This window comes from Mustela lutreola, chromosome 11 (assembly GCF_030435805.1).
Source record: "Mustela lutreola isolate mMusLut2 chromosome 11, mMusLut2.pri, whole genome shotgun sequence".
NCBI lineage: Eukaryota > Metazoa > Chordata > Mammalia > Carnivora > Mustelidae > Mustela > Mustela lutreola.
In genome coordinates, this window is record NC_081300.1 from 37,025,954 (window position 1) to 37,269,746 (window position 243,793).

Genomic DNA, 243,793 nt, shown 5'->3' on the forward strand with positions numbered 1-243,793 from the left:
TTTTAGGAGCTCTGTTTCAGGAACCAAGAATGAAGACCAGATAGTGGTTTCTTCTTCCATCACAGTATTCCATCTATCAAGTCCCAGATCTTAATTTCTGGTTTGTATGAACATCTATCCAAGCACGGTGAACAGTCCAGCGGTGTTTCAATATTCACACGGCCAAATCCCATTCAGCTACCTTCCTTTATTTTGAATCTATTGATAATGAATTGTTGTGGAATTATTATAATAGAGTATTATCTTTATCAACTTTTAAAAAATTTCTTCCTAATGTCATGACTAAGCAGAAATCTAGGGCCAGTGAAAGGGCAAATTAATCATTTTTATTTTTTTTTTTATTTTTTAAATTTTTTTAAAGATTTTATTTATTTATTTGAGAGAGAGACAGTGAGAGAGAGCATGAGCGAGGAGAAGGTCAGAGGGAAAAGCAGACTCCCCGTGGAGCTGGGAGCCTGATGCGGGACTCGATCCCGGGACTCCGGGATCATGACCTGAGCCGAAAGCAGTTGTCCAACCAACTGAGCCACCCAGGCGTCCCAAATTAATCATTTTTAAAGTCTGGTCCTATTGAATGATCATCCAAAGGAGCTCAAATTGTTGTTTTCATATTTCCACTATTTCAATTCAGGCCTTTAAAAACCTTCTAATAGATTTTTAGTATCCCTGATTTCTATCTGGCCTCTTATCCTAATGCATCTTGCAGTGTGTCACAAGAATCTTAACATGAATCTGATGGATCATCCTATTTGTAAATCTTTGCTGCCTTGCTATACCCTCTACTGTAAGGCACACACCCTTACCATTTCATTTAACCTCTTTTTCCTTTGGACCCATATTAACTGATGTAGAAAGACATTAAGCCTATAGCCAAGAAAGGATTCTTGAGAGGTCTTTGGTGCAAATAAAGGTGGTTTTATTAAAGCATGGAGACCGGACTGTTGGGAAGAAAGAACAGTACTAGGGTTATGAGGAGTGACCCGCTACACACTTTCAAGTTGGGAGGTGGTTAGGGATGGAGTAAGCCTCCCAGGTATTTTGGAAACAAGGTTTCCAGGATCCTCAGGGGGCTAATTATTATTAGGAAAAGGTCATTTATTGCTGAGTAAAAACTCAGTCCTGAGACTCTTCAGATGTATACTGGTGGGTCATGTGCTTGGGGACGATTGCCAGCATGGATCCTGGGGAGAGAAGTTTCCAAAGGAATTTTTATATGTTAAAGTAGACATACAGGATCCTGGGAGTTGGGGTAAGATTGCCTTTTGCCCTTAGCAAAGTATTAACATTGAGGCAGCTGAGTTTCTAGAGGAAGGTCACCCTGCCTGTTTCAAGGACTTGTCCATGGGCTGTGGGTAGTAAGGAAATTTACTAATTTTTCTTCCACCCTAGTTCCCACATCATTACCCATCTGTGCACTTGGGCACCAAAGCTGATGTTCCATTTCTCTCCTGCTACTGTCTAGTTTCTTTACCTTCGTCCTGACTTCAATCAATAACATTTTGCTTTTGGTTGAAATCTTCAGCATCGTTCAAGGACCGTGTATGTTATTTTCCCTATGAAGCTTTGCTTAGCCCGTAGGGCTCTGTTACGGTCTGCTCTTCTTGACTAAGAATAGTATTCCTTGATCGAGCCCCACGTCGGGCTCTCTGCTCAGCTGGGAGCCTGCTTACACCTCTCTCTCTCTCTGCCTGCCTCTCTGCCTACTTGTGATCTCTGCCTGTCAAATAAATAAATAAATCTTTAAAAAAAAATAGTATTCCTTGGATCTGCAAAGCACTTGAACATATTATTAAATTAAAAGTACTTAAAAAAAAGTTATCCTTAAAATGTTTTTATTACCATTTAGTTTTTTGTTTTGCTGAGAAGTGGAGCAGTGGGACACCTGGGTGGCTCAGTCATTAAGCATTTGCCTTCAGCTCAGGTCATGATCCCAGAGTCCTGGGATAGAGCCCCACATCAGGATCCCTGCTGGTGGGAAGCCTGCTTCTCCCTCTCCCACTTCCCCTGCATGTGTTCCCTCTCTCGCTGTGTCTCTCTTTGTCAAATAAATAAAATCTTAAAAAAAAAAAAAAAGTGGAGCAGAGAAAATTGACTAAACTACTGTCATCATCATTGTTATCCTTGCTTTGACACACATTGAACAAATGTCTGGATCACTTACATAAAATTGGGGTAGATTGGGGCAGAGAGCTCTAACAATTGGTCCTGCATTTAGCAACTCCATGAACTCTACAGTAGACCTGGAATGATGGGAAGTGACTGTGCTTCTCCTAGTGAAAAGATGATATGTAAGTCTCCACGTTTCCTTTGAAATTCAAGGTCATAATCAGATTTATACTCAACATACTAATTTCTCTTAAGATTTTATTTGAGAGAGAGAGAGAGAGCATGCATGACCAGGGGAGAGAGCAGGAAGAAAGGGAGAAGCAGAAGCAGGGAGCCCAATGTGACTGGACTCCGGGCTCAGTCCTAGGACTCCCAGATCATGACCTGAGCTGAAGGCAGATGATTAACTGACTGAGCCATCCAGGTGCTTCCACACCCAACACATGTCTAAGCATAGTGACTACTCCTTTACAGAATTTTAAACAAGTCTTGAATAAACTGTGTGCAGTTAAACAAGTCTAGTCAGTTTAGTCTTGGTTTAAATAGCAACTGATTGCTCAGTCACCTAGGAAACTGGATGGAAACCAGGGACTTGAGTAAAAACCCTCTAAATAGAGAACATGTCAGGATCTCTTAAAGCTCTCGAATCAAGGATAATATTACCAGTTTGTGTAACTAAGCATGACAACATGGCAGAATGAGATAAAATTAAGAAAGCACATAAGTGAATGCATTCTGCTAATGACTGAATCTAACGGAACCAATCCAAAATAAATTCAAATAAGTAGTCGTTAATTTAAAAAATATAACTTACCCAACATTTTATTATAATTTTATTGGTCTGTGAAAGGATCGCATGCTAGTTACATCCTACAGGTATAATAAAATACATGAAGATGTTGAATGTCAGTCTAAATAGACGTACCTATGCCACGGGATAGATACCTCTATTTTTACTGAAGTGTTTACTTGTACAAAGAAGGAATAAATTAATCCACCTTAAAATCCTCACTGGTTTTTGTAGTTGATTGTATTATTGTTAGTATCTGTTAATGTAATTGTATATAAAGGGTTAATAGTATAAACAGTAAAATACATCCCATATTAATTGCTTATGAGACCAAAAGCTCATCAAATGTGCATATTAGAGATATTCCAGAATATTCAAGCAGTTTTCAATGCTCCCTCTGTTCCTCTACCTCTTTGGCTTCGCAGCAATCTTGCTAGTTTGTGTTGTTACACTTGTAAATTAACAAGCAGGTGATAATTAGCAATAGCGGTGACCTTGGATCTAGTTATAAAATGGATGAAAGCTTCAGTTACCTTTACACCTTTGGAAATACGACTTGGCTGGAGCCAGTTCAGTAAACAGATTTTGTTTATCCACTGTTTAGTACCTCAGTTTTAAGAGGGAAAAACTCTGTTGGGGGGGGGGCACTCTGTTGGGGGGCGGGGTACTGACACAGGATTCTTGAAACCGTTCCTTGGAGCATGCTGCCACCTGTTGGCCAGATAAAGCAGGGCAGCTGCAGTGGGACCCCAAGGGAGGCTGAAGTATTATTTCTCATTCCCATTAACATTTAACACTTTTAGGAACCTAGAAAATTTGGATTTTTAACATCTAGGGGATTCATCAAATATTGGAATTATGGAGAAAAAACTGTAACAGCCTAAGGAACCAAATAATCTGGAGCACTTTGCCTGGAGTTACATGAGTACAAAGATGCTATAAAAAACTCGAATACACCTACTTTTGAGCTGTATAAAGAAGAAAAAAAAACCAACCTTAGGAAGTGTTCTGATGAATCTCTTAAAATTCAATTTATCTCATGTATGCTCAGTCTTGTAAATCTGTCATCACTTTTTAAAAGCAATGGCATATATGAAAACTAACTTTGGCCTAAATGAAGAAGTTGTACATTTAAAATGTCATTAATAAATAAAATCTGTGTTATGACACCTAAGTTTTTGATACTTAGTTTAAAAACCAGTGTTTATTTAGCACCACTGAGCCAAGAAGTCTACTAGGTTCTGTGACTTGTACAGTGAATCAAAGACACAGGGTCTGCTCTCTGGAAATCTGTCTAGAAGGTGATACAGAGGCATCAACAGAATTCTAGAAAAACAGAATGAGGAACAGTATGTACAGAGTGCTTTGGGAGTATGGAGGAGGTACTTGAAACCCCAACTTGGGTTATGGAAAATAATAAGCAGATAAGAGCAAATATTCTTTAACATTTGTATGCATTTACTGCTGATATATGCAGACTTAAATTTATGTCCTCCATAATGAAAACTTTAACTCCAACTTTATATTGTCAGATATCTATCTAAAGTGTCTATTATTCATTATAAAGATTCCTCCTTTTTCTTCCAAGGAAAAGTACTAAAATTTAGGCAAATCATGTACTATTCCCGTAGTTAAGAAGTAAACAATTTAATAACTAAAGCTTAGAAATGACTAGAGGCTGCGCAAGTGTACGTATTTATAATATATTTGGATTTAATATCTGGTGTCGTAAGAATGATCACTTTGCTTTTCATGATCGCTTACCAATACTGTAAATGTGTTACTTTCTGACTTATAATTTAGGTTAGTGTTCTATAAAAGGACTACGTTAAAAAAAAAAAAGATTTTATTTATTTATTTGACAGATGGAGATCACAAGCAGGCAGAGAGGCAGGCATAGAGAGAGGAGGAAGCAGGCTCCCTGCTAAGCAGAAAGCCCGATGTGGGGCTCAATCCCAGGACCCTGAGATCATGACCTGAGCCGAAGGCAGAGGCTTTAACCCACTGAGCCACCCAGGTCCCCCCAAAGGACTACTTTTTAAAATTGATTTTCATTTCTTTAGATCTGTAAGTTTTGAGAATATGATTCCCTTCTACTTTTTTTAAAACATGAGGTCCGAATGCTGGACCCTGAGATTAAGATTTGAGCTGAGATCAAGAGTCAGGGGTTTAATGACTGAGCCACCCAGGTGCCCTAATTCCCTTCTACTTTTACATCTGTTTTGTTTAAAATGAAATGACAAGCTGCTGGCCTGGAATGAATGAATGAATAAATGAACAAATGAGTAGATAAATAAACACACAGTGCACACACAGTACGCAACACACACAGACAACAAGCTGTTGGCCTGTCTTTCTCAGGCTTTAGGTTGCTGCTGTAGGAAACCATAGCTCTTTGGTATTTTCTGGTAGTTCCCTTCCTACTGAAGAAGACATGTTCTCTGCCCTGCCAGTGGCCTGCTTTCAATGTTGTCCTTTTTTTAGATTTTATGTCCCTTTAAAATATCATGGCATTTCTAGCTCTGAGAATTTGATGAGAATCTGTTGTTCATGCCTTTAAAATTAGCTAAAATTATAGATCACTGTTCCTATGTTGAAGTAAGTTTTAATGAAAAAAATTTTTTTTGACCATTGAATGGGAAATCCTATTTCATCGTTTTGAACCAGGGGCTCTTTGTAACATCTTAAAACTTCTAGTCTCTGATTAGAAGGTGTTAACCAGAATATTCTCCACCTTAAAAAAAAATTGTGTGGGATACCTATTTTTTTCCATTTTTAAAAAGTTTAAATGCAATTAACATATAATGTGTTAGTTTCAGAGGTAGAGTTCAACAATTCATCAGTCCTACATAACACCCAGTGTTTGTTGAATCACATACCCTCCTTAATGTCTATCACCCTTTCTCCACATCCTCACCAACATCTGTCATTTCCAAACAGGTTAGTTTTAGCTATTCTGACTGGTGTGAGGTGGTACCTCATTGTGGTTTTGATTTGTATTTCCCTGATGCTGAGTAATGTTGAGCATTTTTTCATGCATCTGTTGGCCATTTGGATGTCCTCTTTGGAGCAATGTGTGTTCATGTCTTCTGCCCATTTCTTGATTGGATTATTTGTTCTTTGAGTGTTGAGTTTGATAAGTTCCTTCTAGATTTAGGATACTAACCTTTTATCTGATCTGTCATTTGCAAATATCTTCTCCCAATCTGTCAGTTGTCTTCTGGTTTTGTCGACTATCTCCTTTGCTGTGCAAAAGCTTTTTATCTTAATAAAATCCCAATAGTTCATTTTTACCCTTGTTTCCCTTGTCTTTGGTGATGTTTCTAGGAAGAAGTTGCTGAGGCTGAGGTCAAAGAGGTTGCTGCCTGTATACTCCTCTAGGATTTTGATGGATTCCTCTTTCCCATTTAGGTCTTTCATTCATTTTGGGTTTATCTTTGTATATGGTGTAAGGAAACGGTCCAGTTTCATTCTTCATGTGGCTGTCCAATTTTCCCAGCACCATTTGTTGAAGAGATGGTCTCTTTTCCATTGGATATTATTTCCTGCTTTTTCAATGATCAGTTGACCAGAGTTGAGGGTCCATCTCTGGATTTTCTACTCTGTTCCATTGATCTATGTGTCTGTTTTTGTGCCAGTAGCAAACTTTCTTGGTAACAACAGCTTTGTAATAGAGCTTGAAGTCCAGAATTGCTATGCCTCCAGCTTTGGTTTTCTCTTTCAATGTGACTTGGGTATTTAGGGTCTTTCTTCGTTCCATATCAATTTTAGGATTATTTGGCCAGCTCTGTGAAAAAAGTTAATGGTATTTTGATAGGGATTTCATTGAATGTATAGACTGCTCTAGGTAGCACAGACATTTTTTTTTTTTTTTTAAAGATTTTTTTTTTTTTTTTTTTTTTTTTTTTATTTGTTAGAGAGAGAGAGAGATACAGAGTGCAAGCACAGGCAGACAGAGTGGCAGGCTAGAGGCAGAGGGAGAAGCAGGCTCCCTGCCGAGCAAGGAGCCCGATGTGGGACTCGATCCCAGGACGCTGGGATCATGACCTGAGCCGAAGGCAGCTGCTTAACCAACTGAGCCACCCAGGCGTCCCAGCACAGACATTTTAACAATATTTATTCTTCCAGTCCATGAGCATGGAATGTTTTTCCATTTCTTTGTGTCTTCCTCAGTTTCTTTCATGAGTGTTCTATAGTATTTTGAGTGCAGACCCTTTACCTCTTTAGTTTTATTCCTAGATACCTTATGGTTCTGGGTGCAACTGTAAATGGGAATGACTCCTTAATTTCTCTTTCTTCTGTCTTTTTACTGTATAGAAATGCAAACTGATTTCTGTGCCTTGATTTTTATATTCTGCCACTTTGCTGAATTCCTGTATGAGTTCTAGCAATTTTGGGGTGAAGTCTTTGGGGTTTTCCACTTAGAATATCATGTCATTTGGAAAGAGTGAGTGTTCAACCTCTTCTTTGGTGATTCAGATGCCTTTTATTTCTTTTTGTTGTCTGATTGTAGGGGCTATGTTGAACAACATCGGTGATAGTGGACATCCCTGCTGTGTTCCTGATCTTAGGGGGAAAGCTCTCAGTTTTGCATGGATGCCTTTTAATAGAGGTTAAAATGAATAAAGTAACCTTTAAAAAAATATGCTTAAGGGGCTCCTGGGTGGCTCAGCCAGTTAAGTGTCCAGTTCTTGAGTCTGGCTCAGGTCATGATCTCCGGTCATAATATTGAGCCCTGTGATGGGCTCTGCTCTGGGTGTGGAGCCTGTTCACGATTCTCTCTCTCAGTCTGCCCCTTCCCACCCTTAAAATAAACTGCTTTAAAGTTGTCTGACCTCTACATCTGAAACCAACAATACATTATGTTAATTAATTGAATTTAAATTTAAAAATAACAAATTGGGGCACCTGGGTGGCTCAGTGGGTTAAAGCCTCTGCATTCGGCTCAGGTCATGATCCCAGGGTCCTGGGATGGAGCCCCCATCAGGCACTCTGCTCAGCGGGGAGCCTGCTTTCTTCTCTCTCTCTGCCTGCCTCTCTGCCTACTTGTGATCTGTCTGTTAAATAAATAAAATCTTTAAAAAAAAAAAAACCAAATTGTTTTTAATACAAGTTGATAACATTTTGAAAGATTCTAAAAATAGGTTACAAAATGAAACATTTTTGTTAGCTACTCAGTCTCACCTGTCTACCTGTCTACCTTCTGGATAGCCAATATAAATGTTTTGTTACATACCATTACAGAATTTCTTTGTGCATATATATGGAAACAAAATATATTTTACCTCTTTTACTTAAATGGTAGCATACCATATACTGTTTTCACTTCACTTTTTTTTTTTTTTTTAAGATTTTACTTGTCAGAGAGCATGCATGCACAAGCAGGGAGAGCAGAAGGCAGAAGGAGAAGCAGTCTCCTTGCTGAGTAGGGAGCCTGATGTGGGGCTCGATCCCAGACCCAGAACTCTGGGATCATGACCTGAGCCAAAGGCAGATGCTTAACTCACTGAGCCACCCAAGTATTGCTTCACTTTGCTTTTAAAAAAAAAACTAATAACATACCTAGAGATCTTCCTATATTATTAAAGAGCTTTCTCTCTCTCTCTCTTTTTTTAATAACCACATAACATTCTAGCCTGTAAAATTTATTAGACCATTATATTCAATCAATCAGTCCTCCTACTGATGGACATTTAGGTTGTTTTACATCTTTTGCTGTTATAAACAATCCTACCAAGAATAACCATATACATTTAAAAATATGATATTGATCTTTTCTTGTTTTTCTGCATCTCTTTTTCTCATGTATTTGTGTGTTGGGGGGTGGATCTTTTCTCCATGAAGAGCTTTTTTGATTTTTATATAATCAACTTTGTCAATTCTTTCTTCTATAGCTTCCCCATTTTGTATCATGGTTAGAAAAGCTGTCCTTACTTCAAGGTTATGAAAGAAATGTTTACTTTCTTTACCTCTATTGCTTTATTTTCACATCTAAGTCATTGATCCATTGAGAATCTCTCCTGATGTAGAGTGTGGGTCTAACATCCTTTTTTCCAAGTGACTACTCAGTTGTTACAACACAATTTATTGAATAACCCATCTTTCCCTAACTAATTTCAGATAATACCCTTTTCATCTACTAAACCCCTGTGTGTATTTGATTTATTTCTTGGCTTCCTGTTCTGTTCTTTTGGGTTTTTCTGGCTATATATATGTCATTTTCCCAAGTGACTTTAGATTTATTAAACATTAATAGGATTTTTTATTTTTGTTCAGTGAATAACTGGGGTTGTAAACATCCTGTATTTTCAGAAAGACAGATTCTGTTTACCAAGGTAAGGTATGAAAACAGTCAGATGACAGAGCTGCCAGTGGTGGCACCTTGATAGGCCCAGTGTCCTGTCCTTTGTGTTCATCCTGTAGGTCAACATTTTCTTGGTTGTTAGAGGGATGCTTAAAATTTTAGTAGCCATGTAGGCTCCCAGATGTTAGCTGTATGGCCTGGACATCAACTGGCTGGTGTAAATAATAAAAGAAAAAAAAATTTTTAAAAGATTTTACTTATTTGTTTGACTGACAGAGATCACAAGTAGGCAGAGAGGCAGGCAGAGAGGTGGTGGCAGGGGAAGGCAGGCTCCCTGCTGAGCAGAGAGCCTGATATGGGGCTCAATCCCAGGACCCTGGGATCAGGACCGGAGCCCAAGGCAGAGGCTTTAACCCACTGAGCCACCCAGGTGCCCCTAAATAATAAAAAATTTAAAAAAGCATTTGATCTTGTCCAGCTCTACAACACAGGAAAATAAAATTCTTAAGAAAATTATTTCATTTATTTCTTACCATAACTTGGTAGGTAATGTTATTTCATTATATGGACTATGAAACCAAGAACAGATTGGTTAAATGAACCCAAGTTCACTGAAGGAATGGTGGAACCTGGATTTGAACTTCAGGGTTTTATTTGTTTTGTCTTTGAGATCATTACAGTTACAAAGGAACTCAAACATAGTAAGGGAGAGGCCCTGTGTACTCTTTATCCAGTTTTCCCCAGTGGTTCCATAAGACACAAAACCACTGGGGAAACTAGGCAAAGGGTTACATCTTAGGTAATCATAGTACTGTATTAATACCAAAGCATGGAGTCTATAGAGTGTGTGTGTGTGTCTGTCTGTCTGTCTCTGTGTGCGTGCATCTATGTCCTTCTATCACGCCTACATTGGTATAACCTCTGCAGCATCTAGGATACAGAACTATTCCTTCACCACAAAGATCCCCCTCATGCTCTGCATTTATAGTCATGGCTCCCCTCATTATCCCTAATCCCCAGCAACCACTAATCTCTTCTCCTCATTTATAATTTTGTCATTTGGGGAATGCGACCTAATGGAGAAATACAGTATATGACCTTCTGAGACAGCCTTTTTCCACTCCCCCCCCACCCGCCATAATGCCTTCCAGTGCCATCTGGGTTCTTGTAGGCATTTCGTTGTAGACCGCATAGAGTTGGGTTATGATTTTGATCTATTCTGCCAATCTGCTTGGTGAACTTAGACTGCTTCCATTTAATTTAGTTACTGACATTAGGGCTTAAGTGTTCTATTTTTCATTTTGTTCCGTCTCTCCATTTTGCCTTTTGTGGGTTACTAAAGTTATTTTTTAGAATTTTGTTTTATCAGTGATGTTTTGAGTGTATGTCTTCATATCGCTTTCTTAGTGATTGCTCTAGGCATTATATTACATATACATAACTTATCACAGTCTACTGGGGTTGACATTTACCAGTCTGAATCAAGTATAGGAACTGTACCTCCTTTTAAGTTCCCCTACCTCCCACATTTATAATCTAATTGTCTTAAACATTTCCTCTACATACATTGAGAACCACACCAGATAATATATATATATTTTGCTTCAACCATCAAACACAATTAAGAAAATGCAAGTGGTGATGGAATGTCTGTTGTATTTACCTTAATCTTTACTCTTTTTGTTCTTCCTGATGTTCCAGGTTTCCTCCTTGTGTTGTTTCCTTTCTGATTCAAGAATTTCTTTTAGCCATTCTTTTAGGGAAGGTCTGCTGACAACAGATTCTCTTATTAGTCTTTCATCTGAGAATGTCTTATTTCTCCTCTATTCTTGAAGGTTATAGAGTTCTTTTCTTTCCGTACTTGAAATAGTCTTTTTATGTTTATGTGTAATATCCAGGTATTTTAGAGGTACTTCGTAGGAAGAATAGGGAGATGAACACTTACACCATCTTGCCCTGGAACCAGAAACTCCTGGGACAGTTTTCAATATTTAATATTATTTGTATTCAAATTTAGAAAATGGGTACTCCACGAGTTCCCCAACATATAGTTGATTTTTTTCCCCCTGAGTATTCTAGAATTATCACCAGTGGTATCAAAATTTTATGTCCTAAAGTCACCAGAAAGTGATGTCAAGAACAAAGCTTAGGATACTGGATGCAGGGGCACCCAGCTGGCTTGGTCATAAAGCATTGTAACTCTTGATCTTGGGGTTGTAAGTTTGAGCTCCACGGTGGGTGTGGAGATTACTTAAAATCTTAAGGGGTCACCTGGGTGGTTCTGTCGGTTAAGGATCTGACTCTTAATTTTCGCTGGTGTCACCATCGCAGGGTTTTGGGATGGAGCCCCAAATCGGGCTCAGGCCTCAGTGTGGAGTCTGCTTGGAGATTCTCTCTCTCCTTCTGCTCTGCCCTCCTCCCGCCCCACTCATGCTCTCTCTAAAATAAATAAAATCATTAAAAAGAGATCCTAAAAACATATTGGGTACAAAATCTAGATGCAGTTTCTAGGGAGTATAAAAACAACTTATTTGCCAAAAGAAAGACCTTAGAGTACAAATAAAAATGCCAGCTGAATGTATCCAGTGTTTGCCACCCATTCTCTTTTGGGCTGGTTAATTCTGGGAGCTTAATGAAATAGTCCTTTGTGAAAGGAAAGGACCTTAGAATCATTGAGGACTCCTTTCCAAAATCACACGTGCAGGACTGTAGTGAGACACATTCATTAGTGTTGATTGGAGTTATGTAATTCTTATTACTCATGGTATTCTAGCTCCCTTTGTCAGTGTCCAATCTAGTGCCAGACTCCCCAAAAGGCCCTGAATTTGGCAAGCGCACAGTATGATGAAATGCATAGCCGTTTCTTTAAAAAAAAAAAAAAAAGAGGGGGGCAGTCCAAGCTGTTCTAAGTTTTAAGCTTAGATCTAATCAAGTCCAGCCACAATTATCCCACCCAGGAGCTATTATCACATTCTTCCTTTTGAAAGCAGCTCAAACCACGGAATTGTTGGCAGTCACCTCCAATCCTTTAGGAACAAAAAATTCTTGGAGCCTCCCAGTCCCTAGCTCTTCTTTCTTGTTCCTGTTTAACATGTTGGTGAAGTTATTTGGGAAACAAACAAACAAAAGAAGATTTGAGTTTTAATTTGTAAATCTTCAATTTAATGCAAGATACCATCATGCTAATAATGCAGATATTGAATCTGGGAGAAAGAGTAATTGGAAAATTGGCTTATGAGGGGACTGATAAAATTATGTATCAATATAAATATTTCTATTAATCTTGTTAACCAGCTATGTGTATGTCTGTGTATATACATAGATATCTTAACTAGAAAAGCAAAACCCAAAACCCAAGAGATAATGGCAGTAACCTCAGACATTAAAAATGACCAGTTTTTATTAAAATTTTTTAAAAAATTTTTAAATTAAAAAAATTAAAAAAAAAAGATTTTTATTTATTTATTTGACAGACAGAGATCACAAGTAGGCAGAGAGGCAGGTAGAGAGAGAGAGGGTGGGGGGAGGAAGTAGGCTCCCCACTGAGCAGAGAGCCCGATGTGGGGCTCGATCTCAGGACCCTGAGATCATGACCTGAGCCGGCAGAGGCTTAACCCACTGAGCCACCAAGGTGCCCCTAAAAATTTTTTTTAAGAGAGCGGCACACCCAGTGTGGAGCCCAGCTCAGGGCCTGAACTCTCGACCCTGAGATCAAGACCTGAGCTGAGATCAAGAGTTGGACGCTTAGCCAACTGAGCAACCCAGATGCCCCTTAAATAATTTTTGAGTGGCAACTCTTTGGGCTGAGCTGTAATGCCCTGTCCACATCTGTTTCTTCACCTTTCTTTTATAGATGTTTATGTGAGAAAGAAAACATTTAAAGATATGTGTATTCTACCTGCACCTTGTCAGAATTATCTGTGGTTTTGTTTGGGATCTCTTTGTTTTATAGATGGTGAAACGGCCCACTTGAGGTTTAATAAACAGATTATTTTCCATTGTATGGGACAAGTTCACACCAAGGAGGACCTTATAGGGCTGACCATGAATGGTGAGGGATGTGCTCATCCTAAACAAAACCGAGAAGCCCATGGAGGTGTGTTTTGGTTCTTTCTTAAATCTGTACCTTGTTTTCCTTCCTGAATTCACCATTTCCATCCACAAGCCCTGCCCTGAGGCCTGATTCTACTTTCACATGGCTGTCAAAAATTTTTTTACTAACATTGGCTCAAGGTGTGTATAAAAGATGGTTTAAGTAAGCTAGCCTTCTTTACAATCTTTTGCTTTTTAAATGAGATCTTTGGAAGATAAAGTACTTTTTCTCTTCTGCTATGCCTGCCTGCAGCTGGAAGGAAAGAGTTAGCATCTTGAAGAAGAGAGAGCCCTTAGTCTGTGCTTGTTTGATAGAAAGAGTTGGCTTTTTATGAATTATAGAAGCCACTTCTGGGGGGAGAAGGGCTCTAACTTGAAAAAAAAAAATCACTGGAGTCCAGCCATCCAGGGCTCTCAAGGGAAAAGCTTAAGTTAAAGACCCTCCCTAGTCGGGTCATCAATCCAAATCAAAAAAGTACCTGCTCATTAAATTGCAAGTGGCCATCTGCTTGCTTACTCCTGTGCTGCTTTTTTCCTTTGGGCTGGTGATTATTTTCTGGTCTGGCCCCTTTTACTAACTAGCCTAAACTTGAGCTTTAGGCGAACCTCTTCCGTTTGGTTAAGCCATTTGAAGGGGAAAAAATTATTCTCAAGTTTACATGGACTGGTTATTGAGAATCTGGGTTGACTTGTGGCTTTTGCCGTGTACATTTGAATACTCCCAAATGAATTGTTTTATTTTATTCTTTTCTCGGCTTGGCAGTGTAGATCATAATGTTTACATTTACTGGATTTTAGAACTAGACAGTATTGTTTGTTTTCTTCAGTAAGTCCCGTATTATTAAAAAAGAACTCAGTTTTAAAGTTTAGATAACCAGTGCTAACTATTTAGCCTGCATTCTTTTGCTATGTTTATACACCTACAAGCCTGGGCCATGGGCTAAATATCTAAATGTAGCAAATACAGTTGTAGGAGAATATTTCTGTAATGTGCTGGGGTGGAATGGGGAAGTGAAGGAGGGAATCTTCTTTTTTTTTTTTATTATTTGTTTATTTGACAGACAGAGATTACAAGTAGACAGAGAGGCAGGCAGAGAGAGAGAGAGGGAAGCAGGCTCCCTGCTGAGCAGAGAGCCCAATACGAGACTCGATCCCAGGACCCTGAGATCATGACCTGAGCCGAAGGCAGAGGCTTTAACCCACTGAGCCACTCAGGCACCCCAATTAAATTAAAGGTTTAAACTATCTGAAGATGAGACCCAGTTTGAGAAATTGTTTATAATTCCCAAACAATTGAATGCATAATATTTTCAAGGTCCATCCGTGTTGTTGCATATATCATGCTATTTAGTCGAGGAATTCCAGGGTTATGGGGACTCAGGGCACGGTCTAGATAAGGAATGCCTTTATGGGAAAGAGGAATGCTGTGAGAGGAAGACTGGAGCAGAGACTCAAGCAAAATAGAGTGGATGAGGATGGACATTGCATTATTTATTGAAGTGAGTAATTAGAAATATTGAACTGCTTAGCGGTAGAGGAAAGGTTGAGTATATCCTTTTGCTAAGCCACTAAAGTATAAGCCATCAAAAACCTTAACATTGCAGGCTATATAGCAACATAGAAACTGTTTACTGTGTATAATATCCGTTGTGAAATATCCAGGCTGCAAAACTGAATGGACACTAGGACTTTACATAAAACATCAACTAAAGATCAATTTCTATGAATTTATCCCACCATTATACTTGCATATCTGCAGAAAGATATAAGTACTAGAAGTCTGCTTGTGGCCTTGTTTGTAATAACGAAAAATTGTAAATGAGTGATTTGGTATTCTATTGAGACTAGGTAAATAAATATTGCTACATTCATATATTGAAATAATATGCAGCCATTAAAAATAGTGAGACAATTCTCAATATGTGCATACATATATAAAAAAAATTTTTTTTAACAAGAACACATCCTTTAATCTTCTGTCTCCCTCTCATACTATCACACTATTGGTTAAAAAGTTTGTTTTTTCAGGGTGCTTGGGTGGCTCAGTCAGTTAAGTGTCTGCCTTCAGCTCAGGTCATAATCCCAGAGTCCTGGGATCGAGTCCCACATCAGGCTCCTTGTTCAGCGGGTAGCCTGCTTCTCCCTCTGCCTGCCCTGCCTTCTGCTCCCCCTGCTTGTGCTCTCTCTCTCTCTCTCTTTCTGACAAATAAGTAAAGAAAATCTTTTTGAAAGAAAAAAGCCTGTTTTTTGTCTCTTTCCTCCTTCATTCATTTCTTAAATTCCACATATGAATGAAATCATACGATATTTATCTGTCTTTGACTTATTTCACTTAGCATTATACTCACTAGATGCATCCATGTTGTTGCAAATGGTGGGAGTAGTGTTCTTTTATATATATTGGAATGGAATACTGCATATATATAACTTCATTCTTTTTGATGGCTGAATAGTATTCCATTATGCATACACATATATATGGGAATGGAATATATTTTATATAAACATGTAAAACAATATAGATGCATATATATGTGTATGTGTGTATGTATGTATATATGTGTGTGTATATATACATATATTTATAAACGCCACTTCTTTTTTTTTTTTTTTTTTTAAAGATTTTATTTATTTATTTGACAGAGAGAAATCACAAGTAGACGGAGAGGCAGGCAGAGAGAGAGAGAGAGGGAAGCAGGCTCCCTGCCGAGCAGAGAGCCCGACGCGGGACTCGATCCCAGGAGCCTGAGATCATGACCTGAGCCGAAGGCAGCGGCTTAACCCACTGAGCCACCCAGGCGCCCCTAAACGCCACTTCTTTATCCATTCATCTATTGATGGACACTTGGATTGATTCCATAATTTGGCTATTATAAACAAGGCTGCAAAAAACATTGGGGTGCATGTATCTCTTTGAATTAGAATATTAGAGTTATTAGAATTATTATTAGAAATATTAGAATATCTCTTTGGGCAAAAACTGAGTAGTAGAATTACTGGATCATGTGGTAATTCTATCTTTAACTTTTGGAGGAACTGCCATACTGTTTTCCACAGCAGATGCACCAGTTTGCATTCCCACCAACCTTTTTCTCCACATCCTGACCAACACCTTTTTTTCGATTTTAGCCATTCTGACAGGTGTGAGGTGTTACCTCATTGTGTTTTTTTTCTCTCATTGTGATTTTGATTTGCATTTACCTGATGATGAGTGGTGTTGAGAATTTTTTCATGTGTCTGTTGGCCATCTGTGTGTCTTCTTGGGAGAAACGTGTGTTCATGTCTTCTGCCCATTTTTAAATGGGATCACTTGGGTTTTTTTGGTGTTGAGTTGTGTAAATTCTTTATTTTGACTATAAACCCTTTATCAGGTATGTCATTTGCAAATATCTTCTCCCATTCAGTATGTTTTCTTTTAGCTTTGTTTGTTGTTTCTTTTGCTGTGCAGAAGCTTTTTATTTTGATGTAGTCCCAATAGTTTATTATTGGTTTTGTTTCCCTTGTCTCAGGAGGCATAGCTAGAAAAATGTTGCTATGGCCAGTGTCCGAGAAATTATTACCTGTGTTCTCTTTTAGGATTTTCTATGGTTTCGGGTCTCACACTGAGGTCTTTAATCCATTTGGGGTTTATTTTTGTGTATGGTGTAAGAAAGCAATCTGGTTTCATTCTTTAGCATGTAACTCTCCAGTTTTCGCAACACCATTTGTTGAAGAGACCATCTTTTTTTACATATTCTTGCCCCTTTTGTTGAAGATTATTTGACCACATAACTGTGGGTTTATTTCTGAGCTTTCTGTTTTGTTCTATTGATCTGTGTCTATTTTTGTACTAGTACCACTCTATTTTGATTATTACAATTTTGTAGTACCTCTTGAAATCTGGGATTGTGATACTTGTAGATGAGTTCATTTTTTTAAGATTGCTTTGTCTATTTATTTATTTATTTATTTATTTATTTTGGTGGTTCCATACAAGTTTGAAGATTGTTTGTTCAAGTTCTGTGAAAAATGCTGTTATTTTGATAGGGATTGCAGATTCAATTCTGCAGATTGCTTAGTGTAGTATGGATATTTTGACAGTATTCTTTCAATCTGTGATTGTGGAATGTCTTTCCATTTCTTTGTCATCTTCCAGTTTTTTTCATCAATACTTCATAATTTTCAGAGTACAGGTTTTTCACCTCCTTGGTTAAGTTTATTCCTAGGTATTATTATTATTATTATTATTATTTAAAGATTTTACTTATTTATTTGACAGAGAGAGAGAAATCACAAGTAGGCAGAGCAGCAGGCAGAGAGAGGGGGGAAGCAGTCTCCCTGCTGAGCAGAGAGCCTGATGCAGGACTCTATCCCAGGACCCTGAAATCATAACCTGAGCTGAAGGCAGAGGCTTAACCCACTGAGCCACCCAGGCACCCCTAGGAATTATTATTTTTGATGTAATTATAAATAGGAATGTTTTCTTAATTTCTTTTTCTGCTGCTTCATTATTAGTGTATGGAAATCGATTTCTTTTTTGAGGGGGGAATATAATGGATTTCTATATTTTGGTTTTATATCCTGTGACGTATCTGAATTCATTTATCAGTTCTAGTAGTTTCTGAGTGGCGTCTTTAGTCTATATATGGTATCATGTCTTCTGCAAATAGTGGAAGTTTTACTTCTTCCTTAGTAATTTGGATGGCTTTTATTCCCTTTTCTTCTCTGTTTGCTGTGGGTAGGGCTTCCAGCACTATGTTGAATAAAAGTGGTGAGAGAGGATATCTTTTGTCTTGTCCCTTAGGGGGAAAAGGTTTCTGTTTTTTTCAACCAATGAGTATGATGTTAGCTATGGATTTTTCCATATATGGCCTTATGTTGAGTTATGTTCCCTCTAAACCTACTTTGTTGAGGGTTTTGTTTTTTTTTTTTTTTAAATCACAAATGGATGTTATACCTTGTCAAATGGTTTTTTCTGCATCTAGTGGAATGATCATATGGTTTTTATCCTTTCCCTTATTGATGTAATGTATCATGTTGATTGATTTATAAAAATCGAACCATCCTTACATTCTGGGAATAAATCCCACTTGATCATGGTGAGTGCTTTTTAATTTTTTAAATTTTTATTATTTTTTTAAAAAGATTTTATTTATTTATTTGTCATAGAGAGAGAAGCGAGAGCAAGCACAGGCAGAGGGAGAAGCAGGCTCCCTGCCAAGCAAGGAGCCCGATGTGGGACTCTATCCCAGGATGCTGGGATCATGACCTGAGCCTAAGGCAGCCGCTTAACAAACTGAGCCACCCAGGTGTCCCAGTGAGTGCTTTTTAAAATGTATTGTTGGATTTGATTTGCTAATATTTTGTTGAGGATTTTTCACTATGTTCATCAGAGATATTGGCCTGTAGTTCTCTCTCTCTTTTTCTCCTTTTTATTTTTATTTTTTTAATGTCTTTATCTGGATTTGGTATCAGGGTAATGCTGGCCTTGTACAATGAATTTGGAAGTTTTACTTCCTTTTTTTTTTTTTTTTTTGGAAATTATTCGAGAAGAATAGATATTAACTCTTCTTTAAATGTTTGGTAGAATTCAGCTGTGAAAAGATACAGTCCTGGACTTTTACTTATTTGGAGTTTTTTGATTCCTGATTCATTTTCTTTTTTGATTCATGATTCATTTTCATTGCTGATAATTCATCTGTTCCTATTTTCTATCTCTTTCTGACTGTGTTTTCGAAGTTATGTTTCTAGGAATTTATCCATTTCTTCTAGCTTGTTGAATTTAATGGCGTAGAATTTTTCAAAAATCCTCTTCTAATCCTTTGTATTTCCGAGGTGTTGACAAGTGTTTCTCCTTTCATTTCTGAATTTTATATGAGTCTTTGCGTATGTGTGTGTGTATGCATCTAACAGTTAGATCAGTTTTGTTGACCTAACAATTGATCAATTTTGTTTGTTTTTTTTTTTGTTGTTGTTTTTATTTCCCCAAAGCACTAGCTCCTGGTTTCATGGATCTCTTGTAATGCATTTTTTAGTTTTTATTTTGTTTATTTCTGCCCTAATCTTTATTATATTCTTCCTTCTACTGGTTGTGGGTTTTGTTTTTTCTTCTTGTAGGTGTAAAGTTAGGTTGTTTATTTGAGATTTGTTTTCTTAGGGTAGGCTGGCATTACTATAAATTTTCCTCTTGGAAGAGCTTGTGCTGCATCTAAAGATTTTGGCCAATTGTGTTTCCATTTTTATTTGCCTCAGTATATTTTCTGGCTTCCTCGTTTTTTTTTGTTTTTTGTTTTTTTTTTTTTTGTTGTTGTTGTTGTTGTTGACTCATTCATTGTATAGTAGAATATTATTTAACTTCCATGTATTTGTGCCCTTTTCAGATTTTTTTCTTGTGATTGATTTCTAGTTTCATAATGTCGTGATTAGAAAAGATGCATGGTGGGTGCCAGGGTGGCTCAACTGGTTAAGTGGCTACCTTCTGCTCAGGTCATGATTCCAGGGTCCTGGGATTGAGTCCCACATCAGGCTCCCTGCTCAGCAGAGAGCCTGCTTCTCTCTCTCTCCCTCTGCCTGCCACTCTGTTTACTTGTGCTCAGTATCTCCCTGTCAAATAAATAAATAAAATCTTAAAAAAAAAAAAAAAGATGGATGTTAAGACTTCAGTCTTTTTGAATTTGTTGAAAAGATTGTGTATTCTGCTGTACTAGGATGAAATGTTCCGTTTGATCCATCTGGTCCAATATGTCATTCAAAGCCACCGTTTCCTTGTTAATTTTTGTTTGGATGATCTGTCCATTTCTGTAAATGGATATTTACATTTATTGTATCACTACTAGTTCCTTTGTTTGTTATTAACTGTTATTAACTGTCATGTATTTGGGTGTTCCCATGTTAGGTTCATAAATATTTATAATTGTTACATCTTCTTGTTGGATTGTTTCCTTTATGATTATGCAGTGTCCTTTTTTTGGTCTCTTGTTAGTCTTGTTTTAAAGTCTATTTTGTCTGATATAAGTATTGATACCCTATCTTTTCACTTCCATTGACATCATAAATGCTTTCCATCCTTTACTTTCAGTCTGCAGGTGTCTTTAAATCTGAAATTAGTCTTGTACAGCTTGGTACAGCTTGGTGATGATGGGGTTGCAGACTTTCTCCAACTCTTTCTGCTGGTGTTCAAATTCTTCCTTCTCTGCAGTCTGGTTCTTATCAAGCCAGTTGATGATTTCATTGCACTTGTCAAGAATCTTCTGTTTGTCTTCATCATTTATCTTGCTCTGAAGTTTTTCATCTTCAACAGTTGCTTTCATGTTGAATGCATCAGACTCAAGTGAATTCTTGGAAGACACCTTGTCCCACTGTTTCTCATCTTCAGCTTTGTACTTCTCAGCTTCCTGGACCATGTGCTCAATATCTTCCTTGCTCAAGTGGCCCTTGTCATTAGTGATGGTAATCTTGTTCTCTTTTCCTGTGCTCTTATCCACGGCAGAGACATTGAGGATACCATTAGCATCAATATCGAAAGTGACCTCAATCTGAGGGACACCACGAGGAGCAGGAGGTATGCCTGTGAGTTCAAACTTTCCAAGTAGATTGTTGTCCTTGGTCATGGCACGCTCACCTTCACACACCTGAATAAGCACACCAGGCTGGTTGTTGGAGTAGGTAGTGAAGGCCTGTGTCTGTTTGGTAGGAATGGTAGTATTCCGCTTGATAAGAACAGTCATGACTCCTCCAGCAGTTTCAATGCCAAGAGAAAGTGGAGTGACATCCAACAGCAGCAAATCTTGAACATTTTCAGATTTGTCTCCAGAAAGGATGGCTGCCTAGACAGCTGCACCATAAGCAACAGCTTCATCAGGGTTGATGCTCTTATTCAGTTCTTTTCCATTGAAGAAATCTTGGAGAAGTTTCTGAATCTTGGGGATATGGGTAGAACCACCCACCAGAACAATATCATGGATCTGAGACTTGTCTAACTTGGCATCCCGAAGAGCTTTCTCTACAGGGCCCAGGGTGCCACGGAACAGGTCAGCATTTAATTCTTCAAACCAGGCACGAGTGATAGAGATATAGAAGTCGATTCCTTCATACAGAGAATCAATCTCAATACTGGCCTGGGTCCTGGAAGAAAGTGTACGCTTAGCACGTTCACAAGCAGTACAGAGACGAAGAACTGCCCTCTTGTTTTCACTGATATCTTTCTTATGTTTGCGCTTGAACTCTGCAGTAAAATGGATGACCATTCGGTTGTCAAAGGCTTCTCCACCTAAGTGGGTGTCTCCAGCTGTGGACTTAACCTCAAAGATCCCATCTTCAATAGTAAGGATTGACACATCAAAAGTGCCAGCTCCAACTTTTTTGTCTAAGCCATAAGCAAAAGCAGCAGCAGTTGGCTCATTGATGATTCGAAGTACATTGAGACCAGCAATAATTCCAGCATCTTTGGTAGCCTGACGCTGAGAATCATTGAAGTACGCAGGTACTGTGACAACTGCATTGGTAACAGTCTTCCCAAGATAAGCCTCTGTGATTTCCTTCATTTTCATCAAAACCATAGAAGACACCTCCTCTGGATAAAAGCTTTTTGTCTCTCCCTTGTATTCTACTTGGACCTTGGGCCTGTCAGCATCATTCACCACCATGAAAGGCCAATACTTCATATCAGACTGGACAACAGCATCATCAAATCTCCGTCCAATCAGGTGTTTGGCATCAAAAACTGTGTTGGTGGGGTTCATCGCAACTTAGTTCTTCACAGCATCACCAATCAATCGTTCGGTGTCTGTGAAGGCGACATAACTTGGGGTGGTCTGGTTTCCCTGATCATTGGTAATTGTTTCCACTTTCTCATGCTAGAAGACACCCACGCAGGAGTAGGTGGTGCCAAGATCAATGCCAACTGCAGGTCCCTTAGACATGGTTGCTTATGTGTGGGCCTGGCTTGGGTTGAGAAGAAGACAGCAATCCAAAGATCTAGTCCCGCGTTCAATGAGCCCTTAACTGATTTTTGTAGATATAGTTAATTTTACGGCTCTTGTGGTCCCTGCTTTTCCTGTTCTTGCCTACAGTCCTTTCTTTCCACTGAAAAAAATCCCCTTTAATCCTTTTTTGTAAGGCTGATTTCATGGTAATTAATTCCTTTAACTTTTGTTTGTCTGGGAAACTCTTATCTTCCCTTCTATTCTGAATGAAGGACTTGTTGGATATTCTTGGTTGCAGTTGTTTTTTTTCAGCACTTTGAATATATCATGTCCCTCCCTCTGGCCTTCAAAGTTTGCTAAAAAAAAGGTGATTGCCTTATGGGGTTTCCCTTATTTGTAACGTTTTTGTTTTTTTCTCTTGCTGCTTTTTAAAATTCTCCATCACTATTTTTTATCATCTTCAGTACTATGTGTCTTGATGTGGACCTTGTGTTGATTTTGTTGGAGGCTGTCTGTGCCTGCTGGATCTAGATTTCTGTTTCCTTCCTCAGATTCAGGAAGTTTTCAGCTATTATTTCTTTTTTCCTTCTGCTTTTTCTAGTCTGCCATTTACTCATCTAGTGTATTTTTAATTTCCGATATTTAGTTCTTCATCCAATTGGTTCCTTTAAGGTTTCCTCTCTGTTAAGGGTCTCACTGATGTCCTCCACTCTTTTATCAAGTCCAGTGAGTATCTTTATGACCATTACTTTAAGTTCTCTATCAGTCATTTTACTTATATATGTTTCATTTCTCTTTTGCTGTGTTTTAGTCCTCTTCTTTAATTTGGGGTATATTCCTTTCTCCTCATTTTGTCTAATTTTCTGTGTGTTAGGAAAATCAGCTACATCTCCTCTTCTGGCAAGCAGTAGCCTTACGAAGAAGGGGTCCTATAGTGCCCTGTAGTACAGCATCCCCTAGAATCTGGTGCTTCATATCTGTTTCTAGTGTGTGTTGGGTGTGCCCTACTGTTGTGGCTGAACTGCATTTGCCTTAGTCTAGTTCTGCAATGGCTCTCTTTTCCTGTTGTGAGCAGTGTTTGGGCTCTGTAGTGTTAATAGGCCAGTGAGGGTCACCTTATGCTTGAGTTGGGTCAGACCAGGTGTTTGGCAGAGCTGTGGTCACTCTGAACTGTAGGATGCTCTCCTTGTGTTCTCCTCTGGGAGTTTTTCACTGGTAGGTAGAGCCTGCATTCAGATCAGAGGCCACTTATAGGGCTGCAGTTGAACTGGTGGTATGTGTGGTTATCCTTCCCTCTCCCCAGGGGCAGGAGTCACTTTGGAGTACTGGGGCTGCTTGCACAGTGCTATGCTTATTCCCCCACTTTGGATGTATTCCTGCCTCTCTGGGTTAGAGGGAGCACACCTGCAGAGGAATGTAGGGGCAGGTCATGCTTTTGGCAAGTTAGGTAGAGAATGCTTGTACTGCACTAGTTCCTGTAGGTGTGCTTCAGTATAGGCTGGGGAAAGGGGTGGTGCAGAGGAAAATGCATCTACCGGTTCTTCATTTCTTGGAATAGTCTCCCAGAGATGTCTGCCCCTCTAGCACATACTCTGAGGTTATTAATGAAACTTTCCTCCCTGGGCACTGGCTGGCTCAGTAGGAAAAGCATGTGATTCTTGATCTCAGGATCATGGGTTTGAGCCCCACATTGGGTGTAGAGATTACTGGATTTAAAAATTTTAGAAAAAAAAATTCCTTCCTCTATATATTGGATATTTTTCAACTGTGGCTTCTATGCTGTATCTCAGTAGGGCTCTTTGTTGTGCTGTCTCTTAAGGGTGTGGACTCAGTTTCTTCTTGCTCTCTTGGCTCTCTCAGAGCTGAGCTACTGATTTTAAAGTTCCAGGAGTGAAGCTCCAATGATTATAAGAATTTGAGAAGTTAAGTTTCTCTGGTTTTCATAGCCAACTGTTGTGGGGATTTGTCTTCCGAATGGGGGTTACCAGGCCTGGGTGCCTGGTTGGGGGTCCGTTCCTTTCCTTCTCCATGCTTGTGGTGTTGCTCCCTCCTGTGGACAGTCCTGCGGGTCAGTTCAGCTCCTGACTGCACCTCTGTCCATCCTACCTTCTTCAGTGTGGCCTCTTCTCTACATTTAGCTGTGGAGATCTCTTCGGACCTTCTGACAGTCCGAAGGTTATTTCTACTGATGTGAGTGTTACCTAGTTGTATCTGTGGGAGGGGATGAATTCAGGGTCCTCCTACCTTGTCATCTTTCTATCACACTCCAAATACCAAGATGAAAGCACCTCCCATAAATATTTTGGTGGAGAGGGGGGCAAAAAAAAAGCAAGGTACATGTAATATATTCTTGCGGGTGTAAAATAGAGGGTTTTGTATACGTGAAGAAACAAGACCAGGCGAGAATATGACACATGATGATAGTTTTTTTTTTTTTTAAAGATTTTATTTATTTATTTGACAGAGAGAGATCACAAGTAGGCAGAGAGGCAGGCAGAGAGAGAGAGAGAGGAGGAAGCAGGCTCCCCGCTGAGCAGAGAGCCCAATGCGGGACTCAATCCCAGGACCCTGAGATCATGACCTGAGCCGAAGGCAGCGGCTTAACCCACTGAGCCACCCAGGCGCCCCAACACATGATGATAGTTTTAAGGTGCAGCAATGTGGATAATGATTTTTATTTTCCAAACATTCTTTAGTGCTTTTGTAACTTAAAAAGTAAGATCAAGGAAAAGTAAATGCCTAAGCAGCTATGGGAAGGACGTTTCTTAAGCTCTAATGATCTCTCCCTATGTGTTGACTTCTGGTGCAAGTTAATGTAAGCACACTATCCATTTCACAAGTCTTCATTGCCCTGTTATGTTCAGAGGCAGAGTGCTAGGACTTGGTTTTAGTTAACAGTCATTTTAGCACCAAGCATGTCTGTGCTTTGTAAAGTGAGAATTTCATATATAGCTACACATAGGAGAAAAGACTGAAGTTGAGAGAGGTTTTTGCTTTGTTTGAGGCTTCCTAACTGATCTATTTCTGTTAGTGATTATCTTACATGGTGCCATAAATCAAGGCACCTGGACACTTTTCTTGGCTTTTATAACTGAACCTTAACTTTCATTATTTTACCTTTAGACATTATACTCCCCCCCCACCTTTTCTTTTTTTTAGCCCAAATATACTTTATTAGCACAAAAAAGCAGCCATAACAAGGCACAGCAAACAAAAACATACATTAGCTATCAAAGGGTTAATGTTACATACATATAGCTTTTCTTTTTTGTAGCCGTGGCAATAGCCAACAGGATGTAAAAGAATTTTCTGTAGCAGCAGGTAAGGAAACCAAGGAGCACTCACCAGTGGTAACAGAACACATTAATAAAAAGACACAAGAATGGATTTGACGAGTGCAAAATGTCTAGGACAGAACTGTAGATTCAGTTCAGTTCTAAGAAGCAAGCTACTAGGACTTGGTATTATTTCCAAAATAGCTTATACTTCCTTCTGTAGCTACACTAGTGGGTCTTGTTGACAACTTGGTCTTAATAGAAACATTAAGGCAGATAGCTTCTATAGCTACATGATCTGGTACTAGTTTGAGAAACCTGGGGGTATTGAGATGGTAAAATCAATTAAGTCCACTATATTTCTTCATTCTCTGTGTTCTATGAAATGTAGCAAACTCATAAATATCTTTTATTGATCTGCTTGGCTATACAGGTGACACTTCAAGGGCTGAGCTGGTAACTATTATTAGCAGCACCTATGAAAGTGCCTGAATTAATAGTCCAAGTTAGATTGCCAGTTGATGCTGAATTTCTACGCTAGTCCTTGAATTTCAATACTTTTAATTTTTTCCCAAAGTCTTGGCAATAAGTACATAAAAAGTTTTTTTTTTTTTTTTTTCACAGATGAAAAGGCAATGATCCTAGATTGATTAAAATTCATTCTAGGCTCAGACTACTTGCTTATGATTATAGCTTCCTTAACTGGCACGTAAACTCACTTTCAACTGTGGCTTATCTCCTATAAAAGATATGATTCATTAAAATTGGAGCGATTTTCTTGATTTATATAGTTTTCATGTGTCCTTGGCAGGGTTTCATTCAAATTAGTAAGTAATCAAACTGCCGAGGGAGGCTTGCAACTGGTCTTCTAATTAGTTTGGGATGGCAGCGCGTTCATATGAACCCACATAAGAAGCCAGAAAAAGGGTGTAACATATTTTAATTGTTGTCTCAGATCAGAGTTTCATTTGATATTTTTATTTTCTATTTTTTGAAGTTGAAATAACTCTATATATTCAAGAGATACTACCTTCTTTATATTTTTTCTTCAACTTGGCCACCTTCTCCCCACCCCTCCAGGAGGTTATCAGATTGATAATGGAGAAGATAAGACCTTTCATAAGCAGAGTTCCTGACTGGTTTGAAAATTATATATATTTCATTATAAAGTTTGGCAGGTAGCAGTCTATGGTAAAAACAGCATGGGTTTTGAAGTTAGGCCAAGGTTGGAATGCTGATGTTCTAGTCACTACTTTTCACAACTAGTATGTACGTTGGCAAATTAAGCCTTTTTTTTGCTAATATACTTTTTTTTTAAGATTTTATTTATTTGACAGACAGAGATTACAAGTAGACAGAGAGGCAGGCAGAGAGCGAGAGGGAAGCAGGCTCCCCCCTGAGCAGAGAGCCCGATGCGGGGCTCGATCCCAGGCCCTGGAATCATGACCTGAGCCAAAAGCAGAGGCTTTAACCCACTGAGCCACCCAGGCACCCCCAAATTAAGGCTTTTAACTCACAGTTGCCTCAAACGTTAAGTTGGCATATAATCTTTGTCCTGCTAGGAAGTCGTGAGACATAATAAAAGAATGAATGTAAGTCTGGTTTTCAGTTTGGTCTTGAATTCAATAAGCATTCATTGAGTATCCACTACTTTCATTCATTTTTTTTTTAATGTTCTATTAAAAAAATTTTTTATTAACATATAATGTATTATTTGCCCCAGGAATACAGGTCTGTGAATCGTCAGGCCTACACACTTCACAGCACTCACCACAACACATATCCTCCCCAATGTTCATAACCCAACCACCCTTTCCCTATACTTTCTTAGCATCTTTTTAAAAATACATCTTTCATAGGACTTCTTAATCAAAGGATGTATCACAGAATATTGTACAATGGTAAAAGAGTAGTTGATATTTTATCATCTGGAAACCTCTCTTGCTATTTATTTCTACACATCTGTTATATAGTAATGATGGTTCATATTTATTATAGTAATCCTAAGCCCAGAGGCTCTATCCAAATGATTAAAGATAGGGTAGGTCCTATGCTTTCATCTTTAAGAATTTTTATTGTGTTCTAGTTCCTTAAAAATCAGTAATCCTTTTAGGCACAAGCAAAAAATCCATAATTTAATCCCACATATTACTTTTAACAATGATAAATATGGAAACTATCTATTGACCAGAATATTGTTGTTGTTGTTGTTGTTTTTAAAGATTTCATTATTTATTTATATATTATTATTTATTTAAATATTTTCTCTGCTGAGCAGAGAGCCTGATGTGGGCCTCTATCCCAGAACCCCGAGACCATGACCTGAGCTGAAGGCAGAGGCTTAGCCCACTGAGCCACCCAGGCGCCCCCAGAATATTGTTTTTTATAATCATGCCAGATAGCAAGTCCATTGAAAATTAAGAATAACATAATAAGAGCCTCCATTATCCAGTGCTTACTATGTACCAAGCTCTGTGTGTTTCTCATCTTGTTTTATTTAACATTAAGTTGAACCATGCAGGATGTGTGTTATTATCCTCATTCACAGATAAAGGAACTCAGAGATTAAGTGTTCAAGGTCCTATAGGAGGTAAATGGCAGAACCATGACTGAACCTATGGTCATCCTTTTCAGCCACCTTATTTCAAAGCTTTGGTTCTTAACCACCATGCAATTCTAGATAGCTTTTTTGTATATAGCTACTCTTAAATATTTTTCATATGCCCTGTGGTCAAACTCTTTCTCTCTGAATGGGCCTATGCTAGGAAATGGTACCTTAGGATACATGCTGTATTTAGTAAGTCAAGACTCAACAGGAGGGAAAATGTACTAGCAGTAGCAAAGTTGGACTATATCTCTGGACTCTGTAAACAACACTGTGTCTCTGCAGTTGATGGGTTCGAAAGGTGACATCGTCTTTAACATCACTATTGAAGGCATGGGGATTTAGCATGTGAAAAGTCCATTGTGAGTCATTCCCCCCACAACATGAACAGAATGTAGTAACAGAGGTGCTATGTATCACTTCAGTAGAAAATCAAAGTGAACAATGGGAAGGCTTGCTGGTAACACTTGCAGAGATGACCCGGCAACATTAGCCTGTGACTGAGAGGGGTTCTAATGTCAGTAGAGACATTCTTAAAGTTGGCAGCCGTCTAGACTGTTGTATGTACGGCGTGTGCTCTTTGTCTGGGTGGAGTGTGTACAGTATTGTTGAATTCTCTATGGATCTGTAATCAAAATAATGTTAAGAACCAGCTCATCTAAATTTATCCTTACAAAAATGATTTTAAAAAAGGTAAAGTTTAAAGAGTGAGTTGAAGGTAATTTCTTTCTTTCTTTCTTTTTTTTTAAAGATTTTATTTGTTTATTTGACAGACAGAGATCACAAGTAGGCAGAGAGGCAGGCAGAGAGAGGAGGAAGCAGGCTCTCTGTTGAGCAGAGAGCCTGATGTGGGGCTCGATCCCAGGCCCCTGGGATCATGACCTGAGCCGAAGGCAGAGGCTTTAACCCACTGAGCCACCCAGGTGCCCCAGAGTTGAAGGTAATTTCTAAGGATATAATTGCGTGTGTTTTAATGTTTATCACTCCGATGAAGACCACTCTGGGCAGAATTGTCTCATGTCTGAGAGCACTAGGTTTCAGAAGTCACTAATTAGTTTTGTATCATTATCCCTGTCCAGTCTGTTTCTTTTTTTTTTTTTTTTTTTTTTATTAAGATTTTATTAATTTATTTGACAGAGAGAAAGATCACAAGTAGGTGGAGAGTCAGGCAGAGAGAGAGGAGGAAGCAGGCTCCCGCTGAGCAAAGAGCCCGATGCGGGGCTCGATCCCAGGACACTGAGATCATGACCTGAGCCGAAGGCAGCGGCTTAATCCACTGAGCCACCCAGGCGCCCCTCCAGTCTGTTTCTAACTTAACTTGTGTGCTCACCTTCCTCTTCTGTAAAATGGGAATGCAAATCCATTCCTCACTGGGTTGTTATGGAGAATATGGGGGGGAATTTGAATGATCTGTGCAAAAAAAAAAAAAAAAAAAATTGTCTAAACAGAGTAAACTGTATGGCATTTGGTTTCATAGTTATTCAGTAAATGATTGTAGTCAGAGCCCCATAGCCTTTGTTTTAAGACTTAAAATGGGCACCTGGATGGAGTATTTGGTTAAATGTCTGACTCTTGGTTTTGGCTCAGTCCCTGAACTCAGGGTCTTGAGATCAAGCCTTGCATCAGGCTCAGTATGGAGTTTGCTTGAGATTCTCTTTCTCCCTCTTCCTCTGCCTCCTCCCTTCTGCTCTCTCTCTCTCTCTCAAATAAATAAATTAATTAAAAAAAAAAAAGACTTCAAACAGCCAAGCAAATGCTGCCAGTATGTACGACACACAGAAAACATAACAAGATGACTAAATTAGCTGAAGTCAAGGAAAGTGAGTTTTCAGCAAGATTGGGGCAGGAAGCACGAGGCAAGGCAGCTAGTTAGGGGTGTTTGAAGCTTCTCTCCAGGTTTCCCTAAGGGGGCTTGGTCGGGGAATGAGGATTTGGGAAGGATGTGATGGAGTCCTCACAGGGAATGTGAGCTGCTGCTTTGGAGTTATGTCAGGAGAAGAATGGGTCCCATTCTGCACCATCTTCCGACACCCCAGTGTATCATCATGTAAATGAATTCTTGGGCTTGTTCCAGCTGCTTGCAAAGTCATGCCTCATTTCTTGTAGTCACAAGAGCCCTCATAGTAGAACTATATTGATTTCTAATGGGGGGTGAGAGATGGAAAGGAAGGGCTTGCTCAGCCCAAATGCCCGAGTTTCCATGGCTCTTTGGACAGTTGTAAAATGGGGACCTACAGCAACGGAGAGACTTCTTCACCAGTCATGTCTTCTGGGGTTGCTTGAAGTAAAGGTGTTCACATAAAAGAAAGCAGTGCATTCACACTGAAATTTAAGTTTTCCAAATGGCAATTGAAACAAGGGAAAATATTTTCCATTTTTTGTATTGAGATGTAATTGACATATAATATTTTACTAGCTTCAGGTGTACAGCATAATGATTCCATGTTTGTTGTATATTGTGAAATGATCACAGTAAGTCTAGCTACCGTTCATTACCACACATGGTTACAGATAAGAGAAAATGTTTTAAATGATAATCAACAATCTTTAGAACTTGAAGACAGAACCTAACATTTAAAATTAGCTATTTCCTTAAGTAACTATATTAAACTTCCTAGCACAGCGTCTGGCACAGAGTAGATTTTTACATATTTTTTCTTTCCCTTCCCTTTCATATGTGTGCTGGCCAATGAAAATTTCAAGCTTATTAGGGACCCCCTTCTCCCACAGTACTCCAGTGGTATTTTCTAATGAATGACAAAACACATTTACATGATAAAATATCTTTCTCTTTTTAACTCACATACAAGAATATCCTGCCCCTTCAGAGTCAAACATTCTCTGTTCTCCCAGGATTTGAAAGCTGAACCCTTTTAACAAATAGAAACAGTGGATTTTCTTTTCCCTGTAATAAAGGCCATAGAAAAGTTGATGGATTTGTCCTTGGGTTTTATGAATGGGACATGAAAACACCCACTTAGCTTTCCCAGAGGCTGTTTCAGAGAATAACCTCTTTTCTCATTCTACTAACACTCTAAATCCTTGCACAAAGCTACTAATTTATAATTGCTGATTTGACTGAATGTATAATCTTCATCTTAAAGCATTTCAAGTTCTTTCTGGCAACCACAGGGAATTTCCATGTTCTAAAAGAGAATGTTCAGTTTACTTTTCTTCTTTAATTAGATGAGATGGGGGTTTTAACCCTATCAAATGAGGTAAGTTTTGATTGAAAGAAAAATCTGGATAGTATGGTAGGATACTGATGGCAGAAGGAATCACGAGGAATGTTAGGCAAGCAGCACCTTCAAATTGAACTCAAATTCTTGGTACCGAGACTACCAGTAGTCCGGGGTTTATCGGCTCTATTCAGACTTATAAGAGAAAAATTCCAAACCTCATGATAGTATACTTTTACGTGAAGTGACAAACGCCCTCTCTTTTTATCCAGATGACTCATAATTTTGTGTTATCGAAGAACTTGGGGCTAAATTTTTATTTCTATAGTCATTAATTTTACTTGCAGTTGGCAGTTTTTTGTTGTCTGTTCTGTTTTTTTAAATGGCATATTTTGGTAGCACAGTCTTGTCTCAAATTATTCCTTAGGGGACACAGTAAATTCTAGGCTTATAGCAAACTGGGAAAAGATGCTGGATGAAGGTCTAGAAGCCTTCACGAGGCGTTTGAGGACCTCCAAATGCAGGGTGGATTAGGGACCCTCAGGATCTCCTCATGCTTCTCTTGCTAGAAGTTTAATACAAAATTGCATTTAACCTGGAAATCTACATGGATGAGGAGCAGAACTAATCTGCTCTGGGTATAAGCCAAACTTAGAGTTTCAGGAGTGGCTGGAAGGGTAGATATGTTTTTGAGAGCTCTTCCCACATTTGAAATCTCACAGGCGTAGGTGGCAAGCTGTGGTCTCTCCGGTCAGATTGCCTGACTTCGTGTTCTAGCACTACCTGGCTGTACAACTTTGGGAGAGTTGCTCAACCTCTTTGTGCCTTAGTTTTCTCATCTATGACATGGGAAACTAATAATAGTAGAGTTGTTTTGAGGATTAAATAAGTTAATTTTTTAATTTTTAATTTTTATTTATTTATTTAATTTATTTATTTTTAAAGAGAGACAGTGAGAGAGAGCATGAGAGGCGAGAAGGTCAGAGGGAGAAGCAGACTCCCCACGGAGCTGGGAGCCCGATGCAGGACTCGATCCCAGGACTCCGCGACCGTGACCTGAGCCGAAGGCAGCTGCTTAACCAACTGAGCCACCCAGGCGTCCAGTTAATTTTTTTTAAAAGGCAAATACAGTAGCTATATATGTTTAAAAAGAAAATACCGGGGCGCCTGGGTGGCTCAGTGGATTAAGCCGCTGCCTTTGGCTCAGGTCATGATCTCGGTGTCCTGGGATCCAACCCTGCATCGGGCCCTCTGCTCAGCAGGGAGCCTGCTTCCCCCTCTGTCTCTGCCTGCCTCTCTGCCTACTTGTGATCTCTCGCTCTGTCAAATAAAATAAATAAAATCTTAAGAAAAAAAAAAAAACAGGTCAGAGAAAGATCAATGTAGGCTAGAGTGAGGGCTGGCAACCTATGACCCATAAATCAAATCTGTTTTTATAAATAAAGTTTCATTGGAACATGGCTACACCTATTCATTTATGTACTGTCTACAGCTATTTCTGTGATACAACAGCAGAGTTTAGTAGTTGTGACAGAGACCCAATGGACTCTAAAATATTTACCCTAAAATATTTACCATTAGGTCCTTCACAGAAAGAGTTTGCAAGCTCTGAACTATGGTCTTCATTCTTTTGCATTGCTGTATTTCCTTGATTCAATAGTAAATGCTTTTGCCACAGATCCAGCTACTCTTTCCTTCTTTAAATGCATGAGAGCCTGTAGGTCATGAAACTCCCACGAAGTCACATATTGTACCAAGCAGAGAGGCCGCCCATGTCACAGAATGAATTGTGACTGGATCTTTTGTGGTGGTACTGTGGACCATTGAGACTAATATGAAAATTACCTTCTGAGTATTTATGTGAAATAATTTAATTTTAGAGCTCATAAACAAGATCAGAGTTGTGTGGTTTAACAAAAGGTCTCCTTATGTGTACACCCTCTTGCCAAAAACATGATGAAATCCTGAAACATGGCAAACTTCATGTGCCCTTCCCGATTTCCATGTGGCAGACAGAATGGGTGAGTGTATCTTCTTCAGAAATACTCCCGTTGCTTTTGGAAGGTGATTGGGAAACTGGCATAGTTCTAGAAAATAGGAGAATGTTTTTCTCTTTCACTCTGGGGCCCCTGTCCCAGTGAACACATGTGTACCAAAGTCCTGCAGGCAATTTTTCTTTTTAAAATGTTCTGTTCTATAGCAAACATGTCCAACTTTCCCCAGCATCTTGCCCATTCATTTAAACTGCCTATCTTGAGGCTGCCCTGGAGTCTTAAACTTCAGAGGTTCCCAAAAGCTGTGTGTGGCAGTGTATAAGAAAAGCTAAGTCTGCACTAGTCTTAGGTTAAAAATTAGATTTGATTTGGGCACCTGGGGGGCTCAGTCAGTTAAGTATCTGCCTTTGGCTCCGGTCATGATCTCCGGGTCCTGGCATGGAGCCCCACATCAGGCTCTCTGCTCAGCGGGAAGCCTGCTTCTTCTCCCCTGTGATCTCTCTCACTTTCACTCTCTCTTTCAAAGAAATAAAATCTTTAAAAAATTAGATTTGATTTATTTTTCCAATTTTCCAGGTAACTCTACAATTGAAAGCCACCTACTTTCTTTCTTTCCAATCTGCAAACATCAGGCTAAGTCAGGCCTGCATGCCAACTGGAAAAGAAATGGTGGAGGAAAATGTCTTCAACTAAACTTAGTTACTGAGAGATACTTAACCACTAAAGAGGGGGCTGGCTTTATTGCCATTGTTGATGGACAGCAAATACCATCAGTGATCAGTTTCATTCAGCAACAGACTGTATTCTGTGTAGCCATGGGTAGCCATACTTCTTCAAATTGGACTGGATATATTGGAACCAATGTTTCAATTACCTGACTCTAGATTCAAATGAAGTCATTCTAGCAATTTTGATTCTCTAAAGTAATATAAATATTTAATTGTTGAGTATAATAAATGCAGGAGAGGGAAGAAAAGTCTTCTTATTATAAAAATGTACACAGTATAAAACCTCACCAACAATTAAAAGAAGTAGTTCAAAATTAGCTATAATTTTACTTAAAGACTAACAAAGATGAAGTTTCAAAATATGCCAGTTCGTTGGGTATGAGGGGGAATGACTACCCTCATGCATTATTGGTGGAAGGTTAAATCTGAATTTGACAAAACTTCTTGGAGGTTTGCAATTTGGCAGTATATATGCAAATTTATTCCTTTGATTCAGCAATTCTATTTCTTGGAGTTTATTCTATGGATATACTCACACATGTACGAAGATTTCTCTACAGTGATGTTCATTATAGAGTTGTTGTAATAGTAAAAAGCTGGAAACAATAAAACCTATAATGCTTCTGTTATAGACTGAATTGTGTCCCCCCCGCAGTCCGTATGTCAAGGCCCCCTAGCCTCCCAGTATCTTAGAATGTGACTATATTTGGGGGCACCTGGGTGGCTCAGTCATTTGAGCACCTGACTCTTGATTTCAGCTGTCGGAATCCTAAGATCAAGCCCTGAGTCCCACATCACCCAGGGGGGGCACCTGCTCGTGGATTCTATCCCTCCCTCTTGTCACAAGCACATGCTGGCTCTCTCTCAAATCTTAAAAAAAAAAAAAAAAAAAAAATGTGACTATATTTGGAGAGTTGGCCTTGAAAGAGGTGATTAATTTTAAAATCATTAAGGATGGGGCTCTAATTCGATGTGACTGGTGTCCTTATAGGAAGAGAAAGCCCCAGGGAGCACACAGATAGAGGGCAAGCCATTCGAGGACACAGCAAGTAGGCAGCTGTCTGCCAGCCAAATGGAGAGGCCTTAGGAGAAACCAAATTTGCTGACATGTTAATCTTGTACTTCTAGCTTCCAGAACTGTGAGAAAGTAAGTGTCTGTCCCTTAGGCCACCAGTATTCAGTTACAGCAGCTCTAGCAAACTAGTCCATCCATCTTATGAAGTACTATGCAGTTCCCACATCAGGTAGAGTATACTCCCATTTACTAGATCAAAAAAAAATTTTTTTTTTAAAGATGTGTCATGCTTGTATATATTCAGAAACAATTTGTGGCTGCTTTTAGGGAGAGGCCTGGTAGTGGGGCTTGAGAGTAGGTAAGGGAGACTCTGATTTTTCATTATATACCCTTTTGTCTTGTTTGCATATTTTTATAGAAATGTATAGGTATTATAATAAAGCATTTAGTTAAAGGCAAAAGAACTTTCTGCTTACAATATAAATATTTGAAAACGTGGGATGGAACATAGCCCCCGCCGATATATCTTCCTATAGAACAGTGTTTGTTTTGTTGGTTTTTTCCCCCCATTTAAGTTCAGCATTGAGGAATTCATCCTAACAAAGTGACCAGAGGTAGGTAAGATGATAGATGTTCAAAGGTGCCCATTGTGGCTGTGTTTGGGAATGAAATATCAAGAATTTCAACCATCAGATGTGGTGTAAGACCTAAAATGAAGGTTTAGTGCTATGAGCTGTCTTGACATCTGAAGTTGGGTGTCTGTGGGGGGACTTGAATGGCCTAACGGCAAGTTCCCCTCCCCATTCTGTTGCTGTAGGTAAGACATCCCAACCGAAATAACCTCTTTGTCATGGGAACTGAGCACATGCTGCTTAACATGAGTGACAGCCTTCACTATTATTCACAAATTATTCAAACAAGCCAAATTCAGATCCCACCCTTCTCCAGGAACGAGCAGTCACCTCACTCTCTTGTTATGAGGATGCCTGCCTCCCATGGACTCTGCTTGTGCACTCTGTTCCCAGGTGGGACCCTCCCCCAAGCCCCATGATCCTGTGTGGCACACACAGTCCTCCCTTCGACTAGGAGCGTGGATGACTCATAAATTGCTACTGGTCTCTTCTGTCCCGTGTCAGATGTGTGGCCATTCCTATAACCCGAGGGTGGGAACCCCTCTGTTACCAATGGGGTGAAGGGAAGGTGAATAAAATACAAGAGATTGATGAATTAAACTGTGGTACATCCAAAAACCAACAGGCTATGCAGTCATTAAAAATCTTGTAAGATATTTAATAATGTATAAAACTGCTCATAATAGATTAAACTTCATGAGTAACCACTTCCAGCCATTGTGTTATCTGTCACTCTCTGCATGGTTTCAAGGACTCTGAGGAATAGTAGGTGATGGACATAGGAGGCAGTACCTGGGGGAGCAGCAGAAAGCATCCGCCACTGACTCTGGATTCCCAACCCCAGAGTCTGATATCATTAATCAGAGAGGTCACTTCTTGTCCTGGTGTTTTGAGTCATCTGAAAAATGAAGGGGTTAGGGTGCCTGGATGGCTCAGTGGGTTGAGCTTCTGACTCTTCATTTTAGCTCAGATCATGAACTTAGGTTCGTGAGATCGAGCCCCTTGGGCTCTGTGTTCAATGGGGAATCTGCTTGAGATTCCCTTTCTCCCTCTCTGTCTACCTCTACCCCACTTCCACACACCTTCCGGGGGCCTCTCTCTCTCAAATCTTTAAAAAAAAAAATAATGAAGGTGTTGAACATCTGTGTTCTATCTTTAAGGTCTCTCCTAGCTGGGATGTTGTGATTCTTTAAGATGACTTTCAAGGGGAATTGCATTCCAGGCTGCAGTGTTAGAATGACCTTACAGTCCCTGAGCAGAGGGACAGTACTTCCTGCAGACACACAGGGACCGTCTTTCAGTACTGCTTGTGTGTATAAATACACATATCTACACATATGCATGCCTCATGTGTGCACACACAGACATGTATGCAGGGGTTCTTCCCTGCTCTCCTTGTCCAGGGGGAGAAGATGACTGGCATGCTAGTGTGCCTAGACAACAATGGGTTGTTAGGTCTCCTGGAATCCCAGGACCATCTTTTTTTAAAATTTTATTTATTTATTTGACAGACAGAGATCACAAGTAGTCAGAGAGGCAGGCAGAGAGAGAGAGGAAGGGAAGCAGGCTCCCTGCTGAGCAGAGAGCCCAATGTGGGGCTCGATCCTCTGACCCTGGGATCATGACCTGAGCTGAAGGCAGTGGCTTTAACCCACTGAGCCACCTAGGTGCCCCTCCAGGACCATTTTTATGATGTATCAGAGCATTCCTAAGTATTGTGTATCCAAGTATCCAAGTATGGTGGCTTCAGAAACAAAGTTGGTATTCGCCCTACCCCCAGCATTTTTACCTTTCAAAATTCTAAAGAACTTGAACAGAAATATTTATGGCAGTCTTTATTTTACTGCTCAGATTCTCATAAAAGAAAGACTAAGACCTAGACAGTTGAGACCTAGAAAGAAAATGCATATAGTTTCTTGAGATCAAAATTTCACTGGCAAGAATTTCATATGTATTAATATTTAAACTGATAATTCCTTAGCACAATCTAACTGTAATATGATACAGAAGGGAATAAAGTAGTAAAGGGAAGGTTCAAGAAAACTATTTATTGGATGGGGGGGCGTGGGTGGCTCAGTCGGTTAAGGGTCTGCCTTCGGCTCAGGTCATGACCGAGCCCCATGTGGGGTGCTCTGCTCGGGAGGGAGTCAGCTTCTCCCCCTCACTCTGCCTCTGTGCGAGTGCTCATTCTCTGTCTCTCAAATAAAAAAAAAAACAAAACAAAACCCAAAACACTATTTAATGGAGACTGTGATTCCAAGAGGCTTCACAGAGTTCAGAAGTATGCTAAAGTAAGACTGGAGTCCGTGTACATTTATCCTGGAGGATGAAAACCAGAAACCCTCATTTAGGAGGTAGTTTGACCTGATGGTTGAGAGCATAATTTTTGGTGTTGGACTATAATAAAGTCCTAGGAGAAAGAAAATGATCTAATACATTCAAATTAAGTTAATTTGGGGGGTTGTAATCCAGGGACGATTTGCAAGGATAGAACTCTCATCAGAGTGCATGCTTCAGAACTTAAAACAATGGGATGAAGGAGTAGTAGAGACTGGTTTCTGGAACCTGAGAGTTGTCTAGAGAGCACCATCTTGAAAACAGTGGTGATCTTCACTTGCAGGACACATAAGTTTGAAGGTGACGCTACAAGGAGGGATCCCGGGAATACGTACCCCAGACTTAGTCTCCTTCCTCCCTCTGACGTCCTCTTGGCCCTATCAGTTGATACAACTGCAGTCCAGAAGCCCACTGATGCAATTCCTAGAGGTCAACCACCTGGCCATAAAGTTGACACAATTTGTAAAGTTGGTGCAGAGATTAGGGTGGAAAGTAGATCTGGTAAGTGAAGAGGTCCCGCACACAAACCCATCTGAATTTGAAACCCAGCCTTGGGATTTCTCAGCCATATGCCTTTGGGCAAATTATTCAGTCATCCTAAGCTTATGTAAAATGGGGTTGATAATAGTCTCCCAGAAAGTTGTTGCAAGAATTAAATGAGCTAATTTATAGGAAGCCCTTGGTATGATGTCTCACCTGGGGAAAAGATCAGTAAGTGCTAACTATTTCATTATCATCATATCCCCCCCCCCCAACCCCTCTATCTCCTCCTCCTCTTCCTCTAAAGAGTATGTTTGTAATGCATACCTGCTCTGGGCTTGATCTTGGAAGGATCTACTGACGAAGACAAGGATCCCTTAGGGGCTGTTTCCATCCCATGCAGAGGGGAAGCAGGGTCTTGTGCAGTCACTTGGCCCAACTGTCCCAGTCAGCTAGCTCTTGGAACCCCCAATCTGATTTCTCTCAGGTGTCTGACAATCATAATGATCTCTCACAGAATGATGACCTTTTAATCTTGTTTCTTAATTTAAAATTTTACGTGAATCCATTATGTTGTCAGTGCGTAATAATGCTCATACATACTCTCTAGTAATAGAGAAAGTCTGGAAAGTCTGGAAAGTCCATGAGACCCAAAACACCACCAGTGTTGGGAAAAAGGACAAATGTACTTCAATACATTAACTTTGATACCTTAACTGCCAGGATCCTTGGAATAGTGTCTGAAAAAACTGCGTGTGAGCTTTTTCTGGCACCTAACTGTGGGCCATTCACTTTGTTTTTGTTTAGAAATGTGGAATTTTAAAAAAAAATGTCTTTGGAAAAAGCATTTGTGCTTCTCGTGATAAAAATACAAAGTGAGTGGAAAAATGAAACTTTATCGAATGGGAAAACCTTACCCTCCTGATGGTATATACAGCTTAATTCATCAAAGGAGGGAAAAGTGTGAGAGAATTTCTTAGAGTAACATGTCTTCATAATTATGATTTCTTGGACTGTGGTTGTTTTTATAACAACCGTATACCAAAACCTCAATCTTGGAACATGTGGGCTCAGCCAGTGAACTCACCAAGTGGGGTTTTAAAGTTAGGTCTCTGGGTCTGTTGGCTCTGCCTCCATCTGAGCTGTCCTCCATTCAAAGGTTGGTAAGTAAAGTTCTTATTATATAACCCCAAATTTCTATGGCAACAAAAATCCCATGATCTCTCCATATTCCCTTATACCATCAACAGGTTACTACTATAACAAGGGGCCCTCAGTGACTGTAGGGTTCATATGTATCCGTAACTTTTTTGCTCTGGGAAGGGCAGTTGAAGGGGACGTCTTTTCATTTCATTTTTTAATTTGGCAGAGTGTTAGTTGTCCCATTATCTTTATTAGAACTGCTTAAGGGATCCACCATCCACTTTCCTTTTTCACTTTGTTTATGAGAACGTGCAAGAGAGTAAGCACACGTGTGAGCAGGGCAGGAGGGTGCAAGGGAGAGGGAGGGCGAGAATCTTCAGCCGCGTGGAGCCTGACGTGGGGCTCGATCTCACAACGCTGAAATCATGACCTGAGCCGAGATAGATAGTCAGATGCTTAACCAACTGAGCCACCGAGGTGCCCCTCCTTTTTCACCTTAAAGAGTTAATGTCAGAATGGTGTAAGGAAGAAAATAGAAGTTAAAAATGAAAGTCTGTGTCAATACTGCAAATTCCTTTTTCTAAGAATTAAAAACACTTTCCAGGATCTATCATAATTTCACATATCCCATTTGGAGTAAAACCTAGGTCAGTCCCCTCCCCTCACCCATCTCACACGAGCACACACTCCCACGCACGCTCACATCATGTGCCAAAGGGGAAATCAGCCATTTTCCATAGAAATGGTGATGGCGTGGTTAACTAAATGCCCAAGTACACTCCAGATCTTATCCAGTGCCGAAGCACAAATGTGGAAAATCAACTCCAGGAGAGCGTGGAGAGATTTCCCGAATTCACCGAAGATTTGTTTTTTTTCTAATGGAAATCTAGCCTAGTGATTCAAACCATCTCCAAATCATGAATTGATTTTGTTCCAGAAGTCCATTTGTCAGCTGGTTGTCATTGCTCAGAATTCATTTTTCCACATAAGCGATGTTACAATGTTCCGTTCCCAACTGGCTTCTACAAGCTGATTGAACACATGTGCAACTGAGCAGTGCTGCTCTAGACTTGGACATTGTTTGTACCCGAAGGATCTTCAGGGATCTTCCAGTTCAGTAGAAATGTTAAATCATACAAAGAATCAGAGACATGACTTGTTACCTAGTAGAGCCCAGACTGGATCCACATGTTCAGACTTTTAGGCCATGACCTTTCTACTCTAGTATAATTTATAAAATGGCACCACTGTTTACTACCTTCTGTCGCTGAAACTTGCTTCTGAATAATTATGTATCACTGTGGCACTTAGAAAATACTTGCCTAGGGGCGCCTGGGTGGCTCAGTGGGTTGGGCCGCTGCCTTCGGCTCGGGTCGTGATCTCGGGGTCCTGGGATCGAGCCCCGCATCGGGCTCTCTGCTCAGCAGGGAGCCTGCTTCCTCCTCTCTCTCTGCCTGCCTCTCTGCCTACGTGTGATCTCTCTCTGTCAAATAAATAAATAAAATCTTTAAAAAAAAAAAAAAAAAAAAAAAAAAAAAAGAAAATACTTGCCTATATATTAGTCTCACAAAGACTTCCCCCACAATCCTATGAAGATGGTAGAGCGGGTCCTGTCCCCATTTTAAGGGTAAAGACATAGAAGCTCCAGGAGGCTAATTAGGTTGTCCACAGACACACACTTAGTGGAAGACTAGGGTCTCAGTTGGCTCTCAGACACGATCTTCTGAAGCCAGAGTCAGCATCTCTGCTGCCCTGCAGCTGGAGGGAAGCCCACAGGTCTTGTACCCTAGGGTGTCCCATCAGGAACCAGTGGGCAGATTGGCAGATGTACTTCCCACAGGTAGGTGGGAGGCTGGGTCCATCCTGGAGAGGGCGGGGACTGCAGAGCTGATGGTGGGGCAACAGAAACCAGGAAAGGGGCTGGGGAGGAGAGATCTAGGGCTCTGGTGGTATCGCTGCTCAGGGTAATTCCCAGGGTCATGGTGGATGATTGGCAGTTGATGGTCCTGTGCTGTAGGAGGTTGAAATAATGTCAGAGTGGGTGAGCTGTGCTTGCTATTACCTTCAGGTCCCAATTTCTTTAGGAACTACCTCCATGGAAAGGTGACCTTTGCTTTAATAGATCATCTGGCATGTGGTTGGTGGGTATTTTAATTATAACGTGTAGACTGGGCTTTAGTGCTTTGCTATAAATAGGCACTCATTGAGGACTTAATATGAGTCCTTATTTAATTAACCGAGCTGGAATTAATCTAAAACTTCACCATAAACAGATCAAATGGCTACAAAACACATTTCAAAAACTAATCTCCATTCGAAGAACAAGTACTTCGTTAGGGAATACAAGCTAGTGCTTTTACGGACTTTCCTTCTGCGGTGTTAAGGATTTTTTTTTTTTTTTTTTTTTTTTTTTTGTGTGTGTGTGTGTTAAGGATTTTAACTCTTACCTTTTTAGAAAGAAATGTTTATCTGCAAACAAACAAAAAACAAAAAACCTATTGAATCTGGGAGGAAAAGAGATTATAGTTGCAAGTTTAAAAAGGTTCTGACATCGTTTGCACATTGTAAATGTGATTTTTGAAATTCCCCGGAAGGGGGAGAGACAGGAATAGCATTCAGAAGCAGGCACTCTTCCTGGGTACGCCTCGCCGCTGCTGGCCGCTCAGCCCGTTGTCGTGCCGGCTAAAGGTGTTGGCAGGCAGGCGTGTCACATCGGGGGCATGTTCCTGAAACTTCCTTCTGCTCCTTTGGTAGTAAAGATGGAGTTGGGCTCTGGTCTACAACTCAGGGGACTAAGCAGGGAAGAAATAAAATCCGTGACGGCAGCCTGCGGTCTGGAGGCTTGCTGCAGGACTGAAAGTGGTTCCAGAACACCGTCCTGTTTCAGTGCCACGTGCCACTTTTCTCAGAATTATGTCATGTCGGAATTTCATTTGCATTCCTCAGTGCTTAATTTTCCTTTTGAGGAGCCTGTTTGCTCACGGATGCTTTCAATTTATCACCTCTGCGATTGCAAAATGTATCACTCCAAGTGGTGGAGGCTGTTGATGGCAGGAAACGGAGGGAAACCCCGCCCGGAAGGACATGGAGCTGATTTATGGAACGAGGGCTTCATCTGCCTTCTCCTGCCCGTCGTTCATCTGACCCCACGATTTCTTTGTCCCCCTCTTCTCTCTCATTTTTCTCTTTCTTTCTTTCTTTTTTTTTTTTTTTTTAAAGATTGTATTTATTTGTCAGAGAGAGAGCACAGGCAGACAGAATGGCAGGGAGAGGCAGAGGGAGAAGCAGGCTCCCCGCTGAGCAAGGAGCCCGATGTGGGACTCGATCCCAGGACGCCGGGACCATGGCCTGAGCCAAAGGCAGCCGCTTAACCAACTGAGCCACCCAGGCGCCCCTCTTCTCTCTCATTTTTCATCTTTTCTTGCTCTGTACTCCTTTCACTTTCTCTAACTCTCTTCTTCTCCCGGTTTCCCCTCGATTCCTGCCTCTTTTTATGCCTCCATTCTTTGTAGAACTGCCCGCCCCCGCCTCCCCCCCACTCCCCGCCATCCTCCACCTCCCCATCCAGAGCTTGTTGGGTTACCTCCCACCGACCTACTCTCTTCAGTTTCTTTCCTTTTCTGTCTTTGTCCATATTTCCCGAGTTACATGCTCCTTATTTTTAATTGTGTCTTGGGGTATAAGAATGAGAGGGTGGTTCCAAGCTTGTGGGCTGTATTCTAAGATGGTGTTTGGGAAGAAAGGATCATTTTCCCCCATCTCTGGGTCTAGGGTTACTAAACGAACTTAAAAATATTTGGGGAAAAAGGGAGTATATAAACCCAAAATATATGTCATATTTGCCTTATTACTGCTGCTAACAATAGATATTTAATAATGAGTTACACCTACCTTGCAGGTCTTCCAGCTTGGGTTAAATACTAGTTGAAACAAATGTTATAGTTTCCATTTCAGAGCAGAAGCAACGTTGTGGGAAAAAAACATGAACTTTTGAGACAAGCATGTGAATTTGAATCAGAGGTCTGCCCTTAATTAGCACTGTAATATGGGTACATTGTTGCCATCATTTATTATTTTTTATTATGAAATATCTCAAGCTCACAAAGAAGAATATAGAATAGCATCTGTTTACCCAACATCTAACTTTGTCAAATCTTATCCTGCCCTATAAATTTCAGATCTTTGTGTTTTTGTTAAGGAGTAAAATGTGATAGCAATTGCTTAATTGCTCTGATCTGCAGTTTCTTTTACACTGAAATGGATCCAATCATATCAATATCCTGGAGTCATGAGAATTAAATAGCATGACGTATAAAGGGTCTGCCATATGGTGAATACTTAAAAACATCAGCATTCTTATGGAAACAGTAATGAGTAAATCGCTTTAGTGGCCTGTTAAAAACTCCATATGATTTTTAGAAAAAAAAATAACATAATTTTGCTGATTCTAGGTAGCCCCTAACCCTGACTGTTACTATAAAATAAAGATGATTTTCTTTATCACTGCTTAGAAATGACCCCAAGTTAATATCTTCCAAAACTAATTTGTTAAAAATGTTAAATTTTCACAAGCATTTGAATGTTTAAGCACCAACTGGTTCCTCATTAAATGCTTTTCCTCAAATACTATGAAATAGTATTTCATAGTCACTTGGCTACTTTGTTAAAAGTAAAAAGTTACTTTTCCAGGCACATGGGGGTTGAAACACTTTCTAAGTGTGTCTTCCAGATGGTAGGATGAGAGGTGTTTTGGTAGCTGGTTCTTCTGCGGTAGCAGCCACCCTAAAATAAGCTGCTGTCCAGGCCAATGGGGAAAGTGTGTCCTCAGTGGCAAATCAGGGAGGCGTGGTTGCCAGGGAACCCAGGAAGTTCACTTTCTAGAAACTGCCATGGCCATCTGACGAGCCAAGCAGTGGAGGCTTGTCATTCCTTATTATTTATTAAGTGCCTACTGAATGCCTGGTGCTGTTCTATCTACTTGGGACGTAGGAATAAACCAGCAGCCTGAAATCCCTTTTGTCATGGAGCTTCTGTGCAGAGGGGATGTTGAAGATGAAGAGATAATGAATGAAAGAAAGAAGCAAATTTATAGAATGTTAGAGGCAGTAAATGCTATAGAGGAAGAGAAGGAAGGGAAAGGGATAGGAAGCCCTGGGTGTGGGGCACTGTTTACAGTGGCTGTAGGTTTATTCATTCAGTCTACAAACATTTATTGAATAACCATGCCATGTGCACAGTGGAGTGACATGGCGCAGGATCTGACCTTACTTATCTGGTGGGACAGCCTGTGTCTGGCGGGATCTGGTCGAGGTGTGCCATGGGAAGACAGGAGGGGGGGGGGGTTCGACTCTTCAGGATCAGGGAAGGGTTTCTGGGAAGAGGAAACGAGGCTGAGTGGTATGAAAGAGTTGGAATCCAGAGGATATGACCGCAAGTGGGAGGTGACTGAGGGAAGGCATCTAGGACAAGGTCTGGTTCCTGCAGGACTCCCTGGGTGGCGGTGGTTCGGTTGTCCTGAGTTAGGGGAGGCAGAAACGCAGTGGTCTGGGGAGGTGATGAGCTCTGTCTGATGCCTGTGAGCAGAACTGATTAGAAACAGAAAGAGGTCTCACAGATTGACTGGAGCTCTCATTTAAATGGGACAACCATGCATCTTTCTGTCTCCACTTCTTGTTTCCTTCTTGAGGGCTGATATGGTTGGCTTTAAGATTAATCTTTGGGATAAAATGAGGAAGTTGTGGCTAGTCATACTCAGAACGTCAGCCCTGATTACCTACCTAGGACCTGGACCATCACAAAATTTAATATCTGGGTCTTTATTTCCCTGGGTTCTAAGTCCTGTCCTGATACCCTGTTCTCAGCTCTTACCCCCTTAAGACTGGTTTCCTTCTTCCTAGTTTAGTCCTTCTTACTCATGAGCATTTGGTCCTGAGTGCTAAGGGCACCTTGTAAGGTAGGAGAATTGAACCTGTTCCCTGTCCTTATGGGGCACATTAGTTTTGTAGGACAGCTGGTCCTATAAGCAGGTAATGATGGTTCTGTATGAATTGATGCAATAATGGCAGAATGTTTACAGTCTAGAGGAAGAGTTCTGCCCAGCAACAGGGGGCACCAAAACCCAACTCTGGCCTCAAAGCCACCTGCTACCTGCTGCAAGACTTCCCTGTTGGTGGTTGCTGGCCTGTCCTCCACTATTTCCTCTTCTGCTTCTATAGGACTGACCCCTCAGTGTCTTTAAGCATTCTTTTTGGAGTCTAGAATGGGTGACTTCACTGCCTTTCTCTGCTGTTTACTTCAACTGTAGAGCCTCTTTCCCCTTTCTGTCCTCTTCTGTCTCACTTTGACCTCACCTGTACACTAGTTCCAAGCCCCTATTTTTTTTTGTGTGTGTGTTTTATTAATTTTTTATTTTTTTATAAACATATATTTTTATCCCCAGGGGTACAGGTCTGTGAATCGCCAGGTTTACACACTTCACGGCACTCACCATAGCACATACCCTCCCCAATGTCCATAACCCCACCCCCCTTCTCCCAACCCCCCTCCCCGCAGCAACCCTCAGTTTGTTTTGTGAGATTAAGAGTCACTTATGGTTTGTCTCCCTCCCAATCCCATCTTGTTTCATTTATTCTTCCCCTACCCCCTTAACCCCCCATGTTGCATCACCACTTCCTCATATCAGGGAGATCATATGATAGTTGTCTTTCTCTGCTTGACTTATTTCGCTAAGCATGATACCCTCTAGTTCCATCCATGTCATCACAAATGGCAACATTTCATTTCTTTTGATGGCTGCATAGTATTCCATTGTGTATATATACACCACATCTTCTTGATCCATTCATCTGTTGATGGACATCTAGATTCTTTCCATAGTTTGGCTATTGTGGACATTGCTGCTATAAACATTTGGGTGCACGTGCCCCTTTGGATCACTACATTTGTATCTTTAGAGTAAATACCCAGTAGTGCAATTGCTGGGTCATAGGGTAGTTCTATTTTCAACATTTTGAGGAACCTCCATGCTGTTTTCCAGAGTGGTTGCACCAGCTTGCATTCCTACCAACAGTGTAGGAGGGTTCCCCTTTCTCCGCATCCTCGCTAGCATCTGTCATTTCCTGACTTGTTAATTTTAGCCATTCTGACTGGTGTGAGGAGATATCTCATTGTGATTTTGATTTGTATTTCCCTGATGCCGAGTGATATGGAGCACTTTTTCATGTGTCTGTTGGCCATCTGGATGTCTTCCTTGCAGAAATGTCTGTTCATGTCCTCTGCCCATTTCTTGTTTGGATTATTTGTTCTTTGGGTGTTGAGTTTGCTAAGTTCTTTATAGATTTTGGACACTAGTCCTTTATCTGATATGTCATTTGCAAATATCTTCTCCCATTCTGTCAGTTGTCTTTTGGTTTTGTTAACTGTTTCCTTTGCTGCACAAAAGCTTTTGATCTTGATAAAATCCCAATAGTTCATTTTTGCCCTTGCTTCCCTTGCCTTTGGCGATGTTCCTAGGAAGATGTTGCTGCGGCTGAGGTCGAAGAGGTTGCTGCCCGTGTTCTCCTCAAGGATTTTGATGGATTCCTTTCTCACATTGAGGTCCTTCATCCATTTTGAGTCTATTTTCATGTGTGGTGTAAGGAAATGGTCCAATTTCATTTTTCTGCATGTGGCTGTCCAATTTTCCCAACACCATTTATTGAAGAGGCCTTTTCCCATTGAACATTCTTTCTTGCTTTGTCGAAGATTAGTTGACCATAGAGTTGAGGGTCTGTTTCTGGGCTCTCTATTCTGTTCCATTGATCTATGTGTCTGTTTTTGTGCCAGTACCCTGCTGTCTTGATGATGACAGCTTTGTAATAGAGCTTGAAGTCCGGAATTGTGATGCCACCAATTTGGCTTTCTTTTTCAATATTCCTTTGGCTATTCGAGGTCTTTTCTGGTTCCATATAAATTTTAGGATTATTTGTTCCATTTCTTTGAAAAAGATGGATGGTACTTTGATAGGAATTGCATTAAATGTGTAGATTGCTTTAGGTAGCATAGACATTTTCACAATATTTATTCTTCCAATCCAGGAGCATGGAACATTTTTCCATTTCTTTGCATCTTCCTCAATTTCTTTCATGAGTACTTTACAGTTTTCTGAGTATAGATTCTGTGCCTCTTTGGTTAGGTTTATTCCTAGGTATCTTATGGTTTTGGGTGCAATTGTAAATGGGATTGACTCCTTAATTTCTCTTTCTTCTCCAAGCCCCTGTTTTTAACGTGGAAAATTAGCATCAGTAGAAGAGTCTCAAATCTGTATCAGAATTTGAATCTAGTTTCCCTGGGTCTCATTGTAGTGCTCCTTCCATTAAAGCTCCTGGCCATGTATTTGAAAGGGACAGCAAGGAATCTGCATTTTTAAGCATAGTATGGTGGTTTTATTTATTTTTATTATATATATATATATATATATATATATATATATATATACACACATATATATATATTAAAGATTTTATTTATTTATTTGACAGACAGAGATCACAAGTAGGCAGAGAGGCAGGTAGAGAGGAAGGGAAGCAGGCTCCCCACTGAGCAGAGAGCCTGATGTGGGGCTCAATCCCAGGACCCCAAGATCATGACCTGAGCTGAAGGCAGAGGCTTTAACTCATTGAGCCACCCAGGCACCCCAGTATGGTGGTTTTAAAACCTATCGGCAAATTCTTTACATTCCTCCCATCAAAAAGTAGAATCTAATCCCCCCCTGTTTGAATGTGGACTGCCCTTTATGATTTGATGTGAGAGAACAGAGTATGGAGGAATGATACAGTATGACTGAAAAGGTTAGGGTAAGAGCTGACACAGCTTCGGGCTGGCTCTCCTTTGGGATGCTAGCATGTGGGCCCCAGCCACCTACTGTGAGGAAGCCGAGGCCACGAGGAGGGGCTCTGTGTTGGGACTCTAGCCCCAGCTAAGATCCCAACCACAAGTCAACAGCAGCTGCCAGCCTTGGGAGTCCATGAGCCTTCAGATGCTTGTAGGTCTCAGCCTTTGCATTCTCCAAGATGGTTCTGAGTAAAGCTGAGATGAACTCTTCCTGGTGAATTCTGCCCAAACTGCATTTAAGACACAAACTTCTGGAGAGGTGTTTGATGTGGTTATAGATCATTGGAACACATATTAAACAAATTTACTGATTGTGTTAAAAGTTGTTGGTAAGATATTTGAAACCTTGATTTTCTATAAGGAGGCAAAGAGAGATAGCAGAAGGGTTCCTTCTTGGATTAGAATCTGTTGACAGCCTCCGAATCAGGCCGATTAACAACGTTCTTTGGAGAAACAAAATCCTCAGCTTTTGTACAGGACTGACGTGCTTATCTATAGTTATGTATTTCTGTAAAAGTGAAATCAGTAAATTTGAGTGGAAGGAGGTCAATTGCTAGTTGCTTGCATGTTATTATTTAACAAATAGCTTTATTGAAGTATGATTGAAGTACAAGGAACTGCGCAAGTGTCAGGTATGTGCAGATCGTATCAGTACATTTTGAGATATGTACACACGGACGAACCTGTCGCTGCAGTCAAGATAAGGAACATGCATCTGTCACCCCCCTTAATAGTCTCTCTCTCCTGACCCTCCCACACCTCCCCTCCCATTTGAGGCAACCACGATCTGCTTATTGATCAGTCTGCATTTTCTAATGTTTGATATAATGGAATCATACAGTATGTATTTTTTTGTCTTTTTTCATTCAGTATAATGATTTTCATATTCATTCTTGTGGTTATGGGTACCATCACTTTATATACTTTCTATTACTCAGCAATATTCCATCATATGGATATATTATACTTTTTAAAAAAAGATTTATCTGAGAAAGAGAGAGAGGGAGGGAGAACGCGCACGCGTGCATGTGCATGAGCAGGGGGAGGGGCAGAAGGTGAGGGAGCAGCAGACTCCCTGCTGAGCAGGGAGCCGGATGTGGGGCTGGGATCATAACCCGAACTGAAGGCAGACCATTCACTGACCGAGCCACCCAAACACCCCTATAACATAATTTGTTTAACCATTCACCCATTCATGAACATCTGGATTGTTTCCGTTTTTTGATTGTTACGAGTAAAACTGAGAACATTCGTGTTTAAATCATTATTGTAGAATGGCCTGTTTGTGTGTAGGTGTGTATTTTGTTTTTTTAAGAAACTAACAGTTTTCAAAAGTGGGCCCACCATTTTACATTCTCACCAACAGTGTATGAGAGTTACAGTTGCTTAATACCCTCTCCAACACTCGCTACTGTGTGAGTCTTTGTAATCTTAGCTTTTCTAATAGATAAGTAGTGGTATTTCATTGTTATTTTACTTCGTAGTTCTCCAATTACTAATGGTGAGCATCTTTCCATGTACTTGTTTTCCCACTTATTTGACTTCTTTAGTGGTAGCTATCAACATGTTTTGCCCATATATTTGTCGGACTTTGTCTTCATTTTAGAAGTTGAGAATTCTTTATATTTTTGGATAAAATCTTCTATAAGATACACAATTCTCAGATATTTTCTCCCAGTCTGTGCATTGTCTGTTCATTTCTTAACAGTTTTTAGTTTTCATAAAGTCCAGTTTATCAATTCGTTATTTTATGGATCATGCTTTTGGTGCTGTAACTAAGAGGTCTTTGTCTTATTCAAGATTATAAAGATTCTCATCTATGTTTTCTAGAAGATTTATAGTTTTAGGTCTTACATTTTGGTCTATGATACATTTTAAATTAGTCCTTGAATATGACATAGGGATTGCTCTAATTAGGTTCACTTTTTTGTGCATATTCTAGCACTATTTGTTGAAAAGATTATCCTTTCTCCACTGAATTGTCTTGCATTTTCTTGAAAATCCATTGTTTAAATATGTCTGGGTCCTTTATAAACTCTACTCAATTCTATTGATGCAGTTGTCTATCTTCAGGCAATACCACTCTGTCTAGAGTATTGTAGCTTCACAGCAGGCTTTGGAATCAGGTAGTGTTAGTCCTTTAACATTATTCTTCTAAAAACTTGGTTTTCTTTTGCTACTCTAGGTCTTTTGCCATTTCATCTGAATTTTAGAATCATGTTGTCCTTGTCTACAGAAAGCCAGCTGGGATTTGGATAGGAATTATGCTGAATCTACAGATCACTTTGGGGAGAACTGCCATCTTAACAGTGTGGAGTCTTTCGACCCACAAACAATGATACATCCCCATTTCTTTAAGTATTCTTTAATTTTGGGGGGCAGTATTTTATGGTTTCAATGTACAAGTCTTATAATTTTTGTCAGATTTATCATATTTTTTGATTTTTTATTTGAAATTTTTAATTTCTAATTACTCATCATTAGTATATTGGTATATAGAAATATTATTGACTTTGTATATTGGTTGTATCCTGCAACCTTGTTAAATTAACTTATTAGGTCTAGTAGTTTAAAAAAATTCCTTAGGATTTTCTATAGAGATAATCATGTCATCTACAAGTGAATAAGTTCTACATTCTGCTTTCTAATTCTTTACTTTTCGCTTTTTAAATGAAGACAGTTTTACTTTTTACTTTATAAGAATGATGACTTCTTTTTTTTTTTTTTTTCTTGTCTTATTGCGCTGGCCAGAATTCCTGTATGATTTTGAATGGAAAATGTGAGAGTGGAAATTCTTAACTTGTTCCTGATTTTAGGAAGAAGACCTCTAGTCTTTAACCATTAAATATTAGGTTAGCTGTAGACTTTTTGTCAATGCCCTTTATTGGGATGAGAAAGTTTCCTTCTATTATTAGTTTACTGAGAGTTTTTATCAGGAAGGAATGTTAGATTTCATCAAAAGCTTTTTCTGTGTCTATTGGGATGACCATATGGTTTTTATTTTTTAGTTTATTAATATGGTGAATTACATTGTTTTTGAAAATACTAAACTAAACTAACCTAGTATTCTGGGACATCCCCACTTGATCATGATGTATTACCCTTTTAATATATTGTTGGAATGATTTGCTAAATTTTCTTAAAAGAATTTTTTTGCATTTCTGTTTAGGAGGGATATTCATTCTCTATTTTTCTTCTATTGTCTCCATCTGGTTTTTATATCAGGATAATGGTGGCCTCATATGATGAGCTGGAAAGTATTCCTTCCCCTTCAATTTTCTGAGTTTGCATGGAATTACATATTATTTCTCCCTTAAATATCTGATAGAAACCATCAGTGAAGCCATCTGAGCTTGGATGGTGTTTTCTTTTCCCCAATGGTTTTAAACTACAAATTCAATTTCTTTAGTCATTATAGGACTATTCACGTTGTACATCTGTATTCATGTTAATATCTTTATATTTGAATAAATGTTGCTAGTTTGAATTGTTCAAGCAGTATGTCTATTTCATCTAAGTTGTTGAATTTATTGGTCCAAAGTTGTTCATAATATTCCTTTATTATCCTAGAAATAAACATTAACTCTAGTGATATCCTTTCTCTCATTCCTGATGTTGATAATTTGATTCTTTCCCCTCTTTTTCCTCCCCGATCAGCCTGGCTAGATATTTACCAATTTGGTTGATCTACTCAAAGAACCAGCTATTGGTTTCATTGATTTTTTTTTTTATTTGTTATTGTTCTATTTTGTATTTTAGTGATTTCAGTTCAGATATCTATTTCCTTTATTCATCTTAACTTTGGGGTTAATTTGCTCTTTCTTTTTTAGTTTATTAAGGTGGAAGCTGAGGCAAACAATGTGAGAACTTACTCCTTTTCCATTGTAGGAAATTAGAGCCATACATTTCCCTCTAAGTGTTGATTTAGAGACATTCCATGAATGAGTTCTCCTTCAGTTATCCCTTCCTGCACTATGACCTGACCTGGAATTTCTCATAAATCAGTAAGCCGAGTGAATCATAGGCCTCATCTCATTTGTTTCCTCTTTTTCAGGAATTTCTGTCCTCCATTGTCTGATACCCATTATCTTAAAAACCATTGTTTTTTATATTTTGTCTGTTACTATGTAGTAAATCGCTGTTTTTAAAGATGTTACTGAATTTTCCTCACTAGAGACTGGACAGGGTTAAAAGAGACAATAAACACAAGCTTAGCTCTCTCAGATCAGCCACAATGCAAGTAGCACTTAACACAGTTTGGTCAGGGCTGTGCATTGAAATGATCCACTTGGGGGTGCCTGGAGGCTCAGTCTTTAAGTGTCTACCTTCAGCTCAGGTCATGATCCAGGGGTCAAGGCCCACATTAGGCTCCTTGCTCCACAGGAAGCCTGCTTCTCCCTCTCCCACTCCCCCTGCTTGTATTTTCTCTGTCACTGTGTCTTTTTCTGTCAAATAAATAAATAAATAAATAAATAAATAAAATCTTATTAAAAAAAGGAATGATTCACTTAAATATGACTATTAGATCATTTGAAGATCTAATAGTTTTACTTACAAAATAAAAAAAATTGAGCATTGACTATTAAAAAAGCATCCTAGTGCCCCCCAAATCCAACACATAACCCGTGGTGAAATGTATAAATGTTCATACTAAAGAGACAGACTATAAGAAACCCAATGTTCGGATTCATTTTTGCCACTGAAAGACTTTTTTTTTTTTGCCATCAAAAGACTTTGCTGTATACTTAAGAAAAAATATTTGGGGTGCCTGGGTGACTCAGTAAGATAAGCATCTGACTCTTGATTTTCACTCATGTCATGATCTCAGGGTCCAGGGACTGAGTCCCAGGTAGGCACCATGCTCGGCAGGGAGTCCACTTCAAGATTCTTCCTCTCCCTCTGCCCCCCCCTCAAATAAATAAATAAATCTTAAAAATTTTTGTATTTTCAAGACTTTTTGTATTTTGGAATTATGGGTAACAATTGGGGGCCTTTTATCTTAAGGCTGTAGAGAGGATTAACTATGTAAAACAGCTGACACGTGAGAGGAGCTCAGTGAGTCATTACTGTTACGCATTGCCTTGGCAGTATTGTTAGTGTAATGTAATAGTAGTAATAGTAACAGTAATGGTAGTCGGAAGAGGAGGAGGAGGAGAAGTAGTAAGAGAAGTAGGATAGTGGTGATTGCAATCCTGTAGAAGTTAAAAGCCTGTTAGAAATGTTCCTCAGTTTCCCTGATCGTCCAGGCTTGGTTGGAACCATGAGTGATTTTTAGAGAGGATTTAGACAGGAAAAAGGACTGGGAGGCTCACCCTTTGTGTTCACTGAGGGATGAAATTGAGAGGCCGGTGGTAGGCGTACCTGGCGGAGGTGGATGGAGCCCCAGGTCCCGCCGGCTCTCAGAATACTGAGAACTGCCTTTTTCCTTCTTCCCGTCCCTCTCCCCTCCCTTGTCTTTCCTTTCTCCTTTTCCTCCTCCTCTTTTTTTGGGTACTAGATCTCGTCGATGCCGTCTCATGAGGAACCGGAGATCACTTCAACTTTGGGCTAGAGGTTGGGGCTCCCATGTGGGGTGTGGAGACCAACAAGGACATTTTGATTCTGTGAGAGGGAGTCACGGCCCATTCTCCCCTGCACTGTGGCCGCTGAGGCTCAGGCCGCTTCCGCATGTTCACACTAGCATGGCCGTCAGTCATTGCCTTTTGAGCCGTGGCTCCTGTTGTGCCCACCTCTCCTGTGTTTAGGTGATGAACAGCTGGTTGACGGGGTTGTTAGAGGTTGGGTAGGTTCTTCAGGAAGCCAGGAGACCTGGGATTGTTCTAGCAGTGGTCCTGCCTTAATTGGAGAGTGAGACATTTCACAGAGTCTTTTCCCTGATGTTTAGCTCCTTGGAAATATCACAGACTTGGGAGTATTGTGAATCCTGGCTTCCCACATGTAGGTGTGGGCAAATCACTTAGCTTCTCTGAACCTCACTCTCATGAGCTAGAAAAATAAAGATTTTCTTTATTTTTTGAGGGTTTTCTTTAATTATGAGGGTTAAACACCAAAAAAAAAAAAACAAAAAAAACCCCATGCAAACATCTAGAACATTCTTCAGTGCATCACATGATGCGTTATCTGTGTATCATGTTAGCTTTTATCTAATAAGAACGTGATAACAATTATTATTTGAAGATCTCTATATTAAAAGAGGATGATGAGTTGTAATAAATGTATTGTCTTGTTGGGGCATGTTGGTAATGGAGGAGACTGACCGTGTGTGCATAGAAGGTACATAGAAATCTCTACACTATCTGCACAATTCCACTGTGAGCTTAAAACTGCTCTAAAAAATAAAGTGTATCAAAAAATAACTTAGGGCACCTGAGTAGCTCAGTGGGTTAAGCCTCTGCCTTCAGCTCAGGTGATGATCTCAGGTTCCTGGGATCAAGCCCCACATCAGGCTCTCTGCTCAGCATGGAGCCTGCTTCCTCCTCTGTCTCTGCCTGCCTCTCTGCCTACTTGTGGATCTTTCTTTCTGTCAAATAATTAAATAAATAAAATCTTTTTTAAAAATGATGTAAAAAATTACTGCATGGGAGCTCTGACAGCAGCTGTAGAGGTACTCAGCCCGGTTCTGTGAAATAGTTGTAAAGTAATTTAGAACATGATGTGGTTGTGCAAGGAGCTTGAGCTTTAGTAACGGGATACTTGGCTTCCAGCCTGGGTTTTACTGGTTGTAGGATCTTGGCTAAGTCACTTAACTGGATTTTAGTTTTATTTTCAATAAAATGAAGATCATGATGTAGACTTTGCCTACTGCCTAGGTCTGATGTGAATCAAATGAGAATATGCATGGAAGCATTTTTGAAACACAGTAATATGTCATAGAATGGATAACATTTTATGAACCTACTCTTTTCTTTGTCATTTTGGCAAAGGGACCCCTGGTTCCGAGCCAGGGGAGAAGAGGTTAATCATAGTGTAATCGTCTGAATTCGAAAGGAACCTTCTCATTTCTTGCCAAGCCGCATTTCCGTTAGAGACAGGGGAAGACCATCACTGAAAGCAGTGGGGAGAATGTACATCGGGATAGGCTCGGAAAAATGAAGTACAATGAATAAAACATACAGCAGTTTCCCGTTTTGGCCTTTCTCATTGGATACCCAGGTCATTTTTGGCAATGTATGCTTCCCTCCTCCTGTTGGGGGTTTCCATTTATATGAGCCTATTTATTTCCATGCATATAAACAATATTAAGAGTGTAATTATTTGGAAAATAGAGAATGAGTGCTTGTGGCTCTCTGCATTGGTGAGAACTTGGCGGTCGGAACCCCCAATCCCGATCGTTCCCCTGTTACTGTGTTGTCAAGTTGATTCACTTTAATCTTTCATGCTATCTCACGCGTCTTCCTTTGCTGTCATAGGCCCTTGAAAATTAGCCTAGAGTTTTATTAGTGACACTAGCTTCATTACTAGAAGGATCTGGGAAAAGCAGCCTGGCACATGGGCAGGAACATAGGTGTGGAGACCTCAGGCCGGCCTTTGGGTTCCAGCTCTGCCACCTGAGGGCTCGATGACATGAAAAAGTCACTTCTCTGAACCTCACCTTCCTTTCTACCTTTTAGGATGGTTTAGAATGGCTGTTCATAATTTAAGACCACGCTCAAGACTGGGAATTTATTTTTTACTATTAGGAAAAAGGCTTTGGAGTTTGAATCTAGTTCCGCAGTCTTCGGCTGTAGCCAGTGGGCAAATCACTTACCCTTCCAGTGCTCCAGTGTTCTCATCTGCGAGGTGGGGGTCACAGCACTACTGGTCTCTGAGGATGATTCTGAAAATTAAAGATCAGACAAGCAAAGTTCTGGAAAGTCATGGGAATTGGCTCTTTCTAATGCTGCTCGATCTGTGACCGAGTTTGCAGCCATTGTAGGTCTGGGTGTAAGTTCTAATTGGACCACTTAGCCCTTTTGAACTGCATTTTTCCCTTCAGTAAATTAGAGGATAGCATTTTCCTTGCACAGCTGGTGTGATGATGTATCTTTGGCAAATTTATAAAACTGCTCAATAGATGCTAGGATGATTATTGTAATTTGAGGTATTAGTGAGTCATTTGTGTGTTTCATTGGCTAATTGTGACTGTTCATGTACTGGAAAATAGCCAATAACTAGTAAGAATGTTTAAACTTTAATTATTTTTTTCTCAGGCCTGTAAACATTGGCAGCATTGGGGGGGGGAAAAATGCGTTTCTGACATTTAGCTCAAGCAAGAAATAAGGCCGGACAGATGTCACCTGATCTGAAGGCATAGTTGGGGAAACATTTCAAAGACTTCCGTGCTCAGATGTGACCGTGGGCACAGTTCATGCCTTTCCATTTGGGAAACGTCCAATAACCTGACTCTCTCAGCCTGTAAGGGAACTGAGTGTATACCTGAAATATGAACTTGAAAACAGTGGCTCTTACTCTTTTCCCTTTTGGAATATGGTTTGGAACCTGCTGGCCAAAGCTGAAAGGTTAACAAGGCATTGGAGACCGTTGGTCCCGGTAACTCAAACCAGACCTTTTTCTAAAGTCTGAACCACTGAGACTGTAGTCATCTACTTTGTAGACGTAGTCTTCTACTTTGAACAATTTTCCAAATTGTTTCTCCCCCATGTAGATCCAATCAAAACATATAATTGTCAGTGGTACAGAACATTTCCTGGCTGTCAGCTTTGTAGGCCAGCTTGCCTGTAGAAATGATGGTCACAGAATACCTATACACACAAGAGAGGTTCTTTTTAAAGATTGATTTATTTGAGAGAGAGAGAGAGAGTAGAGGGAGGGGCAGAGGGAGGGAATCTTTGAAGCAGACTCGCCATTGAGCACAGAGACAGATGTGGGGGCTATGGGGCTCCATCTCATGACCTGAGCTGAAATCAGGGGCTGGACAACTTAACTGCCTGAGTCACCTGAACCACCCTGGCACCCCAAGAGAGGATCTTTTTGATACTAGAGTAGAAAGCTAATTCCTTTATCTCCAGTTAAGTATTTTTAGCAGTGGAATGGTTATAAAGCAACAATTACAGTCCATTCCATGGACTCTGGAATCAAGACAGGCAGTTGAGAAAAGTCAGTTTTAGGGCACATGTTACAACCTGAATACTTTGAAAATAGATGCCTTTAGCCAGGTCTCAGCTCAATCTGTTGGATCCAAATATTGGGTGTATTAGTTTCTCAGGGCTGTAAGAATGTACCACAAATTGGGTGGCTTAAAACACCAGAAATTAATTGCCTCCCGGTTCTGGAGGCCAAAGTCCAGTCTGTCCAGGTGTCAGCAGGTCCCACCGTTTTCTGAAGGTGACAGGAAGGATCTGTTCTAGCAGCCTCAGACGTCCTGGCCTCAAAGTTGTGTCAGTCCAAGCCTCTGTCTTCATGTGGTGTTTTCCCTGTGTGTCTTCACATCTCTTTCCCTCTGTATGTGTGTCTCTGTGTCAAAATGTCCCCCCTCCTTTTTATTTGTTAAAATAATAGCAGTCACATCGGGTTAGAGCCTGCTCTAATGACCTATTTTAACTTGATGACCTCTGGAAAGACCCTATTTCCCAAAAAGCTTGTATTCTGAGGTACAGGGCTTTAAGAATTTAGTGTATCTTTCTTGGGAGACACAGTTCAACCCATGACAATGGGTGTAGGTTTCTTACTAAGGAAGGTCATGAACTTTTCATCAGTCGACCCTTGAACACGGTGGGGGTTGGAGCACCAACCCTCACACAAAGTCCCTGTACAACTTTTGACTTCCCCCAAACTTTACCAATAGCCTAGTTTTGACTGGAAAACTTACCTAAACATAATTAACACATATTTTGTATGTGTATTATATACTGTATTCTTACCATACAGTAAACTAGAGAAAATAAAATGTTAAGAAAATCATAAGGAAGAGAAACAACATTTACAGTACTGTGTTTACTGAAAATATCCACATATAAGTGGACCCACATAATTCAAACCCATGTTGTTCAAGGGTCAGGTGTGTTTATCCTATGCATTTCTCTGATAATCTTTCTCTTCGTCAGACTTTTAGAGATACATGTCTTTTTTTTTTTTTTTTTTTGATATTCACAGCAACATTTTTGGAAAAAAAAATTAATTCTAGGATAATTAACATACATTGTTATGTTTGAGGTGTAGAATGTAGTGATTTGACCATTCTGTTCATCACTCAGCGCTCACCATATGGGTACTCTTAATCCCTTTCACCTTTCACACACCCTCATGCCTACCTCCTCTCCCATAACTATCTATTTGTTTTTCATAGGTAAGATTCCATTTTTTGGTTTGTGTCTTTTATTTTTTCTTAAATTCCATATACGAGTGAGATCATATGGTATTTGTCTTTCTCTGACTTATTTCACATAGCATTACAACCTCTAGATGCATCCATGGTTGTTGCAAATGGCAAGTTTCAATCTTTTTGATGGCTGAGTAATAGTCCTGTGTGTGTGTGTGTGTGTGTGTGTGTATATGTGTGTATAACTTATTTTTTCTGTTCATCTATTGATGGACAATTGGGCTGCTTCCATAATTAGGCTATTGTAAATAATGCCTCAGTAAACATAGGGGTACATGTATCTTTTCAAATTACTGTTTTTGTATTCTTTGGGTAAATACCTAGTAGTGGAATTACTGGACCACATGGTAATTCTGCCTGTAATTTTTCGAGGTACCTCCATAATGCTTTCCACAATGGCTGCACCTTTTTGCATTCCTGTCAACAGAGCAAGAGTGTTCCTTTTTCTCCACATCCTTGCCAACACTTGTTGTTTCTTGTGTTTTTAATTTTAGCCATTCTGACAGATGTGAGTGCATTTCTCTGATGATGACCGATGTCGAGCATCCTTTCACATACCTGTTGTTTATATATATGTCTTCTTTGGAGAAATGTCTGTTTATGTCTTCTGCCTATTTTTAATCAGATTTTTTTTTTTTTTTTTTTTTTTGGTGTTGAGTTGTGTTAGTTCTTTATACATTTTGGATACTAACCTTTCATTGGGTATATCATTTGCACATATCTTCTATTATTCAGTAGGTTGTCTTTTAGCTTTGTTGGTTGTTTCCTTTGCTGTGAAGAAGCTTTTTATTTTATTTTATTTATTTTTTTTTAAATATTTTATTTATTTATTTGACAGAGAGAAATCACAAGTAGATGGAGAGGCAGGCAGAGAGAGAGAGAGAGAGAGAGAGGGAAGCGGGCTCCCTGCTGAGCAGAGAGCCCGATGCGGGACTCGATCCCAGGACCCTGAGATCATGACCTGAGCCGAAGGCAGCGGCTTAACCCACTGAGCCACTCAGGCGCCCAAGAAGCTTTTTATTTTGATGTTCTCCCAATAGTGTGTTATTGCTCTTGTTTCCTTTGCCTCAGGAGGAATAGCTAGAAAAATGTTGCTGTGGTCAATGTCAGAGAAATTACTTCCTGTGCTGTCTTCTAGGATTTTTTTATGGTTTCAGGTCTCACATTGCAGTTTTTAATCCATTTTGAGTTTATTTTTGTGTATGGTGTAAGAAAGTAGTCTGGTTTCATTCTTTTGCATGTAGCTCTCCAGTTTCCCAATACCATTTATTGAAGAGACTGACTTTTTCCCATTGTGTGTTCTTGTCTCATTTGTTATAGATTTACTTCTGGGCTCTCTATGCTGTTCCATTGATCTCTATGTCGGTTTTTGTGTCAGTACCACAGTGTTTTGATTATTATAGCTTTGTAGTGAATCTTGAAATCTGGAATTGTGATACCTCCAGGTTCGTTCTTCTCTCTCAAGATTGCTTTGGCTATTTGGGGTCTTCTGTGGTTCCTTACAAATATTAGTATTGTTATGGATTAAATTAAGGCTGTAGATTGGTTTCGGTAGTGTGGGACATTTTAACTATGTTTGTTCTTCTAGCCCATGAGCATGGAATGTCTTTCCACTGTCTTGAATTTCTTTCATCACTGTTTCATAGTTTTCAGAGTACAGGTCTTTCACCTCTTCTGTTACCTTTATTCCTAGGTTTTATTTTTGCTACAATTGTAAATGGGACTGTTTTCTTAATTTCTCCTTCTGCTCCTCCATTATTAGTATACAGAAATGCAATGGATTTCTGTATATTGATTTTGTATCCTGTGATCTTACTGAATTCATTTATCAGTTCTAGTAGTTTCTGGATGGAGTCTTTGGGGATTTCTGTATATAGTGCCATGTCATCCTCAAGTACTGAAAGTTTAATTTCTTCTTTACCAATTGGGATGCATTTTTCCCCCCTAAATGCTGTGGCTAGGACTTCCAGTACTATGTTGGATAAAAGTAGTGAGAGAGGACATCCTTGTTTTATTCCTGATGTTGGGGGGAAAGCTTTCAGTTTTTTCCACCATTGAGTATGATATTAGTTATGGGTTTTTCATATATGGTTTTTTTTAAAAAAGATTAAAAAAAATTATTTATTTGAGAGAGAGCATGAGCGGGCAGAGGGGGCAGAGGGAGAGGGAGAAGCAGGCTCTTCACTAAGCAGGGAACCTGATGTGGGGCTCAATCCCAAGACCCTGAGATCATGACCTGAGCTGAAGGCAGATGCTTAGCCAACTGAGCCACCCAGGTGCCCCACATATATGGTCTTTATTAAGTTGGGTTACATTCCCTCTAAACCTGCTTTATTGAGGGTTTTTTTTTTTTTTTAAATCATGAATGGATGTTGTATTTTTTCAAATGCTGTTTTTGCATCTGTTGAAATGGTCATATAGTTTTTATCCTTCTTCTTGCTGATGTGATATATCATGTTGATTGATTTGGGAATACTGAACCATCCTTGGAGATGCCTTTCTCACAGGCATGAAACATTTGCAAACTCCAATGGTTATAGTTCCTTCAGGTCTGAGAATATCCTTGATGTTTGTACTTACTTTGTTTATTTTATAATCTGTAGAGAGGGATAACTGAACATTTATCCTGTATCCTTTATGTAAATGATAATTTAATGTGTTTAAAGGCATCAAATCAGTAGTTAAAAAACAAAGTTTATTGTAAGATAAAGAACAGAGTTCAATCGAGCCCCGCATCGGGCTCTCTGCTCAACGGGGAGCCTGCTTCCTCCTCTCTCTCTCTCTCTGCCTGCCTCTCTGCCTACTTGTGATCTCTCTCTGTAACAAATAAATAAATAAAATCTTAAAAAAAAAAAAAAAGAACAGAGTTCAGTTGTAGGTGTGCATGACTTAAGATTTTTAGAGTTGGCAAACAAAAATGCTAATGCAAATTTTGTTGTTGTTGATTAAGTGCATAAAAATCCATGGTCAGTAGAGCAGAGCTAATGTAGAAAAGATTTCAGAGGCTTTAAATTGGAGCTTGAAAGGAGGGAAAGAAATATTTCCATTGCTTAAGAGTTTGAAAAAAGTTAGTTTAAAAAGGGAAACATGACACAAATAAAACTTCAAAGAGTAGAACAAGCAAATTGGCAGGGTGGTAGGTTTTATTCAATAGATATTTACTGAATCCTGGCTGTGTGCTTACATTCTAGGCACTTGGAATATCTCAGTGAACAAAACAGAAAAATGAGTACCCTTGTGGAGCTGATATTCTAGGAGTGTGTGTGTGTGTGTGTGTGTGTGTGTGTGTGTGTGTGTATGCAGGGTGGGAGAAAACAGAAAATAAAGGAATAGGTAAACATCAGAAGCTGGCTAGTATTTTAGAGAAAAGAAAAAGTAGCTGGTAGAAAGAGGTCTGGAGTACCAGAGAGAGATGGTTAAAATTTTCAACAGGTGTTCAGGGCTGGCCTCAGTAAGAAGCGAATACTTGAAAGAAGTAAGGGAACTCTGTGGCTGTCTGAGGGAAGAACATTCTACAAAGCGAGAGGCACCAGTGCAAAGAATCCAAGGGAGGAACGTGCCTGATCTGTTTGAGGAAAAGCTAGATGATCGGAACAGGTTGAAAAATGGGGAGAAGTTATCTGAGTGACATGGGTAGGCACTGCAGAGTGAAGAGAGAAGGTAGGCACTGCAGAGAGAACCAGAAGAATGAAATGATAAGACTGCTGTTTAAAAAGAATCCCCTTGGGGCACCTGGGTGGCTCAGCGGGTTAAGCCTCTGCCTTCAGCTCAGGTCATAATCTCGGGGTCCTGGGATCAAACCCCGAATTGGGCTCTCTGCTCAGTAGGGAGCCTGCTTCCTCTCTCTCTCTGCCTGCCTCTCTGCCTACTTGTGATCTCTGTCTGTCAAATAAATAAAATCTTTTTTTTTTTTAAAGATTTTATTTATTTGAGAGAGAGAGAGTGAGTGAGCATGAGAGGGAAAAGGTCAGAGGGAGAAGCAGACTCTCCGCAGAGCTGGAAGCCCGATGTGGGACTCGCTCCTGGGACTCCAGGATCATGACCTCAGCTGAAGGCAGTTGCTTAACCAACTGAGCCACCCAGGTGCCCAAATAAATAAAATCTTAAAAAAAAAAAAAAGAATCCCCTTGGCTCTCTAGGAGGTAAGGATAGAAGCAGAGAGACCATTTAGGATCCCACTGGGGTAACCCAGGTAAGAAATGACGGAGCCTGGATCAGGGTAGTAGCTTTGAAAAATGATGTAATGGACTGAATTCTGGTTATGGTGTTTTCTTGATAGCTTTTCTTGGAGCCAGTAGGATTTCTGATGGATTTAATATAGGGCGTGGGAGTCAAGTGTGACACTGAGACTTAGCTTGAGCAGCTGGGAAGATGGAGTCGTTATCAACTGAAAATAGGAAGCCTGTAGGGTTTGTACATTTTTGGGGTGGGGCAGGGAGAAATTGGGTGTTCAGTTTGGGATATGTAAATTTGAGATGTCTGTTTGATCTCCAAATGGGAATATTAAATAGGCAGTTTTGTATGTAAGTCTGGAGCTCAGCAGAGAGTTTGAGCTGAAAATAGAAATTTGAGTCACTGGCATACAGAGACTGGATAAGCTCTCCAAGGGTGGAAGCATTGATAGAAAAGAAAACCAAAGACTAAGCCCTGGGATCTTTCATTATTAAGAGAAGAATCCAGAGAAAGGGACTGGGAGGGAGGAAGCAGGGAGGTAGAAGGAATAGTAATGGGATTTGCTTGGCTGTCGTGGAGGATCACCCTTCTTTTGAGTCAGGGACAAAGGATACGTTGGTAAAAGGTCTTGAAGACCAAGCATGGAATCTAGGTTTCTTGGATGCTGAAAGTGAAGTACAAATTGATACAAGAATTGCCTAAAATGATTCATAGCAAATCTGTCCTTCTAATGCTAGTTCCTCAATTCAGTTAGCATCTTTGTGGTTGAGAAAAAATTTTTGATAAGCAATGTTTAGTGATAGGCACCTCACTCTATCATGGAATTTCATATAAGAGGCTGTTTTGTTCTGAGTTGTTGAGAATAACAAATTCTTCATCTACTTGTGTGTGTGTGTGTGTGTGTGTGCGTGTGCATGCACATACGTGTACACTTCCGATCAGTGACATTTCAAAGAAGCTTCCACAGAGCCACTGAAGCCAGTAGGTCAGCCTTACTATCTGAAAACTTAGTTTTCCTCACAAGCTTGATAAAGGAGAAGTTGCAGGCTTGAAAGCCAGACTCGAGGATGGAGATTACTGAATCTTGGTTCTGGCATCATGTTCTTTAGTTTTTCCTTTTAAAAAAATTTTTTAAAAATCTGTTTATTTGACAGAAATCACAAGCAGGCAGAGAGAGGCAGGGAAGCAGGCTCCCTGCTGAGCAGAGAGCCCAATTTGGGGCTCGATCCCAGAACCCTGGGATCATGACCTGAGCCAAAGGTAGAGGCCTTAACTCACTGAGCCACCCAGGTGCCCCGGTTCTTTTTTAAAAGATCTTATTTATTTATTTGAGAGAGATGGAGAGAGAGGGAGCACAAGCAGGGGAGAGGGAGAAGCAGGCTCCCTGCCAAGCAGGAAGCCTGACTCAGGGCTCCATCCCAGGACCCTGGGATCATGATCTGAGCCAAAGGCAGATGCTTAATGGATTGAGCCACCCAGGTGCCCCTCTATTTTTTCTGAGATAATTAGTCTTGCATGTTGACCTCTAACGTGGGGGCTTGGGTTTCCCTTTTGCAGTATAGGTTCTGAAATTGAAGAACAGTAGATTCCCAAGAAGGCTGAAATAATATCTTTGGAACCTGAAGTGTGATGTAAAAATATACTAGAGAGAAAGATGTGGAAATTCAATGAGATTCCACAAAACAGGTGAAGAATGAGAGGTAGTGGTTCGGCATCTCCTATGACATACAGATCCCAGGTGTGTCATCCCTAACTTGGGAAAAAACTTGAGCATCGTGCAGAATTTTCATGGATTTTTTGTTTATGACTATTGGGTAATTGCTGACTAAATTGGTGCTTCAAAGAAATAACAAAGTGTTGGCATTTCATAGCCTTTGAAACTCGCTTTAAGACATTTGGTAGGGGGAGGGGCGTTTGGGTGACTCAGTTGGTTAAGCACCTGACTCTTGATTTTGGCCCAGGTCGTGATTTCAGGGTTGTGAGACTGAGCTCTGTGTTGGGGTTCGTGTTCAGTGGGGTGTCTGCTTGAGATTCTCTCTGCCCCTCCCCTCTCCTCAATCAGCACCCATGAGAATGTACGAATGCACTCATTCTCTCTCTCAAAAAAAAAAAAAAATGCTTTTTTGTTGTTGTTGTTTCATTTTCTGTGTTGCCTTTTTGATCTAAACTCTCAAACTCTTTGGGAACTGTAGCAGGAAATTTAGATTTAACCTCAAGAGTCAATGTTTTGTCTTGTGTCTCCTCTAATATAATGCAGATGTTGGGATGGCTATATTTTACTTGAATGCTTATTGAATTTCTTCCTTACTCCTTTCTCTTTTTAATGGGAAACAGTCTGACTATAGTCCTCATTAAACTCAGAGAATCCAAATTGTAATCTTGAGAATGTACATGGAGAGAAGATACATTCAGGCTATTTACTTAGATTACAAACCCTCAAATTGCTTCAGTATTTGAGGAAAAAAAATCCTCCCATCCAAGAAAAAGGCACTGAAAAAAAATATTAAAGATTAGAAAAGTATTATTTTAAGGTCTGAAAAAGTGGATCTCCAGAATGTTCTGTCTTGACCAAAATGAATATCAGTTCATTACCTGGGCAGTCTGTAATATGGCTGAGAGGTCACGTTCTAACACTCTGTTTTCTAACATTATAATGCCTAGATTTTCTATGTAGAAAGCTAAATTGCACTATTTTAGGGAATTGTACAAACCATCCCAATATGTCAGCAATTTTGAGATGGCTACTTCAGCTCTGTGCTGCACATACTCTCTCTCGGTCAGCCGGTCAGAGAAAGACCCAGTGTGTCCAAGGACTCTGAGATATAAACAACAACATCTGGCTCCTTTGGCCAAAGCGCCACATTTATTTACTGGTGCTCAACCAGCAACCTGATTTTTTTTTCCAGGTCGGTGGCAAATTTATTTAAGAGTTAAAACCACTGCATAATGTAGATGGGTAATACGAGCTTATTCCTATGGTTTAGGTACCAATTCTTTGTTGGCTCCATGGCCTGATCTGCTTCAACTAGTCTAAACATATGTGTCATGATTTTTGTATCTTCTTTTGATTTATTTGGTTACAGGCTTTCTTGTTGATTTGTGTTCCAGAGGAAAATAAACATGTATCTGCATCCTCAGACCACTGAGGATGTAACTGTTTACTCTGACAGTTACAGCTAATCATGAAATAGAGTTGTCTAAAGTGGAGTAGTGGCCTCTTCTGGGGTGTAGTGAGCTCTTGGCCAATGTAGTCAGGTGGCAGACATGACTCTGGCATGTAGCCAGATAGCTATATGGTGAGGATCTTATGTAGAGACTCATGTTCTGAATGAGCAGTAGGTCTAGATGACTTCCATATCCCTTCTCACTCCTAGGTGTTTTGATCGATTCATTTGATTCAGTGCTGTCAGGACTGAGTGTCTGGGTGGGGAAGGGGGCTTGGTTATAAATGAGCCATGTGGATCCTGTTCACATCTGGTCCATCTTGTGCTAGTGAACCTGCTAATAATTACATGTGTGCACTTGGCCGTGGTATGTAGAACCAGCATTCTGTGGGAGGAACATTTAAAATAATTTATTGTTTTGGCATTGACATTTGCTTTGAAATTTAAATTTCTATCATGTGCTCATTAGGAATGCTGGGCATCTGGTTTAAAAACACCCAGACAACCTGTGTTAGCTGGTACTTCTCAAATAACATATATAGAAGTCTTAATAACAACAGCAGTTACTATGTTAGTCATACGACATCGCTGCAGGCAGCAGTTTTGTGTATCTGGTCAAGAACGATATCATTTTTGAATAAGATAGTAAAATATGTGTGCTGTTATCCCTGTGGTCCACCTCATCGTTGTGAATTATGACAAATATTCGCTTATAAATGCCCCTTCCTGCCTTCCCATCCAGCCCTGTGTTGCTGGCTTTTCTGCAGACTTTGAATAACGTTAAACCCAAGAAGGTACATTAGGAGGCACCAGAGAAAGAGTAAGGAGAGGGTTGTATGGATTGACATGGGTTGGAAATTCAGCTGTGAAACTCACTTGCTGTGTTTCATTGCTTCCAACTTCCTTTTTTAGATTCTTTAGGGGAAGAAAACCAAAAAACCAAAACCAAAAAAACCCCGGGCCTCATGAAAGCTGCTCAATGCATGTCCTGTGTGCAGAGAGGGACGTCCTTTCACGGGAGGGACCAGGGCTCCCAGCCGGACCCGGGGCATCAGTGGGAGCAAGGAGCACTGAAGGGATGAAAGGCGTGTTAGACCTTCTCTAGTCCTCTTCTGGCTTGTACGTGCTTCAGTGGTCGGCAGATCAAAGGCGGAAGGGGGTAGGGAGCAGCAGGGCCCTGGAACAAGAATGGGCTCAATGATGAGGGTCTTGCTGTTCTCGGAAGCTGGTATTTGGCTTAAATAATTCTGTGAGGCAAAGATGAAAGCTTATTCAACTTCTGAGAGTTATGGGATGACTGCAAAGCCTTCTAGTAGGTATTTTTGTGTTGTAGGGCAGATCCAAAGAAAACCCTGGAAAGAAAAAGTTAGTTTTCAGGAAGCTTTGCTCCCCTTTCGTATCTCCCTCCCTCTTGTTTCCCCCTCCTTACTCTGTGCGTGGTCTCACTCCAGCGGACATGGTGACCAGGCAGCCCAGCCTGTTGCTATTCGTGTCTGCTGTTGCCTTCTCCAGTGTGACTCTCAGGGTCTCAAGTCCTCACTGGTGTTATTTACCTGGTAGAGACTCTTCCATAGTGGAAGAGTCAAAGTTGAACCAAACTTGTTTTGACAGATTCAGCCAGTGTATACGTTGCACATTCACCAGCCACCTACCTTTTGAAAGAGCTTTCAGGTCTTTGGGCGCTGGGGATCGCTAACGTGATCGCAGAACTTGGGTGACACGGGAGGAAGCTCAGTGCCACTGGAGAATGCCTGCATTAGAACCGATTCCTGTCCAAAACATTCCACCTGGGGCGTCTGGGTGGCTCAGTGGGTTAAGCCTCTGCCTTCGGCTCGGGTCATGATCCCAGCGTCCTGGGATTGAGCCCCACAGCCGGCTCTCTGCTCCGCGGGGAGGCTGCTTCCTCCTCTCTCTCTGCTGGCTTGTGATCCCTCTCTCTCTGTCAAATAAATAAATTAAAAAACAAAAACAAAAACAAAAACAAACAAACAAAAAAAAAAACATTCCACGTGACGGGCGTGGAGTGGTACCAGATTGGGTTCCTGGGGCTGGAGATGGGTTTGGAGGAAGGGCAGGCTGGCCTGGCCGTTGGGCCGGAGAGCAGAGCCATGGGAGATTGAATGACAGCGTTTGGGCCAAAGCTCAAGGGGGACACCAGGCTAGTGCAGGGAGCAAGCCGGAGCAGAGAGCGAGAAACTGAGAATGTGGTGGTGGCGAGAAAGCTGAGGCCACTATACCCAGGGATGAGAACACAAGGGCAGGAGGCGCAACACTACAGGTCCCTGGTTGGGGTCCAGCAGATCTAGCTCACTGGAGAGCTGTCCAGCTGTGACCAGCTTGCCTACTTTGCGGTGAAAACATCTTAAGGTAAAAGCACTGTGCAAAAGATCAGATCACTGGCTCCCCTAACCTTGTATCCTAAGGATCCCTGAGCTTATAGATCTGATTGCTCTGGCTTCGGGAGAAGAGAGCTCAAGAAAACAGCTAGGCTACCCTAAGAGAAGCTGGGGATATCTGACCGCACTGTTCTAGCTTCTGTCAGCAATCCAGTAAGTAGCAAACCTCTTGGTAGTCTCAGGCACTGTCAGGGTTAAAGGAAAATGCTGGAGAAGAGGTAGGAAACTTTGGCCCTTTAAAACCGGTTTGAAGCTTTACACTCTGGCAGCAGAAGAGGTATTGATTCTGCATTCCCTGTTTTCTGCTTTTCCTATCCGGCCCGTGATACAATGTGTTTAATGTATGTCTCCTCTTTAACTTCGGTGTGGTCCTTTGGATATTAGGAAGTTGACAGTGAAGAGGACAGGGGCATCTTAGTGGAGTAAATCATTCGGTGGTCTTGGTTTCCAGTTTCATTTCATTAAATGGTGGTTTGCTCCTTTTAATTTGTAATACAAAGAAGCCATTGAAATGGGGGAATATTTTCATGTTCTCCTATCAGAGCCAAATGAGCAAAGCAGTAAAGAATAGGAGTTAAAATGGTTTCCAAGTCAGAAAAGCCACATATCTCTAGAATTTTCTCATTCTGGTTCCTATTTATATTTTCTGTGGAGGCTGAGTGGTGGTTGTCATAGTAATGCCTTCTTACATATGAAGCTCGGATGCTTGGATTTTTATTATTCGCGTCCCTTTTCAAGATCTAGGCAAGTCTAAATACTTCCTTTTAAATAATATCTGACTAGGGGCCCCTAGTGGGTTAAGCCGCTGCCTTCGGCTCAGGTCATGATCTCAGAGTCCTGGGATCGAGTCCCGCATCGGGCTCTCTGCTCGGCAGGGAGCCTGCTTCCCTTCCTCTCTCCTGCCTCTCTGCCTACTTGTGATCTCTGTCTGTCAAATAAATAGAATCTTTAAAAAAAAAAAAATATCTGACTAGATGCGGTCTCTTAACCTTCACCTTATTATTCTAATATTTTTTGACCTCTGAATTACGCGATTTCTGAGGATTGTATTTTGGGTGGATCAGAAAACGGTCGTTTGAACAGGGTGCTTTGATGAAATCCTGGAAGCCTGGTGCCCCCCTCCTTCCCTTTGCCTTTAGGACCTGCAGGGGCTCTGAGGTCACTGGCTGTTTCCATCGGGACTCCACGGAGGTCTTCGTGGCTGACATACCAGAAGCCTTTGAGGGATTAGTTCCTCCTTTCTTTCTCTCACCCTCTTTATTTCCTTTCTTTTGTATTTAGGTTTTTTTCACTAAGTTTTCATGTATTGTTTGGACCCCACTACTCTGCTAAATTTGTCTGAAGCAATGACCCGATTCTTGTCAAATCTGTTCGTGTCTCAGCATTTAGCATTTGTGTCTTTCCTGGGCTTGGTTGGGCAGTCAGTCCTCCTCGAAGCTGTTCCCTTTAGTTCTGTTCTGTTCTTTTTTTTTTTTTTCCCCCTCTTTTTGGGTCCTTTCTTTCATCTTCCCACCCATCCATTGGCGATGTCCTGCCGAGATTCTGTCCAGTCCCTGCACTGTGCTGGTCTCTAAGTGAGGCTTTCCCAGCATTTCCCGGACTCTTCTTTAATTCCTATTCCAAGTGGAGCCCCTCACCTCCAGATCTGCTTTGAACAGCTCCATGTTCCACATGCACTTCCTCGACAGGACGGGCTTACTCACTCTCTGGATGCCACCTGTCACCAGAGAGGCCTGAGCCTCAAATCCTTGTCATTGGCCTGGCTGCTCACACCCGCCGTTCTCTGTGTCCTGGTAGAGATCGAGACCGCGCAGGGCGTCTCCGCTTGCAGGATCTGCTGGCTTGCACTGGCTTCCTACCTTGTCCCTCAATTCCAGTCTGGCTAATTTTGACCGCCAGAGGCTCTCCTGCTGGTTGCCTAGCCTGACTGAGAACCTTAGAATCTTTGGCTCTCATTTCTTTTTCACTTTCTACACCTAGTTTCTTACGAAAGATTGCTGCTAATTCACAACAATTTTTTTGGTCCCAGCCCTCTCTTTTTACCGTGATGCCAGGGAGCTTAGAGAGCTTCTTTGCCCTCTTTATTAGTAACCACACAGAAAAGCCAGCACCTGGGACGCCTGGGTGGCTCAGTGGGTTAAAACCTCTGTCTCCAGCTCAGGTCAAGATCTCAGGGTCCTGGGATCGAGCCCTCGAATTGGGCTCTCTGCTCAGCAGGGAGCCTGCTTCCTCATCTCTCTCTCTGCCTGCCTTTCTGCCTACTTGTGATCTGTCAAATAAATAAATAAAATCGTAAAAAAAAAAAAAAAAAAAAAAGGCAGCACCTGATTTGCAGACTTGAATGCCGATCCCAGGTTAAAAACCATGGGTCTAGAGCAGTGGTTCTTAGGCTGTATGGTCTCAGACCCTATCTAGACTCTTATTTAAACCCTTTTTAAGTTTTATTTATATGGGCTGTAGTTATTAATATTTGTCATGGTAGAAATTAAAATTGGGAAATTAAAAACATTCTTCTTAAAAAACAGTGAGTTCATTATATATGAACATAGCATATTTTTATGAAAAATAACTTTTTTAAAACAAAAACTCTCAGAAGGGTAATATTATTTTACATTTCTGTAATTTTTTTAAAAGATTTTATTTATTCATTTGCTAGAGAGAGAGAGAGAGAGAGAGAGAACAAGCAGGGGGAGCAGTAGGCAGAGTAGAGTGGGAGAAGCAGGCTCCCTGTTCAGCAGGAACTTGATCCCAGGACCCTGGGATCATGACCTGAGCCAAAGGCAACCGCTTAATGTACTGAGCCACCCGGGCACCCCTCATTTCTGTAAATTTTTTTTAAGGTCTGGCTAAATAGAAGAGAATTGGGTTCATAGATCTGCTTCTGCATTTGTCTGCTGTGATATCATATGTCATGTAACCTGTGGAAAGATCTACTGTTCACTGGTGCAAGAATGAGAGTAAAAAAGGCAAATGCCTTAGTATCATTAGGAAAATGACTTTGATTTTGAGGACTCCCTTAAAGGGTTTTGGGGTCTCCAAAGGTCCCCTGACCACATTCTAGAGCATCAGTGGTCTAGAGGGTTGCTAAGTCATTTTCTAACTCAACATTTTATTTTATTTTTTATTTTTTTAGAGATTTTATTTATTTGTCAGAGAGAGCGCGAGAGCGCAAGGAGGGGGAACAGCAGGCAGAGGGGGAAGCAGGGGCCCCATGTGGGACTCGATCCCAGGACTCCAGGACCATGACCTGAGCTGAAGGCAGACCCTTAACCGATTGAGCCACCCAGGCGTCCCTCAACATTTTATCCTTGTTCCTGATCTTTCAATTTTGGTTTTGAAGTTTATATTAGGCAAGTTCAAAATTAAACACAATCATGTAGTCAGAATCTAATATTTACCAATGACATTCAGTCTCCACGGCTTGAAAACACATCCTATGATAAAGTGGTAGCTTTTTAAAAGTCATGATGTCAAAAAAAATGAAATAAAAATCATGATGTTCAACTTTCATGCTCCTGAAAATCAGGCCATGCTTCATCGTTCTCTCCAGTTCTGTATTCTCATCTCTCTAGTTCTGGTCACATGGACTATAATGTTCTTTAGTAGAAAATTAAATTTTGGGGCACCTGCATGGCTCAGTCATTAGGTGTCTGCCTTCAGCTCAGGTCATGATCCCAGGGTCCTGGAATTGAGCCCCACATCAGGCTCCCTGCTCAGCAGGAAGCCTGCTTCTCCCTCTCTCACTCCCTGCTTGTGTTCCTTCTCTCGCTGTGTCTCTATCAAATAAATAAATAAATAAAATCTTAAAAAAAAGAAAGTTAAATTTCTGTTGCTTGTGTTATTGGAGAGCAAGATGGATATATAGGAAATAACTCTAAACTCCATTATTGTACTTTTCTTTTCCTTTATTTGGTAGACATGTGTTTCTCTAGGTGCTCAAAATCCTAGATGCTGAGGGTATTAAATTCGTAGATAAAATGGTCCCATCCCTGAAATCACACCATAGTATGAACAGCAGCCTAAACACCAGGAATCACAATATACCGTGTTAACAGAGAACTCCTTTAAGAGAAACCTGCGCTGACACAGTGCAAGGTGACCAATGATCTCCAGTCCCTGTTCTGCCCAAAGAGACCACTGAGAACATGTAAGGTCCGAAGATTTTGGATCTTACGTATTGAGCAGAAAGCATATCTCTTCCCATTAACGCTGAACATTTTTATTCTTCTTGGGACTGAACATAAACCAGAAGAGCTGCTAGTCGGGGGGTGGCCTGTGGGGGGAGGAGGCAGGCACTTAGAGCCAGGAGGAAAATGGCGGTGATGGGGGATCTGAAGATGAGCAGTTGTGTACGTACTGGCTCTGGATAGCAGCCTCTCTGGGGAGCAGAGAGTACCTTCTCTTACACACACCTGAGTTCAGGTGCGGATTGAGAGAAATAATACCACTGCTACCACCACAGTTTCTCATTCTGTTAGTCGCAGTGGCCAACAAATGTACCGAGTTCTCATTGTGTCCCAGGCACAGTGCTAAGCGGTTTGCGTGCATATCTCTAACTATTACTGATTGAGGACCTGTGATGTACTAGACCGTGGGCATCTAACAGGGCCACTATTGCTATCCCTGTTCCAGATAAGCAAACTGAGTAAGTTTTGGCAAACTGCCTGACAGCATGTGCACTGCCAGGTTGGGTCTTTCTGCATCGTGCGGACCTGGACCAGTCAAAGGACAGACCATCTACGGGCTCATTGCCTTTGCTGTGGTTTTCTTCATCAGAGGTGGCAAAAGTAGAATGTGCGGTGTGGTCTCCTCATGCCACTGGGAGCTAGTGTCTTGGTGAAGGTGGCTGTGGCTAGGGTTCTTCCCTGGATATTCGGAAGTTGGGAATACAGAAAAAGATAGCCAGTGTGATTTTTATGCTGAAAGTGAAGGGCATGTCCAGTAAAATATGTTTTTAAAATTATCCCTGAGCTGTTTTTTAAATCACAACCAATAAAGAAATCTATCCAAAGGAAGGAAGGAAGTGTTTCCCATAAACTACACTTTGGAAATAGACCAGGTTTTTTTTTTTTTTTTTTTTTTTTGGCTTTGGGAGAAGGAAGTTTGGGGGAGAGAGCAGGGCAGGAGGAAGAGGAAGTTTTTATAGATAAAACAGTGACTTGTAATGAGCCTCCTTTAGCCAGAGCCAGCTCCCCGGGTACCCGCAATGTTTTGTGTCTTCCTTCACAGAGCAGCCGCCAGCCTTCTGGAAAGCCTGGAGGCTTTGACACTTGTCCTGTTTACTGTGTCAAAAGCTGAGTCTTGTTCACTGCAGAGGGTGTGGTGAATATATGCTCTTTTCTTCCTTCTTAGGAATGAAAGAAAAGGTTCCAGAAAGAGGGTGGAGGCAGATGAGGCCATGTCCCTGTTGCGGACGGGGGCGTCTGTGAAAGTTGGCTCGCTGTCGTATGTAAAGGGTGACTTGTATTTTCCGCAGGCTCAGCTGCCCGGGGAGGAATAACCTAAGGGACAGCAGGTTGGGTAGATGTCCCCATTGGTTGGAAAACTTTGAGAACCTTGGTACAAGCGTAGTAGTTTGTGTTGACAATTCACTTCAGACCTGTCTGTGTTTACTCTTACTTCATTGGTTTAGGAAGTGACCTCAGGTCAAGTGAGTGAGGAAAAAATAGCTGAAATTAAGTCAAAGTACCTATGAAAGTGATATTTCAATTCAAACAAATTGTAAGCACCAACACTGCCTCTAAAATCAGTTTGATTTCATGTTGGACAGTTTAAAAGGTAGGAAAGCCATTGAGCCTCGGGAAGGGCCATGTCTGGATGGTGTTGGCTGGCTTTCAGAATTTTGAAGAACCAGAAGGGATCTCAAAGATCATGTAGATCATGCTCTCATTTTATATTTTTATTTTATGAAACTCAACAAAGCGATGTGCCGAATTATTTTAGAGCAGTTATAATGAGCGTGCGATGGAGATCTCATTCTCTCTGCATGAGGTGTGCATGGAGCACTCCTCATGTCCCTCACTATTAACTCCATCATACCAGTTTTTTGTTGCCGTGTCATGAACAGCCCTACACTTAGTGAGTTACACTAGCTTGTTGTTTCGGTGGTTCTAGGGAATGGCTGGGCAGCTCTTGCTTGGGGTCTCTCCATGGTCGTGTGGGTGCCCAGAAGGCTCAGAGGGGCTGGACATCCAGGATGCTTTGTCACACACACAGCTGCCGGTGGGGCTGGCTTTTTGGCTTGAAGTTCAGCTGGGCTTGGGACCAGCTTGTCTTGAAGGTCTCTTCTGACTGTGCACTTGGGCAAGTTATTCCCTCTCAAAGAGATCACTTCATGAGAATGTCTTAGGTTGCAAGGAAGACATTCATTTAAGTGGCTTCTCTGACTTTAAGATTATGTAACACATCACATCAAACTAACTGACCTACTGGATTTCAAGGATAAAAACAACTGGTGGGTGTTCAGGGTTCAAGAAAGTAGCCGATGTGTGTGGATCTTAGCTAAAATGTTATTTCCTGGTTCTTGTTTGAGTGTCTTGTTTTCTTTTCCTTTTGCTTCTTCATTCTTCTGTTTCAGAACAGCTGCTTTATGTATAACATCTGCTTTGCTGTGATCTCCTCAGGGTTCCCTTCATTCTGCATCTAAGTCTAGTTTGCTCGGCTCAGTCCTCAGTCCTTAGTACAAATACGAGAGACAGGTGGGCTCCGCTTGTAGAGTCATGCTGTTGATTACTGGCCACCCCAGATTGATTGTCCCTGGGTTGGCTGTCCACTCTGGACCATCAGCTGTGGCTGGGTAGGGGTGGGGTGGTGGGATGGTGGTGGGATCTTAGCATATAACCTAGGACTGCCTAGGGCTACTCCTTATGCAGGTGTGATGGGAGCCATGGGCAGTATTGAAATAAATGTCTAGCACCAGGGCATGGTAGTATTATACTACCTGTATCACCCACTAAGAATAGCTACTATTTATTAAAAATCTATGTACAAGGGACTTTATACATGTTATCTCATTTATTCTTCAAAATGTCTTTGAGAGGTAGATTTATTTTTTATTATTTTTTTAAAAGATTATTCATTTACTTGATAGACAGTGAGAGAGGGAATACAAGCAGGGAAGTGGGAGAGGGAGAAGCAGGCTTCCTGCTGAGCAGGGAGCCCGATGTGCGGCTTGATCCCAGGACCCCAAGATCATGACCTGAGCCAAAGGCAGACGCTGAATGACTGAGCCACCCAGGCTCCCCTGCAAGGTAGGTTTAATCTACATATTCAGATGAGGAAATGGAGGTTAAGGAATAATATGCAATTTGCTTAAAATCACACAGCTAGAAGTTACATGGCTGAGATTTGGCTCCAAAGCCTAGTCTCATTTTCCTCTACATTGTTGTTTGTTTGTTTTGTTTATTTTAATTTTAACTGTATGTAGTTAACATACAATGTTACTAGTTTCCACTATACAATATAGTGATTCAGCAATTGACTCTCAACCCTTCACCTACTTTACCTCCCAGCCCCTCTGGTAATCACCAGTTTGTTCTCTATAGTTAAGAATCTGTTTTTTGGTTTGTCTTTTTTTTTTTGCCTTGCTCATTTTTGTTTCTTAAATTCCACCTACGAGTGAAATCATACAGTATTTGTGTTTCTCTGACTGACTTATTTCACTTAGCATTTATACTCTGTAGCTCTGTCCATGTTGTTGCAAATGGCAATATTTCATTCTTTTTTTATGACTGAATAATATTTTTGTGTGTGTGTGTGTGTGTGTAACACTTCTTTATCCATTCATCTATTGATGAACACTTGGGCTGCTTCTGTATATATACCCAGTAGTGCAATTACTGGGTCATAATACGTTAGTTCTACTTTTAACTTTGTGAGGAACCTCCCTACTGTTTTTTACATTGGCTGCCTTCCCATCAACAGTGCAGGCGGGTTCCTTTTTCTCCACATCCTCGCCAACACTTGTTTCTGTAGCCATTCTGACAGAATGAGGTAAGATCTAATTGTAGTTTTGATTTGCATTTCCCTGATGATGAATCACGTGGAGAATTTTTTCATGTGTCTGTTGGCTATCTGTATGTCTTCTTCAGAAAGGTCTCATGTCTTCTGCCCATTTTGAAATGGGTTATTCATTTTTTTGGTGTTGCGTAGTATAAGTTTTTCATATATTCTGAGTAGTAACACTTTTTCAGATATGTCATTTGCAAACACCTTCTCCCATTTGGTAGGTTGTCTTTTAGTTTTCTTGGTTGTTTTCTTTGCTGTGCACAAGCTTTTTATTTTGATGTAGTCCCAATTGTTTATTTTTGCTTTTGTTTCCTTTGCCTCAGGAGACATAGCTAGAAAAATGTTGCTATGGCCAATGTCAGAGAAATTACTGCCTGTGCTTTTTCTAGAATTTTTATGGTTCCAGGTCTCACACTGAGATCTTTAATCCACTTTGAGCTTATTTTTGTGTCTGGTTTAAGAAAATGATCTGGTTTCATTCTTTTGCATGTAGCTTTCCAGTTCTCCCAATGCCATTTGTTGAAGAGACTGACTTTTTCCCATTGTGTGTTCTCGTCTCCTTTGTTGTAGATTAGCTGACCATATAAGCATGGGTTTACTTCTGGGGTCTCTATTCTTTTCCATTGATCTCTGTGTTTGTTTTTGTGCCAGTACTATGCTGTTTGATCACTATAGCTTTATAGTACATCTTGAAATCTGGAATTTTGACACCTCTAGTTTTTTTCCTGTTCAAGATTGCTTTGGCTATTTGGGGTCTTCTGTGTGTTCTTACAAATCTTAGGATTAATTCTTCTAGTTCTGTGAAAAAAGCTGTTAATATGTTGATAGGGATTGCACTGAATCTGTAGATTGCTTTGGATAAATAGGGACATTTTGATAATATTTATTCTTCCAGTCCATGAGCATGGAATATCTTTACATTTCTTTGTGTCATCTTCAGTTTCTTTCATTAATGTTTTATAGTTTTCAAAGTATAGGTCTTCCACCTCCTTGTTTGAATTCCTAGGAATTTTATTATTTTTGGTCCAATTGTTAGTGGGATTATTTCAATTTCTCTTTCTCCTGCTTTGTTATTGGTGTATTGAAATGCAATGGAATTCTGTATATTGATTTTGTACCCTGTGACCTTACTGAATTCATTTATCAGTTCTACTAGTTTCTTGATGGAATCTTTAGGTTTTCTGTACATAGTACTGTGTTATCTGCAAATAGTGAAAGTTTTACTTTTTCCTTACCAGTTGGGATGCTCTTTATTTATATTGTCTGACTGCTACGGCTAGGACTTCTGGTACTGGGTTGAATAAAAGTGGTGAGAGTGAATATCCTTGTCTTGTTCCTGATATTAAAGGAGAAGCTTTAAATTTTTCACCATTTGGTGTGATGTTAGTAGTGGGTTTTTCATATAAGGCCTTTGTTATGTTACGGTATGTTCCCTCTAAACTTAGCTATTTTGTTGAGGGTTTTTACTGTGAATGGATGTTTTACTTTTTCAAATCCCTTTTCTTAGATCTATTGAAAATAATCATATTTTAAATCCTTTTTCATTGATGTGATGTTTCATGTTGATTTATTTGTGAATATTGAACCATACTTGTATTTTGAGAATAAATCTAACTTGAGCATCATGAATGCTTTTGGGGGGGGGGAGGGGAGAAGGAGATGGAGAGAGAATCCTGAGCAAGCTCCACATTCAGCATGAGCCCAATGGGGCTTGATCTCATGACTTTGAGATCATGACCTGGGCTGAAATCAAGAGTCAGACACTTCAACTGACTGAGCCACCCAGATGTCCCTGTTGGGAATTTTTCGATTACTGATTCAATTTCATTGCTGATAACTGATCTGTTTAACTTTTCTGTTTCTTCCAGATTTAGTTTTGGGAGGTTGTATATTTCTAGGAATTTGTCCGTTTCTTCTAACTTCTTGAATTTGTTGGCATACAATTTCTCATAATATTGTATTGCAATCCTTTGTATTTCTGGGGTGTTGGCTATTTGCCCTCTTTCATTTTTGATTTTATTTATTTAGATCCTCTTCCCCCACCCTCAAGAGTCTGGCTATAGGTTCATCAATTTTGTTGATCTTTTCAAAGAACTAGCTTCTGGATCTGTTCTTTTTGTTGTTGTTTCTATTTTGTTTATTTCTGCTCTAATTTTTATTATTTCCTTTCTTTTTTTTTTCAGATTTTATTTATTTGACAGAGATCACAAGTAGGCAGAGAGGCAGGCAGAGAGAGATAGGAGGAAGCAGGCTCCCTGCTGAGCAGAGAACCCGATGGGAGGCATCCAAGGACTCTGAGATCATGACCTGAGCCATAGGCAGAGGCTTTAACCCGCTGAGCCACCCAGGCGCCCCTTATTTCCTTTCTTCTACTGGTTTTGGATTTTGTTTGATCTTCTTTTTCTAGCTCCCTTAGGCGTAAGTGTAGGTTGTTTCTTTGAGATTTGTCTTCTTAAGGTAGGCCTGTATTGCTAGAAACTTCCCTCTTAGATTTTGCTGTATCCCAAATATTTTGGACCATTGCGTTTTCATTTTCATTTGTCTCCATGTATTTTTTAATTTCCTCTTTGACTTCTTGGTTGATCCAGTCAATGTTTAGTAGCATATTATTTAGCCTCTGTGTTTGTGTCCTTTCCAAATTTTTTCTTGTGGTTGATCTCTAGTTTCATAGTGCTGTGGTCAGAAAAGTTGCATGGTATAACTTCCATCTTTTTTAATTTGTTGAGGCTTGTTTTGTGGCCTAATATGTTGTCTATTTGGAGAATGTTCCATGTGCATCTGAGAAGAGTGTGTATTCTGTTTTAGGGTGAAATGTTCTGGATATATCTCTTAAATCCATTTGGTATGATGTGTCATTCAAAGCTACTCTTTCCTTGTTGATTTTGTTTGGATGATCTGTTCATAGATGTAAGTGGGGTGTTAAAGTCCTCTACTGTTACTGTATTACTATTGATTACTTCCTTTCTGTTTGTTACTGTCTTATGTGTTTGGGTGCTCCCATGTTTGGTGCATAAATATTTATAATTGTTACATCTTCGGGTTGGATTGTTTTCTTTATGATTATATAAGGCACCGCCTTTTTTTTTTTTTTCCCCACTTCCATTTGCATGATAAATGCTTTTCCATCCCTTCACTTTGAATCTGCTTGTATCTTTAGGTCTGAAATGAGTCTCGTGTAGCCAGCATATGGATGAGTCTTATTATTTTTTTTACTTATTTCACCCTATTCTTTTGTGTGGAGCATGAGTCCATTTATGTTCAAACTGATTATTCATAAGTATGTATTTATTGCCATTTTGTTCCGCGTTTTATGGTTGTTTTCATAGTTCTTGTTTGTTCCTTTCTTCCCTTGCTCTCTTCTCTTAAGATGAGCTGGCTTTCTTGAGTGATACACATGGATTCTTTTCTCTTTATTTTTTGCATATCTATTACTGGTGTGTGTGTGTGATTACCACTAGGTTTGTATAGAACATTTTCTGCATATAGCAGTCTGTTTTAAGTTGATGATTGCTTCAGTTTGAACCCATTCTTTACTCTTCTTCCCCCATAATTCAGGCATATGGTGTCATAATTTACATCCTTCTATTTTGTGAGTCACTTGGCTGTTTTTTTATAGTTATACTTATTTTTATAGCTTTTGTGCTTCCTACTTTCTTACTCTTACTTACGGTCTTTCCTTTCCACTCAAGCAGTTTTCTTTTAACATTTTTTGTAGGATTAGTTGGTGGTCATGAATTCATCTTTTGTTTGTTTGGGAAACCTACTCTGCCATCTTCCCAGTGATCTCTACTATAATGGTTATTTGTACAACCATTTTGCAACCCGTTAATTGTTTCATATGGTGTCATACTTTATATACTTTTATTTTGTGAATGCCTTGACTGATTTTTATAGATACTTAATTTTCACAACTTTTGTGCCTCCTGGTTTCCTTATTCCTGCTTAGGGTCTTTCATTTCCACTCAGAGAACCCTGTTTACCATTTCTTATAAGGCTTATTGAGGGGTGATGAATTCCCTTAACTTCTGCTCATCTGGGAAATTATCTCACCTTCTGTTCTGAATGATGGCCTTTCTGGATAGAGCATCCCACTGTAGCAGATTCAACCCCTCCAGCCAGGCCTGCCTTAGTCCTGGTGGCGGCCAGTGCCCTCCCACAGGGGACCAGTGTGCAAGCCCTGCTAGCACTGTGCATCCCTCCCACAAGCACACTTGACTCTGTCTCCCCCAGTACACTGTTGGCTGGAGACCATCCAAAACTGTGCCACAGGCCTGGCAGTGTGCAAGCAGCCCCAACAGGGGCCAGCACCACTGCTACTGTCCTGGGAAGAGGGAAAGATAACCACATATACCAGTCAGACTGCAAACCCAGCAGTGGGCTGGGGGCAGACAACTAGTCTAATTGCAAGCCCTGTCCACCCATGAAAGCTTCTCAGAGGACAACACAGGGAAAGCACCCCGCCATTGGATGCTAATGCATTTCTGGCAAATGCCTGGTCTCACCAACTCAAGCCCAAGGCAGCTCCAGATTTGACCACTTGCACAGTGGGACTAAACCCTGCCTGCAACAGGCCAAGAGAGCTACTTCAGAAGACAGGATGAAGGAAAAGGTGGCTCAGTAACAACCATCGGGCATGCAACACATGTAGAAGACAGCCCTGAAGTGCCAGGTTCTGGAGAATAGGGGACATTACTGCAGGGCACTATGGGACCTCTTCACAAGGCTATGGCTTTCAAGAGCAGGAGATGTAGCTGACTTTTACTTTTTTTAAAACTTTTTTTAAAAAATGATTTTATCTATTTATTGACAGAGAGAGCATGAGCATGTGAGTAAACACAAGCATGGGGGGAGTGGTTGGGCAGTCTCCTTGCTGAGCAGAGAGCCCGAAATGGGACTCAATCCCAGGACCCCAGGATCACAACCTGAGCCGAAGGCCGACACTTATCTGACTGAGCTACCCAGACACCCCTGTAGCTGACTTTCCTAATGCACAGAAACAGAGAGTTAGGCAAAATGAGGAGACAGAGAAATATGCCCCAAATGAAATAGGATGAAATCACAGCAAGAAACCTAGGTGAAATGGAGAGAAGTAATATGCCCAATAGAGAATTTAAAGTAAGGGTCGTGAAGATACTCACTGGACTAAGAAGGAGTGGAAGACCTCACCTCATTGAGACCCTTACAATGACCCCAAGACTGTCAGGATAAATTCCACAGCTAAATGTAGAGAAGAGACCACATGGGAGAGGATAAGGAATGGTAGGGATGTGGAGGGGAGCTAAAAGGACCTGCAGGGCAGTCCCCTGTTGGGGGAGCCGTGGGCACAGAGAAGGGAGAGAAAGTCAGTCACATGGGGGAGCCTGCGCAGAGATGATGAAGCCCGGTAAACTTGGGCTTTGAGAACCAGAAGGGCCAAATTTCATGAGCTCTTAAAACCAGCAGGATTAAATCGTGGAATTTAAAAAATCAGTGGGCTCTGCTCTGAAAGGAAAAGGCATCCCTGCCCCTAAAGAAATAGGTAACAAACAGCCCGTGGAAATATAGCACAAAAGTAGCAGTTTGAAAAATACCCGGGGCTTATGTTGGGAGGGTTATTTACTAATCTCAGAGCTTAACTGGAGGGACAAAAGTCACCGGAAGACCCCTCCAGGAACAAAGGAGCTGGTCCAGGCCACTTCCCATAGGCACAGGAATACCTGGGACCAGCGGGGTGCTCACAATGCCCTCCCCCTGCTTTTTTCCTAGGATGAAGCCTGACACTCCGGAGCGATTTCTGTGCATAGACAGTTTAGGTCCCTGGTAGACTGGTTTTTACTGAATTGCATTTTGCCATTTTGTCATCAGGGATAGTCCTGATGCCTCCCAGAACATCACTATATTAGCTATGAGATGCGGTGAAGGTCGGGCTCCCTCCATCATTTAATTTCTTCTTAGGAGCCACAGAAATTTCTCTTAAGATCTAAGTATCTGCACTCTTAAGTAACTGTTTGCAGGTTATGGACTTTAAATTGAGTAACAGTGACTTACCTCTTGATGTTGGCAACTAGGAGCTCAGTGGTAATTTTCCCTCTTCTTCCTAGTAAAGTCTAGAAGACCTCGGGGCATCTGTGTGGACACCGACCGTACTTCTGCTTTTGCTTTTCCCTCATTTCCCTTTGCTCTGATTTCCTCACTTCTATAGGGAGTGTATGATTTAAAAAAATAAACCGCTTTACCTTTTTTTTTTTTTTTTTTTTGGACTGAGGCAGGGATGGATGCAGAATGCTCTTCTTTCAGAGTTCCATTAGAGTAACTGAGGGATAGGGATGTGATATCAGGAGTGAAAAGTCGCTGTTGACGTGTGCTTTATCCATGGTTTGTGCTCAGCTTTTAAAACCATTAAATGAGAGGAGAAAATAAAAACACTCTCCCCTCCCCCCTTTCTTTAGCCAAAAAAAATTCTTTTGGGTCTTTCTGAGGTAGTATTAACCTTTTCTGGATACATGTTTTAAATTGAAAGAGTGTCTACATTTGGTAATTTTCCCCTCTTATTTCCTCTTGGGAGCATAGTTGAGTCAATACTTAAACATAGGAATCTTGTCAGTAAAGAAATGTGACCAGGAGTAGACACCCTTTCTGGGAAGCAGCCGCTGGTTCCTTCTCTGGTTCCCAGGGCATGGTTTCTCCAGAGGAGCAATGTTAATGGAATCCATGACCGAAGATCTTCCGTGGACAAGACACGCGGAGCTGTGGGCTTCTCTTCTGCTAAAGCTGCAGCCTTGGCGGAAATCCTCTTGCCAGCCTTTTGCCCCCTCCCACTTCAGCTGGCTTTGGGCTGCCGGGCCCCCCTCCCCAGGGCCTGGGTTCTTACCTTGCCTGTTCTTTGAAGTGAGCACACAGCTCCTGCCTCAAGCTAATCTGTTATTGTTGAGTCGAACCTGGATTGAGGACAGGATCAAATCCACCTCACACCACCACCCCCCAGCCCGGACCCCCCACCCATGCTATTCTCAAAATAGGATCAAGTGACTTGAAGGATACTGGATTATTCTTAAGATGTTTTAAAAAGGAAGAGAGATCACCTCTTCTACCACTGCCCCCTTTGCAGTCTTTCCTGCTCTATCCTTCAGTAGGAAAATCATGTAAGGGGACTGCCACTGAGCTGGACAAGTAGGGAATGAGGAGGGAGCTGAAAGCTCTTGTAGGCTCTGCTCTGACAGGCACCACTGGTCCAGAGACCTCCTCCTAGGTCTTCAAAAAGTCAGTAAGTTCAGCCCCAAGGCACACTCACATCAGGTTTTGAGGGAGTTCTCCACAGAAACGCATCACTCTGTTCTCTTTGTGGAAGGGAACATAGTCCCATCAGAAGATGGCAGAGGCCTTTCACGACCTGCAAACCAGTGTGGGTAACAGACCAGTGTGGGTGACAGAGCATCAAAGCACGGGAGCTCGAGCACGGCCAACTTTCTCCTCAGTTAGCAGAGTCAGGAGTTACATGAGGCTTTTTCATCATGTCATGTGCTGACTTTATGGCTGTGTGGTTCGGCAGACTCTTTTTTAAAATTGCATGTAAACCGGCTATTAGGAGTGTTTTCAAATAAGTGTTTGGAGCATCTTTTTAATACTCAGAGGCTAACAAAACTGTGTTCTGACAAAGGAGTATCTACACTGTCAAGTCTTTTGCTTAGTGAAGACAGGGAGATAAAACCACCTCTCTACCATTTCCCACATCATGTTCTCAGAAGAGAAAATTACATTTGAGCCTTTTTAGATCTGTACGTATAGCACATACAATGGTTCATTCTGTGCCTCTTAAAAAGGAATTACGTTTTACATCTTAGAGTAACTGTTAACAAAATTCAAAAAGAAAGCTAGATGACCTTGGATGTTGTATTGATAATATCTTAGCTGTGACTAGTCAGCATTCTGGGACACTAATTTCAAAATCTCTCTCAAGAAAAATTGAAAATGTTCTGAGGTAAAATTCACATTTTTCTTCTTGGCCCCCTCCCCCAATTTTTGCTCATGTGATGGGACAGTGTCTGTGTCTGCAGGACAGGACGATCCCTGAACCTATCTTTGAGAGAGCTTAGCCTCTGAGAGACTGATATTTAAGGTGATTTTCTATAGTTTCTCTCTGGAAAAACTTCGAAGCTGGTAAAAAAGAAAAAAAAAGTTTCATTGGGAGAAGGTCATATTTCATCTTTATAATAAATACGTCAGATTGGAAGAGAGAGCATCCTAGTGGAAAGCTGTTTCGATCAGATTAAAATTGTGAGTGCATTTATGGGAACTCTTTGTTCAAAACTTCTCTAATTTCTAAAGGTTAGAAATTAACGTGTGAGGGCAATTAGATTTGACTAAAACATTTTAGTAAAGTAAACACACCTAAAAAATTATACAGATAACCTTCAAGACATAATATAATGTAAAAATGAGGGACATTTGGTATACAGAAGGAAATGTGTACTTTGTTCTGAAAAAAGAACCCATTCAGGTACTGGACTAGTTTTTTTTTTTTTTTTTTTTTAAATTTTATTTTTTTATCAGAGAGAGAGAGGGAAAGAGAGAGAGCACAGGCAGACAGAATGGCAGGCAGAGGCAGAGGGAGAAGCAGGCTCCCTGCTGAGCAAGGAGCCCGATGTGGGACTCGATCCCAGGATGCTGGGATCATGACCTGAGCTGAAGGCAGCTGCTTAACCAACTGAGCCACCCAGGCGTCCCTGGACTAGTTTCTATTGAATATCATAAGTTCAGATATACGTTGGTATGTTATTTTAAAAACACTTCACTTACACTCAGTCTTAAGAAAATAGTTACAAAATACCACAGGCGACCAGTTTAAGAAGTAAAGCTTGACTAGCTAAAAAGTCAACATTTTCAGTGAAAAAGAAAAGTGCATTCAACAAAGAAGCTTTGGCTGGGCCTTCCACAATCCTCATGGCAACACAGGAGGCGGGAGACCTCAGCAAACCTTCTGTGTCAGTCCTACCTGTACAGGGTGTGAGGGCTGGGGAGGGAGGGTCCTACCCTTGGGCAGTCCTGTGATCTCAAGTTCTGGTGCCCATGTGAGGACTCTTTTAGGGTTCGGTGGATTTTGAGGTTTGCCTTCCATTAGGCAATAAAGCCAGAGCTCTTTCAGTGAGTGGTGAAAATCTGAGTTCCCAGCTCACCAAAACTGGGGCTGCCTTGCGGTCTCCATCACACGGTCTGGCAACATGGCGTCAGGGCCAAGAGGCTGGGTTGGTGGTGTCTGCGCGTGATAGTGGCTGGAAGGATCACAGGAACTGTGTCTAGCAGGGAAGAGGAAGGCTAGGAAGGCCAGAAATGAAGTCACCGGTTTCATTTTAGAGAACTGACACTGTAGAACTTGAATTTCAGTGGAATTACATGAATTCCTTTCTGTCCCCTGCCCCCCTCCCCCAACTCATGGGCCTACCCATAATCCCACAGTCCCAGTAGGAACATGTTCAATTTTTAGAGATGATCTCAGATTTAATAAATGGAGCAAACCTGTCATTCCACCCATTTTGTACCATTAGTGATGTGTTTCCTAGAGTCTCCTGGTGTGCCTTTCAAGTCAGATGGAGTACACGGATGCTGGACTGTGCGTGTGCAGATGTCTAAGTGTGAAATCTAGTGTTTAAAACCCCAGGGTTGGCAAATGAAATGCAAACACACATGTGTCTGGAGCAGGAACTTTCACAACCCAGGTAAGAGCTCCGACTTCTGTCACACACTTACCGGTGCAGACATGAGTGTAGATGGAGAAGGGTGGTAGTCTCTTTCTCCTCTGTCCTTTTCCCGCTTCTCTGCTCTTAAAAGGGCCTAGAAGCAAGTGAATGGAAAATCGTCTCTGAAGGATAGTCTAGAAACCAAACCGGCCTCTAGGTGGCGCCGGAAAGCAGTTTCGGGCCGACTGGCATCTGGTAGGGTGGAGAGGGCCCCCGGCTGAGCCTCTGTACCTTGCCAGCTCCTGGGCACAGTGTCTCACACGCTGCTGTCCCCTGCTCTCCAGCCTCTTCGGGCGGCTCACGGGGCCACTTCTAAGACATTTTTTCCACCTATTCCTGTGCCTATGAGTTGGTATTCAATTGATGTGGCTAAACCATCACTTGGTCCAAATCGTCAAACTAGAGCGCAAGAATGCGCTGAACCTGAGAGTGTTTGCTGATCCCAGGTCAGTTTGCCAGGAAGCCTCGAAACATCTGCCTGCTGCTCCCCCAGCTTCCTGCCTGCACAGCCCCATCTCGCCCATGTGCAGCAGGCTGGGGCCGCAGGAACGAGGCTTCGGTTCGCCTGGGAGAGCAATCTTCCCTAAGTGGATGGCTTGTCTTTTTTTTTTTTTTTTTTTGGTAAAGTTTTTAAAAAGGTATCACAGCTGCTACATTTGAAATCAGATACTGATCTTTAATTCCTGTTAAAACATTAGCCATCAATAAAAGCAAGCCGCCCCCCCCCCACCATGTCCCGGTCAATCATAAGAAAATGTAAGTAGATATGGGGTTCCAATAAACAACCTATTCACACACACATGCTCACTCGGAAGGAAACCCTTGGCATAAAAATGTAAGAATCTGTAAGTCCCGTCCTTTTAACATATACTTTTTTTTATTAAATATGTAAAAAGATAAACGCAAGTCAAGTTATTCACATATTCAGAGACAAAAAAACTATCCTACCATGCGACAATAGGGTAATGTAAAATGAATGTGATACATCTGAATAAGACTTTTTCATCTATGATGTCATTACTTATCTATTTATAATTAACAATACATATGTTTACATTCCTTTCAGTTTACATTGAATATATAACAAAAGCTTTATGGTGTACTATTTAGTAAAAGTAATCTGAATGCATATTAAACCTTAACGGAATAATGGAAATACTCACCAGGGAAGGGAGGAGTTCTTGGTTCCCTTCTGGAGTTTACTTCTCTCTGGTCAACAAGGTGTTTGTCTGGTTTTTTTCTGCTTAGAAAGAAGACGGGCTCTCTCTCTGCCCCCTGCTTCAATCACTTCCTATCTGACACGAGCAGCGGAAGTGCTATCACCGGCCACAGCTGCGTGGCCAAGAATGAAGTCCGGCTTCTGCGAGGGCAGGCAGAGCCCACAAAGGGATGCTTCTCAGCCCGGCGTGAGGACATGTGATGGGGGTGGCCATGGAAGAAAGCGTGCCCTGGATGCCCAGAAGGGAGGATGATGGGGTGCGGGCCTCGGGGAGAAAGGAGTGGCCCTTGGGAAGGAGGTGGTCTGCACAGAAGTTGGGGTGCGGCCCAAGACGACGGAGACTCCTAGCTGTTCAAGATTCCCCCAAATATCCGTGATGTCGCACGCCACCCGGCATGCTGGAAGAGGGGTCAGATGCGGACAGAAAGAAGGATGTGGAACGCTTCTCTAAATCCGTGAGGAGCTGGCGCTAAGACCTGGGATGGAGAATCAAGAATGACCACCTGGGAAAGGGAAGGTATCTGGCCAGTAGCTTTCCTAGCTGACAAGGCTGGGGCACCAGGGGGAGGCAGAGCAGCTGTCCCCCGCGAGGCTGAGGCAACTTCCACCATCATCACATCACACCCACCCCCATGCCGGCAATTCCGGCCGTGGTCCACCAGGCACTGGGCGTCACTGAGATGTCTCTGCCTAGCAACCACTGAAGCATGCTCTGCGCGTGGAGTTATTTACTGTGCCTCTGTACAAGAGCGATTTTTACAAAAGGAAGGTCCATACAAATGGCCGGGAGGGACCACACCGGTAAGCGTGCGGCCGAGCATAGCACAACCACCACCTGTACCCAGGTGTGGGAGGATGTCACTGCCGAGAGCCAGGCTGTCCAGCCCGAGAGAAGGGAGCTGCCGCCGCCGCGCAGAGCAGGCGGGAGAGAGAAGGAAGGGAAACCAAACACCACAGAACGTCTGTCCAGTTATGCACAGTGCGTTGTAATAACCTCACAAATACAAGCCATCGTGTTCACCGGTAACTCAAATACCACTTTGCTGCGAGAGATTGTGGGAAGACTTCTTTTGGTGGCAAGCTCCAATGCTAGAATTTAGAATTAGTATTCCATCAATTAATAAAGAAATGTCAAAGCTTTCGGATACATATTTCAGAAATTTATTTTAAGCTTTTCAGTTAAGAGGCCAGTGGGGCGGGCACACTTGTTTGTTCTTGCACCTGCTAAGTCAAATAACAAGTGAAGTACATCTAAAGTTAGGAAACCAAGTGAAATGAATGATCCAGGAAGGGATACCATCTGTCAGAGGAATAAGACAGGCAGAGATTTGGAAAGATACTAAGAAAATGTGCAAATATTAGTTAAAAAAATAAGGAATGCTTTTAATTCATTCATGTTTCCTCTATTTGCGAATTGCCACGGTTATCAATGACAAGGAGGGCCGGAGTATTAACGAGGGAAATCCCTTTTCCCGAAGGTATGGGGAGTCATAGATTTTTTTTCCTGTGCTGTCATTCCAGTGTCAACACCAGACTTCAGAATCCGGAGTCTCCCTTGGAATGACGCTCCTAGTAAGAAGGTCTTCACTTGGCAGCGAGCGTGCAGCACGACGCAGAGCCCTGCCCCTCAGGGGCGCACACCCTGAAGTCATTCTGGAGGAGGAGTCCCCTAACGCGGAGGACAGGCTTTGGGCTGAAAGCCAGAGAGAGGCAGGAGGACCTGCACCTACGCAGACCCCCTCTGGACTGTAGGTAATTGATGACAGCTTTTGGGGAGAGTGGCTGCCCACCAAAGAGGACCCTGAGAAAGAAAAAAGCATGAGAACCCGGGGGTGGGGGAGGGGAGGGCAAGCAGTCGGAGGGCGAAGTGGGGATGGGGGTGTCCTCGAGTGAATGTCTTTCGAAACTAACTGTGTGGCCGTCTGCCGTGCTCGGGGAGAAATACTGCTGGGCCCTGAAGTCCTAGTTTTGATTCCATTTTTTTTTTTTTCCCCTTTAGTGTTGGGAGTCGAGGGGGAAACTTTTTCCCTATAAAACAAGTCACTGTCCTTATGGCTTTCATATCAAGGATCTCTTTTCCCTTTGCTCCAATTTATCATTTGACCAAATTTACGTTCAGAGGATTTATCATTTGACCAAATTTACGTTCAGAGGTTAGACTTGCAAACATCAAAGCACCACGAATGTGTGACATCTAGTGACACTGGTTGAGAAATGCCAATATAAATACCATATATCAAATTACCATTGTTTCACACCAGGATAAAAAGGGGGTGGTGGGGGGGCGGTGGGGAGAGCTGTCCCGGAAAGAAATGAGAAGAGCAGAATCAATCCCAAGCAGCCAAGTGGTGAAGTGGTAGGTATGTGACCCCGTGACCTCTCAGGCCGCCCAACGGCCGGCTGCTAACGGGTCTTGGCAAAGGAAATGGGAACCGAGCGCGGTGGCTGGCGGATGCAACAGTGCGTTGATGTTAACGGCAGACTGGGAACGACTGGTTGCTGTTGAGCTTGAGGCCACAGGTTTCTCCAGAAGAAAAGTTCCCACGCACAGCTGAAGGCGCAAGGGGCCAGGACGCTTCAGTACTCTTCCTGCTGCTGGGGCTGCTGGTCATGGACTTGGTCCTCAGCCTCGGCCTCTTCCGGGTGGCCCTCCTGCCAGACAGGGGGAGAGGTTTCAGCTGGAACTATGGACTGGGTTGGAGGCCCCGCAGCGTCCAGAGCACTCCCTCTCCCCAGACAGCATGTGCGAGGACCCCCCCTTGCCAGCCAGGGCTCTCCCACTCTCCGAGCCGATGCACCCCCAGATGCCACTGCTTCCCCTCTCCAAGGACTTGTCATTCTAGAACACAGCGGTCAGGTGTGACGCACCTAACATTCCTTCATGGGACACATTTCCACATTCCTACCCTCGTGAAAGAGTCAACCAAGGCACGGCCTCCGAAGCATCATGACCACGTGGGAGAACCTGCTGTGAAAAGGCAGAGCCCTGGGCCACTGTGGGTGGTGGAGGGTCAGCTCCACCCTGCTGGCAGGCGATGCAACGCTTCGGCTTCCTTTCCTGCCCTGTCACTCTTCTTACTGAAACAGACCCTGTGGGAGATCGGATACTCCTCGGCTGTGGAGACGCCCCCGTCGGAGTCATAAGGCAAGGGAGGGCGGCAGGGGGGTCAGCAGCCATGGCTCAAGGCCTTTGGGATGTCTGCTTTGGGAACCTAAGTACTTCAGAGACAGGATCCAGAGGGTGGAGGTATTCTAGAACCCTTTAATTCATTCCTCTAACCCCCATGAGCACCGCTCCAGGGAACATCAGCCCTGGCTGGCTGCATTTGCAACTTCTGTTATGTTCTGACACAGGAAGCAAGCGGCTCTTATCACCTGAGCCAAGGGGGCCACTGCTCCCTCAGGAACGCACGTGGGACCCACAGAAGTGCTGGCGGCCTCACACTGGCCACACTCGCTCCTTTCTCAACCCCAGTACCCCACCCGCCTTCCTGCCAGGTCTATGCCCTATAGCCCCGGGCAAGCCCAGCCCCCTAGCCACCGTAGGGTCTTCTCTCCTGAGCCCCGTGCTTGCTTTCCCTGGGCCGGCAGCACTCAGTTTCCTCCTTAGCTACAAAACTCGGGCATGGAAGCTCATGTGTCTCCAACACGGTGGCCTCAGGTTACTCAAGTCAGGGATGGGACCTCACCCATCTGTGTCACACTTGGTTACTTCCCAACTTGGTACAGGTTGCGCTGAGAGGAAGAAATCCCTGAGGACCCAGGAACAGATGAGCACGTTACTCAACCACCGTGTGCCTTAGTTTTCCCATCTCTACAATGGAGAATTATAACAGGGGCACCCATTTAACAGTTTCCCAAGAGCTTCACTGATCGGTGAGTCAGTGGAGTCCCTGAATTCAACAGAGAAGTCGAGGAATTCAAGAAGGGAAGGTGCCTACAAGATTGGGCTGTTCATAACACCTATTGTGAGCTGCAAATATTTCATGGTGGGAGAATTCTTTGAAATATATTCTAGAAGTGGAAAGATTTAAAAAATGTAACCTTTTCTGTGACAACAGTAGAAAGGAACATCACACTGAAGACCCTGGTTCCAATCTAGCCCTATCCCTTATAGCTCGGGGTCCAGAGGCATAATGTTTAGTAACAGTCAGCTCTCCCCATGCCCAGGACCATCCCTCTTCCCATCCCCCGGAACTACTCCACCACGATGTGCCAAGGCCCAAGATCCTGCTCTGCCCACACTCTGTCTTCGGGGCCCCCCAACTCCTTCATGGCTTAACCGTATTTCATTCTGGCCTCAGAATGTCCCCCCCTGCCCCGCATTCCTGGGCCCTCAGTGCAGCCTCCGGTGCAGCAGCCTGGCCTACAGCCTTGTAGGAGATGAGGGTGGTCCTCGCTGCTCCAAAAGAGAGCACCTCAACTGACAGTGGCATTCCTAGGGGAGCAGGGGAGTATCTGTGGGCATAGTACAAGACCGCGCAAGTCACTGCCCTCTCCCAGTGAGGGTTCTCCCTCCTGTCTAGGGGCGAAAAAGAAGTCTAGTGGTCATGGGTCTTTACCAGGAGTGGGAGCCTGGGAACTCCCCGGCGTCCATTCTGCCACATGTTCCTTCCTGATGCCGCTCCCCTACCTTCTCCCCAGTGTCAACTACTCTCAGCTTCACGTCCTGGCTCGGCTTTGGTCAGGCGACGCACCGCAGCCCTGAGTGGGGTCAGGGATGCTATTTCATCCATCACCCTAACTCTGTACTGCTAGTGCGGTACCTGCCTTTCCTCCAGCTAGGACTGCAGCAGGCCACAAGTGTGCGTTCCTTAGTTGTTTAGTGTGTGTTAGGTGCACGGGAGGTATCAGACCTGAGGATCTGTTTGACATTTTAAAGAAGATCGCATTTGCTTACAGCACAGTTGGGAGTTAACTGCGCAATAATGGGGTTAACCCAGGACTGAAAGTCAAAGACTTGGGCCTGTAACAAGCTGTGGGACCAGGAACCCATGAGTTCAGACCTCACCACTGGTCTCCCCTTCCTACTTGGCAAGCCAGGGGGCACTGCTGTCTGCAGCGGGCCAAGGGCAGCTCTCACGGTGACGTCATCTGCCTGTGGGAACTGTGGACTCCAGACTCTTACCAGGATAAAGTGCAAACCTCCCAGCTTATCAAGGGATTGCTAATGCTAGGGGTGCAGGTTAAGGCGGTGTGAAGGTCTGCAGAACAGATCTGGAAGGCTGAGGCGGTTGGACTACGTATCACATCACAGCCAAGTGCTCCCAGCTCACACCAGCCTAGGTAAGCTCCCAGGAAGAAAAATTTTCTGATGCCCTCCATGAAAAGGAACAACTGAAACCCGCATGGAAGTGGAAGCCAGGCAAAACCTATGCCAGACAATGCCCTGGAGCACTACGGGCTAAATTCTAGTGTTTGCCTATCATCAGAGCTTTCTCAAGGTTTGGCTGTGAGCGAGCCTAGAGTTCAGCATTCTCATGATCTCAGTGGAAAGAGCAGCAAGTTGGAAGCCTGTGGGAAGGCTCTTGCCTACCATAGGAGGAAAATGGGGGCAAAGGAAGGAGGACAGTTACCGGTGGCTCCCGACTTCCTCGATGGGGCTGGGGGCACTCAGGAGGCTCACGTGCCCCGGGCACACCGGCCACATCTGGCCGTTCTTGGCTCAGGGCTGTGCCCACCTGGTTTCCTCTGCCTGCACAATCCTCTCCCTTCCCTAGCTCTGTGCAGCTGCTCTTCCCCGTCATTCTTCACACCCACCCCAACGTCCTCTTCTCTAGAGTATCTGCTTGTCACTCCGGGCTGTCGTCGTAGGCTCGCCACACAAGTTTATGCCTCTCTTACCGCATGGGTCATACCTGACATAGTCCAGTCAGTGGCCCCTCGCTGAGGCAGTGCCTCTGTCCCTTTCTGTCCACCCAAGCCTTAGTCCAGTGACAGAAACACAGGCTCTTCCCCAGAGCTCTCGGTTGCATGGAGAGGAATCTTTAGATCACCCACAGTGACTTTTGTGACAGTGCCTTGGGAATTAAGTGCCTGTTTATATAAGCAGGCACACCTCAGCTGACAGATGGACAAGGCAGCACCTAAGCAATGACTAAGTCCAGATACCTGTGGCCCCAAAGGGAAAAAGATCCTGAGGATGATAAAGAGGGGCACGAGAAGGCTGTCTGATGATCTGCTTTGGAAACTTCCATTACGTTTCTACAACGGTGAACTGAACCACCCCTGTTTACTTCTGTACGCAAACTCCCATCTGGATTTCCACATCTTCCAAACATTCTATTCTAGGATTGACTCCCAGGAATCAAAGACCAGCCATCACCAAATAAAGACTTAGAGAAGAAGCCTCTCCGGCAAACACCTGTCCCTGAAACGCAACTTAGGGTGCGTCTGTATTTAACTGAACAACAGGCACAGGGTGGAATCCCCTGAGGTCACACTCAGAAGTCAGGAACTCTCACCCAGGGCCGGCCCTGCTGGCTGTGAGCCAGAGCTCAGGGATCCATGTCAGCTCTGAGCTTGGAGGGCACCTGAGCAGGTCCTGCACAAGAACTCCCTCTTGGGACAAGACCCGAGTGAAGTGGCTATCGGAAGGGTTCTCCTCCTGCCCACAGCACAGGGCTGGGACGTGCTGATGCTGCCACTGCCTTCCTCTGTCAGTGAGCCTGGTCCTTCAGAGGGGGGCGCCATGGAGACCGGCTGGCTTTAGCCTCTAATAAGCAAGCAAGCACTCGGGCCACAGGCATTCGGGCTGCTGCCGGCACACTAGGAATCAGGACGTTTCTGCCATCGGATCTGAAAACATTGAGAACCGTATTTTGTGAAGCCATCTCTGCCTTTGGGACCTGGACAGGAAGTTTCTCAGTGCTTCAAGATCTACAGTCTGAGCCAATGATAACTGAGAAAGAGGCTTCAAAACAAAACAAAACAAAACAAAACAAAACAAAAATATGGGCTGGGGGAAGGGAACAAAAAATGTAGCTGAGGAGGCCTCAAACCCTGGGCTGTTTTAGAAAATCTCATCTATAGGATTCCAGATCTAGCAAGGAGTAAACATTTGCCTGGTATTGGGCTGGAATAAGTCCTAAAGTAAACTTGCCGGTGACTTGTTCCCGGTGGGTGGAAGTGACAAACACGGCTCACCCCCAGAACCCTGGGAGGGGCCCTGGGTGTCCAAGTTCAGTAGCCTCAGACGCTTCCACCAGCTGCAGCCTGGCCTACGGAAGAGCTCAAAACCCCAGCCCAGACCCCTCTTTCACACCTTCCACGGGGTGGGGGGGGGGGGGCTCCTGGTCAGGCTCCCACTCCTGCCTTGCTGCCCAGCCCCTCACTCATCTCTCCCCCGCTCTTCCCTTCCTGCTCTTGAGTCTCTTTCCTCGGCTGTTCCTCACACCTGCTTTCCATCACCGGGATGGAATCCACATGCTGAGATTCCCCCTCCCACTGCTCCCCCTCACACTCCTGAGGAGAAGCCCTGCTAGTCCTGCCCAGAGAGGAGGCCGAGAGGAGGCCGTCTTTCTTTTTTTTTTTTTTTTAAAAATTTTTTTTTTTAAGATTTACATAATCTCTCTGCCCAACATGGGACTTGCACTCATGACCCTGAGATCAAGAGTTGCAGGGCTCTTCCGACTGAGTGAGCCAGACACCCCCAGAGGAGGCCTTCTAAAAATATTTTTCAGCTAAGAGCTGTTGCGTAGAGCTGGTCTGCACTGCCAATGAGGAACCAAGACAACCAGCACTGCAATAAAAACAGGCAGTTGTGAGGCTGATGGGGATGGGAAAAACATTTAGACGAATTCTTCCTCTAACCATACTCTGTTCTGTCAGGAAGAATCTTACACACATTCTTGCTGCTCCGCTGCTCAGAGCTGAAAACCACTTGGTACCTGGCTGCATCAACCTATTTTTCTCAGTCAGTCCTCCTCTCCCCCAGCCCTGGCCACTCATCTCTTCCCAGATGGATTCATGAATACACGTGGGTTAAAAAATCACGATGACAGTGATACTTGTTCCTCTGGGAATAACCAATGCACGGAGTCCTCATTCTCCGAGGTCCCAGGGCATCTGAAGGCCCACTGATCGCTGCCCTGACCAACGACATCGCTTTAGAACGCAGCAGTCAAGGGCTCTCCTCACACTTACATGTTCTTCCGAAGCATAGAGGACTTCCATTAGTCGCTGCACGAGGTCATCGTTTTCCTGCCCGTGTTCTTGGCAGAGTAGCTCAATCTCTCTCAACTTGCCAAAGTAGAAATCTCTCTCCTTTTCCACACCTTCGAGGGCAAGTTTTAATGAATGTACCTGCAAGGGAGTGGGGGTAGAAGGAAAGAAAACCCAAAAAACAGTATAAGAAACGTGAGCAACTCCGCCTTTCTATATAGACGGGAAACAACAGATGTGCAACGGAGCTCGAGCCTTGGCTCGAGCAAGGTCAACTCCGCCAGCAGGCCAGTCGTGCCCTCTGCCGACTGACGTTCCTAACCACTGTTGAACGGATTCTTCTGCTCAACACGGTGGCACACGGGCTCCGAGCAAGTTCTCCTCCTTGCCTGCTAACACAGGCTAGAGCACATCCTTCTCCAACCCTGTTCATCCTCTGAGGGGAGGCAGGGCAGAGAGGCTGCTGCTGTGGTGAGTTTAGATGTATCCCGAGGACCCTCCTTTCTTCAGAAGAGCCACCCTTCGTTTTGGAGCCCTTCATAAATGTCCCTGAGTATCCTAGACAGATGCTTTCTATGGAGAAACGGGGTCCCAGTTACCCAAGGACAACTGGGTGAGACGGAAAGCCTGGCTGAGTGGATCGGGTTGAAGTCCTCTGGTTCTGGCTCTGGGGCCACTGCAGGGAGTGCAGGGGGAAGAAGATGAGGAAGCCCCGTGCCCTCAGCCAAGCAGCCCTTCATTCCCTTTTCCCCCCGAATGCGATTCCAGGACCTTCCACTAGGGCTGTGCGGCCTCTCCCAGTGGTGACAGAGATGGTGTAGGAAGGAGGCAACAGCTGGGCTGAAGAACACAGACAGTGGCGTCAACAGACTGGGTGTCCAATCCTAAATGGGCACATCAGGTACACACAGGCCCAAACCATCACACTGTGCCTGCTTCTTGGAAATCCTTTTTTTTTTTTTTTTTTTAAAGCCCCTGTGTTTAGATTTACGTAGACAATATCCTTTAGGAGGTAAATTAAATCACTCATGCTCCTTCTCAGGTGAAGTCTCATTCAGTGTACTAAAATCACCCTAATAGGATTTCTAAAAATTACCTTTGGAAGGGGAAATTTTCTTCTCTGATAATTCTGGGCTTTCGTACATGCTATTGATCTGGCTGGAGTTACTGGTCCATCCGTCCCCTTCCTGCACACTGGGCCCAAGACCCAGCGATATGGCCCCCTCTGAGCTCACCTTGCAGACCCCCTCCCAAACGGCTCTCAAGGCGGCTGAGCATCTCGCTAACTTTCCCTCTTATTTCTGATAAGATGGTTGGGTTATTTGTAAAACCTGAAGGCCACCAGAAGCCTTAAGTAGAGGAAGAAGAAAACTTCCCTTATTCCAGAAATCGTTCCTTGTTGTAAAACAAACCAACCCCTTCCTGAGGCTTGGCCACGGGGTCCCTCTGCAGCCCGTGGTGGTGCTAGCAGATAGACCGTGGCACTTCAGGTGTCTGAATCTGCCAGCTCTCCCCAGACGAGGCAAGAAGGGTCTCTGGATGCATCCAACCCATGGAAATCAGGTTTGCTGCCTCTTGAGAGAGCTGTGGTCTGTACAACATACAGGGGCTGAGGCTTCTGGAGAAACTTCCAGCCCAGGCTGGCCTCTGGTGGTTCTCCAGATGCGCTGGGGAACGGACGCACAGCTGTGAACATCCCCAATAAAGACCAACAGGGGCTGGAGTGTATGAGGACAGTGAAGTGGCCAAGCAAAGTCCACGTTCCCAGTCCCAGGAGCTGATGCCAGGCCAAACCTGAGGTATCACCACAGAGGCCAAAGCGGTGGAAGGGACACTGGGGATGGACCCCTGAGTATGTCAAGAGGAAGAGACAAGAAGGGCAAGTTCTCTCCCCTCCCTCTCAGTGACCTCCCAGCTCTGTTGCCCACCCCGCCTCCCGTGTCTGCCCGGGGCCAACCAGCGCCCACTCTCCAGCCCGAGGGGCCCCTGAGCACGGCGGTGACCCCCCTCCCCCGCTGCCCACTGCCTGTCTGCTGACCCACGCTCCACACACAGCCCTCAGGATTTTAGTTGTCATCTTGTCCTGCTTTTTAAGAGAGAAAGAGCGAGCAGGGGTGCGGGAAGAGAGGGAGGGAGGATTTTGAGCAGGCTCCGTGCCCAGCAGGAGCCCAGCGCAGGGCTCTGTCTCCCCACCTTGAGATCAAGACTTGAGCTGAAAGCAAGAGTCGGGCGCTCAACGGACCAAGCGAGCCACCCAGGCGCCCCCTCCCCTCTGTCTTTTGATTCGTTTCTATCGCTGGAATTGTCATGGGAGACCGCCTGAACAGAGGCAGGAGGCCAAGTAAATGAGAATTCTTCAAGTTTATGGCACTCATCACTTGCTCTATTACAGCTGTAATTCACTCTGCAGCTGAGGCATCTCCACCTAGCCCTTCCTCGTCCCGGAGCCCTCCGTCCTTGCACAGTGATGCCCTGTGGCTCCCCGCCAGCATCAGCAAGGCCCCCTTGTTCCCCGGGACAGAAAACGGAGGGAGAACACAGAAACAGGGCTATGGATCCAGAGTCAGTGTTCAGTGAACAGTTGGAAGAACGCTCACAACGGACAAGGGAACGGACATAGCCCTCCTTGGTGAGCATGGGGCAGACAAGGGCAGTGAAGCCCTTTGGAAGCAACAAAGGAGTTATAAGCTCATTGGAAAGCTCCTCTCACTCTTCTCCCTCTCCCCATTAGAGTGACGTTTTTGGATGAGAAGATGAGTTCTGGGTCTCTGGGGGATGGGAGGCTCTTTGAGTAACTGGACAGCTAATGGGAGCACGGAGCCAGCCCCAAGGAGAGGAAGGGGGTCTGTCTGGCTAAGGCCAAGTGGGAGAAGGGCAGGAAGGATCTTGAGGTTTCCGTGTCGTTATACTTTGGGTTGGAAGGTTGGATACTTGGGTATGGTAGAGGGAGACCACAGGGAGGAAAGAGATCGTGACAGAATAAGAGGTAATCAAGATACCAAAAGGACTTGGGTTCCTGAGGAGAAAGGGTTATAAATCTAAAGCATCAGAGACCCACGCCTTATTCTCTCTAGGTCTGTTCGGATCTGCTCGGAGACTTGGGCATGTGGCCCACGGCTCACTGAGGCTGCACCACCAGCCTTTTATTTAAGAAGAACCTACTACTGGAAATTCCGTATGGGCTCAAACTGAGAATCAGCAGGTAGTTGGAACATTCCACAGTTTCCAAATCAAAGTCGTACCCACTGGATGACTCTGGGGTTCACACCATTTTCATTAAAGTGATCAGAATTGTAAAGACACGCCTAAGCAACCCCCGCTTTCAAACTAGACTCCTGACTGCAAATATACAGTTATCTCAAAACTGTTTCCAGACTCGTGCTGGCTCATCAGGAATCAGATTAATCACCAGGAATGGCCTGACCACTCTTCTGGGAACAGCCTAAGAACCATGAATAAAGGCTCCTCTCCCAGTGGTGGGAGCAGCCAGGATACAGGACTCTCTCCTAACTCAGGTCGGGGGAGGCGTCTTCTGCAGGCGGCCTTGTGCTCCCAGTGGTTTTATTACCTTTCGACGACATCTAATCCTAGGCAAAACTAGCTACTGGTAGGTAGACATCATACCTAAACTTTTATATTGAAAATTTCCATGATAGGAGAGCTAGATTTAGACAAAAAAGAACATTTTTCAACTTAAAACACAACTGGGGCCTTTCTAACCCCCAAGTATTGGGCGTGGTGCTTCTGTAGCATCCATCTACTGTTGTGGGAAGTGTCCTGTGTTTACTTTGCTGGCATAATCGCCCACCTCAGACCACTGCTCTCAGTCCTACGAGGGAAGGGAAGGTCAAAGGTCTCTCTCTCACTACCCATTATGTTAGTAGCACCCAGTATGGGGTCTGTCCCAGAGGACAGGCCTGACAAATAGCTGCTGCCATATAAAGGAAGGAGAAAGAGTGAATGGTACCTAGCCTGGCCGGAAGTGGGCAGAGAGGCCGTGGTGTAGCCTGGAGCTGGTGACTGGGCCTTGAGATGGTGTGTGTGTGGTGGGGGGTGAGGTGGGGAGAGAGATGTTGGCCTGTGGACCTGCATTTACGTGAGGCCGAGTCCTTCTGTATTAATGTACCGCTTTGATTTCTGACTAACATCTTTTGTTCCTAGTGGGCCAATGATTTTATCTGCCTGAACTATTTCTTTAATCCCTACTTGCTTGAAACTACTGCCCCCGCTCCCTTACCTCAGCCTATAGGTGTTTGCTCCCTCCCTCCCCTCTCAGAGACCTGGCCAGGGCTGATGAGTTACCTGTTCATTAAGCTGTATGACCTGTGTTTCTAAATCTTTATCAGATTTGGATGCTGAGCTGCTGGATGAAGCCCTTTTGGCTGATGAGGGACGAGAAGGTGTGGATCCCGGCTTAGACGCTGGACTGGATTTAGCCGCACCTGAAAGTAAGCAGAACAGATTACAAATATTGGCAACATTGAGGATGCTTTTTAGATCACAAATATACAATATAAAAGTCTACCAGAAAGTATAGAAGGTAGCTCCAATGATCCCTTCCGATCACAGGAGTAGCACACACAGAGAGAAAGTGCACACAGGGGCGCCGGAGTGGCTGTGGGTTAAGCATCTGTCTTTGGCTCAGGTCATGATCCCGGGGTCCCAGGATTGAGCCCAGTGTTGAGCTTCCTGCTCAGTGGGAAGCCTGCCTCTCCCTCTACCTCTGCCCCCATTCATGCTCTCTCTCTCCCTCAAATAAATAAAATCTTTTAAAAAAGGAAAAAATGGTACACAAAGTACAAAGACAGGGTCCACTTGGGCAAATTATTTAATATTTCTGAGCACTCTTTCCTTTCACTCTGAGATTAAGTTGTCCTTTCTCCCTCTGCAGAGGTAAGAACGACTCGTACTAAGATTTTAAGGTTTTTTTTTTAAGAGGAAATGTTCTTCGATAACCTTGAAGTACCACCATAATGAAGTTTCTAATGAACAAGAAAAAAGAGCTTCTGATAGATTAACACTTTAGAAAGACTTCAATACAAGGGCCTATTTTTGCCCCATTCCCTAGGTTCAGCCACTTGACAGCGTCCGGGAGCCATGACCTCTCCGGAGCAGCGCGTGCCCCTGTTCCATATGCTCTGGTGTCTGGAGTTTTACTGGGACTGAGAGAGCTTCTTGAGGGGGGCGGATTCCAAGGGAGGGGCAGGGAAGGGACAGGGCGGGACACCTCGTGGCAGGAAGCAAGGATGTGTTCACGGTCTCATGTGAACAGGCACAGGGGCCCGTGGGAAAATGTCTCCGACTTAGCCACACTCAGGGCAGTTTTATATATCAAAAGAATAATGGCTCTAATGGACTGTAATACAATCAATAAAAATCTAGTTGAGAATGATGAGAAGGAGGGGGAAGGGAAGGAGGGAGGGAGGATATGAACATCTTTCTAGAACACGGACAGCTAGCAAATGCAGAAGAAACGTTAGACCTGGAAAAATCACCATTTTGCAACAAAGGTAACTGGTCCAGGAAAGGCTCACCGACTCTAAAACATTAAGTGAGAAGTTTGGGGGGAATAAGCCAGTCATGCATGTCAAGGTATTGTCCTAAAATTTACTTTCTGTAATGGAAAAAAGATACGCCTTTGCCTTTACAATGGGAAGGTCTGGGAATTAGCACCTTGACCAAGTGATTCAACAGCACCACTAATAATGATAGAAACTGAGCGGAGCAGGAGGTCACTGATGTCAGGTAAGATCGTGCCCACTGGAAGCTCAGCTCCTAATAAGTACTCACAATCTAGAACATGACAGACAAAGGAAGTGGCTTCTGCAGCCAAAACTGTGCAACGACGTTTACACACTTCGTGCATTAAGAAATGCAGCGCCTGGGGCGCCTGGGTGGCTCAGTGGGTTAAGCCGCTGCCTTCGGCTCAGGTCATGATCCCAGAGTCCTGGGATCCAGTCCCGCATCGGGATCTGTGCTCGGCGGGGAGCCTGCTTCCCCCTCCCCCTCTCTCTGCCTGCCTCTCTGCCTGCTTGTGATTTCTCTCTCTGTCAAATAAATAAATAAAATCTTAAAAAAAAAAAAAAAAAAAAAAAAAGAAATGCAGCGCCATTACCGGGGGCCCACCTGGTCTCCACCACACGCAGCTTAGCCTGGTGGGGAGGTGCTCCACCCAATCCCCCGCCATGCTCCCGCACCCCCTGCTTCTCCAGAAGGCTCTTGGAGCACAAGGAACCAGCGTCCCTCACCTTTGTAACCCTAGTATTTAGCACCACGCCTGGCTGAACGTATATTTTCTGAAGGTACAAATGTTGAAATAAACACGTGAACAAGTAAATACAACCTGGTTCTGTGGTTTCTAGTTTCCCAGTTTATCAGTACTAACAGATCAGAAAGAGGCAGGGGCTAATGAAGCCAAGTGTGCTGACAGCAGTTACAAGTTTCAACCGATCTCCTAACAATAACGTAGCAAACCGCAAGAGTTCAGGTATAAAGGCAAAATCCTACATTCCCTCAGAAAGCACTGGCAATATCACACCCTTTAGCATCTGTGACAAGGGCAAAAAGAATTTTCTTCTAAATTTTCTAGGAAAAGGCCCATTACATTTTAATATGAAAATCAAATTGAGAATCGACTTAATTTAACAGTTCAAGTATCCGAAGGTAAATCCTCAGGGAGCTGAAAACCTCGCCCATGCTGAAGACCTTCCCAAGGATTCCAGAGAGCTGAGGCTTTGGTTCATTTGTGACTCCCATTTGGCTGCAAGGATCCTCTATCTCTGCAGAAGTCCACAGAAGATACTTCTGGAGCACCACTTCTAGAGGCCGACTGGCCAGGCTCACTAAAGACCATGCCAACAGAATAGAGAAAACAATGTGGCTAACAGCAGAGAACACAGGGGGAGGACATGCTGACCTGGCAAGGGCCTCCTCCGAGGGCAGCTACCAGCCAGCCTCGCTGGGGAAAAAGCTTCTGGAAAATCAAGTTACTTCAGACCTTTTTATAAGCAGTATATCATATTTTAATACCAATAAAGTCCAACAGAAAGCAGCTTCAAGACAATGTTCAACAACTCTTATGTACTAAATACACGCTTATCCAGGGCCTACCACAAAGCACGTCGTGCCAGAGATTCCTGCTCTTTGGGAGCTCATGGGGTTTCACGGAGTGACAGTGGAGTCAGAATGGCCAGGCTGGTCACACTCAACTTTCTCAGGGACGAGGCAGCGTTCCTGAATACAGACCACACAGCAGGATTCGGGCTGGCAGCCCTCTGCCAGAATCACTCCTGTTCCCCACCTCTGAGTGACTAAGCGCTGCATCCCGCAGGTCTGAGCTTGGATGCTGCTGCTCTGGGAGGCTGCAGCACAGGTCCCCCAGCAACGCTGTGGCCCTCGCCGTAGGCCTCTTCTCCCAGGAGAATTAAACACGGCCGAGTAGGAGTTGCATCTGTTTTGTTTACCATTTTATGCTCCCAAGGCCAATTTCCGTGCCTGACCCAGAGGCAACACTCAATACAAGCTTTTAGAATACATTAAAACAACTCCTAGGAGAGATAGCCATCCAGGATAAATCTACCAGCGACAGCTCGCGGAGCTGATGCCAACGTCAAAGTCGCTGACAGCATGCGCTGGCAACACATGCAGGACACCCAACGAAAACATCACCGGCCTCCCACAAGGCGAGCTCTTACTTGGTTTCAAGATTACCTTTGGCTATCGCTTGGGATCAGGACCAAGTACACGTAGGGACATCACTGTACGTCACTGTGAGCGTTTAACTCTGAGTACAGAGGCACAAGCTAGCTTGTGCTGGGCCAACTCTCTGTGGCCTCTCCTGAAGGAAACAGCTCTGCAGGAGGGGCTCCCCAAGAGTGTGCCTGACCCACGCTGGGTGCTTTTCCCCAGGCAGGTCGGCAGCCACGATGGGGCCAGGTACAGTAGTGGACATATATTCATCACTCATTCCTGTACCCTGCCTTACCCAGTCTCATGCAAATTTTGAAAGAAAACCATGGACGGAACAGAAGCTGATTGCTTGTAAAACAAAGCTATTATGAGTTATATTTCTAGGACATCATCAAAGACAGCTTGAAGAAAACCTAAAATGTTAGATATGAAGTCAAAGAGGAAGGCTCACAGACAAGCCAAAGCCTCCCGCAAGACCACGATACCAACAGAAAAGAGAACTGTAATAAGCACGGAAGCTGGAGGGCAGAGGAAGAGGGGCCCCACCAGACATAGCACAGCTCCTGGGGGGCAGGCCGGAGTGGCTGCAGGGACAGATGCTGTCCCAGGAGCAGCTTCTTCCCAAGGAACCACATCACTTGCTCCAGGCAGAGCCCAACTTCGCCTTGGGTCAGGGTCTTGGCCCTAAAATGTCCCCGGTGTTTCATGGATCCTGTCCAGGTTGTTTGGGGCACGGAGTCCCCGTCTTTCACCTGGTACACACGCACGCGGCTGGTGAATCTCTCCGAGAGGTGAAAGATGAAAACAAAGAAAATCAGACTTGGCATCCTCTGCTGCAGGGCAGGGGCAGGAGGTCTGCCCTCTGGCATCTGTACTGTTACATGTGGGATGGAAGAATCGCCCCCACCCTGCCCTGGACGGTCACTCACAGGCCCGACAAAGGCATGGAAAATGAATTGTAACAATTTAGTTACAGATGAAGTAATTAGTATCTGAAAGTTAAAGTCAGGGGTTTTGAACTTCTGATTCAGTTGTTTGGAAAGTGATCACACAGGGAGTGAAATGTCTGTGGACGGAGGGCGTGAGAGGGCAGGGCCAGCCACCTGTGCATTTACAGACCTCTGAAGGAAGGAAGAAATCAAAGAACAGGAAAGATGCGTCACAGGCCCGACAAAGGCATGGAAAATGAATTGTAACAATTTAGTTACAGATGAAGTAATTAGTATCTGAAAGTTAAAGTCAGGGGTTTTGAACTTCTGATTCAGTTGTTTGGAAAGTGATCACACAGGGAGTGAAATGTCTGTGGACGGAGGGCGTGAGAGGGCAGGGCCAGCCACCTGTGCATTTACAGACCTCTGAAGGAAGGAAGAAATCAAAGAACAGGAAAGATGCGTGGAAGAGTTTAGTGCCTTCAGAGGTTCCAAGTTAAAAAAAAGAAAAAAACAACAAACTACACAAAGGGTTAAAGTAAAAGCTCATTTTTCAAAAAAAAATGTTAAGTGAGCTCTTTAAATCCTTGAGCTGCTATTTGATATAGAAGTCATTTACCCCTCCCGGCTATCACCTAGAGAAATACCAAATCATAAAACTTACAAAAATGAAAATGAAGTCTTTCATTCATTCTGTTTAAAGATTTCATGGTTTACTTTTTAGGAGAGGAAACAGTATCCTAAAGTAGATCACACTCCTTAGACTGTTAAGAACTCTGTTTTTGTTTATTTGCTTTAAAAGTCTCATGGTCTTCCTTTCAAACCACCGTACTCTTGAAGAGTACCCAGCTTCTGGGGTGCCGGGCTGTCTCCCAGCTTCTCTGGGGTGCTGGGCTGCTAGAAATAGAAATGCCGAGAAAATTATAATGATCAGTGTCAGCAAATTTAACATTGGTAGGTCACTTTTAGGTAAACTGCCATTTATATTCCAACTTTGTGAAATGACCCAATACTGCCCTTAGTAGCCTCTAATCCTGCCTTGAGAGATCAGGGTCCTCAGTAGCTGCCTTCCTGCTGCCCAGAACGTGCCCTAATTCAGGGTGACTCTGCTTCTGTGCCTTCCCATGCCTCCTGGCTCAAGGATGCTTCCACGGAAAACATTTACATAAGAGCTTTTAAAGGGAGGCAGCACTTCAGCTGTAATGCAGATAGAGATTTTTTTTCCTTGCAGCTATCAACCATTCCACAATTTTTTTTCAAGCTGCTTGTGATGTCCTGAAAACATAATTAGTGGTAGCCCTGTTTTACAAGAATTGTTTTTTCCCTCAAGCTTTTCTCTCTCTCCCTAATTTCCCCTTTCAAAAGAAAAAGGAGTTTTAGAAGTGGAGGAAAATAGACATAAATTCTGTGCAAGTCCCTGTAATTCTCTGCTTTTACTCACTGGATATGGACATGATTTACAATGCTAGTCTTTGAGCAGTTGTGTCTTAATTAATGCCTTTAGGATTTGGTGAATAAATATGATTCTAAGACATTTTAACCATAGTTGTAAAAAAACAAAACAAAACAAAACCGAGTGGCCTTATTCACTGCCTTAGTGAAGCCACAGTATCACTGTGTCTAATGTCAATAATTAGTAGCTTAAAGTTTATAGAAGATGCTACATTTTGGGCATATGAGGCCCAATGAATTCATAACGCTAAAGCAAAGAAAAGCACTTTACTTGGCTTTATCCTTCATGGCCGGAGCTCTGATGGAATTTAAAAATTCTTCTCACTTAATCTGCTGTATTCCTTCTGCCAAAATCATAAACAGAGGAGCTAAAAATATGACGTTAATACTGTTGACAAGAACCACAGAGACATTAAAAACATGTGCACACACGCGTGCAAGTGTGTGTGCCCACCACACACACACTCAAAAAGCAACTAGTCTTCTGGTCATCCCCAGCTGCTTCTCTACATTGAGAGCACATTCCACCCCCAGGTCCTTTTCCCTCAAGTAAAAACCCCACAGCAGCGGGGACTGGGGAGTGGGTGAAATGGGTGAAGGCGGTCAAAGGCAGAGACTTCCGGTTATAACACAAGTCTGGGGGCATCAGATACTCTGTATGCTTGAGAGTTGCTAAAGGGTAGATCTTCAAAGTTCTTATCACAAGAAAAAAATTGTGATTATGTGTGGTGATGGATGTTGACTAGACTTATCATGGTGAGCATTTTACAGTCTATACAAATATCCAGTCATGTCGTATACCTGAAACTGTTACGCTGAATGTCAGTTATAGCTCAGAAACAGAACCCCGGACGCCTGGATGGCTCAGTCGGTTAAGCATCTGCCTTCGGCTCAGGTCATGATCCCAGGGTCCCAGGATCGAGTCCCACTTTTGGTACCCTGCTCAGCAGGGAGCCTGCTTCTCCCTCTGCCCCTGCCCCTGCTGGTGCTCGTTCTCTCTCTCCCCCCAAGTAAATAAAACCTTTAAAAGACAAACAAAACAAACTCCCCCAGACCTGAAACTTGACAGAAGAGACACTGTACCTACACTGATCAGTTATCTGTGGATGATCTGACCTCATGTCCTTATCCCCTTTACCTTGGCAAATAGATTTTGATTTTTAACCGAGATAATGAACTTGGTTAAAATAAAAGTAAATAAAGCCACTGCTGGGGATAGAGTATGGGGCTGGACTGAGAAGAGCTGATTCCCACAGGAAGAGGGTTTCCTCCTCAGTGACAAAATGGACACCAGAGTGGTCCCACTGTAGTCCCCACAATTATGATCAGTGCAAATTCAAGAGCTGACCCTTTCCTTCAAAAATGGCTCCATACCTTCCCTTTGTAGGTTCTGTCGTCTGTTCTCTGAGGGCGAAAAAAGAAAAGCACCTCAGTGGCCAGAGGTCAGCCCAAAAGGAGCAGCAAGTAGCTGGGGTTCCGGGAGGCTCCGACTCATGGGATTATTAAGAGTCTGGCTCTTTAATTCGGAAATTACTAGTTCATGGCCCTTCAGGCATCTGTCACCAGTGCAGCCAGCGGCAAAGTTGGGTTCTTTTTGCTACTTTAGTGTCAGCTTGTAAAAGAGGGCAGCTCCTTTTTTGAGCACCTTGAAGCCTGGCACGAAGCACATCAACTGTGTGGGAGTGGACAGGAAATGGCTACCCCTCATCTTGCCCTTACGAAGGCAATGGTTAAGCTCCGGGGTTGGTGTGGGGGGCACCTACAGCCAAGAGTCCTGGCTCTGCTACTGGCTGAGTGGTGTGACTTGGGCTGTTGCCGGGACTTATGTTAAAGACTGGAATAGCAGTGCCTGTTTCCTGCAGTTGGGAACAACACGAGTTCATACATGGAAAGTTCTTACACAAGAGCCTGGCACATAGTAGGTACTCAATAAATGTTAGCTCACATTATTATTACTCAGCAGATGAAAGGTGATTCAACTAATGATGAGGTACACAGGTTTCCCATTTCTAGACTAACCAAATAAAAACGAAACTGCTAAAATCATAAGAAAATCCAACCGGTTGTCAAAAAAATCTCTATGAACCTCTATAAAAAATTTTTAATCCATAAACCACCAGTGGGCACCAAGGTATAAGTTCTCCTCTTCCATTTACTCTATCTTGAAAATCAGCAGGCTGTAGCCCAAGTCTCTGTGTTCCTTCTTAAATTACTTTGACTCATTCATTCACGCAGCTCATGTTTACTGAGCCCCTACCGTGTACCTGGCAAGCTATAGGCAGTTGGGATACATCAGTGAACGAAACAGAAGATGCTGGTCTTTGTGGAATTTACATTCTAACAGGGGGAACTGGATAAATTAATAACATATTAAACTAGCAAGTAAATACTATGGAAAAGAGAAAGGTAGAGGAGGGCAGGGGTGAGCAGTGCAGGGGTGGGGTGGGTGAGCAGCTATGTGCAGGACCCTCTTCGGGGAACCGGACTGTCCACCACTCATCTCTCTTCAGTCTCAACTCCTCTCAGCCCCACAAGCCTTCCATGGGCCTCACTAGACTCAGGCCCCTCGGAAGGACAGTTAAGTGTTCATTGCTGGTGGGGGTCCTGCGGCAGTCCAGCACCGACATGAGGCCCGTGTAGGGGGGGGTTTGCCTGGTCCAGAAGTCCCATTCCTCAAAGAAGCCTACAGTAGCTCTTATGACAACTCCACAGTCGCAACTTCTGGGATCCCTGAAAGGGACATGCCAGTTACAGGAGTAACCCTTACTTCAGGGCCTCCTTGAGAAAGTGAGGTGTGCACAGGGACCTGAGAGGCAGGAGGCGGCCCCACGGACAGCCAGGAGCCAAGCACTCCAGGCAAAGGACCGGCCTCATCTGTCCAGGAGCCAGGTGGGCGCCAGAGCCCAGGAAGCCCGGGGCACAGATCATTAGGGCCTCCGAGGCTGGGCTTAGGACTTAGGACGTGGGCTTTCCTTGTGAGGGAAGAGGGGAACCAGCACAGGCTGCCGAGCAGAGGGTTGCTGCAGGCTGCAGGCTGTGTGGAGAGCAGACGAGTGGCCACTGAGGAGGCCGCTGCACGCTTTCTCCTGGGCGTGAGCAGGGAGCACTCAAGACGTGTTCTCTCGGGTAAGTCATTTCCAATGCTCCAGCCAAGACAAGCCTATCACGTACCCTCTAAAACAGGCACAGACGCCTGGCCATTGCATACGACTCACATTTTGCCATCCGAACAGTAGCAAAAGGCCCTGCTCTGATCAATGGCATCTGCTATCGATTCCGGGTGAGGAGGCTGAAGAAAAGTAGCTCCGAGTCAGCCTGTGTCCCTCCCGACTCACTGCTCAGGGGTCATCAGTCTGCTAATTGGCTCTGCCCCGGGAGCGCATGCAGAGGAGCTACACTGAGAGTCGGGGCCTGGGGAGGGTGTGGCTCACCCTGACCCAGAGCCCCAGGGGCTTGGGGGTGCCCCTTCCCCCACCACGGGTCACAAAGCCTGGCCCTGGGATGGGCAAGCGGGCCCGAGCGCGTCCAGCCAGTGTGAGGTTCACAAAACCGAGTTACTTCTGCCCTGGTTACTGTCCCTGCTGGAGATGATGTGCTTATTTTTAGCCATCATGTGATTCTCCAGTATTTTCCAGGCTCTGCTTGAGTCACTATGGTTTCAGAGAACTTTTCATAGTGGGGAAAAATACACGAAAGAGCTCCTCCTCTTCAAGCGGCTCAATTATTAAAAAATCAAACCTTTGAAAAGTTACCTAAATGTGGTGTGTGTGTTTGTGATAAACTGGCTTTTCTCACTTCTCAGATCTCGGTAGACAATGAAGTGTGCTTTTAAACACAGGAGGAGCTAACCAATCACTATCTTAGTTCAAATTGTCCTCGGAGCAGTTTCTCTCTACAAATGGTGAGACTCCCTCACTCCCATGAAAACAATCACCTCAGAATCCCAGCCATTTAGGCGAACACCCCCTTGCCTGTTCCCTGCAGCAGTGAGAAAAGCTCAAGGCTGACACAGCCCAGCGAACGTAGCCAGACCATCAAGAAGGAAAACACACAGGCATCGCTGTGACCTCGCAGCGTCCCCGCGCTCCCGGCAGACAGCAGTCCTCTGAGCCAAAGGGTTACAAATTAAGACGGCTGTTTGGGGGGAACACAATGACTTGAGTGTGTAGATACAGACCTACTGACTCCATGGTCAAGACCAGTGTTTGAGGTTGTTTTCCTAATGGTGGCCAGTCAGCTGAGCTCCATGAACACTATCTTACCCAGACTCCCTTGCCAACAGGAGAGACAGACAGTCAGGGTCTGAGGCCACGGTGCAGCTGGAGCTCAGCGGGGTGAGAACCAGGGCTGAGCCCTACCGCAGTCCTCTACTCTCCTCTTCAGCACGTGGCTCCTGCCCCCGGCTCTCTGCTTCCACCAACCAGCCATAAGCCAGAAACGTGTGCATCACTTACCCTTGGCTTCCCTTCTCCTTTTCTTCTCACATCCGATGGTCAAGTTTCATCAACTCTATCTGCTTAGAAAGTCTCCGTAACCCAAACGGCCGATGACCATCCCTTTGGCCAACCTCCTGCCCTGGATCATCTGTTGTAACAGCTTCTTAGCTAGTCGTCTGGATTGTAACTCTACACCCTGCATGGATTCTCTATTACTAAACAGCAAACTTGTCCTTAAAACCTTTTAATGACTCCCAACTGCCCCCTTTAAAGTACAAAACTCTGTGATCAGCAGAACCCAAGGTGACCCCTCCCCCCAATGAGCTTCACCTCGTATTCCCACCTTTGTACAGTCCCTCGCCTCTAGCTTCTGAGAATAGGGCACAGGTGACGGGAGGTGACTCTCATGATGATGGCATCTACAGAACTCTGCTTGGCTAGCGTACCTGCTAGCGAGAATCCTCCTTTTGGCCTTGAAGAAGCCTGAATGCTGGAGAAGTCCACGTGGTGAGGAACTGCAGGCGGCCTTTGGGAACTGAGAGCAGCTGCCAGCAAGGGACTGAAGCCTCAGTCCTGCAGCCTGAAAGCAACAGCCACAACCCAAGAGAGTGCACCCTGGTTAAGCCCCAGCAGACCCCTGAACTGCTGCCCGTGTTAAGGCAGAGAACACAGCTAAGCGGGGCCCAGACTTCAGCAGGTGGAAGACAATACGTGTGTTTATAGTTTGTAGCGGCTGTTTTGCAGGAACACAACATGGAGACCACCTCTCAACTCATATGAGGGCCCCACTCACCTCCACAGCCTTACAATCTCAACACTGATGTGTAACAACGTGCCATTCACTCAATAGGCATGTTCTCTGTTGACGTCAACATTCTGCTCTTTCTGCTTGCAGCGCTTCTGTCCTACTCTTGACCTGGCTGACTTCTACTCCTTCAGCAAGTCTTAGTCCAATCTCACTCTTCCCTCAAGAAGTCTTTCTAGAACATGCAAGACCGGCTCACGGGGGGTCTTCCTACACATCCTGACAGCATGTACCTCACTTGACAGCTACTGCCTATTTACTGCCATGTTTTGTCACAAGACTGTACCTTCCTTGAATCACGGTATCTCCAGAATCCAGGTATCTCCAGAACCTCTTACAGTGACTTAAAATACATGTTGAGAGACTGAATGAATGGGAATTTAAGTAAAGCTTTCATAAAAAAGAAAAGAAAAGAAAAGAAAAAGAGTCCATTAAATAGGAGCTGCTATTTAAGAAATTATTTTTGGAGCTACTGTGTAGGGCACCACACTATTTCCTGAGCTATAATACAGGGGCTCCTCAGGGACAGAAGTGACAGGAAAATGTCAACAACAGCCATGTATCAGCTTACGGATTGCATCTTCCTGGATCCAAATGAACATTCAGTGATTCAATTTAAATCAATTCAACAAATTCTAAATGAGAACCTTCTATGTGTCAGGCAAATGGAGAAGAAAATGATTAAGCAAGACAGAACTGGCTGATAGTTTAGTTCACCCAATTCAAAGGGAGTCTAGAAAATTCTTCAAAGTCAAAACTGTTCTCTATTCCTGCCCAACAAACTAAGTGACAAAGGGAAGAAAAACAGGTGCATGGGTGACCAGTGATATTCTGTTTATGAAAACTGAGAATAAATGCTAAGTCATTGCTTTTTGAGGCCATGCAAGTTTTATTGTGAGGTTAAGAAGCCAAACACCAAGTTATTCCTTTGGAGAGAAAAACGGATGAGCAGAGTAACCTGTGGAATTTAGTGCAAAGCCAATTAGTATTTCAGCATAGCCAGGAAGCAGTAAAAATGACCTGATGCTGGTTATGAAAGGGCTCAGTGCTGGTTATGGAAGGACCAGGAGGGTTGGCTCCCCAGCTGCCGGTGGGACAACAAAGGCGACCATCGGTCCTTGGCAGAGACCCGTGGCAGGGAAGCAGGGGACGGCGTGCCGAAACATGTGCCGGTTTTGTCTGAGGGGTGTACTATATTCTTCCCTCTGAAATCACCCAGACCATCTACTTAGAAAAGGATTTGAATCAAAGGATTAAGAAATCCAAGACTGGTAATCCCACTCATCGGGGGCTCAGTACGCCAGGCTTCATACACATTTCTGCTTGGGGGTCAGTGATTCCTGCACTGATGAGTTTACAGAAGGTGGAGGAACGCCCACCAAGAACCTGTTGCAAGGACGCATGAGAGCACTTATAAACTTCAAAATTATTGCTATTTTGAAAAACAAATACCATTCAAATTGAATAGCATGTGCTCTGTTTCAAGCCTTCAGGGCACAGCAGAGTCTTTTAGGTCCTCCCTAGGCTGTGCAATTTGAATGTGGTTTGTGAAAATTTACTGCAGTTCAGAAGAGTGCGAGGAGGAGATAAGAACATAAAACAAGACTGTAGCCATGATATTTCAGAGGCAGTATAATGGTTTAGGAGTGTAGGCTCTGGAATCACAGGGTCAAACTTTAAACTCTGAGGCCCCCATTTCTAGTGCCTGACCCTGGCAAGTTACAGACCCTCTCTGTGCCGCACTTTCCCCACCTCAAAGAAAGGGATGATGGTTATAGGTTTTGATCTCTAAGCTTTCAATAACTCTAGTTTTATGCAAAACTAGGTCCTATTTTGATTTCAAAAAGCCAAAAATAACTAAAGGTTGTACACTGGGTTAGTAAATACCCGTCAAAGATGCTGTCTCAGTAAGCAAACACATTGAGATGGCAATGAAAAATGCATGGCTGCTCCTAGGAAGAAGGTTCTCGGCCTTGGGTTCAGATACCACCAGAAGATTCCTATCTGAAGCTCCTGCATTCTTCATGTCTCTGGTCTTCTCTGTGCTCTCAATATTCCAAACTCACAGTCCATATCCTGGCAAGGCCCTGCTCATACTGTGTGCCGTGCTTTTATCATTACAGGTTGAGAAACGCAGTTTCAATTACTCTTTGAGGAGAAACGTATCCCGATGCCCAGTGGTGCATCTTATGTATCTTACACAAGACAGATGTGTAACTGAAGGAACAAAACCACCAATACCCTTCTCCTTCCCCTGAGCAGCCATTACCTGGAAGGTAGCTCAGTGACTGGGTGGTTTTGTACTAGCAGGAAACCAAGGGGATGCAGTGCTAACAGGGCAGGGAAGGAGTGAAAGTAATTACTTAATACCGAGTGTTCACGTAACAAGACGTGCTAGCAGTTCCTGGGAAACAATTCTTGCTGATTATGGGACTAGTAAAATGGCACCTCTTTGTTTGAGTTGGTATTACATGAGCTCTTAAGATGAATGTTTGATCCTTGAAGAAGGGAGCAGGTGTGTGGGCGGTACAGTATATGGTTAGATGATGGGGGGCTGGGAGGACAGTTTATAATAGCAGGAGTACGAATAAACAGATGTGACTCATCTTGATGGGGAGAACATGAAGGAACAAGACGGAGACCAGGAAGGGACAAGCTTCCCCTAGGCTCAGACGTCAAATGCCACCATGGACTGGTTTGGTCTAAAGAGCAGAAATGGGAAAACGCCTTTCTTGGAATAAATAATGGCTTTGGAATGAGAGCAACATTTGTGTTTAAGGGCAGCTTTTCCCCAAAAGGTGAAGAAGTGAAGACATAGGTTTTGTCAGTAATGAGGAAAAGGAAGTCCTGTGTGAAGGCACAGGCCTTTCTGGACCCGCTCAGTGAAATTTAACTTCTTGAGTACTTTTTACTTGGACTCTCTAATTGAGTCCCTGCTAAACCAAAAACATCAACACTCTTTGGAGCAAGACACCAAAAGCTGCAATGTTAACAAAACATCACAATGTCTATGATACAATCCAAAATTAATCAACCTATGAAGAGCCAGGAAAATGTGACACGTTCTCAAAGTCGACAGATGCCAGTCATGAGGAGGTCAGAATGGTGGAATCAGCAGACATGAACTTTAAAGCAACTACATAACCACACTCAGTGAAAGATGGTCGTAATAAATGAAAGGCAGGCAATATCAACAGAGAAAGAAAAAAGTGAATTACCACTGAAAACATGCAGTAGTTGAAATTTTTAAAATGCTCAATTGAAGAGAGGGGACAGAGGAAAAAGAGGGTAACCTGAAGCTGTATTATGTAAAGAAGAGAAAGAATGTTGGGGGAAAAGTGAACAGCACCTAAGGAACCTAAGGAATAACTTCAAAAGCTCCAACATATGGATAAATGGTGTCCAAGAAGGAGAGGACAGAGAGAATGGAGATGAAAAAATATTTGAAAAAATGGCTGAAAATCTCCTAAATATGGTAAAATACATAAGCTTTGGGATTAGAGTAGCTTAAACGAACTCCAAAACAAGATAAACTCAAAGAGAACCATGGTTAGGCACATCCTGGGCACTCTACTGGAAACCAGAGATAAAGGGAATCTGGAGCGCACCCAGAGAAAACCAACTTCCTGCCTGCCGGGGAAGAAGGATTAGAATGAGCAAGCACTTCTTATCTCTGGAGGCCACGGACACTGAAACAACAGCTCTGAGATGCACGAAGAAAGGATGATCCACTGGAGTTCTTTATCTATGGAAATTTTCAGTAATGAAGGTAAAATAAAGATATTAACAGAGAAAGGAAATTAAAGAATTCGTTCGTTGCCACTGGACCTGCTCTGAAGAGAAATGAAATCAGTAGGGAACTCAGGTCTACAGGAATGACTGAAGACAAGGGAAAATGGTAAAAACTTCGGGGGAAAAGCCCCCTATTTTTTCTTTTAATTTCTTTAAAACACATATGATTGGTTATAATAGTACTGCCTCATAGGAAAGGAATGTTAATCTTGTAATTTAAAAATTTAAGGACATTTATTTCATATGTGCAAATACATAACAATATATACAGAATATAATTTCTACAAGTGATCAATGAAATTATTAGAGGTTTTATATTCATTTTCTTCACACTAAGTTTTCCAAAGCCAGCAAGCCTTTTACACACACAGCACATTTCAGTGCAGAACAAGCACCTCTGAAATGCTCAGAAGCCACAAACTGAGCAATGCCCCCTTAAAGCCGAAGTTGTGACATTGCCTTGCGGGATTTATGATGCATGTGGAAGTAATAGACAGATGACAAGTATAACAAAGGACAGTGAGAGGAAGGGCTGCCAGGATTCCACATTTTACATGAAGAGATAAAATATGATTTTTAAGTCCACAGTGAAAAGGTAAGTATATATATTGTAATTCTTAGAGCAACCACTAAAAAAAAATCAATGCAAAGAGATATAGGTAGGGAGGCAACAAATTTGGAAGGAATGTACAATACGTTTTAAATTCCAGAATACGGATATGGCACCTAAGGCACATGCAACAAAAAACAGTCAGTGGGACTCCATGAAACTAAAATGCTTCTGCTTTAGCAAGAGAAAGCCTCAACAAAGTGAAAAGACAACCTACAGAGTGGGCAAAGTATTTGTAAACCATGCATCTGGCAAGAGATTAATATCCAAAATACAATAAAGAACTCATATAGCCCAATAACAAAAAAGCAAGCAACTCACCTCCATTTAAAAAAGTGGACAAAGGACCTTAACAGACATTTCTTCAAAGATGTATGAAAGGCCAACAGGTGCATGAAAAGGTGCTGAACATAAGCATTTATTAGGGAAATGTAAATTAAAACCACAGTGAGATACCACTTTATGCTGATCGGAGCAGCTATCAGCAAAAGAAAAGAAAAGAAATGCTGGTGAGGATGTGGAGAAAAGGGCACCCTTGTGCCCTGCTTGTTGGTAGGGATGGAAATTGATGCAGTCACTACAGAAGACCATAAGGAGGATGCTCAAAAAATCAAAAATACAACTACCATGTGATCCACCATTTCAACTTATGGTTATTTATCCAAAGGAAAGGAAAAGAGCAACTCGGAAAGGTATCTGTACCCCCATGTTCACAGCAGTGTTATTTACAATGGCCGACAGACAGGGAGATAATCTAAACATCCATCGATGGATAAATGGATAAATTGTGGGACAGACACACATATAGGAATATTTTTCTGCCATAAAAGAAACAACAAAATCCTACCATTTGCAACAACATGGGTGGACCTTGAAGGCATTACGCTAAGTGAAATAAATCAAAGAGAAAGACTGTACGATCTCACGGGTAGACTCTCTAAAACAAAAAAACCACCGAACTCAGAAAAAGAGATCACACTTGCGGTCACCAGAAGCAGAGAGCAGGGGGAACTGCAAGAAGGTGGCAAAAGGTACAAACTTGCAGCTGTAATAAGCTAAGTAAGTGCTAGGGATGTAACGTACGACATGACAGCTACAGCTAACACTGATGTATGATCTCTTGGAAAGTTATTAAGAGAGTAGAACCGAAAAGTTCTCACCACAAGGAGAGATTTGTTTCTTTTTATTGTATCTCTATGAGAAGATGGATGTTGGCTGAAGCTATTGTGGTGATCACGTCACAATACGTGTAAATCAAACCATCATGCTGTATGCCTTAAACTCATACAGTGATATACGTCATTTATTGTAAAATAAGACTAAAAAAAAAAAATCACAAGAAACAGAAGCCCCTGGGTGGCTCAGCTGGTTAAGCATCCGATTCTCAATCTCAGCTCAGGTCTTGATCTCAAGATTGGCAGTTCAAGCCCCATATTAGGCTCCAAGCTGGGTGTGGAGCCTACTTTAAAGGGGGGGGGGGTGCGTTGGGGGAAGAGAAACAAAAACCAGAGGGGACAAGCAGAAAACAAGTGATAATATGGTAAACCTAAATCCAGCTGAATCAATAATTACATTTAATTGTAATGGACTGGCTACTGCAATGTCCAGAGATTATGAGAATGAATAAAAAGGCAAGACCCAACTATATGTTTTTTATAAGAGGTACTTCAAATATAAAGTCAAAGACAGATAGAAATTTAACTTATCACAGGGAAAGATACACCAAGCAAACAGTAAGCATAAGAAAGGTAGAGTGGCCGTTTATAATCAGATAAAATAGACTTCAAAATTAAGAGTTTTGGAGTACCTGGGTGGCTCAGTCATTAAGTGTCTGCCTTCCCCTCAGGTCAGGATCCCAGGGTCCTGGGATCAAAGGCCGCATCAGGCTCCCTGCTCAGGGGGGAGGCTGCTTCTCCCTCTCCCACTCCCCCTGCTTGTGTTCTCTCTCTGGCTGTCTCTGTCAAATAAATAAAATCTTTAAAACAAACAAAAAACCCCCTAAGTTTTAACAAAGATCCAGAAGGATACCTCATAAAATCTGAAGGTCAGTTCACTGGAATGACTTAATCATAAATCTGTATGCATCTAATAATGGAGCCCTACAGACAGAAGACAAAAATGAAGAGAAACTGAAGGGAGACAAGACAACTCCACAATTGATGTTACACCCTCTTCACAGCAATTGTTAGAATTAGACAAAAACAAAAATGAGTAAAAACATAGAGGATTTGGGTAACATTATCCACTACCTTGATCTAACTGGTATTTCTAAAACACTAACCAACCAATAACTGCAGAATACATATTCTTTTCAAGTGCACATGGTACTAAGAGGCGCCATATATTGGGCCATAAAATCTGTATCAGAACAAGGACAAAACCACGAAACTGCCACATTTCACTGCCTCTTCTAAAAACACACAGAACAAACTTTTTGGGAAAGTAAAAGCAACTCTTCTTTCCCCCCCAAAAGTGACAGATAATGCTTACTAGATTAACCTGGTCACCTTGTTAAGATACTAGGAACAGCCATAGAGAACCCAAATTAAAGATAATTGAGAAAGCAGTTACATATTCATAGATTTGGAAAAATACCGTTAGGATTTCTTTATAGCTACATTTAGGGATTTAAGTATGACTGTTCAAATCCTTTATCCCACTATACTTCTTAGGTTGTTTCCTTTTTGAAACCATCTAATATTTCTATTGATCTCATTTTAAGGCTGGAACACTCAAGTCCCCAAGGAAAAGAGAAAGCACAGACTCAATTTCCATAGCAACTCTAAATCCATCACACTATATTTGTATATGAGAGTTTGATTTAAATACATTAATATATGTGAATTTGCAATGTGTCTGAGCTGTGGTTGCTATAGAAACTGCAACTTTACATTTCCTTTCAAGTTTAGGAAGTACTCACACTTAACAGCTCAATCCCCCCACCCTGATGGCTCTCTTGAGTTGCAGATTAGGCTCACTGCAATGCTCTTACAAACATCCTGACTCACACTGATATATGCACTCAACAGAGATCTATCATTGTGAAAATGTCTCTTCTAACACTTACTCCTCCTTGGTAGATCACAAGCAATTAGAGATGTGATTCTGCAGAATGTGGAGAGAACAACTCGTCGGGCAGCCTCTGCTTATGCCAAAGCCGGCTGCAGGTGCAGGAAAGTCACCCAACCGCACAGACACCAGTGGGCTCTGTGGCTTCTCTGAAGCTGCAAAAGATATTCTGTGTCTGTTAATGAACTGGCAGAAAAATCCAGCATGTTCTCACAACAGCCGAATGCACCGACTGTGTGCTTTATACAAAAGCAAACAACCCACGGAGCATGGCTATAGAAGTCTGTAGGATGAAAAAAAAATTTTTTTTTTTTTTTTGCCAAGGTAGACAGCACTTAATTATCAACATGTGGACGATCCATTCCATGATGGCATTTCCACTCACATATGGGCCCTTTGGCACAAGATGCTCGGAGTGCCTCCTGCTCCTCGTGGATTACAGTCAGGACATGCAAGTTACTTTTAATATCGGCCTAAGGAAGTATCTGGCGAGAAAGATCCACTGCGAAATGAAGAATCCCAAAGCGAAACGAAAAGACAAGGGTGATCGCCTGCTTTTGATTATAGCAGCCATTGCTTACTTCCACTAATGCAGATGGTTGAGAAAGGACAAGGTTTAGAGGCGGGACAGAAATGACTTCTGAACGTCCCCGACACGGCATCACTGTGACGTGGATTGGAGAATTCCCAGGGAGAGGACCCTCACTTCAGCGTCACGCACATTGTCTTCAACTTCGGATGGACCAAATCAGACTTGTATACAGAGAAGATGGCCCCGAATGGTTTCAGACCAGAGGCAGGAGGCCACTTTAAAGACTGTAAGTCGTTCATGGCAGAGATGATTAACAGAAAGTTAAACAGAATCTTAAGAATTGGAAGGGGGGGGCACATCTGGGTGGCTCGGTGGGTTAAAGCCTCTGCCTTCAGCTCAGGTCATGGTCCCAGGGTCCTGGGATCGAGCCCCGCATAGGGCTCTCTGCTCAGTGGGGAGCCTGATTCTCTCTCTCTCTCTCTCTGCCTGCCTCTCTGCCTACTTGTGTTCTCTGTCTGTCAAATAAATAAATAAAATCTTTTAAAAAGGTGGGGGGCGAGCTTGGGTGGCTCAGTGGGTTAAGGCCTCTGCTTTCAGCTCAGGTCATGGTCCCAGGGTCCTGGGAACGAGCCTCGCATTGGGCTCTCTGCTCAGTGGGGAGCCTGCTTCTCTCTCTCTCTCTGCCTGCCTCTCTGCCTACTTGTGATCTCTGTCTGTCAAATAAATAAATAAAATCTTAAAAAAAAAAAAAAGAATTAGAAGGGGGGCTCTGAGTGTATCAGTTAGTACATGCTGTGTCCCACCGACCCTGAGGGATATGGAGAGGTGTGGCGCTATGTGATTCTCTAATAAGGCGTTCAGGCTGTTGGGCTGTTGAGCAAGCTTTCTGAAGTCTTTCGACTCTTCCTTTGCTGATGCTTACATTTTCTATTGCTATCAGTGGCCTCCCTGCCCTGACACGTGATGTGTAGAGAAACCATACCCCCATGTTTGTTATAATTATACATTTTTTTAAAAAAATTTTATTTATTTATTTGTCAGAGAGAGCGAGCGAGTGAGCACATGCAGACAGAGTGGCAGGATGAGACAGAGAGAGAAGCAGTCTCCCTGCTGAGCAAGGAGCCCGATGTGGGACTCGATCCTAGGATGCTGAGATCATGACCTGAGCTGAAGGCAGTCGTTTAACCAACTGAGCCACCCAGGTGTCCCATAATTATACATTTTACATCACAGATTTGACAATACCTATTCTGACTCTTGGAAGACATGTTGACTTACATTTTCTTGGCTGTATTCCCAAGAGTTGGATACATGACCTCAAGAAAAATGAGGTCTTACTGTCTTTATAAGAGCCTTTCACTTACTATAGCTTTTAAAACAATGTTCTACATGTGGTGTATACCTTGCTATAATTTTTTCCACACTATAGTTTTCCCATCCCACAATGTCCAAGAGACAGAACCCATTTTAATAAAAAGGTTATGATTGGTTTGACTTTTGAAAATACCCTTTCCTCCTGATTAAGACCAATGAGGTGCACATGGTCAAGGTATTAGGAACATAAGTCGTAAGAATTACTGCCTTCTGGAACATTAAAAACCCTATTTATTACCTGTTGACTTTAATGTGTTTCCTGAGCTTTGTCACTGGAGAGGTTAAGCTCTGGAAGAAATGTATTTCTGTTTCAGGTTCACGGACATTCTATCAAAACAGCACACACTTCTCTGCGGCTTCTGAGAAAGACCAATGGGGGAGCTGCTAGAGAACAAGGCCAAGGCAGCAGCACGGGCGGTGGGGCTGGGGGAGCAGGAGCAGTGGTGCCAATCCAAGGACACGCTGTGATTGTGGAAGAAAAATAAATTTCTGAAGCCTGTCTGATTTCACTACTAAAAAACGTGGGGGAAAAAAAAAGTGGCAGTGGAGTTTTAAGATGGATCTGTACACCATTAGGAGCTCTAGAAAAAGACCCTAAGATGAGAAATGCCAGGTGCCCTGAGTCTCCCCTCCTGCCCATGTCCTCCTATTCCATTTGCCACCAAATCCCCCACGCTGGACAAAACACACCATCTTCTTCTCTACCCACATCTATTGTACTGATCACGTTTCTGAGACCAAACTTGAAGTCAATTTGAACCACCGTAAATTTTTGTTCCCCCAAACTCCTTGTGGCTTCACCCAACCACTCTCTCCCCAGCACTTGTTAAAATAAAAATAAAAATAAAATTCCCCTTCCTTTCTAAGTTTGTATCAACACATTTGACCTCATCTTCTCCATCTGGTTTATGGGCTCTGGCTCCACAAATTTTGCCTTTTCCTTATCATCAAATATTTCTCCTCCCATGGAACTTTCTCTCACTTTACAAAACTGCCCGTTGTGCCTTGTCCTGAAAGCAAACGAGAACAGAGCAAGGACAACACCATGCTCCTTCCAATCTCACCTCTTGAGACTGTCAGCTTTTCCCACAACAACTCAACGTTTTTCAACTTTTTTTCCTGACAAATTTGGTGAAGGCGGAGTCTACTCTTACTGCGTGACTTTACCATTTGTGAGTGAGGCCACGCTCCTATCCAGTCTCCTGGAATTTAGGTTTATGCACTCAGCATCTTAACAGACCTGTTCTCTCAAGGATTATTCCTCACCTCCTGGGAGCCCGGGATCTTTGGCCTCTTTTCAGGCTTCATCCTATTTGATCTCTCCACAATTAATATTCTGCATTGCTGGTGATCCCTCTTTCCAGAAATTTCCTACTGTTCATTCTCTGATGCCGAGTCTTCCTAGTTTTCTCCTTGATGTTCATGTCTTTTTTTCTCAGCTTCCTTTTTTCCCTTTTCCAGGAGATCTGTGCTTAGCTTAGTTTATTTTATATAAACTCATTCACTCTATGGCTCCAAAGTTGGATTTTTATGCTATCTTAATCTCCTTCCTCAAGTCCTCTACCAATCTGGGTCCCCTCATTCCACTGAGTGACCCCTAAGTCGAGAAACCCAATGGACTCTTCCCATCCTCATTTTACTTGACTCCTCCACAAACTGAGACATTGTTGGCCATTCTGTTCCCTTCCTTCTGCTTCCTTGACAAGTCATTCCTTCATTTCCTTTCATCTTTTTGGCATCTTCCCTCCTCTTGTGCAAACCCTTCCTTGTCTGCCAAAACACGAAATGCTAGCATTCTTCAAACCAGTCTCCCCCCTTCCCACTGAGGGCACACTGCCAGCCTCGATGACATGGACATGTGGGAGGCTCACAGAGGGACCCCCTCTGGCCTCTACAAGATGCCTGTATTGTTCAGTATTAGTATTTTCCCGGTCACCTCTTGTCCATTCTGATTGGGCATAAATAAGGAATTTGTACTGTTTACCAAATTAAGGTTATTGGCTTAACAAGCATGAGCACTGGTTTTTAGGATGGAACAAGTAGTTTCTGAGCATTTCATCGTTTAACTGTCCAGGACTGCAACGTGTGTAATAATGATCTCAATTTGTACAAGAACACCCTCCTGCTTGATAAAGTCTATTTTTTATGGAAGGATGTTTATATCTTTGAAAGATTTTATCCACAGAAGTTTAAAAGATTTTAAATTTCTAGGTATCCATCCCCAATGACTTCACTTTTGGACCAAGCTGGATACAATGAGGTCTTGCTGAATATTATCACACAAAAATTGGCAGCAGCCATACAGGAGATAGGATGCATATTTCATGACTTTCCTTTGAAAGAGTATATTCATATTTAAAAGCATAAATTGGTTCACATCCTGGTTTCTACAGCCAGCAATTAAGTCATAAAAATATTTCAGTTGAAATCTAAACAGACACTTGATATTTTTCAGAAAAACATACCAAGAAAATGAAATCGACCCCTGGAGTATGATCCTAACATGCAGCTTGACGGATAAAGAGTGAGTAACTCTGCCTTTTTAGTAGTTTAAATCACGATCATTAGACTTACTACAGATAAGGCACTGCTGGGAAGATAATGTGGTCAAATCCAGAGGCATAAAGAGCCTGCTGGGAAGAATCAACCCAACACAGGAGAGCACAGATGAACCAGAGCCATTTCCCAAAAGGAAAGCAACTGTTGGACTTCCCTGTCCCGATACCTGCAGTGGGGGAGTTCGCGTGGTGAGACTTTTTGGGCAGGTTGAAGATCTGTTCGCCAGGGTCGGGGGGAGGGATTGCGTCTTGCCCTTGCCGCGCTTCCACAGGATCATACTCCTTCCCATCGTAGTTAGCATCATAGAACTTCTTAAACCACTGAATGAAATCCAGGTTGTCCTGGAAACGCCCTTTCACCAGCTTCTCCACTGGGATCACCTGCAATACAAAATCGCCGTGACTCATGACCCTGTGTGTATTTACCACAACCAAGGAGCTCCCTGTAACTATTTCGTACATGTCCACAATTACTACTGGTCTCCCCACAGCTTCTTGGCTAGCTACGTTCTAGAATTCACCTTTTTTTTTTCCCCATCATATTAAAGAAAAGTTAAACTAAAATGTTCTAAGTGGTTCTTTTGAATTATTTCACACTTCTGAACAAATGAGACGAAACAAGGAATACCCTTAGCTGTCAAGAGGGGCTGATCCTCCTCATCATATATTTAATTACTCAAGCATCTCCCTGCAAAAAATGGGCCTGGGATGTTCTGCTGTTTCAAGATTGATGGCTTTCCATATTTATTGCTAACACTTGATCTAGCAGTGCTGGAATGAACTCCTGTTAAGGATTATAGCTACCAGGCAGAATGAATAAGGCTTAAATAAATGCAAACATAAGCTTATGTAATGGTTCATATGAAGCAAAAGAAACTTTCCTGCTTGTTGTTGTTGTTGTTTTGTTTTTACATGATACAAAGAGACAGGCATTAAAAACAACTGCTTGCAGGGCCCCTGGGTAGCTCAGTCGGTTAAGTGTCCGACTCTTGATTTCGGCTCAGGTCACAATCTCTAGGTTGTGAGATCGGCTACATAGGAGCACAGCTAATGTGCCATGGAAGAGCAGAAGGACAGAAATGGGGTCTGACTGAGGGAGTCACTGAAGGCATTCTGCACTATAATCACCTCAGCTTCTGAGACAGATCTTGGCTCTTCATGGAGGAACTCTACCGGCAACCTAGATAGCCAATAGGTATTCCCTTTAGAAGTTGTGCAGGAACTTTCAGGATTATGGACAGGATGAAATGTGGGGTGACTCATTAGCTTTGATGGGCAGCTATTTTTGAAGGAAAATGGAAAAATAGGACTTAGTTATGCAAATTGTGCCATTACCAGGTTCTGACTTCCTCATTTTTGAGTGGGAATCCTAGCTGAATGTAGGCCACGAGAGCTATGAAGCTGGGGAGTGAGTCCAATCACAGCTACACGATTCAGACACAAACCCAGCATTCAAAGCACACAGCTTCACAAAGTAATAATATGAACAGAAGCCATATAAATTAAATTTTCAGCAAGGCTTTGCCACTTCAGGGGCTGGATACCACAGATATCCTAAAATGGATGATCAGGACCACTTAAAAATAGAGAAAGACCTCAAATATCAAAGACCATGGTAAGGAAAAAAACACCTGAAGCATTTTAGGCCACCCATTAAACTAAATCATTAGCAATGGATTTTTCCAAAATGTTTGTTGAAACTAAAACTGAAAAGAACTCAAGTTATGGAGCAAAATAAAGAGAAACAAACTTTGGGAGAGGGGCACATTTTTCGCAAAGACTCTTCAGTGAGGGAGGCTTGGATGCGGATCTCTCTCCTCCCAAGCTTCAATGAAGCCTGCCCACACGGAAGAATTCCTTCCACACATGTACTTAGTAGCTGACTTTTTATTGTGCTGAGGATTTTCATGTTTTCTGATTTATAACTTTTGTTTATGCCAGTTAATCATTTTTAAATACCTCCTTAGGGAATACGGCCCTTTAATTAACATGCTACTATATTTTGTTTTCTGCCAAATGTGAACATTTAGAACCAGTTTTAGATGATGGCAAGACTACTACATTAACTGTTCCAAGTAGGCACTCACTTCTATTGCCTTAATTTCACATTCCCTATCCAAATATAAGTTCTGGGGGGCAAAAGTTCAAAATCTGGGGTGGCAAGCAAATCTTCACACAGACACTTCCCACCTGCTGTCATGCTCTGACAAGCATTCACAGGGACGACTGCCTCTCCAAGTACCCTTGGGTGGAATCATAGCATATTAAGCTAGAGAGGCTAACAAAGGTGATCAAGGCCAGTCTCCCTGCGCCAGAATTTTATCTTCAACATTCTTAACAATGGCTCAGCCACTCTGTCTACGCTTCCACAGAATGTAGAACGCCCTAATTTGTTGCATAGCTATTTATGAGTGAGTGTTTTCCTTTATGATCTAGGAGCATGTATGGAGAAGTAATACTGTTAATAAGTAAGGAGAACCTATGTAGCTTGGTTTCCAATGCATATGGAAGGAGCTAACTGGAAATTAACCACAGCAAAGGACATAGTTGAAATGACTCCAAAAGGTTGAGCTGTTAGAGGTAAGTCTCTTGAAAAAAAAATTATGAGAAAACCAGAGGCAAAGATTTTAATATTTGGTAAGAATGCTTTGGTTTAGGAAGATAGTACATTAAAAACATGTACGGTTTAGAAAATTTTTCTATTTTCCTTTAACCTGTCTCTTGTAACAGTATTTACATTTTTGATTTCCATGGCCTAGTTATAGCTACTGTTGATGCCAAGAAGTTTTCTGTTTATTCTTTTTTTTTCTCTTTCCCCTTATTCAAAATTCCTTTTTTCCCCAAACTATTCCCTCTAAGAAATAGATCCTAGATACAGAATATGGCTTATGTGTGTATTTGCGTAACAGAAAGCATGCAGATACAGACTATGGCTTATGCGCCTATTTGCATAACAGGAAGTAGGCGGAGACTGAGTGGACTTCAGCCATAATTCTTCAGCTGTAAGTTTAGAGACTTCCTTCAATGAAAGCCTCCTACAAATAAGGGAAGTGAGGGTTGATACTTTATGCTAGGCACAAACCCCAAACTACTTTGACAAGATCAAGATATATACACCATGGATACGTCTTTGCATTTCTGCATCGTGGCACAAAAACAATTTTGAGGAAAGACCATGCATTTTATGGAGGTCTAAGTTAGTTTCCTACCTTATCAACATTCATTCGCTTAAACGATGCTTGCAGAAGTTTAAAATTGTGAATATACTCATGCTCCAACTTTGCTTGAAATTTTACTTTCTTCAAACTAATGCAGCCCGGAAAGAGCATGTCCATAAACTGGCAATAGGCAGCTCCTGAAAAGAGAGGAGAGAAATGCTGGTGTCAGTCTGACTGTAGCCAGGTGTGACTGAGGACTGCTGGGCAGGCTGGAGGGATCTGTGTGCTCCTCTCAGTGTGCTGCACCTCCCTCATTCATCCAGGAGGGGCATGGGGGGTGGGGGCAGGGGAGTGCAGGGGGATGGGCGGGGTGCAGGGCCATGACTCCAGGCAGCCCCTGCCACTCTCCCCATTCCTAACCACTGTGGTACTGACACTGGATTCACCAGAGCATGACCACATTCATGAACAGTGGACAGAAATACATTAATGCCAAGGAAATCAGGGTCAGAATAACTGTTCTTCGCTTCTATCATAAAAAAAGAAACATTTTGTTCTTCCATCTAGATGCTCCTGCTCCAAGGCATCCAAATATATAGATGTAAGAGAAAAACAAAGTTTAAACACAAGAAAACCGCTAAACTTCTCATGAAAGGCGTAGCTCATAAAAATACACATGAAAATACACATATGCCCAAGCTGTTTTATATCCACCTTGCAAAATGAGGTGAAACTGGATAACTAAACCATCTAATGTCAAAAACAGTTGTATCCTGATTTAATTTCAGGCCAGGGCGATGGGGTCCTATATTCACATGAAGGATGAAGACATGGAGACTTTGAAACTTACAGAAGCTGAGAGTCATGCTGTTTATGACCGAGGAATAAAAAGAACAGAAATGTTCAATGAGTCCCCTGAGGAAATGGCTCTAGAAAAAAGGATTAGTAAGTCATATATATATATATTTATGAAGAACTCTTACATCATGACAATTTCCACTAGAAAATCCCAGAGAGATCATGTTTACTGATTCACATCTTCTTAATAGTTAAGGCTATAGGCATTTACAAAGGATATTCAAAGCCAGAATGATTATTTTTCTTTTACAAGGAGGAAAAGCAATTGAGTGGCAAGAAGGGGAACAAGCTGGCATTTCTGTGTTCTCTTTCCTGCTCCAGATCTCTTGGTCTGTCTCTATAATGTGCCAGGGATGGCCTTTCTGGAACATGAAAGGCTCCCCTCATGCTCTGGTATCAAGGTTTCTGTGAGAAGCTCTTTATTCCATTCAGGAGATACACCTTCACATTGGGAGAAACCAACTCATCTCTTAGGCCAAAGATACTAAGCATCCTTTACTGAGACAGGAATCCAAGATTGAACAAGGTACTGGGGATCTAACAGCTGCCTCAAAGGGAAATGGTGAGGCAGCTCATTGTTTGTAGGTAAGAGTATAAGGTAATGAAATATAGACCATAGTAAATACCACCTCCAGAATCTTGGCATCTGTGAGGTTTCCCCTTAGACTCCAATACCCTAAGGACAAACTAGTATATTCCTATGCAAGCAGATGGGCTCCCTTAAAAACAAACACTGGAGGAGGTAAGAGAAACATCATGATCTTAGGCATTCTTACAGTCATAATTCAATTATTCAGGACTTCCTTTTGAAGTGCCCCCACATGGAACAAATTTCAATAGCCATTTGAACATTTTTTTTTTTAAACAAGAGATGGGATGTCTAAACATAACTGTCTCATTACCCACTTTTGGAAGTGTTATTCTTCCTTCAGTGGTGTTTAGCATGAAATGTACTTCTAAAGATCCAGACACCTATGTATTCTTACAAACCAATCAACCAACTCACTCACTTCCCAAATTTAAAAAGTAGTAACAGGTTTGAAACTTGAAACAGGAAAAAAGGAGAAACAATTTCTAGTTCACCTAAAGAGAGCCACTGTTGGGGCACCTGGGTTGCTCAGTGGGTTAAGCCTTTGCCTTCAGCTCAGGTAATGATCTCAGGGTCCTGGAATGAGCCCGTCTTGGGCTCTCGGCTCAGCAGGGAGCCTGCTTCCCCCTCTCCATCTGCCTGCCTCTGCCGACTTGTGATCTCTCTGAGATAAATAAAACATAATCTTTTAAAAAAAAGAGAGAGAGAGAGAGAACCACTGTTAATGTTCTGGTATATACCATTTTTTCCCCCTTTAATCTAACAGACTGATTCCCTTCTCTACTGACATGTTTAATGGTTGATTTTTTTTTCATGCTAAGCAACTTTCTCAACCCAAGATTAGATAAATATTCACATATATTTTCTTCAAGTATTTTATGGTCTCAAGATTCACATTTACATTCTGAATTCATGTAGAATTTATTTTGGTCCATATCATAAAGGATGGCTCTAATTTTAGTTACTCCAAATGTTAGTAGAAATCTGTCATTTTTGGCTCACCAACATTTGGGCACCTTCCTGTCTGGGTTGATGCGACAGTGCCTCGCGTCCCACCACAGTACTGATGGTGAGCAGATATCCTTTTCAACATTCCCAGCAGGAAAGATGCGGGGCTATGTCCTGGGCTCCACGTAGGTCTCACAGTCTAAATAGTGGCAGACATACACAGGGACTATTAGAATTTAGTCATGGTGGCATGGGTGGGATTTAGAGTCCTGTGACAGCAACACAGTGGCATCCTAGGCGAGTGGCACAAGGGAGGCTCTGTTCCCAGCTTCTAGCCTGATTTCCTATTGACTGAGCTACCAAATATTCTTCCTGTAAATGTGTCTCTGCCTAAGCTTGCCAGGATTATTTTTTGCTATTTTCAACAGCAAATGCCAACTGTTAAGTCAGCTAGGTGTTGAATGTCATCATTTCATGAATAAACTGTATTTTTCCCACTGAGGAAAAGCATTAGTTTTACTATATATTGGTTTCCTAATACATGCATTTAGGTCTCTTTCTAGATTTATTTTGGTCTGTCCCAGTGGTTAAGTTCATACTCTGTTAATCAAATACTATAATATATACTATTATCTGCAGTATAATTTCCCTTTTTCTCAAAATTTAATTGTCTTAAATTTCATCATCCATTTACTCTTGCCTTTCTATTTTTATATTTGTCATTCATGGCATATAGAAAATAAATTTTCTTTAAAAAAGTAGAAATTTACTAAATATCAGCTCTTTGAGATATAACTCACATATCAAAGTCCAGCTTTTTAAAGTACAGTTGACCCTTGAATAACATGAGTGTAGGGGTGCTGACCTTCCCACACAGTTGAAAATTTGCAGGTAACTTTTGACTTCCAAAAAACTGAACTACTAAGAGCCTACTGTTGACTAGAAGCCTTACCGATAACAGTCAAAACGTTTTGTATGTGTACATGTATTCTATCCAAATACTATATTCTTATAATAAAGCAAGCTAGAGAAAATGTTAAGAAAACCACAGGAGAAACTATATTTCTGATACTGTAATGTACTTATCTTTTAAAAAATCCACATATCAATGGAAAGGGACAGTTCAAACCCATGTTGTTCAAGGGTCAATTATATACAATTCTGTGGCACTGAAGTTATTCACAGAATCAAGCACCCATCGCTACTATTTAATTCCAGAAGGTTTTCATTATCACCAGAATAAACTTCATATCCATTAGCAGCCACTCTCTCCCCTACTCCCGGATCCTGGTGACCAACCACTAATCTATTTTCTGTCTCTATGGTTCTGCCTATTCCGGACATTTCATATAAATGAATCATAAAACTTGCGGCCTTTGTGTCTGGTTTAACTTAGCAAAATCTTTTCAAGGTTCATCCGTGTTGTGGTGTGTATCAGAACTTTATATTCCTTTCTATGGCTTAAAAATATTCTATTGTGTGCATATACCACATTTTATTGATTATCAGCTGATTAACATTTGGGTTTTCACTTTTGGCCTATTATGAGCAAAGCTATGATGAACTCTCATGTACAAGATTTTGTGTAGACTTAAGTTTTCAGTTCTCTTGGGCTATGGTACACTTCTTTCTATATTTAACATCTGAGGAACTGCCAAACTGTTTTGTGTTTTACATTCCCACCAGCAATGTATGAGGGTTCCAGTTTCTCCACATCTTCACCAATCATAATTGTCTTTTTGATTCTAGTCATCCTAGTTGGTTTAAATTTTGATTTGATTTCCCTGAAGACTAATAATGTTAAACATCTTTCTCATGTGCTTTTTGGCCATTTATAGATCTTCTTTGGAGAAATGTTTATGCAAAATGTTTTGCTCATTTATAAAGTGGGTTATTTTTCCTTTTATCAATGAAAGTTTTTTGTACATTTTAGGGTCAAGTCTCTTATCAGGTATCTAATTTGCAAATAATTCCTCCTTTCTGTGGATAGTCTTTACTTTCTTGATAGTATCTTTTTTTATTTATTTTTTATTTTTATTTATTTATTTATTTTTAAGATTTTATTTATTTATTTGACAGAGGGAGATCACAAGTAGGCAGAGAGGCAGGCAGAGAGAGAGAGGAGGAAGCAGGCTCCCCGCTGAGCAGAGAGCCCGATGCGGGACTCGATCCCAGGACCCTGAGATCATGACCTGAGCCGAAGGCAGCGGCTTAACCCACTGAGCCACCCAGGCGCCCCAGTATCTTTTTTTTAAAAAAGATCTTATTTATTTATTTGAGAGAAAGAGAGAGAGCGCGAGTGAGCGAGAGAATGGGCGGTGGGGAGGGGCTGAGGGGGAGAGAGAGAGAGAAGCAGACTTGCCGCTAAGCAGGAAGACCCACGTGGGGCTTGACCCCAGGACCCAGAGATCATGACCTGAGCCGAAGGCAGACGCTTAACTGACTGAGCCACCCAGGTGCGCTTGAGAGTATGTTTTGAAGCACACACATTTTTACTTTTGCTCTAAGATTTTATTATTTATGATAGAGAATGAGAGTGCAAGTTTGCAAACGGGGTAGAAGGACAGGAAGAGAGAGAATCTCAAGCAGACTCCTCACTGACCATGGAGCCAGCATGGGACTCAATCCCACAGCCTTGAGATCATGACCCTAGCTGAAATCACAGGGCTGGATGCCTGACCAATGGAGTCACCCAGGCACACAACATACTTTTTTTTTACTTTTTACTTTTTTTTTTTTTACTTTTGATGAAGCACAATTTGGGGGGGGGGGGGTGTCACTTGGGCCTTTGTCATTTCCAACAAACCACTGCCTAACCCAAGAGCATAATGATTTCCACCTACATTTTGCTCCAAAAGTTGTAGTTTTAGTTCATACATTTATGTCAATGATCCATTTTGAATTATTTCTTGTATATATAGGTGTAACATTTGGGTCTAACTTCATAATTTTGCATGTGATAGTTGTCCTGGCACCATTTGTTGAAAAGACTATACTTTCAATTGTCTTGGCATTCTGGTTGAATATCAATTAGCTATCAATGTATGGGTATATTTCTGGGCTCCTAATTCTATTTATATATCTATCCTTATGCAGTAATAGTCTTGATTACTGTTGCTTTGTACTCAGTTTTGAAACCAAAAGCAGAAGTCCTACAACTTTGCTTTTCTTTTCCAAACAGGTATTCCGGTTTCCTTGCATTTCCTTATTAGTTTTAGGATCAGTTCATCAATTTTTGTAAAAAGGCAGCTAAGACTTTGATAGGGATTGGACTGAATCTAGAGATTTGAAAAATACTGCCCTAACAAGACTTAGTCTTCCAATCCATGAACATGGGATGTCTTTCCACTTAATTTCTTTCAATGATATTTTCTAGTTTTTAGTATATAAGCCTTCCACTTTTAAATTTTTATTTTTAAAAATGCTATTGTAGGTGGAATTGTATTCTTAATTCTGTTTTTGAATTGTTCATTGTTAATATGAAAGAAATACAATTGATTTTCAGGTATTGATCTTATATAGCCTGCAACCTTGCTTAACTCATTTTTCAGTTATAATAGTTTCTTGGTGCTTGGTGCTTAGGACTTTTTTTCCCCATACAAGATCATGACATCCATAAACAGAGACAATTTTATTTTCTTTCTAAACTCAATGCTTATTTTTCTTGCCCAATTGCCACAGCTTGAACCTTTAGCACAATGTCAAAAAAAAGTGCTGACAGCGAACATCCTGGTCTGGTCTTGAGGGTAGGGGGAGCATCCAGCTCTTCACCACTAAGTAGGATGTTAGCTTCAAGTTTCTCATAGATAGCATTATCAGAATGAGGAAGTTCCCTTCTGTTTCTTCTTTAGTATTTTTTTTTTTAAAGATTTTATGTATTTATTTGACAGAGAGAGATCACAAGTAGGCAGAGAGGCAGGCAGAGAGAGAGAAGAGGAAGCAGGCTCCCTGCCAAGCAGAGAGCCCGATGTGGGACTCGATCCCAGGACCCTGAGATCATGACCTGAGCCGAAGGCAGCGGCGTAACCCACTGAGCCACCCAGGCACCCCTCCTTTAGTATTTTTTAAAACAAAAGGGTGTTGAATTTTGTCAAATGCTTTTTCTGCATCTATTATCACATGGCTTTTGTCCTTTATTCTATTAAATGATGTTTTACATTGGTTTCTTTACTCCCATTTGATCCAACCTTGCATTTAATCTCATTTGATTATGGCACATAATCCTCTTTACATGTTGCCAGATCCACTTTGCTAGTACTTTGTTGAGAAATTATGTCTATTCATAAGAGACACTGGTCTGTAGTTTTCTTGTCGTAGCTTTGGTTTGGGTTGATACTAGCCCTCAAAGAGTAAGTTAGAAAGTGTTTCTTCCTCTTATGTTTTGAAAGGATTTGGGAAGGATTGGTGTTAATTTTTTTTTTTTTTAAAACACTTGGTAGAATTCACAATTGAAGTCATCTGTGCTCTGGCTTTTCTTTCTGGGATTCTTTAAAAATTACTAATTCCATTTCCTATTATATAGGTCCATTAAAAATTTCTATTTTAAGTTTCAGTAGTTATGTCATTCTAGGTGTTTAACCATTTTATCTAGGCTATTTGGTTTTTAAATATTCATTTTCCAACTCATGAGTTCTAATACAGTTGTTTCCCTTCAGTTTCCTAAAGACAAATAATACATAAAATATTTTGTAATATATTTTTATGTGTGTATATTTGTTTATATATACACTTTTTTTCTTTAGTGAGCATATCTCTTCTTCTTCCTTTAAGTCTGTCATTGGCCACTGATTTCTAATACTATATAAATATTTTTCTGAGTTTTACCAATAGCTGTATGAGGAAAGGGTCCCGATATCTACCTTTTCAGCAACCACAGAGACAATAAAAATGTTTTCTCCTTTGATCTATGCACTGATCAATCACATTCTCCATTTCCTAAAGTTGAATCATCTTTGCATTCTTGGTATAAGACCTACGTGGGAATGTTTACTAAGTTTTTATTACAGTGCTGGTTTAGACTCACAAAGGCTTTAAGATTTTTGCATCTATACTCATGAGGCTGAAACTCTGTGAGCTTCTGTCCTATTTATGATTTGTTTAAGTTTAAAAAATATGTTGGGAACATTTTCCTATTTTTGAGTGTCTAAAAGCTTGTGCACTAAAGTAAAAAAAAAAATTATTAGATTGCCAATGGCACAGTTTACTCTCTTTATATCCTCAGCTTTTTCCACCTCTATGCTTTCAGAATCACATGAGCATCAAACAAGCAGGGTCATTTTTATCCAACAAGCAATGCAGAAAGAGTAGATCATATGAGCATCCCCAGTAAATGGTACATTAGTTGATCACTTAAGGTATTCTATCATAAGTCATATTCTTTAGAGTCAAAGGAATCCCTGAAAATTTTAAAGAAATAGCTTACTGACTTTGGGGACTATGCTTAAGATTTGTTGTGACTGCCCCTGGGTATATCCGTCTAGGTATTTTCAACATCCAGTTCCCCAAATCTGTAGTGCCCAAGAAACATCATGAAAGAATACTTTGAAGTTAATTGTTGCTACTAAGAACATGGTCAAGACTTCCTGTTTGGGTAGGAAACTATAACCAAGGCATAACTTGAACAAGGCTGTTGTATTCTGCCATCTATCCAAGGCGAATCCTCCAGCTGTGCTCTACATCGCATCTCCTCTCACCTTCTTACTGAAGTCGTGGCTCCAACTGCCCTTAGTCTCTCTTGCAGTGTTAATTTCTCTATGCTCTAGTTCCATCTGACTTTATTTGAAGTGAATCTCCACCATGTCATCTTATTTTAGGACTATTTTACTAATTCTTATACTGGTCTGTGGTTTCCCTTCCCTTCACTGCTATGTAAGTTTCAAGAGTGCTAACACTTCACCTGTCTAGCTTCCTTCTGTATACAAGCCTTTAATACAGTCCCTGGTACAGGGTGGCCTTAACTATCTGGTCAACAAATCAAGGTTTACAGGTTACAGCAGTTCAGCCACAGCAAGGGCTGGCTGATGGTAAAATTCTAATGTTACCAAAGTCCCAAATAAGAGTACAGGGAGAGTTGCTATATATTTTAATAACTGACAGGGTGAAAAATTAACAAGCAGTCTAAACAAGAAGCACCCTGGAACCCAAGTTTGCAGAAAGGGGAAAGACAAACTTCAAAAGGCTAAAAATATGATACATCTTGGAAAAGCAATCCAAATTTAGGATATTGTGCTTATTAACAAGATTGAGGGGTCATGCTCTGAGCCTATGAACTCAAGGTATTCTGCAGTCATGAAGGTCAACAAGTTTTGAAAATGATGAGGAAATAGAAAAAAGGAAAATATTCTTTGTAGAGTGCCATGCTATGCTTGTACCTACAGCCATGAGAATGGTTTCAGTTGTTAAATATCAGAAGGGACCTAGTGGAGCTAAAAAGTTTGGGGACAGGATCCAAAATGACTAGGTGAGGCATGGTATGAAGGCAGAACTCAAAAATGACTTCTTATACTCAAAAGATTCAAGGCCATAGGATTTAAGTCATGGAATCATGAAAAGCATGAGAAGATAAACTCATTTCTACCAGATTCCAGGATTTGACAGGACATTAATATCAGGATAAATTGTTATTTTTAAAGGGAAATGTCCAGAAAATGAAAAAGGAAATATTAGTTTATAGATTATGCAAAGAGGTAAGAAATGAAAATACCCATGTTTATGTGAAATCTGTTAAAGGCACATCTATTTTTAACATCTGGACCCACACCGGGATATTTTCATCGCCACCACCCTATTTTAGAGATTTGGGAACAAAGTTCAGAAAGTCATCCATCTAATAAAAATAACAGAAGTGGAATTTATACTCTGATCTGAACTTCAATTTCCTAAATATTTCCTCTTCTCATATGCTGCTTCTAGGAAATGATAACTGAAATCTCAAGGTTCAGAAATTTTTCTAGATTATAATTCAGTAAGACGTCACAAAATAAACTGCAAGAGACCCCATGAACCTTTCAAGGTGATGTCAGGGGTGGAGTGTCAATGATCCCTTTCCTCGTCACAGGACAATCTTGGGACAATCTGGATGGGTGGTTCATTTGTTTGTTCCCGTATATTCCAGTATATGTACACAGGTAAGAATTTAGTTTTATCTATTTATGTGATGTGTATATATATAAAGTTAATACATATGTATTATTGTTGCCAAAATCTCTAAGCCCTTTCCCGGGAATGTGAGTGACATCATCTGTGCTGAAGACATTAAGCTATATTGGGTTTTGCCACAAAAGAGCTACTCAATTTGCCCACCTGATGTTCTCACACACCAAGGAACAATTACACAGAAATGTCTGTATCACTGGATTCAATTACAACTTTCTACCATCTTAAGTGGTACTGATGATGGGTTGGAAGAACGACAACTTTAATTTGCCAGACATATCCACACAATTATATCTTTCTTTGCAGGTGAATGATTTGTGGCAAAGCTTCTTCTCTCAAGCTACCCTTAGTCTCTCTTGTAGTGTCTCTTGCCCAGGAAGTAGGCAGAGGAGAACAGAGAATTGAATTTTTGGTCCTTGGATCTAAGCCTTAATCATCCTGAACGAACTGTGACAGGTCAAACCTTTCTAAGCCAGCAATATTCCTATCTGCAAAACGTCAGGTTTGGATACAACTGTAAGCTCTAAAATTAGATAATTCTCTAATTCTCTGCCACGATGTCTCTTTTCAAGGATATTTGATACTTCTGCTAATCAGGAGACAATAATGCTTCGTTCTCAAATGACTAAGACTTTGCCAGCACTCTTGCTTCTAGCCATCACCATCTCTTGTCCTAGCTGCTGGAAGAGACACTAGGGGCACGGCTGCGTCTAGACTCGTGCTCCTGGAAGGTGGGGGCACACACGCCCCTTCTGGATTATGGCTCTCCCGTGTATTCCTCCAGGAGCTCTGGACATTTACATACTCAGCAACAGAACTCCATGTTCTGGCACCTTCCACGGTTGACTTAGTAAAGATCTTTCCTATTGGAATATTGTTTTACACAATAATCAGGATCATTCCAGCTCTATTTTTGCATTCGGCCCTGTCATTCCTTAATCTGGTGTGACTTCAGTTTGTAACTGAAGCTCTCACCGCTAGCTGAAGGCAGCATCCTATTCCCCTCTGGGAAGTCAGGGCTTCTTATCAAGGGAATTGAGGCTGCAGAACACAGGGTCACAGATTTCCAGGACATCAGCAGAACTCTCCCTCCCTACACAAATGCAAGGCTTGAGTTTAATGGCCACTGTGAAATAATGCTTTGAAACATTAACATCTTATAGGAATTTAAAAATCCTCAAGTTCAGCTGCATCTTCCTAATCCAACAAAAATATGATTAAGTTAGTAGTAGCTCTGTTTTTGTTTTTACGGGCATGTCCCACATTCCTGGCATGAACAGCAGCTTGCTAGCTTTGGTTACCACGGTATTATTTCCCGCCGTTAGAGTGAACTTAGGACGCTGTCTGTTTCACCTGCCCCGAGTCACAAGTGCAGAAAGAAAGATCCAGAGTGCAGAAATCTAGCTTCCATGGAGCTTGTTCTCTGGAATTTCCATGGTCCTCCACTCAGCTTCCTGCTCCTTCCCACTGTTTGGAGTTATGTCAAACTTTTTATTCATATTTTAAACAAGTCCCAAAGACAAGTAACTTTCAAACTTATTTTAGAAAGAGGAAAAGGAGTAATAACCAGCAGGAAGATTTTCAGCTCCCGCAGACATAGACAGAGCAGGCTCAGGTGAATGGTGCAGGGTGCTGAAAAGCACCCATCCTTTCCCTTTTCCACATAAAGAGCAACCTGTCACAGGACATTTTCATCTCCTCCTTTACAGAGAAAGAAATGTGCCAGCAATCACTATTCAGGCAAACGGATTTTGAAGAGTATCAGCGGATATATTATAAGGCCTTGCCAAACCATGTGGCTGGGCTCTCACCTGATATGCACACTCAGGTTTTTATTAATTCAGAGGATATAAAACCTTTTGAAGCATCCTATAACTTCTAATTATGAAATAAGTAATAGAAATGACAAGTGCAGTATAAGAAATACCAACAGTAATATTTGTATGGTAACAGATGAACTACACTTACCATGGTGAGCATTTCATAATGTATATAACTGTTGGTCACTATGTTGTATACCTGAAAATAATACTGTAGAATTCAATAAAAATAAAAAATTATAATCATGTAAGTCTGCAGCAAATTGCAGCTAAAGGCACTAACATTCTGTGCTTATAACCTGCCGTTAAGAAACTAGAATACTCTTCATTTTTATTAAAGATTTATTTTAGAAAGAGAGTGCGTGTGAGCAGGAGTAGCGGCAGAGGGAGAGGGAGAGAGAGAATCTTCAGCAGACTTCCTGCTGAGCACAGAGCCTGACGCAGGGCTCCATCTCATGACCCCAAGATCATGACCTGAGCCGAAATTAAGAGTAAAACGCTTAAACGACTGAGCCTGTCAGGTACCCCATGAATCAAGAATGCTTTTAGAAAGGTAATGTTACCCTTAAATTGGGTTTTTAACTAAGAAAATTGCAGAACAGTGTTAAAAGTGAGATCTGCCATTAAGAAAAAACTGATCAGATAGTAAGACTGGTGTACTGAGTTGATTTAAAGGTGCTTCTAAAAAATCATGGAAGATTAAAGAATATTTTTCAAAAGGAATGTCAATGTAGCAAAAATTTACATGTGAAATAGCCCTTAAGATTTAGGTATCAGTGTTCTCAGATAAAAGGTAAATTTTAGAGCAATAATTAGAGATTATAACGGATAGAAATCTATAATACAGAGAAGAGAACTGGTATCTTACTAGAGGTATTTGTGGAAATTTTTATAGAAACTTTTCTCTCAGTTGAAAACAAGAATATAAAACTGAAGTATAACCAGACTATTTCTAGTTGGTTGTGTTTTGTTTTTTCCAACTAAATGGCAAGTAACCCTCTAACTTGTCATCTTCTATTTTAATGCTTTTAGGAAAAAATACAAAACTTCAAATCTGCCTATTGATACAGAAAAAGATTCAACCAATTAAAAGAAGTGGAAGGTGAAGAATTATCTTGTTGGTATGAAATACTTCTTTTCAGAGGTACCTAGGTGGCTCAGTCTGTTAAGCATACAACTCCTGATTTCGGCTCAGGTCATGATCTCAAGGTCATGAGATTGAGCCCAGTCCTGGGCTCTGTGCTCCATGTGGAGTCTGCTTGAGGATATTCTTTCTCTTCCCCTGCCTCTGCTTCTCCCCATCTTGCATGCACCCACATGTGTGCTAAAATAAATAAATCTTAAAAACAAAACAAAACAACACAAAAAAACAAAAAAACTTCTTTACATCTGCTAATGGACAATCCAGTGCTGGGAGCCTGGTTTGACTTCTAGCTTCTAACACCAGTGATGTCCTTTAGAGTAATGGGCTCAAATTTTACCACAACAAGCTGTCTTGTACAAGCTATCCACCTTCGTACAGAAAGATCTGACTTCTACAAGGGCATCAGGAATGAAGGAAGTAGAAGCACTTGGAGCACAGGCAGGCGTGGTGTGCAGGACAAAAGGTCACTGGCTTCCAGAGAGTCTGATACCGAAACTGGCAGTGAGATGTCCCAAAGGCTTGACTCCCAGAATAGAACTAAAGTTAGAATCTGGCATTCCAGAAAGAGGAGAAAAAAAAAAAGCACAAAAAGCTTTTCTTACAAATGAAAAACAAGTTAGAGAGGTATATATGAAGCTCAGTCTGAAGGAGTCAGTTTTCTTATTTCGTTCATCAGCACCAGCTTCTATAAAGCTGTGACATCAGGGAACAAAGTCTTTTCACATTTGCACTTGGTGTTTTCCCACTGTTTTGTATTACCTTCTCTACTTCAACGGACAATTTTGTTTTAAGTGTTGAAGTTACAAGACTAGGTAAAAAGGGAGTATTTTCATCACAGAAAGCTTAAGGAGGTGGCAAGATTCTGGAAAAAAAAAAAAAAAAAAGGATTGTTTCTAATTTTTTGGTTATGCTAAAGAAATGCCTGTCTGAAGGAGACATATAAGGATGTCCCTTTATTAATCAATGAAAAACCAATAAACCACCAATACTTATTGAGGAATTGGATTTTAAATAAGTAACTTAGTTTTGAGAGCTCAGAGAAATAGGAAAATTGCCAAACACACAAAACTAGAAGTGCTCAAGGATATGGCAGAGACACATAAATCTAAAGGCATTAATGTTCAACATTCTGCCCAAGAAAATGCCAAGAAAGAATAAGCAATATTCTCAAACAGATTAACTCAAGTTCAACTTGCATGGTCATTTCTGCTCCTCAAGGAGCTTCATAACCTCTGATGTTGAGATTTTAGGTACTTAACGACCTTAAGACTTTTTAGAAATCTGAACTTTGAGAACAGGGAGAGCTCACATCTGGAAGAAAGGAAGGAAGCTGGCATTGGAGATGGCCTTCAGAGAAGACATTCCAAGCAAAGAGGGAATTAGGACATTTGGTGAATGATGATTTAGGGCAAATGTAGGCTAAGGGCAGTGGGTCATGGAAATGATGCTGGAAAGACTGGTTGCAGTAACTGCTCAAAGCTTTATAAGCCAAGAAGAGAGGCAAATTAATTTGGTTATTTGCTTATTAATAAATATGCTTATTTCTGGGCACAAGTGTCTTTATAGAAAAATGCCTAAAGTATGCCATTTTTTAAAAAGATTGATTCTTTTGAGAGAGAGAATGTGAGCTTATGAGTGGGGGGAGGGGCAGAGGAAGAGAATCTCAAGCAGACTCCCTGCTGAGCACAAACACCACTCTCTGTTTAGGGCTTGAACCCATGACCCTGAGATCATGACCTGCAATGAAATCATGAATCGGAAGCATAACCAACAGAGCCACGCAGGTGCCCCTAAAGTATACCATTTTGAAGCTCCAATTTTTAGGATATATCTATTTTAAGGGAAAATGAGATAATGGCAAGAGACCTAAAGCCTATGCACTCCTCCCAGTTTCTTAAGGAATGTCTACTGTATCACTCTACCAACAGGCCATGCTAGGCCACTATGTAAACTCTTGGTATTCTAGCTGACGAAGAAGCTCTTCACACAGTGCAAGATATAGTGGTATGAACTGCCCAGAACAAACCCACAGTCCACTTTTATGCAGTGGACCTCTCTCTACAGCTGATCTTTTTGTGGCTGAGGTCACGGTCTTTGGGACTGGGGGCTTTTCTAGATCCATGTTACTTCACCTGTTCTCCAAGGCTTACAGGTGAGAGCTCCTTACTTATCACCGCTCCCCCTCACATGCAGTCCACCCGCTCTCACCAATGCCAGTAACACCCTCTACCTGCCAGAGCGCTCTCTTCCCCACACCTCCCAGAGAAGAGGTCTGGGGGCCAGAAAAAGCCCAGAAGGCCAGAGGTGGTATCCAAAAAAGTCCCCAACACTTTGGGAAGAACCACCATTTGACATGCATGCAGGCGGTGACACATGAGAGAATATTCTTCCATAATGAACCGTTTTCTTTATATTTCACAGGGTAATCCCAGAACATGTTGCTTTTCTCAGCATGACTCTAGTATTAGGAGAAATCTAAATTAGTATGAGGAATGGATGAGTATTTACTTCAGGGATTCAATTATACGACCCTAGGGGAAATGGGGGAAAAAAAAAAAAAGGAATTAAAAAAAAAAACAGGAAAAGAGTTTTTTTGAACATTAGATGTAAACACAATTACATATAATTTTAGAGTTGACATACACATTTTCATGAAAATGTGGTGCCTTATTTGGTCTCCTAATGTTCTTCTACGAATTGTCAGACAATGTAATCTAGAAGAAATCAAAGTGGAGAATGATCTTCTTAGGGAGAACAGAAACTGCAGGAAATCATGTTGGCATAAGCTTCCTATTTACATGCTTCTTACTGTCAAATAATTTGGTCATAAAAGTTTATGAGTATTAATACTTGGGCAAGATCAAACCTTTGTAAGGGAGGGAACAAACACAGAGGTAATTTGCAATCTGTCTGAATTACGTAATGGTTACAGGGTGGAAAAAACCCAACCTGCAGAGCCATGGTGTAGAGTTGCCAAGTACTTCAATTATTTTTTCCAGGTATACAATTCTGACATGACCAAGCATTTGACAGTGACTTCTGACACTCCTCTTTTATAGTGTCTACATGGCTGATAAACTGTATATTCAAGAACATAATTCAGAAAAAAATGTTAGAAAAAGTACTTTCCTTTGAAGAACAGGAAAATTTAAAGCTGCTTGGCTTGATCTTTTTTTTTTTTTTAAATACTTTATTTTTATTTATTTGACAGAGAGAGAGTGCACATGCAGGGGGAGTGGTAAGCGGAGAGAGAGGGAGAAGCAGACTTCCCGCTGAGCAAGGATTCTGACAAGGGGCTCAATCCCAGGACTCCAGGATCATGACCTGAGCCAAAGGCAGTTGTTCAACCAATGGAGCCACCCAGGCACCTGGATTTTTTTTTTAATAACTTTTTTTTTTTTTTTTTTTAAAGTAGAAGTCCAGCATGGGGCTTCAACTTATGACTCTGGGATCAAGACTTGAGCTGAGATCAAGACTTGAGCTGAGATCAAGAGTTGGATCTCTGCCAGGCACCCCACAGGCTTGATTATCTTAACTGTTGGAAAACTAGATGGCCTGTTAATGTTTCCGATATTCCTATGCACAAAGTGCCTGTTAGTGTTAGAGGCCACCTGAATGGGGAGATCAGCTGGACATCTACTTACATGCAGGGACCATGTTTCACCTCTGCTTTGTATTTAGGGAAGCCAGAGGAAAAGGAACCTGAATGATCTGGATCCAAGGATCGAGGAGAACTTCAGTAGTAAAGGCATGAACAGGTGTCCACTGGGTATGATCTGTTATTATGTAACTGCATCCCCAGCTCCTAGCCCATTACCGGACATACAGTAGGCCCTAAATAGTATCTACAGACATTATACAACATCAGAAGGACATCTGAACGGTACCTTTATCCAAAATCTCCATCTTCCCCTTCTTGGCCTGAATCTTAACCACATTAAAAAATCCAGTTTGAATAGCATTTCAATTAAATTATGCTTTATAAATATTTATTCACCATCCACTAAATCTGCATGGCTGTTTGGCCAAAGACGCAAGTAAGGCTAAGATAAGAACCTTTTCTAGACTAAAATAATCTTTCTTTGAATACTACAGCATTTATTATTTGAAACATTAATGTCCCTCTTCTGCCGCCTTGAATCTTGATGTACATCCCAGTCTTACGCACACATGTACATGCACAAAACACTGCATCTTCCCTCTGCTTTCAGCAAACATTTTCTGCCTAAAATGTCCTTTTGACACTTACACTTGAGTAGAGAATTCTCGTTCTTTAAAGGTTAGTCCAATAGCACTTCCTCTATGATGTTTCTCTATTCTTTATACAGAATTAGCTATTTCAAGCTAATGGGTATGGAGGCCCAGAAGTGGGCTGCCTTGTATTTTAATTAGCTGTCTCTCTCCTAGTTGATGGGTAACTCATTTGAGACTGGAGGTGGTACCCGACCCACCTCTCCACTGTGTTAGCACAGTGTCCACTAAAACGACCACACTCGTGGCTCCAGAGTTTGTATCTGGCTGGAGTTGGGAAACAGATATGGGAATCAGGGGACAGAACTGGATGGGAAATGGGTGAATTCTCTTTAATACTGCACTAGCATGTCCTTCCCAGGAGGCTAAGAAAAGCAACTTTTCATGCTGAAGGGGTTGGACAAGGACCAATAGAGGTCTTGGCACAGCTACTGCCACTGGGTTTACTGAACTGAAAGAAATAACCAGGAAACAGTGATACCTTGATACCCTTTGGGGGGACCAGACTTGTTAAATGATTCAGGATGTTACTTTTCCTCAAGAGCACATAAAGCTGGAAAGGAGGATATGAAGTCCTCTCAGACACAAGCTTGTTAAAGCAAGCCTGGATTCAACGTGGGGAAAGCGCTACAGTCTTGAGATTCAAACAGTGGACAGGGCACCCACGTGCTTAAGCCTGTCTCTAAAGGAGGCATTATCCTGGCTATAGCTTCCCTGGCCAAGAGTCATTTGGAGACAGCTGAACAGCTCTTCCAAGGAGGGTGAAATCGCAGCGCCACCTTGTCTTGCTTAGAGGGAAAGCATTCAGAGCAGGAGAGGGAACAAATGGAACATGCAGAGAGGAAAGGCTTTTTCTCTACGCCATCCTCACCATAAGTAGAGCAGGGAAAAATCATCCTAAGACCGGGAGCAAGTGCCTGTGTCTTTCTCTTAGTGTCTCACCACCTCTGCTAAGAGAGGCCTCGATGAGACCACTGGGTCACACCCTTGTCATCAGAAGAATGACCAGATACATCTCATTTCTTCAATGTAATGGCAAGGATGAGGATACAGATTTCTAGCTCCTCCTCTTCTAACATGCTGGAGATGTTCAGTGGGTTCCTGATTAACGGATATGGAAAAAGATCCAACACACACGTGCGCACACGGGGAGCGGTCTACCACACCCACAGCTGCCGTACATTGAAGCAAGAGGGGCGTAAGGTTGTGACCCAAGGAGACGCCAGTTCTACTGTCAGCAGTGAACATTTGGCTTCCCTGAGCTTTTATCCTCTTAAATAAAATACAAATTAAAAACTCCTAGTCTTCCATAGATGGCTGTTATAAGAATTAAAGTAAATACACATAAAAGCAGAATGGAAATGGTAAAGAGCAATAAATAGAAGCTGAGTCCTTATGACATCATTTTTATGCCCCTCAAGTAGAAGGATATGTCCCATGTGCCTGGTTAAAAGAATCAGAGCTGTAAGAATGAACAGGATTGAACTGGATTGTTTCAGATATGAAATATGAATCTCCAAAATGCATGTTTTAGATTCAAAGGGCAAAGAAGCAAAGAACAAAAGTAGGTCCTTGGTCTCCCACTAGCAGAGAAAGGCTGTGAGCACATTCCTGAGATCCTCCGGTTTATCTACTGAAAAACATCTGAGGGCTTCTCCAGGCCTCAAGTCTTTCCCCAGATAAACATGTGAGGTGCTTAAGTAATCACAAGTTCATTTATGAAAGGAAATGGCTCTTTTCTCCCAATTTTATACTCTTCCTGTTAAAGGCTTTAGATGATTTAAACTGAAAAGGGAAAGAAAAAGCAATATGAACACAAAGTAATGTTTTATAAGAAAGAAATCCATAGTGTAAAGTAAATGACAGCTTTAGAAAAACCCAAACAACTCAATATATTGGAACACCCTTTTATTTCCCCTTCAGATACTTGTTTTTATAGATCTTGGTGAATAATTTCAAAATAAACATATATGCTTTAAAAGTAAGCAGCTTATAAAAGAGAAAGTGAGAGAAGGGGCTCTAACAGTTTCTGAAATTAGAATTTTAAACAACAAATGTATCTTAAAATCCACCATGTCCTTGGGCTCTAGCCTGATGTCTCCCCAACTCTTCACCAAGATTCCTTGGACCATGGAGTCAGGACTCCAGGCAGCAAAGCTGGTGGAGTCAATGCTGGGGCTTCTCAAGTGCATTCTAGCCTCGGCCCTATACTTCTGCTTTGAGCCTCATCACCTAGACCCACCACAGTACAACAGTGCTCACCTTGGGACCCACAGTCATGGACCCCATTCATGGTTTCTGAGCCAGTAAAACGCAGCAGGGTCTTGCTATAGATTAGAAAAAAAAAGAAACTGAACCCCAAAAAGTGTGATAATGGGTTTCTGAATTAGTGTTCTACTTAGAACCCTGAAAATGGCATTCATTTGTGACATTTGTGAATTTTCCCAGATAAGGGAACATAACTAAACTCTAGAATTGAAGGGATTGCTTTGTACAAATTCATACAATTATTACCAGTTTTTGTGATTTTATGGAGAATTCTCAAAGGTATTAATTTGAGTTTCTAATAATATGTCATTAATTAGCTTTGTTTCTGTTAAGGTACTATTATATTTAGTTCTTTGTGATTACATGTTCCTTGGTTTTTTATTTAAGTATAAATACTGCCAGTCTTCAATAAAATAATCACACTCTAGGTGATATATTTTCCTAGCCTATCTCCCCTATTTTATGGTGTTCACCATTACCTACGAAGGACTCCAATAGAAATGAGTAAGAATAGAAAGGACGCATCTGTAGATGTGTACCTGTGAAAAAATTAATGGAGTCACATGATACTTATCTAGTTAGGGACCTGAGCAGTTATCACGGAGGACTGGTTTTATGGAATTTAAAATATTTGTTGTGGGGCACCTGGCTGGCTCAGTAAGAAGGGCATGCAGCTCCTGATCTCGGGGTCATGAGTTCAAGATTACTTAAATATATAAAACTTAAAAAAAAGTTTGTTGCATTTTTCAAAAAGAAATGAGCAATTCTATGGTTTCCTGATGATATCCCAAGTATGCACAGTTGCTTCAAACAGTAAAATCAATCTTCACATACTTATATGATGAGATCATGAGGAAAAACTGTCTTTCGCTTACAGAAAACAACATGCTTCATGTATTTCAGGGCTGTCCCTAATAAAACACATATTATCTTACATATTGGTCACATCATCCGACTCAAGAGGGAGGATTTCCAAGGTACGGCCATTCTAAGTCATTGAGGCAGCACCCACCCAACTCCCGAAGAACCAGAAGGAAGGTCCTTCTCTGCAGATTCTCCATGACTCCATCCGCTCCTTCCTTAGTATATCCAAAGCTCTTCCAAAGCAGCACAGTCTCTGGTCTTTTGCAAGGACAGAACCATGCTGCACTGAGCTCCTAAAGGACAATGGCCATGTCTTTTTTAAAAAATCTTATTTTATTTAAATTCAGTTAACATATAGCATCTTATTAATTTCAGAGGTAGAGTTCAGTGATTCGTCAGTTGCATATAATACCCAGTGCTCATTACATCATGTGTCCTCCTTAATGCCCATCACCCAGTTACCCTCACCCCTAACCTCACCCCAGCAATCCTCAGTTTGCTTCCTATAGTTAAGAGTCTCTCTTATGATTTGTCCCCCTCTCTGATTTAGTCTTATTTTATTTTTCCCTCCCTTCCTCCATGATCCTTTTTTTTTCTTCAGTTCTACATATGAGTGAAATCATACAGTGATTGTCTTCGTCTGATTGACTTGTGTTTTATTTATCTGGGTTCCCAGGGCCCTGCCTAAGGGAAACATGTGTGCCAAATAAAACTAAATTGATTATCAGAACTGAATACAGTAGTGAGTTTAGAGGAAGATGTGGCTGATTGCTTTCAAAGATGTATTATCCATATACATAAAAACCAATTTTACTGGGCCAGTTTGATCAATGAAGTGAATACATACATATTTTTTTCCCATTAGGGTATTTAGGATTACAAAATGCAGTAAACAAAAAACTCCCCCCAAAAACCACAAAGCACCAACTTATGTTTACGTTCAGTATTGCACAACAAAGGAACAGTCAACAAAACTAAAAGGCAACCTATCTCCCTAATGGGAGAAGATATTTGCAAACATCTTATCAGATAAAGGGCTAGTGTCCAAAATCTATAAAGAATTTACCAAACTCAAGACCCAAAAAACAAATAATCCAGTCAAGAAATGGGCTGAAGACATTAACAGACATTTCTGCAAACAAGACATCCAGATGGCCAACAGACACATGAAAAAGTGCTCCACATCACTCAGCATCAGGGAAATACAAATCAAAACCACAATGAGATACCACCTCACACCAGTCAGAATGGCTAAAATTGACAAGTCTGGAAATAACAGATGTTGGGGAGGATGCGGAGGAAGGGGAACCCTCCTACACTGTTGGTGGGAATGCAAGCTGGTGCAGCCACTCTGGAAAACAGCATGGAGGTTCCTCAGAAAGTTGAAAACGACCATACGACCATACCATACGACCCAGCAATCGCACTACTAGGTATTTATCCAAAGGATGCAAATATAGTGATTCAAAGGGACACCTGCACCCCAATATTTATAGCAGCAATGTCCACAATAGCCAAACTATGGAAAGAGCCCAGATGTCCATCAACAGACGAATGGCTAAAGAAGATGCAGTGTGTATGTACACACACACACACACACACACAAACACACACTAGAGTATTTCTCAGCCACCAAAAAGAATGAATCTTGCCATTTGCAACGATGTGGATGGAACTAGAGGGTATTACGCTAAGCAAAATAAGTCAGAAAACGACAAATACCATACGATCTCACTCATATGTGGAATTTAAGAAACAAAGCACAAGGGATAGAAACACAGATGAACAGAGGGGAAGGAAAGGAAAAATAAAATAAGATGAAAATAAGAAGACAAACCATAAGAGATGCTGAACTCTCAGAAACAAGGTTGCCAGAGGGGAGCTGGGCGACGGGCATGAAGGAGGACACCTGAAGCAATGAGCACTGGGTGTTACCGCAACTGACGAATCACTGAATTCTACCTCCGAAACTGGTAATACAGGATATGTCAATTACATTGAATTTAAATAAAGAATTAAAAAAGATATACGTAAATAAATTTAGAAGGGGGAAAAAAAACCCCTACTGTATTCCATACGCTGCTCAAGAAAGAAACTCCCTTTCATCTTGTGCATTAGTTGGGACACAGGAGTATACTGCCCAGTGCAGTGACTGAATCTGAGGCTGGACCACTCCCTTCATTACCCAACCGACTTTTTGTCCCCCTGCCCTTCAATTAGTCGGTATACTAAGACAAGTAAATGGATTTTAAAATAAAACTTGAGGAAAAAAAAAAAGTCACCAAAGAAAACCCCAAACCAAAAAAAAAAAAAAAAAAAAAACAAAAAAAACCAAAACAAAAAAACCAACCAAAACCAAAAAAAAAACCAAACCAAACCAAACAAACAAAAACCTACCTCTCTTCATAATAGGTCACAAACTTGAATAATATTCCATTGTAATACGATTACATCTATAACCATAGCAACACAACCCAAGAGATCTTAACTTTCTTATAACAAATAACAATGTGATTTTATAAAGCTAAGTAAGCTCTTGAGCGGACAGACACAGATGAAACATCCTTACTTGGTTTCAGTTCAAGAGAGCCAACAGGAGAACGTCTGCTAAATTTAGACACTGAGCTGATTTCATCACTAACCTGTCCTGAAAGAGGTCTCTGCGGACAGAAGAAAAACGGCACAGGGACAACACACTAGGATGGGATTAACCTAGTTACGAGGCACAGACTGCAGCCAGAAATGGTCACAAAGAATATTCTGCGGGGCTCATAGCACCTGTCCAGGCCCCGGGGCATGGCAGATAGCCACACCTTTGTGAACCCAAGAGTGTTTCTGTGAAACCTAGTTCCTTTCCGGAGAGCCATCAAGGCCCCAGAATTGTAAATGTGACCACAGCGATTGCCTTAGGACCAGCTGAACCTAGAAGCTTTCCCGGAAGAAAAAAAAAAACAAAAAAACAATACCAGAAACTTGATCCAAGACAGAGCTTGAAACAATTTGGAGAAGCACAAATTGAAACTGAATCAAATACTGATCATGTTTCTTTCTTTCTAAGCTAGTGAAGAAAATACCTAGATTTTCCATCTGAAAAAATAGTTTAATTCCAATTAAATTTTACTAAAATACTAAAATGCTCAGGAAGGTAACTGAGCTGTCAGCCAGCACAGGATAGTCCAGGCAGTGCCCCACCTGCCACCCCGACACACAATTTGTATCTCTGAAGGTGTATAAAGTCCCCAGTGGGCCTATCCTGCGGAGTGGGTGGGTGGAGGAAGGGAAGGTTGCACAGAGAGGACAGGCAGCTGCGCTAGGCTTTGGAGAATGGGAGAGCCGCTGGTGCTGAGGCTGCTAGTGAGGTCGCTGGCCAAGCCCCCGCAGTGACTCAGCAGCAGACCCAGTGGATTTGCTGCTTAGATCCCAGCCAGCAGGAGAGGGTGAGGACACAAAAATGGGTGCTGAAAGTTTCAAAGGAGATGTGGGGTATTGGAACAGGAAGCGGGGTGCAGAGGAAAAGGAAAAGGACATTTCTTCCACCCCCATCAAATTCCTCTTCCCATTTCTTTCCGTTCCTCTCCACATAGTCTGCTACCTTTCCTATCATCTCCAACATGGTATCTCAAGTTGTTAAATCTGTCTTGTTTTCTTTTTTTTTTCCTTTCCCGGATTTTTAGCACCATGCTGTCCATCCTTCCTCTGAGTACCTTACAGAATATTCACCGGTTTGGGCTGGTCCAGGAGCAAAAACAAAGTATCTCACCCCACAAAAGCCATGGGAATTTTAGGAAGCAACTGAACTATAACTTAGTATTTTGAAGCTGAATCGGTCTGGTGGCTCATGGGGTTCAATCCCCTACTTCAACCGTGGGAAATCCACAGATACTGCACATTTTTGCAACAGATTCAGGTGAGCTATACAGTGTCCTGTGATTACAGGGGCATGTGCCCATCCCTGTTAAACTGCTTTCCATTTACCAACTCCATCTTTCACCTGAAACGTAAAGGCTGCTTTTCACAAGAAATGAATGCACACTAAATATGCCTATGATTCTATGGCCTAGATTTACTGTTCAAAGGAGATTTTCATAAGGTTACATTCTTGGGATAAAATACCAGGAGGAAAGAGTGAGTCATTTTTATTGTTTTGCAACTCACTACAATCTATCTCCAAGTGTTAGGTCTTCTCACACCACCTCTCTTTTAAGATGCTTCTATACAGGGGTGCCTGGGTCGCTCAGTGGTTAAGCCTCTGCCTTTGGCTCAGGTCATGATCTCAGGGTCCTGGGATCGAGTCCCACATCGGGCTCTCTGCTTGGCAGGGAGCCTGCTTCCTCTTCTCTCTCTCTGCCTGCCTCTCTGCCTACTTGTGATCTCTGTCTGTCAAATAAATAAATAAAATCTTAAAAAAAAGAAAAAGATGCTTCTATACAAGTGAATGTCATATAAAGGCAGAGAATTCTGAAGAAAAAGGAAGACAAATGTGAAGCAGTAGGTCACTCCTCTATGAGCTATGAAGAAAAGCTGACGTCAGGTTTAGTATTAGCTGGATGGAGATATCTTGGCTGGAAATAAAAAAAGAAAATAATGCAACTGAGGGGAAAATGCCAAAGGGGAACTGCCAGAATTAGGGCCTAAGTCTTTAGCAAAAAGAATTTTATTAAATAAGGAAAAAATCAGTTTAAATATGTGAAGCTAAATAAATAAATACGTGAAGTTATTTTGTGTGTTTTCCCACAGCATACTAAAATACAATCACACAGTAAACTGAAGTCATTAAAATAAAAGCTGAGTAACGCCTGGGTGGCTCAGTGAGTGGCTGCTTCCGTTCTCAGGTCATGATCTCAGGGTCCTGGGATTAAGTCCCACATCAGGATCCTTGCTAGGTGGAGAGCTTGCTTCTTCCTCTGCCTGCTGTTCCCCCTGCTTGTGCTCTTTCTCTGTCTCCCTCTGACAAATAAATAAAATCTTAAAAAAAAATAAAAGCTGAAGGAAAAAAGTATAATCCAAGAATTTGACTACCTGTAAGTATGAGGAGGAGAAATCCCTTAGTGATTTGTTCTTATCCTAATAGCACTGTCCTAGCTGCCTTAAATGCCTTCTAGAACAGTGAAGGATATAAATAAATAAACTCATAAATAAATAAATAGAAAGATGGCATCTTCCTGTGAAATGCCATTGCTGAGGAGAGGAGTCACAGACTAAATTATGAATGAGGAAACTATGCCCGATAGGTTTTGGATATTTTAACTTCATTTCTAGTGGTTTGGGGTTTCTCTAAAATGCACTGCAAGGTCTTGGCTATGGCATAAGGTACCCAGGGTGCTTGTTAAAATACAGTTTTTAGGCTTCACATCCAGAGAAACGGATTTAGAAGGTCAAGGATCCGAAGAGCGTGCATTTTTAAGGAGCCCCATAGATTATCAATGCATAAGATCTACAGTTTAAGGAAACCACTGTCTAAAATTAAAGACCTGTTTTTGTACTGCATGGATTAACATGATTTAGGCCAAAAAAAAAAAAGTTAACCTCTGTACTACAGTATTTTTGAGCAAAAAACTGTTTCAGAGCGGAAAGGAACCTTATTCTTCTGAATCACCAACCTTGTAACTTTAGGCAGCCAATGAGTTATCTTAACAAAAATTATCTGTTCAGTAGTGACCAGAATGGTTTCTAGCAGGTTTCATCCAGCTGCAAGCGGCTGTAAAATGCATACCAATGCTTTAAGAGAACGGTACAAGAATGTTTCACAAAGGCCACTGAAAATTTTGTTGAATTTGCCTTATTAGAAACATGAAAGGTCGGCAAAAAAATTACATTTATCATCCGAACATTTATTACATCTATTACTACTCTATCTAAAAATCCTAATTGCCTTCTCACTGCATTCGCTAGCAAAAACTCTCCATGCTTATTACCGAGAAAGCTGTTCACGGGCTCATCCACCACTGAACTCCCTCCCATCTCTTTTCTTGATAACCAGCCCCAAGCCCCTTATCCGCAGGTGCACACACCCACTTTGAGAGTAAAAACACTTTCTGTTTTTGCCCCTAGCAGTTGCAGGCGGATTTTCATTCACCCAGCAACGAGGATCTCTGAGGGAAGAGTGTGTAGGGTGCGGTGGAGAAATGGAATTACCAAAAATTATGATATTGAAGGGATATGCGCCTTAACAAGGGAATTGCTAACAACAGAAAACTCTGGGTTTCTCCCCCAGGCAAAGTAAAATACTAGAGTGCTCTAGAATGCATAGCAAGAACAGTAACATAAAATGTGACTGCGTAGAATCTACAGTTGAATGAGATGCAACAGTGACTGTTTCCGACAGTGACTACTGGAGTCATTGCAATAGGCCAACAATATAGGCTTCGCATGTCTATGCCAGTGTATGCCAGTCTATGCCAGCTTTTCTGTAGCTTGTACTCAAGGGCAAAGAACTGGCTGGTGAGCATCTATTACTGACCTCACAAATCACAGGACTTATGTTTGAGGTCTGGGCGCAAGGAGGGTGAGTGAGGTAATGCCTCAGCTTTCGCCAACCCCACTCTGTTCCTTGGGAGACAAACTATCATGGGAGAAAAGGTGTCAGGAGAAGTAAAAATCTGTCCTCTAGAATCTGTTCTCAAATCTTGACCTAGGCAAAGGAGAAAACAGTCACTGGTGGGTGCTGGACTGAGGGGTCTCCTGGGGCTTTCCAAATTCTGATGACGCTTCGTGAAATCTCTTCACACAGGCCTCCCCTAGGGAAGACAGGAGGTGTACCCGCTATACAGCTGACTCTGCTAACTCCCTTCTATCTGTTATGTCTTGTGGAATTTCATGCAAACACACTTCAGGAATATTCCCTACTACCATTTTCATGTCCGAGCCAGAGAGGAAAACTCTTACCCATAATTCACAAGAAGAAAATACTTCCTACATCCAAAGGAAGACCTTCTGTGATAAACACTTTAAAGATGAATTACTTTACCAGTGGCATGTTTTTAAAACATGCTCCTACTTTATCACTGATCAAATCTTCATTTTTTTTTTTTTTAAAACTCAACATGCATTCCCTACAAACCTACTTGATATCAGGCGTGGTACCACCCTGGGCATCTGATGAAGAATAAAACACAGTCCTGTCCTCAAGGACTTCTGGGGCCTTCAGACGAGAAGGAGTTGGACCTTCTAGCACAGCGTGGTCAAGTCTTACTCTGGAAGAGTGGGCACAGTGTTTTGGGAGATCTGGGGAACTCTTCAGAGGGGCAACAACGGAGTCAGATTTTTAAGTGTGAAAGAGATTATAACACAAATGAAAAGAAGAAAGACATTTTTAACAAGAGGAGCATGAAACAAGTTATGGGATGCAAAAGGCAGTCTGTGGGGAACAGAGGATTTTGTGGGACTGAGGCACAAGGAGGTGCAGGGAGAGACGTAGAAACTGAGGAGGAACAACGCAGCCAAAACAGAAAAAACTTTATCATCCATGAAAAAGAATGAACTTTATCCTGTAGGAAGGACAAGGTGGAGTCTGGGAGGTTTTTTAAGAAGGGGTTGCAAGTCCCAATCTGTGTTTTAGGAACAGAAGACGCGATGGCTGACGGGATGACTGAGAAGACCAATAAGGCAGCATTATGGAGACTGTTCATAATATGTGCTGGGACTGTTCTATGCTTTTAGATGCCCACGGTCATTTCTCTCTGCAGGTTCTTTAGTTGTATCTGAGTTTTCCCTCTTTAATTATAGATCAATACCGATAAATATTTTTTCCTACCCAAGATACATCATCTGCGGTTCATAAAATAACATTCCACATGATATGCAGTAAACATTTAGGTAAACACATTCTTAAAAAAGAATCTCTTACCTGAACAAAGCTGTTCCACTTTTGTGTAGTTTAAAGATACTATGTCATTAACCCATGCGATGATGTCATGTCTGCTCATAGTCTCTTGGGTTATCGAGGTAGAATACACATTAACCGCCATTCCCCAACTAGAAAAAGACAAGTAAGGAAAAAATTAACTCCAGAGCATAAAAGATACCTATTCAAGGTCAGGACCCTGGGCAGAACCCTAATGGGATGGAAAAGGCCTGTTTCGGCTGAGCCTTTTCTCTTCTTTCCTCCCTCTTCCACGTATTTGCTTAGATACGATGAAATGCCACATATTGTTCATGCAGGACCACTTCACGTCTCCCTCTGCTGTCCTCCCAAGGTTTTTAGGTTCTAAGATACCTATTTTCTCATGTAACTCGGTCTCACTCTCATCCTTAAATCTATGTGTGGTATTAAAAAGTTGTCACGTGTGCACTGGGGTCACGTTTCATCTTTCTACATAACTTCGTCATACTTCCATCACTTGCCAACAGCTCCCCCTTGCACACTGCTTGGAGATGGGAAAGGGAGCTGCGTTGTATCCAGCTGCTCAGGCTAAAAACACCATGCCCACTCTTGCCTCCTCTGTTTCCCTCACCGCCACAGATGATCCAGCAAATTCTACTGGCTCTACCGTCAAAGTATTTTCCAACTTTGATCAGTGCTCACCTGGTGCTCTGCAATATTAGTCTTTTCCTGGGTCACGCAACGTGCACCCTTGCCCCCCACCATGTATTCTCAACACAGCAGGTAAAGACAAAAATCAGATGCTCTCTCTCCGTAGTTTAAAACTCTCCAAGGGTGGCTCATCCCCCAGTACAATCCAAAGTTCTTGCCAAGCTTTAGGCAGCCTGATATATTCTGACACCTTTCCTTACTACCCGCCCCCTCACTGCACGCCATCAGAACAGCCCCCTGGCTGTTTCTGGAACTCCTCCAGCTCACCTCCTCTTCAAGGCCTTTGCACTGCTGTGGCTTCACTTTGGACCCTGACCCAGTTTTAAGAGGCATGCCCTCATCTCCTTCATCAAGGAGGCCTTATCTCTTTCTTTCTCCCTTCAAAGACCTAGGAGAGAAGCTCCATGGGGAAAGGGATTTTGTCCATTTTATTCTTGTATATCCCTGGTGTCTAGTTCAGTTCCAGACATAGAGTAGGCTCTCAATAAAATGCTGCAAGAGACATGTGCTCCCCCACCCCTTTCCATGTAAGGTAAGCAGGGCAGTGATAAGCTAGGTAAGCTTCGCACTTTTATTTAATCAGCTTTGGAGAAAATCCACTTTAGAAATGGGCTTCATTTACGTTCCCTTGAAAAAAAAAAGAAATCCTTAACCTGGTATTCTCTACTTCTAAAAGCTCTGGACAAAGCTTTTATAAAAAATACATAAAAACATCTGAATAATCTGAAAGACACGTACTCATTGCATGAGCCTTCCCTTTAATTAATATACTCCTTCTGAGCATTTCATGACACCTTTCACCAACTTTTCACCAGAGTGATATACACAGAAAAAGTTTTGCTTAAATATTTTGTTATCTGAAGCTCTGTGTAACTGGTTTCCTTTTTTTATATTAATAAACTTTATTTTTTAGAGCTGTTCACAGCAAAATTGAATGGAAGCAGAGTTCTCCCATAGACCCTTCCCCTTTTCCCCCCTTCCATGCTCTGCCCTATACACATCCCTACCACTGGTACATTTGTTGTAATCAATGAACCCACACTGATGCTCTGCCACCTCAAGTCCATGGTTTACAGTAGGGTTCCCTCTTGGTGTCACACGTTCTACAAGTTGTCACAAATACACGATGGCAGGAAGCCACCACTGTAGTGTCATACGGAGTAGTTTCATTGCTCTAAAAATCCTCTCTGCTCCGCTGCTTCATATCTTCCTCCCAGCAATCCCTTGCAACCACGTATCTTTGTACTGTTCCATGGTTCTGCCTTCCCCAGAATGCCATGCGGGGAATCCTACAGCATAGAGCCTTTTCAGGTTGGCTTCTTTCATTGAGTACTGTGCAGTGAAGCTTCCCCCAAATCGTTTCATGGCTTATCTTTTTAGCACTGACTATTCCACTGTCTGAATGCACCGCTCAGCTAATGAAGGGCATCTTGGTTGCTTCCAAGTTTTGGCAATTATGAATAGGAACGGCTACAAACATCCATGTGCAGGTTTTTGTGTGGATGTGAGTTTTTGATTCATTTGGGTAAATACCAAAGAGCACTATTGGTGGCTTGTATGATAAGAGTATGTTGAATTTTGTAAGAAGTTATTAAACTGTCTTTGGTGTCTGTCCAAAGTGGCTATACCCATTCTGCAGTCCCACCAGCAATGAATGAGTTTCTGGTGCTCCATATCCTCACCAGCATTTGGTTTCGTCTGTGTTTTGCATTTTGGCCATTCTAACAGGTACACACTAGTAAAAAAAAAAAAAAATTTTTTTTTTAAACATTTAAACCTGGTTGAAACTTTGTAATTTTACTAGTTCTGTGCAACATAAAATACTTGAATCTTTTTAAAAAGTATGTATTTATTTATAAATACATAAGAAAGGGAGAATATGCAGGGGAGAGGGGGCAGAGGGAAAGGGAGAGAAGCTCAAGGAGCCACACGTCTGGCTCTGGGCTCAGTGCGGCATCTCCCTGAGCTTCTCTTCTCACACGAAGAGATCATGATCTGAGCCAAAATCAAGAGTCAAACACTCAACAGACTCAGACATTCATGTGCCCCTACTTACATATTTTATGTAAAATGTTTCAACTTTTATTTAAAAAAATTTTTTTTAAGGTTTTTATTTATTTGACAGAGAGAGAGCACACACACAAGCAGGGGGAGCAGCAGACAGAGGGAGAGGGAGCAGCAGGCAGAGGGAGAGAGAGAAGCAGGCCCGGTGCTGAGCAGAGAGATAGATGGGGGGCTTAATCCCAGGATTCTGGGATAAAGACCTGAGCTGAAGGCAGACGCTTAACTGACTGAGCCACCCAGGCACCCCCCAAATTTTATATATATAAAACTTATTTTGAAAGTTTTTGATACGTAAAGAAAACCAGTTGTGTTTATTGGCTTCAACAGTTGTCAATATTGGCCAATCCTGTTCCATTTATACTAGTCCATACTCTGTCCCAGATTCTACCCTCTGCTCCCGAAGCCAGTTTATTTTGAAATAAGCGCCAAGCATCTCATCATTTTGCCTACAGGTATTTCAGCATGTGTGTCTGAATGATAAGGACATTAAAAAACTCAAATAGCATTACCACATCTGAAAATAAAAATAATTCAGGCATTATAATGTTAATTTTTTCAGTTTTTTTGAATCTGGACAAATAAGATTCATACATTGTGCTTCTTTGATGTATACTTTAAATATTTTCTATCTGTAGATTTCTTCTTCGTTTCTAATATTTTCTTTGCAATCTATATTTTTTCTTTACTTTTCTTTTTTTTTTTTTTTTATTGTTGGAGAAACTGGGTTGTTTCTTAGACAGTTACTACAATCTGGATTTTGCTCACTGCATCCCATGGGTGTGGTCTGACATATTCCTCTATCCCCTGGGTTCCTACAAATGGATCATTTGATCCACAGGCCAGATAGGATTCAAGTTCTAATTGAGGGTTTGGAGACAGGATTACCTTGCAGTGTTAGAACTTCCATCAGGAGACACATCATGTCTGACTCCCTTTGGGTTATTGTTAGCTATTAATGCTATTCGTTCAGAGCCACCAATTCTTTAGACCTCAGAGTCATAGTCTATCATTCATTTTTGAGCCAAGACTAGTTTACAAAGAGAAATTTCCCCTGTGAGGTACTCGTCATGTAACAAAGACAGGATAGATGCCTGATTTGCTTTCTTTACCATTTTTCAAAATAATGAGGTAGTTCTCTACTATTCTCCAAACATGAGTAATGAGGTTTTTTTTTTTTGAAGCAGAATTATGAACTCATAGCAAGTAGGTTTCAATCCTCGTCTCAACCAAGCACAGTTTAAATCTTTACTGGTGTGAGCTTGCAAGAACTTATTCAAGCTGTTTGAGTTCTTCTGACAAGGTCCCAGTAGTCTTTGATCATTTCCTTGCTTTCTGGTATGACAAAATGTTCCAGGCCCAACCTGAACATTTCCTGCCTTAGACATAAAAACGGTTATTTCTCCATAGGTTCCTTACTTCTTTAGTCACAAATAGTATTTAGAAATAAATATTTTTAAGCATGGCTATATAGGACAGAAAAATCTTGTTTTACACAAAAATCTACGTATTTGTAAGAGAGTTAGGTTTGGAGTGTTTATTATGTCTAGAGCAAGAAAAATCTGCTTTCTACCTCCCGTGCTAAATGAAGATTTTTTAAAAAAAGATTTTATTTGTCTGAGAGAGAGACAGAGTATGAGGAGGGGAGGGGCAGAAGGAGAAGGAGAAGCAGACACCTCGCTTGGCGGGGATCCCAAGATCCTGAGATCATGACCTGAGCTGAAATCCTACGCTTGACTGAACCACCCAGGTACCCCGAAGTTTTTTTATAAATATAAAATAAATATCCATCTATCCCTAAGAGCACCCTTATCTCTAAGTTCTTTTCCCCTGAAGACCTAAAAACAAAAACAAAAACAAAACCGTCCTAGGACTGGCATTTCAGATCATGGCACCATCCTTGCTTGTTCTCTACAACACTATTAGAGCTTTTTGAATATCTGGTTCATAACATGCACGGTTTTCTTCAGCCATCATTTATTAAACAAAACCATTTGTTTTTAATACCTAATCAATCTTTGTGTGACTATGGAAATGATATAAAATCTCGATAAAGATAATTCAAGACTTAGAACATTTTGAAATGCTTGAAGTAATTTTCACTTGCTGGTCTAACTTTTGGCAGTTGAAGTAAACTTCTGATGGTTTCTTCCTCGGGCAATTCTGGAAAGCTCTGCTCTACCAAGCATCATTGCAGGATAAGGCGCAAGGCCCAGAGATGTGCTACATGACGTTCAGCCAAATTGTAATGAAATTTTTTGTCCAGATGATTTAAAGACAACTAACCACAGAGGAGATCCAATCAGGTCTGTGATTTAGAAAGATAATCCCATTACAAGTGAGTAGAGAGGTTCTGAGGTTTCCTAATAGAAAAAGTGTGCAACCAAGGCACAGGTTACAATGGCTTTCAAGAAATCCATGAGGACGGAGAAGCTAGTCATTCCTTTGCTGGAGGTTCCGCCAATGAACCACACTCTCCTCTGGTCTTTACTGATAACACCCCCTAAGGTCAACAATCTTTCCATATCCAAACAGACATTCAGCTCACAAAGGCAGGTAAAGCACTATGTGTCTTGAAGGAGCTCATTAGGAAGACCAGGAAACAATGAAATAGCACCTGATTTTTGCTTTAGAAAAATTCCAGTTAATTAGTTACGAGACTCACCCCTCTAACCTCTACCACAACCCTTCTCTACCCAACGCAGCTGCAGTCCCCAGAAACCCCAGCAATAAGAGTAACCTGCTTTAGGGGACCTGTGGGAAAACCAGAATGGAGGGCATACCAAGAGGAGGGTGAGTGAATGAAGGTTAGGAATATTTTAAGTTTCTTTCTTTCTTTCTTTCTTTTTTTTTTTAAAGTAAGCTCTACACCCGATGTGGGGTTTGAACTCATGAACCCAAGATCATGCTCTACTGACTGAGCCAGCAGGTGCCCTTAGTTTCTTACGTTTTCTAAAATAAAACAACAACACATTAAATAGATTTCCATACCTACTTTGCACTAATAGCAATGGAACCAGTATAGTTAATTTCTAATTATAATTCATGCTGATTAGAATATTCTTATCAACCTTCCTCTAAATTTCACCAAGGTACTTGCAAGTCTTTCACTTTGTGACTGTCCCTTGCTTTCTTTATTAGTTTCCCATCCAAATGCACAACGCCTTCTGATTTTAGACAGAGAGCACTGGGTCTTGGGCCCTTCTCTGGGAAGGGCTGGTGCTCTTCCTAACCTCTAGGAAGTCAGGTTAAGCCAAGGCAAAAGAAGAATTCTATTCCTAGGTGATTGGGTTATGGACATTGTGGAAGGTATGTGCTATGGTGAGTGCTGTGAAATGTGTAAGCCTGATAAGCCACACACCTGTACCCATGGGGCAAATAATACATTATATGTTAATAAAAATTATTAAAAAAAAAAAAAAAAAGAATTCTATTCCTGATCTGCCATCCATGCTTTTATCTTCCCCAATCCTTCAACTCCCACTTTTTGTACCAGGGCAACTCCAATCCATTCAAGCTTAAAGCATTCAGGTGACTAAATGGTTCCCAGAAGAAAACTGATCTTTTTCAAAAGTTAAACTCAGGGCTGGTAAAAGAATATTTTAACAATCTTTGTTTTTCTGTGGAAACACTCTAAAATCCTAAAATTTCATTATAATTTCTTGGTGCCAATATAGCTTACAATAGAAAAGTACCAGCCTCCGCTTATTCAGAAATGTTTGGATAACACAAGGACTTTTTCTTTTATTTTAAAGTGATTTCATGCTTCCATTTTGATCCTTGAAAGGATCTTGTGAGGAAAGCAGGGGATGAATTAAAATAATTCATATAAGACATCAATCTAAGAAACTGAAAGACACACTAATAAATGGAGAGATATTCTGTGATTATGGATTGGAAGAATATTGTTAAGATGTCCACACTACCCAAAGCAATCTACAAATTCAGTGCAATTCCAATGGCTTTTTTTTTTTTTTTATAGAACTAGAATATAAAAATTTGTATGGATCCACAGAAGACCCCAAATAGCCAAAGCAATCTTGACAAAAAAGAATAATGCCAGAGGTCTCATGCCCCCTGATTTCAAACTATATTACAAAGCTATAGTAATCACAACAGTATGGTATTAGCAAAAAAACCAGACACATATATCAATGGAACAGAATAGAGAGCCCAGAAATAAACCCACACATGTATGTACGATCAAGTAAGACAACGGAGGCAAGAATATACAACAGGGAAAAGACCATCTCATCCATATATAGTGATGGGAGAACTGGATAGCAACTTGCAAAAGAATGAAACTAGACCACTAACTTATCCATATACAAAAATTACCTTAAAACGGATAACACACTTGAATTTAAGATGTGAAAGCATGAAACTCCTAGAAGAGAACACAGGTGATAAACTCCTCAACACTGGTCTGAATGTTTTTTCAGATCGGACGCCAAAGGCAAGGGTCACAAAAGCAAAGATATCTAAGTGTAGCTACATTAAATTAAAAAGCCTCTGCACAACAAAGCAAACCATCAACAAAATAAGAACTGGGAGAAGACATATGTGAATCATATAACCAATAGGTTAACATCCAAAATACATCCAGAGCCCACATCGGGCTTTCTGCTCAGGGGCGAGCCGGCTTCCTCTTCTCTCCCTCTCTGCCTGCCTCTCTGCCTACTTGTGATCTCTGTCAAATAAATAAAATCTAAAAAAAAAAAAAAAAGGACAGAGGATCTGAATACATTTTTCCCCAAGACATACAAAAGACAAACAGGCCCATGAAAAAGTGCCCAGCATCATGAATCAGAGAAATTTAAATTAAAACCACAGTGAGGTATCACTGAACACCTGTTGGAATGGCCAGCATCAAAAAGACAAGAAACAACAGTGCTGGTGAGGAAGTCGAGAAAAGGGATCCTCACGCACTTTTGGTGGGAATGTTGGTGCAGCCAACGTGGATAAGAATATTGAGTTCCTCGGGCACCTGGGTGGCTCAGTGGGTTAAGACGCTGCCTTCGGCTCAGGTCATGATCTCAGGGTCCTGGGATCGAGTCCCGCATTGGGCTCTCTGCACAGCAGGGAGCCTGCTTCCTCCTCTCTCTCTCTCCCTGCCTCTCTGCCTACTTGTGATCTCTGTCTGTCAAATAAATAAATAAAATCTTTAAAAAAAAAAAAAAAAAGAATACTGAGTTCCTCAAAAAATTAAAAATAGAACTACCATATAATCCAGCAATTCCACCTCTGGGTATTTATCCAAAGAATACAAAAACACTAATTTGAAAAGATACATGCACCCCCACGCTCAGTGCAGCATTATTTATAATAGCCAAGATACAGAGCAACTTAAGCATGCATGAACGATGAATGGATAAAGATGATGTGATACACGCGCACACACACACACACACACACACACGCACACACACACCAGAGCTACTCAGCCGTAAGAAGGAAATCTTGTTATTTGTGACATAGGACAACATAGATGGACTATGAGAGTTTTGCACTAAGTGAAGCTAGACAGAGAAAGACAAGTAGCACACGATTTCACTTATAAGTGGAATCTAAAAAAACAAAACCCAGATTCCTAGATAGAGAAAATACAGTGGCAATTGCTAGAGGGGCAAGGGGGAGGGTGTCTGTGCAGTGAATGAAGGGGAATCAGGGGATACAAATTTCCAGTTATAAAGTAAGTCTGGGCGACATAATGCACAGCATGGGGAATATAGTCAATAGTGTTGTATTAACTCTGTATGGTGACATAGTAACTAGATTTATTATGATCAGTTCACAGTGCATGTCAAAGCACCATGTTGTACACATGAAGCCAGTAGAATATTGTATGTCAATTATGCTTCCATTAAGAAAACTTCAAAATACTAGTTTTTAAGAGTTTATCTTTAAATAATCTCTACACCCAACATAGTTTTCGAACCCACAGCCCTGAGATCAAGAGTCACACGTTCCACCCACTGAACCAGCCAGGCACCCCTCAAAATACTAACTTTTAAGTTTATTAATTTCCAAAGACTCAGCCAAGAAGAATGAATGGCTGAGAAAGGTAAGTAACACCAAGTTCTACAGAATAAAAACACAGGGAACACACTGTGCAAAGTTCACTCTGGATCTTCAGCATGTCTTTTCCATGAAAACAACAGTTTATTCTGCTATAACCTGCAGTCCCGTTTCTGGGCCATAAACACTTCTCTTGGTGCCACCCTTGTAAAAAAAGGAAGTCAAAGCATTGCCCTCTAATTTGCAGCTTTCTGCCAGATTTTTAACCAGATCGTAGGTGTTTAAGACCTGATAAGTACGGCAGCACTGAAAGAAGATTAAGGACAATTAACCATCACGAGGTCTCTGGGCCACTGTATTTTGACACAGTATTTATTTTATTTTATTTTATTTTTTTGCAAGCTGAACGAGGGAGGGGCAGAAGAAGAGGGAGAGAATCCTCAAGAAGACTCCCCACGGAGTGTAGGACCCACAGATCATGACCTGAGCTGATATCAGGAGTCGGACGCTTAACCCACTGAGCCACTCGGGTGCCTCTTAAATTTTATTTTCAAATGAATTTGCATTCACTGTTACCACTTAAAAATAAACCAGTAACACCAATATATTTATACACGGTTATCATGAGTGTTTGCATGTCTTTCTGAAAAGCCGGCTATATAGATATTTTGCAAATAGGAGAAAGAACAGAAAAACAAAAATCCCTTCATACCTCCAGCAGGCAAAGTCACGACTCTGACTTTTCTGTGGATAGTGACTTCAGAAAAAAGGACAGCCTCAGGCTGGGGGCCCATGTGTCGATTTTGTCTCCGTAATCAACATGTGGTGGTGGGAAGGGGAGAGGTTCAGCCAGTTTAAGCTCTGCAGCAGTTAGCCATATAAATTAGAAAGCGCACTTCTGCTTACCAAAACAAAAGGAATTTTTATGCGACAGACTGGAGTTTGCCTACTGAGCAAAGCCTGGATAAAGACTTGGCAAGCCCCAAACCACGGAAACCGAAGGATGAATTCATCACCTTCCAAGGCATGGGCCTCTAAGCCAATTACAAAATATTCTGCAATTTTGATGTCCAAGAACAAATTTGGCCAAGTTTGTGAATTTGGAGACACTCTCTTCTGGAGTGTCTCTCCAAAATTTGACAAATATATAAGCTATCCTAGCTAGTAAGCATCATGTGTGGCCCTCAACTAAAATTCTTTCTTACAGAACTCATTTGGTTTCTCTGCCCCACCCTAACCCTTACAAATAAATCACAGCCATACATGGGGTCTGGGGAGGCAGCTACTTCTCATTTCCTCTCTTCACACTTTGACTGATCACTGCTTTTGAAAGAAACGGTTTCTTTCAGTGAGGCTCACGACAGGCCAGGTGTCGCAGGATCCTGGCTCCGGTCCTGTTTTGGGTGTGTGGCTATAAGAAGAGGAGTCTGAGAAATTAATTTTGGGAATGAGGCATGTGGAACTTATTTTCATTTTGATTTCTTCCCCTTACAACTAACGTTTCAGTTTGCCAGGCTTCCCAAGTTTAGACACGACCATCTGCGGAAGAATAGCCCATAAGTGGTTGACTACTGTCTGCGGCTCTGTAGGAAGGCCCCATTTGGCTTAAATTTACCCCAAACCCATTCTGAAGCTGTTTAAATACCTTCCTGACGTAAGTTACCTTCTTTATGCCACTCCCTAAAGGAGCCTGGATTCAACTGGAAACCTAACATTCGACACAAAACATTCTGAAAATTCGACCTGCCCTGTGCCAGTGCATTCCATTCACACATTTTACCCCGACATCTGACAGCTATACCCATATTTGTGGCTCTCTGTCTTCGCTCTCATTAACAGGTCCCTCTTCTCCACATGTTCACCCATCACGGGAGAATATCCCTCTCCCAGTCTTAAGATAAATATATGCAGCCCACCCTTCACCCAATTTCTCACAGATGAAAACAAAGAGCCGCCTGGAAAAGTCATCCAAAGAATAATGCAATTTCTCTTTCACCTGAGAAACGGACGTGAGTCGAGGCACATGAAGGATTTCTGAAGCCCTTATAATAATCCATGGCCCGGGTGATTTCTTCAGTAATATTTCAAGATAACAGTGTTTCATAACACCTGTGATCAGGTGTTAGCATTCCTTTCAGAATATCTCAGAAGTTGTATGTACCACGTATCCATACATGCCAAGGTAGGAAAAAACACCCGTGAGCTAGAAGAACACCTTTCCTTTACCAGTCATTGGATTTACACTTGGTCCAGGTCAAGGCCTCACTTTTAGTTCCTGTCTCACATGGTGTTGCTTGCCTTAAGTTTTTTAGGATTGTCAAGGTTGGCCTGCCTACCTACCTACCTACGCTACCTACCAGATGAAGTAGGGGTTGGGGGAGGGGAGCACTATTTCAAACAGACTTGCAAACATAGCTTTTTCCCTAGAAATAATTTTTTGCCATTTTAACAGAAATGGACATTTTGCAAATACTTCAGTCACAACTCTTAAGATTTTTAAAAGAGATTTAAGTATAACATAGGTATAACACTGAATATTTCCTTCTCTTATAAGCGGCATCTTTCTAAAATAACCGATCAATATTTTGAAGCAGCAGCAGATCAAATACCGAGCCAAAGGAAGAAACCCCGGAAGTTGTTCTCCAAGATGACTTCTGCGTTGGAAACTAGGTTATCCACTCCATCTGAGGGGCACAGAAGAGATTCGGTCCCACAGCAGACAGTCACTTAAAGGAGGGAGTTTTCCTTTGAAAAGCCTTGAAACAACACGACTAGATTCTGCCTGAGTGCCTCCTTCCTGGCTCCCTCCCTAACAAAAGGCGGATGTGAAGTCTCCTGTGGTGGTTCCTCATAATGAACTGGGCATCAGCAGGGAGTGACAAGTCAATGTGTCCCCTGAACCAGAAACTTCCCTGCTTTTCAGCTGTGCATAATTCATTCTCTAGATTCAATACCATGAGGGGTGGGATTTAAACATTTCACCAAGGAAAGACTATCTCCAGATAATTCTCAATTCATCACTTTCTCTTTACTTGTGACCTGAAATGGGGGGGGGGGCAGAATTCGTTTGAGGAGGGGGATCAGGACCCAGTGAAGCCAGAGTTAAAGTGGGTATCTCTGAAAGACAAACTGTGATGGGATGAAATCTCCCTGGAGAGACATCACAGAAACCATATTGGCTTCCGTTTAACTTGTGGAATAATTGATGTATGCATGGATTGTAGGGCCAGGATGAGAATTTAAGAGGTCACTTATTGTCTTCAGGTAATAAGAACACACTTAAGCTGCTGTGCGCAGACATGCATCTGTTTTATTTTTACAGGGCTCTGTAACTCTGCTATGGGATTAGACAACGAAAGACTCACTCCTCCAGCCACAGACCCTCCCTGGAGAACACCACCGGCCAGCGGAAGGGCCTCCTTGGGTAACAGAGCTGAAAGCAGGACTGACCTCAGAGAGGGACAGCAGAGACAGCAGGACATGGCCACAATGACAAAACATGTCTATTTTGTCAAAATAGATGTCGTGAACCACTGCAATTATTAATGTGCTCTTCGGTATATCAGTCACTGCTTAATGATAATGCTTTTAACATGCATCCGAAGTTTCATTTAGTGTGACAATCCAAAGTCCTAATTCCAGCTAAGGAGAGAGAGATTTCTCTCTCAGAGGGAATCAACCAAAAATATTTGTCCAAGGTGCTCGTCTCTTTTACCATTAACTGCTACTTTTAAAAACAGATTAAATTTGGGGTGCCTTGGTGGCTCAGTCAGTTAAGCGTCTGCCTTTGGCTCAGGTCATGATCCCAGGGTCCTGGGATTGAGCCCCGCGTGGGACTCCCTGCTCAGAGAGTCTGCTTCTCTCTCCCCCTCTGCTGCTCCCCCTGCTTGTGTGTTCTATCTGTCAAATAAATAAATAAAATCTATTTTTTAAAAAAGATTAAATTTGCTGTGGCCATACCACCATGTATTCCAAGTACTATTTTTAAAAACAAGAAGATGAAAACACAGATTTCTCCAACCACCTGCAAAAGGAGGTTCTAGAGCTAGCCTTGAAGATCTACCTCTATTTTAACATCCTCGTCATTCTGTGTCAGTCCTGTCGGGTACTTTCCAGGAGGTGCTTCCTTAGCTGGCCTGCCCACAATACGGTAAGGAGAAAAAACAAATGCAACTTCCAAAACAACATACATAGGTTTTGATTTTTTCAAACTCGGAATTAATGAGTCAATAGTGATGGCCCTGAAATGACTTGGAAACTTGGCTTTTATCCCAAGAATGAAGAAATTTTTGAATTCTAAAACAGTTCTTGGTGGCATTTGTAGTGTTCACTGATATGAAACTCAGATGCATATAACGGAAGAGTAAAGGCTAAGGCCATAAACACACACACACACACACACACGCACAGAGGCATACATTTCTTCTTATGGTCAGAAATGCAGCTGATTATAGCTGATGATATTTGCTTAAACGTCCATCTGTTTCAAACAGTGGGTGGCTCAATCCATGCTCTGAAAATAATTTCCATGACCCAGAGCTCATTCCCATGCCACAAGGCTTGGCTGGTCTCCTCAGGGCACCAACTTTTGTCAGTGCCCTCCCCCCGCCCCCCAACTTGGCTCCCAGTACATCCACTCGTTCTTGACCATATGCCTTCTGTTTATTTTCCCAGTCCTACTTGGCTCTGTTCCCTCTCACCCTGACCTTAGCTCTCTCCCATGATCCAAGTCATTTCCAGTCAGGCTCCAAGCCTCTGCACCCCCAGCAGGACCCCAGGTCAACCTTTCAGGGCATAGGTGTTACACCCACCATGGTGGGCAATCATGCTCGGTAGTTAATCCATCATGCATAAATTAGGTGCATAAAACGCAGGAGAGGATGTGATGGCCCAATGACATGGCAACACTAGGCCAAGCTGTGCGGTAGGTGAGTTTTTTTTGGAAGCGCCCACCTCTGCACCCCATCCTGATTCTGAGCGACTGTTGCTCTTGGTAGTGCGGATTCCTCACCAGGTACTTAGCATGTTTAGCTGTCTGCCTTCTCAAAACCTTGTCACAGCAAGAAAACAAATAAGGGATGATAGCTTCAAGGTTACTCCAGCAAGGCCGCAGGTGAGGAGGTTTCTCCCAGCACTTGGCACCACTGGCTGCACCTCATGCTTCAGGTTCAGTCCGAATGCTAACTCCCCGACAAGCCCTCCCTGTCCACCCTCTGAAGTGGCCTCCTCCGTTATTATCACATCACACTCTTCTCCCTCTTTGTGCTCCTAACACAGTCCATTCTTATCTCACTTCTCTGTTGTCTGACACCACCTGCTGCCCCCAGAATGTAAGCTCTATGAAGGCAGAAACTTTATGGAATATATATTGTTACCTGCTGCCTCTCCTTTGTCTAACGCAGTCCCTGGCATGAAGTGGGTGCACAATAAAAAATGCCCAAAGGATGTATGTGGGGGAGAGTTTCATGGGGAGGGGAAATTCACGAGGTGCCTGAAATCATACCATGTAACCAGCAGCCTATGTAGGCCTCTCACCCAGGATGTCATAGTTTGGAGGGAACACATTAGGGCTGAATAGATTCAAGACCTCTTTTAGGTCTAAACAAGAATCACATAGAGAAATGTGCCATTTTTTAGGTCTCCCAACACGGACATGAAAAGCTCAGGAACTATACTGCAGCTTCATGAGAGCACTAATCTAGGAATCAGAGCAACTCTCAGCCGGATTCATAAACTTGGACACATGTGCCTCACCTCCTTGAACATCCTTTTCTTCGTGGAAGTAGGTAACACACAGTTTTTCATTTCCTCTATGCGATAGCTACTGCTTTTGTGCAGTTATGTGGGAAAAGACACAGACTCAGGTCTAGCGAATGACCTGCACCCAGGCACAACTGAGTGGAAGAACTGGGATTTGGAGCTACAGCTGATTCTAGGATTCTTGATTCTCTCAACAAAGCCCCTTTCTACTCTACTATGTCATTAGAGTAAGTGGGAAGAAAAAAGAACTCGAAATGGGACACAATTGTGCTCTTTAATAAAACCCTTTTTCCTTTCTATAGTTCTACCAAGGCCTCATTGTACATTTTCACTTCAACCCAATGAGTTTTCCTGAAGAAGAGTCTGAAATGTAGAGATTCGGGTGACTACTTAGTTTATTGCTGGGAATGAATTTTGGCTCAAAAACCTGCCAGCTATAACATACAGGCAATACTAATATTTTAGGAATCACCATATTCTACATTTCTAGTTACTACTTATTTTGGACTCCGGTTTCTCAATAGACTTTCATATTAGTCAAAATACACAGAGACCACATACATACATTACTGCTTGTAATTCTTTTAACTCTAATAAAAGAAATAAAATGGGAATCTTGACTATATGTCTAGAGAAATCTTTTTTAAAAAATAATCTCTTGCGATCTCATTCTTTGAGGTTAGTGCCTATCCAAAGGTCTGTATTATAGTAAATATCATTTTTATTTTTTTAAAGATTTTATTTGTTTATCAAACAGAGAGTAAGAGAGAGCAAGTGAGCACAAGCAGGGGAGAGTGGCAGGTGAGGGAGAGGGAGAAACAGGCTCCCCACTGAGCAGGGAGCCTGATACGGGGCTCAATCCCAGAATACTGAGATCATGACCTGAGCTGAAGGTAGACACTTCACCAACTGAGCCACCTAAGAGCCCTGAAAATTCATTTTTAAGCTCATGAGAATGTTTTGAAATGGAAAGTGAAATACCAATAAAATTAAGCCTAAAAGGAAGAGCAATGTGCAGGCCAGTGTTAAAACAGATTTTGGTGACTCTGACTCCAAAATGGGTAATGTACATCCACATCCTTCCAGCCCTGTTCATGCTATTTCCTTTTAATTCTTTTCACAGTAGACTGACACAGAACCAACATGGCCCAACTGGGGGAACAGCATGACATTCAACTCCATAAATACTACATAAATAACGACGAGGTACTAGTGAGCTTCTACATCAAACCTACTCCCCACCCTAGAGAACAACCTGTGAATTACATAGAAAACGGCTGCATATTAGAACAGGACGTGTAAATTTCAGTCATTTTGACCTTAAATTAGTAATGTTCAGCCAAACTGGTGTTACAATAGGGGAATGCTATCAAAACGAGGCACACTATTTTGTCACCAGTTCTCCAGGCCATCGTCCCCAAAACTTCCTTTCCCAGGTGAAAGGATTCATTTTGGTCAGAATGGATTTCCCCCATCTTCCTGCAGTTCCATCGCAGAGTCACAGCACCTCCTTCTCTCCTCCCCCTTAATGACCCTTTCAGCAACTAGACACCAACCCTATCCTCCTTGTATACTGGAGTAGAAGAGGTACATGTTATTGTGCTTTGCTTTATTATTTTTTTTTTTTTAAGATTTATTTACTGGAGAGAGAGCACATGCATGCAAACATGAGCGGGGGACGGGTGGGGGTAGGGAGGGAAGGGCAGAGGGAGAAACAGACTCCCTACTGAGCAGGAAGCCCCACATGGGGCTCGAGCCCAGGTCCCCAAGATCATGACCTGAGCCAAAGGCAGCCACTTAACTGACTGAGCCACCCAGGTGTCCCTTGTTTTGTTTTGTTTTGTTTTTAAGATTTTATTTATTTATTTGTCAGAGAGAGAGAGGGAGAGAGAGAGAGCACAGGCAGACAGAATGGCAGGCAGACGCAGAGGGAGAAGCAGGCTTCCTGCCGAGCAAGGAGCTCGATGTGGGACTCGATCCCAGGACGCTGGGATCATGACCTGAGCAGAAGGCAGCTACTTAACCAACTGAGACACCCAGGCATCCCCCTTGTTTTGCTTTTAAATTAATGAATTCATCTACCATTTATTTACTGTAATGAAGAAACCAACGGACTTTTTTTTTTTTTTAAATCATTAGGTACCCAGCAAAAATCAGTTTACATACACACCTCGCAATACCCCTCCACTTCCCTGTCTACTGCTTTTTAACAGGTCAAAAGTCAAAACATTTCTCGCATCAGTGTGTTGACACTATGATTCTCCAAGGGAAGTACAGATAGTGAGCATCTGAGTCAAGACTGAATAAAAAAACTGCACAATGTCCAAACTGAATCAGGTACGGAAATAACAGGATCAGATACATGGTCAAGAGTGGAAGCGAGGAAGTTTCTTGAATTGAAGCCTCCCGTTCTGATTCTGCAGTTCTATGGTATGAGAGGACTTATAGGAACAAATGACAAAATTTAATATACTGTTGTCATCTAACACAGGTGGGGGATCACGAGCTCTCCTGAGTTTAGAATGTTTTGTTAAACTTGAGATGCTCACAGACAGAAAAATAACGTGATGAATGAGCATTCAGCCCTAACTAAGGGAAAGGAAATTACTTAGGTGAAGCCCTTCTGAACCATTTGGCTAAATAACTAGAGTTACTACTACAGACAAAAAAGTCTTAAGAATAAGAAGGGAGGATGAAGAGAGGTCTAGAGTAGATGTGTGTGCCAGGAAGTACCTGGTATTTGAGCCAACGTGAACAAATGAAATTTGGTCAAGTCCCTCTCCGTCCTGTCCCCATGCCTAGTTCCTAGATTTAGTTTCTAGGATTAATTTGATTTAGAGACTTTAAAATATTTAGGAAATTAGATTTGAATTCAACAATTGAGTATAACTTTTTTTTCCTTGCCTCCTCAGACTTAAATCAGACACCAAGTATTAGACTGGTTTACTCAAATCATTACATTATTTCAATGTTAGCTATTGTTAGAGTATACTAAGCATAAAAAACCCAATACCATATAATACTGACTCACATACATATTTATGTGTGTACATATGCTACAAGATTATTTTGAGATTAAGTGTCTCTTAGTTTGATGAGGTAAAGAAAACAAGCTCAAAGTTGCTTAGTTAAAAAAAAAACTTTTTAAAGGTAGATGTCAAAGTGCTATTTCAAAAAATACTTTTATATTAAATGTTTTTCACTATAGAAAAAGTACAAAGAAATAAAATTAAAGACCTCTTTTATAAAGGAGTATGGAGTAGGTGTATGAATTTTCTACAGACTTATAATAATGGGTGTATATGTACACACACACACACAATATGTTGAATAGTGACACACCCCCTCCCAAGAATTCATGTCCACTTGAAATCTTAGTATATGACCTTATTGGGGAACAGTCTTTGCAGATGTAATTAGTTGGAAGTTATACAGGATTAGGGCCCTAAATCCAATGGCTAGCATCCTTCTAAGAAGAACATGTGGAAACAGACACACAGACACAAAGGGAAGGAGGTCATGTGGTAACAGAGACAGAGACTGGAGTGAGGTAGCCACAGGGAACACACAGGCCACTGGACAGGAAGAGGCAAAGAATGATTCGCCTTCAGAGCCTCGAGAGGGAGCATAGCCTTTCCAACACCATTTCAGACTTCTAGACTTCATAACTTTGAGGGAATAAATCTCAAGCTGCCTAGTTTGTGGCAATAGTGTTTTTAGCAGCCCTGGAAAACCAATACAATACATATATACTTTGGTACTGGTCAGCTTGTTTCTCTTAACATATTGTGAACATCTTTCTTTCTTTTTAAGATTTTGTTTATTCATGTGAGAGAGAGTGAGCACAGAGGGAGGGGAGAAGCAGATTCCTTGCTGAGCAGAAGCCCAACGTGGGGCTGGATCCCAGGACCCCAGGATCATGACCTGAGCAGAAGGCAGACGTTTAACCAAATGAGCCACCCAGGCGCCCCTGTGAACATTTTGCTATTTCTTCCTGGGTAAGAGTTGTACTACGTCTCATTATATAGGGAGGTGACCACAATGTACCCGATACCACAAATCTTACAGTAGCATGTTTAATTGTAAGAATTCTAATGTGGCCATTTCCTCTTTTTCAGTTAATTATTATTTTAGGACAACAGAACTGGTGGTCACTTAAATGCTAATAATGACCAAGTCATTGTTGGCTCACATAAAAAGTCATAGACACTTTTTCACGTTCTAGAACTCTTCAAGTAATTTTTGGCAGAGGTTCAGTTGTTTGTTAGACTTCTCACAGCCAGATGAACATCATTGGTTCTCCCACTTTAATAGAAAAGGAAATAAGAAATCATCTGATATTAAAAAAAAAAAAAAAAAGTCCTGTCCTTGGCCCTGGCCATCGTAAACTAAGGGAATCACAGGATGTCCTGTCTAATGGTATTTGGCTTCCTTTCATGGAACAACCTCAATTAAAGTGAAAAGAACACGCTCAACTCTCCAGTGATATCTGAGTGGCTGTGACCCGCTCAGTTCCAACCAGCACACAGAAAATAATCATCTGTAACCTAGATTGCAAGACGTTACTGCCATCATGGAAGCCTCGACTCCACTAGAAATTGGCCCAAAGGTTTTGCAATGAGATGAATAAATGACAGATGAGATAAGTTAAACTCACAAAATCTACTAGTAGACCTAGGGAATTTCTGAAATCATCAACGACCTTCTATTTTGGAGTATCTTTTGATTTGAAACATACATGGTTAAGAAGTTTGGCTTTCAGCAGCCACGATTCTGGAAGTTAAGCATCCCCACTCTCTCAAAAATCACAAGGCCCTCAGCTGACCCTTTCAGGTAAACCTGAAATCAGGAATTAGCTTCCCAGTTTCTCAGTTCTACTTAAGGCACTTATTCCTTAGGGGTTTCCAGAAGTTAGGAGTCAGACTGGCAACACAAAGCTGCCAAATTAGAATGAGAATGCATTGAGGAAGAATTGGGGGATGTCTGCCTCCAAAATTCCCTCTCTCTCTCAAACACACACACACACACACACACACACACACACACAGACAGACACTACTCTGGGCAAAAATCTTTATGTATGAAAATGGTCTCTTGCTACCTTTGAAGAAGAAAACATTTCAACATACATTTTCCTCAAACACAGGAGTGGAAAATTTGATCCAGCATTAAGGGGACATACAATATAAAGAAAAAAGTATCCACGTAATTATTGGGTTCTTCTCCACAGAATTAAAAAAGCATCCCCTAGCTATCAAAATGCCAAAGAAAACCAAGCTCTCTTATTAACTTGTTAACTCGTTCATATGCAACTTTGGAAGTACGTATAGTGGTTGTTCTTTCCCCCTAAACTAGAAGAATGATCCTGTTCTTTTGCTTTTTAACAATCTGTTTTAATAGAATCACCAAGTATGCACTCACGGGGAGCGGAAACTAACTGCTTGAAAGGCACTGTAGACAAGGACCAGGTCTCTCAAATAGTCTTTTTCTTGAAGAGTTTATAAGGAGGTTAAGAAGAACACAAGACCCACAACCCTTAAAATCTAGGACTAGATTACAGTATCCAAAATTTTTTACAATCCTCTTAATAACAATAGGATAAAACATGTAATTTTAAGAAATAGGCAACTGCCTACAGACACTTCACTCAAGATACACAAAAGGCCAATAAGCACCTAAGATACTTAACATCCTTCATCACCAGGAAAACGTGAAAATCTCAGTGTGCTACTTCTATACATCTGTAAGGAGGATGGCCCAAATCTAGAACACTGACAATACCAAGTGTTGCCAGGAATGTGAAGCAACTTTCACACACCGTGGGCAGGAACGTGAAACGGCACAACCACTCTGGCCATTTGTAGTTGCTCAAATAGGACTCTAGGACTAGGACGCCACCAGTCCCCTTCCAGGTATCTACCCCAGAGAAATGAAAACATATATTCCCACAAAGACTAGTATGTGAAAATTCACGAAAATTTTATTCCTAATTGCTAAGAACTGGAAACCACCCAAATGTTCATCAACTGGTGAATGATACACAAAACATGGGGTAGCCAGATAATGGCTGACTACTTCGCAGCAAAGAGGGACAAACTGCTGATCAACCCAGTCCGGATGAATCTCCAAATGATGCTGAGTAAAAGAAGTCAGATCCTGAAGAACACAGTCTGGATGGTTCCATTTATGTCCAGTGTGACCTACTGTATGGTGACCATGCACGCGATTACCACCACCATGTGAGACGAAGTGAAGCAGTGGTTGCCTGAGGCAATGGACAAACAGAACCGGTGTCTTCTGGGAGCGAAGGCTTCAAGAGCATATACACGGCCAAACCTCGCTGCATCGTACACTCTAAAAGGATGCAGCTGACTGTACGGAAGCTAAATCACCAGGTTGATAAAGGGAGAAGGCCATAGTATCATCTGTCTGAAGTTCTTTCCACATTCCATTTGGACATTTAACTAACATCCGCTGCATGCCAGGTATCGTGCTGGGGGCTGAGGCCACAAGGGTCATAGAGGATTACAGACAAAGGGTGACAGAGTAGCCTGGAACTGGGAGCAAGGAGAGACGAGAGGGAGCAAGGAGGGACAGGAAGGAGGCTAGCACAGCCACCTGGGAAGCCCTCCCCCTGCACCTGGTTTGCACCCCTCCCCACCACACAGGCTAAATACCCCCTCTCCCGTTTCCTCCTTTGCTAGCAAGACATTGAGCCCACACGCCCCACAAGCTTTCTATTTCATGGTTATTGATGGTGAGCAGGTCCCTATAGCTGGGATAATGCATTCAAAGCTCCCCTTTTGTTTATTCTTAATTGGTCAGTCTCCATGGGGATTCCCGGAGCCCTCACCCAGACTGGCGGGTGAGGGCCCAGGGCAGGGGGGGACTGTGGATGCAGATGGCTGTTTCCTGCCCGCGTGGCACTATCGCAGGGGTCACATTAAGACCAGATACTGCTCAATAATTTCCAGAAGGGGGGAGGCTGGACGAAGAGCCGGGACAGCCGGAGGACCATGGCAGAGTGACGGCCCGGACATGTAACCTGCAGCTTTAAGGTCTGCCCCACACTTGATGCGCAGGGCCGGTGCTCCAACAAGGAAAAGGAAACAAAAATTCAAAAAGGGCATCAAGAAAGAAATCTCAAAGGATTATTTTGCACTTAGTGCAATATTCAGGGAGCATACTGAGCAGGCTGGACACATCACAGATCAACACAGGCAGCGGTTCCAGTGCACCCGGGAGAAAATGAAACAAAATCTGGACTGAGGGTTGCTGTGTGTGCGTCTCTTGGGGCAGCTGCTGGAGGGGCACATTTTACTTGTGCCCATGATGTTGTTTCAATCTGAGAGTAGTACCCACACTAGGCTGAGCTTTAAAGATATATTTTATTAATTTATTTGACTGAGAGAGAGAAATCACAAGCAGGCAGAGAGGCAGGCAGAGAGAGGGGGAAGCAGGCTCCCTGCTGAGCAGAGAGCCTGATGTGGGGCTCGATCCCAGGACCCTGAGATCATGACCTGAGCCGAAGGCAGAGGTTTAACCCACTGAGCCACCCAGGCGCCCCTCTGACTTCAGTCAGTCCGTGGATATGTGGAGATGCTTTCCAACATACTCGAGCATGGAAAACCTCATGGTTAAACTTCAAACTCATCTGATTTTTAAAATTCGTGCTATTAAACTGTTAAATGAACCACCACTGACTAGGCAATCCACTTACATAATGTCAGTTTAAACAAAACAAAACAAAACAAAAAGGTATACACGGACTTATCTGTCTAGTTCCCACCATTACTAGTTTATATCCTTAGTTTCTCCGTGCACATCAAGTAAATGGGAATATATATTCTCATTTTCCGTTTTGCATAATAGCATACTGTACTATTTTTAACTAGTGATGGTCAATCCAAAGATCATAAAAATCTGGGGGTCACAACAGATAAGCCTTTTACTCTTCTCAAGGGCCTTCCTGTCAGGGTGAAGGAACTTGACCATGCAGGCCACTCAGCAATGCTGCAACCTGTGCCTTGTGGCTGCGTGAAAGCTTATATTCAGAGGACACACAGGTTCAGTTTTCTGGTACATGCTCCACTTCTGAAAGCTTCTGAAAATTACAGGACTAATCACTGCAGCCCTGCTGGGTATTAGGACAATGATCAAATGATCAATGAACAAAGTTACTTTATCAGAGTCAGGTGTGGGTCTCCCGACCCTTTCAGATGCCTCCTGTCAAGTACCCCAGAGGCTTTTCCAGGAGGGGATGGGCATTATTTATCTCTGCCCTCTGGGGGCCCAGCAGTGGGGCATGGCATAGAGAAGGAACTCAGTAAGGTTGCTGAAAGGATAGAAATCTTAAAGGACTGTGGGAATTTGGGCTTAAATCTCCATTATTGTGTAAAATCCAAAAGTGGGAATTTAAAAAGCTACATTAGCAACAACTTGAAAACATGTTTTGTTATTTCAAAACGACAAAAAGGAAATAGATGTGGGGGGTGGGTGGAGCCCACTCTGGTAGCTTTCCTTTCTCCTGATCTGTTGACCACCAAATACAAACCCTGCAAGGAATGAAGGGAATGGGGGCTCTTAATAAAGGGATACCAGTATTTATAAGCAAAGTAAAACTGTGACCCTGAAAGAACTTCCCTGTCATGTTCATGCCTCTGGCAATTTTGACAAGTTACCTCTCAGGGCTTTTCCGGGATAGGCTGACACTAGATAAAAAATTAATGTCTCTAAAGCGAAGCAAAACAAAACCAAACAGTACTTTTAAAAAAAGACCAAAAACAGATCGCAGAAATCTGAAGAAGAGCACTGGAAGAGAATTTCAGGCTTATGCAACAACGACACTGGCCATAAGCTCCAGGATCAATTCTCTACAATACATTACAATTTTATAGATTTCTATCAATGCACACTACGTATTTTTAACGCCTACTTCCCGCTCTCAAATCTCTTGCCCTTTTCCTCTTTTGCTCCAAGTCATGGCTAAAATCTGATTCTTTTGACATACTTTCCATCCTGAACCAAGTCAGGTCTGGACATAACAAAGACTGAGCTCTAGCTGCATTTTCTTTACCGGATAAACTACACAAAGGACAGCATTACTAATAGGAACCATCAACTTCACTATCCTATGTAAACATTACCACCACCTTCTGCTCTTTTAGAAAAAAAAAAATCACGCCTGAAGAAGAAAGTCTGTCCTGGTTCAAGTGAGCAAAATTCTAATTAGCCAGGAGAGATCTGACACTGAAAATGTACAAGTTTTTTTGTTTTTTTTTTTACGTAACCTACTAAGAAATTATTCTTGGTGGCCTATAAAACTGTTTAACCTTTACCCCACTATTTATTTTCTCTAAAATAAACAATCACCTTCAGGGACGCTTTTCAACAAAAACACATTTAGGAGAAATTTCTTTGATTATGCTATAGGGTAAAAAGGTGTTTAATTTCAGTTTTTGCCTATGTGAATTATAGGTTTCCATTTTGAAAGAATCCTCTCAACAACAAAAATATAAATTCCAAGGGGTACAGTACAAATACTGAGATAATCAGAATTTCAAAATAAACTGAGAAACAAGGTTCAGGGCACCTGGGTAGCTCAGTCAGTTAAGCGTGTGCCTTCAGCTCAGGTTATGATCCCAGGGTTCTGGGATCGAGTCCTGCATTGGGCTCCCTGCTCAGCGGGGAATCTGCTTCTCCCTCTCCCTCTGCTGCTGCTCTCTTTCTCGGTCAGATAAATAAACAAAATCTAGGGCGCCTGCGTGTCTCAGTTGGTTAAGCCACTGCCTTCAGCTCAGGTCGTGATCCCGGAGTCCCAGGATCACATTCCACATCAGGTTTCCAGCTCCACAGGGAGTCTGCTTCTCCCTCTGACCTTCTCACTTCTCATGCTCTCTCTCACTCTCTCAAATAAATAAATAAATAAAATCTTAAAAAAAAAAAAAAAAAAAAGAAAGAAAGAAAAGAAAATCTAAAAAACAAAATAAAGGAAGAAGGTTCACAAGATGCTGATAGGGATATGTGAGGAGTGTTATAAGAAGAGCTGCCGGAATAGTGTGTAAGATTCCAGAGAAGTAGGACACAGCCAGTTCAATATCACAGAGGCTGAGAGTGGAAACACAGCCTAATAAAGTCAGGAAGAATGAAACTCTCCTAACTATATATATTTTTTCTAACATTTTATTATGTAATTTTATATATTTCATACATTATATTCATTTAATATATATTTCATTATGAGATATTCATATACTCTAACATATACATATTCTAACATTTCAATATGAAAAAAGGTAGTTTTCACAGAAGAGGAACAAGCCAATTTTTCCTTTGAAATGAAATGGACAAAATTTCAAAGTAAACAAATCGACTCAATCCAGATTCAACTCTCAGTCTTCTCCAGAACCTGCCATGGAGGGGATCACCTTCTGGCCGTATAAAGAACTAGCACCACACCACACGGGGCGCTCCGGGAAGCTTCCTCAGTTACTTCTGCACATTTTATGGCATTAAGTGACTCAGAAGGATCCTTCACAATGAAGTATCATACCCCGGCTTCTGAGTTGGAAGGACTGGAAGAGCGTAAGCTCCAGGCACCAGCCACCTCCTGAGGCTCTGTAGCTGACTACGAAGTGGGCTCCTGCAAATACGGAAGCCACCGGCTGACCAAAGTCCTGTCATGGGGCGAAGCTGCGCTGATGGCTTCTGCTCAGGGAGAGAAGACTCAAGGCGGGAACATATGCCTAGATCTCCAGAGTAACGTGGAGGATTCTCTCATGGCAAATCAAGTATTCTCCAGGAATTCTGGCCCTCTAGGGTTGGGCACTGGAGGACCCTCATTTTCCTCTCAACGCCCATTCTGAAACAGGAGATAAACTCCAGCATGCACTTCTGTTCTTATTATGCTATTTTCCAATTAACAAACTTTCAGTGGCCTTCAATTTCCAAGTTCTGACTACCCTGCCTGCCTCACAATGCCCCTGCTTTATTTTCCACTCTTGCTCAATATGTACCTTGCTAGGCCAGTGAAAATTCTGATTCTAAAGCCTATACTCTTTAGACCAAAATTTTTGGTTTTCTGCATTGTTTAGCTTCCTATAGCATAATGGCTTTGGGGGTATCTTCTTTTCTTTGAGCCACTGTGGACTAAGGAAATGCAAACCACTTTTACTCCTAGGCCAAGCCAAATACAACAAGGTAAATCTGTTACAAAAGGAGTTGCTTATACATCTGACTTCGCCGGAACTCAAGGGCCTTATGGGGCATCCATCTAGCACAGACCTTGGCCAGAGTCCGCTTTTTTTTTTTTTTTTTTTAAGATTTTATTTATTTATTTGACAGACAGAGATCACAAGTAGGCAGAGAGAGAAACAGAGAGAGAGGAGGAAGCACACTCCCTGATGAGCAGAGAGCCAGATGTGGGCCTCGATACCAAGACGCTGGGATCATGACCTGAGCTGAAGACAGAGGCTTAACCCACTGAGCCACCCAGGCGCCCTCAGAGTACGCTTTTGAAAATTGGTCGAATTCTCTAAACCAAATAGAATATTTAGATTAGCCTCTATATTTCCCCCTCTGTTAATCTAAGGGATAACTCACTGCAGCTCTAGGGAGTCCCCTATCAATACAGAAAAGATAAGGCTGATGGAAATCAACCTCCTAAATTGAGAGAACCATCTCAAGCCACCATTCTGCTAAGATAACCCACTGTAAAAAGATATAACTAGTGACAACAACTGCTGAGTAGGGGTGAGCATCTCAGCACATGTGCCCAGAAGACCAACCCCTTAACAGAAGTTCTGACAAAGGATCCCGAGAAGAAGTTAAAAATTAGGCACCTAGGGGCGCCTGGGTGGCTCAGTGGGTTAAAGCCTCTGCCTTCGGCTCAGGTCATGATCCCAGGGTTCTGGGATTGAGCTCCACATCGGGCTCCCTGCTCAGCAGGGAGCATGCTTCCTCTTCTCTCTCTGCCTGCTTCTCTGCCTACTTGTGATCTCTGTCTGTCAAATAAATAAATAAAATCTTAAAAAAAAAATAGGCACCTAATGAGCATCAGATAATCCTTTGATTTTTACAAATACAAAGAAAAATATTAAGGACAAGATCACCATTTTTAGGGACACCTGGGTGGCTCAGTTGGTTAAGCAGCTGCCTTCGGCTCAGGTCATGATCCCAGTATCCTGGGATCGAGTCCCACATCTGGCTCCTTGCTCTGCAGGGAGCCTGCTTCTCCCTCTAACTCTGCCTGCCACTCTGTCTGCTTGTGCTTGTGCTCGCTCTCCCTCTCTCTCTGACAAATAAATAAATAAAATCTTAAAAAAAAAAAATCACCATTTTTAGTAACTTCTATGACAGCAGCAAACCTAGATGATACTAATATGTAGGCAACACACAAGTGAAGCTAGACTTCCCCCCATCTGCAGCTGCTGACCTGGGGAGCAAGGGATCTGAAATCTACACTCTCATCACAGTAAGCCACCTTACAACAGCCTCTGTTAAATGGGACAGACTTTCACAAATGTCTTTTATACACACACAGTATTTCTTTTTGTTTTTCTTAAGAGTTCATTTTTCAAAACTGGCCAAGCTGGGTGGGAGAGCCAATGTCTTAGGCTTAAGTTTTAGTTTTGCCTTTCTTTACAGTCCATTTCCTGGGGCCAAGTTGGTTTGGGGTTTTGTTTTTGTTTTTTTGTTTTTGTTTTTAGTATTCAGAAACATATTCTACTGTATTGCATGTTCAAACACCCAAGTGGAAATAGTCCCCTGGACTTATACATTCATTCTTAAGAGACTGGAGTATGCAAACAAGGATGCACTGGGCAGAGGGCCAGTTAATAAATCTCATTTCCTACAAGCATCTGCATGAAACAGAGCTATAGGGAGTAGCTTCTCCAGGGAGAGCCAGAGCCCGACTCATTCGTTCTGTGAATTAAACACTATCACCTCAGATGGCCCAAGCCACATTTGTTTTTTAAGCACCTCTTAAAATATATGGATTTCCAGTGCTCATAAATGCAATGAGGAAGCTGGGTCCAAGAAGGCAATCACACAGTAGAAATATCCACATGGCTCTGCTGAGCCATTTTTGCACTGGCCTCCTTTGACTGAAATTACTACTAGAAGGATAATTTCCTAAAGGTAACTTGCTCTTCTAATCAAAGTAAGCATGGGTTTCGATAATGGTGAACCACCCTCTCTGGTCCAGACTATACAAATGGACTTAGTTTACACAAAGAGATACCTGGAGTGAGATATGTGAACCATATGGTCATGAACCATATTTGACCCTTATCCATGAACAATCTAGTGCAAATGGCATGACAAGAAGGTCTTTTGCTGGGACGAGTGGTCACCTGACATTACTAGAAAGAACAGTACTATTCCCTAGGTGTCCTCTCCTCTCCTCACCTGTTACCTCCTGGAAGAGTAATAACAGCATTCTTCTTGTATCTATGTAGATCTTTTATGAAAGTCTTTGTTTTAAATGTTTGAAGCTAACCTCACAGTGACTCTGTAAGAATGCAAGGAGATAATCTTACATGCCATGAGCAACTGTAGAAAATAAGGCCAAAGGTAAAGGACCCGCTTGAGGCCTACCTACAACACAGCGAAGGAATCAGGAAGAGTTCCCTTTGATCATCCCAGGGCTCTGGGTTGTCCCCTCCAAGGAACTCAAACCGACCTCTTCAGCACATGTCATTTTTGAGGGCTATAATGGACCCACCACCTAAGCAAAATTTATTTCGTTAAATCTCTCTATTTGGGCTTTCACAGTACCTTCCAAGTTTCCTCAGCAATTAAATGGCAATATTATTCCAGCCTCAGGATGCCAAAATAATTATGGAACACTTCCTGGATAGAAACAGGTCTCACATTTTTCCTTTCCCCAAGCCCCTTCAAAAAAATAAGTGGTAGTTATACTACATTGGCCATGCACTTTGAAAGCAGAGCAGACCAAAGAAAACATAAGGTGTGTCTGTCTCAGCATACACCCTTTGTGTAATACAATACCAATAAAACTTTGGAGGATTCCTTCTTCATTTAACCTATGACACCTCTCACTATGGTGTCCAGTAATCCTGTTACATAAAATACAAATGAAATAATGCTCTTACTGACTTAAGAATTTCTCCAGTCAGGTCTTTTCTTTAAATTCAGTTTTTTTTTTTTTTTTCCCCTCTCATATAACTTCAGGTACCATTACAGGGACTCAGAAAACAAACTGGATATAATTTAGGAAATGAAAATAACTTAGATTGAATTGAAAAGATAACTAAGCTTTTACTTTAAAGCAATATTTTATCACCAAAAGGTAGCATTTAACCTTTCCAACCAAGTCATTTTCCACCGCCATTTCAAGTTTGTTCATATGACTAATAAAACCCAACTAAGCAACTTCCTTTGGCCTATGTGGTAAAATTCGAACTCCGTCTTAAAAACAACTGCTACTTATGTGGCAGAGATTAAATCGCTGACAAAATGAAGGCTTCAAATCATATTACCTATATGGACAGTTGAACTAAGTGAGGTTTAAAAGCAACTCGGGGTTTTTGTTTTTAAATTCTATTTTAGGCTTTGGAATGTTCACAGGGAAAGGTGGATGAGTAAGGGAGAGAAGGGACCCAATGTTCCAATCACAAGGATCTCCAAGAGGAGAGTCCCAGACGTTGTGGACCAATTTTGGTTTATATTAATAACAAGCGCTTGGACTCTGTAAAGATGCCATGTCAACATATTAGTTGGAACCATAAGGCATGAGATTTTGGTGACCTCATGGGCACAGCCAAAATTAACTCCAAGTATTTATATAACTGCCGGAGATGGCAGGGCAAAGGTTGCTTATAAATTTTTCTTTTTGAGTCAGCAAATAGGGTTTTTTTGGTCAGAGAGGAAGTGGGGTGCTTTGGGTCCCATTTTACAAATATGTTATATTTACACACACTGAATATTCTACCCACAATACCATTGGAGCGTTTAGATGAAAAAAAAAAAAAAGAAAGAAAAAAAGAAAGAAAAAAAAAAAGAGTTATTTCCTGTTGCTCACTAACTGAGAGGATGCGCTCTAGAGGTATGTGTGCTCTGCCTTGAAGCAAAAGCATTGTTAGTGGTTATCAAGGTAACATTTAAAAATAACTACCCCAGTACAAAAGAACTTCAGAGGAAATATGAGGGAAGCTATCAGTCTCCCTTCAAGTCTGGCCTTGAGCTGCATTAGACTCTAGCTGCATTCTCCATTACATTGTTATCCTTATCAAACAATGCAAACAATTTTAATGAGCTTATCTACTAGAACATATTGCCAGATATGCTAATGTAAAAATGATGCCAACCATACAGACCCACTCATTAATCAAAAAGCTCACAATACAATGACCAGGATCAGTCCCATCCTCAAATTAAACCTCCGCGAAATAGCAGGAATTACCTTCCCACTGTTTAAAGAAGGGCGGGCTCCCCCACCCATGCGGACGCTATAAACTCCTAAGAAAATGCATAACGGCACCCGGGTTTCCTCAGGTCCACTGCAGTCCAGTCTCTTTCTAATAAACCATGGGTTCTATGGAGAAAATTTTGGCGAATGTCTGACACCGTGACCTCTGCTGTCAATCCTTGCACCAATCAGCGAGCAGAATTCTTACAAAGCTCCATCAATCTGGCGGTTTAACATCACAGACTGCAGCTTAATCTAGAGGATTCCATCTTTCCTGCACACACACCAGGGCAAGCTCAAACATTTTTCTCGCCATCCTCCTGTTCCCTGCCTCTCGGCACAGCCTATCCAATGGTTCCTTTAAAATCTAAAGGAAAGGAGGAAAGGAAGTGCTACAGCCTGTCTCCCTTTGGAGAGGGGGGGAAAATTGCTTGCATTTTTATCAGCGTGGAAGGGAGGAGATGGAAGGAGACCCCTCGGAGGCAGCAAACCTATTCACAAAATGCTCTCCATCTGCCTTGGTGAAGCCTCAGCGCATAGCCAACATGACACATGAAAACAGACAGCAAATGATCACAAGCGCCGGGGCGAACGCACGTCTGCAGCCCGGTCCCGGCGCAGTGTCCGCTCCATTATATAACGGGCCGGATTTCCGCGCGCCCCCGCCGAGCTCCCCCGCCCGGCGCCGCGCCCGGTGCCAGCCCCATTACCTGTAGGAACGCTCCCCGCGCACTGTGTGCTTCCGGAAAGGAATGATGGTCCCGTTATCCTGGATGATGTCGTTGTTGTTCTCGCCATTTGGGGACAGGGTTTGGGTCGGACCAGGCATTGGCGCACTCCCGAGGAAGGGAACAAACCGCGGAGGGCTGGCTGGTGAGGAAGGTGGCTGCGTCTCGTCTTCCCGCTCGCCTGCTCCTCGCGCAGACCGTGCCTGCCTGCCGCCTGCTCGCTGGCTCCCTTCTCCCAGCTCGGCTCCCGCCCCGCCCTCCTGCGTCCCGCCCTCCCGGCTGCTGACGTCAAAGCGCCGGCAGCAGCCCCGGGTCACGTGGCCGGGCCCCGTCACCATAGCAACCCGCTAACTCATCACCTCGCCTCAATTCGCACAGGGCCGAGGCGTGACCATGCCAGCAGCTCCAGGCAGGCACCGGGGCAGGCCTACATCTGGCATGTAAAACCCCAGGCCACCCCAGGCCCCCCTTACAGACTTGCCTCGTCTGAAAACCAGCTCTTCCTCTAACCATTTCCTTTTCGACCCGTGCTCCAACTGCAGCTGTGTACACAAAAGAACGATTCAGGCAGAGGGGTGTGGGAGACCCTTTAACTCCTTCAATACCAAGATCTTACAGCATTCAAATTAAACTCGGTCTGGTCGCAAAAAAATATACAAAGACCTGGTGGCCTGCTCCAGAAAATGTACCAGACTAAGGGGGTTCAGATTTCCAGCTTCCTCCCCCATTCCCTCAACAGCAGCATCCACTTCCCCCAAAAAAGCCCCAAACCTGAAGACCTACGAGGAAACTGTATTTCCTTCGAATCAGTGCAGGCTTTACTTTAATTATGTGAAGATTAAAGATTGCAAATGAGATTTTCTGCAGAAAAGAATCCTCAAAGGGTTTTTAAAAAAATGAATAAAAAATAGCCACCATTTTAGAACATGATGGTGGTTACCCAAGACTTCCCATTCAAATTCTTAAATTGCCTCTTGATACAGATAATTAACTCCTTGCCATTTATTTTATTTTCATTTGAATTAAACCAGCCCAAACTCAATTAGTATTTGGAAGCTTTCAACATTCTAGCTGTTCTATATCATTGCAGTGTAGTTTTCAAATACACTGGACATGAGGCAGGTACTATTAGCATTGTCCCTATTTTAAAATGAGTAAACTGGTGAGATTAAGTAACTTGCTCAAGGTCACAGAGCTAGGAAGTGGTGAACTGGAACATCAAAATGACATGCTTTTTTCAATGTGATTGGACAGTACTGATCTATATTTAATGTGAGCTCATAAATATAGATCAAGGTAAGAATCAAGTACTTTATGTACACTCCCAACATGACCACTGTGAAAAGAGCTGTGAACAGAATTGCTAGTACTAGGCAACGTCGATGGATTAGATTATAAACTCTCAACAGACCCCAGATGCATCCATTTCTTTCCTCCAGAGAGAAGAGAGTTTAAAGGATTCTCTGCTTATCAAAAGTGGTCTCTGACCTTCTGTTGGGTGAGAAGGGAAGAACTGGGGTATAAAAGAAAGTACAAGGCTATATGGGCTCATCTCTTCACATCATTATTTGGTATATCAGCTTTATCATTTTGTGGTATAGATATTTTTAAAAAACCAAACAAAAAACAACCTTGTCATTCCCGACAATTCTCCAGCCTATCTCCCTGGTAATAAGTTATTTCTGGCATCAAGTTTCTAGAATTAGAATCAGAGAGTTCACAACCCAGATGGTAATGATAATCTCAAACAAGGGGATCTTTTTTTCCTATTTCATATTCTTCTTTTGGGCATCTTAGCTTTATTTTTCTGTCTTTCCAGTGAACTCATAGTGTACAAGTTGATTTTTTAAAATCTATATCTCAGCATACCTGAGACTTTCCCCCCTCATACAGTAAGAATCTACTTCAGAACTAAGACTTGCAAGATACACAGACAAATGTAAGTAAAAGATACATTGCAGGCTGAACTAAAGAGGCTTGAGAGTGTAGTCATCACTACAAAGATTACAGTTCCTCTATTTCTGTTACTGGTCCCATGGTTGTCAATTTCCTTACTAATTTGTTCCCTTTCACAAAAGCTTCCCCTTTCTTTAGGATAGTCTGAAGGTGAAAAGCTGTCTACAAATGAAGTATTTAATGTTTTCAGAGTACATCCTCTCATTTTGGGTTCTTTTTTTTTTTTTTTTTAAAGATTTTATTTATTTATTTGACAGAGAGAAATCACAAGTAGATGGAGAGGCAGGCAGAGAGAGAGAGAGGAAAGCAGGCTCCCTACTGAGCAGAGAGCCCGATGCGGGACTCGATCCCAGGACCCTGAGATCATGACCTGAGCCGAAGGCAGCGGCTTAACCCACTGAGCCACCCAGGCGCCCTCATTTTGGGTTCTTTAGTACAGCTTACTTCTCCATGATCTCATAGTTAAGTAATATATATGACATAACTGATATTATCATAGGGACTAAATTTGTCAGAATTTGAATGTACAGCTCATTGGCTGTATCAAATTATTTTGTGGAGACAGTACTCCCACTGTGTCTAAGTTGCTCATAAACAGAGAGGACTATGGCCAAGAACTTGGGTTGAGGTGAAGGGCAGTGAGTCAGGTGAAAGAGGGATCTAAGAGCTCCTGTAAATCTTTCTCTGGGACTGCCATGAGCCATGTTACGATGGAGGGACCCAGAGAGCTCCAGAGACCTGTGATGACCCTCTGAGACACTGGGGTAACCGGGGTAATAATTTAAAAATACTAAACAGATGTGTTTTCATTCCTTTTCCCATAAATCAAGTAGGCTGGCAGCCATTCTCCTGTTTAGCCCTAGGGAAAAGGAGAGGGCAAGTTCCACTTTGGGAATGAGGATGTAGGACACAGGGAAAATGCAGAAAAGGCAAGAAGGGGGAGGAAAGAGTCTACCCCTTCCAAATCCGACTGAGTGTAGGAAGAAGATGAAAGGTGGAAAAAGCAGGTCTCCAAGGGAGATGTTAAGAGAGGTTTAGCTTTGTTCGCAGGCTTTGCGGACTTACTCTGACCTCCTTTCCCATTTGAGACTCTGAGAAATAACACCTCAAGGAGTGTCTCCCCATCACCTCCCTCCCCAACTGGGCAAGGTTAGCCCCAGCACAATAAAGACTAAAATCAGTGGCTTGGTATGGCTTGGCAGAAGGGTTAGGGAGAGGCAAGGATAGTTAAAAAACTGAACCATTACCCAAGAGTTGGAACTACTCAAGGTCAGTCAAAATTGCAAGAGACGATAATCCTATGAATTGGCAAGTTTAAAACCATTTGTTTCCCCACCTCTCAGCAGGGTGAGGACAGTCACATAGATCAATTATAGAAAAGAATACCTTTGCTAAAGCATCTATGAACATCCAAGTCTGGATTGAGGTTTTGTCCTATGTGCCTAAGTGTTTCTAAAATAAAATACATGCAGACAATAAATCTCCAACTGCCCTATGGAGAAATGGCTCTTCTCATCAAGCATCAAGCATCATGATTAAAACTGGGGCTCTAGAGCCTACTGGAGTCCCCCGCTGGGTTTCACTACACGCTGGCTGTGTGACCTGAGCGAGTTACTTTGCATCTGCAAGATTTGGTTTCTTCACTTTCCTCACCTAGAAAGGAGGTGTAATGACACTGGTTTCATACGGTTGCTGGGAGATTAAGTTACAGAATATATTTAAGGTAGCTAACACAATGTCCAGCATATGACAAATGCTCTTTAGTGGTAAATGTTATTTTAAGGTATAGTCTTGTGTATCAGAAGCTGGTACAATAAAAAGAGAAGTCCCAGGCTTGATCCTCGAGGAACTCATAGGATTGTAGCGAGCAAGATAAAAATACCAGCAATTATGATACGTCATGCTGTAATCATAGCACCATATAGGGTGACATAGGCCCATAGAGGAGGAACACCCAATTCAGGAAGAAAATTAGGAAGTGGGTCCGAAAAGTTACCCCAAGGAAATATCACCGAAGCCTAATGAGTAATAATTATAACTATTTTTTTCACTTCCTCTGTGCAAGCTAGAATATAAGATCCTTTAGGGAAGGAGATCCAACTGTTTTGTTCACTGCTATCTCCGCAGCTCTTAAAATGGAGCCTGGAAGCCAGCAGGCACTAAATGAACACACCATTCATTCAGTTATTCAACAAATACCTAACTTGATTCTTACAAAACCCCGAATGACAAAATTGAGGCGAAAAGAAAAGTAACTTGTCTAGTATTGGACATCAGGTTTTCTTGGCCCCAAAGTTCTGATGCTCATCCATTAGGCTGTATGGTATTTGAAATAGAAATGGTAGTGTGGAGTGAAGATAAAAGATTTCTCAAGCAGCTATACTTCGGTACAGAGGTAGGCTAGGATGTGGGGTCTCTGGGAAACAGCAATATGTTTGGTATGGACCAAGAGCAGGTTACAGAGTGACAGGAGATCAGGCAAGGACCAGGGACAGAAGAGTGCCATGGCCCTGCTAAGGAGCTTGACCTTAATTTGGAAGGTGTTTTAGAACCATGAAGTACGTTAGGGAGAGAAATTAATGGTGAAATTTTCTTATCACCAAGGTCTGATGCCAGTAGTGTGGAGAATATATCAGAGAAGTCTAAAATGAATCAGTGATGAAGGCCTAAATTCAAACAGTGGCCAAGGGGCTGTAGAAGAAAGCACAGATCTAAGTTCTCAGGGTGTAACAGCTAGGATTATTTGACTAACTGGATGTAGGCACCATCATTAATGGAAGTTATGGGTGGGTGGTGAAGAAAGACATTTCAAATGAATCCCAAGTTTATGGCTTGGGTGGCCAAGTGAATAATGGTATCATTAATCAAGCTAGGAAATACAGATTGAATTGCCCTTCTGGAAGAAAGGTTCTCAAGGTGTTTGGACATTAAAAAAAAAAAAAAAAAAAAAAAGTACTTCTAGAATATCTGAGTGGTGAGAGAATGAGTAGTTACTGGGCTTCACATATAGTAGATGTTCATTAAGTATTTGTTGACTAAGGGAATATATGGGTCCTTGAATTTATTTGTTGTGTTTGACTTAGAGGTACATAGGATTTGAAGGAAATTATCTCACAGGTGATAACTGAAGTGGTGGGTGTTGGTGCCCTCAGAGAGAAAGAGAAAGCTTGCCATGGAACTCTTTAGAAGCTTAGGGATACAAAACAAGTCTGCAAAGAACTACTGAGGGGGATTTTTGCCTGGTGGGACAAATCAAAGAATAGTTTCGCTCTGCCCAAGGGACAAACAAGTTTCAGAGAGAAAGTCTCTCAGGCCAAATGTCATAAAGTTTGAATCATATAAGGGCAGAGGAGGGTTTCCTGGATTCAGAGAGGTGTTCTCAAATATATTTTTTTCAAATATATTTTTTAAGAGGTTGGATTTCAGATCAGATCCCATCAATGATTTCTGAAGAAAATAAATTATTCAAGTAGGGAGAACTGAAATTCTCTGCAAAATCACTCATATTCCGACTCATCTAAGATCTTTGAGGAAGGAGGAGATATTAAATCAAGGTTCATACACAGTATTGGCAACTACCCAGAATAAGTATTTGCACTTATTGCACTGGGAAAAAACGTTCCCAGAAATATCCCTTCAATATGTTCATTAATGAGCACCTGTTAGGCACCAGATGAACTGACCCTTCTTCTGAGCTCCCATTCTAGTGCGTCTATTGACCCCCCACCACCACTATTGGTTTTCAAATATTTAAAATGCATGTTTGGAGAGCAGGATTGCTTGGAGAGCAGACCCAGAGGATACAGAACTATGAGAACAACAAGGAAAAAAAGGGAAACCACCAGAAGTCTCAACACACAGGTCCACTCAAGGAGGACAGAACTAGGTACCAACACAGATTCTAATTTTCAGACTTTCTAGGCTATAGCACAATCACATTTCTCTGGAGACTTCAGTCAGTGAGCACCACCAAAGTCATTGTCTTTCTATTGCTCCAACATGTGAAGTTCATCTAGGACAGGGATTTTGTATTGTCTTGGATTTGAGAAATCCAAGAGATGATAGCAGAAAAGATATGAAATCGTTAGCCAGGAATGGCTGTTAATCCCGATTCCATTCCAGAAGCTCCTGCTCATCACAAATGCCTTTCCAGGTGAAAACTTGTTCACTGAAGCTGATAATCGCTGCTGTCAAAGGCATTCACAGCTGTCACACCACTTCGGATGGGGGCTTCTGTAGATTGTTATCACCTCCGATTGCAGACAGAATTCCACGTAGCAGTCGCACTCTTGCCCTGGGAAAAGTAATTTCTCCCATGTGTATGTTCTAGGACATTTTCCAGTACAGAATGGCAGGGACAGTTTATCAATCAAGAGCTTAAAATACGCCCCACACCCAAAATGATAGCAGTGGAATGAATATACAATTGGCCAGCCAGTGGTGCTGGCTCTGACATTGCATTGGTGGCATAGAAATGTATTTAGGATTGGCTCTTGTCTTTTTCACTGCTTTTAACCCCAAGACATAGCAGATTTTTTTAGTTCTTTCTTTAGATCTTATGAGAATTTTAAGATATGTAATTGCCTCCTGGTTTTTCGGAATAAAATTTTACTTAAAACTGGTGAATTTCCCCCCCCACCCAAAACACACCTAAGAGGTATGCTCATCCGTGATTGACTTTTGAAATTACCTATCAGCCACATTTATAGCTACGCTACTATTTTCATGCAGAATTTTGCAAGGATCCTCCCTATCTGCTAGTAAAATAGTGAGGTTTCTGTAATGTCATGACACAGGACAAGCCACTGCCCAAGATGTCTCTGTGTGCTGGAGTTTTCTAATTGGCTTTTCCTTGGATTTTCTCAAGCTTGGACTTAATTTTGTGGGATAATTCATAGGACATGATGGGAATGCAATTTAAAAACACAGGGCATTAGGATTTCTGTAATCATTCAATCAAACCTATGCAGTGTGAGGTTTCACTGTATTAAATAAGAATGTGCTTTTGAATTATACCAGCTGGCTGAATTTAAGGGCCTTAAATATGTTTTCCATAAAAATACAATGTGATGAATGTTAATTGAAGAATGTATTAAGTATCACAGAAATATAGAAAATACAGTAACCATGCCTGGGGAAACAGGAAAAGCTTCACCAAGGCAGTGATGTTTGTATCGGGGCTCCAGCTAGAGTCCTTCAATAAATATTTATAAAGCACCTACAATGTGCCAGGAACAATGCTAAGCACTGACAATATAGAAATTGACAAAACAGAGACAAGATGCCTTGGCCTCATGGAACTTAGCACTAGAACAAGTGTGTACATCATGGGATAGAGGAGCAGTTGGAAGAGAGGAGTTCAGGAAGGTTAAAGAGGGACCAGGGCTCTGAATGCCCGTTGTAAAGAGTCTGCCTTAACACCAAAGTTAGAAACCTTTTATTTGTAGAAGCGTTAGCAACATCTGCTGACAAAGATGTGGAATTTTAACAATGACAACAATAGCAATAGCAACACCTAACATTTATTCAATCCTTTTTGATGGGCCAAGTGCTATGCTTTAATTGAGTAAGTATATGAACTTATAAGGAGCGATTTTATTTATTTATTTTTTTTTTTAAAGACTTTATTTATTTATTTGACAGAGAGAAATCACAAGTAGGTAGAGAGGCAGGCAGAGAGAGAGAGAGGAGGAAGCAGGCTCCCTGCTGAGCAGAGAGCCCGATGCGGGACTCGATCCCAGGACCCTGAGATCATGACCTGAGCCGAAGGCAGCGGCTTAACCACTGAGCCACCCAGGCGCCCAAGGAGCGATTTTAAATCACCATTAAGGAGCGATTTTAAATCACCACTTTGTCAGAGGAGGTAACTGGCTAAAAATAACTTCGCCTGATCACCAGCCAGGAAGCTGCAGAGCTGGGCAGGAACATACCTGCCAGGTGTCCATCGTCATTCTTACTAACAACAGCCTGCCTTCTAAAACCTTGGTGTGAGAATGCAGAATCTAAGGTTCGGAAACAGCAGGGATGAGACATCAGACATCAGAAGTTCGGGGAGGTAAGAGACTATAGATTGCTGCCCTGAAGGCAATTAATTCAGTCTAGGGAGCAAGGAGGTAAAGCCATGAAAAAACTGAAGGCAGGGGCAACCAGGAAGGGATGGGAAGCTGTTACAGAAGAGCACTATCTGTGGAATTAAGGGATTAGAAGAAGTAAAAAGATAGGAACTGAAAATTATGCTTAAGGAAAAGATGGGCGGGGAGGGGTGTCTTTTCTTACCTTTATTGATAGTAATTAACTTTTGATAATAATTATTGATAGTAATTAACTTTTTTTTCCTGAATAAACTTTAACTATCAATGCCCATTTCTAAAAACTTTTAAGATTTTATTTATTTATTTGACAGACAGAGATCACAAGCAGGTAGAGAGGGAGGCGGGGCCGGGGGTGGGGGGAGCAGGCTCCCTGCTGAGCATAGAGCCAGATAGGGGGCTTGATCCCAGGATCCTGGGATCATAACCCCAGCCGAAGGCAAAGGCCCTGACCCACTGAGCCACCCAGGGGCCCCTCAATGCCCATTTCTTTGCTATCTTCTGGAGGGGAGAGAAGATCATGGGCTTTTTTTTTTTCTTTTTTTTTTTTGGTACTTATTTCCGAAGTTAAAATCTGCTTTCATTTTCACTACATCAAGATTGTTGTAATTCAACCATCCAGCTAGAGACAAGCCTATTTGAGAGCTCTTACGGAAATGTGTCTGACCCAAGCTCATGAAATTCTTTCATTTCCTTCCCCTATTTTATTTCCATGTTCAAATTGAGCACATCTTGTTGAACTGACTGGGTAGGACAACTGAAAAAGGATAAAAGGCATCTGGGCTCAACTGAGTGGCAAGAGAAATGAAGAGACTGTGGGTTCCATTAACAATCAATCTTCGGAAGGCACAAAAGCTTTCAAGAGAGGATTTCCTTAGGGCTCCCAAAAGTCAACTAACCCGTTTGGTTTTATTTCTGACTTTGATATTAAGAAGTTCAAACTGAGTGAAGGGACTCACTAACATAAATGTGAAGCCAGGAGGCAGGGTACGTGAGTGGTGAAGAGAGTAGTTCTAACAGGTACCGGGGCCTTCAGAGTTTCAGAGCCGCCCACAACTCAGGCCACCAATGGCAAACAGAGACACAGGGAGGGTAGGTCTTCTAGAGCCTGGGGCTTCTCTGTCAAGTCTGGTGTACTTGGCACCAGAGCTGTGGCTCACTGATGTCTCCTCTACAGTGTGTCAAGAGAACATGAGGCTAACAGCTGGGAAGCAGTGTGAGTAATGGAAGAGAAATTTCCCAATTTCTGACCTCATCCAAATAAAATTTTTTAAGAAGAAAATTAAAGAAGCTAGTTCATTAAAAAAAAAAAAGCAACTGGAAGTCATGAAGACTAAGTTTCTATCAGAAATGGTTTAATTAGAGCCTATACATTGTTTATTCAAGAGCTTAAAAGCCAAGTACTCTACCTTCAAGTTCTCAATTCACATTCACTAAATATCTACAGAACATGAAGTGTCCACCTACAGAGTATGGAGCACATGAAGACAAAGGGTCACTTTCAACCAGCTTCCATTTAATTAATTAAAAATATGTGAAGTTATCAGATTCTTAGGAAATACAAAAGGATCTTAGTCTCAACAACATATGGAAAGCCACAAGAATTTAATAGTCAGCTGATAGAGCTACAATCAGTTCTAGCTCTCCTACACCACCTGCCTCTCCTACCTTCCCCCAAGCCCCTAATTCTAGTCTTCAGGGAGGATCCCACCAGCCTTCAAGGATGCAATGGGATTATTATAAACAAGAAGCAATGGTATGTCTAGTGAATTTTTATTATTCATGTCTTTCCATCCTGCTGGGAACTTAAAACCTTGTGATTCTAGTAGAGTTTGCCAATTACAATATTCCATCTTCCTGGTCCTAAGGATTGATTGAGTTAGACCTATGATCAAGCTGTTTAGAATATTTCTCTAGCATTTAAAAAACTATTAAAGCTGTAATGTGTGTGTGTGTGTGTGTGTGTGTGTGTGTGTGTGTGTATGCGCCCATGCACTTGTGGTGGGGGGCAGAGATAATTCCCTCCTTACTGAAGATAACACTTTAGAATTGAGAAAATAATATAAATTGTGGGGCAGAAATAAAAAGCATCCAAATCAGAAAGAAGTAAATTGTCACTATTTCCAGATGATAGGATATGGCATAGAACCCCCATCCCAACTCCAAGAAAAACCTGTTAGAATAAGTAAATTCAGTAAGGTTGCAGGGTACAAAACTAATTTACAGAGCCAATTGCATTTCTATATAGTAATCAATTATCAGAAAGAGAAATTAATCTCATTTACAATGGCATAACAAAGAACAAAATACCTAGGAGTAAATTTAACCAAGGAGGTAAAAGACCTATACACTGAAAACCATAAAACACTGATGAAAGAAACTGAAGATACAAATAGTTATTCCATGTTCATGGATAATATTGTTAAAATGTTAATACTGTCCAAAGCAATCTACGGATGTAATGAAATCCCTATCAAAGCTCCAATGGCATTTTTTTTCAAACAAAAAACAATCCTAACATTTGTAAGGTATCACAAAAGATCCAGAATAGACAAACCAATCTTAAGGATGAAGGTGGAGGCATCACACTTCCTGAGGTCAAACTATATTGTAAAATGGCACTAATAAAAAAAGATTGGCACTGGCACAAAAACAGACACATAGATCAATGGAATGAATAGAGAGCCCAGAAATAAACCTATATATATAGAATTTTTTTTTAAGATTTACTTATTTATTTTTAGCAGGTGTGCACTGAGGGGGTGGGGAGATGATGGGAGGCAGAGAGGCAGAGGGAAAGAAACTCAAGCAGACCCCCTGCCTAGCACAGAGCCCCATGTGGGGCTCCATCCCACAATCCCGAGATAATGACCTGAGACAAAATTAGTAGTAGGCCACTTTACCAACTGAGCCACCCAGGTGCCTCTATAAGATTAATTTATGAAAAATGAGGCAAGAATATACAATGGGGAAAGTATAATCTCTTCAATAAATGGTGCTGGGAAAATTGGACAGCTACACACACTAGAATGAAACAGGACCCCTACTTCACACCATATAGAAAAAGGCATAATAGTTTCCAGACTTAAATGTAAGACATAAACCTTTAAACTCCTGAAGGAAACATAGAGGTTAAGCTCCTTGATGTCAATCCGACAATTATTTGTTGGATTTGACCAAAGCAAAAGCAACAAAAGCAAAAACAAATAGTGGGACTACATCAAGCTAAAATCTCCTATATCGCAAAGGAAACCATCAACAAAATGAAAAGGCAACCCATAAACAGAAGAAAGTATTTGCAAGTCATACTTAGTAAGGGGTTAATATCCAAAATATATAAAGAACTCATATAACTAAATAGCAAAAAACAATCATTTAAAAAATGGAGAGGTGGGGCACCTGGGTGGCTCAGTGGGTTGAGGCCTCTGCCTTCAGCTCAGGTCACGATCTCAAGGTCCTGGGATGGAGCTCCATATCAGGCTCTCTATTAAACAGGAAGCCTGCTTCCCCCTTTCTCTCTGCCCGCCTTTCTGCCTACTTGTGCTCTCTCTCTCTCTGTCAAATAAATTTTAAAAATTTAAAAAAAAAAAATGGAGAGGAACTAAAGAGACATTTTCCTCAAAATGCCATACAAATGGCCAATGGGTACCTGTAAAGGAGCGCAGCATCACTAATTATGAAGGAAATGCAAATCAAAACCACAATGAGGTATTACCTCACACCTCTTAGAATGCCTGGTATCAATAAGACAAGAAATAAGTGTTGGCAAGGATGTGGAGCAAAGGGGATCTTTGTCCCCTATTGATGAGAATGTAAATTGGTATAGCTGCTCTGGAAAACAGTACGGAGTTTCCTCAAAACATGAAAAACAGAAGTACCTTATAATCCAGTGATTCTATTATTGGGTTGTAACGGGAAGGAAATGAAACCACTAACTGAATAAGTATCTGCACCCCTATCTCCACAGCAGCATTATTTACAATGGCTAAGACATGGAAGCAACCTAAAATGTCCACAGACAGGTGAATGGATAAGGAAAATGTGGTACATCCCCCCCCCAAAAGTGGAATATTATTCAGCCATAACAAACTGAGATGTATTGCCATTTGGGACAACATGGATGGACCTTGAGGGCCTTTTGCAAAGCAAAGGAAGTCAGACAGAGAAAGACAAATACCATATGATCTTACTTGTATGTGGAATCTACTCAAGTTTGAATCTGGATTCTGGTCCTTAAAAGTTGAGTGAGCTTGGTAAGTAACTTCTTTTAGCCTCAGCTTCTTTATCCATAAAATGGGGTATACTAACATTCTCAAGGTAATACTTTGAGATAAAAAGCTAGTTCTTGCTTGATCTACTGAGGCTGTAATGGTTTACCCTTTTCCCTTTAGAGGTTTGATCTAGTTCTTCTCTCCGTAAATTTAGGCAGGATTTGTGGCAGCTTTGAAGCACAGATCTTAAACAACAGATTTTATTGGCATAAAAATTACATGAACTAGTTCCTAGGCTAGACTTTATAATGACTAGTAGCTTCTGCCTTTGTCTCTTGGAAGCCAACTTCCCTGTAAGAAGTTCAACTGTCCTCCATTACCATGCTCTGGGAAGTACCAGCTATGTGAAGAGGCCCCAGAAGAAGAGAACATGGGGAGGAGGAGGGAAGGAGGAGTGATAGGGAGCGGTGGTGAACCCACAGAGTTCCAAGGCCGTGACTGAAGAAACATCATCCTGCCCCAGCCACCACAGAGGATAGTGATCCACTACGTGGATCAGAGACAAACTGCCTACCCAAGACCTTCCTGAGTTCCTGATGCACAAAACCTGGAGCTTTAACAAATTGGTTGTTTTAAGTTTAGGAGTTTGGGGATCATCTGCTATGCAGTAATACAGATAACACCAACACCCTGTTGGATCTCTATTGCTGTGTAAGGAATCACTCCAAAACTTAGTGGGTTACAATAGCAGTCACCTTATTTTTTATTTATTCTGCAGGTTGACTAGACACAGTAGGTGGTTGTCATTTATGATCTCTCATGCAGTTGTAATTAGAGGGCTGGGTGACCACTGGTCATCTCAGTGGCTTCCTCAGCCTCACAACTGGTGGTCGATATTGCTTTTTGGTTGGGACCTCAGCTGGGGCTCTGGGGTAACACCAACACACACCTCTCCCCATGGCTGGGCTCCCTCACAAAATGGCGGCTGGATGCCAACCATGATCATCCTCAAGAACAGGCAAGGAGAGCATGGGGTTTCAGAATCTACTCTTGGAAGTCCCAAAGCATAACTTGCCAGTCAAGGTAACCCAGATTCAAGAAGGGATATTGATTCCATCAGAATCATAAATAAATCATAAATCAAAAACTCCCCACTTCTTCCACACATGGTTGTTAAAGAATTAAAGGAAGGAAGGAAGGAAGGAAGGAAGGAAGGAAGGAAGGAAAGAAAGAAAGAAAGAAAGAAAGAAAGAAAGAAAGAAAGAAAAAACAGTGCTCAAGTACTGAGCTTCAAAATGGGCCTTAAAGCCCATGGCATGGAGAATAATCTGAAGAAAAATTTGTGAGCCTCAAAAGTCTTATTTTCAAGTATCAGAGGCTTAAGATCCTTGTATGATTCAGAACTTAAAGTTCATGCTATAAATCACAATACCACATTACGAGTTAGAGACCTTTGAGGTAGGAGGCTGGTGCATGTCCCTGAGAAGGGTTCCTGCCCTTTCTCCTATTCCCAGGCATGACTCAAGTCAATTTGGGAATCTGCAAGCAGAGGGAACCAATCCTTGGCCTTCTGTCTGGAACCCTCAGGGATGGGCAAAGCCACACAGAGCTTTCCAAATCACCACAACACAGAAAACAAGAGGGGACAGATACCAGTGAATGGCTTAGTAGGATATGGATTTTTCTGCAGAGAAGCCAAATTCTTCTGGGGAGGGAGAACCTACCTGGCCCAAGTGATAGTGACAGAAACATCAGCAGAAAATAGATGACCAAGCATGTTTCCCTGAGGGAAAGTTGCCCTCAGTGCAACTCGAAAAATCGGATCTCCATTCAGGTTTCCAGAAGCGCCTTGTAAAAATGTGGGGTGGTGTCTACAGTCACCACCGCTCTCCCTGACTTACTGAATAAGCAGACCAGAGGCAGAGGTAGAAAGCAGGACAGCGCCATTGCTTTGGATGAGGCACAGAGCATTTAATGAGGAAGCTTCTCCCTTACTTGGCTCCCCATGCTTTGTCCCCTCTCCTGCTGGTAACTGGACCCATACCCAGCAGTCGGTTTTGACGCCTCAGAATCTTTGCCCCACCCAACCCCGTCTCTCTGATTTGGTCACTGTATCTGTTCGTTTCACCTAAGACACCTGGGTCCCTCCTTTTCTTCTGCCACTCCCACACCCTACTGCCCACCTACTACTTCATGCGTGATTACGAGACTCAAGAGATTTCCTCTATTCCTTACACTTATTTCTCAAGGCTTCTGACCTGTCACCCCAAGAGCTATCTTTCGTCCCTTCTTTTTCAAAGGTTTTCACTGGTTTCCTATCACTTTTAGGATAAACATCCAACGTTTTACTTTGGATAGGGAAGTGTGCTAATATAATCTAACCAACCTGACAAACCTATCCTTCACCATATATAGGAACCTCTCAATCTGGCATGCTAGTTCTGGTTACCTATTAACCTGGCATGCTAGTTCTGGTTACCTATTAACCTGGCATGCTAGTTCTGGTTACTTATTAACCTGGCATGCTAGTTCTGGTTACTTATTAACCTGGCATCCTAGTTCTGCCTCTGGGAATCAGCATGAGGAAAGACCTCCTCCATGTGTAGTAAGCGGAGAGAAGAGCCTGTAAATATTTCTATTTTGAATCCTTCACATGTATTCGTGGAGAGCTGGATTCTTCCCTGCCATTACTGCATTGGCCTAGGTTCAGGCCTGCAAGACCTCTCCACGATCTTTTAAGAAGAACTTCAGCCAGCCTCACAGTAAAGCCAGAAAGAGGACAGCAACTCAGGTCAAATGAATTATGATGTAAATGTCACAGTATCTGAGTCGTCCTCTCCTTAGAGTCCCTGTCCATCCAGAACATTCAGACGTGGAGAGACAGCCAGGACCATTCATCCACTATCTCATCTTCACAACCGCACTGACTGATCCGATTGCATCATCAAAGTCAGAATCCGGGTTTTCAGCCAATTAAAACATCAGCTTAAAAATTCATAGGCAAGTCTGGCATGGAAGAAGAAATAAGGAAACCTAGTGTTGCTCTTTCTTAGATTCAAAGTTCTGCAGGGGGGGGTCCTGAGGCATGGAACGACATGTCCCCAAAAATGTTTCTCTGGCTGGTCACTTACATTGGGACACAACCTGCTGAGCTGCAGCCTGGCATCCTGCACTCAAAGCTCGGGGTAAAGTAAATCATCCACAAGTGGTCTCCTCCCACAATCACATTACTTGAGAAGTGTTCCTGAAGTCTGGACATCGCTCTGTGGAGCTGAGCCAATAAACTTCACAGCAGTTATGAAACAGCTGCAAATCCATGCTTAGGTCATGCCTGGTGCAAATACTATATAAAGGACACATTCACATTGAGAAAAGCGACAGGGCTTTGCTAGTGCCAGGCAAGCTGAGCAGCCTGATTGGGCTGAGATGACTGACGAACCCCATTTGGGGGTTGTTTCCTCATTAGATGATTCTAGGATGCATAGCTACCCTGCACTACTTTTCAGATTTTATTTTCTCCAATCCCCCTCCCTCCAGGCCAAAAAATAATTTTCTGCCCTGTTCTCAATCTATCACTTTAGCTGTTCACGACATGGCAGGCAAGAAGCCAACCACAAACCACAACAAAAACAATCTGTCTGACCTTTCCCAGCTTTTTCACACTGACTTTACCTAGCAAAACACAATGCCCTCCAGCAAGGGGAGATGTTTCCATCTACCGTATCACATTTACTGAAAAGATCTTTCTCTGATTACCTTGAAGATCAGTCAGGCAAAGGTGAGAGCCAAGTTTTCTGTGTGATTTTACACCTAATTGTCAGTCTCTGCAAGAAATGGAAAGCTCTGTGAGCTTTTGGATTCTGGTCCAAAGAGCTTTATCAATTTTATTAATCTCGAGATGGTTTCCATTCCTAAAGTTATGCAGTTCTAAGAACTGAAGCAGATTTGTGTAAAACGCTTTGTTCTACTGTAGCCGAAAAAGGTGGCATTTCAGTGGGAAGGCCTTCAGCAAAGAATTGCAGCAGATAATCCTTGAGTGAGGAAGGGTGTCAGGCTGTGAATAAGGAGGAGGGGGACCTGCAGAGTTCATAGTTTAGAAAGGCTTTGAAAAGAACTCTATTCCTCCCAGCTCCCACTTAAGTCCTTAAAAAACTTGTCGTAAATACGATAAAGTAAATAGGATCACGCCCAGGAAATTGCTAAAATCCCAGCTCAAGGTAGCAGAGGAGGATTAGAAGCTCAACTGAAAACTCAAATATTCAGAGCCCAGAGCATCAAGAGCTTCTAATGCAGTAAAACCTGGCCTCTTTCCCCCCAGCCACAAATCCAATCACTCCAAGACAGAGAGCCAGCATCCATTGCGCTAACCTGAGCCATGATTCTTTGGTGATTCTTAGTTCATCGGAGAGTTTTGATCAAACAAGTGCTATTTAGCTGATACTTTCCTGTGGTCCCTGGTGGTTCCAGAGTGCGATGCATTTGACACTTAGCATTAAAAAAAATACATATGTTTGGATTATCCTATTATGGCAAATAGTTGACCATAGGGCTTATCACCTATATTTTATTACATTAAGTATAAATAAAATAAAATAAAATAAAATCACTTAATAAAATGGCCATATTTTCATTTCTGGACCAGCCTAGAGAAATACTACTGGATAAGGAACAGCAAGGCATCTGCAAGTTTAACAAGTATATTATCCCGGGGGGCATTCTGTCCATAGCTTCAGTTCAGATTAACCCTCGTCAAGGAGTCTAAAAATATACATTTTTGCTTTATTCCCTTAAAACAAAACAAAAAACCCATACTGTTCAATTATCTACTGAACCACCAAATCCTACCCATTCTTCTCCAATTGCTCCTCAGTTTTTCTCTGTTTCCCTAATGTCACCTGAGCTACAGGCAAATGTGAAAACTTCTAGAAGTCCATCTGTGCTCTCCTTTTAATTCTCTCCATTACTATTTGTAATTTATGGACTAAGCAGAAGAATGTAAAGACATACAGATTGCCTAATATTAAAAGCAAACATCTCTTACTACTTTCCCTTACCCCAATCCCATTTTAAGTAATTTATCTGTTTGAACTACTTCTGTTCAATTCTGTTTAATTCTTCTGCAGTTACAATTGTAGTTCTAAAAAGTCAGGGTTTTTTTGGTTCTTTTTTAAAGATTTTATTTACTTATTTGACAGAGAACAAGTGAGCAAGAGAGAGCGAGAGAGCATAAACGGGGGGGGGGGGGGGGGGGCGGGCAGCAGGCAGAGAAAGAGGGAGAAGCAGGCTCCTTACTGAGTAAGAAGTCCAATGTGGGACTCGATCCCAGGACCCTGAAGGACCATGAGCTGAAGGCAGATGTTTAATTGACTGAGCCACCCAGATGCCCCTCAGTATGGTCTATTCTTAGTGTATCAACACAGTATTTTCTACTATGAAAGAAATTGAACACTTCCATTGCTTCTTGCCTCTCTCAATTATTGTTAATATTTTGAATTATTCCAGCAATTACCATTATTACTTTCAAGCACCATTTTTTTAAACCTTTTTTTAAGATTTTATTTATTAGACAGAGAGAGATCCCAAGTAGGCAGTGAGGCAGTCAGAGAGAGAGAGAGAGAGAGCTGAGCAGAGAGCCCAACGTGGGCCTTGATCCCAGGACTCTGAGACCATGATCTGAGCCAAAGACAGAGGCTTAACCCACTGAGCCACCCAGGCGCCCCTTAAGCACCATTCTTAAAATCTTCTTTTTGACTCTTTCCAAGGAACATGACTTATCAACTCTCCATTTTAGTTCTCTTCACGAACTTTTTTGTTTTTAATTTGCATGACTTTACCATTATGTCTACTTTATCCTTCATATTTACATTATGTTCTATGGCTGTATTTAAGGCTTCCTTGTTTTGACTGTAGATTGCTTCTAAACTTGAAGTCTAATAAATGGCACTTATGATTAGGTCATTTCTTCTTTCCAAAACACAAGTGGTGTCACCTTTCATAGGGAAAGAAATATAATCTCATTACCTCTTGCAATCCGAAGAATATCCTAACAAAACCATCAAGGTCAAATAGATTATCTTTCCACAGGTCATTAATTGTCCAAAAGCATGCCTTATTTTAAAGCTGAAGTTGAATTCTACCATATTCATGTATTTGACCTATCTGCATCTACATAGTTTTCCTAGAGATTTTAACGATTTTTTTCCCTGAGAGAAAAAATCTGTAACTATCATTGTATGATAAAGGACACTCAGATTTATAACTCTAAATTTATAGCAGAATGACTTTTTTCTACAAGACCTTCCTCATGGAACCCACTAATTTAGGCCAATTGCTTTACTATTGTTGCTGGCATCTTGATGTTTCTTATAGTTGGACTACTCTACCAGTTCCATAGTTTTGGGGTGTTTTATTAACATTTATCTATTTCTATTCTGTTTTCCTAGACTATATCTTCAAGTTGTTTGAAAAGAGGGGTAAAGTTTTCAAGACTTCAGGTCAGGAAATTCCTACCTGCTCTCATACTTTGTTGATAATTGGGGTGAGTACACAATCATAGTTCCCAAATCCATTTCCTCAGAGCTTTGAAAGCCTGGTTCTCTGGTCTCCCAGCTTCTAACATTATGTACCAAAGTTTACACCATTCAGGTGATCACTTGAGTTGGTAATCTTCTCATTGTCTAACTTTACACACCAGAAGCTCTAAGATGTCCTATATCCTGGGTAAAGGCTTGGCCTCTTTTAATCTGAATCTTTAGGCCTTTCTGATTTGTTTTTTCCTTTAAAGGCTTGAACTGTGTGGGAACTTCTAAACCATGCTTTCAGATCTCAGTATTTTTCACCTTTTTTTTTTTTTTTTTTTTGCTTTAGACTCTAGAATACTCTGTTTACATTCTAAGTCTTTCCCTTGATTTTTAATTCGCAAGAATTAAAAATTTCTAAGCTCACCTTATCCATGGCAACTTTTTTTTTTTTTTTTTTTTTTTTTTTTAAGCAAATGGTTAGTGGAGTTTGAGGAATGCAGTACTTTTCATTCTAAGGATAAATTTTTTGTTCTCTTCAATCCTCAGAATTATTTAATCTGGATTATAATAATTCTTTGAATTACTTCAACTGGGTTTTTTCCCCCATATTTTTGTCTTAAATATTTTTAATTGGCAATATAATCCTACCCGCTTTCCATGTTCTAGAAGTTTGTCAATTTCTGGTACTTACTCCTGTTTCCAGAACTGCCATAAATTTCTTTTTAAATTGTTATTTCAGCAGATGATCTGGAGAGAAGGGAAGCAAAGCTTGGTTTTTGGACTATCATCTTAGAATTCAATGTTTCTAGGTACCCCTGGGTGGTTCAGAGGGTTAAGCATCTGCCTTGGGCTTGGGTCATGATCTCAGGGTCCTTGGACCGAGTCCTGCATCGGGCTCCCTGTTCAGTGGAGAGCTGGCTTCTCCCTGCTTGTGTGCTTGCACTTCCTCTCTCTCTGACAAATAAAATCTTTAAAAAGAGAATTCAATGTTTCTCAATTATTTGCATTGTGTTCAGTATTTTCCACTGTTTAAATACAAAGTGCAGACAAATTACTTGGTATTTGGGACTCAGAACTACTTGATCCTAATTTATCTTTCTCTCTTAATCCTCCAGTAATCACATTAAAGAATCCATCATCGCCTCCTACTCTCCTTGAGATGGTTAGTGGTTCCTATTACCTCTGACTGATACATGGAATGGGCTTTTTCCTCCTCCTTAATCCTTATTTTACAAAAGTAGGCTCAGCTCTAAGTCCACCTCTTCTGAAGCCTTTATGGCCATCCTTAAGATAGCAGATTTGTAATATTTAAAGCCATTTGTTGAATTCCGTCCAAGTGAATTGTTCATTGTGCCAGAAATGTCACTTTTTTCAACCACAATTCTCTACCATTTTTACTCTGAAATCCAAAATAATTTTAATTAAATGGAATTACATTTAAAAGCAAATGCTTCATATTATGCTATCTCCCATACAATAAAATATTGAAGTTCTGATGAGATGAAGCTTTGGACAGAAGACATGAGTAGACATTTTACCAAAGAGGACACACAGATGGCCAACAGACACATGAAAAGATGCGCAACATCACTCATCAAGGGAATACAAATCAAAATTACAATGACCCATCAATTCACACCTGTCAGAATGGCTGAAATCAACAACACAAAGAACAACAGCTGTTGGCAAGAATGTGGAGAAAGGGGAGCCCTCTTTCACTGTTTGTGGGAATGCAAACTGGCATAGCTACTCTGAAAGATAGTATGGAAGTTCCTGAAAAAGCTAAAAATTAAATTTCCCTATAATCCAGTAATTGCACTACTAGGCACTGACCCCCAAAATACAAAAATATTGAAGCGATACATGTACCTCGATGTTTATAGCAACATTATCTACAATAACCAAATTATGTAAAGAGCCCAAATGTCCAATGACTGTTGGCTAAAGAAGATGTGATATACACACAAGGGAGTACTACTCAGCCATAAAAAGGAAATCTTGCCATTTGCAAAGATACGGATGGAGCTAGAGAATATGATGTTGAACAAAAAAGTCAAATACCATAAGATTTCATTCATATGTGGGATTTAAAGAAGAAAGGATTATGGGGAAGGGAAAAAGAGGGAAACCAAGAAACAGACTCTTAACTATAGAGACCTGATGGTTACCAGGAAAGGGAGAAAGGTTGGAGGATGGGGAAACAGGTGATGGGGATTAAGGAGGGTACTTGTTGCAATGAGCACTGGATATTGTGTGGAAGTGTTGAATCACCAAATTGTATACCTGAAACAATATTATACTGTGTAAACTGGAATTTAAATAACTTTAAGGAAACAAAAACAAAAAAGAAAGGAAAGAAATTAGATAGTGTGCCTGAGTTAGGCAATTTTTTAAAATTTTGTTTTGAGCAGGAGGCAATAGTGATAGGATACTCTTATTTCAAGACATCTTTCTAGAAGAATGGTTATCCTGCTTGGAGGCAATAATGACCTCATACAACATTCTAATCACTCAAATCTTATTTTTTGACAAACCAAGTGAAGTTTTTCTCTAAGCTGGGCACTGGAAAATGATACTTATGTTTCAGTCCAGTTTGTAAGCCAAAGCAATGTTGTGTGAGTGGCGTTACCTCACACAAGTCTGAACTGTATCCCTCCCCAAGAGCAAAAAATATAGTTGGAAGACCAAGAATCCCATGAGAGAAACTCTGCCAAGTAGGTGTTATGTAGACGAGTCATTGCCTTGAAAAATCACAACTGAACACATCAGCATTTTGAACCATCTTGGTCCAGTAAAGGACTAACACCATACTTCAAAGCAAGAGTATGAAGTGGTAGAAAATAAAGAATCCTCATTACCTAGAATCTAGTTCTCTAGGGAGGCACTGAGGCTTATCTTGACCTTTCCTATTCTTATTCCCCAACTTAGTTTGATGTTAACCTGATAATCCCTGATGCATTTGAATTGTTTTCTTGAACTGAAACTGGACTAACTTTAGAACAGAAGCAAACACGTCCGTGCATGTAGCTTAAGCAGAATGATATTTTAGGTAAGCAAGGCTGAAAACCTGTCAGCCCCAGTATGAGCTGCTGAACAACCTCATGTCAAGGTAGTTTTATAGATTATGCAGAATTCAAGAAGCATAAATTAAGTGCCTAATGTCTAGGGCAGACATGAGAATTAAAATAGAATGTATCATCTACTTTTCTTTAAGAATATCATGTTTTGGAAAAATTACATGGGAAAAAGCTTAAAATCTAAGGTAATACCCTCTCTGGAATTCTTTAGTACAGTAATTATTCTCAGGGGATGTGGGAACACACAGGTAGGAGACCTCCAGTCAGGGGTATTTCACCAGTTTGGATCTGTAAGTTTAAAACCTACCAAACTTTGCTTTGAAACAGACTCCGTAAATCAAACGATAGCAGGTTGGAATAATAATAGGATGTCAATTTCATAGACTATTCTAAGGACCTTAACACTATAATCATGAATAAGTGTGGCAGCATGGAAAACCTGTGACATAAAAGGAAATTAAAAAGCAGTCTACTGACATATGCCCAAGGTATTGTTCCAACTATGTGAAATTACATGAATGAGGACCAGAAGGAAAAGAAAAATAAATTGTTAGAATTATGGGTGATTTGCTTTCCATGATTTCTACTATTTTCAATAATGGAAATTTTGGAAATCCTACAGAAGTGGAACATTATAGCTAAGACATTGGAGAAGGAAGGCAGGGAGCCCTGGAACTCTGGGAGACATTTGATTCATCTGCTGTATTTTTCAGGAGATCCATCAGAAGGATACATAATTACCAAGTAGCTTGACTTTTGCCTAGATGGCAGCTAAGATGATGGTATAGCTCTGTTCCTTGAGTAATTTCAATTCAAATGATTGACTGTACATCTTCTATGACACAACTAATTGTATTTCCACATAACCTATGATGGACAAAACTCGAATGGTGGGAGGTGAGGAGGGCAGGCAAGCAGGCAGAAGAATACAGGTACAGCTTCTGAGATAATCAGAATTAAAGAGATGCACCAAGAATCTGTCGTTTGACTCCTATAACCTCTTTTCCACCTCTAATCCTACCCTAAAGTTCCCAGCCGTGAGTACTGCTTATGGAAATAGCTTTGGGTTCATAACTGCTTGGGTACTAATCTTGCCCCCTATTACTTACTAGCGAGGGGCCCTGAACAAGTTTGTAAGCTCTCAAATGCATTTATAACAAGCATAAACAAAATTTCACAGAGGGCATATAAAGACAACCAATTTCAGGTAAGACGTCCTATGTGAAGTCACTCTCACAGTGCTTATGCACAGTAGCCTTTAAATAAAGTTTGTTCTCTCCTTAGATTTTTCTTCTCTGTCGATAGGACTCTGGTATTCAGGGGTTAGACTGTTTGGCTAAACTGAAGGTGAATCCACCTTGGCTGTAGGTGGTTTTCAGATCTTACTCCCTCCCCCCGTTATTCATCCTCAGACAGATCAGAATCCCTATGCTGTAACCGACCTGATGGCAGAACGAGGCCAGGCCAGACTTGTCTGGACATCAAAGACCAGAGTGAGTTTCCTGGGTTGGCTCTATTTGTAAGCTGTATTTAAAATTTCAGTTCTAGGGGCACCTGGGGGGCTCAGTGGGTTAAGCCTCTGCCTTAGGCTCAGGTCATGATCCCAGGGTCCTGGGATAGTGCCCCACATCAGGCTCTCTGCTCAGCAGGGAGCCTGCTTCCCCCCTCTCTCTGTGCCAGCCTCTCTGCCTACTTGTGATCTCTGTCAAATAAATAAATAAAATATTTTTTAAAAAAATAAAATTTCAGTTCTACCTAATCTGGCTTCTAGAGCTGGCTTCCCAATGCAGTAGCTACTGTTCACATTGAGATTAAAGACTTAAAATGCATAGGAAACCTTCACAGTCCCATTTCCAACACTCGGTGGGTACCTGGCTACTGACTATCAGGTTAAGTGGCAAAGATCTAGAACATCATCATTGCAGGACGTTTAGAAACCCGCTTTCAAGCTCTGAGGGTATCAGTGGGAATAAGACGTAGCCTTCAGGTGGTGTCCCTCATATTCATGACTTTTCATCTCTTGACTGGAAACACTAACTCAGATGGTGACGGGGGGTGGGGGGAGGCAGAAGAAACACTTGATTAAGGGCCTCAATACACACAAGTATTCCAGACGCCAGCCTAGGGGACAACAATAGCATTCTTTCCCACATGCCACAGCCCACTTGTAATGCGATAAGGTAGGTCAACCTCAGAGTAATCTTAGTGACATTTTTCTAGCAAAATGAGTATTACTTAACCAAGTCCTGGTACTCCACACAGAAGGCTGAACTCTCTCAACATACATCCATATTTTTGCAAATAGAATTATTGGAGGGCCATCTTGTACACCTGAAATTAATATAGTACCATATGGTTAACTATACTAGAATTAAATAAAAGCAGTTGGAGGGGGAGACGAACCACGAGAGATTGTGGACTCTGCGGAACTGAGGGTTTTGGAGGAGAGAGAGGGGAGTGGGAGGTTGGGTGAGCCTAGTGGTGGGTATTAAGGAGGGCACAGATTGCATGGAGCACTGGGTGTGGTACATAAACAATGAATTCTGGAACACTGAAAAGAAATTAAAAAAAAAAAAAAGCAGAAATCTCCAATTAAGATACACAACATTCAAGGTTTGCTAAGCAACTGGCAGTTTTATTTCTGTGCAATAGAGTAGTTGTACGAGAGGCAATCCAAGTTTGTGAATGGAGGGGGAGGGGACACGCAACTTCTCCAAATGTTCAGTTTCACTTTGAATTCATCCAATCAATTGTTCGCACAGGCTAGTCCCTAATAATCTACCCTGTCAACAGGGGGCCATCATGAGTTACCATCCTTGCAGGAACTGCAAAAAAGTCTGAAACCAAAATAATTCGCAGCCCCCCTCACATTTGACACCTACAAACTTTCAAACAAAGCATTAACCCATTTTAAATATATTGTCCTCATGATCCATTTTCCAGTTTTTCCCAAAAAGGAGCTCTGAGGAAGTTTTCACCTGCTCAGGAGCATGTGCCTCATTTGGACTGCTGAGCCACGCTGCAGGTAAGGCACTCTGCCTCCAAGACCAGCACAACTGTAAGTCCGTGGGCCAACCCCCCCCCACACACTAAGTGGGTGTCAGGGCTTCCAGATCACCCCTCTGCTTCCCTAGTCAGCACTCAGTTACTTGGGATACATCAGACATTTTAATACTCTGTGACATCTCTGATCTTTCCACCTTCCCTGAGCAGATGTTACTGCGTCTGACTTCAGAGCGTACTCAAGCCATTACACAAGATTTTAAGTTTCCCACCCCCAAACCTATACATTTGCCTACAAGGTAGCCAGCCATCTTACTCTTTCTTGCTTGGTGCCACGAGAAGGTGGATTTCCTGGCCAGTGGCCTCCTGCCTTCTCAAAGCCCTGCTCTGTGACTTTCTAGCTGACTTTTCGTGCCGCTCTGCTTGGCTCCTTCCCGGTGTCAATGAACTGTGCAGTCCCTCTTCCTCCCCAAAGGTTCCCCTTTCTCTCCTCTTCCTTATGGTCAAATATTTTCAGGCTTATCTAAACCTACCCTCTCCACTTGCCCTGGACTCTGGTTTGGATTCTAGTTTGACCAGGCCATTGAAATTAGCTTCGCCAAGATCATCAACTTACCTCTTCATTGCTGAAAATCAAGAGGCACTTTTTAGTTATCATCTTAACCTTTGCAGAGCATTTGGACTTATCAACCCCATTTGCTTGTTCTAGAAATGCTCTTTTCCTTGGGCATCCATGACAGCATACACGAGTGGTCTTCCTCCTGTGTTTGGCTAATCAGTCTCTCTCATTGTAGAAAACATGCAGAACATAAACTTTACCATTTTCACCATTTACGTGTACAGGTCAGTGGTATTGACATTGACACTGCTGTACAACTAGCATCAGTGTTCATCTCCAGGATGGTTTTCATCTTACAAAACTAGAACTACACCCAATGAATAACTCACCACATCTCCTTCTCCCCAGCCCCTGAAAACCACCACCCTACTTTCTCCTCCTCTGAATTTTATTCTCGATACCTCGTAAGTGGAACCGTATAGTATTACTTTCTGTGATGGACATTTCCTTTAATATGAGGTCTCCAATTTTCATCCATGCTGTGGCATATAATCAAGTTTTCTTTAAGGCACAAGAATATTTCATCCTATGTACATACCATGCTTTGCACATCCCTTCATCTGTTGATGGGCACTTGGGTTGCTTCTATCTTTTGCCCACTGTCAATATTGCTGCTATGAAAATGGGTGTATTCTTTCTCTTAGTCTAGTTCTTAAATATTGATGATCTTGGAGGCCCTACTCTACTTGGGCAATTTTACCTATACTCGTGGCTTACTGCTTACCTACTAGTGACTCCCATGGCTGTATTTGTGGTTTATTTTCTCTTTTGGGGTTCAGACCCTAAAGCCCCACATACATCATCCTTTTAGCTGTCACAGGCATCCTACACTCAATACATTCAATACTACACTTTGGGTTCTTGCCGTCACGCTTGTAATGTTCTGTTACCCTGGGTTTCCGGTCTTGGCAAGCAATACCACCAAACCTCCCACTTACACCAGGCACATGGGCATCATCCCAGGTGTGCCAACCACAACACTGCCACCGGCAGAAGTTCCAGGGAGCCCACGCAGCTTCATGGTCCCCAGGTGACTATTTCTCACTGCGGCATCCCAGATGGGGGTCCCTGAGGGTCACTCTGTGCTCCAGCAAAGACCTCTCTTCATTGGTCTCTTCTACACCAAACAGCAACCGCTCACTCACTCTGCAGTCCCTAGAGCTGACTTTATTTTCCTTTGCAGCACTGACATGGCGCTTACCGCACAGCAAGCACTCAAGGCACCTGTCCACAGAGTTAACCCCTGGCCTCTCCCTTACTGGGTCCCATCCAGCTCACCTTCTAATTGGTATTCAAGTCCGCGCACCTCTCTACCCCAGCTGTCACCTCCTTAGCCAGATGCTGGACATCTTTCACTTTCTCTTGTCATCACATCTCCTCCCCGCCACTGTCCACACAGCGGCTAGGGGAACCATTTTAAGCCACGAAACTGGTGGTTTCCCCGCTCTGCTTCCAGTACTTCAACCGGCACTTGCAGGATACCCCCTGGTGAAGGTGTTCAGCAGCCTGCCGAGGCCCCTCCTCATCGGTCTCTCTAGCCTTGTCTCTCACACCTCCCAGGATGCTGCGGCTCCTTAATGAGCCTCTTTCAATGGAGCCCATATGCCAGATGCTTCTCTTAATTCCTTTCCTGGTCTTTGAGGAGGCTGCACACTTTCTGCCTAGACAATCCTCCCTTTTCTCCAGTCACCTTCTCAACAACTGCTGGCTCCTCCTTTTCCTTCAGGCCTTACAGGAGAGGTCCCTGCCTCTTGGAAGCCTTGTGGGATGTCCTTGCGCCAGTCGTGGCTTTGTCCTTGCTGCTAGGGGCTCCAGTGGAGTCATGGACTTGTCCCACCGTGGCGCTCAGCATGGACTGGCCAATCCGTGAGTGTTCCCTACGGTGGGCCGTAGCGCCGCCACGGTGGAGACCCTGACTTTCTGGCCCGAAATGGACCCTCTGTCACTTACACAGTGATGGGGGCCATGGCCAAGACTTAGTACTTCAAAGTTTTAAAAAAATTGGCCTAAGACCTTTCAAACATCCAGGTAAGTAGGAAAAAAGCCCGTACAACAGCATAACATACATTCATACTCACCATTGAGATTTTTAAATGGTTAATATTTAGCTATATTTTCTTCATTGAGTCATCTCTGTATTTGACATTTTAGAGTAAACATCAGAAAATTCTGAAATCTTACCGACACATCCACAAACCATACGAAATAAGCTACTGAAGGGTAAAGACCATGAATGAAAACCTCTAAACTCCTACTTAAGCATAGGTAAGTGAAATTCATAAATGGGAATATTAAGTTCTAGACCAGACACTTTTATAAATGTGTTCTCATTTCATCATTTAATGCTCATGAGCTTTAGAGGGAAACCTCCTTAATAGATGAAAGGAACCCTGTAAAAGCCTGTAGCTCTAGGAGAGAAGGAGCAAGAAGAACACTTGCCGAGTGCCCGTGTATATCCGACACTTATGCTACCTCCAATTACTCTTACAACAAACTCAATATGTAAAAACTCAGTGTGGCCAAGTAATTCACCCCGATCCTAAAGGAGGAAAATGGCAGATGTAGGAATTTGTTCCACACTTCTCTCTACTACTCATCTATTCCTTACGGTTTAGCTTTTTCCTTTAGAAGTTAAAATTTAAGGTTTGTTTGTGGTGGTCTGAATTGGGTGAAAATACATGTTGCTTCTACACGCACGTAAAGGAAAAATGTGTGGGCTAAATTCTCTTTTGAGCTCTTATTACAGGGTCAATTACAGCAGTGAGCACAGAACAAGCAGGAATGGAGCCTGAAGCCAGGGTCTGGTGCCATGGCTTGTTCGCCTCACAGCCGGCAGTTGGCTCATCCCTCAACTCTCCTCAACCAACAGCGTTCATCTTTACAATGGGTCAGTTGGATTAGATTGAGGCTCCTTCCAGCCATTTGAAAAACACCAATTCTTGGTGATTGGCTTCAGTCGTCACAGGATCAGGGCCAGGATATGGGTCTCAGTGATTCCAACCCTAGCTCTGAACTGCTCAGTGAAGAGACTCATTTGGGGCAGGGGAGAGGAGAGCTGGAAATCTAGGCCAATTTTAATTGGAACATTGGTCAGCCAGTTAGAATAACCTTCAAACTTACAGAAGCTGATCTCCCTCAGATTCTGATAGGACAGCAAATGAACAAGACTGTATCGAAGGAAGAGTCATGAAAAAGTGTCCTCTTCGAAAGAGGACTCTGGCTTTATTCCTATCCCCATGCATTCTCTGCTAGACAAGCTATCCGACTCAGCAGACTTTTTATTTTATTTTTTTAAAGCAGTCAATTCCATTAGATGCTAAGCTTTAAGACCTGTCTTGTTTATCTTTATAACCCTAGCTTTTAGCCTGGTGCCCAGCACATATAGTCAGCTATCAGTACATGTTTATGGAATGAACAGCAAATCTCACCACCTAAATGTTCCAATCCAACCCATCTCCAAGGTTTAGCTCAGATGCCATCTCTAACCGCCAGAATCCCGATGTATTTTTCTGTATCTCTCCTATGGTGTGTCTCATTTTGTATACAGTTATAGATATCATATATATCTACTTTAGTTTCCTAGTAGGGTCAAACTCAGACAGAGGCTATCTTCTGCTCAGCGTGGAAACCTTACAATACATAGTTCAGAGCAGGCACTTAAAATTTGTGAAAAAAGCCTATCATTAAAAAAAAAAAAAGATTTTATTTATTTGACAGAGACACAGCGAGAGAGGGAACATAAGCAGGGGGAGTAGGAGAGGGAGAAGCAGGCCTCCCACAGAGCAGGGAGCCCAATGTGGAGCTTGATCCCAGAACCTTGGGATCATGGACCCGAGCCAAAGGCAGATGCCTAACGACTGAGCCACCCAGGCGCCCCAAGCCTATCATTTTTATATATACACCAAAGCAAATAGCACACTTCTTTATATATATGAGACACTCCAAGTATTATTGAATTAAATGCTATTTCTGATCAAGTTGTGGTGAGGCTAGTCCTCTCAAATTACAAATGTTTGTGAAGGACTCCAAACCATTTGGGAAGAAATATGGTAAACTAGATTAAAAGTCCTAAGAATGGTCATATCTCTGAATAATCCACTTCTGGGATTTTGTACTAAGGAAAGAGACCAAAAAAGAAAAAAACAAAAACAAACAAAAAAACCCAAATTTGATGGAGTCAAAACAAGAAAACTGGAGGATATTCGGACACACTGATATCATAATACTGTTCTATCCTAACAATAATTCTGAAGATTCTTGAAAAAGGTTTTTGACTAATGCTAAGTAAAACACAAAGTTTACATCCAGGATAGAAAAACAGGAATACTTGCAAGCAAAGCAAATATACAAGAGACCAAACAGTTATTTTGGAATGGTGTTATGGGTTATTTTTTTCTTTCCAAACTTTCCTTTAAATGTACCATTTTTATAATACAAATTTGCTCTAGCTAGCATTCATCTTTCCTTCATGTGGCTATATTTTCCATAAACAGTTATTTAGTGAGGACCAAAGCATAAAATTAAATTGTCTACTGAACAGCTATTGCTTCAGGATTTAACTTTAGGATGCAAGCGCTGTCTCAAAAGGGCAGCTGTTCTAGGTCGCAAGGTACAAGGCACAAGCCTGGTGCGCAGAGTGCAGAAACAGACTCGGATATGAAGCCAACGGCCAGTCTCCGTCAAGGATGCCCAGGAACCGCACCCCTGAGATTAGTCACCAGAGCAACTATCAACTGTCTCAGAAACTGGGATTGAGTAAGGAGGCTGAGACCTAGAAAGGATAGGGAGACAAAGGAGAGGATTTAAGGATGGCTGTCTTCTCGGTAAGGGGAGAGGAAATGGGGGAGAATTGGCCCGCCAGCCAAAAGTTACCTACTACCCGTTTCTGTAAATAAAGCTTTACTGGAACACAGCCAAGCCCATTCATTTATGTATTCTCTATGGTGATTGTCACACTAGAGGGAGTTGAATAGTCATGACAGAGACTGTATGGCCCGCTAAGCAGAAAATATTCATGACGTGGCTCTTTACAGAAAAGGGAGCATTTACTCTGTCTCCTAGATCTAAGGAGGATTAGAAACACACACCCTTTTTGGGTATTGGACCACATTTTTCTATTAGCTTTTTTTTTTTTTTTTGAACAAACCAGCCTAGAAGGTAGGCAACCATAGAATTTATCGTCCAAATGGAGATACTTTGGGGGGTGAAAAGGGGTACTCATGAGACTATATTCCAAGACCAGGACCATTCCAGACACGTAAATCCCCTACCAGAAGGGCTAGTGGCACAAGAGCAGGTTTCCAAGAGCACTCAAGGTCTGCTTCTAGGTGTACCAAGCAAGCCTAGGTAACTCTCTTTGGTGCTTTCTATTTTAACTGCCCTTAGATGTCTTTCTGGGTCCCTCTGTCCCAGCTCTGGTCTCTGAAAAGTCCAGTCAGGGTTCAGGATCTCCACTTTCATTACAACAAAACAAATGAAGTTTACTCATCCCATTTAAATAAATTATTCTGAATCAAATCAAGTAAGTATTTTATACCTGCAAGTTTCTCCTCCTTAAAAAGCTTTTTTTTTTTTTTTTTTTTTAGAATTTTAGCTTTCTCAATTTAAAACTGACCATTAGTCATTGCATTTATCACCACAAAATCCCAAACCAAATATAGTATATTATCCATCGATTTGAGCTTTTAATACGGACACCCTGAAGAATTATTTAAGAATGACATTTCTAATTTTATTCCACAATGAAAAACGAAAGAAAATACCCTATATACTATATATTCCCTAATATACTTTTTTTTTTTTTTGGTAAAAACTTTCGATATGGTGGGGAAAGAAGTAAAACTAGAGATGTTTAGAATACCCTTGGGGAAGTCGAGGATGTCTTACACTGAAACTATTCTCTGAACAATAATAGCGCTCAGCTTTGAAACCTCTGTGGATGGCTTTCCAAATATTGCCATCTGGTGGAATTTCAGTTAATTGTTCCTTTGTTCTAGGGAGCTACTGAAGGTGAACGAACCTTGAAGGCATGAGAGAGAAAGAGACTCAGAATACCAGTGGGAAATAAGTGAAGGTCAAATGATTGGGTCTCAAACACAAACCTCAAACTGGTGGGGGAGAGGAGGGGAGAGGCTGAAGTCTTTGTCTCCTTCCCAAATATGCTCCACCCCCTTTTGTAAAGTCTGAGCAATTGTCTTGATTTCTTTATTATAAATAAGTGAAATTTAAAAATTTTTTGTTCACAAATATCATGAAATGTCCTGAGGTTACTTGCCTACATCTTAATAGGTTCTCCTTCAACTTATCACTAATAATATCTCCAAAATTCAACTTTAATTGACTTGACCATTTTTAGAGGAATTGCTGATAGCAGTTCAGACCTTCATACACATGGGAAATGGAATATAGTTTGAAAAATAACATTTTAATGGAGCATGTTTATGGGAATTATAATACATTATAATTGTATAATGGAATTTTGAAAATAAATTGTTACAAAGGCATGAATACTTCAATTTAATCTGCAGACAAGGAATTCTATACCGTTTTAGATTTAAATCTTACCTTGAGCATCCAGGCTCTCTCCCTGGCTGACGAGATGAACTGTACCGCTGAGGAATGGGATACTGGGAGAGGGGGGAAAAAAAGAAGAAAGGAAAAGAATACTTAATAGGATGAAAACATAGGAGCAAAGGACTTTAACGTAGTTCGTTAGGTGTGGTTAGTAATGGAAAGAGAAATCAAAGCACATACACAACATCAAAATTCAGTTGGTTTTACCAAAGGAGAGAGATTAAGTTAGCCAAGGCATTTGGTTCTCTCTCTCTCTCTCTCTCTCTCTCTCTCTCTCTATATATATATATATATATATATATATATATGAAATCAACTTTGAGGTTGATTATGGCTTGTGAACAGTATCATGTCAGTTTTATGAAGATAATTTTTTCTTTTTACCTTTCTCCCTGATAGTCTGATGTGATGAGAATTCATGTGTTAGCAAATAACCCCCAGAAGGAGGACCTCTGAGCGGGACAGCAAAGGCCAACATTATTGAGTATCAGCTTCCTTAACCTCAGGTTTATTGGCAGGTTTTACACCTGGTACCAACACGGTCTTATTCCAATCAGAAGATTTTTGAGAGGACAGGCATTCTAAACAATGCCAGGATCAAACTTCAAAACTATACGCACCAACAAGTGACAATTTCCTTTATGTGCATTAGCTCTTGTTCTTCTAAACATGCCCTGGCTAAGTGAGAAATAAACTAAGGAAAGACAATTCTCAAGGCTAAGAAATGTGTCTGAGCTCCAGGTTTTTACGGTCCAGTGTGAGGGTGGGAAGTGGATGGTTCCTGGGGAGGCCGCTTATGGCTCATGCAGATGTTGATTAAAGAAAAAAAAAAAAAAAAAGACCCAAATGCATACGTATACCAGCCTTAATGGTCTTCCCACCACCCCAAGAAACAAATCAGAAATGACTGCTGCCTTCTACCTAGGTGCTCACCCAGCCCATTACTCTTCTAAAATTGTCCTAGAACAGAAAACACAAATGCCTTTGGTGCCTATTTGTTTGTGTGTGTGTGTGTGTGTGTGTGTTTTAAGTCAATTGCTTAAAAATATTTGTGGTAGACCCAATGCAAGGTGATCTCCAGAACTGTGTCTAGAGTTGTTGCGTGAATTTTTTTTTTTTTTTTTTTTTTAAAGAAAGTAGGTAGGCCTTTTAGACCTTTTCTATAAGGGAAAGAGGAGATAGATTAATTTCTTCTGACAGAATTTCTTCACATAGTTTAGAGAAGTTAATGTCCTAGCTCTTTTACATCTTTTCATAATTTAATGATAGTAGTCAAATAAAAAAATCCATTCCTACCCATATCATTTTCCTAAGTCCGTAAATCTTCCAGCAATGAACTCAATTACAACAGAACTTTCATTTGCCATTGTTATTGAACTAGTACTCAGTAGCTATGTTATCAGGGAAAGTACTGGCCACCAAGTTAGGAAGAGTACAAGGTTCCTAGTTTACCTATCAAATAGATAATTCATCCTTAAAAAATTCAGGATTGGCTATATACAATTGGCCCTTTCTGTTGTCTGACAATGGGCCGTTGCTCGTTTTTCAGCAGCTGTAATGGATCAGTTTGAAGAATGGGATCATTTATTGAAAAGCCTTTGCACAAGTCATTTCACATATTTTATCCAATTTAATTTCCAAAACCTTAATACAAATAAAGAAACTGAGGTTCAGAGTAATGGAGCAAGGGGCCCATATTGTGCATCGAGAAAGTGACAGCTTCTAGGAGTCGGACAGACGCTACATCTCTATAAAAGCTAGATCTTTGCTATAGATCTGAAACCCCCGGAGAGTCTTTGGTCTGCTCAAGAAGGAACAGCCTGGCAAGGGTGGAAACATAAGCCCCGCCCCCTGCCCCCATCAGTGGGGGTGGCAGGTCAGGCAGTTTTGTCTGTGATGTTTGACACTGGCAAGGCAGTTCTCCAAAAGTCTCACATTTAATATAAAAATTAAAAATGGAGCATGGGGAGCATCTGGGTGGCTCAGTGGGTTAAAGCTTCTGCCTTTGGCTCAGGTCATGATCTCAGGGTGCTGGGATCCAGACCTGCATCAGGCTCTCTGCTCGGCAGGGAGCCTGCTTCTCCCTCTCTGTCTGCCTACTTGTGATCTCTGTCCGTCAAATAAATAAATAAAATCTTAAAAAAAAAAAAAAAAAAAAGGAGCATGGGGGACCCCTGGGTGGCACAGTTGGTTAAGCGGCCAACTCCTGGTTTCTGCTCAGATTGTGATCCTCAGGGTGGTGAGATCAAGCCTACGTCTGGCTCCACTCTCTTTCATGTTCTCTCTCTAATAAATAAATCTTTAAATAAAAAAATGGAACATGGTATAAATATAAAATACAAAGCTATGAAAAACAAAGAAAATCTTTGAGACATGGGGCCTCGCAAAGAGTTCTTAGCCTTGACACCAAAAACACAATCCATAAAAGGGATGAATTGGACTTTCTCAAAATTAAGAACTTTTGTCCCTGTGAAGTAGATGCAAATATGAGGGATAAATTAGGAGAAAATATTTGCAAACCACTTATCTGACAGAGGACCAGTTTCTAGAATATATAACAAGCTCTGAAAACTCAACAGTTAAAAAATTCCATTGGAAAGTGGGCAAAAGACATGAAGAGACATTTAGCTGAAGAGGATACACGAATAGTCAAAAAGCACATGAAATGATATTTAATATCCTTAGCCATTAGGTAGGTGAAAATTAAAGACCATAATGAAATAGCACTATACACTTAGAAGAATGGCTAAAATAGAGAGGTGAAACATTGAGAAGGAATTAGAGCACTCACATTACTTGTGAGGATGTAGGATGGCTCTGCTACTCTGGCAAAAAAAAAAAAAAATTTTTTTTAACGTGCAACTACCATACAACCCACCAATTGTACATCTTGGCATTTTTCCAAATGAAAATTTATATTTATAGCAGGGTGCGTGTGTGTATGTGTGTGTTATTGTTGTTGTTGTTGCTGCTGCTGCTGCTGTTTTTCTTAGCAGTCAAAATCAGAGACAACCCAGATGTTCTTCAACAGGTTAATGGTTAAGCCAACTGTGGCATACCCTTTTACTACAGTAAATAAAAAAAGAACTATTGATACACACAACAGCCGGGATCAACCTCCAGAGAATTATCCTGAGGGGCAAAAGCCAGTCCCTAAAGGTCATATACCATATGATTACATTTATCTAACAGTCTTGAAATGAGAAAACTGTAGAAATGGAGCACAGGTTAATGGCTGTAGGAGTAGGGAGGAGTCGGGGGGGAGCATTGGAGGAGTAGGGGGAGGAGGGTGTGATCATCAAAGGGTAACACTAAGCTTGAACACGTGTCCTTGTCAATATCCTGGTTGTAACCAATTTGTGAGATGTTATTGTAGAGGGGGAAGAAGTGATTCAAAGGCACATGAGAAAGCTCCATATGGTTTCTTACAACTACATATTCACCTACAGAGATCTAAAAACCAAGTTTAATTTAAAAAAAGATAGGACAACAACGACAGTGGAGCAAGAATCTCTTATTTTTTTACTTTTCCAGAGATGAACAAAAGCTCTGGGCCCCTGGGTGGCTCAGTGGGTTAAGCCTCTGCCTTTGGCTCAGGTCAAGATCTCAGAGTCCTGGGATCGAGTCTCGCATCTCTCTGCTCAGCAGGGAGCCTAAATTCCCCCCACCCCCACCTGCCTCTCTGCCTACTTGTGATCTCTCTTTCTGTCAAATAATTAAATAAAATCTTAAAAAAAAAAAAAAAAAAAAAGCTCTGAGACAGTCGGCAAGATGCAGTCATGACTTTGCCCCACTTTTTTACAGATCCAAGAAAAAATATTTCTAGCATCCAGGATTCTAGCATTTGGAAACCTCTACTGACAGTCTTCTGTCCAGTCTTGCCTATCTGAGAATTCTCTGCAGTTATCCCCTCTTTCTTCCATGTCAAACTTTCTAAATTTTCATTAAAAGTCAAAATAGAGGGCACCTGGGTGGCCAGTTGGTTGAGGGGCTGCCTTCAGCTCAGATCATGATCCTGGAATCGGGGGAAACAGTCCTGCATGGGGCTCCCTGCTCAGCAGGGGGTCTGCTTCTCCCTCTGACCTTCCTCCTCTCATGTTCTCTCGCTCTCATTCTCTCTCTCCAACAAATAAACAAACGAATAAGTAAATAAATAAAATCTTCTAAAAACGTCAAAATAGATACAAATACACTGAAACCAGAAGGAATTTCAAAGTAGCAGTTTGATAGTTTTGCATATTTAAAAGGATCTCTGATAGCTTCGAGTTGATGTTATGCAAGAACGTCCCCCAATCCTCACCCTTACTGGTCCAGGTCTAGCATTTCGTCCCGCATGGCTCTTATGGGTGACAAGGTAGGCAGGTATGCTCTATTCTGAACTCGGCCACACTGAAGAAGAAAGAACTGTCCTCACCCCCACACAGAGAGGAGCATGTAGAGTCTTCCTTCATGTTAGGAAAGACCCTGTCGACTTTCACTCTTCCTATTTTGAGCGCTACGCAGCTCCTCAGAAAGCCAGCCCCTTCTCTAGTTTACTGGCTTCAACTGAAAAGACCAAGTTTCTTTGTTAGAAACAGAGTCATGACATGGCCACACTCTTTAACAAAGCACATTCTCTGTTGCTACAAAAGTCCATTCTCCTTCGTCCTCTAGACATATCAGATGCTCTTTCTTTGAACAAACTCAGAATTCTGACATCCCATGGGTAGAGCCCAGAACATCTGTCCTAGATTGAGAGCCCTACCCTGCCCCCCACCCAAGACTGCTTCCACGTCCGGCGGTAAAGCCGGCACATAGGAGACAGCAGAATGAAGAAAGGGTTGCAAAGATTTTCTAGTCATGCCCACCATTGGAAGAAGATCTGGCTTTTCCTTCAGTGCTATGTATTTAGCCAGTGAGGTTTCTGACCATGCAAGGTTAAAGCCTTTTCCTCATAAAAGGCTTTAACCTTAAACCAGTTGCTCCTGGCTTTTCCAAGAAGGGAACCCCACTGGGATGTGAACCAAGGTTTTCTCCCCTCAGGAGTTGACTAAATTCTCTTTGGACCTTCAAAATGAGCTGTATCCTGAATTCCAAACTCCCTGCGGGTGCTTGCAGATATGCAATCCCTCCAGTTGTAGATCACATTCTTTAGGATGGGAGCGCCACAGCTTTCTAGGAAGAATGCAGCTCATAAACGTTAACAGGTCACAGGCTACTAATCCTTCGGCTGATCCTACTCCATATTAGTCTTCTGGAGAGCCCTTCCTCGGCCAAGCACCAGCTCAATTAGTGGCCTGGGTTGGGTGGGCTGGGCTCTGAGCCATTCCCAGGGCGGCAGAGGGAGCTGAGAGCCTGCCTGGTTTAACTTCCCCGGGGAACTAGCAGGCAGGATTGCCGGGAAGCACAGAGCTGTGAGCATGCACCAGGAAACCAAAACCAAATGAGATTATCCATCGAGTAAGGGAGGTCAAATTACACTGAATCTTGGGCATTGAGTGTGGGACAATGCATTCCTCTCCTTAAGCAAGCCAGACTACAAAATGACCCATATTGTATATTTAAGGGCTTTGAAAAATTATAGCCGGCTGATAAAGGGATTTTGATGGTATACATTAAGAATGGTAATGATGTTATAAACTTCTTTTGGTCGTGTGATTTAGGCTTCTATAAAAATAAAGTATAATCCCCCCAAATTGTCTAAAGTCATAGCTATAATAAAACAGAAATTCAGTTATTTTCATACAAACTGAGCCTCATCCCCCTCTCAGAATCCTCCTTTTTCCATCTGCTACTTCCCATGCAAACCAGGATTAAAATAATTTGAGATTGCCCTTTCTATTCTAGAATAGAATATCCACCATGCCAAAGGCACAAAAGTAAAATTAAAAAGACAGACGTGGGACAAACTACACGAGAAATAGCCTGTGTATTAATTCTGTGACTATTTTTAATAATTACTTATCCTTTTATTGGTGTTTAATCAGAGATCCCGGAAAATAGTTGGCTCCTTTCCTCACAAGTATGACCGATAATGAAATGTAGCAGAATGTTCACGAAGCAGGCAAGCAGCGCAGTGACTGGGATCAAATTCACTTTGAGCCCAGTGTCCAAATTTAGCGTTCAGGTTATCGTGGAAACGAAATTCTTACTTTGCACGTGTCCTATCTATATTATCGTCTTACTCCTTTGACTGTCCAAAGCAGCAGCACAGGAATAGAGGAGAAGTGTTGAAAGGGTCATAGGAGATTTGAACAAGACTTTGGCTGTGGCAGGAGGGTTGTTAGGACACTGGGTATCCAGGGTTGCTAAGACCTCCCTCCAAAGATGGATAAGCATGTCCAACTGTAGTGTCACGTGGGAAGGTTTTCACACTAACATTTTCAGTAGTCTGTTACAAAGTGTGAAGTGGATGGAATTTATTGAAATATTCAGGATTATTCGCATAGCTTCTATCCTTAAGTTTTCTGTTGGGACTTGTGTGCACCCTGTGATAACCACCAACACGGTTTTGGGGGGTGCTGCTGTGGGGTTCAAGAAGAGTACCACTTACAAAACGTTTGGGGGAAATTTATGCTGAATTCCAGTCACCTGGGAAAGAGTGCTGCCCCAGAGCAGAAGCACCAGTTACATTGCTGTGGATAAAACTTGGGTGGGTGGGGGGTGGGAACAAAACCCCAATCTATTATGGGAAATATATCCAGGCAAAATACCCAACTTGAAATATTTTTTTAAAAGATTTATTTACTTGACACAGTGAGAGAGCACAAGCATGAGGAGAAGCAGGGAGAGGGAGAAGTAGGCTCCCTGTTGAACAGGGATCCTCATTTGGGGCTCGATCCCAGGACTGAGAGATCATGACCGGAGTTGAAGGCAGCTGCTTAGCTGACTGAGCCACTCAGGTGCCCCTCCAACTTGAAAGGTTTCTTAAAACCTTCTCTTTAGGGGTGCTTGAGTCACTCAGTCATTAAACATCTTCATTTGGCTCAGGTCTTAATCCCAGAGTCCTGGGATGGAGCCCCACACTGGGCTCCCTGCTCAGTGCTCACTTATCTCCCCTCACTGGTACATGCTTGCATGAGCACTTTCTCTCTCAAATGAATGAAATCTTTAAAAAATTTAAATACTAAGAGATAGATTTTGTCTGTTAGGGTTGAGATTTAGAGGGTAACAAACCAATGCAATTTTTAGCTTTTGTTTCCATTGAGAGTGCATCATCCAGTCCAACTGAACAAACACATCACAGGGAGGTGCCTGGGTGGCTCAGTTATTAAGTGTCTGCTTTCGGCTCAGGTCATGATCCCAGGGTCCTGGGATGGAGCTCCACATTGGGAGTTCCCCTGTTCAGTGGGAAGCCTGCTTCTCCCTCTCCCGTTCCTCCTGCTTGTATTCCCCTCTCTTGCTGTCTCTGTCAAATAAATAAAATCTTTGGGGAAAAAAACAAAAGTAAACAAAAAAACAACACATCACAGGGCACCCATGGGCTGAGATGTAGGGATAGAAGAATGAGCAAGGTGAGCCTTGTCCTCCTAACTGGTCAGTTATAAGTGCCTCCCCCTTTTCGCATAACCCCAGAAAATAAAGAGTAATTGTGGAAGCTTGTTTATCGTAGGAGATCCCATAGCTGATAAAGGCCAGAGCTGGGACACGAACTCTGGTCTTCTGAGTCCAAATCACATGCTTTCTCTATGGGTTCACTTTGACCCATTTTCCCTTTCTCTTGCCTTCTATCAGGCTTTCTTTGCATATTAAGATTGCCTATTTTTGAAGCAACAAAACACCAGATTTTGATCTTCATCAAGTGTTTTTTAGACGCAGTTCCTATCTATTCATTTGTCCAACACTGAGCACCTAAGCACAAGTTACCACATATCTGCAGCTAGTGTATGTGAGGCACGGGCTGAAGTACGTTGCCTGGGTCAGCTCACTGACTTCCCATGGTTAACCCGCTGAGGGAAGCGATTTCTTATTCTCATCTTGCAGATCCTGTGAAGAGAGGCTTGTGGAAGGGCTGGGACTTTGGCCTTCAGAGCAGGAGTTCATGGACACCCTGTTATGCATCTGGTATATCTGAGAGAAGGTTGGGTGTCTAAAGGGTGAGCAGTGCACCCTGTAGCCAGCAAGGAGCTCACGGATACCAATTACTACACCACCAGGGCAAACATATCGACAGGGAAGCAAAGAACAGCAGGGAAAGACTTAGGATTGCTGTCCCTTTGGAGACAGGAGACATAGGATTTAAAAGCCATTTCTGTTTTCCTCATTCAGAAAATTAGAGGAAGATAAGTATTTTATCTCTCAGTTTCCTTCGTGGCAGTGCTTTTCAGATTTTGCATCTGCAGAAAATCTTAAAATTCAGATTATGATTCAGTAGGCCTAGGGAGGGGTCTAAAATTCTTTCTAGAAACTTCTAGATGCTGCTGGTCTGGGAACCACACCAAGGGGCAAGGCCATGATCTGTTTTCAGCGCTCTTCCCACAATCTGCTATGTGGTAATCAGGCCTGAACTTAGTGCGATGGGGCATTCACTCAGAGGATCCCAAATGAAGTCAACTCATTTATCTTGCTACCAAGGATGGAACAAAGCAAAATTAAGGAGCTGAAGTCCATTCTTGGAGCACATTTTCCCTTGCTTCTCCTCTCTCCCCACATCCCTAATTCCCCAGTGGTCATGTACTCATCCAGAGTTTCAGGTCCTTAGGGAAAGTTCCCTGCTTTTTAATATGTTAAGCACTTAATTAACTCATGTGTGCAAAGGTGTTGGGGAGTGATAATCACAAACATGTTATTTCTTCTCTGCTCACCTAAACGGCTGGTTCTGGATCTTGCTACACTGGCACCCTCACTGAGGCCACTTACTTTCCTTCGCATAGGAAACAGACTCAGCGGAGTTTACCACACAGGCATCCAGTGTGTTGGAGAGATAGAAGAATGCTCAGATGAACTACCAAGTAGTTTCTCAAAAAAGGAGGAAAAACTTAAGCAATTTGCAAAAGCAGGATGCCTTGGTGTCTCAGTCAGTTAAGCATCTGTCTATGGCTCAGGTCACGATCCTGGGGTCCTGGGATCAAGTCTCACATCTGGCTCCTAGCTCAGAGGGAGCCTGCTTCTCCCTCTGCCTGCAGTTCCCCCTGCTTGTGCTGACAAATAAAATCTTAAAAAAAAAAAAAAAAAAAAGGTTTGCCAAAGCTAAATATTTCAGCAAACTCTAGTATACCTGAACTATCATTCTGCTTCAAAGTAGCAGGTTAGGCTTTTGAGATCACCTTCACTTTTTTTTTTCCTTAAAGATTTTATTTATTTATTTGACAGACAGAGATCACAAGTAGGCAGAGAGAGAGGAGGAAGCAGGCTCACCGCTGAGCAGAAAGCTCAGTGCAGGGCTCGATCCTAGGACCCTGGGATCATGACCTGAGCTGAAGGCAGAGGCTTTACCCACTGAGCCACCCAGGTGCCCCTTGCCATTGCTTTCTAACAACACTTCCAGACAAGTCCTGAGGACTTTTCTATGTGCACTTGCATTTTCAAACTGAGGGAAACGAAGGGACCATTGATGCCAGAACTTGCAGTCCTTGGCTGTACTGGGCTCTGTATCCAAAATGGATTTATCAGCCCTCTTTCTTTCTTTCTTTCTTTTTTTTTTTTTTTTTTTTTTTTTTTTGAGACACCATGCATCTTCCCATGGAGGTCGTTACAATTTAATGGCTTTAGGGGTTATATGGGCCTTTAAGAGCTACTTGGGGAATCCAACTATCCTCTGTAAACCTGCCTGCTGCACAGAGCATGGCACCTGGCGTGAACTTCCCTGGGGCTGAGGTTTTCTCCCTGACGTGAATGTGGATATACCGTCTAAACTTGGGGCTCCAGCTCCGAGTGTTCTGTCAAGTGCAGTTTGAGTGTTGCTGCTCTGTATAAGAATTCTTCAGCTATGGCAGATTTCTGTGTAAACGGAAAACCCTTGTGTTCATCATCACGATTTGAACACATCTCCCTTGTCAAGTGGATCTGAGTTTTAGTTATAGGATGAGGAAATGTCCATGTAGAATCAACCCTGGAGAAAACCAATGGCTTAGAATGGGAGAGAATGCCCACCTGAAGGGCTCTTGTGGATGTGGCCTTGAGCATGACCTTCATATGGCCCCTATGAAGCCTATCTGTTGCCTTTTCTATAGTCTGTGACCTCAGCAAACTCCGTGGTTTGATCACCATCTCTAAAGGTAGGCAGTGGAGGGGGACGGGGAACAGAAAAGAACAAAACCATCTTTAGACAACAAGCAGAACCTTTCCTATTCACTTTAGGGTTGAATGCTAGCTAGCTCAAGTTGTTGGTATCTTCATGCTTTATAGACATTGCACTTAAAGTAGGGCTTTAAGATTCTTACCTCTTTCCAATCTTTTAGGTCCTCCCTAGAGAAACAAGCTTTTGTGCCTTCTTGTTCCTTCCTATCCCACAAGGTACTTCCTTTTCGCTCCCCATGGGGACAGCTCATGCTTCCCTGAGTCTTCCTAGAAGCACCACGTGCTTGAACACCAGGAAGATTCAGGGCTCTTCTTTCTGCCTGTATTTGGGGTCAGCCCAGTACAACCCCCTGCTGTACTGGGTCAGTCATCCTGCTTTTCCACGTCTTCCCTGCTCTCTAACAGAGGAAGACATAGAAGCTCTCCAGCCTAGGCCGGTGGATGGAGAGAAGACAGAATGCTAACAACTACATTTACGGGGAAAAGTGAGCTCAGCAGGGTATCCAAGTGGATGCTCTTTAAAACGTGTCTGCTCTTCCAAAAATCACAGCACTTCCCTATTTTGAGCGACAATGGCATTCTTCATATGTTAAGTGGAAGTCTGAATCCTACCACTACCACCCTCAGTGACTCAAATCATTCAGTGTGCTACGGTACTATCAAAATGATGTATTTTCCTCATGTGTTGAAAACCTTATGGAGGCTTTGAGAGGAAAAAGTCCAGTTCCCGTTACATTTTCTATTCTATTTTATTCTAAGGAAGATGGATTGACAACTAGCTTCTGGAGTGCTGACATTTCTCATGGGGAAAGCAGAAGTAAAAGGTAAGACAACCCCCCGGCTGAGGAGGCTAGAGGTCACACATGGATTGAAGTGTTTTGGGACTGCACTTAAAGCAGAGCTGGGATAAGGCTCAGGCCCTCCTACAATCAATTTAAGTTGACTCGTTCATAAGAAGAGGTGGAATAGTGGGGCGCCTGGGTGGCTCAGTGGGTTAAGCCTCTGCCTTTGGCTTAGGTCATGATCCCAGCGTCCTGGGATCAAGCCCCATATCAGGCTCTCTGCTCAGCGGGCATCCTGCTTCCCCCCTCTCTCTGCCTCTCTGCCTACTTGTCATCTCTGTCAAATAAATAAATAAAATCTTAAAAAAAAAAAAAAAGAAAGAAAGAAAAGAAGAGCAGGAATGGTGTTGTGCCTAACTTGCAAAGATTTTAAAAGAAGATCATTGTTTAAGGGGGTAGAGACAAACATTCTTTGTCTTGACTCCTGAATCATGCTTTTTTTTTTTTTTTTTTTTTTGAATGTTTTGGTAGAGGTTGCTGCTTCCTCTTGGTTGGATTGTCAGTTCTCTAATATGTTAAATGTTTGAAATGGAATTTTAACGTCCTCTTCATTTTTTAATCTATAGAGTCTCTATTCCTGATCATTATTAGACAGTTTGGCTAGTTTTTTTCAGAGAGGGGAGTCAGAATATAAAAGTCTCCCAAAGGCACACAGACTTAACAAACAGCAAAGTTATTAACTACTTAACATTTGCAGACAAACTCCCCCAAATGCAAAAAACCAAAAGAAAAAATGCACATGGCTTTCCGATTCTAAGAGCGAGGCTGACAACACTAAACTTCTCAAGAATAGGGTGTTTAAAATCTCATTCCTTTGGGATGGGCCACAAACCCCGTGGGAAAATATGACTCAAATGGACTTCGGCTTGAGATCACAGCGAATGGAACACAATTGTTCTTCTCGTCCTGCATGGCTCACCTGCGTCAGATTGCGCAACAAGGTATGCTCTGGAGGTGTCAGAGGGTTCCTAAAAACCCCACCCAAGCTCCCTGTCTGGGCAAATTACTGTGAATAGCATCACCGCAGACACTCACATAGGCAGCTTAGGACAGAAAAACAGCCTAAGACACCCTTCTGCAAGAGAAATCAGACTCAGAATCACGGCTCAGCTTAAGCTGGTGTCCATGGTGATGGGTGGGCACAGCGACAGGCTCCCGAAGGGGAAGAGAAGCCACACATTCTTGAATATAGTTATACTCCTCATGCTCCATGAGGCTAATTGTGAGAGTCATTGGTAAGCAGTACCAGGAGCCTCTTGTTCCTTTCAAATAAGACAAACAATAGCCCTGCAGGACAGACATTTCTTGTTTCTGGGTACAACTTGATTCCAAAGCCCTAATCAGTCTTCTGCTAATTCAAAACAGCAGGCTTCTGGGCTCAGCCTCCCTCTATCAGATTGTCCACTCGAACTCACAAAACGTTCCTGCCACAATGAAAGGACCAAGTGGTTCCTGAACACAGAGGAGGCTCCCTCCAGAACTGCTGTTTAACTTCAGTAGGAGTTCAAAAACCTTGGTGTAGAAGGACCTGAACTTTGTCTACAGTTAAAACAGTATCTGGGAGAAACAAACAAACAAAACGACCAAAAAACCCCAGCCTGTCAGTGGTTCGCTTTGAAAGGAGAACTGATGAAAAGGCAGGATGGGGGTAGAGTCCTACCTTCAGATTTTTATGGACTTTTTTTTTTTTTTTTTAAATGAAAAAGCAACCTATGGTAGGATTCAGGATAAAACCTACTGTAACATCTGCCAGGATTAGAAGTTGTTTTGTAGCATTCCACCATTTAACTTCCCTAAAACCTACTAGAGCACCCTATCTTCTCTGTCAGAGAACCCTTATCTCTAGATCTTATGAAACGCTTACCAAAATCTGCCAGCTGCTCAACCTCTATGCCAAGTGTGAAGTGTAGGTTCTCCCAGAGATATTGGTAGCAGATATTCAATACTTTAACCCAAAAGGATCAAGCTCCAACAGTGGACTTCCAGAAATTATTCGCAGAGAGAGAAGCATTTCTTCTCCCCTCCAACTCCCAATGTGTTTCCCACAGTAAAGGCCACAATTATAGGGCTCTCCCAAACTGTGGACCAGTGACCCAGACAGTCCTACCTGACGACCCACTTTCTCAGCACGGACGAAAATTTTCACCTGTATTTTTGTTTCATCTACAGAGCCGCGGTGTCAGAAAAAGGATAAAACAACTCTAAAAATGGAAGCTTACGTGCTAAGCGCGCGCTCGAACCCGGGGACGTGAGGAGCCACAGGAGTCCATCCCCATCTCCAACCAATTTATGAGCTGGGGAGGCCCAAGTGTGGGGAATTAAAGGCAAACCGCAGTGAGTCGCCTGACCTATCCTGGATGGGTGGGCGGGCCTGTGGGAGGTGGGGGAGGTCACGGTTAGGAGGTTCGTAGAGCTTTTCCAGACAATCTTCCTCAAATGTTAATCCATGACACCTGAGCATCTTACAGCAGTAGGGATTCTGATTGAGAACGTGTGGGACGGAGACAGAGCTTCGGCATTTATATGAAGCTCCCAGGTGATGCAGAAGCCACTGGTCGGAGCGCGCTCCCAGCGGCAAGGGCCTGGAGGAAGTCCCACCTGAGCTAAGACAAAGGCTGAGCCTGACTTCACTATGGGAAGGAAAGACAGAAAGACGTCCCCGGCAGAAAAACGTGCGAAGACACTGAACCTAGAAACATTAGGCTGGCTGTGGGAAATAAAATCCAACATGCTATGGAAAATGTTCATGTGAAATATTGTTGAGTGTGATTACAGGCAATAAGAGCTTTACACAAAAAAGGAAAAAAAAAATTTTTTTTTTGTAATACTTGCACAGAGGTGGAAAGATTAGAAGTGCCTCCCCTCTTTTGTCTCCCCCATTTTCAAACTCTCACTAATGTGTCTTATGTTGTATTTATTTATTTATTAAATTTAGCTTTATTAAGATCTAACCTTGGAGCGCCTGGGTGGCTCAGTGGTTGGTTAAGCCTCTGCCTTCAGCTCAGGTCATGATCTCAGGGTCCAGGGATTGAGCTCTCTGCTCCCTGGGGAGCCTGCTTCCCACCACCCCTCTCTCTGCCTGCCTCTCTATCTGCTTGTGATCTCTGTCAAATAAATAAATAAAATCTTTAAAAAAAAAAAATGGAACTCTTAAAATTCCTGATGCATAAATGGAACTCTTAAAATTAAGATCACCTTGCTTCCAAATTAGATGTGTTGCAGGAAAATACATAGATCATATTTGTTCTATTGTCAGCCATATGTGAAAACCATTAAACAAACCTTATGACTGTGTCACTACATAATACAGTTCTCATAAAGACTCACATGTTCTCTGAGTCTTACAAGAATCCTGTGAGACAATGCCAGACTCCACCGTCTCTACTGGGCAGAGGAGAAAACTTAATCTGAGGGATGTTGATTAAGGATGTAAAGTAACATCTTCAAAAAGTTACCCCGTCAGCAGCAGAACTAGTTTTAAGCATCAGGCTTTTCTGAGGTTTTTGTGCCAGTTCCAGAATTTTTTCTGCGATGCAACAGTGTAACTTTTTTTTTTCTTTTTAAGATTTATGTATTTAGGGATGCCTGGGTGACTCAGTCAGTTAGGTGTCTGCCTTTGGCTCAGGTTATGATCCCAGGGTCTTGGGATCAAGTCCCATGTTGGGAATCCCTGCTCAGTGGGGGGTCTGCTTCTCTCTCTCCCTCTGCTGCTCCCCCTGCTCATGCATGTGCTCTCTCTGACAAATAAGTAAATAAAATCTTAAAAAAAAAAAAAAAAGAGAGAGATTTATGTATTTATCTCGGGGGAGAGAGAGTCTTAAGCAGACACTGTGCTGGAGTGAGGAGCCTGACTTGGGGCTCTGTCTTACAACCCTGAGCTGAGCTTAGACCCCAGATCATGACCTGAGCTGAAACCAAGAGTTGATTTGCTTAACCGAGTGTCACCCAGGTGCCCCACAACACTGTAACTTCTAAAAAAATCAGGTGGGCAGGGATAAGGAAGTGAGGATTTCAAACTCAAAAAGGAATTAAAATCTATGGAAAGTTTTTTTTTTTTAAGATTTTATTTATTTATCTGAGGGAGAGTGAGAGAGAGCACGAGAGGGGAGAAAGTCAGAGGGAGAAGCAGACTCTCCAAGGAGCAGAGAGCCCGATGTGGGACTCGATCCCAGGACACTGGGATCATGACCTGAGCTGGAGGCAGTAGCTTAACCAACTGAGCCACCCAGGTGCCCCTATGGAAAGTTTTCTATGACTTTTTAAAGCTCAGAATTTCACAAGAGCAGTTGGGAATTTGCCATAGGCTCGAACTACATGCCCTCTGTTCTGTTTTAAAGGAGCCTGGATACAAACAGACACATGTGTGGTGTTGGCACATAAATATCTTATGAAACTTATAATACACGCAATGAAGAAACACAAGAGATTTGCTGTATTCTGGGGGCCAGGAAGTGTGTGCCATTAAGTGTGTCCTTAATGAAGGACAAACCACAATGTTCTTTATAATAGGCTGTCCAGTTAGTCCTTATCAGAGCCTTTTTCAAATTCACATTTGTCTTCTTTTGTTGAATATGTTCATTATAAAACAATAGTAGAAATGGTCGTTTAGTATCTTCATAAGAAAATAGAAATAGTTGCATATTAAAGATATTTGATCAAAAGAAATGATTTCTTCTTAGGTGTTAACAAGAGTTTTGTTAAGGATTATTTCAACCCGGTATTAAACCAAAAGGTCAATTTATGTGTGAACAAGTGAATCCTCTGCTTCAGGGTTTCTCAAACTTCCCTGTGCACAGGAATCCCCTCCAGGTGTTGTTAAAGTGAGGACTGAATGAGAAAGTCTGGGGTGGAGCCTGAATTCTGCATTTTAAGATGCTCCTAAACGATGCCGAACTGTGGTTCTGGGACGTCACATGAATAGACTTGGGAGGATTCATTGGAATGCCCTGCGAATGAACTTCCTTGGAATTACTCAAGATCAGGGGACTTTGATTAGCAACGTTGTGTGGACGTGGTTATGCTTTCTCAAGTACTCCAGTAGCTAATAATTTACCTATCAATGTATCTATTCTATTAGAAGGTCTGTGAAAGAATAGAAAGTGCTGTGAAGTGTGTAAACCTGGCGATTCACAGATCTGTACCCCTGGGGCTAATAATACACTATATGTTAATAAAAAAAAGAAAAAAGAAAAAGAAAAAAATGAAAGTACCTTACAATAGCTTACAAAATAAGATTGCTAATTTTCTAGCTCTGGGTTTACTTTTCATTTTCCCCTCTTAATTAGGGAAGTTGTACAGACAAGTTCAGATAATGCCTTGGTTTTTTCCTTTAGTGGGTGAAGGCGGCTCAGACATTCTACTTCATTATCTTGGACATGGAGCCTCAGATCAGGTATTTTACAGACTGGGAAAGTGAGGCATTTGAGATTTGTTGTGGGATTAAAGTAGGGTTGCACATTTAGCAAAAGCAAAAAGAGAAAAGAAAAATAAAACCAAAAAAAGACACACTCAGTTAAGGTCGAATGTTAGATAAAAGATCCATTTTTTTTTTTTTTTTTTTAGTATGGGTGTACCCCCATGTAATACATATATGTAATATATACGTATATTTTAAAAAAAAATTGTTGATCTAAAATCCAGATTTAATTGGGCATCCTGTATTTCACCTCCCAACCCGAGGTAAATGCACACCCCTCCGGAGCCTAACCAGCACTTAAAGGGCTGAGAGAACAGATGCTGGCAGGTGGATTAAACACTCCAACTGCACTTTCTGGAATTGCCAATAACATATACAGCACGTGGTTATTCCTGTTGTTGATATGTGGAAACTCCTTTTAGAAAATTTGTGTCCAGAAGACCACAGTTAAAAAAAAAAAAAATTATGGTCGAAGATAAGCTGGAAGTGAAACTAACAAAAATCTGTCAACGGTTTGGGGAAAGGACTAGGGGAAGCAAAGCAGAAAGGTCACCCATCTAGCTCCCTCTCTTTCTTCTCCTCTTTCCAGGACAGGAGAGGATCAGTGAGAAAATGGAGATAGTGGTTTCCTGGGTAGAATCAAGAAAGGTGCTTCTTACTAGATCCAATTCTGACAAGCTGATTGGATTGAAGATCATCTTTGAAAGCAGGGAAGATGGAGCTCCTGGGTGGCGCAGTGGGTTAAGCCTCTGCCTTCAGCTCAGGTCATGATCTCAGGGTCCTGGGATCGAGTCCTGCATCTGGCTGGCTTTCTGCTCAGCAGGGAGCCTGCTTCCTCCTCTCTCTCTGCCTGTCTCTCTGCCTACCTGTGATCTCTGTCAAGTAAATAAATAAAATTTAAAAAAAAAAAAAAAGAAAGAAAGCAGGAAGGAAAGTGTAAGTGGCGGTTGCAGGCACGCTCTCACCTCTTGCTTATCAGTTGTTGAAAACCGCCTCTGCTTAAAGAGGTAACCTGGGGCTCTGGTTTTACTTTGGTATGAAGTCGAATAAAAAGCTTCAGATACTTTAGCAAAACTAAAAAAAAAACTGCCTCATTTTCCACCCGCCTTTTTTGGCTTCTTTTCTTTTCTCTTACTAACTCCAAATAATAAGAGTTATTCTTGCCATGTTGTTTATAATTAATTCTAACTTAATACCAATGCTTAACTGTCAGCAAAATGCTTGAGTGTTCTGCCCCTGTTTAAGCAATTAAAAATTATGAATTTCTTCCTCTGACTAAAAAATATAGTAAAATCCAATTAATTTCAGAACATTCTTAATTTTGGAACTACTGTTTTTAAGAAAATTGGACAGCCACATGAAGAAAAATGAAACTGGACCATTTCCTTATACCACACGCGAAAATAGACTCAAAATGGATAAAGGACCTCAAGTTTTTATTTTAATTGCAGTTGGTTATGGGGCGCCGGGGTGGCTCAGTCAGTTGAACATCTGACTCTTGATTTCTGCTCAGGTCATGATCTCAAGGTCATGACATTGAACCCCCCTGGGCATGGAACCTGCTTAGGATTCTCTGTCTCCCTCTCCTCTTGCCCCTTTTCCACCCCAAGCCCTCTCTCACATGATTTCTCTGTCTCCCTCTAAATTAATTAATTAATTAATTAATTAACATTCCAGTTAGTTAACATATAGCATTATAATAGTTTCAGGCATACAATATAGTGACTCAACACTTCCATACATCACCCTGTGCTCATCGCAACAAGTGCTCACCTTAATCCCCACCACATATTTAATCCATTCCTCTACCCACCTGCCCTCTAGTAACCATCAGATGATTCTCTATAATTAAGAGCCTGTTTCTTGGTTTGTGTCTCTCTCTCTCTTATTTTTTCCCCCTTTTCTTGTTCTGTTTCTTAAATTCCACATATGAGTGAAGTCATACGGTATTTGTCTTTCTCTGACTTATTTCACTTAGCATAATACCCTCTAGTTCCATCCACGTCATTGCAAATGACAAGATTTCATTCTTTTTCACAACTAACTAGTATTTCTGTGTGTGCGTGCGTGTGTGTGTATGTGTGTGTGTGTACCACATCTTCTTTATCCATTCATCAGTCAAAGGACACTCTTGATTATTGTAAATATTGCTGCTATAAACATAGGGGTGCACATATCCCTTTGAATTAGTGTTCCTATACTCTTGAGGTAAATACTCAGTAGTGTGGGGGCACCTGGGTGGCTCACTGGGTTAAGCCTCTGCTTTTGGCTCAGGTCATGGTCTCAGGGTCCTGGGATCGAGCCCTGCATTGGCTCTCTGCTCAGCAGGGAGCCCGCTCCCTCCTCTCTCTGCCTGCCTTTCTGCCTACTTGTGATCTCTGTCTGTCAAATAAATAAAATCTTTAAAAAAGAAATAAAGTACTCAATAGTGTGACTGCTGGATCATAAAGCAGTTCTATTTTTAACTTTTGAGGACCCTCTGTACTGTTTAATTTTGGAACTACTTTGAAGAGAGCTACACATTATATATATACATATATATGCACAAGCTATATTAAACAAAATGTAGTTAATAAAATATGAAATCTAAATTATGATAAAGGAGGAAAGTTCCTTTTCACTTGAACTGGTTCTACAATCTGTCTTCAGCTGTCTCCCTTCATCCTCCTTCCCCAGTTAACTCCATCGGGAGCAAGAGGAGCTTAAGTCACTTTGGGAGTTAGAAATCTACATGCCATTGCTACCAACGGTCCTAGGATGGGGTTAATACACTTTTCAATTTTTGTTTGTTTGTTTGTTTTGTTTTTAGAAACTAGTTAGCTGATCTCAGTTATCTCAAACTTTACATTGTTTATAATGCATTGTTTGATCTAGTGAAAAAGGGACCCAACCACCATTTTTGGCTTCTAAATTGTAGCTATACTGATTTTGGAAAGGACGAAGAGGACCAGTTATATATAACCCTTAAAATTGCTCTGTTAATCTAAGAAACTCATTTGCAGTCAGTGGCATTAACAAGTCATCAAAAAGAGGAAGTTTCTCTTAACTGAAGGAAATCTTATGAGGCAACTCTTAAAATATGAAAGTAAGACAAGTTCCTATCAATGTAGTTATTGTTCTTTCAAATATTCTTTCTAGAATCTTAATAGTAATCTGTCCAGCCTCAGGCAGAAGGCAAATAATTTGAATTTCTGGATCATAATCTGACCTGTTTTTGAATTTGGAAATTTTAGACGAAATTGACCATGGCGTATTGCCAGCCTCTAGTGATGTAAGTGACTATATGAAAATATGCTTATTATTTAATGAGCACTCTCTTTGTAAGTAGCAACTAATCTTAAATGCACACTGTAGAAGAGTAGTGCTATTTTCAAAACAGCAAGTTTTCACATCATGTTTCAAATGTATAAAGGGACAGTCAATGAAAAGTCTCAAAGCTGGGGCACCTGGGTGGCTTGGTTGATTAAGCAGCTGCCTTTGGCTCAGGTCATGGTCCCAGGGTTGTAGAATGGAGCCCCCTCCCTTGGGCTCCCTGCTCAGCAGGGAGTCTGCTTCTCCATTTCCCTCTGATAACCCTCCTGCCTGCTTATGCTCTCACCCTGCCTCTCTCAAATAAATAAATAATCTTAAAAAAAAAATCTTGAATCTGAAAAAATCTTCAAATTATGTCTTCATATACTAAATCAAATAAGAAAAAAAAAAAAAAAAACTCACACAGGTTAGGAAAGAGAAAAAGGAAGTTCCTACTGCTAAAAAGTTAAGGCAAGTCTCACTCTGGGCTTGCTGGCCTGCTAAGGTTCAGAAGTTCTGCAGTTTATTGTATCACAAAAATTCATGTATTATTTAGAAATGTACTGCTTTTGCAAAGTACATTCACACCAAAGGGAAATATGAAACTAAACTATCTTGAGTGATTAGTTTACCTATGTTTGGAAACAAATTGTTTTCCCTTTTATAAAAAGAAAAAAAAACCTGAAAAAAAGATGAGAGCTTTAAGTGAGCAAATTTTCACTTTGCTGCAGAGAATCCTTTATGGACGGAATGTGTTGTGAGAGAGAACCCAAAGCAGAGACTGCAGGACTATTTAGTAAGGATGCTGTATAGGGTATTTATGTTTCGTCGGATAGTGTGAGGAACCTGTAAAGGCGCGTAAAACCAGAGAGTTTATGCTTCTATGCACTGGGCAAAGATTCGGAAACTTCCTACTTTGGTTATGTGGATAAGAACCTTGGGGCACCTGGGTGGCTCAGTGGGTTAAGCCTCTGCCTTTTGGCTCAGGTCATGATCTCAGGGTCGTGGGATCGAGTCCCGAATCGGGCTCTCTGCTTGGCAGGGAGCCTGCTTCTTCCTCTCTGCCTCTCTGCCTACTTGTGATCTCTCTCTGCCAAATAAATAAATAAATTCTTAAAAAAAAATAAAAAGAAACTAATGATGGCTTGGATTTTTGGGCATTGGCCTAGTCCTAAGGTTGATTTCTCTGTGAGAACATGTGAGAGCATGATGTATGTAAATCGTTTCTCCTACTTTGAGGAGGGAGCAGAGAATTAGACCTGAACTTGTCTAGCCAAAGCCTCCAAGCAAGATTATATCCAACACTATTCAAGAAAACCTGCATGACATGATAGACACCAGACAAGGAATCAGCACCCCAGGTTTCTCGCCACCTTGGAGCATCATTTAATTTTGGGATTTGTACTTTTGGGCAGATGGGTAGTCTATCTACCCAGTTCTGTTTAGGCTCTGATGGGTTAATAAGACCAAAGGGCTGGGGGTGCCTGGGTGGTGCAGTCCTTTAAGCTTCCGTCTCTTGGTTTCAGCTCAGGTCATGAGATCGGGGTCATGAGATCAAGATGGAGTTTCACCTTGAGGTCTGCACTCAGTACAGAGTCTCAGATTCTCTCTCTGCCCCTCCTACTCTGGCTGTCTTTCTCTCTCTCTCAAATAAATAAATAAATCTTAAAAAAAAAAAAAAAAGACCAAAGGGCTGTATAAATTTAAGGTAAAAAAAAAAAAAAGACAAAAACAAAACACTGGATGATTCTCATTTGTTCTCAAATGAGAGTTTCTAGGCAAGGGAAGCAAGAGCAAAAATGAACTATTGGGACTTCATCAAGATAAAAAGCTTTTGCACAGCAAAGGAAACAGTCAACAACACCAAAAGACAACTGACAGAATGAGAGAAGATATTTGCAAATGACATATCAGATAAAGAACTAGTATCCAAAATCTATCAAACTCAACACCCAAAGAACAAATAATCCAATCAAGAAATGGGCAGAGGACACGAACACACATTTCTGTAAAGAAGACATCCAAATGGTCAACAGACACATGAAAAAGTGTTCAACATCACTTGGCTTCATTGACATAAAAATCAAAACCACAGTCAGATACCACCTCACACCAGTCAGAATGGCTAAAATCAACCAGTCAGGAAACGACAGCTGTTGGTGAGGATGCAGAGCAAGGGAAACCCTCCTACCCTGCTAGTAGGAATGCAAATGCTCAAAAAGTTGAAAATAGAGCTACCCAATGACCCAGGAATCACACTATTGGGTATTTACCCTAAAGATTCAAATGTAGTGATCCGAAGGAGCACATGAACCCCAATGTTCATAGCAACAATGTCTACAATAGCCAAATGATGGAAAGAGCCTAGATGTCCATCAACAGATAAATGGATAAAGAAGATGTGATATATATATATATATATATATATGCATATATAAACATATATACATATATAATGAAATACTATGCAGCCATCAAAAAGAGAAATCTTGCCATTTGCAACAATGTGGATAGTACTAGATGGTTTTATGCTAAGCAAAATAAGTCAGTCAGAGAAAGACAATTATCATATGCCCTCACTGATATGAGGAATTTGAAAAACAAGACAGAGGATCATAGGGGAAGGGAAGGAAAAATGAAGAGAGGGAGACAAACCGTAAGAGACTCTTAATCTTAGGAAACAAACCGAAGGTTGCTGGAGTGGAGGGGGTGGGACGGTTGGGGTGGCTGGGGGTGGACAAGGGGGAGGGCATATGCTATGCTGAGTGCTGTGAATTGTGTAAGACTGATGAGTCACAGACCTGTACTCCTGAAACAAATAATACATTATATGTTAATTTTAAAAAAAAAGCTTGAGAGTTTCTAAAATCGAGATGACACACATTCTTCCTACCTCACTCCTCTTGGTCTACTTATAAGTACTAGAGAACTAGGTTTACACCATCCTCTCATGAACAGTTCCTGATTGATCTGGATTAGACCCAGTCTTCTCGACTACATTTCAGCCTTCAATAAATTATACCTCTCAAAAAAAGGATGGGAATTTCAGAAGTACATTCCCAGTGCTTCTTCTAAGCTACACAGAAACGAGAATGGGTTCATTGACATCATGTTGGCCTTTGGAAATTCTTATTAACATTTATTTTTGGTAGTATCTGTCAAAGAACACAACAAGCTTCTCATTTTTAAATATGCTGGCTATTTAAATAGACTTGTGCCATTTTTAATGAAGGCCAATGACAATAAAAGCTATTTAACTATTAATGTGTTATTTGTCCAGTACTCTGAAATAACACTCCTAGCTTCATGAATTCCTTTAGGCATCCACATAGCTGGATAGTCCTGTTTTTTTTTTTCCCCATAATATTTGGCAGAGAGCAACTTGTGAAGTGAATCTTCATCCCATGAGAGTGTAGTTACGTATAACAATTACTAGTTAAATTGTTTTTAACTAAATTATTTCATGCTAAAAACAATGCTAAATTGTTTTATGTAAAACTACAAATAAACAATGAGCTACTCTTTTATGGCACTTAAGAAATGAAAGAGACCTTTGGCTCCTCCATATCCAGAATGTCTGTCTTGGAAAATAACAAAACTGAATGAATGTACTCGGGATGCTTTGCTTACAAATGTTCTCCCCACCTTTTGATAATGCTCAGTGTAAACAAATAGCATCCACACCATGAAAGGTCTTGTGCTCTGTGCTATGGGAGCTACAGACGCAAAAGCCAGGAGGAGAGAATTCTGAGCAGGTACCTGGGGCAATGAGAAATTCGAGCAAAGTTCTATAGCTGACAACACTGAAGCCTTGAGGTGTGTCAGGTACTGCTGGTTCCCCTTAAAGAAACAGAATGGGAAAGGAAGCAGTCAGGCAGTGATAGAGCGAGTCATGGTGATATAAAGAATAATGAAGAGTTTATAAAGAAATTTTAAAAATTTAATTAAAAAATATTAAAAAATAAGGAAGAGAGGGGAGGTAGAAAAATTGAAGTTAATAGTAATAAAAATAAGAAAAATAAGTTTATTTAATAATCTGTGGGCATTTAAAACAGGGTATCTTTATTAGGGTCACATATGCCTTAGGAGATTTTTTTTTAAAACAAGAAATGGTGGGTTAGTTAGTAGCAAACAAAATTTCTTGCAAAATGTTAGGGATAACCATTTCCATTTAAATAGAGCCTTTAATTGACCACTGAGTGTGTCATCAAATAGTATTTGACTTTTCTGTATTCAAAATTTATGTGCTACAATTTCATCCTCTATTTCACATAATTGAAATAACCCACATCAGTCAGTCAGCAGCACTCTCCAGCTGGTTTTTTCTTTCTTTCTTTCTTTCTTTTTTTTTTTTTTTTTAATGCTTCCCACCAAGGAAATTGCAAGACGTCTAGTTGGCTCTGTGCTTCCCCTTCTAACAGGAGAAAGCACTAGAACAGGGTGCTGGAAAAGGGATCGGCTTCTACAAGCAAGCATATCCTGATCAGATATTCAAATATGCTTTCAAAGGAGTGGAGCAGTGCCCGTCAATAAGCTACTGGATGTAATTACTTCCTATTCCCGGGGCTCCGCCTTGGAGTGCAGCCTGCTGACTCACCAGGCTGCTCCTCCCAGTTAGTTTCTGCTGGGTTTCCCCACTGCCTGTGCACGTGAGTCATCATGGGAATGAAAGTTTCTACCCGTCTCCTTAACAACCGTGAAGAAACCGTGCACGACAGTGAACTTCGATCTTTCCAATAAGAACCGGACCTAAGGCAAGAGAGGCTGAAAGATGATGTGGCAGGTGTCACCGCTGGCCAAGCAGCCAGACGACAGTCCCCGCCCTAGGGCGTTCGTCAGCAACACTCCAGTTTCAGCGTCTTTTCCTCCACCCGCCCAAGTAGTTAAACTGGCATCTTGTCTAGCATCGCTTGCTGCTGGCCACTGAACTGTGTGTGTGTGTGTGTGTGTGTGTGTGTGTGTGTGTGTGTTGCTCTGACTTTGCTGCACAATGAATTACCTGCAGATTAATAAAACAAATAACAAACCGGATGCTTGGCTCTCATCTCCAAACAGTTAGATTCAAATGAGTTGGGATAACATGTGGACATCAGGATTTTTCCAAAGTTCCCCAGGTAATTCTAACAGGCAGCAAAGTTTGGGAACCTGTGCACTGGAGAAGCGTCCCTCTCCCCGTGCAAGTGAAGCCTGCCAGTTAAGCTTAACTAATGACTAGGTGGTGGCCTCCCAACCCGCCTTGGAGATCTACTGACACATGGCCCCTGATAACTTAGTTTGGCAGCCACAAAGAAAGCTAGCGAAGCAAAGCAAGAGGGCATTTTTTAGAAGTGACACTGTCTAGACAAGAACCATTTCCCCTCTTAGTAAAAACTTGGCTAAATTTAGGGCTCAAGAGAAGCATCTCAAATGTTTCTATTCTTTCTGTTACCTTTTGATCTCTGTTCTGTTTCATTCCACAGAGTCTGGTTCGGCAAAGCTGCAAGCCTCGGGTCCTCTCAGATCAGAAGCAGGTGCTGCGTCAAAGGACAGTCAAGACGGGACTGCACGCTTCACCTCTGCTGGGACCGAACCTCCGCCTCGCAGCGCGGCCCCAGGGTAGATACTATGCTAATCAAGAAAGTTCTTCCGTCTCCTCGCGGGAGGGCGGGTGCAGGTTTGAATACTTAACCCTTGATTTTACGTGACTGCATTATAGTGCGTTTAGTGACCTCCTCTTGCTTAGCGGGTCTGGACTATGTCCCACGATTTTGGAAGAGAGGACGTGAGCAAGTGATGGAGAAAACCCGCAGGGAGGGGACAGCAGTGTTGGCCGGTGTCGAGGTGAAGGGACGGCTAATGTTCGGAATATTAATTACTCCACGCGCTACTGACCCGGCGAAGACTAGCAGAAGGGGACTGGGGGTTAAGACAAAGGCTCCTCCTGATCAAATGGCTGCAGCGCCCCTTCCCCCGAGGTTATAGCTCTGCCTTCTGTGCTGGGCGGCACTTGGCACGGGACTTGCAAAGTGACTCAGGGGTGACCAAATTCACCAGCCCTTTCGTGATTTGAAAGTCTGCATGACGGAGCGCTCCGGATTCAGAGGGGGAAGGTCTTTCTGTGCCCACCCCTAACTCCAGCCCTTTGTGGGATTTCTGGGCTTTGGCGCAGCCCTTCTAAGGGTGGACTGAAGACTTTCCTACGGAAGTAGAGTGGGGAGTCGCTGAGTAGCCCTCGCCCTGCGCCCAGGGAGCTCTCTGCAGAAGAACCTCCCCGGTTCAGAATCGCAACCGGCTCTCTTTTCCCCAGACCCGGCTCCCAAATCTTGGGCATCAGGAGCACCAGCGGGAGCTGGAGTCGGAATGGGGGGCAGTAGGGTTCGTCTCCGCGGGAGCGCAAGCACTTAGGGCGGCGGCAGGGCCGGGGGTCCAGGGTTTGATACCCTGCCCGCCAGCGCGCTGCACTTCCTGGACTGCCTGAAGCGCGCGGCCCCTGCTAGCGCCCTCAGTTCTCAGTCCCAGCGCCCCAACTCCGGCGCCTCCAGGTCTGCGCGCGTCGGGCGCGCACTCCCAAGCCCCTCTGCGCCAGCGCCAAGTGTCCGGGTCCTGGAGAGCCCCGGCCCTCACCTCCGAGCTATCCACTTTGCTTCTGCCAGCGTGGCAGTCTGACTCCCTCCCCTCTCCTCCAGGGCACAGTGCGCTGCGCTGGGGCAACAGAGAGGTGCAGCCCGCGGGAAAGCGGCGGGTTCACACCCCGGAGCCGCGGCGCCCACCCCTGCACAACTTCTTGCCGGGCACGAAGACCCGGGGTCCCGGCCGCTCCGCGACCCGCACACTGCAGCCCCCAGTCCCGCACACTGCAGCCCCCCCGGCTGCGGGAGGAGGCGCGGCCAGTGCTCGGCCAGGGAGGGACTGCGCCAGGGCAGGAGGTGTCGGGGTGCGCCAGGGCGGTACCGCTTTAAATGCACTTGACTCACCTGCTCCTGGGCTGTCGCCTCCTTCCTCTACTGACAGCTGGGGGCTTTGTTTTCTCCACCCACCCGGCCGGCTGCGCTCCGCCCCCACTGCCACACGTGACTCGCCGTCTGCCACCGCCGAGGCTCCGCTAGTCCACCCTGGAGAGCCGGGGCCAGCGCCACCCTTTCCCCAGGGAGCGGAGGGCAGGTGGAGACCCCAGCTAAGGACACGTCCGCGCTGGTCCGAGGTGACCTGTCAGCGGGTCGGTCGGAAGGTGGCACGGGTTAGGGTTAGGGCCTTTGGAAGCCAGAGTGAGTTGGTGACATGGAATAAAGTGCCAGCCAAAAGGAGAGGGCTGTTGGCCCCACCCAAGATAGAGGAGGCCCGCGGCAGGAGAATAGGGGTCTTGAAAAGGCGACGCCTGAGTTAAGTACCAGTAACTGGAGTCTTGCTCACCGACCTGCGTGCTTCCTCCTTTTAGACCAAATGTTCCTACTTATACCTGGGGAAAAACTGATAGATAATAAGGGGCAAACTGATTTTGTCATGAACATTATTGATCAAACCAGGCAAGTCTAAACCGAATAATATGGTTAATATAAT

The 243,793-nt window shown here is 42.1% G+C and overlaps 1 protein-coding gene and 1 pseudogene across 3 annotated transcripts; both read right to left on the bottom strand.

Moving 5' to 3' along the window:
• Positions 1 to 20,374: 20,374 nt before the first annotated feature.
• On the bottom strand, positions 20,375 to 22,027 carry LOC131810948 (heat shock cognate 71 kDa protein-like; annotated as a pseudogene).
• Positions 22,028 to 89,713: 67,686 nt separating this feature from the next.
• On the bottom strand, positions 89,714 to 243,281 carry MAPRE2 (microtubule associated protein RP/EB family member 2). 3 transcript variants are annotated; one of them, XM_059140739.1, is made up of 8 exons: positions 243,211 to 243,281; positions 216,482 to 216,543; positions 153,755 to 153,882; positions 126,063 to 126,208; positions 123,021 to 123,234; positions 99,910 to 100,049; positions 95,590 to 95,748; positions 89,714 to 90,096 (listed from the first exon to the last, which is right to left on the bottom strand). In XM_059140739.1, exons 3-8 carry the CDS (start codon positions 153,873 to 153,875, stop codon positions 90,022 to 90,024), a joined length of 855 nt encoding a protein of 284 aa, XP_058996722.1. In that variant the 5' UTR covers positions 153,876 to 153,882; positions 216,482 to 216,543; positions 243,211 to 243,281; the 3' UTR covers positions 89,714 to 90,021. The 3 variants fall into 3 exon arrangements, with proteins under 3 accessions (XP_058996722.1, XP_058996721.1, XP_058996720.1); XM_059140738.1 differs by lacking the exon at positions 243,211 to 243,281 and adding an exon at positions 241,686 to 241,823; XM_059140737.1 differs by lacking the exons at positions 216,482 to 216,543; positions 243,211 to 243,281 and adding an exon at positions 184,424 to 184,705.
• Positions 243,282 to 243,793: the final 512 nt, after the last annotated feature.

Bases quoted from the DNA above. Each gene is read 5' to 3' on its own strand.
- MAPRE2 (XM_059140737.1), bottom strand. From the start codon at position 184,542: ATGCCTGGTCCGACCCAAACCCTGTCCCCAAATGGCGAGAACAACAAC. The intron at 123,235-126,062 runs GTAGGAAACTAA...TTTGTATTGCAG, and splicing joins AGCGAATGAATGTTGATAAG to GTGATCCCAGTGGAGAAGCT. The intron at 100,050-123,020 runs GTATCGGGACAG...GCTTACTTTCAG, and splicing joins CGCGAACTCCCCCACTGCAG to GTGCGGCTAAATCCAGTCCA.